We start from the raw sequence: 254,222 nt of genomic DNA on the forward strand, positions 1-254,222 counted from the left end.
GCTGGTGCCAGGCACTGTTGCGGCCCACTGCTCACAAATGCCTTTGCCAGGTGGAGACCACGTCTGCTTGTAGTTGGAGTTAAGAACCAAATGGGGCTTTGGTCTCTGTGTCACTTCTAAATGATACTTAGGCTTGTATTTCAGGGAAGGGGTTTGGAAAAATGGATCCTATGACACTTTCAATGGGTGAATTCACTGATCTTTCTCTTTTCCCTCCTGTGCTCTGAAATACTTGACTAACCCACGTGTATGTGAGAGCTGCCCTGTACCACAGCTGTGTCAGCCAAGGATCTTTTGTTTCCTTCACATTTCACACCACAGTAAGTGACTCGGATCAGACAATCTCTTAGAGAGAAGCCACTATAGGAATGCTGTTTTCAGCATCCAACACTGTCCTAGAACAGAAGGCAGAGACCTCCCGTTTGAGTCTGCATAGTAATTGGTTACTGTGCCCTGTTTTGGGGGTGATTAGTGCCACAGTGTCTACAAGCGGAGACTCTGCAGTCTAATTTTGTAATGAAGAATTATAGTAAAACAGTAGGCAGTGCTTCCTGCAAAGAGTATCTGCTGTGTATGGCTTCATACAGGATAAACTGTCTGGCTTAAATATAGAAGCAGCGTTCTTCTGTCGGGAAGTCTAAAAGAAAACACATTGGAGTTGGTGTTTGCTGGCAGTGTGTTGGGTATGTCATTCACTTACCGATCTAAATTCCAAATGCAATAGGTAAAACAACATTAATTCATTCTCCTGTGATGTACTGGTGTGATGGAAACATTTGTGAGAGATGTATTCCCCATCACAGTGCAGCAGTTGTCTGTCAGGGTTTGGCTTGCAGGTAGCCAGGGTCCCTGTTGCAAGCCGGGCAGCATGCTGTACCTCCTACCATGCCGACTGTGAAACCTCCTTAGCTCCTGATTACTTCCTTTCTCTTTCACTCACAAGGACCTTGATCCAGCTATGTCTGTGGCTGGCTCTTGGTAACAAAACTTCTGTCTGAAATGTGCTGTGTCTGGCAAAACAAGCAGCAGCTCTCGTGAGGTCCTTCCAAGCAGGTTTCTCTCACTGCCATCGTTCCTCTTGCACACACACCCCATTGCCCATCCCAGGATTTGCTTCCTTCCTTGTGCTGATTGACTCTGTTATTTTGGAGCACAGGCTCACAGAGCCAAGCTAGAGGATCTCCAAGGGAAGTTTTAAGTGTTCAATAAAAGAAGGAATGCAGGGAGAAAAGAAAGCCTGACTCAAATGGCATCATTCTCTTTCCTTCATCCCTTTGAGGTTCTCCTGCCTTCCCTGCCTGCGTGCGACCTCCCTCCTCTCCCAACCAGGCTCTTTCTTTTTCAGTCTTCCTCCTGCCCCTCACCCTCCTTGTTCATTGATCTCCCTTTAGGCTTTATTAGTGACTCCCCCTCCCATCCTTTCTCTCCCTCAGTTTTTCTGATTCTCTAACATAAGACAATTGAATGAGGCCAGACTCCTAAGCCGAAGCTGGGGGTGAGAGGGAGGAGGCGTTAAGATTTAATGATATTGCCTCTTTAAGGAATCCCTAATTCCTAACACCCATCTCCTCCCCCACCTGAGAACCAATTAAAACTCAATGAATTCAAGTGGAGGCTTTTGTGCATCACATGTGCTTGACTAACAAAGCCTTCTCCATGCTGGAATAAAAGCTTCTATTCAGCAGCCAGTTTGTTCTAATTCAAATCACTTCCACTCCAGCATCCTCTCCTTCCTTGCTGCTCCTGAGTTCCCAGGCTGGGCTGCCACCCGCACAGCCCTGCCCAGGGCTCACACTTCACCTTGCAGAGCTCTACCTTGTTCTAGTGGAGCAGAGAGCAGGAGATGACTTCCATATGGTTAACTAGGCAGCCCATGGTCTTTATGGCCCTGTCCCCAGGAGCCTGCTGGCCTGGGGGGAGAGCCCACGTCATGCCCTGCAGCACAGGAGCTCCAGCCCTGGGAGCTGTCTCTGAAGGGGCTCTGCTGTGCTCATGAGGAAGAGCTTGTCTGTGCAGTCTGCTCTGCATGTAGACAGAAAATTACCTTGTGTATGGGCAGAGCTCAGCCTTCCTTGAAACCAGCGAAAGCCCTCTCCTTTCCTCTTCACTGTAGGCATTACACAGATGTGGTGACATCTGAAGTAGCAGGAGAGTCCAAAAGCACACACAGTCTAGGTGAGTCAAAGTAGTTTGTACTTTAATCTGCCTCAGGGTATAAATTGTGCTACCTGGGAACCTGAGGGTAGCTTCTGTCCTCTGCCTTGAGAATAAAAAAAGAGGCTTGAATAAGGTCGTCTGGGGGAAAGAATATATTTCATGCTATTCAACTTCCACATTGAAAAACCTCACTTGAAAGCTTTGCAGCTGCAGGTCTGGGGTTTGGGTGACTTCATGTAGGGAGGCAATTCTCTGTCCAGATGTTAGTCAAGTAATCTTCCAGGTGTAAAACAGGCTCTGCTCAGAGCTTCTGCCTGATCGGTGTCACCCGAGCTGTTAGCAAAGCTGTATGCATGACATTAACTGGGTTATCTTTTCCCTCTTCCTGCAGCCTCCTATTTGTAGAGACACTTTTGGATTTTGGGTTGGGGTTTTTTTTTTCTCTTGTGAGAAATCTGTGGTAGAAGCAGGTTGAGTGCTCTCCTCTGATGCAGTGAGGTTTTTACTCCCTCTAATCTCTCCTGGGAGCTCCAGCACTGCGGGCCAGCTGCCAAGGAAGCTATCTGCTCTGCTCCAGGGCCTTGTGCTGGTACATGGCAGTTGCATTGCTCCTGGAACTCGGGGCTTTCTCAGGGAGTCACAAAGGAGGTACCAGCTCTTGGATAGCTGGGACCTGGAGACGAGAAGCTGCATGGTGACCTCAGAGCAGCCTTCCAGTATCTGGAGGAGGCCTACAAGGATGCTGGAGAGGGACTCTTCGCTAGGGAGTGTAGTGACAGGATGAGGGGTGATGGGTTTAAACTGAAACAGGGGAAGTTCAGGTCAGAGATAAGGAAGAAGTTCTTCACTGTGATGGTTGTGAGGCCCTGGCTCAGGTTGCCCAGAGAAAAGTGGTAAATTCCTGGTAGTGTTCAAGGCCAGGTTGGACAGAGCCTTGGTGACATGGTCTAGTGTGAGGTGTCCCTGCCCATGGCAGGGGGTTGGAACTGGATGATCTTAAGGTCCTTTCCAATCCAAACCATTCTATGATTCTATGATCTGTCCCACAAAGAGCTCTGGCAATTAAGATGAGCTCTTGGAAGCTGGTTTGATATTTGCAGAGGCGCCAGTGGTGAGAGGAGTGATTTGGATTTACACGTAGTTAGGGACCTGTGGTGTCTGACAACAGGGGTATTGCATTTTGAACTCATCTGACAGTCTGTAGAGCTGGTAATTCTTTCTGCCACGCTGCCTCACAGCTGTCGGGCACGGCAGCGAGTGAGTGTTAATGCACATCAGGGTGTGCTGCATCTTCTAGTCAACTTCCATGGAAGAAAGATTTGAACATCCCTCAGTGGTCCTATTTCCAGCTATAGCTGTGGTCTCTCTCACATCTGATCACCAACCCCAACTGTGACCAGCTGAATCCAGTGCTGAATCTGTTTTACTGCTTCCAAAGAGTATGTTTGGGTCTATACTTGTCCATCTCATTTGTGTGCTCATAGATTTGCACACAGAACCCTCCTTTGCTGTCAAAAGACTTTTTTACTATTTAGGAAACTGGCACAAATTTTACATCCAGCTTTTTCCCTGTAAGTGCAAGTTGGCCTCTTGTTGCAGTGATGTGTGGAGTTGGAAGGAAATTGTGCTCTGGATAGGTTTTCCCTTAGCAAACCCAGTCCTGTGTCTACATAAATGCCAAAGAGCAGGGACTCTGCAAATGTGCAAAATGCACTGGGCAAAGATGAACCCACAAGTGGTAAAGAAGGGTTCTTTAAGTGACAAGTTCATGTCAGGTAATGCAATTTGATATCGTGACAGTATAATCTCTGTCCATGAATATGGTGAGGGGGACGAAGATCAGATCAAAATCTGTTGGTTTGAAAAAATACTTCATTCCCTGAGTTAGAGTGCTGATTATTCGGAGGAAGTTAAAAGTATTTCCTTTTACAGCTCTGGGGTTATTTTCTGCAGCATGTTCTCTCTCAAGATCTCAAAGCTTCTTTTTTTTTTTTTTTTCCTTTTTGAGGTAAGGAAGAAACCCCCCAGTTTTCAAGTAGAAAACCAGAGTTTTCTTGCCCTAAATCACCCAGCCAGTCTGTGATAAGAGGTAGAAGCAGCACCAGTAACTCAGGAGCTTTACTGAAGAGCTTGGACCTCTTTCTTGAGCCTCCTGTGAGATGCAGCAACTATGTTATGAACTCTTTGAGGTGAGGGGCTGGCAGCACTCTTGTGCCTGCTTGGAGCCTGGCAGGGCTTAGTTGGTCCCTAGGTTTCTCTGTAATAAACATGCTGAACTGAAGGCAGCAGCAGATCTGGGCTCAGGGTGTGTGGCTTGGTGGGCAGAACAGCCCCTTCCTTCGTGACGCAGCTGAGCTCTTCTTGTATCCACTGACCTTCGTCTCTGGGGCTCTGCACTTTGTTCCTGTTTCTCGTTAGTGAAATGAGTTGGATGGTCTCAGGCTTGCTAGTAAATGGTTTCTGCTTCAAAACAAAGTGCAGTTAGTTTGGCAGGAGAGTCCCAGGTCTGACCTAAAACTGAATTACAGCTGACCCTGAGACAGTGAGGCCCCTCCAGGTCAGGGACAAGGGCATTGTCAGGACACTGGGAGCTTGCACTGTAATTAGCAGCAAAGGTATCAAATACCTCCGTTTCCAGCATTCCTTCCTTAAAGCAACACAAGCATAAAATGCCAAAATTTCTCCTACTGCAGCCTCACTAACAAAACACAAAGCCAAAAGGGAAGTAAGGCTGAACAAACTTCCATTGATTTGCTTTTTCTCTGCTCTGCAGTAAATCCCTCCCCATCCTACACTGTCTCCCAGAATCCCTTGTTCCCCCAGCATCTGGGAATGAATTTACCAGATGCAGCATTGCTTTCAAGGCTCCAGAATGACCAACAAACTTGAGCACGTTTTGTCTGACTAGCAGGAGTAAGAGTAGCTTTCCTATTTCAAACACTTGCTTGGCTCCAGAGCTGCTCTCCCAGCAAACATTTCTTCTATCCCTAGTTTTCTTCAGACACCAGAGAGGCTCTTTTAGATTCACCCTCCAAAATGGATTTGTTTGAAGTATACTTTGTCACAGGAACATGATAACTTTTGATACAGGAAAATGCTTGTACTAGCTTTCTTGGTGTCTTGCAGAGTGCCAGTAAACAGAGAACAGGGTGTTATTGTGGTTAAAAACATAGAAAAGGTATAAATTGAGTGTTATGCTTTCAATTAGTTGACTATGCATAAACACAGATCTCATGTGCCCACCCTGAGACACCACTTGCTTGTTTTGTAGAGAGTGCTGTGAGTTGAGCTTCCTTGGGCCTTGAGTGGAAAGAGGAACATTTCCTGCATCTCCGGCTTTGGACTCAAGCGCTCAGAATCGATGGGAAGTTTTGGAAGATGCCTCACTGTTTCCATCCGTCACAAGTAGGCAGTTTCCAAGCCCCAAGGGTGTCTGTGAAGCAGCAAACTTGGTGATCCCCAGAGGGGAAATGCTGGAGCAGGGCAGGACATACTACACAGGGCTTCCAAAAACACCCATATAATCAGATTACAAATCCAGTGAGTCAGGATGTTACAAGCCCCGAGTATGATCCCACTATTTCCAGTGTAACTCATGAGATTCCTCTCTTCTGGTGTCTCCAGAGCTGCACCAGTCTTTCCTGCAAACTGGAGAGCAGAATCTCCTCACTGATTGATCAGAAATATAGAATCATAGAATAGTTTGGGTTGGAAGGGACTTTCAAAGGTCATCTAGTCCAACCCCCAAAATCCACCTTCTCTTGGTTTAAAATGACAAGTAAATGGAACTAAAATCTTAAAAACGTTTAATTCGATTAATTTTTTTTGTAGAAACCTTAAGTGTGGCTTTTTTTTTTTAATGTTACTATTTCCCATTTTGATGCACGTATCTGGCAGAAACTTTGAATTGCAGAGGTTACTGTTTCAGTCCTACTTTTATAAAGGGATGTTTCCAATATATATTGTGTGCCTCCACTGTGAGAGAGGTTTCCTGCTGCTCCTCTGCAACCCCCTGCTTTTGACAGAGTATCTCTATGTTGCTTGTGTCCCAGCTTTGCACTGAATAACGCCTTGGACAGCTACTTTGGAGCGAGCTGGTCCTTAGCTGTTGAGGTGGTTTGGCCACCAGCCAGCGGGAAGCTCTGAGGAGTATGGTTTGTGAATCACTGCTTGCTCCTGGTGGGAAAAGGGTCAGTTCCTCAGTTTACTTCAGCTCATGGAACCGCATGGGCATGAGGTAGGTGGGGAAAATTCTGCCTGGGACCAAAAAATACCCAAACAAAAGAAAATGGCATAAGGACCCTAATATAGCAAAATCAGCCTTGAGGGAAATCCAGAGCAGGCAAAGGCGTGAAAAGATGAATGCTTAAAGGCTGTGAAAAGTGAGAAAAAGATAGGCAAGAATAGACAAGTAGCAGCAGGAGCAAGGTATTTCCCACTAGACTATGAGCAGTGCAGAATCAGAGCTTGTCTTCATCTAGAGGTCAGCTCGCTGGGTCTGTGGGCAGGAGAAATCAGTGTGTCGTGGGACCAAAGAACAGATTTTGAACCTTTTCCAGTTCCAAACTCAATGCATTTAAAAGCTGGTGCAGGTTGCTGCAGCTGGAGTACTTAGTAAGAGCCATCTCATTTCACATTCCCTAGTGTGGAAAGATGGGGAGCCTGTAAGCCTGAGTGAAGATGCTATGCCCTGGGGTGGGGAAACCCTCCCTCTCTGGAGGATACCACTCCTGGCCCCAGAGCATCTGTTCTGGGCGCGCTGCTGGAGAAAAACAGGAGTTCTAAGTACAACACCCACTGGGCAAGTTTGTGCCTTGCAATAGATGATTCTTTTATGGCAAAGAGAAGAACAACCAGAGATGACAAGTGCACCTGGAGCCTCTCGTGCCTCCCTTCCCCGTGCAGCAGGGAGGAGGCTCAGGCAGGAGTTACGTGTACAAAGCAGCTAAGCTGCTCCTGCAATCTGGGGATGGGAGCTTTGCCTGGGAAGACCCTGGTGTCCGTCTTGATTAGGATGTGATGCCTGATGTAAGTCATGTGACAAGTACAAACAAAATACCTTGGCAAAACCTTGAGGAACCAGGACAGGCTGAGCTCCTTAAGGAGATTTACAGAGTGTATTTCTGTCCTGTACACTTGCCTTGATTTGAACCTTTCCTGTCTCAGAAGCTCCAGCACCCTGGATTTTAAAGATGCTCTTTTCTGTCTATTCCTTTAAATAATCTGTAAACCTGCTCAATTTTGTGCTGTTAACAGTATAGTCCCAGTCACTTTATACCAGCATAGTATCAGAATGCTATAAAGTTGTCTTTGAGAAGCGCTGTTGGGATTTGAGGAGCAAAGGTCCCATCAGCTTAGATTAGAAAATAAGTCTTGAAGAAATGGGAGAGTTAAAAGCCAGTGTGAGTGTTACAGCAGATGTAGGAAATTGATTATGTCCTGAAAGAGAAGGGATGAAGAAACAGCTTCTGCTTGCTCAGCTCGTGTTCGTGTGGTGAGGGTAAAGTTCTCTGCTCCTGTAAGTGCCTGTTCCTCCTGGTGCTGCTCTAGGATAGGGCCAGCACCCCGGTATTCTGCCTCCTGCAAACATCTCTGTGGAGGATCCAGTCCTCCTTCCCCTGAGCCCTGTTCTCCCCTTGCTCCCTTGTTCCCTTGGACTCAGCTATCATTAAGGCAGATTTTAGAGGTCCTTGACATGGTGCTGACTTCAGTCCCAGATTAATAATTCACACATGCGTCAGACCTGCAGAGGATGTGCAGATCAACTGATAGTGCAGCATCACTGGTCCCTGCCTCAGAACCTGGTCAGTGGAGGCCTAGGGGAGTGGGCTGTGAGGGAACCAAGCAGTGTCACTGCAGGGAGGCACTGTGAAAGCTGTGTCCAGTGTGGTGTTGTGTTTGGGGGTTTTGCCTTCCCCCTGCCCGGGACACAGGATTTTACTTTTAATACAGAACTTTAATATCTTTAAAAAACGTTAATACAGAAACTCATTTTGTCTAAGTTACCTGGGAGCTGTTGCACTGGCTGGTGCAGACCTTGTCACTTCTATTTATCTGCCTGAGTCCCAGACCTTTCCTCCAGTCCTGGTGTTTGGTGCAGCCCGGCCCTGTAGTGCACTGTTCCTTGCCCTGACACGTGCCTGTGGACCACAGCCTTTACATCTCTCTGTGTTATTCCTCTCTTCTCTAGCTCCATCCGTGCATTGGAACGTGCTCAGATCTCCCCTTTCTATTAGATAAGCACTCACTTTTGCCTCCTTTACTCCAAACTCTTTCTGTCCTTTCACCTCACCTGATGAAGAAACTTAGAAACTGAGGATTGAAAGTGGTGCCCAGAGGTCACCTCTGTAACAGGCAAGGACAAAACAGAACCTGATCAAACTAGCGTTGGCTTAATTTGTTCTTAAAAATCTTCATGTATGGGGGTTCCTTGGCCTTTCTGGCTGACTTCTCCCATCTTTAGCCATCCTCATAGTTACTACATTTCTCCTAATATCTGACCTTTATCTCCTGTGCCAACTGAGCAAATTGCCTTGTCCTCAATGAGCACAAGGAACAGTTTAATCAATATTGTGTTCAAAACAGTCCAGCACATCTGGTGGATTTCTGTAGCATCTGTCCTCACCTCTTTTCTAGGGGTGGGGAAATGGGTCCCTCTGTATCACCGCATGGGAAGCTCTGAACTTGTAGGCAAGGAAGGGAAGAGCAGGAGACAATGGTCAGCTTCCGGGCTGGAAAAGAGCCTTTTAAAATCAGATGCTGTGGGAAAGGTCCCCTTTACATGGGTTGCTGGAGTGAGGTCTGGGGAGAGGTTAGGTAGGAGCAAGGATGGAGGAGAAAGCAGTCTGTGACAAATGGTAACTAATTGGTTAGAGGGGAGGTGGAGCTCAGGACACCTTCCAGGAGAGAGGGTTCATTTTTAAACCCATTGTTGCTCTCTGTCACCTTATATGCAATCTTTGGAGTGTTGGGTTAAGAAAAAAAGTTAATGGGAAGTAAAAATGTTTTTAGCTCCTCTTTGGAGAAGGCACCTTTGCAGGCTGCTGCAGGGAGGTGGCACCAGGCTGGTGCGGTGCTGGTACTCCCGGTGTACAGAGCAGCTCCGGTGTTAGAGCTGAGCAGTCAGTGTTTCCTCCCTTGTTTGCTGGACCAGCTTAGATAGGAGCATGGAGACTGGACACCACATAGTAGTTTTTAGAGCTTGTAGAGAGGGAGAATAGCAGGAAGGGCTGATTTTCCCAGGACAGCGAGTGGAAGCCTGTAATCTCCTCCTGTCCTTCAGAGACCTCTCCTTTTTGCTGTTTTATGCTGAGTCCCTGTTCACCACACCAGAAGTTCTCTTGCTGGTTTCCTTTTTTTTCCCATCCCGTGCAGATCTCTTTATTTTAATTTTCTTTCTTCTCCAATCCCTTTTGCTGTCGTGTGGGGTGCTCTCCTCCTCTCTCCTCCCTCCCTCCTTTATTCTAGTTATCCCAGTTGTCTTTATTTTTCTCTTCGTACTCCCCTTTCTCCTGCTTTTTATTCACCCACACCTATGTTTCTCTTTTCCTGTCTTGCATGCAGCCCTGTTCCTCTCTATTCTCTCCCACTCTGCTTTTCCATATTCTGCACCACGTAGCTTGTTTTCCCACTGCGAATCTTGCTCCATAAGGTTTCTTACATGAAGCAAAGAAATCCTTGGCACCTTTGCAGCCATTCCTCTCTTCCTGTTGCCAACTCTGTTGCTCCCTGCACCTGAGAGGAGCCTAAATGTCTAGATTTCTCTACATAGCTCTTCTCTCCTCATGTGCCTAACACTTGCCCCAAGCAAGGAGCTGGCTGAGCAGTGGGTTCCCTTGGAGGCACAGACACTCCTGGCTGCCTTGTGCAAGAGCTAGCAGGGAGGTTTTGCCACCAGCCTTTCCAGAGGGTCAGCATCCCTCCCAAAGCAGGCATGAGCACCACTGGAAGCTGCTGCCAGAGGCTGGCATTGCCCCCAGGCTGCGGTTAACATCTTCCAGGTTTGCATGTTGAGCATTGTAACACAAATACTACAAAAATTATTTGAATTCCAGTTCAAGTTTGTTTATCAACTGTCCAAGCTAAATGAAAAGCGAAACTTCCCATAGTACCTGACTGCCAAAACCTCCTGGCTAGAGACAGATCTCCAAGACACAATCTCTCCTTAAGCCTTATATGATGAGGGAGGAAAAGAGGCGGCTGCTGCCCCTCCCCTAACCTCCACTTTTTGGAACCTCCCCCTCACCATGAATAGCTCCAGTGTCTGCCACTGGTGCTGGGCAGAGCTTTGCCAATCATCCTCCTCAGCAGGAAGTGGACATGATTTTAATAGTGTCACTCTACCACACACGAGACTCTGAATAGCAGCAAGAAAACTGAGCAGTTTCGTTAATGTGGCTGGTGTTTGGCAACCTCTCAGCAGCAGCCACAGAGGCACTACAGCTGTCTGTCTGCAGCCCCAGGAACACAATGCTGCGTTATTTGATATTCGGCAGATCATCTTTCTAATCATAAGGTCTGGAATGTTTTATATATTTACTTCTCTGTGAGGAAAGCTTCCTACTGTCACTAATCAACAGATTTTTTCAAGACCCACTGTCTTGTGTGTTACAGAGAGAAATGAATTGGTATTTACAAAGCACTTTGGGGTCCTAAGGTGGAAACACAAAATATTGCGTGTATGTTTTGGAAAGGGCCTTGGAATAAGTTACATGGTATAGTGTCATTCCCAGTGATGTAAGTCCGACCACATCCTCCATCCAGATCCTCCTGAAGGCTCACTCTTGTTTTCTTCTGGTGTTCGGAGATGTTAACTCACATTGATCCTGTTCTCCCTTCTCCAATATTATTTTGATGGAGAACAAGAATAAAACAGCATACTGCAAAAAAAGATGCAGTGAAACATTTTAACACTGTCCCCCTCAGATTGCTCTACTTTATCTGTCTCAGAAATAACACACATTTAAAATAGAGCAATGCACTGGTGGTAAACCAAGAGATGTTATTCCTTTAGTGTGTCCAACACTGAGCTCTCGTGTCTTATATCTATCTTCTGTTCAATTAGCATTAGTACTGTGCCTATGTTGGGCACTTATGGAGCATGAAACCTGTACCAGGTGACTTGAAAACATTAGTTCACCCCCTTTGGAGTATTTGCCATCCAGGTTGGAGGGAGCAGTGCCAGGAGGCAGTGCAGCAGCAGTGAGTGTGGGCAGCATGGCCAGAAGCAGTGGTGGCTTCCTGGCAGCACAGCTATCGTCCAGGTTTCTTGGGATCTACAAGGGGAGGCGGCCAGGATGCTGCCTCAGTTCCGCTGCTTCCACTGGCCACACAGCCCTTCCCCATCGCTGCTCGCTGCAGTGCCTCCTCTGCATGCTGTTATTTGTATTTCTCTTCTGCACCAGCCCAGCACCTCCACATAAAGTGGTGATTTCAGCCCTGTAGAATGATGAGTGGCTTATTCTGGAGAAGCAGATCAGCCTGGATGGGTGGCAGTGGGAGCTGGGGCTGCTCCATGGCCACAACTGGGATACTGTGTAGCTTGGGGATGGCTACCAAGTGTCTGCTGTTGAGTGTGTTGCTGTGCCCGGGTACAGGGCCAGGAGCTGGGATAGTGTCAGTGACCCAGCTCAGGAAATGGAATGGGTGAGTGGTGGTTTGGCAGAGGATGAATTTAACTCAGAGTTGCAGCCTTGGGATGAGCCCATGTAATGAAAGATACTATCACAAATTATTGTTAGAGCAAATGTGTTGCAGTTCCTCTCCAGGCAGGAGATGAGGTGCATTGGCATATGGAAAAGCAGTCATGAGAGAGGTCAAATGAGGATGGCACTGACCTGAGTGCTGTCACTGCCTCGCTCTAGGCAGTAGGAGGGTACAGGGGAGACTTGTGCTGGAAGGAGCAGAGCTAGAGATGTGCGTGGGGAATATCTGGCAGCACAGAGGCACATACCTGGCACCTTGTGATACCCTCTTGCAATGAGAGGTGCTCACAGTGACCATCACCAGAGCTTTTGTGCCCTGCTGTGTTCTGGTGTGCCACAGATGCAAACAAGCGCTTTCCCTCAGAGTGATGCATGGCACAGTCAGGACAGGCTGCAACTCTCATCTGACTCTGGCTTTAAAAGTGTTGTGTTTGCCGCTCACCAAGCTCCTCCAGGCTCCCGGGCCGGGTTGCCCAAGAGCAGAGGCAGAGTGCACGGACCTGCTTCCGAAGCCATCAGCATGTGGATGAACTTGTGTGGCAGTGGAGAGAGGCTGGAGCTTGGCACGGCTCTGTGTCAATCTGAATGAGCGAGAAGCTGCGCGGTGGCCTCGGGGCCAGCCGTGCCGCCCTCTCCGGAGCGCCGTGAGCAGAGGCCGGAGCGGGGCTGGGCCGGCGTCCCCGGGGTTGCGGGGGCTCCGCTGCCGTGCCCAGCGCCAGCCTCGCTCGGGGCCCGCCGCCCGGTGCGGGGCGGGCAGCCTCCGGTCCCCGCGGGCTGCGAGGGGGCTCCGGGGCTCCCCGCCACCCGGCCCAGGTACCGGGGCGAGGAGGGCAGCCCCCGCTCCCGCCCTGGAAGCGCCCTCGACGAGGAGGATGGCGGCGGGGGCCGGTCCCGGGCCCTCCCCGCGCCGGCTTTAACCCGCCCGGTGCCGGCGCCCGCTCGGCGGCGGTAAGAACCGAAGGGCCGGGCCGAGGTGTCCGTGGGTCCGCCGTGGCGAGCCCGAGCACACGGGGTCGGGCCTGGCTCCGGCTTCGCCGCGCCGGGAGCTGAGCCCGCCGCCCTTTGTCCGCCGCCCCGGGGCAGGTGCGGGCGGCGCGGCCGGGGACAAAGCGTCCGCGGGCTCCCGGGCTGCTGCTCCCGCCGCCGTGCCCGGGCGCGCTCCCCCGGCGCGGTGCGGGCGCGGCTCCCGGCGCTCGGCCCCGGCGCCGCCGGCGGGTTTTATGCGCAGGGCGGCCGGCGGGCCGGCGGGGGTGGGAGGAGCCGGGCAGGTTGTGCCCGCCGGGCCCTCCTCCCTCGCTCCCTCCCCGCCCGGCGGAGAGGGGTCGGGGGAGGGGGCAGCATGGCCTGTCCGTCCGGCCCCTTTTCCAGCGCTCATCTGCCCCGGGAGTGCGGCGCCGCTCCTCGCAGGGAGAAGAGGTCCGAATGGAGACAGACGGCAGCCAGCCCGGCCTCGCCTCCCCGGACTCCCCGCACGACCCCTGGTACCGCCGCGGCGGCCGCCCCCACCGCCTCCCCCCCAACCTTCTCCCTCCCCCCCCCCCCCAGGCCCTGGCCTTGGCCGCCCCCTCCCCCCGGACCCGGCCGCCCGGCCCGGGCAGCCGCGGCGGCGGCGGTGCCGCTGCCAACATGGCCGATCCGCGCCCTCCCCTCCCCGCCCGGCCCCGCCGCCGCCGCCACCCCCGCGGGGCGCCGCGGCCCCCCGGCGCGGCCCCGCTCACGGCTCTCCCCTTCCTCCCGCAGCAAGATGTTCATCGGGGGACTGAGCTGGCAGACCACGCAAGGTGAGCGCCGCGGCGGACCCGCACCTGCCGCCGGGGCCGGGGGTGGCGGGGCCGGGGCCGGGCCGAGCCCGGTGGGGGCGGCGGGGCCGGGCCGGGACACCCACGGTGGGCGCTGTGCTTGCAGAGGGCTTGCGGGAGTACTTCAGCCAGTTCGGTGAGGTGAAGGAGTGCCTGGTGATGCGGGACCCGCTGACAAAGAGATCCAGGTGAGAGGCCGGGCCCGCGCCTCCCTTCGCCCCCGCCGCGGCCCGGCCGCCACTTTAACCAACTTTCTCTCTTCTCTCCGCATCCCCTCTCCTGCCCGGGCTGCGGGGCTCAGGGGCTTCGGGTTCGTCACGTTCATGGACCAGGCTGGCGTCGACAAGGTCCTGGCCCAATCCAGACATGAACTGGACTCCAAGACGGTGAGATGACTTCTCTCATCTCAGGGGTGCATTTGCTGGCGGAGCGGCTGTGCTCGAGGCAGCCGTTGATTGTAGTGTTTGATTTCCAGTTAGAGGTTGCAAACTATCGATTTGTGATACGGATCAATTGGTCCCTTGTCTATCCCGCTCACCGGCAGGTACTGGCTGCTGCCCGAACCGGGCTTGCTGTCGGCTGAGGGCCGATGTGCTGATGCGGGTCTGCATATCCTGGTGATAGTTTTCCTTCTGCCCATCGGTTGTAAGGCCCTTCCAGGGAGTGACTATGGCCCTCTCGGAGCTGGGACACCTGAGTGCTTTTGGGGCTCACAGTGGGAAATGGATGCGGCTGTGTTTGGGCAAACGGGAGCCGCCCCTTCCCCCATGTGCTGCTGAGCACAGCTCCCTCCCCAGGGGTGCTGTTCCCCAGCGCCCAGGCTCTGCTTCCCCTGGCCATGATGGCCTGTGCCCTCTCCTCGGCAGAGACCCTTCGTGCTGCTGCCCCAGAGACTCTCCCGTGGTTTCCTCGGTGAAGTTTTTGTAACGGTCATGAAGGTTCAGGACTTTATTGTTTCCGAGTGTGGCCAGCACCCGCCCATGCGGGCCACCACTGGCCTCTTGGAGTGGCTGCAACAACCAGCCCTTGCTCTGCAAGTGGGGGCTGATTGGGAGCCCCGGCTGGACCAGCAGGAAGATTTTGGTGGCTCCCTGGGTTGGTGGTGTATCATGCCGGGTCCTGCCTTGCAAATCTGTGGCGCTTGGGAGATGTGCAGGCTGTTTTGGGGGTGGGGGTGAGGTGTCTGAGTGGGAGGTCCCTTCTCTTTAGTTTTAGTGACTTGCCTTCCCCTGAATTCCTTTTTCTTATTGCTGCCCCGGGGTGAAGGTGAGGGTAGGGATGGGGGAGCGGTGGGGACTGCGGGGGGGTGGCATGGTGAGGGGAGATGATCCAGCTCCGGGCACAGGCTGCCGAGGAGTCCAAATGAGGAACTTTATTTCTTGCAGCGCGTGGCTCGGGCGTCCAGCCTTTATCTTGGCAGAAGGGAGAGGGCGGGAGAGCGAGACCCCCTTCCTTAGGGTTTACGGCGTGAGTTGCAGTGAGATTTATGTCTGTTCCTGTTTAACTGCCTGGATCACTCCCTTTGATGTGCACAGGTCCTTCCTCCCCACGGGAGCTCCCGGTTAAACCTACCCCAGCCTTCCTGGCCGAGGCTGGGTCCCCAGGACTCACAGCCCTCCTCCTTTCAGGAGTGATGTGAAGTGAGTTTTGCTCTGGGGGAGGGTTGCGGTGAAGTCTTTTGAGGAGGGCCCAGGGCATTCTTTTTTTCTTTCTTTCTTTTTTTTTTTCACTAGCCTGTGTAAACACGGTGTCTGCTGAGCTAGTCCCGTCATGAGTCTGTGGGCTGGCATAGACCCCTCTTGGAAAGGCAAGTGATGGATGTCCGTTGTAGCATTAATCCCGAAAGCGTTTTTGGGGCCAGGAGCGAGCCGGAGCCCACGGTCTCCATTCTTCTCCCTGAACTGCAGCCCACCGTGCGGCCCACGAGGCGAGGAGGGCCAGGCAGGGTGGACAGGTGGGCGCTGCTGGGGAACAGAAGGGCCTCGTGGCGCAGGGCGCGTGGGGACCAGCCATTGAACTTCCCATCTGCGTCTGCTCCGCTTGCCCTGCCGCTGCCCCAGAGAGAATGGGGCAGTTTCGTCAGGGCCCTTCCTTTGTTAGGAAGTTTGATCGTCTCCCCCTCTTCCTTTTTATTTTGTATTTAGTATGGTTTTCAGCTGGGTCAGGTGTTCTGGGGTGTTTTGCCTGGTGAGAGGTTGGTCCGCATGGAGCCTCCGAAGACTGAGCTGAAAGGCTTTGCTGCAAGTCATGGGTTAAATGACACAAACTCATCTGAATCCTAATTTAGGGTTTCATGAAACTTTGCAGGAAAAGGCTGGTGTCCTGAAAGGACAGCCTTCTCTCCAGGCTTGGTGCCTTCTGGCAAGCAGCACTTGATAGACACTGTTTGCCCAACTTGTTGCTTCATTGTTTTCTGATTCTTCCTACCCTAACGAGGGCTGTTGGCCTGGTTCTCTGGGGAAACCTTGTGCTTTTCAGACTTCTCTTTGTTTGTAAGCTAGATAGCAGGAGCCTACGGGGTTATTGGTGAAAATGCTTGGTACGAGAATTGGCTTTGCAGGCTCAAGGTAAAAGATTTGCGTGACTTTGTAAAGCCGCAGCTGGCCGTTGCCTTGAGCTGCTCCTTTATGTGCTGGGGAAGAGCGGGCTTGGCAGTGCTGGGCTGTCCTGGTGTTTCTTTGTTGCCGAGTTTTTGCTGGGTTTGTTGGTTTGTCTTTTGTGGCGCAAGGAGCAGTGCAGACAACTGAATGAAGGTACTGGAGGTGTGATGGACAAACAAACGAGTCCTGAGGTCTTGTGGGTCCTTCCCTCTGCTCCCCCTGCTCTGGGGCACTGACACCAGCCGGGTTAACACAGGAATTACGTGACCTGAGCTATTAAATGGTGCTGTAGGTGGCCTGAAGAGCGTTATGGAGGAGCCTGGCTGGCCCGCTGGTACACCTGCGACATCAGTGGGATGCCTCGTCCCCAGAGCCTTGTGGGGTGGAGTGGAAGCAGTTTGAGCTCAAGTGACTTCCACTCACTGCAGCCTGATCTCAGGGTTTTGTTTTTTTGGATACAATCTGAGCAGTTCTGAATGCTCTTACTCTTAGGAGATTTCTATCTAGGTTTGTAAAAAGGATCCATTACGTCAGTGGGTGACACTGAAACACAACTCCTCCAGGGCTATTTGTTTTAACACTAGAAAGGAGGGAATAAGGTACCAGCACTTTTGCTTTAATTAGAAAGACTCCAGGCACCGAGGAGCAGTCCAGTTGGAGTAACTTGAGTCTGGCACTGAACTCGCTCCCCTCCGCATGTTCCCAGGGCTGCCCCTGCAGTGGGTCGCTCTGGCCTCCCTCTACCTGCAACAATAGCTGGTTGTGCAGAAGAATTTGTGAAATGACTGCCTGCTCCCTCCAGCCAGGAGGACACGTTATCTCTGCCCAGTTGATCACACTCAGGGTAATGAGAAAATGAGGCTGAGCTTAGCATTGCTGAGTATGAAAGCATCTTATTGGCAGGAGCTGAATGACACTGGCTGAGAAGTAAAAGACAGTAGATTATTGTTTTTGCTTATTATCTGCCATCAACCTCCTGGTCTCCTGCCGTCCCCTGTCCTCAGAATTCGCTGTGGGTGTCTGCACTAGCCAGGAAGCGGTGCGGGGGGGTGTGTGTGCCGGGGAGGGGAGGGATGGAGGTTCAGATGCCCCAGGGAGGCACCGGAGGGGAGGATATGCTAATCTGTTGGAGCTAGGAGAGGGAGGTTTATTTTTGAGTTTATTTGTGCTCTTCACTTTTGCCTCTGTTTACTTACATGCTGAGTTTATTTATGTTGTAGGCTGTGAGTCAGGATGGAGGTGGGGAAGGCAGGGAGAGAAGCTGGTGGAAGGGCGCGGGGAGGCCGAGCTCCGGGGCTGTGTGACAAGTGAAAGGATGCGGGACAGGAGGGTGGCCAGGCTGGAAAGCTGAACAAAGCAGCGAGAGGAGCTGGAGAAACACAGCTTCTTTTTGGGCTGTTTGAGCTGCTAGGCAGATGGGACAATGCTCCAGGCTGCCCTCCCAGCTTCAGCTTGTCCAAGTGCAGGGATGAGCCAGACCTGCCTTCAACACAGGTCTTTGTAAGCTGATTTGTAGGTCTGGATCATCCCTGATGTGATGTAACTTTACAGGAGTTGCTGTAAAAATAGGCTATAAAGAAAGGTGGTGGCTGAGGAGAGGAGGCTTTGTGGGTATTCGGCTTGCAGCTGCATGAGTGTTGTCCCTGCTTTTGTGGTGCTGGTGGTGTGAGGCCAGTGCGGCCACGCGCTCGTCGGTGCTGAGCCCAGCAAAAGGCACCTGCATGGCGGTGTGGGGCCGGCGGCTGCGGCCGCAGCGGGTGCATGGAGGAGCTGCACAGGCACAATGGAGGGGAGGCAGCACGGCATTGTGTGTGGCGCAGCCCGGGGACGGGGACAGCATGCTGCCCTGCGCCCGCAGCCGGGGGGCTCTGGACTCCCCGGGTTAATCGGTGCTGTCCTGTCTGCTCTTTTATGTCTTCACCCTGTGTTTTGTGGGATGAAATGTTGGGATTTTTGTGCGCTGCCTCTTTTCTGTTCTGTTAGTACCCAGGTGAGCTGTGTACTTGCAGGTGGAGTGAAGGGGGAGAGCAAAAAGGCAAAAGAAAGCACTTTTAATGTGAGGCCGGTGATGCAGGGCATCCAGGGCAGGCCGAGCAGGAGGGTGCAGCCCAGGCTGTTAATCCCAGCATGTGATGGGCTCTCGGGTGCGTCTGGCCAGCGCTCAGCCGGAGACAGACCACTGCATGCTGGGACTTGTAGTCTCCCTGGATTATACCTTACCGCGAAGGAAAGATGTCTGCAGCCAGCTTCATTTTATGCACATCAGGTAGATTCTCTGGGTTTTTAGCAAGGTGCCACGTGGGTAGAGACAGCCATGTGCTTGGAGGAAACCCTGCGTCTGTAAATAGGCAGGAAAAGCGCATTCACGTGTTCTTCCTATCATCTCTTTCAGATTGACCCGAAGGTAGCGTTCCCCCGCCGAGCACAGCCCAAGGTAAGCACTGCAGGCAGCCCTTGCCACCCCAAAGGGTGAAATTCTGGTGGTAAATCTTGTCCCTCCGTGCAAGGTTACCAGTGCATGCAATGGAGTTGCTCCCAGGGATTTGGTCGGGACTCACCTGGAGCAGGAGCTGCTGTGCTACACCACCAGTTTGGTGTCCTGTGCTGTGGTGTGCTCCTGTCAGCCTTGCAGCGCAACACTGGGGGTCTGCATGGCAGTGGAGGAACCAGGATGCCCCTCTGTTGTACTTCAGGATGCATTAATTAGAGCTGATGAAATAAATGCTGCCCAGGTTGGACTTAGTCCTTCTGAGGTTGCAGCCAGTGTCTGGAAGTTTCAGGCCTTAAGAGATCTAGAACAGCTCTATGCTGCGGTACTGTACAGGAGGAAGAGGGTCATGTGTATGCACATGTGCCTGAATAGGTGTATGGCAGGGACAGGGGGGAGGATTTTGTGTTGTGAAATGCCCTTGTGTGCTTCAGCACTGGAAAAGGCAGGAGTTTGGTGTTGGACCTTATCTGCAAGAGGCTCTGGCATTGAAATGAGCAGTTGCAGAAACTTTTTCCAGGTGCGCAGCTAGAAACTTCTGACTGAGGAGCCAGCAGCAGGCTGGACACTGCCTTTAGATTTTGGGTCTCCCTTTAACTTTGCTCTTGGATGGGAGTTTTAAAGTTTAGAGTCGCTATTCCAAGTGCTGTCACGAGAGAAAGAAGAACGGGGGACAAACAGTGTTGAGAAGCGGAGAGGGAAGGGGAGACTGATGCTGGGAGGGAAGTAAGGGGGATCAGGCACTGAGAACAATTGGTGAGCAGGTATCCCGAGTAACTGGAGCCAGGAAGCACATGGTAGGAATTGGGTTAATTCCATTAAGCAGTTTGGTGACAGAAGGTGCTTTAGTGTTAGAACGGGCTGGTCTCCAAGCCAGGGAATTGCTGCGGATTAGCCCTATGCTCCTTGGGGTAATTAGGACCATGTGTTCCTCTGAGAGCAGGGGTGTAGCCAAGCAGCTAAGGGGAGGATGCAGCTGGAGAGCTGGTTCAAAGGATGTCGGTGTGCCTCAGCCGGGCAGCAGTGGCCCCTCTCTGGGTGGTTAGTGTTCTTCCTTGTCCCAGCTGCATGAGTGACAAATAGCAGGAGGGATCTTCTCTTTACCTTCTTGCAAAGGCAAAAGAGGTTTAACAGGGAGTTGACTGGCCTCCCATTTAAGTCACTGCGGAATGGGTGTGAAATGAAGCTTATTTTATGCAAGACTGGATGCTATGTGGTTTGTGAGCTAGGAAGGGCAAAGCCTGGGGAGCCTACCTGTGCTGCAGGCCTTCTGCCTGTCCCTCCTCTATGGGAAGCAGAGCAGGAATCTCTCAGGAAGCCTGGAGGAGGCTGGTAAAGTGGCAGGGCTGGGGAGTGGACAGTCCTGCCCATTGCCTTCTTGGTGGTCAAGATGCCAAGGGAGCAGCAGCAGGTTAGCGAGGAGAAAGGCTGGAAATGTGCTGTCTGATGAGGAGGTGGTGGCTGAGCGCTGGCAAGAACAATGGGGTGGTGTGAGGGTGAGAGCATGAGTTGGGCTCCGACTTGGGGCAGCTCTGCCAGCCGTGTTTGGCCAGAGGGCTTCAAGAAGGTGGATGCTCAGTTGCAGCAACAGGGCAGGCACTTCCTGGCAGTGCAGGGGGGTTAGTGGCCTTTTGAATCTCGTTCTCTGCTCGCTCTGGGTTTAGTCAGTGAATTCCTGTCCTTCCCTTTTCCAGATGGTGACCCGAACGAAGAAGATATTTGTGGGTGGTCTGTCCGTGAACACTACTGTGGAGGATGTGAAACAGTATTTTGAGCAGTTTGGGAAGGTAAGTCTCTTGAGTGCTGTTGGATCAAAGCTGATTCGTTCTGGGGCAGAAAGGAGTTTCCTGAACCTCTGTGGAGGCGGGATTAGGAGCTTGCGAGTCTTTTGCACAGGGTTAAGTAGATTGAAGGTCAGTTACAGACACTGGGTGCCTGTCATGTCTTTGTACGGGCTACAGCCAGTGACTCCTGCCCTGTAGTGATTTGAAGCAAAGAGTTTGTCCTTGTTCCTGGAGTCGGTAGAACCTGGGATAAGGGAAATGGTTTTCCAGTTTTTCCCTACCCGGAGGCCTCATGTGGCCCCCAGATTTGCACTTTGTTCAAACACTGGGGGCAGGCTTGTAGACACTCCTAACAGAGCAGCTGCAGCATCAAACCTGTGATTTTGGCCTGTTTCTAACTCAAAACCTTGTGATTGATGTTTCAGTTATCCTTTATTAAAAATAAGCCTTTTGGACCTGAAACTTCTGCTGAGTCTTGGGCAAGTGGTGATGTTAGTTTTGGATGTTTGGAGAAAATTTGGCACTATGGCTGTCCCTTGTGTTGGTCTTGTTCTTCTGTGCCAGCTGGTGGCTTAGGGGAGGGTGGGCATCTGTGGATGGAAGTCACTTGTGCCATGGTCCATGACAGCCAGGTGTGCAAACTGTGAGTTGGGACTGAATTGGAGAATAGAAGGGGGCTCAGTCTTGGCCTTTCAGCTGCGTTAGGAGGTTGTCAGCATCTCCAAGGTCATTCTCAGTATTAGACTGAAGGACCCCAAGATTTCTAATGGGATTAGGAACTGAAGGGGATCATTGCACCCAAATGTTGTATGTGGTCACCTCTGGGACAGGAAATTGTGACTGTTTCACTGTTGTTCAGTGGTGTTGCCCATGGGTTTGCTGTTTGGGGCAGAAAGTGTTGGATTCTGTAGCTGTTGGGATCTCCCTGCCTGGCTAGTGGGGGCAGAACACAGTTTGCTGGGTGGTAATCTGGCCAGGATGTTGCTGATAGCATCATGGATGTGGAGGGAACTGCAGAGCGTAAGGGATATGAAGGCTTTGGTATTAATTTTCTCCTGAAAGAAGATTGCAAAAAGGTGTTGTTATGTTAGGGCACATTAATTAGTTGGTGAAATGGAGTTTCGTAACTGGTTTTGCCATGTTGTTGAAACTTTTGGGCAGGAAGTTTGGAACAAGTGTTTGCTCAGTACCTTTGTTCAGCTTCTGAAGTCAAATCTGCATGTCGTGGTACGTGATCATGACTGCAAAGTGGGACTCCTTTGTTTTTCTGTTCAGTCCTAAAAGTAAGTGGCAATAGCAGATGCGGTCAGATAGCCCCATGTTTGCTGGTCATTGGCTTTGTGTGGTTTTGTTTTCTGTAAGAAACAAGCAAACTCTGTTGTGTCCCCAGGAGCTTTTACATGGTGTCACTGAAGGTGTCACTACCAAAGGTGGTGTTGTCCATGTGTCTGTGTAACCTACAGATTGTTTGTTTGACTTGCATGTGCTCCTATGCTGCTGGTGGATGTATTTGATTGGAAAATAAAATGTTTTGGGCATAATCTCCTTTTAACCTTGCCTGTTTTAACCTTGCTCTGCTAATTTGAAGCAGAAGCATGTCATGTAGCACTCTGTTTACAGTTGCTCTAGTTTGAGAAGTACTTTCCAGTTCTTTTGGGGTGTCATGCTGCTGTGTTCCTCTAGTTTAATGGTCATGTGCTGAAAGCTGTCCTGACGTCAGGAAACTGGCAAGAACTGGTTGTGTCAGATTGTTTTCTTGGGGCCTGGGCAGAAGGGAGAGTTCTGCATAGCTCACTGCAATTCATTGCTGAAGAACCAGCATCCTGGACAGCATCCGGTGCTCACAGTCTGCATGAGGCTGATGCAGGCGGCCTCTTGGCTCTGGGGAGTTTCCAGGGCTCGGCAGATTGAATCTCTGTGTTTGGGGCAGTTTCGTGACTCATCTGGACACTTCAGCTGAGGAGAGACTCCGCACAGCTCTTGTATAAACCACCGTTCCTGGCCCTTAACCATCTTCCAGGCTAAGACTCAACTAATTCACCAAAGACCAGGAGAACTGTTTCCTGAGACATACCTTCCAGTTGGTAGCTCTGTATGGGTGATGAGCAGGATCAGGGGGAAAGTGTGTTTCAGAGGGAAGCCTCCGTGGCCATCAGCACTGGGGTTCTGAGCTCTGAATGTGCCACTCTGGTTTGGAGGGCTGAGAATGACGGGCTTAGATGTGACTCCTGGAGAACGTGATTTTGGTACACAGGCTCTTCTGGTGTATGTTGATGATACTCCAGGGCCTCCTAGCTTTCAGAGGTCTCCCAGGATCCCTTCTTTAGAGTTACTCTTGGCACCTGACTCTGTGGTCTTCATCTTGATTTGTCACATCTTTACGTGAGAGGTGGTGAAGCTTCAGTCATGTTATCCTGCCTGAGAAAATATTTTCCAAGTTATTTGGGACAGTACTACTTCTGGAATTGTGACACTGTGTGAAAAGGAATTGTTAAGGACAGCCTTTTAAAGCATTTCCTTGGAGGACTTATACTCTGAGGAAGCGGCTTTGTCTATGTTCCCTCTTCTTCTGAGGGGCCCTACAGCTTTCTAGGATCTGGCAGGAGGAGACATTCCTCTTTCCTCCTGCCTGTCCAGGGAGGCTTGGGAACACTTAGGATCTAGAGAGGAGAGAGTGGAGACCACTGAGTCATCCTATCTCGATTCCTCAACATCAAGGTACTGGGTTTCTGGGGATGATTTTCAGTCAGTCTTTGAGAATCCAGTGGGAAGCTCAGTTTGGATCTCTGCTTCAGGGAGTGATCATCCTCTGCTTCTGAGGCCAAGGGAGTACAGACTGCTAAATGGGTTTTGCACGAAGGTTATCTTGTAGGTAACCCTGGGGCCACAAGCCTAAGTGTGTGCTAGATTTGCCACCACTTAAGGCCTTTAAATTAGGATAGATGCTTTTTGAAAAATACATTTTAGTCCAGACAGAAAGCATGCACATGCTGTAGGAATTAGGAGAGGAAGTGCTATGCCTGCAGTACAGATGAGGTCAAATTAGATTATCATAATGTTCTCTCCCGTCCAAATCCGTGAACTGCAGTTCCCAAGTCTACCAAGGTAGCTGGTGTCAGTGCATCTTGGCTCAGAAGCAACACGCCTCATGTGTCCGTTAGCAGGAAAAAAAATGGGAGTTTGGTTGGGCTGGAGCTGAAATGGTTTCCCGTTTCATAAAATGAAATTCCCAAGTCTTGTTTTTCCATTTTGGCATTTCCACTTACTCTCCTATTTTTGTTTTGTTTTTGTTTTGTTTCCTTGCTGTGTCCAAAACCTCCTCTCAGCTTAGTAACACGGAATTTGCAAAAGAAGAATGAAAATGTGTGAGGAGGAAACGCAGGAGTATGACTTTAGGGATAAAGGAGGAAAGGGAGAGGCTGGCACCCCAGTTCTGCATATTAAAATACTCAGTTTTAGCAGGCACAAAAGGTGAAGCAATGTGAGTTTCTCTGCTTCAAAGAAGGATCACTTCTCTTTTTTCTTTTTTTTTTTTTCCCCCTTATAACTGTGATTGACAAACATGGGCTGTTTTCCTGACGAAGAAAACATTGAGTGTTTTGGGGGTTTTTTGGTTTGTTTTTTTAGTGCAGTTATTTGGAGAAGTGCTCTCAAGCTGGCTGTGATTTGTCAGGTGCAGCTGCTAGGGCTTTGAACATAGTGGGATCTCTAGGAAACACTTCTGGCTCCCAATCCCAGACCTCTCTGAGATGCAAGCTAAGGCCATGGATGTACTTTCTAAAGGAGATTATTTTTTCAACTGTAGGACAGAAGTCCTGGAAAGACTTGCATTTGCAGTATGCATAGCCAAGTGTCTTGGCTTAAGTTGGATGGTGCTGGAGACCTTTAGAGTGCACAAGGAAGTATTTCAACAGCCTGTCTAGATTCAGGCTACCACCCTCGCTGAAACCTGAAACAGAAAGAGAGGAGGAAGATGTCTTGCACCTACCACCTCAGGCATAGCTAGTCCTCTGTCTAGTTCAACACGTATGAGGATGTCTCAGAGGAGCCCGGGTCCCAGCTTCTCCCTTTTCTACTTCAACCTGTGGGAACATGTTCTCTGTTAGGGGGAAAGGGTTTGTCTGTAAAATTGCTTTGGACCATTGGATCTCCGATCTTGTAAGCAAGGTTATTTGTTTTAGATCATAACTGAAAAAACTTAGATGATCTTTCTTTTTCATCTGGGGCTGATGAGGTTTTGTGGTAGAGAAAGTAAAATGTGAGATAGGAGGCTCAGAACAAATAAGGTCTTTTTGTTATCTTTATCTAAGATGTGAAATCTTTGCCCTAGGATGTTGTTGCTAAAATTTGCATAGGCTCCAAAAGGATTGGACAAATCCATGGAAGGTGTATTAAATATATAGACACCCCGTTGAGTTCAGGAAGTCCCCAAGTCACAAATGGCTTGGGAGATGATGGACTATGCTGGGGTCTGTTGTAATATCCTTGCCTTGTTTTTATGTTCTTCCAGAGGTGTCTGTTGTTGGTGCCTTGGAGGGTGTTGGGCAGGGGGGACCTCTGCTCTCACTTGGTGCAGCCAGTCTTTAGTTTGTCATTAGGAGAGAAATTGATCCTGTCAGAAACTAGAAATGCAGAAGTACTGGAAGAAATGGGGGCCTGGACCCAGTTTGGGTGTTTGAACTCATGGTTTTCTTGTGTGCTTTTGATTTCATGAAGCAGCAGTGCAAGAAATATATTCACAGTGACGTCTTTGCATGACTCACTCATCAGTTGTGGCTCCAAGGGTGCTTGAGAAGTGCTCTAAAACAGCCTGCATCCCTCCCTGGGCCTGCAGGTGATGTGGATGCGTCGGTCACGAAAGCTCAGCCTCTTCTGAGGCAGATCATGCCTGTGGAGAGATCTGCTCCCTAAAAATATCCTAGAAGCAAACAAGGAAAAAGATCTGCCGAGGTCTGAGGACGATTCTGACCTTTAGGCTGCCATCTAATACTCAGTCCAGATTCTGGCCCGCTTGCCCGAGGCAGGTTTTGAGATCTCACTTGAGCAACAACTCTAGTACTGTCCCAAACAAGGGAAAACCACCGTATCTGAGGCCCTGGGTTTGATGAGGGTTTGTGTGTCTGTCACAAATGCATATTCATGTGCACCTGCCAGGAAAATGGTGTGGTTGACTTGGGTGTACGAAATAAGTTTTCCTTGCTGACTAATTGGAGAACCTTCAGATGCTGATGGGGGATTTCTTTAACGGAAGACTTGTTCCTGTGCTTACACCAGGCACGATTTCCCCCACTTTGGATCAGGAGAATGTTAATTAATTAATCCTTAATCTGCTGCTCTCTGGAATTTTCTAACTACTTGTCAACCTGCTGTGGGTTTCCAAACTGGATTTTGGATTTTCTTCCGCAGATCAGAGGGCAATTTATGCAAATTCTCACGCGTAACACGGTTGCAATGAACAGATGGGGAAGGGAGGAGAAGGGGAATCTGATCACCTCTCTTGCGGCAGTAGGCAGTTTGGCTTGTGGTAACAATGCCTCTGGAACAAAGGGTTCTCTGTGCTCCGCATCTGGTAGGCAGATAGCCAAAAATGCTGTAGCAGTAATGGTCATTCAGGTCTTCAGTGGTTCATTTGATATTTGTCAGGTGCCCGGAGCATGGTGCAAGAGCAGGCAGGGACACCTGGACAGGCTGCCCTGCTCACCTGTGGCATGGAGCAGGCTCTGTCCCTTGGATGAGTCCCGTTCCCAGAGTTTTGGGATCGGGTCTGCAGAGCAGGGTAAGGAGGGTCCTCCTGGGGCTGTGCAGCATGCCTGCTCCCTGGAGCTGCGCTCTGGGTCAGCGCGTACGCCCCAGAATCAGCCTGTCCTGTTTGAGCAGTTGGGAGAACCTCGCAGGGTTGCTAATGCCCTCTCTTGACAGGATGGTTTCTACATCCTTTGGTCTGTGTTTCCCATTTTGAAGCTGTTTCAGCAGTTGTTATTCTTCTGCCTGATTTTTCTACAAATATGGTTCTTTGTAGGACTATCCCAGCCATCTTTAGCTGCTGTTCAGGTGGAAGATGCCTATCTCTGCACAGCCTTTGCCTGAATATTTGATATTGCTTGAATATCAAGATCTGCCCATGTGGAAGTGCATCCAACATACCTCATCAAACTTTTGTTGGAAATTTTATTATTATTTATTTTAAATCTGCATGAGGCTTTCATTGGCTTCCTGTGTTGCAGACACCTCAGGAATCCAGGAATATTGAAAGACATTAGTGCAAGACTAAAGCCATTTTAAAAAATCAGGCCTTTTGGCCAAGGCCAGGTGGCTCAAACTGTGTTCTTTTTGGAATGAAATGCCTCATATTGGTGTACCTGGATATTTCAGCTAGGCTGAGGGCTGCTTTGGTGGAGTGTCTCTCAGAAAGGTGACTGTCACTTTTTGTTCCTGTCACCACCACACTGCTCTCATCAAAACCAGGTGCTGGTTTGAGAAGGGCCCATCTCCTCCTCTCAGGAAGGTGCCGCTTGCTGCCCGCCTGCAGGAGGTCTCAGCAGTGGCAAATCCGTGTGGGATTAGAAGAGCTTCATCCCCAGGGACAAACCTTTCTTCAGTTTCTGAATGCGTTACCACCGCTGAGCCAAAGCCTTTATCTTTGTTCCACTCCCGTTTGGTTTTCCAAAGCTAGAGAGAGCCACTGGAGACAGAATTGAGAGGAGGTGGTGCTGGACAGCTTGGCTGAAAGGCTCAGAGGTGTGGTGTCTATCCCCGAACAGCCAAATACCTGCTAAAGATGTCTCCTGTGGTAGGGCTCCTTGAGAAGGTTACACCTAGAGAGTAAGTCACTGCTTTTGGGACCCTGTCTGTCTGTATTGATGTTTTTGACCCTCATGGCTAAACATGGGGAGAGACTTCATCCCTTAAAATGAACAAACCTTGAACTTCTAACTTCAAATGTTGGATAATTAAGGCTTGGACAGCAAGTTAAATCTCTCCCTGAGAGCGAGCCTTGACCACTAAGCTAAACAGTTTTCTAGTAAAGTGATCTGCTGCTTTAACTATGTTTGAAGAATTGAAACAAATATTTATTTAAGGGGGAGGGAGGAGAATGGGAAGAAAGACAATTCACCCAGCCAAAAATCCTTTGTTAAGGGACAGTCATGGTCACAGATTATTTCCAAATCCCATTACAAATGAATTTAAGTGGTGTTTCTGAAACTCTTCAGTGCTGTTTTCCTCACTTCTACATCCAGTTCTTTGGTAGTTGACCTGTCTCTTCTGTGCCTCGGATATCCCTGCTCCCAAATATCCCTGTTCCCATCCTTCACACCACCACACCGCAGCCCTTTGCCTGCTCAGTCCCTCACGACCTGCCTCAGCCCAGGCCTCCTGCCTCCCTCAGAGGCGTGAGCCAAGATGGCGGCACCGCTGTCCCGCATGAAGCAGGGCCGGGAAGGGGGGGACAGAGTCGGTGCGGGAGGGGTCTTGCTGCAAGACCTTACTCCTTGCGGGTGAGTCCCTTGTGCGCGGTGGGGGTCGGTGTGCGGTGGTGGTGGGTCGGTTTGGTTGCTGTGTGCCGGTGGTTCGCCTGTGCCGGGCTGCGGGAGGGCACCCCGAGGCGCGCAGGGGCTCGGTCCCCGCCGCTGCCCTCCCGCAGCCCGCGGTGCGTGTGAGGGCGCCGCCGCTGGCGGGGCGGGCGCAGCGGGGCGGCTTTGTGCGCGGCGCTAATCCGGGCCGCAGCTGCTATTGGCGGGCGCGTTGCCGTGGTGACGGCCCCGCCGGCGGCCGCCTTTGTTGGGGCCCGGCGCGGCCCAGCCGGGAAGGGCGCGGCGCGGCGGGGCGGAGGGGGGGGTGTCGGTTCGCTGCCACAATAGCGGCCCGCCGGGGGCTGCCACTCAGGGCTGGTGCGGCTGTGGGGCCGGTGCAGGCCCGGCCTGCCCCCAGCCTGGGACCGCTTTGGAGTTTGTGCTTTGGTGGGAGCTGGCCATGGCGCCTCCATCCCCTCGGCCATGGTACCTCCATCCCCTTGGCGTTCAGCGCTTCGTGTGAGGGTCTGGTAGTGCTGCGCCTCAGGAAGCCCTGTGGCAGCTGGTCCCCATCCCCTCGCCTAGCAAGAGCTAAGGGCGACCTGGGGCACCCCCTTGGACAGGGTGCTGGGAATGGCTTGCTTCCTATGGACACAGGTGAGGCCTTTCTCCTGGCTCTGCAGTGTCCCGCTGGCCTTTGTAGGCTCCAGCACTAGCTCTCCTGGTTGCAGGGTCCCGATTTGCCTCACAGCACTGGCTCTGTGTTATCTGAGACCACTCAACTCATCTCACCTGTTGCCTTGGAAGGAGACGAGAAGATGCTCATGTGTAGGTTTTGTTGGCAATAAAAACCACCAGTTGTAGGTATATGCAGAGTTGAGACTCTAGAGTTGAGTGGAGCGAGACTATTTCATATATTATGTGAGTATACACTTACATATCTGTCTAACATACATTCAGTAGATGCCAGGAAACAGCTTTCAAATAGAGTATGTGTGTTCCTGTAAATATGTTTTTGCAAGATGAGTACAGTTTAGGGTGCTGGGTGGACATCTGATCTCGATGCACCAGCAGAAACTTAGAAAAAGGTTCAGATGGAGGAAGGCTGCAGCTCTTGGTGTACAGAGTGCAGCTGGGATGAAGGAGTGCCCAGGCATTGTCTCTGGGACGTCGTTGGGAGGTGATTTTGCATGGGGATGTGTGCAGGGCTCTGCTACTTGCAGTTGCTCCCACTTTGCAGGCTCTGCGAAGAAGAGGTTGTTGCTGGTGCTGGTTGGACAGAGTAACTCAGCAGCTGGGCTGAGCCCATCCCCACTGGGTTTTTCTTTCTTGTGCTCATCTCCCATCATGATGGGTTTGTGGGCTCAGTTACCCGAGTTGAAATCTTTGGGAGTGCCACCGCTGCAGAGTGATGTTGACACAGCTTTCCATCAGTGTTTACTGGGGAGGAGGATAGCTACGTGCCCAGCCTTTTTGTGAACTGGATGGAGGAATGGATCTAGCTTATAAACGAACAAAATTAGACAGTAAAACTATCTGAAATATTTTTAAGCCACATCAGATTTGCTTTGAGCCTGTGTGAAGTCTTACGTCCCCCATGGCTCCAGCTGGATGCCTGGCATGTTTCTCAGGTGCCTGTTGACTTGGCTGAAGGAGGCTGAGCTGGGACTGGAAGAGCACAAGATGAGCAGGAGCCAGGTTGTCTGTTGTCACCTGGAGTGGATGTGTTGGACAAGCCCAGGGGCATCAAAGATGATCTCTGTCTGCTCATGATGGCATTGGAAATGTTAGCAAGGGCTCCTTCCATCCTCGTGGCACTGAGGTGGTGCCGACTGTCCCACCTTGTCCTGGGGGGCTGAGGCCAGGAGCCCTCTCCTGTCCCTGATGGGGCTGTGGGCTCTCCACCAGCAAAGCTGGTGGCTGCTCATGTGCAGGGTATGGGCAGCGCTCTGCCCTCACCGGTGAGCTGTTCTGGAGAAGGCAGCAATGCAGATGCTTCCTGGGGACGAAGCATGGGAGTAATCCATCCTTCTGCGGAGCTGGCTGCTCAGGGGGCGGCTGTCTTGCATGGAGGAGGAGGATGAGGAGGGCCGGGGCAGCTGCTGGCTGGAGACTGCTGCCTCCTCCCCTGAGCACTTGCACGTCCAGTTTCATAATCGGATTAAGGCAGTGGTATTAGAGAGGAGGGATGGGTCAGTGGGACAGGTTTACACTGGGGCTTACACGGAGGGGATTGAAGTGTCTATTTTAACCCTGCTCGGCCTGACCCGCGGAGCGGTGCAGATGCGGCACCCGGCGGGAGGATGGGGGGGAAGGTGGCACCAGGCGGTGCTGCGCTCGGTGATGGGCTCGCCGGGGAGGAGAGCAGCCCCAGGCCGGCGGGGGGATGGGAGCCGGCCGCCCCTCCCCCCGGGAAGGCAGCCCTGCTCAGGCCTTGCAGTAAATTTGCTCTAATTACAGCCTCCAGCAGTGGGAAACCTCACTTAGAGGAAAGGCTCCTCTGCGGTGGGGGCAGGGGCGCTTCCCAGCTTTCCCAGGCAGGCTCTGTTGTCTGAGGCCTCCGCTTCCCCCTGTCGCTGGGAGGCCCCTTATTCCTCTCCTCTCTCCAGCTTTGCTTCTCTCCCCCCTCTTTAATTCTCCTCTCCTTTGAGGCCGGGATTTGGGAACAATGCCTTCCCTGCTCCTTGCCCCCCGGCTGGAGCCGCAGGCAGGCGGGTCCTTGCTGCCAGGGGCTGGGCTGAGGGGGCTCAGCTCAGCAGCACCTGCCCCGGCCTGGTGGGGGACCGTGTTGGTGGCGGCCTGGGAAGTGCCTGGTGTGGTAGCTGATGTGTGTGTGTGCACATCCTTTTGCCTTCATGGAGATAGGAGGTCTTATCTTAATCCCCTCAGGTCTGGGGAGGCCCGGGAAGGTCTGTGCAAACGTGTCAGAGGATGCTCGTGGCAATACAATAATCTGATCAGAGCCCTTCTCTTTGCAGGTGGACGATGCGATGCTGATGTTTGACAAGACAACTAACAGACACCGAGGTGAGAGCGGTCTTCTGGCTGTAGGAGACGGAACTGGGAGGGTTTGCCTCCTGCCTTGCCTAGGGAGGGGTTTGTATCCCAGCAGCAGGGGATGCGGGTCGCAGCTGCTCTTTATCTTGCCTCCAGTCGCCCCATTCTTTCGCATCTGCATCCTTCACCCGCGTCCCTGCAGCACAGAGAGCTTTTGTCCAGTGCGTTTCCTGTGCTGTAAACTCGCCGAGTTGCAGATATGTGAGAGGAGACGGCCCCCTCCCCTGCCTGCTTACCTCCATGGCTCCAGCCCGCAGTGTGTGTCTTACCTTGTGCCGAGTAATCTGAGCTCGGGGAAAGCTGACACGAGAGCCTGAAGAGTGCCTGCTCCTCGCCCCTTCCTCGGCCTGCAGCCCGCTTGTGCTCCCAGGTCACCTTTTCTTACCCGAGTCTTGCTGGAGGAGTCTGGTTACAGGATGGGAGCAAAGCTGTGATATTTGCCCTGGTCAAACCCAGCCCACCCATGGGCGTCCCGACCTTCCGCTTTCCTGCTGAGTCTTCACACGGACTACTGTGTGGCATGGCAGAGCTCGATGCAAGCATTGTACCACCTCTGAGATTTACTGGCAAGAACGTATCCTGCAAACTTAGCTTGAGCGTCCTCCAAATCAGGGCCAGTAACAGCCCTGTGCTGAGCCACTCTCATTCATGTCTCTGTGGTGTTTGAAGCACTTCCAAGCACCTTTGCCCCTGGATCAGCGAGGGAATGCTCCCTTCTGCTCTTGCTACATTGTGTGCCCTTCAGGTTTTTGCTTTTTTTCTAAAGACATTAAATCTAATCTGATTGCCTGTTCTCTGACATGTTTGCAGCTTCATCTGGAAAGGGAAGAAGTGTTAACCCCTGTTCCTCCATGGGTGCCTCCCAGTCACTAGTCCAATTAAAGAGCTGTTGGGCATTTTGGAAGGAGCAGGGAAACCTGCCAGCCACTGTGTTGGCAGTGAGGGGTTCTGCCTAGGATGCAACAGCCTGGTTGGGGGTCTGATGTGGTTCAGGACTGGTTTTGGATTCAGGATTTTGCTCTTGAATTCCTGATCTCCTTTGCTCATGAATGGTGTGAAACTACCTGGGCGCAGGCAGACAGAGGAGTTTATGGAGAGTATGGAGAAAAAGTGGGGTTCTGGGCAGCGGATCCCTGTCTTTTCAAAAGTTATTTTAAAGCACCATGGAATTGGCCACCTCTTGAAAGCGGAAAGCTCTGCTTAATCCCAGCTTGCTTGTAAGGCAAGTTTAAAGACATCCTCCCACCTGCCTCAGTTTTCCGGAAGCCCTCCAGTCAGCTGAGAGCAGTTTAGTCTGCACACCCGAGCTGGGCTTTGCCAGAAATGTCAGTAGAGGGGCTGGTGAGAGAACGGAGGTGTGAGCGTGGGCCAGCAGCCAGGAACACGCTGTCCTGTCTTACCCCAGATACTACCCTCGCTTTGGTGAAACTGCAGATCACTTTGCTTGTATCTATCTGACTTGCTCTGTACAACTGCATTGCTGATATTTGCCTGCTTATACAAGGCTTTATGGCCAGTGACTACCGAGGAAACGTGCAGGGTGTTGCTGCTGGTGGGGTGTGTTTAGCAGGGATGGTGATGTCCTGGCAAGCAGCTGTTCATTTCCCCACCGACTCTTTGTGTGAGTGCCTGCTGGGATCCTCCCCGGCATTATCAGCCATGTGGTTTGCCTTCAAACAGCAAAGTTAACAAAACCAACCAAACCCAAAAGCTTGGTTTTGAGAGCAGTTGGGTTCAGAGAAGGTGGGAAGTACAAGATGAGGAGGAAAGGGGAATCTGCAAGGGATCGGTCCTATTCTTCTTGTGCATAAAAGCAGGATGAGGAGAGGGAAGATGAGTGGCAGCTGTTTTAGAAAGGGTTGATTGTACCATCCTTCTCTTCTCTTGCCAGTAAAAGGATGTGTGTAGTGGGTGCAAACTGTGCAGAGCTCTGACCTGATGAAGGACTTTTGCCTTTTCTTCAGGGTTTGGGTTTGTCACATTTGAAAGCGAAGACATTGTGGAAAAAGTGTGTGAAATCCACTTCCATGAGATCAACAACAAAATGGTGAGTGTCTGGCGCAGAACCCAGGGGAGAAGGGACAGAGGTACGGGATGGAGCGGGGCAGTAGCACAGGCACAGTGTGAGGCAGATGGGTCCCAATACACTTTCTCTGCAGTGAGGAATTGGATTGAGTCTTTTTCCCAATGTCATAGCAGGCAGTCTGGGAAACAAACTGTGGAGGTGAACCAGCACAACAGTGAGTTCTTAAGGAGAAGAGCTCACTGTAATGAGCAATTGTGGAGGTTTCAAAGTTACATGGAACTCTTGGTGGCCTGTGAGGGGGCAGCTTTTCTTCAGGAATGAGGAAAATTTGTCTTTGAGGTCTTGGTGCAGGGCCAGGGAGAGCATCGAGGGCAGCACCAGGAGGTGAAAATCAGCGTTTGAGGTCCCCATTGCCTGTGGTGGCTGCAGAGGGAGTGGGAGAGCCCCGGAGCTGCCTGTGCTCTAAACTCTGTGCTCATGGCCCAGCCTGATCTTTGCTTTCTTGTGGCAGGTGGAGTGTAAAAAAGCTCAGCCGAAGGAGGTGATGTCCCCAACGGGCTCGGCGCGAGGGCGATCCCGAGTCATGCCTTACGGGATGGATGCCTTCATGCTCGGGATCGGCATGCTGGGTAAGCCCAAGGACACATCTCCTCCCAGCTCCCGGTCGTGCGAGGCAGCAGCTTAGAGGTTTTATTCCGAGGGCGGCCAAGGGCAGCTCTCCCTGGAGCGAGGCCGGGGACGCTGAGGGGATGCCGGGACCTGTTTGCGATCGTAACTTGCCCTCTGGTGGCACCTGAGTAAACTGCAAACTTGTCACTGCTGCCCTGCGACAGCCGGAGCTGGCCCGGGGCTGAGCGCGGCTCCGTTAACGGCCCCGCAGTGCTACAGCACAGGGGCTGTAATTCTTCAGTGCCTCCCGTGGAACAGAATGTGCAGCTGAACCGAGTGTGGGATGATCTGTGCCCAGGCATCTTCCTCCCCCACTTCTACAAGCTTTCTGATAAGTCAGTTGATTAAAGAGCTCCTGAGTTTCCACTTGAAACAGTGGTACACATAAATGTCCTCGCTGCCGTTTCAAGACTGTAAAAATACTCTTAGAGTTCTAGTTAAGCTTTGCCTCACTTTGTTCCCTCCCTCTCAGGGACAGCAAGTATCAGGTATTGCAGGGAAAACCATACGCTTACCATGGGACTGGTGTAAGAAATTGGTGACGAGCAGGCTGGGTTTTGTGACTGTCAATGATTCTAAGGCAAATGTGTTCAGGTAAAAGATTTAAAAAAAAAAAAAAGTCCTTTTTAGCCTCCATTTCCAGGTCCGCAAACCCTCATGCCTGATCCTTCCATGATCCTTCCAGCGTGGTGCTGTTCCTGGCTGCTCTCCCCATGTTCTGGCCAGGCATGAGCTGACCCAAGAGCACAATGTTTGCTGAGGATCATGGCTGGTGTTGCTGGGCAGGGTGTACTCAGCCTGGCTCTTCTTGCTAAGCCTGCCGAGTAGCACTTAGTCACTGAACAAAACCCCAAAAAGGGCATTTTTTTCCCCAATGTTTTCTCTTGACTTATTGAAGGAAAATAAATCTCCAGCCTGTGGTTTTGGGGTTTGCCTTTTCTAAGCCATCTGAATTTTAAAGCAGCAAGGCTCAAGCTGAGTCACTGGGAAATCCATGTACTCATGTCTGGGGAGATCTCAGATCAAATATTCATCTCTGAGTCAATGCCCTGGTTCTCCCAGGCTTGCTCTGTATAGGTGGTCAGCTTCCTGAGGAACAGCAGGGATTGTCCTCCTGCCCAGCGCCATGCAGCCAGGCGAGAGCACTCTGCCTGCATTCGCCAGCACTTCTACTGCAAAGTGACTCAGAGCTATTCAGCTCTTCAAATGCCCCACCTCCCTGATCTCCTCCTAAATCCAGCTGATGCATCAGAAAGCCTTAGTCTGCAGAGCTGCTAGTTTCTGCGAAGGAAAATCTCCATGTCCTTACATGTTTGGAGTGAGGAAAAAATGGAATGGGCCTGCTAAAACTCTTCTGCAGGCTCACATGCATTGTGCATCTGCCCATCAGGTTCCTGGGCTTTCTGCTATTAGCTCTGTTTGTGCTTTCTAACACTAATGGTCACGCTGCTTGTGAGCAGCCAGACACTGAGGACATGGTCCCTTCAAGCTTGCAGTAACAGAACCCTTTTCTCTTCTCCCAGGTTATCCAGGCTTCCAAGCTGCCACCTATGCGAGTCGGAGTTACACTGGCATTGCACCTGGCTACACTTACCAGTTCCCTGGTGAGTGGTGCTCCTGCTCTGGTTTTTGGTCTGCCTTCAGGTGATGGGAGTCCCTGGAATGATCCATGACCCGGGCTCTGCCCCCTTCACCCTTTCCCCTGTTTGGTCTTTCTTTAAATTGGAGACGGATGTGGAAGGGGGAGGGGAGAAGCCCTGGAATAGGTGGGAACAGCCTGTCCTTCATTAGGATTATCCTCACAGTCCAGTGGCAGGAAAAGCCCAAGGCTGCTCTGGCGCCCCTTATGTTAGCCCCCTCCATAGAGCTGCTGCTGTGACACGGACGGGCCCCTGCAGCTCTGCCTGTCTCGCTGCCTTTGTGTGTCTCTGTCTCTCTTTACCAGAGTTGCCACCACTCCCAAAGTAGCACAGAATTTTAAACCATGGCTTTCCATGGGCCAGGGAACTCCCAGGCACCCAAAACACAGCCTGCAACGCTGCAGTTGGGTGATGAACAGTGTCTGGACAACTCCCAGCTTCCAGAAAGCATCTGCTGGGGCAGGGGGCTGCAGATCCCCCACAAACTGGGTGGTTCCAAGCTCCAAACACTGCCATGTGCTCAGAACATGAATTCTGCAATCAATGGCTGGAACCTGCTGTGCTGCAGCTGCTCAGAGTTTTCTGGGGCCTCTTCTCCCTCCCATTCTCTGTGAGACAAGGGAATGAGGCAGAGCACACTCGGAGAAGAGACTGTCTTGCTATTTTCTAGAGAAGTGGCAACTCTGAGCATCCCTTCCTTACTCCATCCCTCAGTGTGATGGTTTATATATGAAGTCTTGATGTTAGGGGCTGGGAATGGGAAGTATACTTTTTGCCTGAGGCAAGCCCAGGCTGACTATGGCTGAAAGTTGCTGTTGCCTCCTAGCTGTCTGGAAGCTCTCCATGAATCCAGTTTATGGGCCTCAGCTGTAGTGGCTTCAAGTGCCTCATTGTAAACCCATGCCCAGATGAGTGTGGCACGTACCGAGCACCCACTGGCATTGCAGCCGGGAGGTCAGATTGGGTGGGTCACAGAGCAGTGTTCCGGGGCAGACCTGAGGCTGCACAGTGGAGCTTGCACTCACCCTGCCTTAGCGAGATTTATTCTAAGGATAAATAGATCCTTTCAGTCTCCAGGGCAGGAGTCCAGCACCTTTCAGCACAGTTGTAAATCAGTTTAAAGGAGACCCTGGCCTGGTTACAGGCTGCTCCCCCCGCAGACCCTGGCTGTTGTGTCTCTGGGGGGTCTCCCTTGGGGCATTGCTGAGTTCCTAAGCTGTGTTGCATTTCGTTTTTAGAGTTCCGTGTAGAGCGGACCCCTCTCCCGAGTGCCCCCGTCCTCCCTGAGCTCACAGGTCAGTCCCGCTCATTTCCTACACTCACAACCTGGAAGGGGAGAAGGGGTCTTTGGGCTGTTCCAGTGGTGTTGCTGCTCCACATCCTGGTGCAGTTAGACTGGAAACGTTCCTTATTTCCTCGCCATCTGTACGAGCTCCATTCAAAGCTGGGGCTGGGAAGATGGAGAGGCAATCAGAGCCATGTGTATTGCTTCTGAGGAGGGCAATGCAGGTCATACCAAATGAAGGCCTGTAATCCTTAGATTGCATTTCCTGCTGCTTGCCTTGTTTTTAGCTCCTTGCCCCAGGCTGGGTGTAAACCAGATACAGAAAACTGCAGAGAGCAGGGTGACTTCTCAAAGGTCTACAAATGACCTTAACCTGAGCTGCTGCAAGGACGAGATTCGGAGTGCTGGGAGGAGGGGGAGGGCGTGGGGGCACTCCTGGTTGCTCTAATCCCATTTCCCTGTGCAGGAGGGACTGCAGGCAATGCTTTCCATTCTCTGGATGGTGCAGCTCCCCAGCTGGTCCCACGTGAGCTTCCCAAGCAGAAGCAAGCATGGTACACAAGTCCTGCAGTACTTATAGGGAACCGTGGAATGAAATGGGGGCAGACAACCATTCCTCAGAGACTAGTCCTGGCTCAGTGTCCTCACAGTGCAGATACCCTCTGGATCCTGGGTTGTGTGCAGTGTGTTCTCCCTAGGTGACGCTCCTTCTGTCTGCTCTCCCTTCCATAGCCACGTTTTCCCCAGCTCTGTCCTCTCCATGGTTTTTGTTGTAGAAAAGCAGCTTCATGTAGCACTCTGCTCCCCGTGTGCCATCTCATCCCTGTGGTGTTGCCCCTCCCAGCGCTTTCTTGCCCCCACCTGTTTCAGGGTTTGAATCTCTCTGCAGTGGGGGTGTGGAAAAGCTTCCTGGGAAGCTCTCCTGGAATCAGTGGTACAAACAGGCTTGAAAGGGAGTTTCTGTGGCACAGAATCATCTTGATCCTCAGGGAGTCTGTTCCTGAGGATGCTGGGGTTGGCAGCCGCCAATGAAGAAATGTCCCTGAGGGAGGTAGGGGGAGACTAAATCCTAGTTCACTCTTCATAAAACCCTTCCCTGGCTGCATAAGCGCCTGACCCCAACCTCTGAGGCTTTTGGTTGCCAAGCAAAGGAGATGTGGGTCCAGTTGTTTATTTACACGTGTTTTTCAAGCAAAACCCGTAAAATCTGTAGAGGAACTTTGGTCACTTGGCAAAAGTTCTTTTCCCTCCAGGGCCCACCCCTGGCTGTACTGTGGCTTTTCCTAGCAGAGGTGAATCGCCCAGGGCCTGGCTGTCAGCAGTGGCTGGGGTGCACCAGGGCTCTCTACAACAAGAAGTTATTAATGCTGCTGTCCTGGCTGGTTGCCACGTTAGCTTACAGTCCTGAGTGTCTGCTGAAGTACCAGCTGGGGATCGTGGCATTCTTCCCTTCCCACTACGCTTACCTACTGTTAAACAGCCCCTGTGCAGCCTCTGAGCCAGGCACAGAGCTGCGATTCCCATGTATAGGCTGGAGTTGGTCCCACGAAGGGCAGGGCCCCCTTTGCTCCTACAAAGGCCCAGCGAGCTGTGCAGTGCTCGAGGGCCCTTGTGCCTTCAAGTGGGTGCGTGCGCATCAATGGGCTGCGCTTCATGGGCTTGGCAAGTGGAACTGGGATGAGGGCTGGCACAAGCAGGGATGATTGCTCCAACACACAGGGAGCTCGCATGCAGGTGCTTTGTCATTGCAACACAAACCTGGTGTCTCAGTAGATAGACTGCAATGGCAAGAAGGGTTTTTACTTGGTAAGAGGAACTGGAGTCTTTTTTGGAAGATCTGGCCACGTTAATTTAGTTGTGTGTCAGGGACTTGAAGCAATGATGGGGCTGGAGGGTGGCTGTCAGCAGCCTTTCCTCCATGGAACAGCATCTTTGGGGGTGATATGAAGCAGCAACATGCTCACGTTGGCCCAGGGCCTGTAATGAGCAGCTAACCCAGATATAAGCCTCCTATGACGTTGGCTTGAAACAGGCTGGTGCCTGCTACTAAATATTCCCTCCTAAGCTAGTCTGAGTTTCAGCCTTAACGCAATTGATTTGTTCTGACCTCTTTTTATGGTGCTCTAAACAGCATCACAGTGAATTTCACATTCAAGCATGAAATGCTGACCCAGTCATTTTAAGGGCAAAGAGAAACATACTGGCTAGATGCCTCCTGCCCTGAGGGCTGGATGCCTGCGGCAGTAGAGTTGGGAATTAGAACTGCTACATATAAATTAAGACTTACTCTTTCAATTAAGCCATTTTTAGTTCCTGCTCCCTAGGTATATGTTTCCTTTTCTTCTACAATGAACAGCAAGGGTTTGAACAGTTCAGGAGCAAAACTCAGAGGATGGTGTGTCTTGAGCAGAGAAATCAGGAGGAAGAGGCTATTAAACTATTATTCAAGAGTACTACCAGGGGATGGAGAGGAAGGGCTGATCCTCGGGACACTGGGCTGTCAGCTGCAGTCCCTCAGCAGGTGCCTTTCTCCACCTTTACAGCCAAAATCTGGATCTGTAGCTTCAGATGAACTGCATCTCGCAAGCTAAGTAGTGACGGGATTCATCTGAATTTGTCCACTTTTGGTTCAGCTCTCCCACATCGTGCCCTCATCTGCACTTGGGTGTGGGCTTAGCAGAGCATAGCCAGTGAGTTCCCCAGGACATTCACTGTGCAAAAGGATACCAATAAATGCAAGCTGTGCGCTTCTCTATTGTCATCCTTTGATGTCTGTGTGATGCACTAAGCTGATACGTCTGTGTGGGCCTGGTATTCTGCATCAGGAGATGAAGGCTTCTGTTGAGGAGTTCTCCCCATAGCCACAGTGCCCCTGAGGTGCCTGTTCCTTCTTTTCCAGCAATCCCCCTCACTGCGTATGGACCAATGGCAGCAGCAGCGGCTGCGGCGGCCGTGGTGCGAGGGACAGGTAACTGCCACCTTCCCCCCCAGCACAGTGCCCGGTCACAGTGTCTGGTCATGGAGGTTTGCAATGGGCTGCGGGAGGGGGGTGGGAACGGGGTTGCACTTTTGGGATCTTCACTCTGTAGTTCTCCTGCCTCCTGTAGGCTCCACCCCCAGTCGCACCGGTGGATTTCTGGGCACCACCAGTCCCGGGCCGATGGCAGAGCTTTATGGAGCCGCCAACCAGGACTCAGGGGTCAGCAGTTACATCAGTGCTGCCAGTCCAGCCCCGAGCACCGGCTTTGGCCACAGCCTAGGGGTGAGTGTTCCCTGCCAGGGTCTGGGGAGGAAGATGGAGAGTGGCATGGCCAGGGAAGGGGCTGCATCTGCATGTGGTGGTGGAGGTGGGCAGCTCTCAGCCCACAGCCTGCTGTCTGGTTAAGAAACACCGCCCGCCACAGCATTTGCCATACCACTGCTGAGCCCAGAGCACAGGTGGACAGTGCAGAATGCAGCAGTTCACTTGGAGCTCATGTCCCTGGTCTCCGCTGGCTTTCCCTGACCGTTCAAGGTCCTCATTTCCAGACCTTTCCCTGATCTGGCCCAGACTTCCCAAGAGCTCATCTTGGCCCTGATGTAGTGTCCTGCAGGGTGATGCACTCTTTAGACGTGGCACTTCCAAATGAAACCAGCTTTCTCAGCATCACTGAATTTGTTGTGGTAGTAATTCTTCACTTTTTAAAAGTGGGGTTTTAACTCTATTTTCACAGGGTCCCTTGATTGCAACAGCTTTTACCAATGGGTATCACTGAAGCTGGGGACCAAGGAGGCAGGAGGTAAGAGAGCTTCGAACAGGAACGGGTAATGAGAGAAGTTCTGAGCTGGCTGCTGTGCTTGGGCACTCTGAATGCTGCTGTGATGTTTGCTGGCCTGACCCAGCCTGCAGGAGGACTCTTGTGGCCAGCCTGGGGCTCCCTTCTGCACTGGCATGGAGAGTGGCATGGCCAGGGTTGAGTTCCTGCTTTATGCTCCTCAGGCTGGGAGCGCTGCAGAGAGGTCACTTAGTGTCTGGGCGCAAAGAGGATGGAAACAGGAGCACTGAAAGAGGAAAGGTCGGGAGGGTTGGCCAGAATTGCAACCCAGTAGTGATCCTGAGGGATGAGCTTGGCTCACCTGCATGGCTGGGGAAGCCTCCTCTATGCAGCTGGTTGTTCTCACTGCTGCTGAGATCACTGCCTCTGGGGATTCAGGTGGGATTGTGGTTTTTCCTCTCTTGCCTAGGAGAAGGGCAGAAGGAAAATCTGAGTCTGATCAGTTCTATTTCTGGTCCTCGAATGGGCTTCAGAGGGAACTGGTGGGATGGTCTGTTTGCGTTGCAAACATGGTCGAAGTTAGCTGGCTTAAAATGAAAATGAATTAACCCCCCTTGCCAGCTTTTCAGTAAGGAGGGCAAAACCTTGCAGGGAGCAGTGTCCCAACAGGATGCTCCAGGAGTGCTGGAGAAGATGCTAGACTCTGGCATGTCACAGGCCTCCCAGGGGCCAGCAGTGCCACAGGCCCAGGCAGGCTGTGCGGTGTGTGGGGCCTTGTTCCACCATTAAAGGTGGAAGCATCTCTGCTGTGCCCCATCACTGTGCCCGCGCAATGCAGGACAAGCCTGTGCTGGGGCAGGTTTGGGTACTGAGTGTTTCTGGTAGATCACACCAGGAGAAAACCCGAAGAGAAAAGCTGTTGGTTGTTCTAGATCCCGTCCCTTCCCTCCCCTGCTGTGTCCCGCAGATTCCCCAGTGACCTAACCGAGGACAGCGAGCGGCTGGAGGATGTGGTGAGCCTCGGGGGATGAGCCAAGGTTACCTTTTTCTTGAATCAAACTGCACACTGCCGGCTGGCTGCCAGGCTCCTGCCGCCCTGCCCTGATCTCTGCCCTTGACCAGACCACACTGGACTGAACCCGAGGAGATCATCTCGCTTTCTTACTAACCACCGACGGTTTACGCTTCCCCCTCCCTGCCCCCAGCCCACTGATTCTTCTTTTATTTATTTTATTAGTGGTTAGTTTTATTTTTTTATTTTATTTTTTTATCTTTGGGGGAGGGGGGGGCCTTACCCCTTCTTTTTGTTGTTTGCTCTTTCCCGAGCTAGTAGACATATTTTATGAATTGGCTTTGTGATTGTGTTAGGTAGTTTTTATTGAGGAGTATTTTTATTTGGCTTTGAAACTGTTTTGAATATTTTCAACTCTGTTGTTGTTGTCGTCAGTGTTTTTAAAGCACGGTATGTAACAAGAATGCAGTTCTGGAGGGAAGAAAGAGACACAGAGAGAGCAAAGGCTGAGAGGAACTGCTGTATTTCTATTTTTTTTTAAAGAAACTGTTTTTAATTGTTTCTGTTTTGTAAATGTGAGGCTTTGAAAAGTGTGAAACTCCAAGGATCCGAAAACGTTGGACATCACTATGGAACAAAACAAATGTATATTTTGCTAAGTGAAAAACACTATCCTTACAGCTGAGAGAGGTTGGTTTTTTGGTTTTGTTTTTTTTTTTCCTTAGGTTTAGTTTTATGTGGGGTTTTCTTTTTCCTCCTGTATAATATGTAAATATCGTGAGCTGAACCTGGCTGCTGCCTGCAGCCTGGCTCCCAGGAGCAGCTCCAGGTCCTGGACTTGGTGCCGCAGTGTGAGCAATACTCTCCAGCAGAATCCTGACAGGACTCCGTTCTTTTTTTGTACACCTTTTACTGTAAGATTTTAAGACCTCTGTTGAGATGAAAGGGGGGGTGGGGGGTGAAACGTACCAGCCATCGGCTGTTTTGCTGAGCGGGTTAAAGCTGCTTCCAATTGCTCGATGTACAGACTCCATCACTGGGCTCCGTAGTGCCAGCCTCTGGCTTGGCTTTAGGTAAAGGGCTTTACCGCCATTGCTTGTCTTGGTTACTTTGAAAGGAATTCACTCTCCAAACACTATCGCTTGTGTCAAGATTTCCTGGGAAGGGGGCTCCTCCTCCGGAGGTGAGGGTATCGGAAGGGGTGTCAGCCAGGGCCAGGGGGAGGTTTGGGTGGTCGTTCTCTGAACAGGGCGCTGGGCTGGGGGGTCATTAATGGGGGAGAAAAGCATTAGGGTGGTGATTTGGGGGCGGGTTAAGGGCTTCTCAGGGATTATATGAATTACAGAATTGCAGCTTCCCGTTTGCTTTACTCTGTGTTCTGAAGACTGGGGGAATTTGTCCGTTCCAGTGCCGGGGGTGAGCTGGTCCCTTCTCCAGAACCTGCCGGGGCTTCCCCTGGTGTGATCCCGGCCCCTGCTAACAAACACTGTGCCAGGGGAGGCTTCCAGCAGGAGTACATGGGGCAGGTTTGGGTCTGGATTTCAGTGAACCAAAGACCTTGTTAAGGGGGGTGATTAAGCCTTTTATTAAGATGCAGCCAAACTCTTTTCCCAGGGAAATAACAGCTTCATCTTAAGTTTTAAAAATCATTCCCTCTCTTCCCCCAAACTGAGCCCCTGTAAGGGAGAGGGGCATTTAGGAAAGGACTGGGAGGGCCACTGTGCCCACAGGGTCCTTCTGCTCTTCCATCCCTCCCCTGTCTGCCAGAGCTTGTCCTGACCCAGGCGATGTGTTTGGAGAGTTCTGTTTAGGTAAGAGGGTACGTAACAGATCAGTACTGAAAACACAAAGCAATAATTTTTGTTACTGAGACAAGAGTCTGTATGTCTGTTTTTTTAAATATTTCCTAATTAAAGAAGAGCTGCATTTTATTGGGTTTATTTTTATTCTATATACTTCAAATTTGGGTCTGCAGACAGCGCTTTCCTCCCTCTTGGTAGATGCGCTGAGCTGCTTCCATGCCCCCTCCAGACATCCAAGGCCAGTTGTGCTGCTGCTGGGCTGTGATCACTCTCTGGCCAGTGCTGCCACTGCCTGGAGACTGGGGCTCCGGTTTCAGGGTGGGCATTTTTTTTAAAATAAATAAAAGCTGTGTTTTTAAGCCAGTAAGTTATTACACTCCAATGTTTGTTCTCTCCACACCTGTAACCCTTTTTCCAGATTTCAGTTTTAAATTCCTAATAAATTATTTGAAAACTGCTCTTCTCTGTCATTATTTTGGGGTGGGAGATTTTCAAATGGAGATTTCAGGTGAACTTGGACCTGGTCAGAGTCACATCCTGCTGTTAGGGTAAAAGCCCCAGGCAGGGCTCTGACTCTCTTCTGCTCTCAGTCTTTGGCAGTGGCCCAGTTTATAATGTGAGGCAGGTCTAGTTTTAACAGAGATCATGTCTCTTCTTTATGTTACAGAGGTTTTGTATAGATGTTTGTAGATTGAAGAAAGGAGAATCTAGTGTGGTGCTTGGAAGTTTGGTGGACCAAGGAGGCTAGACCCAAGACAGTAAAATGTGGAGATGGGAAGGGAAGAAAAGTCCTTAACAGACAACACTGCAAGAGGAAGGTGAATTGTGACAGTGTGAAATAGCAAGGAACCCTGCACGGCTGGTCTTAAATACAGAAAAAATCTTAAAAATAATTGAAGGCTCAACCCTGTAAGTTTAGGAACCAGTTGTAAGTTGGGATGTCCTCAAGCATACCAGGGACCAGAGGCTTGGTATGCAGCACAGGCTGGGGAAGCTAAAAATGGCATTGGTGAAAAACTTTTCTGTGGGAGGTGGAGGCGACAGGGTCTGCATGATGAGCTTGAGCAACACTCTGAATACAAGCTCTGAGGCTTTGATACCGAACAAGCCTTGGGCCGATAAGCCAGGATGTTGAAAGATAGAAAATGTAACAAAGAATGTTAGTTGAAGGTCAGGGAATGTAGCAAAACGTGAAGAAAGAAGACTGAACTGTCGTCGCGTGAACGGCGCGTGATCAGCATTGTGATTGGACTATGGTGCGCGTGTTTAACCGATGGGATTTTCACAGAATCCAATGAGATTGAGCGTGGCGTGCTCGTGCATGTTGGGAAAGTACCGAATGAGAGAATAAAAGGGACTTGATTGTAATAAAGTTTGTCTCAGTATCCTCCGTACCTTCAATATGCCACACTTTTTCCTGCTGGGATTTTTCTCATGAGGTAGTGTAGTAATGCTCACATGGCCACTTTCCCACACCTGGTGATCTGCTTGAATTCAAATGAATGAAAGCAAAGATACAGCAGTATTTTTGCTTTGTGACTTAAAAAAACCCAGTTTATTGGAAGTCTTTTGGCAATATCAATAATAAATCGGACATTGAGAAGTGAGGAAAAGGGAACCAGAGTCTTAAGGTTCATAGGTAAGAGAACAGAGAAATAATAATTCTAAAAAGAGTAAAGGTGGCCAAAGTAGCAAAGGAGAAAGAAAACACTTAAATGGATATTGAGGGGAAAGTCAGCAGGTTGATCTGTGGGCAAAAGATTAAATTCTTTTCTCTGAACTGTGGTACAGACTGTCCTTTACCACAGCCTTTAATGTTTGCTCAGTGTCCTATTAGGATGTAAGAATCGTGACTGTAACTCAGCATCTGTTTGGCTTTATGTAACCTCTACAACAGGAACCCCAGAGAAAAAGAGCTTATGAGAGAGCAAAAATGTTGGAATGTTGCATTTCTAGGTTTAACTAGATGTCCTATGGATATGTCAATATCCTATGGATGCTATGGGCACCCTGGCATAGTTTCAGACCCTATAAGGGGGAAGATGTCCTCATCAACCCTTATAGAAACATGCATTTGAACCTACTGAAGGGTGGTGAACCCTAGGTCTCCTGAATAAGCACTCTGGTTTATTAGGCTGTTGTGGAAATGGGGGCTTTGCCTCTTCCTCTGCTATTAAAAATGGAAGGCGTTTCTGGTGCTATCAAGTGAGCTGTCAAGGATCTGTATCTTGAGTGTGTGAAAATGCCTATAGCCCTGACAGTGTTAGATCCTCTGAGGTCTAAACACAAGTGCAGTATTTGGACTTGCCCCTAGCTGACTCCAGAAAGCTTTTTCTTGTCCATTTTTTGATCTTTCAAAGTTCCCAACTTGCCTCATCCCTTGGCATAGAGAACCAAAGGGCCTGGCTGCATTCTGCACTGGTGATGGAGAAACTGCTGTCTCTAAGCTACTGAGTCCACTGTGTGTGTTGAAACTTCTAAGCCCAGTTCATTTCCAGTGTAATTCTCTTACGGCCATGCAAACCCAGGCACTACTCCTTGTTTAAGCAAGACACAGAGGCTTTCCAGGTTGCCTGGCTCCTGTTTCGTGCCTAGTAGTACCTCCTTCTCCTCTATGGTTTCAAAGTTAAAAAAAGAGGGTTTTTTTCAGTTCAGCTTATGCCAAATGGTCATTTGGGGTGAGCGGATGACCTGTACTTTATTCTCTGAATTAGGCAAGGAGAATCCGTGGAGAAATACAGCATTAATTGATTAAGTGGGATACCGTAAAAGAAGATGCCAGTATTAGCAGGATTGTTAATGGTGTGCCAGCAATTTCCAACATAACTATCACACTGCTAATACTTTTTAGTAGAGAGTCCTTAAAAATGTCCAGATCTTTCAGGCTGGCTTCTAATAGTAGCATTAAAAGAATTTGATAGCAAGAATCCAAAGAGCAAATATTTACCTTCTTGGCTTTCACAGATTTAACTACCCTGGCCTTCAACTGGTCATGTCACAACATGCTGTCCACAGCCTTCCGATGGAAGAAGTCTGCATTTAGTAACATAAATAGTGGCTTGTTTATCTCATATCCATGTCAAGGTGAGCTGCTTGTATAAAAAGCCAAGTTTCTTCAGCACTAGCCTCTCCATCAAGTCCTCCGAGAATGAAGTCCCTGGTCCTGCTCCTCGTGCTGTCTGGTGTGTAGGTGGCACTCGCTGGGACTGGTAACACCATTCCTCACTCTAACCTTTGTGTCTCTTCCCAGTGGGTGCATCCAGCGGTGCCGGCTTATCCCGGGCCGTGTGGCAGTTCCGCAGCATGATCAAGTGCACCATGCCAGACAGCTATCCTCTGCTGCAACTTGCTGACTATGGCTGCTACTGCGGCTTGGGAGGCGGTGGGACTCCAGTGGATGACCTTGACAGGTTTGTAAGACTCTGCTTTTACAAACCTCTTTCCTTGCTTGTGCTTTCATGGTTCTGGCCCTGCCTATAAATGTACACACATCTCTGGCTGCTGTGAATGAAGCTCTCTCCCAAAGACCGATTCAAGGTAAAAAGGATGTGTAGTCTCACACCTTGATGCCATATTATTAAGATAAAATATAACGCAAGTAACTCTGTTTTCTGTGGCAGCTATGCTGCTCTTATTCCAGCTCTTTTTTCTGCAGCAGTGCTGTGCCAGGAGCCTGGATGCAGCTCTGCTCCCACTGCTCCATGCACAACAACCAACACATGCAGGGCTGAGCTGTAAAACGCTAAGCAGCAGTGTAGGCAGTTTAGAGATCACACAAGTCTGATGGCCAGGATGTGGTGAATTCTGTTGGCTGTCAGCTCTTCAGTGACCTGGCACCGACAGGGCACATAGGGTAAATGCTAGCTTTTGCTTTCCTAGTGCCCAACAAACAACTCTGAACATGCTCCACTAAGTAGATGTGTACCAGACACCTTCTGGAGCATTAGCTGGCAGAACCGTGTCCCTTTGAGGTCCTTTGTATCTGCCCTCCTACCAATGAGTATCGGGTTTTTTGTGTGTGTTCAATGCCTTGTCAAACCAATATTAGTGTATTTATGTGTCTTACAGTTCAGCTAAGTTTGCATTTCTGTTATTTTCTGTCCTTTCCCTCCTTGTTTTCTAGGTGTTGTCAAGCACATGATGCCTGCTACACGGAGGCAAAGAAACTAGAATCATGCAGATTCCTCTTGGACAACCCCTACACAAACTCATACAGCTTCAGCTGCTCCAGTGGGGAGATTACGTGTAAAAGTATGTCCACGTCCATGTCATTCCACTTCAAACGTTACTCCAGCCTCTCTTCTGAAGGAACGAGGCTGTTTTACACTCCACACTTCTGTGGCATGGTGGCACTGGGCAAGTCCCTGCCAGTGGGTTGGTTGTTAGACACAGGGCACCTCACGCAGGCACTGGGGTGAATGTGGTCCATCTACCACACAGTTTCAAGTTTATGAAGATATATGGTATCAGTACATAGGGAAACTTGTCCCCTCTTCAGGAGATTGAGTGGCACTTTTCTGGGAGTCCCTTTAATGGCAATATTTAAGAGATCAGCATGCTAACTGGGAAGTTACACCCCTAATGCAACGGTGGAGCTTTCATAGGGCACTGGAAGGGGATAAACCCCGGATAGGCTGGCGAAGCACTCGCAGGAAAGGAGAGGAAGGAGATGGCTGGGCCGGGGTACACAGCACTGTGGCCAGAGGGCCAGTTTTGAGCTCACACCCCCAAAACGACGGCAGCGGTGGGAGGGCTGTGCCGTGGCAGCACAAACACCCGCCTGAGGCACCGCCGTGGCTGCTGAAGGAGCGGCAGCTCTGACCGCTCCTGCCCTCTCCTGCAGGCAGCAACGATGAGTGCGAGATGTTCATCTGCAACTGCGACCGCACCGCCGCCATATGCTTCGCCGGACAGACCTACTACCCCGAGCACCACGGGCTGGACACCAACACATACTGCAGCTAGTACCGGTCCCCCCATCCACCCTCCTGCCGCTGCCCCTCGGGGCGGGAGCCGGCCGGTCACTAATAAACGCCTTGCAACGCCCGCGGGCCCCGCTGCGCCGCGCTGAGGGGAGTGGGGGGGGGGCGGGGGTGTCTCTGCCAACGGTCCATTGTGGCGCGTGTGGCGGGCCTGCCCCGCGCTCTCTGATTGGCCATTGGGAGCGGGCGGCGGGAGCGGGCGGCACGAGCAGGTGCGCCCCGCGGGGCAGCCCCCACCTCCCTGCGCGGCCCCGCGCCCTCCTGCGGGGCCGCGCTCCCCCCCTGAGGTACCCGCAGCCCCGTGGCTGCTCGCTCCCGCCAGGGTCTCCTCAGGGCTGCCCTCGTCCTCCCGGGAAGCCTGGAGCGCAGGCACTGCCCCTCGGGCTGCCCCTGTTCCGGCTACCGCGCTGCTGCCCCTCTTAGGGATGTGTATCCCCCGGAGCATGGCTGCGTGAGGGGCTTGAGCTTCTGGCTGTTCGCCGCTGCGGGAGACCCGTATACGGGAGGGCTGCCCCTGCTTAGCGCTATGCGTCGTCAGGAGCTGGAGGGAAAGGGGTGATGTTGGCCTGGAAGCCAGGGGAGGGCAGGGAGCCCCTCTAAAGGGGGCCCCAGTTTTCCTGCCCTGATAAGGTCCTGTGCCGAAGCTTCCACCCAGACTTGGTGCTATCACGCTACAGAGGTGGTTTTGCTGGCAGAGGCTTTCAGGAAGGTGTTGGTGAGCTGTGGACAGGGCAGGAAGGCAGCCATGGTTCATCTCCAGGAAACAGCTCTCTTGCCTCCACCAGCTGGAGAAGAGCATACAGCCCACCCTGTCATCTTTGATCAGGTACAGAATGGAGACCTTGGATGAGTTTGACAACGAGTATCCCCTCAGTGTATCGTTTTGCAAGCTGATTTCATTAGAGGAATTTGAGGAGCAGTCTTTGTCCTACACTCAGCAATGCCTGCGTGAACTGTACTCAGACATGGAGCAGAACCCAAGGATCTGCGAAAGGGCCCTGAGAAATCAGAAACAGATGGAGAAGGAAGCAGCTGGCTTGATATCTTATTTGAAGGTACTTGCAATGCTTCCCTCATGAAGGTCATGGATTTTTTGAGGGCATTAGGATGATAATGAAATAAGATGGTGAATTGTATTTTTTTTTCTCTTAAAAAAAGTGTCTATCTCAGCTGGATGCTCTATCTTAAGGCAGATTGAGTCCTAGTTTTGTACCAATATTCATTACTTATTTTTCCTTGGATGTTTGTGTACGAAATTGTACAAAATGTTTTAATTTCCTGGAAACACTGAGCTCTTGGGGTCCTCCACAGAAATCCTGGGAATCCTGGCTGCACTCCCATCATCGGCTGAGATGAATCATTCCTAGAGCTGGAAGTGCAAGATGAGGTCTCCTGTCCTCAACTGTTTGTAGAGCAGTAAAGGTCCTAAGCAAATGTTACTGAAATACCTTTGTAATGATAAATAATAAATCCCATTGTAGAGAAAAAGCTAAAATACCATCACTATCTAGAAGAAACATGGTACTTTTGAGCTATATCATCGCAAGAAGGGAAGAGCTGGGGTGCAGCATGTCAGAAACTACTGGTATAAATTGTGCCTTGTAGGAATTCTCTAGATTTGAGGTGAGTAGTATATGTCCTGGCATCCAGCATTTGGGCCATGCTCGCCTTCCCTAGATAAGCTCAATGGGTAGATAAAGGCACCAATTCATTCTCTATGTCTGACTCCATACAGGTTTTTCTATGTGTGCACTTATGTTTGGTCCCTTGATGACGCTTCTCATTTACATGTCGCTTTGGCAGTGCAAAGGACCTAACAGTAAATTTAAACAGCCCCCTGAGCCAGCCCAGAGACAGGGAATCTTCCCACATCATGTAAAGTGAGAGGCCCTAATAAATGGTGCAGCTGGGGAGGCTGAAGGGGTTGTGCAAACTGGCTCTTCAGGAATGTTGTGGCCAGAGCCTCAGAGCAGGCCAGTGATTGCTCTACCTGACTTACTGCCAGCTTGTGGGGAGTACAAAGGTATGTGAAGATCTTCTGCCATGCTGGTCTGTGTTTCTGTTTCAAGACCGGAAGCAGAGCACCTGAAATACCAGGAGCTCTGCAAGCATGGGAGCTCTGAAACCCTACACACACCCTGACAGCTGGTGTGTAAGATGCTGGGAGGATGATGGGCTTATGTTGCAGAAGTGAAGTCCCAGCCTCCTACTTTCATTTTCTCTATTGTCGTTTCCTAGGCCAAGATTTTTCGGGCTCTGCAGGGAGACCTGAATTACTCTAACTCTATGGGCAATGCAGAGATGAAAGAGAAAGTGCTCCAGCTGAGACGAGACATGCAGATTGCAAACAACTATGCTCGTGGTAATGACCGTGTTTCAGCTTCTATTTGGGCCTGGAGACCAATACTAGACATTTGTACTGTTGTTCTTCCTCTCAGGCTCAGCTCTTCTTCTCTGCCACTGTCTATTTAGTGATGCAGAAGGGAAAAAATGCAGAATGTGGTAATTTGGTATCTTCCCTTAGTGGGAAGAGGGAGGATGGGGGGGCTGCCCTCTGAACTGCAGATATCATCTGTATCTGGAAGAGTAGTTTTAAACCCCAACTGGCTTGACTCTGCCTTTCACTTTCCTAAAGCAGTTTTATTCCTGATCATTCAGGAAAGATCTGGGGTAGAATAGTGATAGTGTTTATCTACCATCTCTTTCATGCTTTTTCTCAGTAGACCTCAGAAAAGGCATGAGCCACAGTATTATGTCTATTGCAACATGGAGAACAGACGCAGAGAGGCAAAGTGGCTTTCTGAATGTCACAGTGTGACTTCTGGATTGATCAAAGGACTGAGAGTTCACGCTGGTCTCATCCTTCCAAGCCTAGTGCCCTGTCCCCTGGCCAGCACTACCAAAGTTTTCCTCTTCACTTTGATTCCTCTGTGTGCCTCTTGGCTATCCTGTTGCCTCTGGGGCTGCCTGCCCCAGAAAATAAGAGACATGAAGAATATGCATCTGTTGGAGCAGAAATGTCTGTTAGAATAGATGGGAGAATATTTGAGTAATTAATATTCAGCATTTCAGAAACACTTTTATTGCCAGTGTTCCACAAACAAGGTACAGAATAAAACACATCCAGTAAAGGGAATTGCAAAACCTTGAGTTGAAAATACTACTTTGACTTTCTTCTTAGAGGGAGAACTTACTGCTATTGAAGTCTGTATCAAAACTTCCTTAAGTTAGAAGAGGAACTAAGGTCCCTATTTGATACTTGCTTCTCTGGCCCCAAGTTGAAGCCCAATTTTTAGTTTCCAGGCCATATAGTGGGTATACGTAAGCCTTTAAGAAGTTGGACAATTACCCCTCTTCAGCACTGACTGTTGCAGTTTGGTGTCAGTGGGGCAAGGCTCTCACGGTGAAATAAATCAGATCCTGTGTGGTTCATATGCCAGCTGTTGCTGAGCTGCTTTTCCCTGTGTCTCTGTCCTCTGTGGGGCCTGCTCCACTCCCTTCCCACTCCCCTGACTGGCCCAGCTCCTGTGGAGTATGTCACTGGCTTGCAGCTCCTTGGACACCACCTGCATGCCTGATGTGAGAAACCACATTGCTTACACTGTGTACACAACACCAAAAATCTCCTGTAGCCCACCAAGCTGGAGTTTAGGAATGGCCAGCCCTGCTAGAATCAGAGAAGTCTGTGATGAGCAAAAATCCTCAAAGCTAGCCAGCGCTCTGCTGGTATCAAGTGAAATAACCAGCTACCAAAGCAAGTGCTCCACAGACTTTGCCATGCGTTGGGTCTGGTGGCTGGGCCTGTTGGTGGGATGCCAAGACTGTGGGATTCCAGTGCTGCTGGCATAGGAATGGGGACCATATATGTCTCTTAGGTCACCCTCTCTTACCCTATTTTGTTGATGAGAGTGGTCCTTGGAAAGACAGGGAGTATGTAGATCTGAACAAGGCTCAGAATACTTTTTTTCATGGTAATTTTGAGAGACCAGTGACTGTTTATTGAAGACTGGAACTCAAAAACTTTACCCAGCTTGTCTCTGACATTTTTACTGACTTTCCGGATCGTGTCAGACTGCTTATGTCTACTAAAACATGCTTGATTTCAGAGCCAGATGCTCTTTTGCCACCAGGAGAGAAAAGAGCAGGTTCAATACAAATACAGTGCATCTGCTGTGGCTGTTTGTACATGCATGCTATTTATTCTAGTTTAACAGGCAGGAGAAGTCTTTTTAAGATAGTGTGAATAGAACTGAATATCAGTGGAGAGCGTTACAAGTGAGGGAGCAGAAATTATGGGTTGCAACAGTGTGTACAAGCCATGAACCTGGCTTCCTAAATGTGAGCGAGTGCTTCCATGCTCAGCTGCCTGTGCCCCATCGAGCTGAACTGCATACTTCTGCTTGGAAAGAACCTAGATATTCAGTTGATTTAATTGCTTTGTCATGCAGCCTCGTCTCCTTGAACTGCTGGTGTCTCTTGGCAGTGAGGATGAGGTGAACTCGTAGGCTATTTGTTCCCTGTGCTTTAGCCTATGACTAGCATATGCTTTCCTCACACTGTATCTGTGTGGGGGAGGTGGCTAAAAGCCTGCTGAGAGGAATTACTACTTTAGCAGAGGGTTAAGTGTAACAGGACAAGCTGGAGAAGGAAAGGCCTGCAGTGTTATGGGTTCTGGTCACTGGCAGGTGCTGGCAGAGGAGTGGTCCAGCCACACCTTGCTGAAATGACCCTGCTGCCTTGCTTGCTGCTCCCAAAGGCTTCTCTCCATGGGAATGGCCAGCATGAATTGCAGAAGGAGCTCAGGGAAAGCACCAGAAAGGTGGCTGATATTCTGTGGGCTTTTTTACAAGATATTACCCCAGATCATCTGTTTTGCTGCTGGGTACAGTATTGCATATGCCTCTTTTTTTATCATCGCCTGAGCAGAAAACATTTATTACAATTGCAAGTTTCTGTAGCAAAAACATATTTACTTGCTTTTCAAGACATCTAATTTATCTTCCATTTTGCAGGGCACCACTAAATCTTATTTCCTGGAATTTTTTTGGTGGTTTTCATGAGCCGCGAGCTTCATGTTTCATCAACCCCCTTTAAAACCTTTCCTCTTTGATCGGCTCTTCACAGCTCCAGATTTCCTTCTGACTGAAAGGGCCAATCACCATAAATCTGTCAGAGCTTTTGGAATTGTCTTCAACCCATTTGGCTGTGTGCAACTCAATAAATGGAGGTTATTATTCCCCTTTATGCTAAGCTGCGAAAGCACATCAGAAAGCATTTGCTTCTTGTCTCAAGTCCAATGCTGTTTTTCTCCAAGCAATAAAGGGAGTCATCTTAGTGAGAAGGCAGCCTTAATCCCATTTGTGTGATAGCCTCAATTTCCTGAGGATCCTCTAGCTTTCCTTACCTGCAGGCACAGCTTCTTTACTGTAGTAGTAGGAGCCTTGCTGCAGCCATGGTCAGTTCTGTGCACAGACACAGGAGTTGATTGTTAAACCCAGTTAAATTCTGTCTTGCCAACTGCTAAATAGGAGAGGGTATCATCTGATTTTTGTTATGTGCCACCTGCTTGAGTGAGAAGCCAAGCACTGCTGCCCTCCCACCAGCAGCAGTTTGTGTCAGACTATGAATTGTGGGGCACAGATTGACTTGTTGCACATATTTAGTCTTTAGAGTTACTGAGTCCAATTGGATTTTCTTCTCCTTGGCCCTTGCCAATGTGAAGATAGGACATCACACTGGAAATCTGGATGCAGCATGTGTCTAAATTTTTCTATGCTTTTAAAAACTATTATTTGCAAGAGTCTTCTGATAAAGGAATAGCAGAATGTCCCAGAAATCCTCTTTCATTAGCAAAAAGGCACCATTTCTGATTTGCATATGCTGAAGCTGCATATGTTTCTGGGTCTCAGCAAGGGCAAGCAGCACTTAGGTCCTTCACTCAAAATTGCTTCCCTGGAGTGTGTAAGTCACAGCTCTACATTGTGAGGCCCTATAACACAAAATGCTCTCCCCCTTATTTTTAGCCTATTTTTATTTATAATTTCTTATTTATAATTATAATTAATATTTATATTTAGCCTATTTTTAGCCTAAGTGGGTATGAAGTTCTTATTGTCCATCTGTATCTCCTGCATGATTTCCTATACCTATCAGGACTTGGGTGACAGAGCAGTTAGAACAGCTCACAAAACTGGTAAGATAGGAGGAAATCCTTTGTGTTGTTATTCCAAATGCATCATCCATTTCTTTTTCTAAGGCTCCAACCAACCAAATCAAAGCTGTTTAACAGCCTATGCACCAGAATTTCCTGTCTCTACAGAAAGAAAAAATCAGCCAGGAGGAATCTGGCATCTGAAAGGTATTTTCACAGTATCTATCAGGGATGAAAATGGCCAGACGAGCAGGACTGGAGAGGTAAAGTCCTCTGTTGGAAATTTACTCTCTCACCACTATTGTCTTTTCTGTAATCTAAAACCACAATTGCAAAGGCCAAGTTAATTCAGATCTCAAAGACCCTGCACTGAGACACCATAGAGAATGGTTGAGTGTGGTGATGAGAAACTTTGACTGAGACCCTCCTCATTCCTTCCCCATTGACTCTGGACACCCTCACAGGACTCTTGCTTTCAGTTGCTGTTTACCTGGGGCTGCCCTGGGGCAGGTCGAGAGGAAGACTCCATCTGTCCTGCCTAAGCCGTGAGTTTTGAATGAATAGCCTCAGGAAACCAGGAAGCTGGCACTGCTTTGAAATACTATTTTTCCTCCTCACAGCTGCAAAGACTGGGAAAGGGCGACATCGGAAGCAGCACACTCTACAAGATAGATTTAATCAACTTCACCCCAAGGTTCCTGAACCTCCCAAGTTCACCATGCCCAGGGTCTTTGGTCCTTTCCCAGAAGCCATGAATAAGCAGGTTTGTCAGTAGGAGCAATTTGACCGTTCGATGTGGGAGGCTGCACTTACACCATACTCACCATGTGTAAGTCCTCTGCAAGCTACGCTGCCCTCACTGGAGCACAGCATGTGAAATATCTTTCCCAGGCTGCAGGAGTCGATTACAAAGTTTGCTCTGAGAATTTGCCCAGAAAGACAAGATTTGCCAAACAGGAAGTAGCTTTTATTTGCTTTGGGTAAATCCAACTCCGCTTTCAGTGGAGTGGCAGAAAAGTCCACTATAAGGCATTCTAAGCTCCTTTATCCAAACCTCAGGAGCTTGTCCTAGTAGGAACAGCTGTAAGGAAAAGGGAGGAGCATAAGCTGTTCATTTAACTAATTTAATGGTAAAAACCTGTCCTTGTGCTGTTGTGTGATGTGTACTTTTCCCCATAGGTGGAGAGAACTACGACTTCAAGCCCTGATCTAAAATACTGGTGGACTGGTCTAACAACAGTGAGCCAGAAAAGGTAGGAGAGGGTTGAATCACATGGAGGATAAGGCTGGCTTAAAGCAGACAAGGCAGGTAGAAAGGATCTGCATTTCCTTCCTGGTGATAGGGGAAGACAACACTGCCCAGGCACTGTAACGCTATTTTTCCGTAGTTTCAGCCAGTAACGCACAGATTACTGTCTCTTGTCTTTTAGGAACAATGTTTCTCCCCCCTTAAAACCCCTTCTCTCTTGCAAATTCAGCACAGGCTGAAAGAATAAAGCTGAACACTAGTTTGAACGCTGAACTACTGAGTTTGTTGTTTTCCCACAGCATGGCTAATTCACATCCTACAGTGCTCAGCCTTGGAGCTACCTGCAATGAAGGTAGCTTATTCTGATAGCTGTCATCTCTCTGCATTGCATCTTCCCACACAAATAGTCCCCAAGGAGTGACAGGGGAAGATGTCAGTCAGCATTAAGAGTGATGCAGATCTGGCTTTTGGAACTTTAGGCTTTCTGTGGCATTTCTCAGCTGAGTGAACTTCTCAGTGGTGTCTTGGAGAATGTGCTAAAGGGACAAGTGCTCTGATCCTGCTCTAAAAGAAGTAAATTTTAGTAGTGCTGGATCAGCTTAGCAGAAAACCCCTCACTCCTTCATCTCAGCCTTATATACTTGTTGTATATATGCTCATTAACATATAGTCATAAACCATGCACAGGAAATTTACTGTAATGTTCATTTACTGTAAGTCATTGCCCTAGTGACTTAAAAGTATATATTGCAATCAGTGGAGGGTCAGGGTAACGTTATTCTTTTATTAATGATGCTGAAGAGACACCCTGACTCCTTCCTACCCGCTCAGCTGCTGAACTGGAGGCAGGGATAGCCGAGGGAGGTTTAGTTACCTGTCACACTGGCAATGCCAAGTCCTCACTGGAAATGTTTCCTTGTTTTAGACCTCCTGGATACGCTCCCACACCTCAATCTTCTGGCTCCACTGGCACTCAACCTGCAGCCTCTGTTTCTAATACATCTACATCATGCAAGTTTCAAGATGATACGGAAGATGACACAGACAGTGAGAAACCTGGCCCCAGTTCCTCTGCTAAGGAGGCATAAATGTCTCTTCTTACACGGAAAAGACCTACATGAATAAACACTGTGCAAGTGCTCTGGTTGTGTGTGGAGACTCTGCTATGCCTTGGCAATGGTTCTGCAAAAGCTTTGGTTAGCAGACTGCTGTACTATGCTAAAGATGTAGTGACTTCTGTGAGCTTTCTTCACCACCAAATAGTGGATACCCAACCCACTGGAAAGTGAGATCTCCATTGAACGAGAGCAGGATGCAGGTAGGGCTTCTGAACTTACCTTGCTTGGCTTCTAAACGAAACCATTTCTCCTCTGACCCATAATAACCAAATCTTGAAATGCATTATGTATCTTAATTCCCTCCATCTTCTGCAGAAACCGGGTGTATCTGTACCCCTCAGATTCTGTACTTTATTTGCTCCTGCCTGGCATGGATTTGAACCAACAGCAAAGCAAAAAAGAACTTTGCATGATGTGGTCGGTTGTCCTTGCTTTGCTACTTGACCTTTCAGCAGCTGACTGTGGCATCCTTACTTTCAACTGCTTGTTATGGTTCTTGTCAAAATATTAATACAGGACATGTATGTGGAGAGTAGGACTGGGGCATGTGGAAGACCCCAACAATTATTCTCCTTCATAGCCAGGAGGGAATTGGTAGATTCATGCAGAAGGTCAGGTCACAAAGTGTTGTAGTCTCAGCAAGATTCTGTCTTTTACCCCATAAATGGTTTAATATGGTTTAAATTACCACCCTAAGGAGTAACAAAAAGTGGTTACCCAGTAGTGAGGGATCTCCTGTTAGGAGTGTGGAAAATTACATCTATTAATAGCTTGAGATTACCTCCTGAGGGAGACCTATTGTACAGATTTAACTGTATTTCACTTTTAATTCATCAGCTGTTAGTAATTACATCCTACATTTTGCAATGGAAAAAGTGAATCTGAACTGGCTGTTGAGACTGCACTTAAACAAATCACAGGAGGGAGAGGAAATTACAACGCAAATAGTATCAATCTTGTAAACAATTTTAATTCACTACTTAGCTTTTCATTAATTAAATAACATCTTAAAGAAATGCATTCTGGAAGACACAGCGGCCACACTGAAAGCAGTGCTGGTCAAATTAGCTTAAAGTAACTCCTCTGGCATCTCCCCAGTATGTGAGTTTTTAAGGGTTCAGGAGGCAAGCAGTTTAGCTTGTCAACTGCCAGTGGAGAGAAATGCTGACTCCCCTCCTTCCCCAAAGATGTCAGCTATAGTCTGTGCTTTTAAATAGTATCTTACAAGAGCAATATTCTTGTTCAGCTTCTATTTTGAACCTTTCTTTTATTTTAATGACAACTGCAGTTCCTTTGCCTCCTTTTCTTTGCATGCTCTACAGTTGCCCACTAGTGGTACTGGATCCTCCAGCAGACCCTGTGGTTTTCCACATCGCCCGCCTGTGCTATAGCCTCAAGTTACCCAGCCAAAATCCCTGTCCCTTGTTCTTCCCTGGGGACAGTTATAAGAAAGGAAGTTTGTTCTCTGATACGATATTGTGATTATCCTGTCCCAGTGATTGAAAAGGCGCTGTTTTACAATAACAAAAGTACTTTTTTCATTACCATCCTGTTTCCTGGTAAGTGCGGATGGTTTCAATGGAGAAAACTGGTCAGGTCGACATGTGCGGGGCTTGCTGCCCTCTCCTGGTGTTATCAAGAGCCGTCCGTTGGATCTCAGCTGCCTCTTATATTGAGGTTTTCCCCTTTTAAGATGATGAGTCCTAAAGGAGTGGAGGGAAAAAGCTGCTTTATAGGTGGAACTGATTCTTTTAAACAGCAGTGTTTTGATGAGGATTAGCTGGATCAATTCAACCAGGCAGAGCTTTTGAATTGTCAGTTGCAAAGGCAAGAGTATTGATCAGGTTCTCTGAATCTGCAGATGATCCCCTGCAGGTTTCTGATAGGGATAAATGGATTGGAACTCAACGCTGCTGGGTCTTCTGGCTACTCTCGCCCTATTTTCTGATAACGTTAGCACTTAGTATGCTTTTTGTTTAAGATCATGGGAAACAGTATCATGGCCCATCAGCACATCTCAGTCTCAGCATTCGATGGGAAGCCACCTTCTTAGCCTGTAAGGTGACTGACCAGGGAAGGTACTCACCCCGTAGGAATAATTTTACTCCTGACAGCTCCTGAAGCTCAGCTTGTTGGGTCAAGCGCAACAATCAAAGGCAGCAGCTCTCCACAGCGGGCATTCAGTTTTAAGGATGCAAAGTGATCTAACCTTGTGGGGCCAATGTTAAGGACTGCAATTGGCAGCTGCTTCTCCTGGGCAGCAAGAGCAAACCTGTAACCAGAGTAAACCTGCAGGAATACCAGAAGACAAAATTTCCAGCAGCTCAGGCAACAGAATTGCTACAGAAAGGAGTAAGGAAAGCAAAACAGTTGCTGTTGGCAGTGGGAAAAGGGGCTGTATGTACATGCTGTGTTAGGCAACTGCACTGAGTTCAGGCAGGAAATCATTCAGGAGTGCACAGAAAAGAAAAGCTCTTAACCTCTGTCAGTGAAGGATTTGCAGTTTCATAGAAACTGAAACTTCACAGTACATTGATGGGAAATGGCCTTGTCTTTCAGTAAATCTCTGCAGCAGTTTTTATTAGTTATCATTGGTACTTAAACGCTTCTACTTTGATGGTTCTCACATGGCTCAGCTTAGGTAGTACAAGAATGAACCTAAGGCATTTCAATCATTCCTGTACAAAGGATTATAAGCTTAAGAAGTGCAAGTTCAAGGAATTTGCCTCCAGTATCCTGAAGCCAAGAGAATCACAATCAGGCAGCCTTGGTTTTACCTTGTTCTGGGAGGTGTTAAGAGTATTTTTTTTTAATGTAGTAGAACTTGTTCCTGGAAAGAAAACGCTCTTCTACAAACTCTATTCCAAAAACTTCCACAGGTTAAACAACAGGGGTTTCTAAACTATCTTACCTTATAGATAAGAGGCTAATGGAAAAACCACATTGTGATAAAAAGGACAATCCTGACAATCCTAAGAAGCAAGCAGAGATATTTCTGCTCTCTTATTGAGAACTTAATTAGGAATTAGAGGACCTAAAACCTGGTATTTCACACAGTGTGCCATAAGGCCCAGAATGCTGCCAAAGGCTAAAAAAACTAAGCACAAAGATGTGAGGTGATGATCTCTGCAGGACTGAATTGTATCAGGCATCTTGGCTTTATGGACAATTGTGAACCTACAATGTCCTGATGGAGGAGGCACCAGAGAGAGGTCTGAATGGAGTTATTTCTAGCAGCATGAAGTAGACTGGCAACAGAGTGACAGGGAAGCCCAAACAGGCCAACTGTGAAGCCAGATCTCAACTAGAGTAAACATAAAATACAAAGAAGCTCTGGAGAGGCTGTTCTGATCCACAAGCACTTAGTAGTCCTAAATTGTGGGAGCAAGGATTGTTGCAGGCAGAGTAGCACAGAAATAGGAATGCATTGTGGGAGGAAAACCTACTTACCTGCATAGAGGATCCTGCCACCAGCATGGAGTCTGATTCTGCCAGGCGCTGGTGCACAAAATTCACTTTCTCCGGGCAAACTGTGTCTCCAAAGAATGTCACGTCGGGCTTCAGTATTCCACCACATTTACAGCAGGCTGGGACTTGGAAATTACACACTTGCTCATCCGTCAGGAAGACATCTCCATCTGGAGCCACACCGAATGCTTCAGCTTTCCAGGTAGGATTCAGAGCTTCAAATTGCTCCTGAAGTTCAGAGCGCAAGATTTGGTCTCCACAGGCCAGACAGAAAACCCTGAAATTCAGAGGAAAGTCTTACTGGAGAGTTGCACGTGAGCTGAAGAGCTGGAGTCTGTAACATTTTCCTTAGAAGGCCTGGAAGGTGTATTGTCATTATCCACATTTATTTTCCAAATAGTACAATTCAAGCAGCTGTCTTTCTACCTCCCACTGCTGCTCTGTAGGAATGCTCTAACAGAAGCACTCTGAACCCTACCAGCATCCTCTCTCCCAGTTCAGGCTGTGCTTTTGCATCGGGAAACTGTGTGATCACTGCCAGGCTGTGGTGGCCCTTCTCCAGTCCACTCATCCTCTGCACTTCTAGCACTACCATGCTGCTTAGCCCTGGAAAACCCTTGTGACCTCAGGATCCCCTTGTCCTCTTCACTAAGAGGACATTTGTTGTAGCAAGGAAAGGGGAGTTTCTGACTGATTCAGGCTTCAGGGGAAGCGATCCAAATAATGCTCTAACAAAAGAGAGTAGTGGTCATGTTTCTTAAATACTATGCTGAGAACAGCACCGTTTTGTGATCTTTTTCTCCACCTCAGCCCAACACCACCTTTAAGCATGTCATGTGCAGGAACATAGCATTGGCATTGTGCCTCCTTTCTCAGCAGCTAACACAGTCACCACCAGAGATTACCTGTGCGTGCAGCCATGCAGCTCTGTCAGGCGCTGGCTCCCAGCTTTGGTGTGAAGAGCATCCACGTTCTGGGTCACCAGCCAGTGCAGCTTCCCCAGCTTCTCCCAGTCTCTTAGGACCAAGTGTGCTGTGTTTGGCTGGTAGGAGGAGAACTGGGGCCAGCCCACAAAGTTCCTTGCCCAGTACCGCTGCCGGGCACTGGCACTCCGGATGAACTCAGCATGTTGCATGGGCCGTCTGTCTGTCCTGGCGTAGAGCCCAATGCCTTCAGAGCGGTAATCTGGGATCCCTGATTCAGTCGAGATCCCAGCTCCAGTTATTACAAACAGCCTTTTGGAGTTAGAAACAAAATGCTGCAGCTTCTCTACTTCTATAGGATCTGGGGGAAGACAGGTTGGCACGAAAGCCAAGTTTGAAGATGTTCTAGATGCAGAACGGGATCTGAAATTATGGAATCTGATGGTTCTGCGTACTCCAGACAACTTCCTGGCAGAGAGCATGTTCACCTAAAAGTCAAGAAGAGAACACATGGCAGGTAAAAGAAAGCATGTCCTTAATTCCATTTTCATGGGATTTTCTGGAAAACTATGCTAAGTGTTCTTTGATTTTTCTCTTTTTGGTAAAAAACTATAAATTATTTTGGAAATGTTAAATAACTAAAAGCCCACCCTCTGAGGACAGTGTTCACATGCCCCTTCGACTGAGGGCAACACTGAGGACTACTCAAGGTACAAGGACAAAGTCAGTGCCCCTGAATTGCAGGATTCCCACTCTTGCATCCTGGTGTGAAGAACAGCTGCTTAAGAGAACTTGTGAAGAGCCCAGAAAGCCCTGAGCATGCAAAGTCTTTCCCAGGTACGTGCAACAGGGCAGAGAAGAAATGGCAGGAAGGCCAAGCACCCAACCCCAGAGGCACTGTCTGGTTGGTTCCTCCCCAGAAGAGACCCTTGCTCTGCTTTCTTTAACAGTCCGCCTGCTCCAATTCAGTCCTTTGCACGTGTTGTGGGAAGGAAGAGAAAAACAACCTTGAAATGTTGCTTTTTCAGGACAAGGACCTTGGCTGGAGTTACTCCTGGTGCAGAACAGTCCTTGAAGTGGAGCTGCAGATGATTAGGACACTGCCTAAATGCATCTGGTATCTCCTGCTTTGGGGGAACCACCTCCTCAGAAGGTGAGGGAACTGCTTGGCTTCTCCAGCAGAAAGCGGGGGCTTTGCTGAGAGAGGAGGATCACCCAAATGTGCCTGGGAGGCAGGAGAGGGAGGGACATCCCGCTTTAAGGGAGGAACGATGTGCCCTGTTGGGGACAGGCAGGATGGCTTTGCTGACAAGTAGCCTGGTATTGTGTGCAAGACCTGTTGTGACAGGAGTGGATTGGTTTGGAGCTTGATTTTGTTTGGTCTTTCTGGTAGTCTGCAGTTCTCCTTTCTCCCTTTCACTCTTTTAAAACTATTTTTCTGGGCCTCTCTATGGTTTACATACGAAGTACAAAATGTTTTGAAAGAAACAGTACTGAGAATTGACTGCCTGGTATTTCTCCCTCCCACCATCTCCCTTAGCAGGGGGGCTTGTATGAGATCTGGAAGATGGAAGAAGGAGTTTAATTACTGATAAAATGGGGTGATCTCTAAAGAGCTATTGCAGTAGGTGCCTGATAGTCTGGTGCTTAAAGCTACCATGGTCATGTGGGACAGCTGGGTGCAGATTCATGCCCACTCCTGCTCTCCTCATCACAGATTACTGGGAGGACACCTAAGGGACTGGATCTCACTGGGAGACCTCAGCCAGCCTCAGATCCCCTTCAGGTGTCACAGGCAGTGGTTTGAAGGAGGGCTCTGTGCAGTTTGTCACCTGTCAAACCACGTGGGCAGTTCCATAGGTGCTGCCTACAGGAAACCTGCAGTGCCTGTGAGGTCTGGGGCAGCTCTGGGGAGTTGGAGGGACTCAAGTGGTGAGCTTACTTGTCTAAAAGGCTGCACCAAAGTACTTTTGATGACGCGTGCTTCAGTGCCTGGACGGTTTTTAGACTCCTGCTAAAATGTCTAAATGGCTTTGCCTCAAGTCCCCAGCTCCCCTCAAGTACCACTTCTGTCAATAAATGGGGCAATATTTAAATACATTTAAAGTTTGCGTGTTCAGCTGTGTCATGATACTAAATTAATGCTAGTGGCAAAGAGCAGGTTTGTCTCAGTTAATCTCCTGTTCTCAAGGCTTTGTGTCATCATGAGTTGAATTACAGGGAAGATTCAACTTCTTCCATCTTTTTCAATCACAATTATTTTTGCCCTGTTTTGTTGTTTAGTAAGAGTTGTGATAGGCTCTGAAGAGGTTTCATTTTCCATCTGAGTTAATTAGAAGGGACAAAGTCTCCCCCAGACTCTTTAATTTGCTTTGAGAATACCTGCTGTCATGATGCTCTCCAAAGGCTATTGAGGCAGTTTGACAGTATTTAAATTGCTTTAACTGTTGAAAACTCTCCATTCCTGTCTCTTATCATCAAACGATCTCTCAGAAGGAAATGTTCTGAAGGGGAACGAAATGGAGACAAAACACGGGTCTGCCCACAAGAGGGAAATAACAGATTAATTTGAGAGCTGCTGTGAAGAGAGAAAGCAGGACAGTGCAGGAGAGAAACCACGGAGTGTTTCCTGTGAAATGCAAAGCTGCTTTTAAAATGCAACTGCTCAGATTGGAAAATAACAACTGCTCTCTATAACAAGTGAAACTCTTCCAACGCACCTATTGAGATCTGAGGCTGGCGTCCAAGGTGCTCCACAGGCAGAGATCAGACAAGTGCTGGGTAGAAGACATGTTCCTATCAATGGTTCCAGGCCAGAAGTCCAGAAGGAACCAGACGTCATCCCGGTCTCTTGTGCTGTAATAATGACGGGGGGTGGCCCCGACCCGAGCACGTGTAATGGAGTGAATGGAGTGACAGGTGAATAATACCCCAAATCTTACCTTCCCTGACGCCGCCGCGGAGGGAAAGGGCCGCTCCGCCGGAAGAAGAGAGTTCTGGGAAATGTAGTTCACAAATAAGTTAAGCTCCAAGCCCAAAGACTACAATTCCCATGCTTCAAATAAGGAAAAAACCCGAGTTCCTGACACCTGACAGTCAAGCTGAAAAAAAGCCGAGAGCTTGTTAGCTGTCCCCAAGGAGACACAAGGATGAGATTGGATTTGATTTGATACAAATGCGAGTAATAGCTTTGATAAAATGCACTGTGGATTTTTGACCTTGTAAAAAGTGCAATTCCTTTTTACTGATACTTTCAGGTTTAAAATGTGACTAAACAAATAATGGAAGAAAAATCCACTAAGGGCTGTTAAGGGCATCTCTCCCTGTGTAGGAATTCCCTGAGATTTCACTTGTTGGAGGCTCTGTGAGTTACACTGGTCTGGTACATTTGGCCTGTTCTGGTGCTCTCCTTTGGCACCTACACTTGGCCTCACGAGAGATGGACCTGTCTGGCAGTTCAATGGTCACAGTCAAGCACATTTGGGAGACAGATGTGGACAGGGCCCATGGCAACAAGGATGGACAAGTATTAAAATCTGGTCCTGTAGTTAGTGTGGCCAGACAAAACCTGAGAGGTCGGCATGGGACAAGCGACCTCTGCTCAGCTTTCGGAGGAGGCACAGGTGAAAAATGGTAGGGCAGTGGTTCCTGCACAGTCCCGGCACCCTGCGCACAGTCACGCACCCTGAGGATGCAATTCTTTGCCCCCAAAGGGCTTGTGCTGGCTGTGCAGTTCAGGATCTCCTTCCCAGGCTCAGTCTATCCTCTCCTCACCCATCACTGCTCTGCTCGAGGTGGGCAGCTACTGCCTGGGTGAGACAACCCCATGAAACCTGACAGTGGGTGGGAAAGAGAACTGGGAGCGTGGGGTGGAGGGACCACCTCTGCCCAGGAATGAGCTGTTGGATCAGTGCAACCCATGCTTGCAGAACCACACCAATTGCTCCTGCCCCTCTTTAGCGGGTGGTGGTGGTGGGATATCTTCCAATGTTTTCCAGCTGATTCAGCTCCTTCCTAAGTGCACAGGGGTGGCTGCTTGGGGTGGCTTCACTGTATCCTTGTGTGTGTGTACCCCATGGTGCTGTGTACGCGCTGTTGGTCCAAGCCAGCGCTGACACCACGCAGCTGGTTTTTATCTGCAGGGTTTCAATAATTGCACTATAAACTGCACAAACTGCTCAGCAAGAAGGGATTTGGGGTCTTTTTCTTTCCAAAGGAATCATATTCTTCTGAAGATCTAAGCAGGAGAAAGTCCAGACTGTGGCGTGGTGGGAGCTGGGTCCTGGATCCTCACCTGCCTCACACACAATGTGCTCTTGCTGATAACCCAACTACTTTTCCAACGCTCTCTCCAAATACTCCGTGCCAGTTAGTTCTAAACATTGCAGGAATATTTAATCAATTTTTCTTGCTTCTTACAGTTAAAGCACAGGGCACCTGCAGCCTGTGACCAGCAGTGTGTAATCCCGCATCTTGCTTGCCGGGTGCCAGCCCCGCCGGTCCCCATGTCCCGGTCCTCCCCCGGCAGTCCCGTGAGTATCGGTAACCGTTGCGCTGCCGGTGCGTGTTTGAAGGGTTTAAACGTGTTTCCAAACCGTTGGGAGGCGACATCGGGACGGCGCCGGGACCCCGTAACCCACCTCCCCGGGGCCGGGGGAAGTGGGGAGCGACGGTATCTGGCCACTCCCTGCCGGCCGGGCCCCTTCCCTAGCGCTCATTACCATGGTGCCCTCCCGGCACCCCCTGCGTGCTCCATGCTGCGGCCATCGGGACTCCCCCTGTGGAACCCCCCCCGCCGCCGGCACCGGGAGCGCCGTTGGGGGCGGGGGACGCGCGTTGGCGCGGGGAGCGCGGAGCCGCGGCGGCGCGCTCTGACCACGGCGGCGGGGCGGCGGCGGCGGGGCCCGGGGGGGCGGAGTTCTCTGTCAGCTTTGCGCAGTGGCAGTATCGTAGCCTGTGAGGTTAATCCGAGGCGCGATTATTGCTAATTGAAAACTTTTCCCAATACCCCGCCATGACGACTTGAAATATAGTCGGCATTGGCAATTTTTGAGGGCCTCCACGGAGGCTGATTATACGTGGTTAAAGACAGATATGGGTATAACTAGGGTTTTCGTGGGGATTCCCGGGCAACGGTTCGGGCCGGGCGGTGAATGCTGGGAGAACGGCTGCGGCTGGACCGGGCATGCCCGAGGCTGGTCGGGCCGGACAGGGGATGCCCGGGGAAACGGCTTGGGCAGGGGATACCCGGGGAACCGCTCGGGCGGGGCCGGAGATGCCGGAGGAAGGATTCGGGCCGGGTCGGGAATGCCGGAGGAACGGCTCGGCTGGGCAGGGGATACCCGGGAGAACGGCTCGGGCAGGGCAGGGATGCCCACGGGAACGGCTCGGGCAGGGCAGGGATGCCCAGGGGAACGGCTCGGCTGGGCAGGGGATACCCGGGAGAACGGCTCGGGCAGGGCAGGGATGCCCACGGGAACGGCTCGGGCAGGGCAGGGGATACCTGGGGGAACGACTCTGGCAGGGCCGGTGATATCGGGGGGAACAGCTTGGGCAGGGGATCCCCCCTTACCGCTGGAAGGTGCCCCTCTGACGTCACGCCTACTTTGCATACCCTCCCATCAGGCTTCGCGGCCTCCGCGGTGCGCAGCGCGGGGTGGGAGGGAAAAGGGGCGCTTCGCTACCGGCGGCGCGGAACCTCAGCGGCGGGCGGGAACGGTGCTGGGAGCTGCGCGGGGGACGCGCGGAGGGGGTGCGGGCGGACGGCGGCGCTCGCCCGGAGCTGAGCGACGGCCTCAGGGCGAGGCGCGGCGGTGGCGGTAGATGAAGGTCAGCTTTGCGCAGTGGCAGTATCGTAGCCAATGAGGTTAATCCGAGGCGCGATTATTGCTAATTGAAAACTTTTCCCAATACCCCGCCATGACGACTTGAAATATAGTCGGCATTGGCAATTTTTGACAGTCTCTACGGAGACTGAGTATTATGGTTAAAAGTAGATGAAAAAAGGATAAGATGAAACAATAGAAGGGTAGGGGGGGGACAGCCACAAAGTTTTGTTTTCGGTTGTCCTTCCTGGCTGTGCTCCTGCTAAATCACGGTGTAATAAATTAAGGCCGCGTTTGCATAAAAAGCGTGGTTCTGCCCTTTTTTCTTCCAAAGATACTGACCATGGGGCTGTGAACATGGGACTGGGGCGCTTGGAGAAGTGTTGCTCGTGTAGCTTGTGCTGAGGAGGAGCCTTTGAGGATCTCTTGGAAGGTAGTTTGAGCAGCGATGGGAGGCATTTCTGGAGCAAGTCAGTGGGAGTGAAAGTCTGAATCATGCTTGACTGGCTCCAGAAGTGCACCAAAACCTGTTGGGGATCAGCTTTCTGTGCATGGTACCATAACCTCCATTTTGTGGAGATTTGTTAATGTATATCCATTGGTATCACTTGCTGGGGAGAAAAACAACCCCAAACTGGAACAAGCAGCTGCGGGTTTGGTGTAAAATCCTATTACATAAGTAAACCTCCCCCATTTCTAATTTGCAGCTGCTGTCTTTTTAATACCTAAGCAGACCCTGTGGAGGGAGACTAATGACCATTGCACACCAGCTCCTTGGGCTGAAGCTCCACTGGAGCTGGAAGCAGCTGCCCTCAGTCACTTTGTAGGAGTTGGATGGAGCTGGTGCTGCTGGCAGGTTACCTCTGAAGCAATCTGGATGTGTGTGCTATCCAAATGCTCCTGCCCTGCTGCTGGTAAGACCCATAGCCAGGCAGCTGTTTTACATGGGAACTGGGTAGAGTAGAAAATGTAGTAATGAACATTAATGTTCCTTCTTTATCAGGTTTATTTGTCGTGTTCAGCTGTGCTGGGGTAGTACACACAACAGTGGCCCAGGAGTGACAGTGAAACCTCATAGATTGCATTTCATAAAGTCACAGACTTCCAACCACAGTCCCTTCCAACCCAAACCTGGGTTGGAAGGGACCTTAAAGCTCATCCAGCTCCAACCCCCTGCCACAGGCAGGGACACCTTCCACTAGAGCAGGTTGCTCCAAGCCCCTGTGTCCAACCTGGCCTTGAACACTGCCAGGGATGGGGCAGCCACAGCTTCTCTGGGCACCCTGTGCCAGCGCCTCAGCACCCTCACAGGAAAGAACTTCCTGTGATGTTAAGATCTTCCTATGATGAGATTAATGTCTAATCTAAATCTCCCCTCTTCCAGTTAAAAGCCATTCCCCCTTGTCCTATCCCTACTTGCTCCCATAGAATTTGTCCCCCATTTGTACTTACTAGCAGTATCAGTTTGACATCAAAACCTGAAGTGCAGCCTCTGGACACACCTTGACTACGCTGCTCCGGTGGGAAAGAGTTTGCTGGAGGTGACAATCGCTGGGAACCTTGGCTGCTTCTGTCGGCAGCTGCATAAGAAAAGCACTTGGGCAGCAAGCAGGTGTTTGTGAGTCAGAATTCCAGCAGCAGAAAGTAGGGAGGTGATGAGAAAACAGGAGTTCCAGGGCATTAGGAAGTACAAAAGAGGGTGAATGTTGTTTGGGTGAGTTTAGCCTAAGCCCACACCATGGAGCAGTCGTCTAGACAGCTTATGTTTTAACCTGCCTGCTCCTGAGGCTGCTCTGGGAGGGTTAAGGGCTGGCAGCTTTAAGAAAGAAATGCCAGTGTGTGAAGAGCGAACAGCACCAGTGATGTGGAGTCCAGTGAGATAGGATTGGTTTTAAGAGCCAGATTACTAGAGGATAGTATCACTTGTGGCAGCCCTGTCCTTCCACCTCACTGACCCTTTCACAGCCATGCTCAAGCCACAGGCAAAGCTTTAGAGGCAGTGACTTGTTTTTTCTTTTCTTATACACTGAGCAGCTTGGCCACAACCAGTTTCTTGCAGGTCCAACCTTAACTGGTGCTTTGACATGTTAATGTCAGCCCTGAGACAGAAAAGAAACTGCTTTCTTGATTTACACTCACTTCCAGGCTCCCAAAGGACACTGGAGGAAGCTGAAGATAAAAATTACACACAGGCTACAATATGGAGGGAGCACGGTGGGCACTTACACAGAGGTAAAACCATTATGCATTCAAGACTGGGCCTGGCATGTGTTGCTGGGAGAAGCATATGGATCCCAGGAAGGGTGTGTTGCTGACAACCTTGGCTCCTCTATGCTACTCCCAGTAACCACGGGTGGTTTGTGTTGCTCCACCTGGGGGGCACATCCTGCAGCAGCCTTGTACAGCCCGTGAGAGAGCTGGAGAGAACAGAACAGTCCCTTCAACCAATACTTAAAGTTTGCTCAGAGACCAGCACAGGGGGTATTGGGCCTTGATGGTGGAAGCCTTTGCTTATAGTGGTATTATACTTAGAGCTAGGTAAGGATGTAATTTTCTGAGAAGTCCTGGTTTTAGAGTAAAGCTTGGAATGAATTTCCTGGAGGCTGTTGATTATCCACAACTTGGCTGGGACTAGGGAGGGGATATTTCCATGCCCCCCTAGTGATAGTTCTCATTATAGCACATGTTAACACAGGAAATAACGATGTCTGTTGGATTGTGCTAGCTGGGAAACTGGGTGTGTTTGTGCCTAGAGAGTGAAAACTGAAGCATCAGAGGTTGCAAGCAGTTGACCTCATGTTCTCTGCCTTTATGGGAACGCGATCCCGTAATCTCAGCCCGACAACAGGACATGTGCTGTTCAGCTCTGAGAGCATTCTCTGACTCACTAGTCATTTTGTAAGGAAAAGTGCTCCAAGAGTCATGTTTCCTGCATCCTAGGCTGTTCCCACACTGATAGTTTGCAGCTATCTCTCATCAGATTAGGAACTGAACATTTGGGCTGAGCAACTGTGTTTGCTGCTGTGTCAACTTGGCTGGAGCAAGATGGTAAACACTGGCTCTGGTGCGGGTGGAGCTGCTCTGTGGTTTGGGCAAAGCTGAGGCCTTTGCTGCCTTGGAGTGGGGTTTGGTAGTGGTTGGAAAGGGAAAGCCAGTGGGAAGTGGTGGTTCAAGATGCACTATCACATGATAAAGCCAAGAGGGCTGGTATGGTGTTTAAACACAGCAAAGGAGAAGTAGTTGGTGGCTTTCCCTTATGGTGGTGACAACTCATGGAAAATTCTTCAGGAAGGGTTTCACCTGCCCAAGCTTCCCTGTGGATTGGGTAAAGCATGTGGGGCTTGGAAACAGCAATCCACTGGGGCGCAGGGCTCCTCCGGGACAGCAGCACCCCGGCTGACCCGGGCACGAACGCATCACTGCCCTCGGTGGGACGTTCCCTGGGGGGAGTCCTGCTTCTCCAGCCATGAGGATAGGGTTCCCGGCCGGGCACCGGCAGCCTCGGGGGCAGGACGGCTGCTGGCGGCAGTGCAGGCTTTGCCGCGGGGCCGGAGCCGCGGACAGGCCCCGGGGCGGCCCCGGCCTTTCCCCGGGCACTCTCCCGCCCCCGGGGCAGCGCGGCCTGCCCCGCCCGAGACCGCAGAACCGCGTCCCCCCGCCCGGGGCCGGGCCGGCGGGTCCCGCTGCCGCCGGCAGGGGGCAGCGCCGGGCGGGCGCGGCGCGGCGGGAGCGCGCTCGGGCCGCGGGCGCGCGCGCGCGCGGGGGCGGTCCGGGAAAGTTGCGAGGCACTGAGGCGGCGGCAGCGGCACCGGGACCGGCGGCACCATGGACGACCTGGGTGAGCTCCGAGCCGCGCGTACTCCCCGCGGCGGGGTAGGGGGGCAGCGCCCCGGGCAGAGCTCCGCGGCCCGCCTGGCCACGCTGCGCCCCTCAGCGCCGCCGCCCGCTCCGCGCCCTGGGGGCTCGGGCCGGGCCTGCCGGCGCCCGGGGACGTGTCGCTCCCCGCCGACCGCGCAGGGCCTCCCGGGTCGCCGCGCCGCCGCCCTCCCCCAGGTCCCTCGGCCGGGCTGCCCCGGCGCCACCGCCCCAGCCCGCGGTCCGGGCCGTCGGTGTTTCTCCCGGCCGTGCCCCGCGCCCTTCGGTCCCGTACCGCGGGGGCAGCGTGGAGCGTGGCCGGGTTTCAGCGGACACCTCCTCCCCTGCCGCTCCCGCAGCCTCTCCAGCCTGTTCCTGGGCGAGACAGGTAGCGTCGGGTGGGTACGGAGCGGTCCCGGGGAGCCCTCGGGGCTAGCAGCGCCCAGCCCCTGCCCAGCGAGCCGCCGGGCTCGGAGCTCATCCTTCTCCTCCTCTCTTTGCTTCGCCCAGGTGTGCTGGAACCTGCCAAAACCCTGTAGCGGGGAAGGGTCAGGCAACTGGTCTCACTGGAAAGATCTAGAGAGTTTGAGTTCCTTTGGTACCAAGCCGGAAAGGGGGTGGATTTGCCAAAATCCCTTGTGCTCTGGGAGACATTAGGGTGACTGAGTTCCACTTATGAAACTGATTAAATCAGACACTGGGGAGGGGCCGTGATCCGTTACTTCCATCCTACCTTTAATAGAAACCAGGCATTCTGTTAAGATACGCTCCAGGAAAATTGCAGTTTTCTTACTGGACCTGGAAACTCATATTGGGGTGCTTGCATAAAGTTGGTAATCACACCTTCAGAAAACAGACTTTGAATTGGGCTAATGATAAAACTTATGGGGCAAGGAGTCCATCAGATACATGGCTTCCTGCTGAAAGGTGCAATGTTCTTAGGGAGCCAAACCTCACCCTTTGCCCGCCTGGGTGAAGTAGCTGGTGGTGCAAACAGAATGAACTACTGCAGCTTCTTCTCACAGTTGTTGTTTCTTTAAGTGGAGGCAGTTCTGTTTAGTGTTTCTCATATCCCTGGTTATCTCTGGGAGATTTGGTGCAAGTTTCTAGCCTGTTCAGGAATGTGTTCTTGTCAGAACAGGATTCCCCCAGCCTGTGTATCGACTTGCTGAGTGGCCCTTCAACGTGAGCATACAGATAGCATTGTGTAGGGCCAGCTTAGTGTCTCATCTTTAACAACCATGGGAGCTGTACTGTGCCCGCTGAGATTGTTGCATTCCAACTTCCCAGTTGGTCAATCAGGCTACCACAGTTTCAACACATTTTTCCTTTTTTCTGTAGGAGGGTTAGAGGTGAACTGCAAAGAAATTATGAAAAAGACCTAAATTTGTGTCTGTTTTGTTCTTCTGGAGTGTTGAATGTATTGGCACAACTAAAAGTTGAAGTTGTGATCTGACTTACTGTCTCAGCAACTTGATTTCATCAAGTCTCAATTACACCATATCTTTCTCAATCTTTGTGCAGTCTTCAGACTTTCAGTCAAGACCTGATTATCTAACAGTAAGCAAAAATAAAGAAGTGGGACCCTGCCTCTCTCTAAGCTTTTCTTTGGTTTACAAAATTCATGGAGGCACACTGGCTATTTTCCCTCTACAAATCATTGTTAGCCCCCAAATTGCTCACTTATTTTCTAAAGCCGTTCACCGTGGGATGCATACACAGGGGAACAATGCTGTGCTGATCCAGCTCCCCTGAAATAAGTCAAACCGAAGTGAGAGTTTGTTTTTCTTTCCTCATTATCTATGGGTGGATTATCCGAGTTGTGGATTAACTGTGCCATGGATACAGACGTCTGCGCTGGCTCTGTCCGGAGTCAGGCTGGTCGGGCAGGACTTGTTGGTTCAGGCACAATGCCATGTGGACATAGCTGCACTGCTTCCAGCACCAGTTTTGCCCCAAAAGTGGTTTAGTGTTGGGCCTGAGCTAATAGGCCTTGCAGGTTCAGAGTCGATGTCAAGTAATATCATCTTGGATGTTTCCATACGGTGCTTCTGAATCTGTGTGGTGCAGAAATGAGTAGTGACTGATGGACCTTGCTGGGCGTGAGGGCACACCTCACAGAGCCTGTTGGTGTCTATTCTCCCTCCGTTTATCAACAATCTCCTCCTTGTTGATGCAGTTGATCAGTGTGTATTTGTGTACTCTGAAATGGAGGTCCAGAATTATCTCAATTTCATGCTGCTTGCGCTGGAGAGGTTAGGAAACATATGTGAGAATGGATTTGTGTTGCTTTGGGGATTCCTTTGGAGTTGAAAAATACCCCTTTGTTCCTTTTCTTCCCCGTCAGTGTTGAAGAAGTGGTGTTACACCACACAGGAAACTGAGAGCTCTGCAGGCGGAGCCTGTGCACCCCATTGAGCTGGGGGAGCCTCCATGGCACAGGACAGGGGGTGCTGTGGCCGAGTATAAACCAGAATAACACATTGTGGAAAGGGGGGAGGAGATGGCGAGTTGAGCAGCTTGTCCAGATTGTCTTCCTCCAGCCTCTAAGGAAGCATGTTGTGCGAATGTGCCTGGAATTTGACAGGAAGCTTTGCTGAGTGAGTTTGCTGGTCTGCACTGTTGTAAATTGGCAGAGAGAGTAAAACTTTGCTCTAAGGACTGAAAATCCTAACTCAGGGTGTCCCCCCTGTCAGTGTGTTGTTACATGCTGTGATTCCAGGACACGAGTGACCAACAACACATATTTGCTTCAGACAATTTGAGATACTGAATTAAATGCTGAATTATTCTTGGTTCTGTGATGCTACCTTGTCTAAGTAGTATGTGTGACCAGACCCATTAGGATCTGCTGGTTGAGGAGGAAGAAACCCAATTCATGTTGTGTGTCATGTATTTTATGGTAAGAGGAGCAAGAGAAAGGAAACTTTATATTTGCTTTAGTTGGATACTGTTTGATTTTGACTTTGGATGTGTTTTTACAGCATTTTTCTGAAAGGGGTTGTTTGCAAACCCACCAAACAGAAATGCTGTTGCTTTTAGAAGCTTTCTTTTGATGGCTTTGAAATTCTCACTTCTCTACTGCTTGTTTTTTTTTTTTAATATATAATTTATTTTTTTAAAAGGCTTCAGATTTTTTTGCAACAGGATTTTGCAATCGAACACAAACCAGCATTCACTAGAGCTCAGAAAAGAGGCTTTACAAAGAAGTTATTTCTGCTTAATGAGAATGTATTTATGGCAGTGTTTTGGCTGTGCATGTAAACTAGACTGTAAGCTGCTGATTTTAGATGTGCTTGCTCACTCCTAGAAGGACTTTTCCTGCTGCAGAAGGTTTGTTTAGCAATGTGGCTTCAGCATTCTGGGTGCAAAGGCTCAGTAGCACAAGAGATTTTACTTTAAAAGTTGTTTTCCTCTGGTTTAGGAACTCTAACCCACCCTTTCTTCAGGGCTTAATCCTCTCAAGGTTTAAAGAGAGCAATCTTGCATTGATTTTTCATGGCAGTGTGGAGGGGGTGCACATGTTTCCATCTGTCATCTGTCCTAACATTTGGAAGGCTGCTGTGCTCTGCAGGGCTATGCTGTCTGTCCTTCTTGTGAGGAAGATGCTTGCCTGTTTCTGACTTGGTTTCTTCACTTTGGGAGTCCTGTGCAATGGGTTTTGGTCTTGTTTGACTGAAAGTTTAGTGTGAAATTGCTCATGGTCACCTACGCCCAGGAAATGGTACTGGGGGGAAACACTGGTAAAGTAATTTGGTCCCTTGGCTTTCCACTGGCTCAGGTTTCTGAGTCATTCCTGCTGCTGGGCGAGAAGGCTGTAAACAGAACTAATACTCTGCACAATGGGGTTCTGACTTGTTTCAGCTTCTTCACTGTTGTGACCCCTCGTAAAACAGGGACTTCATTGTCCAGAGGAACTCAGACAGGGAGTCCTCTGCCTGGAGCAGTGTGTGATGCAGAGAGAGGCTGCTTTTCTTGTTGCTCTATTTCCATGGAAAGGCTGGACTCTGTGCTGTCTTTAGCTCCTTTGTCCCTTGCTGGGAGAGGTCAACTTATCCCAAGTGTTCAGTTGCCCTCCTGGTTAAAATTGATCCTCTTACACCATCTCTACCACTAGAGAAAGAAATAGGTAACCTCTCATACATCATCTTTAACTCTGTCTGTCTACCTGTTCTTTCCCGTGGAATCATGATACTTCAGTTTCTCCAGACCCTATTTTCCCTCACCTCTTTCCCCTCGAAGTGGATTTATTATATGAAACGAGTTGTGAAACTGCAGGAATGACAGATAAAATTCTGAACTCGGCATCAGAACAAGCAATAATAGTGCACTTCTAGTTAGATCGAGTTGTTTTTCTGATCTATTGCTAAGATAGATGTATATAAATTCCTTAGACCTGTGCAACTAGATTGGGGAGAAAGCCTGTCCATGGCCGCAAACCGAATCTGTTTGAATCAGACTAATGTGTTAGTTGTGGTATCCAGGATCTGCTGCAGGTTTAGAGATAGCTAGAACAGATTCTGAATTCAGCTGTGCTGTGTTAGTGGAAAATCAGTGTGAGTGAATAGCATCTCTGGTCCCAGTTTCCTGCTCTGCTCAGACTGCGCCTCCCGCCCTTTGTGTACTGGTCTTGTGTGTCCCTTTTTGTCTGAGGCGGAAGCTGTTAATGAAGATGCTCTTCTATTCCAGCTGCTGAAAGTGAGATATTGTCTGTGGGAAGCTTCCCTGGGCTATGATAACAAGATAGGGTTTGAGGAATGAGTTTCTCGCTCACTTCAGCCTGTCCTAACTAACTTAGGTTTAATAACAAGCCCTGGAAGTATAGGTTGTTATGACTGCTAGGCTGTTATATTTTAAAATACTGCAGAGGGAACTGAGGAGACCTTTGGGTCCTATTCTTGTTTCAGTGTTTGTAAAATCTCACCTCACATCTCGTCCAGTTTCAGATAGCAGCCAAAAATGGTGGTTCCAGCTTCCCCCATTTCTTGTGTGCTTGCTGCTTACTTGGTGACTATCAGGCTCCAGAATGAATTGGTTCAAATTTCAGACCTTTTGGAAAACCAGTCCTTTCCCCCAAACTGAGCCAATGGTTTGCCATTGGATCAGTAAGCTGAACTGTCTCACCTTGTGGCAAGAAAACTAGATCCAGTGCAAGGAGTGGCACAATTCCTTTCCATTTTGGGCTGAAGTTAAATGGATTGGAGAGAAAGTGGAAGTTGTGTTTTCAAATTCGTTTAACCTGATTTAACTGCTGGCTGCTGTAAGGTGTGTTGTGTTCCCTGTTCCCACCTCCCTTCCTTGTGTTCACAGTAACTATTGAGCAGTTAGCTGAGTCAGCAGGCTGATTCTTCTGAAAGTCATGTTTTCATGTGGACGGTGCACTGGGATATAGGTGAGGCCACCTCCTTTAGCTGTGGCTTATATTTAATCTAGCATAAGGTAACCATTTATCCACAGCCTCATAAACTTGCCCCAACTGTTGGCATATTGTTTCTCCATCTGCAAAGTAGGGATAATAGCTCCTTACCTGCAAAGTATGGTTAATGTTTGTTGAGATCTTTGTTCTTCTGAGATAGCTTCCAGCTGAATATATCAGAATAGCAACTCTTCCAAGCTTTTCTGGTCCCCATAGCTGGAAAGGCTGACAATGGCAAGTTTGAATTAGATCAATAAGTTTTCATTCTGTTCTCAGCCCTGTTTAATGTTCCCTCTCTGCCTTTCTGATTGCTCATCCTTTCTTCATCCTCTGTTATGACAGGCTGTGAGTAGGGAGAAAAGATTTCCTTTCCCTTCCAAGTTCCCCACAGGAGTTCTACTCTAGTCTTTACCACAGAGCGTCATGAAGTCATTCAAAGAATGTAGTGTGCTAAAGATATACCATAAAAATAGGAGGTGAGTGATGACTTTCTCATATCACTCAGCTATTTTCCCCATTTGTGCTTATTCTCTTTGCAAATGGCCTCAGAGCAGCAGAAACCAGCTGCCTGGGACAGTCTCTCTTGATTGACTGGTGTTAAAATCCACACTTTCTCTTCTGTGTATGTTTTTAAATCCTGATGAAGGAAACAAAGTGGAAACAGCAACTGGGATGCTGTGGAACAAGTGTTGGTGTTTCAGTTACAGGAGCTTGAGTCCCTGAGGTTATGTGTTTGTGCTGTTTAGGAGTCTGGTAAACACTTTTTCTGCTCAAACAAATGCAGCTTTTTCTTTTAGCAGACAGTAATTATTCTAAATTCACATGGGAAATTTATCGAAGCAGTTTGAGCCAACTATAAGCTGAGGATCCAAGAGAACTTATGGCAAGCCACAGGAGGAGGCAGCCTGCATTGCTGGACTGTTTGTACAATGTGAACAAGTTTAGTTCAAGTTATTTAAATGATGATGAGGTAGTCATGCCACTTCTCACAGAGTTCTTATTGTGTGCAAGTTTGGTATGGATGGCTTTGCTGGGTGAGCTAGAGTACGTCTGGCTGGCAGCACACAGTGGAGTGTAGCTTGAGTTCTTGAGTTTTTTACTGTTTTATTGCACTTGTCTAAACCTCTAACATTTTGCAAACGATGTGAAGAACATCAAAAACTAAATGGCACTCCAGGGAGTAAACTTTCTGAATGACACTTTGCGTGGGGAATTGTGCTTTAAACGGATCAGCTATAAATCAAACTCTATGGGGTCTCCAGGAATAAACCAGTCCCACGTTTTTGTCACAAAATGGAACTGGCAGACAGAATTAATCCTGTGTCTGTCTAGATGCTTGATAACATCTTGCTTTATTTCTATCACTGAACAGCAAGGTGAGCATAGAATTTCACTTTATGCTGTTGGGAAGGTTGTGGTGGTTCAATGACTGGGATTTTCCAAGAGCAGAAGGGGGCCAAAAAGAGCCAGAAGTAGAAAAGGTCATTGGCAAGAGGGCTGTAAATGATTTGCCTTGGATTAGGTGCTTAGTACTCCCATGTTCTGTCCTCCTTCACGGTTCTAAACAAGCTCAAGGTTTCTCTCTGAAGAGGTTTCTTTTGGGTTGGAGCCACTAATTTCAGCTGGGTCATACAGAAGAGCCTAAGTTTAACTGTAGGTCACTTGAGCTTGCTGGTGCCCCATGAGTAAGGTGGTGGCCTGGCTGCTCTTTGCTGCTCATCTTGTTTGACCATCAGTTGTGTCTGCTGCTCCCAATTCCTCACCAACAGCTGCATTGGGACTGAGGGTTTTTGTTGCTGCTAGCAAATTACCCCTTTTGGGCAGAGGTGGCCCGCAAGAGTAAGATGCCTACGAGTAGTACTTCTGGTTTGCAGCTCTCCCTCTTGTTCATTGTGGTTTTATGTGGAAGACTTCCCTTGGGCTGTGTAGGTCTGGTGAGGCAGCATGATACACAGCTGGAACTATTCTGCCTGGCTGCAAGCAGCTCCAGCAGTTAGACAGGATCCCTGCAGAGAGCGGGAGCGCTGGGGGAGGGAACGAAATGCCATTTCACCAACATCATGAAATCTCTTATCAGTGGCCAACTCAGTGTTGTGGGTGGGTGAGCAGCATTGGCCAGAAGAAGCTGCCTTTTATTTCTGCTGTGAAATGCGAGGAGCTCAGCGCTGTCAGTCAGGCTGGGAGCTGTGGAGTTTGGGATGAATGTGTCAGTCAGGTTCTTAGAACCCTAAGCTTGTAGTTTTCGATTTCTCCTGCTGGTGCTTAATCTGAGATTTGCTACTTGACTGTCCTGAGCAGTTCCCTTGGGCAGCGCCTCACAAGCACAGCTGCTCTGGCATGCTGCTCCATACTTTTTAATCGCTTAAATCCTGTGCCTCCAGCACCTTCCGCCTTGGAATCATGCTTAAAAGCCTTGGCCATGTGAGCTAGGAATAAAATCTGTTTGGTTGTCGTTCATTTTTCTGTAGGAGTCGAGTAAGATTTGTTGTTGACTCATTTGTTGGATGCTACTTTACCATCAAATGCGAGGGAGAAAACTACCTGAAGCAGGTCACCACGGTGCACCGCTAATGGTGGTGTGAAACTCAGAGACCTTCTAAGCTGTCTGGATCTGCTGGAGTCCCCTGATGACATTGCTTAGGTCTGAAAAACGCTATACATGGAATGGAATGGCCAGTGCTGTGTGAGGTGATCTGTGCCACTTCTCTGGAGCAATATCCTTCTGGTGTGATCCTGCCGTTGCAGTCAGGAAGCTGTTGGGGAGGAGGGTTGACGAGAAGGGGCTGGGGGTGGTGCAGGGAGGAAGCTTTATGTAATTCTTGGCTGGCTTCTGAGTAATTGTTTTAATGCAATGGAATGCAGTGTATTCAGTGCTTGCTTGGCAGAAACTGCTATTTTTTTATTTTCTATTTGTGGGGGAGTTGGAGTTAGTCTATTTTCCAGCTGCTTTAAGCAGTCAGGCTTGGAGTTGTGGCAGAGACAGGGATGGAATATTGTTCTCAGCAAGGGGACAGTTGCACCGCTCTGTGTGTGTGTGTGGGAAGTTGTCTTTGTACATTCAGTGTGTGAGTGGAAGAGCCTGGTCCCTCTGTGTCTCTGTGGGTTGGGAATGCCGGCGTGGTTCTGGAGGAGATCAGATGCATTTTAAAGTACCCAACAGTACAAGGACAATAGTGATGTGAGTAGGTACATGTCCATCTAGGTACCTGACAAGAAAATAAATCAATTTTCCACTCTGCCCTACTTCAGTGTGCAGCAGGGAAGAACATGATGAGTTGAGACAAAGAAGTCAACTTAATTTTCAGCAAAGCAAAAATGTAGGACCTGGGAATCTTGACTAGTACAAAATATTTTCTCCAGTTATCTCAGATGGTTGTTGGCTTTTCTCACAGGATTTGGTGGAGGAACACTCATGCTAAAAAACTTTTTGAGAAAGTAATTTGAAGAAGGATTTATTTCATGTACCTATGAAGGGGAAGTTTATTCTCATGCTGCTTCTATTTCAGTATTGCTGGCATTTCCATTTTTGGTCAGTGCTGGAGGTTGGTTTCTCTTACTCATCTTTACCTCTCAGAAATCTACTTTCCCTTTGGTCTTTGGTTTTTAATTGCAGTTTTCCCTTGTCATGAGTTCTCTCGTGAGTAAAACAGCCTTTGGTTGATAGAATAGAATTTTCCTTTGTCTAGTAAGAAAACAACAACTTCTGTGCATAGGATTGGGATGAAGAAGCTGTCATGCGTTTAATTGTTTTAGTAATACTGCTCTTGGTAAAAAGAAATTCTCACTGTTTCTCTTGCTGGTGAAGAAATAAGCAGGAGACTTGTGACTAATACTTCTGTCACTATGCCAGATGATAGGTGGAATGATAGGTCGTGTACCTTCTCACAGTAGGAAGAGATAAAACTTACATGTTCTCCAGCTCTTCACCAGCCACTGGCTACAATATATCCCAGTTTTAAAAATGTTGGTTTTCTGGCTGGCTTTAACAATTTCCTTTCTTTCTGTGGACCTCTATCATGACATTGTGAAACTCTTGAACCACATTCTTCTGCCAGTGCTTAAAAGAAAAAAAACCAAAGCAGAGCTCTAGAGCTGAAGAGCCACCAGCGATCTCCATCAAATTACCACCCACATCTTCTCCCTAAGTAGACTGGGGACCAATTCCCACATTCATTTCTGAAACATTGTCCTCTTGTTGTTCCCAAAAGCTGCTTTTAAAGTAAAAAAAAGCTGCTTTAATTAGATTTTTTTAATTAGATTTTTGACCATGTGCTTCTTGCCCCCTTGTACTCTGTTGTCTTTCAGAGACATTGCCCACTATCTGTAATTACTTGGGTTATCTTTTAGTAGAATGCTCATCAGATTGAAAGCTTTCTTTGAAAGCTTTCTGCCTATTATAGTTAGAAGTAGCACTAAGATCCGCAGGACTGAAAAATGTTAAATATTTCATTGTCATTTCCCCTGCCCTGCTCTGTGAGTTTACATTGTGCTTTTGGCAGTGCCTTGTGTAAAGTCAGTTGCTGATGAGGACTTACACTTTTTGGCTTATAAAGAGTTTGGTGTTGCTTCCAAGTCTGCTCCCACTCTCTGGTGCAGAGGACCCTTGCAGAAATGAAGACTTCTTGAAAATCCACCATTTTGAGAGTACTTTCTTAGTAATTAGCTTTTTAGCAGCCAGTTAAACCATATACCATGTTGGACAAAAGTTCCTCTTTAAAAAGAGGGAAACAACCCTCCTCAGAGTGGTTGGCGGGTCAAACCAGCAGGTCTTTTTTTAACTAGTCTTTATTTATATCTCAACCTATGCTAATATATATACTAACCTTTCATTTGGCATCCCTGGTATCTGGATGAGATTTGCTGGGACTTCATTTCTTCTTACAGGCACAGGCTTTTAAAACTTGAGATACCTTGGGTTTTACAGCTGGATTTGCATTTGTTGAATGTTCTTTGCATTTATGCTCTTGGGAGATGTGCTTCTTACTTTCTGAATGGGAAGTTGCTGGAATTAATGAAAAAATATTATCTTGAAGGACTAAAATGTCTCAATTCTGATTTCCTATTTAAGAGCCTTCAGTATAGGAATGGCTCAATTAGACTGTACAAGATATGGATTTGATTGCACTGTCCGTACAATTGTAGTGTCTCTTTAGTGTCCCCATTCTTTATTGCTGGAATCCTCCTTTTGCTGGTAGCTGGAGCATTCTACATCTCATGGGCAGAATTTGTGCTTCTAATGCTTTTAATGAATTCAGAATTTATACTAATATTTCTGTCCTTCATTTCATCATCTTTATGCGTGTCTCGAATTCTGTAACTGGCACTTTGCCTGGACGGTTCTATATTCAGATCTGTTTATGCTGCTTGGATAGGATTTCCACTGTTTAAAAGATGCTATTTTTTTTTTTTCTCTCCCTGAAGTTTCATGTCTGTTCTTGCATAACCGTGCTAATCCTCCCTTCCCTTTATTGGTTGTAGGGTCCGCATGCTTTCCTGTTTCTGTTACTTTTTAAAAGGCAGATAATTAACTTAGAATGTGCAAGCTCTGACAGTATTTTGTCTCTGCCTGTGTCCAAAACCATTTTTCCATCTGTAGGTGGGTAGGATCATAGTGATCTTCAGCAATCTTACTACTGACTATGGTTATCTGTGTGGCAAAGGTGAGATGCTGGGCTGTCAGAGGTGTGGTTCTGCTGCCAGTTACGTCAATACAGTGGCTTGCTGCTGCTGAAAGAGGGGGTGGCTTTACTTCCACTCATCCTTTCCCCTTTCCTGCTCTCTCGACTGGCTGTTTGGACATACCCACTCCTTCTTCCTGACTGCTGTGCTCTTTTCTAAACCCAAAAGAAAGCAGGCAACTTTTTTGTCTGGGTGTGTATTCTCTTGAACTGGTTCACAGAGGGGTCTTGTGAGAGCCAGAGCCAACACAAGTAAGTGGCAGCAGCACATGTCTGGAAGAGGGAGTAAAACCTCTCCATTTTTGGCAGTGGTGAACTGTTAACTCGCCTTTCTGCATCTTGGGAAACTGTATCCTTCACTCCACGGTGCACACTGTCCAGTGGAGCTCATGTGCTCTTTTCCTGTGTGAATCCTGATGTAACATGTTTTCTTGCCCTAGATGACTTAGAATCAGCAGTTACCAAATTATCTCCCAGAGGTGAGTGCTCTAAAGCTGTTGTAAGGTGTGCTCTTAAGTGGTCAAACTTACACACTTGTCATTTCCACCTGAGGGCTCTGGAGCACAAGCAAATGTTGCTGTTGCCCAAAGATTTGGAAACCACTGCTGTGTGTTCACGCTCTTCTGATTTGCCACTGCTTATGGCACTAAGCTACTGCTTAGAAGCTGCTCAAAAGAATTATCCAGTACTGGATTAGTGTGTGTTGTAACCTCAATGCTGCTTGTGACAATTTTCAGTTCAAGTCAGACCCAACTGCCTACAGTTAGGCAAATCTCAACTAAATACAGTCCACCCAGGGCTTAAAAAATGCCCTTTCTACCCTCGTTTCTGTGGGCATGTAAAGAGTTGCTTATTAGTTGCTGGGTGCCACACACCTCTGCACTTGGCAGTTTTTCTGAGTCCTGTAGCCCAGGGGCTGGCACACAAATGATGGCAGTGGTGTTCCTCTGCTCTCCTTGGAATCATTACCATTCTTTGCCTCTCTGTTTTCCAGAAAAGCATGAGGACAGATTGCCCAGTTCAGGTTTCTAAAAAGCATACCTGAAGGAACAGAGCTGCTTTGCGGGAGGAGACCCATGACTTTCTTTCCCAGCAGCTCTTTGTGCTGCTAGGGAAGAAGAATAATGGGTAAAGGGAGTCTTCCTTTTCATTGCACAAGCAGGCAAACCGACTTTTGGCGAGGTATTAATTATATGGTATCAACCTGATGTACTTGGAGGGAACAGCACAGGTTTGGAGTGGCATCTGCTATAGCAAAATTGTAGGGTATGATAAACTTCCCAGCACCGTGATGCTCTTACTGCCCACTGCTGCTATTTCCATGAGTGTTTGCCTAACTGATCAGCCAATAGGTTAGAAATGTCTCAAGCCCTGAGCTTCTGTTTATTCTCTTTACCAGAGCTGTGGTTTAAAATCTACAGTATCTTGCTTCCTGCTGTTTCTATACCCATCCTTGGACTCTTTGCTCTGTTTAATGGAGGTCTCCTTTGTGCTAGATTTGTTAGATGTTTGTAAAATGGCAGCGTGCACTGTGTTTTGACCTAGTGAGTAACTACGTGCTGATGTAGCAGGAAGGGTCTGGTTCCTCAGATAGCTGGCTTGGCTGAGCCCCTCTTCCTGTAGAATAAAGGGAGTTGGTATTTTGATCAGAGGCCTTGGCCCTGGGAAATTGTCCCTGAGGAGTCAGTTCAGTGGCTGCTTGTTTGGTTTTCATGACTATTTTTTGTTGTTGTTTTGGCAGTTTCCAGAAACTTTGAGGGAAGCAGCAGCAAATAAAAATCCTTACAACATGCATGAGGAGGGTTAACTTACTATCTCATGCATGTAAGGATAAATAGAGGATAAAATAATAAGGATAAATAGAGGACTAAAAAGGTTAGTGTGCTGGTGACTGATTTTTATATATCTTTTATTTTTTTCCATCTAGAATGTTGGCTGAAATCAGCCCTGGTCAGTACTGAGATGTAATTAACTGCTTAGTTGCTTGTGTAAAACATTTACACTCACTCCAGTCTGTTCCTTGCACCAAACTTGACCAGGATGCCATTTCTCTCTGGTTCTTGTTCCTGCATTGCTGGGTTTGAACAGAGCTAATGTCCTTTACTTTTGGCTGAGCCAACTCACCTCTCCCTCCTAGAGACACTTGGGTCAATATTGGCCATTTGCTAATAGCTTTGTCTGGGTCTTCCTGGAAATGCCTGAAGATCTATTTGCTGTCAGGCAGAGATCAGAAATAGATCTTGCACAAAAGGAGTTGTCACTTGACGGAGAGGACTGTCAGAGGCTGTACTTACATCCTTGGAGACCAGAGCTGTTTCCAATTTGGCTGTTGACACACAGGGAGAGAAATGGAGACTCTCTAATCTGTGCAAATTGTTATTCCTCATAATGTTTCACAGGGCTAACTATAACTGCCTGTAGGAACACCAGACTGCTTCCAAAAGGAGCGGGTTCTGACAAAAGACTCGGTAGCAGGTGGAGTTCATTCATAGCAGGCTGCAGATCCAGACTGGGAAATTCCAACTTCAGTATTTTTAGTACAGGCCTGAGAGTCAGACTTGCTTTCTGTTCTGATAGAACGTGACTTGCCATGTTATGCTGGGCTGCATATCGGTTCTCCATTTCTGAAAGGTAGATGATTTATTTTTGTGCTGTCAAGGGGTGCGAATGTGAATTTAGGGTAAGGATTCTGATTTGTGATCCTCATTGGAATTCAGGTGCAGTGGCTGTAGACTTTACTACCTATAGCTGCTGCAGGCCACAGTCTGTTATATCAATATAAAATGGAATACGTGGAGGTTTTGGTTTAGGGTGTGGAGCTGTCAACTGCTGTGACTGAAAAACGTGGCTGCAGATGGCTTCCCCTCTGTGGTTAGTGCTGTAACTTGTGGGTGGGACACTCATCTGAGGACAGCAGTACTTCAGTCACGGTGGTCTGAGTCACTGGAGGTCAAGAGCTGGAGTTTTGGCTGGTTGAGTCTGTATGAAGCATTTTACATATCACAAACTTTTCTTGTGCAATATCCGACTTGTCTGTCCCATAAACCAGTAAAACCAAAACCAGATCTTGGCTTTGTGGTCTTCAACATTGTACAAGCATTGAGATTAGCTCAGCCCACTGCTTTTGCATGTGCTGTGTCACAGGATGTGCTGGAGCTGTGACTTGCAAACCCTTTACAAACTTCCTGACCCTCCTGGAGACTGTTCATAGAGCAGTGGAACAATGTTTTTGACTAAGCCGATCCATCTTTGGTAATTGTTTCCTGTTGTTCAGGACTCGGTTTGAGAGTACAGTGAATCCTGATAGAAAGGAACCACAGAAGGGATTTTCTCTTTTGGCTTCACACAGCTCTGGGTTGTCTGACTGTGAATCGCAATAGGGGGCATTCAAGGCTTATGTAGCTGGGGATCTTGCATTCTCAGGAGCCTTTGGTAGCTGAGAAGCTGAAAACATTTGTTTAGTAAGCTGGAACATGACCTCAGTTGAAGGCAGCAGGTCTTAGCATATGGTGTTTTTTCCTGGCGTGAGCTGTTTGCTCCTCAGGACTATAAACAGAGGGAAGTAAATATAAGACGTCACTTTTCACTTCAAGTGTTCAGAAAGCCATGCTATAAAAAAGAGGATGCTGTATATGACAGGAAATAACTCTTCCCTCCCCCCTCCCCAGCACTTTCTGGAAATGAGAACTGAACAGGAGGACACACCTTTGGGAGGGAGAAGGCTTTGAAACCAGAGATGCCACAGCGCTGCTACGAAGTTCAAGTACTCCTCTTGGAGGCAATATGTGAAGAGCACAACAGCCAGCTTAAGCTGGGTTGTATGGCCTTGCTTTGCTCTGTGCTGTCCTTAAATCTTAGATGCCAGTCAGAATTTGTTCTTCCTGGTGTTTCTGTTGACAGCTTCTGAAAGCGATAGCCATGACAGTGGACCGGACAGTTTAGGTTAATTTGAAGAACCTGAAGAGGCTGTGCTTGGTTTAGCAGAAAACAAAATAAAACATATTCAAGCTATATTTTCTTTGGACATTGGTCTGGCACCCTTACTGGTTGGGGTTTATTTAAATTTTTTTTTATTTCTTTTTTTTTTCTGGTGCAACAAGTACGTTCTTCTGAAAGGAGATGGTACTTACATCACAAATCACTTCCAGTGTAAGGATGCTCAGCAAACCTATAACATATTGAGGAATATTTCTTTCTGACCATGTAAGCAGTTACGTGCCTTGTGAGACTCGACTTCCATTATCTCAGTCATCTAATGAACTGTTCTGAGGTAGCAGAAAGAGGTTGAAAGTTCTTCTGAAGAAGGTGGAAGAAGGCAGAATGACTGTGTGTGTCTGTTGTAGGTGGTAATTCATGTCTCTCAGCCAGTTTGAGCTGGGGTCTAGTTTAGTGTTCAAGAGCTAAGTGGAAAAATTCTGGTCCTCCAGGAAAATCTTCAGTGGTTCCTTCACAGAGCTTGGACTGTAGGCCAGAGAGAGCTGGAGATTTGTGTTGTTTCATCCAGGAAACTGTGCTGACTCAGATCTTTGGGGCAGTTGCAGTGTGTCTCAGCCTGTGTGCTTTGTTGGTGATCCCATGTCCTATGGATCTGGTTAAGATTAGGTTACCTTCCTGCCAACTCGGTGATGTGACCAGTTGAAGGATTTCCCAGCCTGTTGCATCAAAGATGACAAGAGGTGGATCTGAGATGCCCACTCAAGGAATGGCGCTGTGATTCCCAGGACTGCTGATGTCAAGCTGCAAACTGCTCAGCTGGTTTCCTACAGTGTCTCTGTGCCCTTGAAAGCCTTGCTGCTGGGTTACACAGGGACTCGCTGACCCCTTGTGATGCTGGCACTCTGGCACCATCACCATGCTGGCAAACACACCACTGCTGAGGTTACAGGGCAGGTCTGGGATTCAGTGTAATGCTTGTGTTAGTTTGAAAGGAAGTGGTGTGGCCAGTTCCAGGAAGGATCTTGCAGTGACCTTCATGGTTTTCCGACACATGGACAAATAACCCTCTTGCCCCTGCGAGGGATCCAGTGGAAGGTCTGAGCTCACATGATGGCTTCTGGTGGGTTTTGTAGCATTCACAGTTGGCTCATCTTCAAAGTTTTATAGATAGGAGTAGTCTCTATCAAAAGCTAACTCTTAATCTCGGTACAAATGAGAGAGCACCATCATGTATGGTACATCATGTATGCAGCCCTACTGGTGGAGCCATATCACAATTCCAGTGTTGCAAAGCCAAACACAGTGTCAGTGTAGGCGTAGGTGGAAGTGGCTGGTAGAGGTGAGGGATGTCTCCAGAATTTAGGAGCATTTCGGTTTGTGTTTCTTCTGATTGCTTCTTTTCAGGCTGCAGGTTTTCTGGGCTGCATCTGAGATGAAGATTAATTGTGGGAATTGGGCAGGAGGATGGGTGGTTTCTTTCAGGTGGCCTGGGCTGGATGCGGCTTTTACAGTTTGTGTCCTGGGCTGAGTTTTGGAGGTAGAAGTACAGTATTTCCTAAAGCAGAAATTTCATTCACTTATTTAGACAAAAGCTAAATTCTGGCACTGGTCTCTTTAAAACATTTTCTAAAAGCTGCTTAAGTCATACAGTGGCTGGAGCCGTGCTTCCAAGAAATGTAATGAGTTTATCTAAAAAACCCAAGCAAACAGCCCAGCAAACTTCTACTGGATTAGTGAGTTGAATTAGTTCAGAAAGCATCTGATGATCAGCAAGGTGAGTTCCAGGGTTTGCATGCTGGGGAAGGGGACCATCCCTGAGCCCTTCCCCTTCCCTTACACTGGCAGCATGTGGTGGTGTCAGCTCGGCTGAAACTGCAGCCAGAGCACTCAGAGGGTTTGCATTTCATCCCCCAGTGTGCAGTGAGTAGTTATTGCTAAGCAGTTACTGAAATTGCTTTAAACAGGCTGTATTTGCACACTTTTACAGCCCTGTGCCTGGGGTAGTAGTAGTGCATATTAGTTGTGACTGGTTAGTTGGCAACAAGCTCTGGAATCAAATCTCCAGTTTGGATCTCAGTGCCTGGGACAGGAAACCACAGTGATTGCTGCAGCTGATTGTGTAGACCACATCTCACAGTGCAGTGTCTTGTCTTTGTTTAGATATTTGCTGGTAGTGGTCAGAGCTGGGTGCAGGGGCTGCCGTACTGGGGGAAGCTAACTGGTTTGGCTGTCTCTATTGGGGTTATGGCATAGATAGGATTCATGGTGGCTGCCATCACATGATTTTGAAAGCAGTTCTGTCTGTCACGGGATGAATTCTTGTTTAGTTTGTCTCTGCAGCCTAGCGTAGCTGAGCATAACAACTATTAGATGGTTGCTTTTGCTGTTAAGATTTTCTGAAGCACCCACACAACTTTGTAAATCATTGCCACAAATACATAGTCTTGCTTATTCTAAGGGGCAGTATTGGTTTCAAAGAACAGAGAAGCTTCAAGGGTTTCGTGGATATTGTCTTCTGTTGAAGTTCCCCACAGCATGCGTTGATACTAGTTTGGATATTCTTTTTATTGAGCAGTGACACGAGGCATGACTTGCACCAATACCTTGATAATGAGAAAGCGGAAGGCTTCGAATAACATCAGTCACTGGAATACATTAAACAAGTAACTACATGATTTTTTGACTATGTCATCTGAACTTCCTCTAGGCAGGTCTGTGAAGTAAAAATACCAGTGGCTGCTCTGTACTGGGACTCCAGCAGTTGTTAGGTCTGGCAGATGACTTATCTTTTGTGCTTAGAGTTGTTCTGTATCTTAAATAACAATCTGTCCGTGCTTCACAAGAGAGCTGAGAGCTGTTGTGTGTCCTGCATTCTAACTACCAGATTGGTTACATTTTGGAAAACTTTTAAATGTGTCCTTCTCAAATGTTTTGGAAAGTAAGTCAAGCTGTTTTACATGCTTTCTATATATGCAAACCAGAGAACTTAAGGATTTTAAGAACATCTAATTGCACTTCAGATTTTTAAGGTCTTGCTTTGAGTACAGTCTTTGTATTTTATTGCTTTTGTAGTCTCTGATCTTTTTGCATTGAAAAACATTGATGACAATATAATGCCTTAAGAGCCTGTTACTACATTTTTTTTTTTACCTGGAAGTCAGTGCCTGCATTCACCTGTTTGTTCGTGTTTTCCTGTTCCTGATAATGCTCCTCCATGTTGCTGAGGAAAGTTAAAGCAGCTGCTAAACAGGGAATTCCTGTCATCAGTGTTGCTCTTTGGGGCTTCCCACCGCTTCCAGACTCCTGCTCAAGGGCAGTGAGAAGCCCTGTGGTAAGGCTCCAACAAGTCTTTTGGATGCAGCTCTGCTAGAGCATTGCAAATGTTTCTTTTGAAAGGCTATTTAACAGGATAAATATACCCAAGCTCCCCATTCCTCTGCAGTTACTCACAGCGTAAAACTGTCTTGCCAGGGATTGGGTTACTGCTCCGAGCTGTCTCCCTATATGTGAGCTGGAGTTGTATTTACTCCTGGAGGTGGGGAGAAGACTTATTTGAACCTAAGGAAGCTTTTAAAGTTTGGATTCAGGGATTTTGCAAAGAGGCTGCTCAGATGAGTTTGCAAGCTCAGGGTTCACTTCTGGAGATGCAGAACTTTTAGGGGACAGACAAAATCAAGGATCTGAATTCAGCATCTTGCAGGTATTAGGGAAAAAGGACTGGAGAATGGTGTGTCATTCTGCAAATGAGGGTCTGCAGTTTGTCTTACACTGAGTGAGCCATGATTATTCTGTAAAATCCGTGTCCTCATTTGGACCTGCCCTTATGGCTGTCTTGCTTTTTATTTCCAGTTGCCAATCCTCTGGGAATCTTCTGCTTAAACCAGGAAAACCTGTAGCAGTTCTAGTTATTCGTGTAAACAGAGGTGTGGGGAACAACAGGGGAGGTGCAGACACTTGTTCTGTGCAGCTGCATTAGAGAAAATACTGTACTTTGTTCTCAGCTGTCTCACCCTGATCACCCGTGGTGGGCACCCCGTGATCACACCCACGGTGCTGTGCTTGGGCTGTGACATGTGGCAGTAGAGATGCTGGGGGAGTTGGGACTCTGTGGCTGAAGGCGTTTGCTCTGTGTGGTGGCTGGATGAAGAATCCTGTCGCCAGTGTCACTCACTTTCCAGATGTCCCATGCAGAAGCAGAGCTCCAGGCAACGTGCAGTTTGATGGGTGTGCAGATGTGGCTTTGGGCTGTTCAAAATGAAAGGCTGATATCTGGGGCATTTGAAGTGCTGTGCCTCAGTTATGCTTCCATTTCCTCCCCAGCAGTACATGAGATGTAGAAGAGAATGTGACCACCATCCTTTTGATCTACTTACTCTGTTGATAATGCTCTGACTTGCTGTGTCAGCATGGCTTAATAGCTCATCCTCTGTTCTTGAGAGAAATGAACTGCATATGGAAATCTGAGGTAGTTTTCTCTCTTCTGGCCCTAATGCTGTCATCTTTGAGCTGACTGAATGTACTGTGTCTCTCTAGCCCTCACACAGGCTAGAGTTGTGCTGGACACTCGGTAGTAGAAGGCTTCTCCTTAACAGAGGAAAGCAAATTTAGATTTCTCTAAATTGCCTTAGTTAAAACCAAAAAAATCCTAGACTGCTTATGAATAGAATAGTGGAAAACTATTTACTGCTTGAGGAAAAATTAGCATTAAAAAGCTGCTTGGTGCCAGTTGGCAGATACGAATTTGTCGATGCCTTGTCATGTAGGTTTCTCCACAATTAGTTCATGATGTGTTCTGTGCCACCTAATCCAGGAGCATTTTGGAGATGCACAGAAGGCTCAGGAAGAGGGGACTGAACAATGTTTTGAAATGCCTGGGAAGATACATGCAAATACCTTTCCTTTTTTAATAACTTCACTCTGTTTAAGGGGGCTGAGTGTGGTTCAGATTTATAGACAACGGCTTGATGTGTGCATCAGTACAAAGGGGCCCTGTGTTATCCTTTGCTGTGCTGTACCTCAGAACTGTGTTATGATCCCTACTGCTCTTTATCAACCAAACCTGGGATGTGAGAAGCTGAAGAATGTGCCCCTGGGGCAGCACAGGGCTGTTTCTGCTGGAGGACACTGCATTTGCAGGACAGCGAGTGCTGACATGCAGCGGTGGCAGAGGAGCCTGCGTTGGAGCCCCTGGAATGCGTGAGCTGCTGCTCAGCCTGACAGAGGTGTGGGCTGGGGAGATAGCGCAGGAATGTGCAGTATATAACTTGACAGATGATTACTCTCTTCAGTGCAGCTTGAGCTGGTAAATCGGATTTACCCAGAGGTATTGTCCTGCTCTTTCATCTTGCTGATTTTCTTGGTAAAAGGCATTTTATTTTCTGAGAGGTTCAGTGCATTGGACATCAGCTGCAGAGGTCTTATCCCACGCTGTCTAAGTGACTAGCAGAGCTTTGGCAGACGCTGGGAACTACCTTGAAGCTATGCAGTTGCTATTAAGACCCACTCATACATATCTAATGTATATGCAAAGCTGTATGTGGGATTTGAAGACCAGAATCCCAAGAACCTTATAGTTAACAATGATTTTTGGCAAAAGGAAGGCAAGGGAGAGAGGGGCAAACTAATGTATCTGGGCCTCCAGATGTCTTGGAGTGCTTTATAGGAGTAAAGGTACCAAATGTGATACATTCTTTAACTGTCCCTCCTCCACAGGAAAATTTGTGTAGAAAAACCACCTGAATGCAAACACAAGTGTCACCCCATACTGGGGAGGATGTGGTTTTAGTGGCATGAGTATGATTTCAATTGAGTGTGTGGGTTGCCTAGTGTAGGGACGAGGGCTCTGTCCTTCTGTGCCTCAGTCTCATCTTTGCATGCAGTTATACCATGTGCTTGGCCAAATTGCCTGAGCCCATGGAGTACCCAGGTGGTGGTATCACACATTGAGATGCACTGTGTTGCAGCAGACAGTGAGTTAGGGTTTTATCAGCTGTGTGACTGCCCCAGCATCATGATGACAAGCAGGAGCATCTGGGTTGATGGTGTTTTAGCAAGTATCCCTCACTCTTCCACACCCCACTGAGCAGCATGCTGTTAATAGAGGGGAAAATACACATTTCTATACACACAGCCCATGCCTGTGGGTGGATTGAGCCCTACTGAGTCTTTGGAAACTGAATTCTACTCCATTCACGTGTCTGTGAGTTGTCTGTGGGTTGTTAGTAGCTTCTTCTCATGGTGAGAGTGGAAGGAAGAGTGATCCTGTGGAGGAGCAATGGCTTGAAGATCTAGTATAACCCTGTCTCTTTTACTTTATTGCCACAATAGGGTTAAATCTATTCTCTAGAGATAAATGAATCTCTGATCTTTTAACCTTGGGAGATTCTGCCTCCTAGAGCCGAGTCTGTAGTATTTTAGGGGCAGCAGTAAAACTGTGATGAGGTCAGTTTGTGCTTGTTTCCAGAGTACTGGGTGATAGCCCCTGAGATGCTGCAGCACATGTGGCACCGGCAGAAAATTCCTGTGTGCCTGAAACAGGGACAGGTTCTTGACTCCATGGGGATGAACAAGTGGACTGAAGTTACTGCCAAGTTGGCCGTTGCTGCTGGGTTTCATCTGTCTGTCCATGGAAGGATGTGGTGGTGCCCTCTGATGGCTGGTGGTTGTGGGAACTGGTCTGTGCATTAGGATGATCCAGTCAACTGCTTCCTACGGGTTGTGGGGGACTAACTGGTTGATTTACACCTCCTGCAGCACTGACCCTCAGGAGTCGCCTTTGGGAAGGAACGCTTCATTACCCAATAAATTGATCGAACCTTTAGTATTCTGATGTATTTAATATTCTATTTAAGGAGCAGTCATTGTAATGAACTCAATACTGCAATGTGAGGTGCAGCGCTGCACAAGGCACAGCATCTTTCATAGAATCATAGAATCCCAGCCTTGTTTGGGTTGGAAGGGATCTTAAAACTCATCCAGTTCCAACCCCCTGCCATGAGCAGCGACACCTTCCACTAGACCAGGTTGCTCCAAGCCCTGTCCAACCTGGCCAGGGATGGGGCAGCTTTGTTACAGTTCATCAGGTTACGGCTCTCTGGTCCCTTTTGGAAAGAAGGATAGAGAGCAATGCATCCTTTTTCCATTAATAAATCCTCTTTCCTTTCCCCTGTCTCTTATTTCACTTTTTCTTCTGGTAACATTCAAAAGTTGCACAAATCCTAGATTAATGCACAGTGCTTTGGGACCTCTTGGGATGAGGTGCTGCATGGAAAGTAAAATGTTAATGGCTTGGGTTGGGTTTTGGTTTCCGGATGCAGAACTCCTTAGGGTTGACCTCCGAGGAAGTGATTTTGCAGCCTGTGCCTGTGGGTTGCAGTTGCTTCCCTCTCCAGGGTGAAGCCCATGAGGTGGGATGGGCTGAGCGGGCGCTGTGCCACCACAGCTCTCACCCTGCCCTCCCCAGGGAAGTTCTGCTGCCCCTGTTGGACCATTTGAACGGGCACAACTTCCCAGACCAGCAAAACTTCAGGGAACTGTGCCCGCTGATGGGATTGGATAGGAGAACAGTGGCTGGAAGCAGCAACGGGCACGGTCATGAATGGGAAAGACCTTCCCGCTGTCATGGCTGTGAGCAATGGGGGAGTAGAAGGGTAGACCCTGGTTTTGCAGAACATGGAGGCCAGCAAGCTCCAGGAGAGGTCCTTTGTCCCCCATCAAGCAGTGTGTGAGAGTCTGTCCTGCTTCTGGCTGGCCTTGCTCCTCCTGTCCCACCGGGTGTGTTGGTGCCTTTGTGCAGCTGCTTCAGTATCAGTTGTACAGCTGAAGTGCAGTTTGAGCAACCCAGTGATTCCTTTTCTCCTCCCTCTGCTTCCCATTCCTCAGCTCTGCCTTGTTTGCTCAAGTCAGGAAGGGGGAGGGTATGGGGGAAGTTAATCATTAAACTGCAATGTCTTCTCCTTAACTCCTTCACGACCTGCGGGCAGACTGCTGGTCCTGGTATTTCCAGACTGCTGCTCTTCTGCGGACGAGTAAAAGTAAACCAGTAAATGTAGCTGAGCTCCTCTCTTCTGTGCCGTTAGTAAACGTGCTGGTTTTCTGCCTGATGGTTCATTCAGCGCAGCACTGAGCCGAGGGGGGGAATTTTGTGGCAAGATGGTTACATCTGCCTGTCCTGCAGCAAGGGCTGGGGGTGGAGGGTGGAAAAGTGCTTTGGGTCCCCTCTGCAGGGCTGGAGGAGTCAGCACCCTCATGGGATTTTCACTTCCTGGTGGAGTTTGCTTTGCCTTTGTCATTGGTGGGGAGAAGCGAAAACCACACCTTCTGGGATAGCACTTCTCTTGGAGGTTGTGTGCACGAAACCTCCAGTCATAGGACCTGCCTGGTCGAAGGAATTGCAGCTCTTCAGCAGTTTCCTTGAGGTACGTGCCTTTCATTCTGGAATCCACCAGCTGTTCATTTGCGTAAAAAGATGAAGTTCATTTTTCCCCAGCTGCAGAAAACTTGTATCCCTCCAGAGAATCTGCTTCTGGGGTATTTTGGCCCCTCTTGGAAGATGCCTGTGGCTTAAATGCTTTGGAGCATCTTTTTGACTAACTGAAAGGTGTATAGAGTTAATTTAACACAGTATTTGATTTGCTAATGGATGTATTCTGTTCTCTGAGGGCAGGAATTCTTTTTGGCGTGCGTGATGCTTTGATTTGTGGAAGAGGGTGAATATAGAAGCAGTACCTTCCTCATATTGCAGTGCAGTGATACTGTCCTCTATCTGACCCTTTAATGTATTTTCTTGAAGGGTTGCTGAGTGCATTGGCTGGTGTGGTCTGCTCTGCTCAGGAAGTGGCTTGAGCTGGCAGGTGCCTGCCCTCTTGGAGATGATGGGCAGCCATTAGGGCGAGAATTAGGTGCTGTTCTGGTGCCACCTGATAACTTGAGCTCCTTGAGACCCTGGAGGAGGATGCTCTGTGATGGCTACGCTCAGGCTGAGTCCTCACACCCTAAACCTGACTGCAGGTACTGTGTGCAGGAGGGGAAAGACAAATCCTGCTAACTGAGCCTGCCTGAAGACAGTTGGGAGAGGAGGGAGATCCAGGGGGTTTCTGAGAGCCTCCTCTCCTAATTCTGAGGAAGTTGAGTTACTGTTGTCTGGCTGAATTCCACATCTCCAAAGGGACCTGCCAGGTATGTCCTGATGCTCTTATAATGAAGAGCACTGACGTCCCTAGTGAACCAGCTCCTCTCTAACAGCCTTAAAGAGGTGTGCAGCAGAGCTTGCTGCCCCAGCAGAAAGCCGGGCACCTGGCCAGCCAGGCTCTCTTTAGAAAGTGAGTGCAGGCTGGAGATTCCCCACCAGGGACTGCAGCGGGCTCTGCAGTGTGGGTTCGCAGGACAGGAGGTCCAACAATTCAGGATTTGCCTGTGAGTCACTATACAGCAGTGCAGGGTTGGGAATGGGCAGAGGCCAGTCTGAAGGGAGAGATCTGGAAAGGTGGGAATGCCTTTTCGTGCCATCCCTCTGAGGGGGAGCGTCTTTTCTGCTTTAAAATCTCTGAGGTGCTGTGACGTGGGTTCCTCTGCCTGGCATGAGTGACAGTGTTTGTAGCTGGTGGAAGTTTTTCTTCTCTTCAGGAATTTGTGAGCAGTCTCCACCCAGCAAGTTGAGAATTGTTGCCAGGAGAAGAAATGGCGTTTACCTGGCAGCCTCTGGAAGCTAGTTAACTGTTTGTGTGATGTATCCAGAGGGATTTTTGTTAGGAAAACTGAAACACAAACTCCTGCCGCACTGATGGACTAATTTGAAAGTTTCATGCTGCTTCTACTACCTTAGACTCTGGAGAAAACCCCTCCCGAGATCTTGTTTCCTGCAGAAAGCAGTGCCTGCGGCCACGGTAAATGACTCTCTGATGATATGGGGCCTGTAATTAGTCTATGTCAATATCCTGTTGCAAGTAGATCTCTGTACAGGTTTCTCCTAGGCTGCTCTGCTGCAGGGTGCAGTGAATACAGGTCCCTGTTGTTGGGCAGTTTTCCAGTTAAGACAAAACTCTGAGACTGACACAGGGTTTCTGGCTGCTTTGTTACCTCTTGGTGTTTTTGTTGTACTGGAAGTTGGATTAACTCATTCAGTCCTGGGCTGAAGGGGTGTTTTCCAGGACATTTAGCAGATCACCCTAGATAAAAAGTCTTCCCAAAGACTTTCTGATACAGATATCCTGAATGAGAAGAAAGAAAAACCTGTAGTCCAGGAATTTACCTTATTTTTTTCCCCCTGCAGATGCCTTACTGGCAGACCTGGAATCCACCACCTCCCATATCTCCAAACGGCCAGTGTTTCTAACGGAGGAAACACCTTACTCCTATCCAACTGGAAACCACACGTACCAGGAGATTGCTGTGCCACCCCCAGTGCCTCCGCCACCTTCCAATGAGGCCCTGAACGGCACTGTGATTGACCCCTTAGACCAGTGGCAACCCAACGTGTCCAGATACGTCCACCAGCAAGTAAGTGAATGTGTGTGAATGGGGAGGGAGCACGCTTGTTTCGTTGGTGCAGTATCTCTCAAGGAAGTAGATGAGGGGGGAGAGTAGCAAGAAGTGAGGATGACTTTGGCTATGAACAGAGTGGGGAAATGGAGGGAGGTGTGAGGTTTTAATAGAGCTAACTATTGAAACCCCTCATCGTTGTTCCAACAAGATGGTGGTGTGATGAGATTAGTGTTAGTCATCTGTCTTGTAGCCTGTGGGAAACAGACAGGGGCTTTCCAGCAGAGATCTGCGACTCATAGGCAAATCTGAAGCAAGTGGAGAGCAGTTGTTGCTGGTGTAGCTCATCCGATAGAGGCTGGCTTGGCTGTAGTGCAGATGTTTCTGTCTGCTGCTGGGCTTTGTTCTGCCATGTCCATGCGCGGGGTTGCAGTGTAGTAGTGTATGTATTTGCTTTGTATTCTCTGTTTCCAATGCACATCTCATTTCCACAGCCTCAGTCCCAGTCTCCTATATACAGCTCTAGTGCCAAAAGCTCCAGTGCCTCTGTTCCTAGAGACGGGCTCAGCTCTCCTTCTCCCCGTGCCAGTGAAGAGGAACACGTCTACAGGTATCTGGTCCTTTTAAGAGATAAGCCTGACTTACAACTTGGGCCTGCTGTGGCTTGAGCTGCCTTCTATAAGTGGAAACAAACACTGCTCCCTGTGTGTGTTATGTTGCCTTGTGTGGGTTTTGATTATCTCTTTTGTAAGAGGCCACTGTAACTTTCATGCTCACTCCAAATGTTGACCTGGCCCTTTGGTTTGCTCAGCCGCAGAAGAGGTTAAGGATCTGTCAGACAGAACAGGATCTGGATTGTGTTGTGAAGGATAGACTCCAGAGACAAGCGGCAAATCCATCCCCCTGTTAAGCAGCACAAAAGTTCTTTAGGAGGAGAGTGGCCTTGGAGTCAGTTATCCCAGGGAACTCGATTACCTGTGGCCTAGCAGGATGTGCAGTGACTTGAATTCAAACTTCTTAAACTTTCATTTCAGCAAATGATTGATAGATAGATAACTAGTTTATACTTTCAAAGGTGGCTGCTCTTACAGCGAGAAGTTGGAGGAGTGCCGTATGGTAGGACAGACCTTTTTGCTGACATGGGGATGAGTGAGGAAGAGGCTGTCAGAATTTCATCTCTGATGGCTCTCTACAGTGCACTCTGTCCCGGGTACCTTTTTACAGTGTGCAGACTGGTGTTTCTCTGGTGTCGTGTTCTACCCATGCCTAGCTCTTTCTGCTGGGCAAGAAGTTGCTTTCAACCAGAACTAATTCTGGGTAGAGGCAAGAGCTGGCCCAATGGAGACAGTAATTGCCATTTTTTTCAGATGGCTGCATGCAATTAGTACATAATGGAGGTAATTACAGCCTGTAAGTCCTGTACAAGGGTCAGGCATGGCTTGGTTCTGGTGCGCATTATAGCTTGGGTGCTCGGGATTGGATGAAGTATTCCCTCCTCAGACTGCGAGAGAAAGATAGTAACTGCCCTTATGGAATTCCATAATTGTCACTGGTGTTACAGGTGTCAGAGCCCTAATGCCTGTTACATATTAACAGCCTAATCTGGTAGTGTGCACAAGATAGAAGTTCCCATTCTGGATTTGGAAAGTATCTTTTCGATAAAATACAAACCTCTAGAGCATTAAAAGTTATTTCTTTATTCTAAAACTACGAGAATATAATTTCCCTGTCCTTGATGATGGGAAGGCTGCTATTACAGTGTGATTACTATAAAAACCACTGCATCGGTGCTAAGTTTTGCTTTGAAACAGTTTGCAGTTATGTGTGCAGTAAATGGAATCACCCATATAGGATAAGCCATAATTACAGCCAGTGTTTTATACACACTTGTGCACAGGTAAACTTCTTTCAAGACTTGTATGTTTAATAGAGTAGAAAATAGCTTCAAATTACTGTCTTAAAAATTGATTAGAGTTCCCCAAATTAAAGGTTTGAGGACTTGCAGAGAGACCTTGAGTGCTGCAGGAGGCTACCACATAACCTGCTGCTTTTGACTCTTTGTTGATAGCTTGAGGTTTGTACTTTGCCTCTTTCTGCAGTCTCTGCTAGACCTGCATTCTCTTGCTTCAGGGAGGAGGGTGTTGCTGCCTGGTGTGATGTCAGCAGAAACAAGTCATTTTCCTGTATGCAAGCTAATGGTTCTGCTGCTGTTGTGTGTGTCTTGGATCTGCAGATGGTTAACTCTTTGCTACAGGACTGTGCAGCACACAGTCCTAAAATCTGAGGCCCTGTCCATCAGTGCTGTTTCTTTGTAACTGACAACTGAAGATGTGGCTGCCTTACAGTAATTTCACTAAGCACACATCTTGTTTCCTCCAGAGCTAAAAGCATCAGCTTGAAAAGAAAACAGTAACTGTGTAAACTTTGTGAACCTAATGTAAGTTTCCCTCCATCTTTCTGCTGTATCTTGACATGGAAGTTTCACATTTCCCTTTTGTCTTTAGTTTCCCAAACAAGCAGAAGTCTGCAGAACCATCTCCCACAATGACCAGCTCCTCTCTAGGCAGCAACCTCTCAGAACTGGACAGACTTCTTCTGGAACTGAATGCTGTTCAACATAATCCCACCAGTGGCTTCCCAGCAGGTAAGAAATAGCAAGAGATTTGGTATGAGTGGATAGTTTGATTCTCAAAATAGTAGCCTGCTTTTTCTTTCCAACATTTCATTCCACCTCCTGGTCAAAGATTCATTTAGTGTGGGTGGGACCTCTTGAGGTCTGTGGTGCAGCACCCTGCTCAAAGCAAGGCCAGCTTCAAAACTGGCTCTTAACTGAAGTTTCAAAGTTAGATTAGGTTGCTCAGGCCCTTGTGCTGTTAAGTTCTGACTGTCCTCAAAGGTGGATATTCACAAGATGTCTGGGCAGTTTGCTGCTCCTGCCTGTGATCAACATGTATGTATGGACCTGGGGGTCTGATGGCTCTTTCCTGCTCACCTTTCTCAGATGAAGCCAACAGAAGCCCATCGCTGCCCGGCATGACTGGACCTCACTATGTTGTCCCAGAGAGCAGCAGCTCTGTGGTAGAGAAGGCTGCACCCCCAACAAAAGAAAAGCCAAAGCGAAATGGTGCGCGCGGGATCGAAGATGTGCGTCCCAGTGTGGAGAGCCTGCTGGATGAGCTGGAGAGCTCTGTGCCAAGCCCAGTGTGAGTAGTGCTTTGGTGATTGCTCACTTGGGTGGGGTGGAACAGGCTCTTGGGGGAGTAGCGACTGTGGACTAGGGGCAGATGCTGCAGGAGAGTGACAGACCGAAAATGGGCTTTGTCTGAAGGGTCAGAAATCAAGCAGGTATATGAGGGTGCTGGTGCTTTTTTATCTACTCCTGGATGAAAGAATACATAAGTCATGTTACAAGAGGTGGCTTGTTCAAACTCAGATTTATAGCTGATCACAAATATCCACTGTGTGACAAAATGAATGTTTGGTCATCATCCATTTCTTAATGGATGGGGGGTGTGTGTACACACTCACGTTAGACTTGGCAGAGAGACAGGGTCTGTGTGTGTTGTTGGAAGCTTGGTCTGGGGCAGGGCTGGCCAGGGTGGGCAGTACTGATGACACTCCTCATGCTATGGCATTTTCAGTCTAGGGGTGCTCTCCCAGGCTTAAACACGCTCATTTTTTGTTTCCCTCCCCTTGTCAGCCCTGCAATCACTGTGAGCCAGGGCGAGGTGAGCAGCCCCCAGCGGGTCACCAGTCAGCAGCAGACTCGTATATCTGCTTCTTCAGCTACACGAGAACTGGATGAGCTGATGGCATCTCTCTCTGACTTTAAGGTACCCTATCATGAGAACTTCAGACTTCATCTTGTTCCTCCCCACCCCCAGATTGCCTTGTTTGTTAGCCACATTTGCTGACCTTGTTTGGTCTCCAAAATGCCTCCTTTCCCTCTCAAACTTGCTCTGAGAAACTTCCTGTCATGGTATTTCTGCTTTCTGAGTGCTCCTGTAGGTGCTCTCAACTCCTATAAATTTTCATCACTGGCAGGGTAAGGCAGTTCTGGAGTCTGTTTCTCTTTGGCTCTGCAGTTTGTCTGTTTGCCAAAGATAATGAGCTTCGTTATTGCTCAGTACAGGGTGAATTATTTTGCTGTGCTACAACTTAACAAGAGGTAGGGGAGCATGGAACATCAGTCTGCTTACTGACAGAGACCAGGCTCTTCTGTTCTGTGGGCTGACCCTCCTCTTCAGAGGGTATTTTTACCCTGATGTGTTTTTCCTGAGGAGGATCCTCCTGGCATGTGGAGCAAGTGCTGAAGCCTTTGCAACAGACAGCTGGAGACTTCACAGCTTTCCATCTTAATAGCTCTTATTCACCTCAAAATGGGATTAAAGTCTGGGCTGCTTCTTGGGGCAGAGAATGACAAGTGTTGTTCAGAATCTTTTTTGGAAGCCAAACTATTGTGTTGGAAAAGAACTGCTACTTCAGTCACAAGTAGCACATAAAAATCCCATAATAGGATAAGCTCAGGAGTAACCTGCCCATGGTCATCTTGATACATGAAGGTACTTGGATATCTACTTAGCATATGTACTTGGACAACTTGTACTTTATTCAATAGGTATGTTATCATTCTTGTACTCAATGATTAACTGTGGAGCTTATTTTCATGATAGCTCATTTACCCGTAATAATAGCAAAATGAAAAATATTTTCTTACTTTCCATTTTCAGCTGCTTTGCTTATAGCCTTACTGAATTATCCACTTGAATTTGTTCAGAGACGTGGAGAAATCAAGCATCTAATATATTATCTTCGTTGTCATTGTTGGCTTTGCCTTTTGTACGTACATGTGCAAGTGCTTTCTCATCCTGAGAAAGTCCCTTACTCTAACTCATATGGAAGATCCTGCTCATGCTTCATGTTTCTTGTCTGTGCTGAGCTCCATCTCCTCCTACCATCACTTTAGGTGGGGCAGCCAGATCTGATGTTTTGTGAGGAGATGTAGACAGGAAATTCAGAGGTGGCTTTGCTGTTTGTTTTCTCTGTGCCACTGTTCATGTGAGCTTTTTTGATGTGTGCTGTGGGTTTCATGGATGTCGTTACAATACCCTGAGTTTTGACCAAGTGCTTGAGTTCAGAACCCAGCAGCAATTGTGCATGCTCTGCAAGCCTTTGCTTGCCTTGCATTTGCTGGGATTGAGTCCAGTGTGCCATTTCTGGCACATGTACTTCATTTTGTGAGAATCTAGGAGTTACTCACTGTTTTCTCTAGACTTACTGTAGTGTGTATTTAGTCAACTGCAAATATTGACACCTTCATGTTGCCTTTTTTCCTCCATATCAAGTCCTAGGGTAGAGTGCAGGATATCCACAAGATTCTGGTCAGTCTGGTTGAAAAGCTGCACAGTTGTGAAGCTGGAGTGAATTCCCACCCGTGCTGCTGGCATACCCTGCCTTGCTCCTGCTGCATGCTGTGTGAGCTTGAGCACCGTGGCCTTGTGCCCCAGCTGCTTTTATCAGGGCGCAGCAAACAATCTGGGGGTGAGGCTGCTGCCACCAACCTTTGCTCCTAGGTGAGCTCTTGGCAACTGAGAACGACCTTGCCCAGCACAGGTTTTCCTTGCTAGATACAAGGAGGGGACATTTTTAGCTGTGGGTGTTCAAATGCTTTTCAGTCTTGAGAAAAGGCTTTAGAATATTTGTGCAACTCCTGTAACACCTAAATGACAGAGACTAGCTGCTTTCTGTAATATTGCCCACCTTCCTGGCTTAGTGTCTGGCTGAGCTCTGAGAGCAAATTGCAATGCAACAAGATTTTAAGATTTGGGCTTTATAAACACAGCCTTAGTATTTCTGTGAGGTATTGAGCTTGTCTGTGCCTACACATTCTTCCTGAAGCACAAAGTATGTGGTTTCTGTGATCATTTTCCTTGTGTTAATATTGTCATTGACTGTTTTTAACAGTTACTTCCCTTTTTCCTGTCCTCCATGTTGCTTCATTTTCCCTTCAGTCCTTTTTGTTTGTTTTTACCTCCTCTGTTTGTGCCAAGCAGTGGTTTTAGCATGTCTGTAAACATGTGCTTCTAGTCTGTACTAGGATGTAAGGGAGAGAAGTGTTTTTTGCAGAGGTGACAGATGAAAGGCTCCTGTTTGAGTACCAGACCTGTGTGTGGTTGCAAGAAATAGGCCAGAAAAACTGAGTGTGATGTGTAATCAGTTGGAGTTAGTACAACTAGAAGTTACACTAGATTGGGATTGGAGGAGTGGAGGCACTGCTGTTTAATTTCCCTCATAGCCAGAGTAAAAGGTACTATTATGGACCAATACATTACCCTTTTATCGTCTTTTGCTTGCTTTAATGAGTTGCTCATTCTTTTTGCTTCCAGAATCCATTTGATTTTGGTTATCTAGCTCATCAGTCAGTGGGCATTGAGATTACTTAATGCTCTTGTTTCTTTGACCCCTTCCATTTCTGTGTAATACAATGCCTGCTTACTGCATAGCTAGATGCTTGTATTTAACTGTTCTATTACTGTTGAGCTCTTACTTGGGAGCTAATATATTTTTAATATGATGGAAATACTTGCTTTTGAGTGAAACGTTAAGTCTTGCCTTGAAAATGACTGACTTCATTTTGGGAAGTCTGGAAACTTAAGCGTGAACCACAGCAGAAACCCAGGTTACTTTTACAGGTGCATCCAGCTTGGGCAAAATACAGAGGGAAGGCAATACTGGGAAATTCCCTCATATTAGCTACTGAATGTACTTATTAGTCCTTTTCCTCTCTGCTGTGAGTGTGGGTCTTGCTGTGCCACTCAAAGCGAGGAGCAATCTGTAATGAACTGTGGTCTCCTATTCATAGAATCATAGAATGGTTTGGGTTGGAAAGGACCTTAAGATCATCTAGTTCCAACCCCCCTGCCATGGGCAGGGACACCTCATACTAGACCTGTTGCCCAAGGCTCTGTCCAGCCTGGCCTTGAACACTGCCAGGGATGGAGCATTTACCACTTCTTTGGGCACCCTGTGCCAGTGCCTCAGCACCCTCACAGTGAAGAACAACTTCCTTATATTTAACCTATTGCTCATTCCTTTCTGGCCACGGTCTCCCTGTGGCACTGCTGTTGTGTGTGTATTGCCAGCTCCTGACCCTGTAGGATGGTAGCAGCTGAAAGTATGTCTCTTACATCTACTGGCAGATTTTGTTCATGTTCTCGTTAATTTCATCCTTTTATTCATGATAAGTATCTCGGAAAGGTAAGTAGAGGCTGAGATACCTTACATGGGCTTAGGAAGTTCTTGCCCTGCTACGTTAGAGTATAAACATCCAACTTCTTGAGGCTTCTTTGGAAAATGTGACTAAGAATTAGAGCAGGTCTTGATAGCTCTTGGATTTGGAAATCCTTTGTAGATACGTTTTTAAAACTGAGAGGGCTCAGCACTGGCCTTAGGTTGACCTGCTGTGTGAACTTGTCCAAGCCACTGTTTTGATTTTCCCTTTTAAAGAAAAAGGAGTAATGCCAGTTTGTCTCCTAGAGTTTAGCCAGGAACCACTGAAAATGGGGAAAAGAGGACCCATGATCCTAAGTCTTTTCAAAACCCATGTTTTCAAAAGACCCTGTAAGTCAAGGAAAACCAAAAACTGTATTGGCTGCTTTAATTAGAGTGTATTTTGGATCAAAGTTAATACTGATTTTATTACAGTGTAAATGTGGAGTCTTTGGCCTAAGGGGAAGAGGCTAATCTAGCCACCTAAGCAGTGCTTACAAGGGCACGGAGTGACTGACAGGCTTATGTACATTCAGTATGTGTCTCTAGAAGGTGAGATTAGTGATGTGAATAGAACAAAGCCCATGTTAGCTGTTCCTGCTGTGAATGCCCTGAAGCTTTGTTTTCACTGCCATGAACTCAGCGAACTGGAGCATTTTATTAGTGTATCAAGAAGAAAATGTCGCGCTTTGTTCTGTTCATTGATTGCTTTTTCTCAGCTTTGAAATGTAAAATTTACATGCCAACTATGAGTAAAGTTAACATGACCTTTATTCACAGTCTAGACATTCCTAGGCTTGTAGCTGGCTTCCCTGTGGCTGCTGCATGACTCCGTCACAGCTGAAGGTGAACACATGAGCTGTCACTTAGAAGGGCAAAGGAAAAGGATCTCCATGGCTGTAGAATTTCATCTCCTGTAATCTCATGTTAAGATCAGCACAATGTCATACTAGTTCTGCTCTTTGATAACTCATTTTCCTTCCTTACTCTTGGAAGTAAGGCTTTGGATCAATATGGCTCTTTGATTTGGAGGTCATGATTGTTATAATGCTCAATTCTTTGCTTTTTTTCATCTCCTTACCTCTGTCTTTTATTTTTTCTCTCCTTATTCCTTCTGTCTCCTTTTTGCAGACCAGTTCTACTATGTCTCTGATTCCTGAACCCTCTCTAGAACCAGTTCCCAGTTCAGCCAGTGCAGACTCCAGCAACACTCCTCACAGTTTAATGGTGCTATCCCATTCCAAACACCCTTCTGCAAGTCACAGTGGGGACTCAGAAGTGCCAACATCTGCCCCCTTGGCAGTCCCCTGCACTGAGGAAGGCAGTAACACTGTAGTTCTACCTCCTTCAGGGCATCCTGCCACTCCTCCTCCACGAATGACCTGTTTGCCACAAACAGCCCCTGTGCCCCCACCACGGATCTCCTCTGGTTATGCTACTCGTGGGGAGCAGATGACCTCTGCAAGGCTGAGCAGGAAGCCTGACTCTTCTAGAAATGCTTCCCACGTTGTGCCAGCTTCCAGTTTGGAGCTTCTGTGTAGATCTGCTAATGTGGAGGCACAAGGCCTGGAGCACACTTTGGCGAAAGAGACTGGGAGGAAGGAGCAGAGAACTGACCCCAGAATCTCAAGTGTTCTGATTTCAAATGCTTTAAATGGTCAGGGAAGGGGGCAGATACCTAAAGAGCTGGATCAGCAGGGAGCATTCAGGGACAATTCAGCCCTTCCTTCCCAGGGCAAAAGTGCAGAAACAGCTTTAGATGAGTTGTGGGCCCTGGAGCTGTCTGCCCATGTGCCAGAGGTACAGGCAAAGAATGACAGCACTTTGAATCCTGTGTATGAACCTTCTGTTGTTGCCCTGGATCGGTGGGATGTGTTCCCAGACACTAAAAAACAGTTGGGCTTTGCAGTGGAGAAAGGACAGGAGCTAAAGGCTGAAGTACTGCATGAAACCAAGGTAGATGGCTGTGCAGATCAGGTCAAGAAGAGGCAGAGCAGAGACAGAACTCCTAAGAAGGCACGTACTGCTAATACAAACAAAGCCAGAGGAGACCAGGAAAATGAGCAGTTCAGAAGCTCTGCAGTCACTCCGGAATCTCCTGAAAACATTTGGAAAGCTGAATTGGATCTGCCATGCGCCTCCAAACCGCCCATTGAGAGGATTTCTGCATCAGGACAGGCAGGCACTGAATGAATGTAGGAGTAGGATGAGTCCTAGCGAGGACTGTTGTGACAGCACACTAACATTCTGTGCGTGATGTGAGTGTGCCCAGGCTCACCCACACTAACAGCATGCAGCTCTGAGAGTGTAACTGACAGCTGCATGTCACAGAGGTTTGAAATCCTCTGCTTTATCTTGTGGTCTCTTCTGCATGTTGGTCAGCAGCACAGAACATGGCAATTTGCAGGGACTTCCCTGTGAAATAGACTTTAATTCCCTAGCTGGGGTAAGGCTCAGGCCACTGAGGCCTCTGATAAGTTAGAAGGGCTGTTTCATGCCGCTGGAGGATGTTCCTGACTTGGAGTGGCAGTTCTTTCACTCACCTTTTTAGGTCTCATTCGTGGAGCTCTGTTCTTTCCAGTACGGGAAAGTACACTTTGTGCACCACACAGCTCGGACCAAGAGTCTTATGCCTGTAAAGGGCAAACCAGCGAGGCTGCTCGGTGTCCTTGTGACACTGAGGTTTCTTTAATGCTCAGTGGAGTGGTCATGCTGCACCTCCTATCTTGGCTTCCTGATGGTTAATCTTTCCCTTCCTCTTCTAGATGGTTATTTTTGGCTGCCGTGATTAACCTTACGGGGTTTTTCCTTGCACTGACTCACTGTTCTGGGCTGTGCCAAGAGGAATTTTGGCACTGTGGAATAAATGTCATCACTCTCCTGCTCACAGTTGTCACTAATGGCTTGAGTTTATGTTGTTGCATCTTGGGACTTGCTCTGACATTGCTCTTCTCTGCTGATACTATTACCTTTGTCATTTAGATTAAATCTTTAATCAAGAGGACAAAAGAGACTGCGAATGTGCATCCAATGTATCGTGACCCTTCTCCAAGGCGTAAACTAGGCCCTGCCATATTGCACAAGACTGAGTCCCAGGACCGCTTGATTGAAGAGCTGCAGGACAGACTGGGTGTCACTAAGCAGGAGCAGGAAGAACGGGAAGGCCAGGATGACTGGCTGACAGAGGGGGTCACTGCCAGACCCCAGGGGGAAGAGCAGGATGGTGGACAGCAAGTAGAGCAGGTAGAAAGCAGGGACATGCTCTGGGAAACTCCAGCATGTCCCTCTGTCCAGATAGCCTTGTGTGGAGGTGCAGGTGAAGTTTCTGTGTGCCCTAAACAGCATGACATGAAGATCTCTTTCTACTCACCCTTGTCTGGTCTGAAAAGGGAAGCAGCATGCAGGTCCTAGTTCTTGGTGTTTAAGAATTGGAGTAGGATCTGAGGGTGCTGATATCTGCTTGGGCAGCCTGCTACTATCACATGTCAAATGTCATGTGGGGATTAGTTTTAAAACCACACTGGGAAACGTGTCACAGAGGTGTGGTTTGCTGTCCCCAGTACTGTACCTGTGCAGGAAGTTCTGGGTGTAAGATGGTGGTGTTCATGGAGCTAAAAAGAAACACGTTTTCTAGGTCCCTTCTCTTTCTTGCTGCTTTTTTCCCTTAGATAAACATGCTGGTAACAACCAGCCTTCCTGTTGCAGGAAGTGCTTGTGGGTTCCTCTCTTTGGATTTATTCACCTTTCTTCTTCCTCTGTGTCTTTCTAGGTGGTTTTTCCTCCAGAATCCCCGCTCCCTCCAAGGAGGACAGTCTCTGTTCCTGCCTCTCCCCCGCTCCAGCCTTCCAAAGAAGCTGCAAAGACAGTCCCTGCTAATGCTGCTCCGTCTAATGTCTCTGGCCCTGCACCTCTCCTCCCATTCCCACCTCAGCCTTCCCATGTGCCGTCCACTCCAGCTCCTAGTCCAGTCTCTTCCTCTTCCTTTAGCTTGGCTCCCCAGCCTCTCTTCCAGTGGGAAACTTCTGATGATGATTATCATGAGCTTTCTGTTGTGGGCACCCCTCCTTCTGAAGATCCTAGGCATTCCTGCTCTCCCCAGACCTGGACCCTTAGCACCAAGACACTTGTTTCTGTTGGCTGTCAGACTGAAGATGATGCTTTCTTCCCACAGATGCAGGCAGGCTTCTCTTTTCTGGTTTGTTTTGTTAGCAGTGTTTCCCAGTTCAGTTAGTGCTCCCAAGTTGATAGCTCAGTGGATAAAACATTCGGGTAAAAGCTGGTACTGATCTGCTAGATAGGAGAGAGGGCTCATTGGCAATATCTAGTCCCATGTGTGCAGGTCTAGCACTGCAAAGTACATGTCTGTGTTATAACCTGCTGGGCATGTGTGGTTCCTGTCTGTCCTGAAGATCACTTTGCGCAGCAGGGACTCTGTTTTCCTCTGAGATGAAGGGAGTTCCGAAACACAGGCTGCAGTTCTCCCTGCCATGATCTCTCTTGGAGTGGCAGGAGTAAAAGATGGCAAAATCTCCATACTGGAAGGAGCGAATCAGCAGCTCTTCCTGTGTTTGCCTGTTTAGATGGGCGTCCACAGTGTGAGTGGATTTTGGGGAGGAGATGATGTGATCAAGAGCTGTGTTCTGCATCTCCTTTCAGGGAAGGGCTGTATCTCCAGGGTGGTGGGAAGCCTTAATGTAGATGAGCAGTGCAGTGATGTGCAATGTTATGTGTATAGGCAGCTCTCAAGCAGAGAGCAAGGGAACACCTCTGCATCTTGAACTGTTGTACTTTCTAGGTGACCTGTGCTCCTCCCCTCGTCCACAGTGCCAATCTGCTGGCTGCTCATGCACCCCTGGGCCCACCCACCCCTGAGAAGGCAGGACCTCCTTTCTGTTTCCTTAGCATGGTGTGCTCTTCTGGTCTATGAGCGTGCTGCCGATGCTGCTGGGATCTGCTCCTGGAGCTCCCAGTGCCATTAATGTTGATGGTATCCTGTAGTGCATGGTTTGCTGCTCATAGAGCCCCTGGCTGAACTTGAGTGATGGCAGATCTCATGGGCAAAGGGTGGGAATTTGAAGGGCCTTTGCATGATGGATTTATGTGGATGCTGTGCTGAGTGTTCCCTGTAAACAGCAGGCACTGTGTGCAGGAGGTGGAAACAAACCTCTTTTAGGTAGGGACTAATCTATGAGCTGTCGAGAAGGTTGGATCACCAGGTCAGGTGGCAGTGTGCACGGGTGGTTGTGCCTGCACTGAGGTTAGCTGTGGCTTGCAGTAGGAGTGTGTGGTTCCTACAGGCAAGGGTGAAGTCCTTTGGTGCTGCATGTTGAATTCATCTCGTCTCCTTTCTCTCCATTTGTCTGTGGCATGTGTGCCTGCCCTGCCTCATGGCCACAAGCCCCTGGTTAGAGTGAGAAGGGGATATGATTCAACGCTCTTCCTCCTACTGTGCTGTGCAGGAAGCCCTTGCTTTGTCCTGGCTGGCTCTGTATACAAAGGCTTGTTGTCTCTGAGAAGTCTCCTTGCAGTGATGTGCTCTGGAGACATTCACTGTAACTATTTGGTAGCAAATGACCACAGTGTGATTGAGGGTTTGTTTTAGGCTCAGGATGTTGGAGTGTGGTGGAGGCTGCAAGTTATGGAATGGCTGGGAGGGAAGAGGAGGGGAAAAGCTGTGTGTTAGGCTCCGTTGGGAGTTGTGCTGCATGCAAGGCAAGGCCGACATGGAGTGTGTGTATGTGTGTGTCAAAAAGCTAAAATTATGTATGGCATGAGAATTTTTATACGAACAAGTAGAAACCAGAGTCTGTCATTGGGTAAACTAACTGACTACAAGTACAACCAGCAGCAGGATGGAGAATAGAGCTCCTCCTGTGGCTGGAAGGGCAGGTTCTGCCAAGGCTGTTCAGCATGTCCCTGCTCCCCTGGCTGTGCTGGCAGGAGGCTAGTGGGTTGTTCACAAATGTAGATTTTTACGTCTGGTTTAATCTGTCCTCTTAGTAAGAGAAAACACGTGCTCCAGACCACCATCTCAGGGAGGGGCTTCTTTGGGTCTCTCTAAACCTGACAGTAGCTATTGCAGTGCAAAGTCAGCTAAAATAATCTGTATTTCATTATTGCAGTTTGTCTGCAAAGGGCCTGCTCTCCAAAGAGAGCACAGACTTTGTTTATAAGTTATGAACCTAAGTAAAACATTTCTCCCCCTCCTCTGGGAAGCCTTTCCAAGCCATGTGTGCTGTGGTGTGGTCTCAGTTTCAGAAACAGCCTCTGAGACATGTACCTTAATCCCCTTCCCCCCATTCCCATGCATTTCTAGCAGTCCCACAACAGACGTGGCAGTCCTTCCACTGCAGTCCTGTCTGCTGGGGCTCTGCTGCGGATGCACTGCCCTCTCTGTAGGTAAACAGCAGGCAACTTGAAGGGAGTTATTCCCTTCCTGCTTCCCCTTGCTTAGCTCAGGCGTGGGATGAGAGCCACCTGATGGGGGCCAAGGAGACTTGGCAAAAAGGCCTGCAGAAGGTGGTGCAAAGGGAGGGAGGGGAAGAGAGAAGATTATTCTAGCTGAAAGGGGAAGTGAGGAAGAGAAGAGGGATCTCCATCAGAGAGGAGAGAGTGACAACTGAGAGTGGGCAACAGCATAGGAATAGAGAGAGGTTGAGGGGAAGGGGCCCTCTGGATGGTGTCTCTGCTTTGTCAGCTGGCCAGGAACTGATGAGGTAAAGGGAGGTTTTTGGCAGAGGCTTACAGAGCACTGTACTGACTGCCTGGATGTGCTGGTGACTTCTGCTGTGTGTGCAGTGAAGGAAAATCAAATCCGCAATTTATAGCTCTGCTGTTACACATCCCAGGGTCTCTGCATATGTCTCTGCATGGGCAGAATACAGATGAGTACTTGATCCTGGCTCTCACTGGCTTCTGCAGAGAGTGTAGCTGTCTCCTAGCAATCTCCTGGCTGCAGAGGAGCCAGCCATGGGCAGCAACAGCAGGCATTTATCTTGTAAGCACAGCAGCACTCACCTTATGGCCTTTGTTTTCTCTTCCCTGCAGTTCATGGCGCAAGGGAAAGCCGGGAGCAGCTCCCCTCCATCCACAGCCTCCAAGCCTGGCAGTCAGCTGGACACCATGCTGGGAAGCCTCCAGTCTGACCTGAACAAACTGGGTGTAGCTACAGTTGCCAAAGGTGTCTGTGGAGCCTGCAAGAAGCCTATTGCTGGGCAGGTGAGTTGAAGGTGCTGTCTCATTGCTGAATCTTGGGCTGCAGCTGGGAGTAATGGGGAGGGCTGTTTCGTGAGGCTGAAGAGGCTGGAGATGCTGGAGAAACTGAAGTACTCTATTTATCCACTGGCTAGGTACGCTGTAAGCTCCTCCAGTGACCTCTACCCTGCCCTTGAGGGACTGCCCTCTCCTGAGATGATAGGTAATTCAGTTTTCATGCTACCCCAGTCCAGGGCTCACTTGAGTAGTAGAACTTGTCATTCTTGCTAACCTCCAGCTGGTATCTTGTCGTGTGGTCTAAGGGAGAGTGAGATGGAGTTGTCCTTCATAATTTGTCTTCCCAACAGGTAGTTACAGCCATGGGGAAAACCTGGCACCCTGAGCACTTCGTCTGCACCCACTGCCAGGAGGAGATCGGGTCACGAAACTTCTTTGAGCGGGACGGTCAGCCCTACTGTGAGAAGGACTATCACAACCTCTTCTCTCCTCGCTGCTACTACTGCAATGGGCCGATCCTTGATGTGAGTTCTTTGAGGGGATTAAGGATGCTGGCAAGGTGCTGCAGGCCTGGGTGGTAAAAACTCTGCTCCACCAATGTGTCCTGAGTGGAAGATTTTGTTTGGGGACTTACTTTTTCCCTTTACCCTGGCTCTGAAAGGGAAACAACTTGTCTCAGTCCAGTTCTTACACTAGTGAGAGGAGTTGATCCCTCTTACCTTCACTGAAGTTCCTTCAGAACCCCACATCATTCTGGTAATGATTCCTCAGCTTTTGTCTGTTGGTAGCCTGTAGTAGCGGGCACCAGTGTTAGTCCTGAGAGCTGGACGGGGCCCTGTATAAGGGAGGAAGCGGAGCCTAAGATCCTTTTAGGGTAAAAAAAAGTGTGCAGTGGGGAAAGCCTGAACGAGCCAGAGGCAGGGGAGAATTGACTCAGCTCTCTTAAGGACAGTCTGTTTTAATGCATGCTCTTGTCAGCACCACCATTCTTCCCCCCACCAAGCCCCTCCTTACTCACCTCCAAGCTGAAAGCCATCATTTACATGACTTGCATTTTGTGTCTTCTTGTGAACAGAAAGTGGTGACGGCTTTGGACAGGACATGGCACCCTGAACACTTTTTCTGTGCCCAGTGTGGAGCTTTCTTTGGACCTGAAGGTATTGCTGGTTTATGTAAGGGAAAAACAATGTTATCCCTGAACTCAGACAAGTGTGTAAAGCAGAGCTGCTATTAGGGGACAGCCTGAGATATGACAAGGGAACTACTGAAGATGGAAGTCCCAAGGGCTATAGCTGTTTATGGGGGAAAGATGCTACCAATAGTCTTTTCTCCCTGGGGAGGAAGAGTATGCATGTGCCTGTGTGCACATGGGACAGGAAGGGCAGCACAACGAGGAACCTGCTGTGTGTGTTAGCAGGGGGAGGATGATCCTACCCACACTGGCAACCCCTCAGAGCTTGGCTGGCCATAGGTAAAGGTGAGGAGCTGATGCGCTTTGCCTCTCCTTCTTTGGCAGGATTTCATGAGAAGGATGGCAAAGCCTATTGCCGCAAGGACTACTTTGATATGTTTGCTCCCAAGTGTGGAGGCTGTGCCCGGGCTATCCTGGAAAACTACATCTCTGCTTTGAACACCCTGTGGCACCCTGAATGCTTTGTCTGTCGGGTAAGAAACCCAAGGTCCTTTGCTGCTGCTGTACGACCCCTCTCATTTCCACCCTGTAGGCATCTGGTCCCTTATCAGGAAGAGGCGGCTGTGGGGGAGTGAAGGGCAGCCAGTCCCACAAGATAAAAACATGTCAGCAACCAAGCACCTTCTTGTTCCTCTGCCTGTTTATGTTAAACTTTCTTGCCGTTTTGCTCTTTCTGTTCCCAGATGGAATTATGGGCTTCTGCAGCAGCTCACAGATAAACAGAGACGTTTTCTGTGACCTTTAAATAATTATAAGCTAAGCTTCTCTCTAAGCACTTGCTTCAGCAATCAGATTTTGAGGATCTTCCTCCCATGCTCCATCTGACAATGTAAACTAATGAGACTGACCTTGTTCAGACAAACATGCAAGTCAGTGAAATAGTAGCAGGCTCCATACAACAGGCATAATAAACAGGAATACTGCAGATTAAATGCTTGGCATGCTTTCAGAGAGCATTGCAAATATTAACTCTTACAGGCCCCAAGAGATGAGCAAAATCAACCAGTGTTTCCTAGAGTAGGAAAGAAGGGCAGAGACCAGAAAAAGCAGCCAGAACCACAAGCTGCCGATTCCTGGTGTGATGCTCAGAGCAGACTGTCACCACGCTGTTGGGACTGTCTGTGACTCCTGCAGTGGTGTGCAGAGAGTGGAGGCAGAAGACTGCAGTCCTGACTGTGGGGCTGGGGAGGGCTGTGCTTTTTTGTGCAGAGATTGAGACTTCTGTCAAGCAGTTTTGCTTTCCTTTCCTGATGCTGCCACACTGCCTCTATTAGTGGGGCCAGCACCGATGTCTTCCAGGACATGAGATGTGATTCTCTTCCTGGTTTTGCTAAAGCTGAGTAGACTTTTCAACTGTCCTGCTGACTGAGGGAGGAAGCTGTTCATTGAACTGATTGTCAGCATTAGAAAAGTCTGGGACTTGCTGCAGGCAAACTGCATTCATCCCAGTATTGTGAACGTTCAGCTCTCCGTGGCTCTGCAGGCTGTTTGCTGGACTCCTGTGTACACACCGGGGCCTGGCTCTGCATGATACTCTATCCCCTCCCTGGGGAAGAGGATGTTGTTGGGGCTCAGCAAAACCAGCATTTTGGAAATCTGGCTTCTCTGGGCCTTGCTGCTGGTATGTTTGGTAAATCTGGCAGCATCCTCAACTCTCACGCATCCCCTGCTGCCTCAGTTTCCCACTTGTACAGGGAGGGGGGTCTCCCCAGCCTTGTGGGGATGGTGGGTGCTTCTGTTGCAGGTTCCGAAGTGTAGCATCCTCAGCTGCCTGGCACTGGGAGGGTTGAGGAGCTCTGGGCACTAATAAGCACATAGCTGGTGTATCCTCTTCTCATCTGCTCAAAATCATTAGCACTGTACAACAGTCAGTTTCTCCCAGTAGCAATGTGTATATACCTGGTGGAGATGTTTCAGGTTTGATGATCCTGCACAGTGTTCCTGTGTAATGGCAGCCATTCTGGAGACATCATTTGTAAAGATTAATTCTGCCTCATTTTCTCAGCTGGAACCAGTCCCACATTCATCAAAGTTCTGCTACATTAAAGTCTGTGTTGGTCCCTGCTTCTACTGCCATGGTGGGGAAGCTGGAGTGGGATTAAAAAAATACAACAAAAACCACCCAATGTAACAAAACCCAGCAGGGAAAGGTGCTGCAGTGTTTCCCATCTCAGAGGAGGGAGTGTTCTCCTTTCTCCTGGCTGGACACGTCTGGTAACTCATCTGTAGTATTTTGCTTGTAGAAGTGAAACCAGCTAGGGGAAGGCGCATGGTTAATTCCCTTGCTTGTGGCTGTGTCTGCCTATCTATCAGCCTTTCCTTGGAAAATCTTCTTGATGGACAGAGTTTAGCTCTTTGGACAACAGGACGGTGCTGAAAGGCAACGGTTCACCCTGGCCACAGTACAGCTAGGCTGTGCCACAGAGCAGAGGAGGCTTGTGGAGCTGCCTGCATCCCCAGTTACACGATCTGTCCCCTTGTGCTTTATCCTCCTGCAGGAATGTTTCACACCATTCGTCAATGGCAGCTTCTTCGAGCATGACGGGCAGCCCTACTGTGAGGTGCATTACCACGAGCGCCGCGGCTCGCTCTGCTCCGGTTGCCAGAAGCCTATCACAGGACGCTGCATCACTGCTATGGGCAAGAAATTTCACCCCGAACACTTTGTGTGTGCCTTCTGCCTCAAGCAGCTCAACAAAGGAACCTTCAAAGAACAGAACGACAAGCCCTACTGCCAGAACTGCTTTCTCAAGCTCTTCTGTTAGAGGCATCATAGATGGGCGCTAAGCATCTTTCTACCACCCCCTTGGCAGTTCTGTCTCTCTGAACATTACTGTGATTTAGAAACCTGACCAGGCAGGGGAGGAGGGTGGGGTGGGGGTGGGTGGGAGTGCTTTCTGCTGCTATGAGAGGCAGTAGATCCAGAGATGAGACGGACCATTAAACTGGAAATGCCCTTGCTGTGTCTCAGTAGAGAGAGGCCGAAATCCCTCATTGCGGTGCGAGTCTGTGTGTGTGACTGACAGCTGAGCTTAGCTCAAGGGCTCCAACAGGGAGATTTTACCCAGCCCCCTCCTGGCAGAAGGAGTCTTTGCCAGTACATTTCAGCCTGTGTCAGCTTCCTGAGCAAATGGTGACACTTGCAGACAGCACAGCCCTCTGCTTTGACACCTTTCTCAGGCTTTAGTCTGCGTGCATGCAGTCGGAGCGATAGCACAGCGAGGGCACCCTGTGATCTCGGTGCCACCCTGTGATCTCTGCTCACTAAGGCCAAGGGGTGTGTGTGACTGAAAGAGATCAGAGCATCAGCACAGGCAGCCAAGACCCTGCAAGGGTCTCTCCAGTTCCATTACACTGTAAGGAGATGATACCACTTATTTTTTTTTTAAGAGGAATCAAGGTGTTACTGTGTGGGGTGTTTGTTTTGTTTTCTTTTTTTCCCCCTAGTTTGTTATTCCCTGCCTTTTCTCAACGCACTGGAGCAGGAGGTGGAGTAAGCCCCAACCATCCCTTAGCACTGATGTGCGCTCCTGTGGATGACATCCTATGCCAGGCACCTCTGTCAGCACCCAGGCTTGCTCAGGGCATCTGCTCCCCTTGCCTGCTGCTCCCGGGAGGGAGGAAAAGGCATCATCCCTGCTTTAAAAGCAGGAGCAGACAGGTTAGAGCACAGCCTTTTTCATCCATCCCTGTCATGAGTGTGTGACGTGTGTGTGTTTATCTGGCCTGAAACTCTCCCATCTATCAGGGCCTGAAACTGTCACAAGAGCAGGGAGAAGTGGAGGGTTTAAGAAGCCAGGAAAAAAAAGATCCAAACTTGGTATCCTTTCTTCTTCCTCTCTTTGCTAATGAGACTTGTCAGCCCCATGGTATTTCCCTTTTCTGTGCTCTTGTTAAACATGTTCTACTGAGAGATGCTAGAGCAATAACCTTTTATATTGACTGTTACTGGTATAACAAGTCCCTTGGGTCAGGTGTGTGTGACACACTTGGGGTTTTACTATCAAAGCAAATACTGTATCCTGTCTTTGATAAGAACTGTAGATTTCTACACTGATTTTGAATTCATATCTAATTTACTTTTAATCCTCTTATACAGAAATTGGTTTTGAAGTGATTTTAAGAAAGCAACTTTTATATCAAGCTGTGCTGTTCTAGGCAGTATGCCAGTTGTGCTGGTTACTGCATCTGTAACCTCAACGCTTTGTTAAGCCTAACTAACACTCAATAAGTTTCTTTTTTTGCGGGTTGGGAGGGGCTGGAATCTTACGGGGGAGGGAATGTGACTTGTATGTTGTTTTTTTTTCTCCTAGCACAGGCAGGTGAACTGTGAATAGCTCCCACCCCCCAGTCACCTGAAAGTATGTGTTTTGGGGTTTATTGTAACCTGTAAACTGCTGTATTTGAATCGCCTGCCATTCTCCCAAAGCCCACCTTCCAGGGTGTTAGAGTGAGTCTTAATATGATGCTGCAGGGGGGAAGAGCTCAGACTTTTGCCCTTGGTTTCTCCTCTTCAGCCCCTGGAAACCAGAGCAGGGCTGCTTGGGGAAGGGCTTCCTTTTCTCCTGTGGGAGAAAGGTCTTGTGCCTAAGGAGAAGAAACTGGGAGAGACAGACTCTGTTCCTGACTAGCTGTGTAACTTTGGGCCAGTCACTAAACCTTACCGTGCCTCAGTTTCCCCATCTGTAAAATGGGGGCAGTTTAGCCTGGATTTGTGAGGTGGTTGTGAGGCTTAGTTCACGTTTGCTAAAGCACTTTTAGGTCTCTGGCTGGAGGGTGCTATGGAAGGTGAAGTATGAGGTTGAAATGCCCAATGGTGTTCTGTGGTACCAGGGAGCAGTGTTTGGAGTTACTGCTCCAGAGTGCTGCAGCAAGGTCACCATTGTCATCTGGTTGTGCTTTTCAGCTTGGTGGGTGCATTTAAGGATCTGGGGGGAACTGTGTCAGAAACCAGCCCAACCTTAGACTAGAAGCTGCAGGTCGCTGCCCTTTGTAACCTTCCACAGTGCTTCGCTGCCCAGCTCGGGTCAGTGAAACTGGTTTTGAACAGTTTCCCCACACAAATGAACCTCAGTCTGTGGTTTGAGACTGAGGGGAGCTGTGGAAGCCTTAGTGCTAAAGCTGTGTCAGTTTGGGAGAGTTCGCAGGGCAAAGAAACCTTACACATTTGTCTTTCCATTTTTGAAGTGGATTTGACTTAAAACGTTTCTAAGTTGCATGCGTTTATCTCGCCAAAAAGGTCAGCTGCCTTCAGCCCTGCTAAGAGGACAAAAAGCTGTTGTCAGGCGGGCCAGAGAGGGGTGAGAAGATGTTTCTGGCGCTACCACTTGAGTGAGACCTGCAAACTGTGTAGCCGTGTGCCTCAGTTTCCCTGTCCGGGGAGTCTTTAACCTACCTCACTGCTAGTTGAGGCTTGTGTAAGTGATGCATCTGGCACGTGTGGAAAGCCCTGGGTGCCACGGGGTGTGCTGGTGGTGCACAGCGCCAAAGAGCTGTTGTGAGTGCTTAACAGAGTGTTACACACTCACCTCCTGAGCAAGGTGTTGAGCCTGGCCTGGTTTTATCTGGTTTCTGACGCGCTGGGATGCTACACGGGTGCTACTTTGCCAAATACAATGACTTTGGGTGGCTGTTGCCACCGCTGTGGATGTCCAGAATGGCCTGGCATTTGATTTTGGGATGCAGTTTTAGGGCAGCACAGCCGTGGCACTGCACGAGCAGCCAGGGAGGGTGGCGTGTGGGGAGAGCCGGGGGGGCGAGGGCTGCAGAGGGGTGCACGTTGCAGCCCCCGGGCCAAGTGCAGCCCCTGGGGACGGTCCTTCCCACCACATCGGGGCCGGGCTGGGGGTGCTGCGCTGGGTCCATGGTTATTTGATGTCTTTTCTCCCCTGTAAACATCTAACTCTGCTTTTTTTGGGTTTTTTTTTTTGTTTTGTTTTGTTTTGTTTTCCATTTAAAATTTTTGCAGTTACACTAATAAAATTTTTACCATTATTCTCACGTGTGTGCTGTGGTGGTTTTTAACCCTTAAACTTGTAGGAAACCAGGAACAAAGCGGGTCCCCCTCAGGGATGCTGCAGTGGGGGCGCTCGCACCGCTGACCCCCCCGAGCCCTCCCTGCGCTGCGGAGCGCTCCTCCACCCGCCAGGGGGCGCACTGCTCCGAGCCGCGCGGCCTGCTCAATGGGAGCGGCGGCCCGCCCTGATTGACACGAGGCGGGCAGCCAATGGGCTGAGCTGAGGTGGCTCCGCGCCTCGCTGCGATTGGTCGCAAGCCGCGGTATAAAAGGAGCTGGCCCGCCCTGCGGCCTTTCTTTCCCGGAGCCCTCGTGGAGGTGGGTGCGCGGCGTGGCGGCTCCCGTGGGCCGGGGACGCACCCGGGGCCTACCCGGGCCCTGCCGGGAGCGTATCCAGAGCGCACCCGGGGTCCTGGGCGGGGCCGGGTGTCGGGGGGGAGCGCGGAGCCGCGGGGCGGAGGCGGCGGGAAGGAAGGGTGCGGACACGCCTGAGCCGCGCTTCTCCTTGGCAGGTCTCAGCTCGTCTTTAAACCCACCGGGCGATCCTTGGAGCACCGCCGCGATGCCCAGGGAAGACAGGGCTACCTGGAAGTCCAACTACTTTATGAAAATCATCGTGAGTGTCGGCGCGGCCCCCAAGGGCCCGGAGGCCCGGCCCGCAGCGAGCGGCCCCGGCGGTGCTCGGGCAGAGGGGCGCGGGCTGCACTGCCCTGGGGGGGGGTGTCCTAACTAAGAGGGGGGTGCCTTAGGTTCGTTGGTTGGGGAACTTTTACGTGGTAATAGGAGGTGCTTAAGACAGCCCGGATCAGACTGCTTTAAGGGTCCTGTGAGAATTTGCCCTGACAGTTGCAGAGATAATTTGTTTAGGGATCTGGCTTGATAGCTGGAATGTGCAGCCTTGTGCAGCCAGTGCGAGCTCAGCACTCCCAAACTTGACAGATTTTATTTTTACATATTAACGTATCGAGGTTTTAATGCTGCTTTGTGCACTGGTCCAGAATGCTTTGTATAGTTATAGTGTTTCTTTTGCTATAGCAACTCCTGGATGATTACCCAAAATGTTTCATTGTGGGAGCAGACAATGTGGGATCCAAGCAGATGCAGCAAATCCGCATGTCCCTGCGTGGGAAGGCTGTTGTGCTGATGGGGAAGAACACGATGATGCGCAAAGCTATTCGTGGTCATCTGGAGAATAACCCTGCCTTGGAAAAGTGGGTAACGCTGTGTGAATGTGCTCCTGGATCGTCTGTCTGGAAGGAGAGGATGTTGTCTGAGAAGCAGAACTGAAGGCTGTCATCTTTCCTTCAGGCTGCTGCCTCACATCCGTGGGAACGTGGGCTTTGTCTTCACCAAGGAGGATCTGACTGAGATCCGGGACATGCTGCTGGCTAACAAGGTAGGGGAGATCAGCCCTCGCTGCGTCTCTGGGCTGGCAAGTAGGGAGTTAAAAGTAAAACTGAGTCTTTGTGGGGGATGCCTGATTAATGGCAGTCCTCAGGGCTTGGGAACTAGGCCCCTGCAGCCTTTGCCAGACTGTTTAAGCTCAGCTGCCTCCTGCGTGTGTGCCTGGGTGCTGCCCAGCCTGGAGGAACGCTTCACGGGGGAGTAGATGCCATCCTACCACATCTGAGAGGTGAGCATTCTTCCAGCTTCTCTTTTCCCCTTTCTCCAGGTGCCAGCTGCTGCCCGTGCTGGTGCTATTGCTCCTTGTGATGTGACTGTGCCAGCCCAGAACACTGGTCTCGGACCTGAGAAGACCTCCTTTTTCCAGGCCTTGGGCATCACCACGAAGATTTCCAGAGGAAGCATTGAAATTCTGGTTAGTGAGCAGTGCGCTGCTGTTGAAGCTCTGCCTTGACTGGAGGGCGCCAGTTGTGGCAGCTGAGGGAGCTCGAAGATCAAAGCTCCCATTAGGACTGAAATACTGTGTCAGTATTTGCTGTGCTTTGGGAGCATGAAGGAGGATGCAGTGCGGGGGGATTTAAGTTCTCCATCTGGACTAGATGACCTTTGAAGGTCCCTTCCAACCCGAACTATTCTGTGATTCTGTTCTATGATCTTGGCTGTGTGGGTAGGCTCTGCCGGGGGAGCACAACGCAGGAAGGGCGCTGCCTTTCTCCCAGCTGAGATGTACCTCTTTGTGTGTCTCCGCTTGTGGAGCTGAACTCTGAGCCTGTTTTTATTATGATCATTTGTTCCTTCAGTTCCGTCTCTTGCTGTTGGACACGTGCATCCTGTTGCATTGATGTGCCTGAATTTCTTTGCACATATTCACTTGTTTTCCCTTTATTTCCTCAGAGCGATGTGCAGCTCATCAAGACTGGAGACAAAGTGGGTGCCAGCGAAGCCACCCTGCTGAACATGCTGAACATCTCCCCCTTCTCTTTTGGGTTGGTGATCCAGCAGGTCTTTGACAATGGCAGCATTTACAATCCTGAAGTGCTGGACATCACTGAGGAGACCTTGCACAAGCGCTTCCTGGAGGTGAGTGCTAAACCTGGATCTGCTGTATTCTGCTGCTCTGCTTCAGTGCAGCCACGGTGAAGTGTCATGTCCGGTGTGCTGTGCACTGCAGAAACAGTCCATCAGGGACTACCTTCTGTAGGCTTTTTAAGCTGAAACTTCTTCAGAAAAGCCATTTGAATGTTGATGCCTTGTCTGATTTCACTGGAGCTTTGTTACTTGTGTGCCTTGCACGCTATCCGTCATTATGATGGCAATGCAGAAATGCAGTTTTTAGTCCAGGTTGCTTCTCAGAGCACAGAAACATGAGTCTCTCTCCTCACAGGGTGTTCGTAATGTTGCCAGTGTCTGCCTGCAAATTGGGTACCCGACCATCGCTTCTGTGCCCCACTCCATTGTCAACGGGTACAAGCGGGTCCTGGCTGTGGCGGTGGAGACGGACTACACCTTCCCTCTGGCTGAAAAGGTAATGGCTGCAGAGAGGTGGGAAATGCAGCCAGGCACTTGGAAACACTTCATGTGTTACCTAGTTTGAACGGACTTGGGCCTGCCTGTGCGCAAGGGACCTGTCCTAAAAAGGGGTATGTGCTTCCATATGGATGGTGGGAAGCTGGATTCCCTGGCGTTCCCTCCTCCCTCGGACTGATACACTGGGGTGCAGCTGAGATGTCTCTGATTCCTCATACATGGCACTGATAAGTGCATCTATTCCACTTCTGTCAAGCTTGCACTCACTGCCTTTATGATTACAAAGGTTCAATCGTTCAGAATATTTGTTTCCTTTGAGTTTACCATTTTCCCCCCACCTCTTTTGCAGGTGAAGGCCTTCCTGGCAGACCCCTCTGCCTTTGCGGCAGCCATCCCTGTGGTAGCTGAGGCGGCTGCACCTGCTGCTGCTGCTGCTGCCGCTCCAGCCAAAGAGGCAGCAAAGGAGGAGTCGGAGGAGTCGGACGAGGACATGGGATTTGGTCTGTTTGACTGACAGCCGCGCCGTCTGTCTGTGTCTCAGTTGTTCCAATGGGAGAAATAAAAACCTGTTTTACACCTTCACGTGTGCCGCCGCGGTGCTGTAGTCTCCACATCACCGGGGCCTTGGGGGAAGCGGCAGCCGCGGCGCGGCTCCTCGGGGCCGGCTGCTGCAGCCGGGGCGGGCCGGTTGGAGGCGCCGCTCCCCGGGGCTCGGTCCCGCCGTGCCGAGGGGCCGGGCCGGGCCGCGCCATCGCCATGGAGACGGGCCCGCCCCGGCCGGCTCTGCGCGGCCTGCACCGGAAGCCGCGACCGCTTCCGGGGTCGTAGGCGGCGCCATGGCGGCCGACACGCAGGTGAGTGCGGGCCGGGCCCGCGGCGGCGGGGTGGGGGTGTCTCCGCCCGGGGCCGCAGCCGCTCCCGCTCCGCAGCGCTCCCTCGGCCCGTCTGCGGGGCCCGGCGCGGCGCGGCGGGGGATGTGGCAGCCGGCCCGGGCGCGCCCCGGGGCGGGAAGGCCGCGCTGGCGCTGCCCGCTGGAGCCGCCCTCAAGGAGCCCGCACCGGGGAACGGGCTCCTCCAGGGCCGGGGGAGCACGGGCCGAGCCGGGGCGGCCGCGGCACGGAGGGAAGCGGGGGATGGCGGCTGAAGGGCCTCGCCCGCTCCTCAAGTGAGTTCCTGGTAAAGCACCGGCACCAGCTGCCTCGTGTGCGGGTGCCCGCCCCGCTCTCCGCCCCCCGCCAGCTCCCGGTGCCCCCGCCGAGCCCGCGGGTGCCGGGAGCGCCGTCCCGAACGGGAGAGGCCGAGCGCTGTCCCCGTTCGGAGCTGCTGAGCGGGGCCCGCGGCGCAGTGGCTGCTCCCGAGTGTCCTGGGCTGCCCGGCAGCACCCTGGTGCGCTTTCACCCGCAGCTCCGTGCGTTAGGTTGGGATGTTCCCGAGGTAAATGCCGGCCTTCCCGGGGTCAGGTCAGTACTGGTACAAACATGGTGTTTGCTGTCTGTGTTGGTTTGCAGCAGCGTTGCTTGCATCCTCCCTCTGTAACACATGTACCTCCACATCCTAATAAACACTTAAAAGCAAGTGGGTGAAACCTGTCCCAGCGCCCCTTCCACAGAGACTGGGGAGTTGTAGTTTGTGCCGTTCGTGTAAGTCTCTGAGCTGCTTGGGAAGTCCCACAGTGTTCTACATGATGTATATATTTAATATCTAGACTGGTCGGGATAATTTTAATGTGTGTTTCGTGTCTGTACATCTCCCTGCTTGTGATTAAGCAGCGTGAGTAATGCAGCTGGGTTTGAGTTTGCATATGCTGAACTCACATAACTGAAAGGTTTGGAAGAAGATGAGCTCTTTGATGGTGGCTTGTTCTGTCAGTTCTGGTGGTGACGACGCTGGTCATTCTCCACCATCCCCTGCAGAGGTGCACTCCTGCTTTCAGCCAGTTCTTAAGGAGAGCTGGGGGTGTGAAGTGGTCACAGAGGCAGGGAGGTGTGGGCAGCAGCTCTAAATCCCAGTTAGCTGCTGCACAGGGTTACCCCTTCTGCATGTCAGCAGAAAGGCTTCACTGGAAGCAGGAAGCTTCCTGAAGATGCTGATTATTCAGACAGAAAGTTGCTCAGTTTAAGAGCTGAATTTGAAAAGCTTTTCCTGGAGAGCTGTGTTTTAGATTATGGAAATGCAGAAAGCTGGAGAGTGCAGACCGTGGCTGAGCACTGTTCAGCCCACACACTGTTTTTATCTTGCATACCCTGCAAAACGTGGAAGTTCAAGGAAATGGTTTCAGCAGTTCATGGAGCTGTTTTGCTCAGGTAACCTTGGCCATTACTGATAGAGCATGGAAGGAGGTCAAGAGTGAGGCACAACTTGTTGTAGTGTGGCGAGTTCAATTTCCAGAATCCCTGCGATGAGCGTGTTAAATGAGAGCAGTTTGTTCTTTTGCTGGGCCTGAGCACAGAACGTCACAGCTATTGACAGCCTGAAACCACAGATCAGTTTTGGTCAGAAACCATCAGATCAGGATGGGCCTTACTACGCTGAAAAACACCTTTGCGTTCTTGAAGTGCTTTAAAGGTCCTGTACTTTAGGCTATTGGTCTTACCTCTTGCTCCGTCTTACTTTTAGAGGGGTAAGTGTATCCTACAGAGTATAAGTGCTGTGGCAGGGACACGGGTTAACAAACAGAAAGCAGTCACCCTTCACGCAAAGGGGAAGGTTTCTGGGTTTCACCATGCACGATGTACAGTGACCCTTTCCTCAGCAGATCAGAGTGTGGACGCTCACGTTTGGTCACTGAGAGGTCACAAGTCCTGCTTGCCGTGGTGGTGTGATCTGTGTGTCGGTATTGAAGGCAGTCTGATGCTCTTTCCTCTGTGTGTGGTTTTAGATTTCTGATACACTGAAGCGGTTTGCAGTGAAAGTAACTACAGCCAGTGTGAAGGAGCGGAGGGAGATCCTCAGCGAGCTGGGAAAATGCATTTCTGGGAAAGGTAAAAGCTTTGGGGCCATGCTCTGGTTACCAGGGTGGATAAGAACATTCAGATGCTTTGTTTCAAAGGCTGTGTGGATCATGAGGTGTAGCTTTTTGTGGGAGGGGGCTGGCAGCAATTGGGGGCTGTGCTTTCTCACAGTGTTAGTTCTGAGCATGGGGGTTGTGAGTAGCACAGAACTCTGGTTACTGGCACGTGTGCTTTTCCACTTAGTGTGTTAGTTTTTCATTACTGTATCAGTTGCCTGTTTCTCTCCTGATTCTTTTTTAATGATTCATGGAATATTTCTACACACACATATATATTGTCTGGAGAGAGAGAGAGAGAGTAAGGAAGATTTTAGATGTTCTTGAACAGTTGAAGCAAATTTATAAAAATCTTTTTTCTTTTATTTTCTGAAACAACTCTGGAATAACGTGTTCCGATTTTGCCTTTTTTTCTTTAAATATGCATTGTGTATATTAAAAAGAGAGAACTTTTACTGTGATCCTTGCAAGCAGCTTCATAGATAAGAGCAGGTCACTGATTTCCATCGTGAAGTGAATCACATTTGTGTTAAAGATTAAGAGCTTTATGAAGAGTTAGATTAATGAGGAAACAATTTGAGATACATTCTGTTACAGATCTTCCAGAGGGTACGGTGAAAGGCCTTTGCAAACTCTTCTGCCTTACTCTGCATCGATACCGGTGAGTATGTTGGTGTGGAAAAGCTGTATTATTTGATCTATCAGTATTTATGGATTACTTAAACTGGTATGGAGCATCTGAAGATGTTAGCATAGAGTGTCACATAGACGTGTATGACACTGAAAGATGCCATCTAGTCATTAGGCTCTCAAGCTAGGTGTCCTGAGTTCAGCTGTAGCAGTTTTCTCTTAGCTGTAGCAATTTTTTCTCTTTCCTGGTAGCTGGTGCAGTGCTGTGTTTTAGACTTTAGCCTGAGAGCAACGCTGATAACGCACCGATGGTTTTAGTCATTGCTCAGTAATGCTTGCTCTGATCAAGGACTTTTAGTCTCATGCTCTGCCAGTGAGGAGGAGCACAGGGAGCCGGAAGGAAACAGAGACAGGACACCTGACCCAAACTGGCCAAAGGGGTATTCCATCCCACAGCACATCATGCCCAGTATAGAAATTGGGGAGAGTTACCTGGAAGGCCCAGATCGCCGCTCGGGTCGGGCTGGGTATCAGTCGGCGGGTGGTGAGCAATTGTATTGTGCATCACTGGTGTTTATTGTTTTTTTTCCCTTTTCCCCTTTTAGTTTTATATTCTCTCCCCTTGTTATTTCCCTTATCATTATTATTATTGGTGGTAGCAGTAGTAGTTTTGTATTGTACCTTAGTTACTGGACTGTTCTTATCTCAACCCGTGGGATTTACATGCTTTCGATTCTCCTCCCCATCCCTTAGGAGTGGAGGGGAAGAAGGGAGGGACTGAGCAAGTGGCTGCGTGGTTCTGAGTTACCGGCTGGGCTTAAACCACAACACTAAGTTTGACATTAAGAAGTTTTATGACACTGACCTTGTGCTTCACCTTTGATTTTGAAATTAAAACTTCCATCCTGTGGTTCAGTTTGAAAGAATGAATGCCCATGTCCTTGTGATGCAAGACTAAGGAGTCTTTTCGATGCCTTTTAGACACTTTTAGATTGGATTAAATCATGGACTGTTACAGAGGAGCTGTTCAGAACTTGTGTTTTGTACTGCAACCTGCCAGAGGGCCTTGACATAACTTCTGTCAGTTGAGAAAGGGAATGGAGCTTTCTGCCAGAAACTTCTCCACTTGGAACAGCAAGGATAAAATAGCTGTTAGCTGGACTGCTGAAATGAGAAGGCAGAACCTTATGTGTGATGCAAGCGTAGTAATATGTGTAACGTTGGCAGGATTTTCATGGTCACCGAGGTCTGTTTTCCATTCTAGCGATGCAGCATCCCGCAGAGCCCTGCAGCTGGCGCTCCAGCAGCTCGCAGAGTCCCAGCCAGAGGCAACAGCAAAAAACCTTCTGCAGTCACTTCAGTCTTCAGGGATCGGTGGCAAGGCTGGAGTGCCCAGGTGCTGGATGAGTTGCTTTGTGTGGAGGCAGTTCTGAGTTGCTGGTAGTTGTTCTTGTGTTCAGAATGATTCTTCTGCTGCTGCTTGCCAGAGGTGTTAAAAGCATTTGGAGACAAAGCTGTTAATGACCATTCAGATGTTCCCCTCTTACCTCTTCCATGTCTTCCGGGAAAGCAGAAGGACTGTCGTGGTTATTAGTGCTGGTGGATTTGGTCTGAGTTATGGTTAACCTTCCAGTCTGGAGAGATAAGGAACAAACTCTTATACTAAGAAATTCTCCAAAATGATTGGGAAAGGGGATTTGCTCACCCAGCTGGTGGAATTCAAGACCTTATTGTAGACAGGGAGATAATGAAATTTGAAGCTGAGCTTAGAAATACTCAGCTCTTCTATTGCGGTAGCTTCTGGAAACACTCATGGTCCCAAAAGGTGAGTTGGGGTTGTTCAGCTGATACAGGCCACAGGGCACTGTCCTGCAGTGCCACCATGGCTGAAAACAAGTGCAGCTTTTAGAAAAAGACCCGGTCTTGGTTTAAAGGTGCGCACTGATATTTACCCTCCAGTCACAGTGGCTGGCTTTGTGTGCAAGGGCACTTTCTGCATTCTTTCACTTTGGGGTACAGATCAAAATGGGATGAGGATCCTCAGCGAGCCGTGAGGTGGGATCTGTTACCTGAAGTGGAGGGAGGAGGTGAGAGTTAACAGAAACCAGAACTGACGAGTGTGCCAGGAGGGAATGTAAGCTGAGAGACGATTTGGCAACGTAGGGCTGGGAGGCTCTGACAGTAAGGATGAGCAGTGGATGAGAAATCTTGAGTCATTTTTTGGGCACTCTCAGTTGGCAAAGTATTTAACTCTCATTTCTGTAGTGCTGCTGAGAAGATCCGGAAATAGTCTTTCTTCTGCTAAGGATTTTCATTCCCAGCAGGCAAAATTTAGTCTCTTTTGTGCCATTTGGAAGTTCCGAAACACATAAGCTTAGACTTTAACTGGGTTTTTTTGTGTGATACAATTGCCTCGCTTGTAAGGTGGTGTTCTGACTTGGGCAAAGATGCGTCTGTTATGGTCTAGTAGGTGTAAGATACATACTGAGAGCTGTAGATTTACCTCCTTCTCCTGTTTGTACAACAGTAAGAGCAGTGGATCTGCAGCTCTGCTGGCACTCTCCTGGACATGCCTGCTTGTACGCACAGTCTTTCCAACACCTGACAAGAGACAGGGAGAAACATGGAAAAAACTGGTAGGTTCTTCTTGGTTTGCAGCAATATCCCTTTGGAGATAGGGACTTAAATATTTTTAATGCCTTTAAGTTGCTGTGACATTGCAAATAATTTTGAACAAAACTGATAATGTCATGTTACAATCCAGGTTTATGTGGCAGTCTTTTTTGCTTTCTGGTGTATTTTGATCTCTCCTATTCTGCTGAAGAAAGCAGGAGGTGTATAAAGCATGAGAGTGGGGCAGTCTTGCACCTGTATAGAGTTGCTCTGGTGTATACCAGTGTTTCTAGACTAGGCGTGCTACTGGTGCCTCCGAGGTGCAGTCTGCAGTGTGGCATGAATTCCTTGCGCCTCCCTTGAAGTATTTGTCTGTGATACTCTGTCGTATAGTGTCAAGTAGCTTTTTGCTTTCTTTTCACCTACTTTAACAACATGAACCTGTGACCATGCTCAAGCACCTTGGAATATAGTTGGAACACATGTTAAGAAGAGTTGTAATCTGATATAAATTGCTGTTTTCAGAGGCAGAGTTTCTCAGACTATTATGCCTGGTTCTGCAAAGTGGCACATGTGGGATGAAAGCAGTGGCAGCTTGTTGGAAGAACTTGCACAAACTAAGGACTTTCACCTAAGCAGATTCAGCTAATCACTGGCATTTGGCTCATCTTGTTTGATGTGAGCTCACTGAGAAGCACATGCGTGAAGGTTTTCTTGGCTGTTTCTTTTGGCAGGTGGAGGTCCAGTGTTTGCTCCTTTTGGAAGTCCTGGGAGGTTCTCATAAGCAGGCAGTGGCTGGGGCTGTAAAGAAGTTGAACAGGCTGTGGAAAGAGGTGATGAATACCTTATGTGACCATGTTTACCAGGTGTTGTACATTCTGCTGTGTTAACATGCCTTGCTGTTTTTTCTCTTCAGAACCAGGATCTGGTGGATCAGTACCTATCTGTCATTTTTGGTCTTGAACCAAACCAGAGTTATGCTGCAATGCTGGGACTTGCGGTGCAGTTTTGCACAGCCCATAAAGAGACTGATATCATTAAAAAATATAAGGTAAATCTGTTGTACTGCTTTTTGGGGGGTAATAAGTAGCATCACTTCCTACCAGGGAGAAGGGGACTGAACAGATGTCCCAGTGAGGTCGGTGCTTTGCATCTGCCCTTGGTTTCGTTACCTGTCAATTCAATAGCCATGTACTTCTGACTAAAACAGCTGGAATAAATTTACAGAGGAGGTGGCAGATATGCAGCTTCGTGCTGTCGCCTGTGCATTTGTATAGATGGCCAATGCTGCAGCTTTCTGCCCTCTCCACTGTTGTAGGAATGGAAGGCAGCATTTAGCTCTAGTGCACTTTGAGTGTTGAGCTGAAGCGTAGAGCAGAGCACACTGATCTCTGCTTGACTGTCTTGTGTGAGGATGGAAGCAAAGCTTCTGCTTAGTGAGCATGACTGCCTTCCAGAGGAGGATGAGGTGGGGTGTCAGGCCTGGCTTCCTGGCGGCGTGCAGGGAGCTGGGTATAGGCTGCAATGTGGCTATAATTTGGTGTTTATGCTTGTTCAGAGTGCTCTTCTGGATTTCTACTTGAAGACCATCCTTATGAGCAAGACAAAGCCTCAGAAGCACGTGCTGGTGAGACACACTGTTACAGAGCTGCTTGTGCTTTTGTCCTATGTGCAGTGTCTGCTGCTGTGCTGAGTGCTTTGCTCCCTTTGCAGGAGAGCTGTTCCCCGCTTCTTCGGTACATGTCTCATGCTGAGTTCAAGGACTTAGTTTTGCCAACTCTGCAGAAATCGCTGCTACGGAGTCCTGAGAATGTAATTGAAAGTGAGTCTGTCATCTCTCTCCATTGCTCTGTCAAAGAGCATGAATAGTTGTTCCTTACAGGTCTGGAGTTGCTGGGGGAGCGTGTTTTTCTGGACTATGCTTTTCGTCCTCTGAGCATAGGCAGCAGGATTGTCTGGTGTCTCAGGGTTAGATGTGGAGAAGCAACACCCGTGGTGTGATCCCCAGTGTCTGGGTATGTGGTAGCTGCTGTTAGCACAGAGGATGGAATTTCACAGCTGATTGCTAAGAATAATCCTGAATTAATCTGCTCATTGGGCATCAATTTCAGTGTTGTTTCGTTTCCTACTCCATACTGACCTTGTCTGCTCTTGATGTGAACTGTGGGGAAGGGTGTATCAAAATGCTAAAAGCAGTTAACAAAATGTAATATGCTGTTATTTCTTTTATCTTCAGCAATCTCTTGCTTGCTCGTATCTGTGAACCTGGATCTCAGCCAGTATGCTCTAGACATTGTGAAAGGACTGGCCAGTAAGTACTCTGGAGGGAATTCTGGAGGGAATGATGAACTCGGAATAAAGCTTTCTTCAGCTTTCTGGCTGTATGTATAACAGCTTGATTACTGGTGAAGAGATTATTTTATGTGGGAGGGAGGGTGATGCTGATGATGCTGTAACTTGGAACTGGAATAGTTCACGTGCCAGTTCCTGAAGCTGCGTCAAGCCACATGTAAAGAGATGTCCTTGTCTTGCAAGTTTGCTGTAAGGAGCTCTTAGCTTGTGCATTATTTCCTAGGTCACCTGAAATCCAACAGTGTGCAGCTGATGGATGAAGCAGTTGTGGCATTAAAGAACTTGGCTCGACAGTGCAGTGATCCCTCAGCTGTGGAGTCACTGGGCAGACACCTTTTTGCCATCTTAGGGGGTGAGTAAATTGTAGGATAAGCAGTGGAGATGAATAAAAATTTGCTGCCTTCGGGGAGTTTTGAGTATTGCATTTTCTCTTGTCTTTGCCTGTATAGTGGGGTGGCTCAACCTGGATCAGGGATTACTGGGCAGGATTTTGTATTTTTGGGAAGATTCTTGATGCAGCACATAGCTGTTGTCTGTCTGTAAGTCAACCGTCACCGTTTGTTTTTGTTGGCAGGCTCAGAAGGGAAGCTGACAGTTGTTGCTCAGAAGATGAGTGTCCTTTCAGGTGAGGATCCTAAAAGAAAGCTGTTTCTCTGGTGGAAGAAACTCAGCAGAATGCTGAATGAAAAGGAACTGAATTTAAGCCTTTAGGATTCCCTGCCTGTCTTTCCAAATTGGCTGCAATTGATACCATAGAGGGTGCTGGATACCACATGCCAGTTCTTGACTTACTGTTCAAAGGAAATAATTGGCTGGTAGGTTAAAGTGTTTTATGCGAGGAAGAAGATGACTGTCCTGAGTAAAAATGAAGGCAGAGGCCCTGCAGTGTTGGTACATGGTGGATGTGACATGTAGGTGTAGTGACAAAAAAGAGCTGTCTGCAAGGATTGAAATGTGAAGGGACATTCTTGATTTGTTTCAGATTTTGCAGCAGGTGCTGGTAGTTTGGGAGCTAATGAGAGAATTTTGTCCTCTCAGGGATCGGCAGCCTCAGTCACCATGTGGTTTCTGGATCCTCTAGCCAAGCTTTGAGTGGAACCATCACTGAGCTTTTCATCCCTTTCCTGCAACAAGAAGGTGAGACCTTTTGCCTTTGTTCTGAGTTTGCTAAGCTGCTTTCATCTTGAGTAGGATTTTCAACAGGCCTGTTTTTCAGGATAAATCTGATTCTCACCTATTGTGTTATAAAATCCATGTCCTGCTCTGATGAGCAATGCCATGGAGACAGAGCTGTGTCTGTTAGAAGCACATGCATTCTTTCCTTGCCTCTTCCTGATGATGTTACCTGCTTTCTGTTGTATGTCCATGTGATCTATCCAGTTGCTGTACTGACATGAGCTCTGTGTTACTTCCTAGTCCATGAAGGCACGTTGGTTCATGCAGTCTCTGTCCTGGCTCTTTGGTGTGTTCGGTTCACCACAGAAGTTCCTAAGAAGTTGGTAGAATGGCTAAAGAAAGCCTTCAGCCTTAAAACCTCCACTTCAGCTGTGAGACATGCCTACCTGCAGTGCATGCTAGCCTCTTTCAAAGGTAAAACTGTGCAGCTATTAATAACTCTCTTGACTGTGTGATTAAGAGAAGAGTAATCAACTTTTGTACTTCCTGATGTAAGTAGATAGCTGTGTGGATTAAGAAAGATTTTGTAAGGCAATATCTGTTCACTGACCTTCATATTTCCCCTTAAAGTCTGTTTTGCCTTCAAGTTTATAAAGATGTTTTCTCTCCTTGTATAACCAGCATCGCTGCCCATTGTGCTGTCGTTTATATACCCCCAAAGCAATTTTTGATTCCATTATTTTTGTCTTACACTTAAATTGTAAGGTTTCTAGCTCAGGGACTTTTGTTTTATATAGCACCAAGCACACCAGGATCCTGCTCTGTGGCATTGACTCTTGGAAGCTAAAAAAAAGAAATAAACTTTTTTAAATTGTGTTTGAAATTAAGAACTTAAATTCTAAACTTTTGGTGATTCTTTTGAGGTTTGTGTCTGTTGGTCTTATCCCCTTTGACTTCAGCATTTCATCCACGGGTCGACAGGCGATCAGTCTGATGCCCGTCTGTGAGCTCTCCCTTTCCTATTGATGCAGTATGAATCAAAAAGATGGTATACATTTGCTTAAAAGATCAATAACTCAATGTATTGTGTAGGTACAATGAATTACCCATCACTTTTTCAATATGGATACGAGTGAAAGTGTACTTCTGCACTTTACTATTGTAGCTACCAGGATTTTCTGTGCTATCATAGGGCTGAAAAAACCACTCTGAAAACTCCTTGGGTATCACAGAATGGCAGAACTTTCAGAGGCATCAGTATCACAGAATCACAGAATGGTCTGGGTTGGAAAGGACCTTAAAGCTCATCTAGTTCTTAAAGCTCATCGGAAGTTCATCTAGTCCCCTGCCACAGGGAAATATGGCAAACTGGATGTTGCTCATGCTTGCTATGGGCAAAGGGGATTACTTGTGTGTGATGTGTGCAGCTGTTCAGGGGATTAAGGCTCAAGATACATTCTAAAATAATTTGCTCACCACTGGAACAGTGACTGCCATCGCTTTGATGCACCCAATGAAGCGTCCAACTGGAGCATAAAAAACGCCCAGAGATTCCAACTCTTACAGGTTTATAGTTAAAACACAACTTCTAAATACTCAATGTAGAAAATCACGATGTCTTTTAGTTTCTTTTTCAGTATTGTGTGTGAGATGTTGCTTCTGGAGATACCAGGAACACCTGTCTCAGTTTCCGTGGAAGTGGGGGTCACAGACCGGGGGATTCCTTGACTTGTGAATGTTTGAAGTGGAAAAGATGGTCATGGCTTGCCAGGAATTTACTTTCCCTCTCTTAGGGAAATATAATCCTTGAAGTCAGACTTCCTGTGATTTGAACCAGTTCTTTTAATGTAACTGAATTAGCATTTTCTTTTGCATCCCATGAATGGGAACTCATATTGAGATAGGACTGTTCTATCTGTGAGGAAAGGACTAAAGTGGTTATCATCTAGATTTCCATAGTTCATGTTTAACAATAGTTGTGACTGGCAGATACTCTGGGAGACTTACAGTCTTTCCAGTATGTATCTGATTCCTTTCCTTGTCTCACGACAACAGAACTGTTGATACCCTTGTGGTATGAAGTGTGAAAGACCATGTTGTTTTGTAACTTGTCTCTGCTGTCTCCTCAGGTGACACGTTATTACAGGGAATGGACTTGCTGCCAATGCTGATCCAGACAGTAGAAAAAGCTGCATCTCAAAGTACTCAGGTTCCCATGGTAACTGAAGGAGTTGCTGCAGCTTTGTTGATCTGCAGGATATCTGTAATTGAGGGACAAACTGGTAAGGTCACAAAACATCTAGTAGAGTCCAATACAGACAGGTTTTAAGGGATACCATTTTTTTCTTGACAACATGCATGAGACAGTATTCCTTAATCTGTGTATTGTTTCTGCATAGAGAATCATTGCCTTTTTGTAAACCAGGGAAGAATTTATTCCCATCTCTGTTATGTCAGTGAAGAATTTTTGCTCTTCTGTGGCTTTGTGAATTGCAGCTTCCATTCACCTAAGGCAATATTCCTCCGTATCCTGACAGAAGGCATTCACTCAGACCTTACATGCTAGGACTCGATTGATGCATTTAAAGTATTACTTGCTTGTTATTTGACTAGTATTTTAACAAACCGTCTTTGGAAAGCATGAGGACTGGAATTATTGTCCTCCATTAGAGGATATTACAAGAACTGTCTGAGGTCATACAACTGCCAGGATATATAATCCAGGCATGTTCTGTCCATCAGAAGCAACACACCACTTTCCTTATTTTATGAAGGCTTGCCCTATGAAAGGTTAAGATGAAACAGACTTTACATGTCACAGGTGCTAAGTCAGAGAAATACATTTTTGTCAGCAGGTGTTTTTTGAGCATGCTTATGGCTTTGGATTAGAGAGATGAGCAACAACTGACCATGTTGAGCAGACTTCAGAGCTGTCTTTATAACTGAAGAAAAGTAAAGCTAGATGTAACCTGATTGATTTCAGGAGACGGAATTCTGCTGTATTTTATGTATGCTGGTGAGTTCTGACTTATTTTGAAACATCCTTGATAGACATCTGTTCTTTTCCTGTCAGAGTCTAAGCTGAGTGGTTTCTGGCAGCTGATTCTGGATGAGAAAAAACAAATCTTTACATCTGAGAAGTTCTTGCAGTCTGCATCAGAGGAAGGTAAATTGTCGGTTATTTTATATCCAATTGCTGTTTAACTAGTATTTAGTACTTACAAGAGCTAATACTGCTATTATCCCTGTTCTGTGATCCTTGGAAGGTACAGTTTCAGATTAAAATGAAGAGTGTACTCTTTCAGAAGAGTGTACTCTTTCAGAAGTACATCTAGACTAGTTTAAGCTTGACAATGAATTAATTTACTTCTTAATGAGCCTGAGTTATACAAACCAAAGGGCCTAGTAACAGTTGAAGCTCAGAAGATGCTATGAGGTAAAATACCAAGGCTACTATTCAAATGGCATTATGCCATGTATATGAATTCAGTACACATTTTATTGTCACTGAAGGCATTTCATCAGGGCTTGGGAATTAACAGTATTGGTGCAGTGAACATGGTGTTTATCATCTGGTTTGCTCTGTTGACTTAGATAAAAATAGGTCACGCATAGTGGTCAGGAAACTTCTGCTGGTATCCAGCTAACAACATTTCTATGAAACCATGGTTCTGTTTCCAGTCTTGGCAGATCTGAGTTGGATTTGTCTCTAGCTCCACTGCGATTATGTAGAGACTTGGTTTGGGTAGCTATTTTAATGTGTCCCGCTTGCTATTTGTTTGTTTTCAGGTAAAAAAATGTGTTTCCTTATGAAGCCTCATGCTATTTTAAACATTTGTCTTTTCCCACAGCAATGTGTACAGTGCTGCAGCTGACAGAGCGCCTTCTCTTGGATCATGCACAGCGGCTGCCTGAAAGTAAAGTTCAGTACGTAGAGTGCACTTGCTGCCACTGATCTGTGTCTGATCCCTGAATGTTAATGTGGGCAGTGGAGAGGGTAGGCTTGGGACTTTGCACAGAATGTTGAACTCTTTGTGCTTTTCTGCCCAGTTGGTTTGCAGAGGTGCCTCCCTTGCTAAAGCTGTTTATTTCTCTGTTTTCAGGCAGTATCACCGTGCCCTTGTTGCAGTTCTGCTGAGTCGCACCTGGAATGTTCGAAGACAGGCCCATCAAACAGTTAAGAAGCTCTTGTCCTCTCTGGGAGGGTACAAACTGGCCTATGGGCTCTTGGAGGAGCTGACAGTGGTTCTCAGTTCTCATAAGGTGAGTAGTTAAGAAGCCTAGTCTCTGCTTAGATCTTTGTATGCTGCCAGTCATCTCCCTACCCTAGATTTGCTGTTAGTATTGACATACAGTGTGATATGAAGATGATTCGGTTTCACATGACCTCCTAGAATGCCACTTGGTATTAGATCACTGCATATTACTGTATCATTGTCTATGGTGTGCCTAATATACACAGAAGACATATTATTTCAAATTATTTGGGGAGGATGCTCTAGTTTTCCATGTCCTTCTATTATTTTGATCAAAATTTAATCCCTGCTGAAGGACCAAGTGCTTCGTTCCTTTCTTGGTATCTTAGGTCTTTGGCCCTGGCTTTTATAGCTCAAGCTGCCTATTTAAAACAAAAGTAATATAAATGCTTTAGTAGCAACTATTATAAAAATGAAAAGAAAAAAGGAAAGAGAGTGCTATGTTACTGGGCATGCTGCTAAGCCAGCACCATGTCAAGTTGTGTAATAGATAAAGTTACATGAATTAGGTACCAAGGCTGGGACTTGAAAGTGGTCTTCCTGTATCATAGATACAGCCTGAATAATGTGTTTTTGAAAAGATATTGGGTAAGATGAGACTGCGGAAGTTGGGTGTCCTGTTCCCAGCCAGCTGGTTCAACCTTGTCAAAGTCTTCCTTGCCAAAAATGATAATTTTAGTTTTATTTTACCCTGGCTTGCCAAATCTAGTATAGTCCTCCATTCTTAGTCTTTCTGTCACTGTGCTTCAGTTCCACTGTTATCCTTTATCCCTTCTATCCTTGGAGAACTTCAGGTGTTGGTGCTGACAGAGGCAGACAATTGTTAGTATTCAGTATGGTATTACTGTGGGGAAGTGTGTTTAGGGCTCAGGAAGGCTTGATGTGATGTGTTGATGACAAGTTGTCCACTCAGGTTCTGCCTCATGAGGTCCTGGTGACGGAGTTGGGAGAGCTGTCAGAGCTAGGAAAGACATACGTTCCTCCCCGTGTCTTTCATGAGGCACTCTGTGTCATCTCAAGTGTGGCAGGGCTTGATGTGGATTCCGTTGAGCCAGAAAAGCTGGCGCTGGAGATGCTGCTGGTGAGCCATCATCCATCTGTAGGTGAGTGGAGGGATAAGACCATTCTCATGGCCAGTGTATGGAGTCTTTATCTTGCCTTTTTAGTTTCATTGCATTGGCATTCTGCTTCATGTTTACTTGGTCATGTATTATTCTTGCTAGTGGCAGTGCAGCCAGGCCTTTGGCCAACCCTCCTCATCAAGATGAAGATAGATCCAAAGGACTTCATTACCAAACACCTGAATGACATACTGCCCAGGATCACTGCGTACAGTCTGGAGAACCAGGTGATAAACTTGTTCTTTCCCTGTGTTAGTTTTGGGAGATGCTTTGGCAGAGGAGAGTTTTCTGGAGGAGTAAAGTACCAACTGATCTATAAGGAAGAAGATCTGTCTAAAATGTGGGGAAAAGGCAAATTCAAAAAGAACAACTGGTGCAAAGGAGCTGGGATTGAAGGGGGAAAGAATGTGTACCAGCAACTGAGTAGAACTTTAGATAAGATACAATCACCCACTGAATAAGGAATTAGGAATTTCAGCATAATTTCCTCAACAGGGCATACTTTCTTGAGACAATTTCAAGGAATACCGATAATATTGTTTTCTCCTTTGTTTTCTTGATAGTCATCTATGAATGCAGTGGGATCTCTCTCTCTGCTTTCACCTGGTAGAGTGCTACCACAGCTCATCAGCACTATCTCAGCATCAATGGAGAATCCAGCTCTGTGCCAGGTTACTCGAGAGGAATTTGCCATCATGAAGACACCAGAGGGAGAACTGTACGACAAATCTATAATACAGAGGTGAGACTTTGTAACTTCTTTTCTCTGTGCACCAGGGGATTGATTGCTGCTGGCATCTAGGCAATGCATGAGTGCGTTTGTTAGAGGCTTTTTCTGTACAGGAGTTACCAGATTTGTGTGTCTGGATCTTAGTTCAGAGCAGTGCTGATTCTCTTCTCTACTTTTCCTTCTTAGTGCTCAACAGGATAGTATGAAAAAGGCTAACATGAAGAGGGAGAACAAAGCTTATTCCTTCAAGGAACAAATCATTGAGCTGGAGCTGAAGGAGGTGAGTTAATGGGAAGAGGAAAGCCAGGCCGGTCACTACTATCTCATCTGTTTTGTTGCATGGCTTCTGCCATATGTGTATCTCCTGTAACTTGTTTTGTAAGGGTTGTTAAGTAGATGCTTTCATCTTGTTGACAGCCATCAGTTCAGTTCAGTCTGGCCAGAGTGATGGGTGTAGGTGGAGGGAAGAATTTGGTGAAAGGAAGGAAATGTACCAGGTTGACTGGAGCATTCTTTGAATAAAGCTTGGCTTTGGTTTGCTCTGGGGAGGATGATGTGCCCATCCACTGTATAAAGAGCTGGTCAGCTCTTTTTAATGATAGCGGATAATTTGTGACCAATTAAACATGAGAAACTGATGTTTTGCTGCTAGTGGGACACTGAAGTGGTGTAACCTGCAGATTTCCATTTTGTGTCTTCACTTCAGAGTGATATGCTTGGAGGAATATTTTGATACTGTTTTAAAAGTAAATTGCAAAAAATCCCCAATGTGTCTAACTTTCTACTTAGTTGAGGGGATGGTGTTAATAGCTCCTGGTTAATAATGTCCATTGCTCTCTACTGCAGGAAATAAAGAAAAAGAAAGGAATAAAGGATGAGGTGCAACTGACCAGCAAGCAGAAGGAGCTGATGCATGCACAGCTGGAAAGGGAGTCTCAAATAAGAAAACGGCTGAAGGAGGTAAGTTTTGATGGTCTTTTTTGCCAGCTACCAGGGTCCAGGTCATTTTGATAAAAGGAATAGAGAATATTCAGCAATGCCCTGTTTGTTTCTTTCATTAGAAATTAGATTTGACAACTTGATGATTTTGGTTTTTGTTTTTTTTTAATGGTAACTTTTGAATTATTTCTTTTACAGCTTGATAATGAGCTGGAAACAGCTCTCGGACTCCTGGACGCTGTTATAAAGAGAAAGCCTCCTGGTCTAACTCAGTACATCCCTGCTCTCGTCAGTTCCTTCTTGCCACTTTTTCGATCACCTTTGGCTGCTCCAAGAATTAAGGAACCTTTTCTTTCCTTAGCTTCCTGTGTCATGCCTGCTCAACTGAAAACCTTTGGTTAGTATTTGCAGTTGTCATTTAAGGGCAGGGTGCATTATTTTTATGGCAGGACAGTGGAAATTCTTGCTTTTACAAGCTGTGGTTCATGACCATTTGCCACAGAAAGCCAAGGGGAAGAACCACCCTGGAACAGTGCTTAGGGAGATGACTGCAAAGTCCCAGAGATCCTGTTGCTGGATAAGACTGAGTCCAAAGACAAGGAGTTGTCTAGTCATTGTGATCACCTCTAAGTAGCAGTTGGTTGCAATGGTACTGTCTCCCCTGTGCATAGTTTGGAGGATGTGAACGTAACTCACACATATAACTTGTGAAGAAAGCTGTCCCCTGTAGGCCTCGGGGCTGTGCTTCCTTCCTTGCCTCTTGCAGCCTGGGCTGTTGCCCAAATCTTTGCTGTAATTCTTTGGTCTGCGTTCTTGGGGATTTTTCTCTCAAGAAATCTTTGGCTTTAGTCCTCTCATGGATTCTTTATTCTTTCATACCAGGTACTTTAGTGAGCCATGTGACCTTGCGCCTGATGAAACCAGAATGTGAATTAGACGAATCCTGGTGTCAAGAAGAGCTGCCTACTGCTCTGAACAGAGTTGTTAACTTGCTGCATGCCCACACCATTCCTGGCCGAACAGGCAAAGGAGAGCCAGGTAAAAAGTATTGTAGATCCCTCTGACACCCCCCCATAACTCTGTGAGCTGTTTCAGTTTTTATGGTTCATGTAATGTTTTATAGGTGAGACTTTACTTTTTTCTTCTTCAAATTGAGTAAGTCTTCATAGATATGAAAAACCTTAAGGGTTTTTTTGTGGGGGGGTAGTAGTGGAAATGATGTTACAAGTATAGTAAGCATAGAAATAAAATAAGAGTATTTTTTTTTTAAAGTGGTTCATTCAGAAATAATAGTGAAATTAAGGTTCATCTTTGCCAAGGACAGTTCCTACCTTTCAACACCACTTAGCATAAGTGATTCAGTGAGACTTAAGTGGAAAGACAAAATAATTGCTTGTTATCTGTGATCTCAGCACTGAAGTGCCTGTGGCCTCTGCTTGTTTGCTGTGTAGTGCTGCAGTTCATGAATATTTTATTGTGGCATCTTTGTAGAAGCAGCAGTTCTTTCTCACTCTGACATGAAGGCAGGCACTGATATTTTTGCAGTGCAAAAGTACAATTTGGGTGAAAATGAACCTTTTTTGTTTGGTTATTTTTTTTACTGGGTTAGTTTTAATCTAGATCCTTTCCAGAATTTACTTCGTGATGGGGTGTGCAAGTACTTGTCCCGCTACACTGAAGATAATTGTACAGAAGTGGGAGGGTAGGTGTGCTGCCTTTGGAGGCTAGGATGACTTAGGCTGTCTTAAAGCATCTGTGTACTGTAGTGATAGAGGTGGTTCATCCAGGCTGTGGAGTTGTTCATCATGTAGTTCCATCAAAAGCTGCTGCGATGGATGATTTATATTTTTTCAGGGAAAGGTAGGATTCTGTTTGGACCCTTACCCCAGCAGTTCAGTTTTCCTCTTACTGTTCCGTTGCTAATCAGCTCTGCAGTTGTGTGACTGGCACATGTAATCTTCACAGCTGAGTAATGGCAATTGACCATGTTGAGCACCACTTCAGTGCTGAACATCTCAGTGATAATTCTCCACTATGCAATTTATTTCCATAATAAGTGCAAGTTCATTAACATTGGAATCCATTTTCAGGCTTATTTCCAGAAAGCAGTGGCAGGCTTTTCAATCCTTCAATATTTCCCACAGTGCTTAAATGAATATCTGATTTTTTTTTTCCCACTTCTGCAAGAGAAAGGAAATGGGTTCCATAGCACTTTGTTGGACAAGTTATGTTATACTCCCAAATGATTTTTCCTCATTTTCAAAGTTCTTCGGAGTGTAGTCTTGCAATATGATTTAGTAGAGTTTAGTTTCTTAAGTTACCATGAGACCTAAGAGAGACCATAGCTCTTTATAATGTGGATGATAAATCATTCATTGCTGAAACGCCAAGACACGTTTTATAATCTCTTTTGTATTGGTCAATACTGGCTACTGTGCTAATAGAACATTTATCTTCTAAGATCAAGCTTTCCTCCTCCTGCATATAGAGGAGCAGTTGCTTGAGCCTAAAAATAGCTGGCCAATAATTAAAAAAACAGGCAAAAAAAAAAAAAGCATAAGAGCAAACAGATACTGAGCAAATGGAAAAATCCCACATCAGAAATGGAGGGGTTTGACCTAAGCTGTTCATGTTGAACAGTTAGGAGCTTGCAGTGCTTTTGGTATTTAATATTTCTCCTTTGAACTACTTTTGCAGTGTCCGTGCCCTACATAAGCTGACTAATACTGCAGTATTGTATCTGCAGTGCTCTTCATTTGCATCTTAGAAACGTTATAGCTGGCATTTTCTGACAGCACAGAAAGTAGGTGCTTTCCCTAGATGTCTAATACTTGAATTTTAGCTGGACTAACTGGAGAGGATTGGAAGGAGCATTCCTCTCCCATAGCCAAGCCCCTGTGAGAAGGAAGGAGCAAAATCTTTACCAATAGGAATCCAAAAGCTTTAATTTTTCTCAAGGGAGGAGGAGAGGGAGTTGAGACTTGCACCAGAATTAGAGGAACCTCATTCTCAAGAATGCCATTGAAGACTGGAATGACAGGTTAGCTAGGTTGGTAGGAAGTGTTCAAAGGGAACGTAGCTGGCAAACAGGCACCTACTCAGGGACAAATGAACTTTGAAAGTGAATTAGTTAAATTGTATCAGATCCCCGTGTGGATCCTCAAGTGTTTCCAGGACAGACAAACTCTCACTTTTGCCTGTCTGTCTACAGTCCACTGAATTGCTTCAATTTCATTTACAGTGTGTATTTTCACACTGTTGAAGCATTGGAATTAATTTGGAATCCTAATGTGACTTAGTTAAAGCCAGTTCATTGGTGTTGCAAGCAACAATAATGGGGAGAATCATAGAATCATTTAGGTTGGAAAAGACCCTCAACATCATCAGGTTCAGTTGTTAATCTGATGCTGAAATGCCAAGTAGTACTGTTGGAGCTATACTGTTACTGCTAAGTGAAATGCCAAAGTGGTAGAGGCTGAACAGGTTGTGTGCACAGCTTTGAACAGGTTAAGTCCACATACACGTGTATGGAAAGCGTCCTTTAGACTGGGTTTCTCTAGGGGCATAGAAGTGAACCTCACATATTTGTACATAAGGCTGAAGCTGGACATATCCATTATGAGCTACCAAAGTGTACATGTTATGCCAGTCAGTATTAGAAACCAAGATGTGAGATCAGCTATGCTCACAGGATTGTATTTCCTTTTCCCAGGTGCTGCCCCATTGTCAGCTCCAGCATTTTCCTTAGTCTTTCCTCTCCTAAAGACGGTTATAACTGAGACACCCCATGACAGCGAAGACCAGGAGGAGTTCCTGGTCAGTATTCTGCAGATCCTTACGGTCCATGCTCAGCTGCGATCAACAGCAAATGGCCAGGCTTTGCTGGTGGATGAGGTGAGCAAGAGCTGTGGGGATCAGATGGCCTCCTTCAGCAGTTGTTCAGATGAGGCATGGGGTAAAGCAGAGGATGTGTAAACTGAACAAAGTAATTCTACAGGTTAGAGTTAACAATGTAAGATTGTTTTCTGTCAGAGGTTTTAGTTACCTGTCCTGCCTTAGGTTTTAATTGTGATGTTTATAAGGAGTGTCATACACAGGCATGGTACTTTGGAGTCACAAGACATAAGGCTTTTTCTCCTTCCTCTGCCTCTTCTCCCCTCAACCTTTCAGAATGGCCCAGAGCTGCTGCCCCGGAGGGACATGCTGGTTCTGCTGACCCGGGTGATAGGAACAGGTTCTCCACGGTTACAGGTGAGTCCTCTGCTTCATAACCATGACTAGGATTCTGCCTAAGTTTCATCAGCATCTAAATGAGGGAAATACACCCACCTGGCTTAAGTCTCTGAGGCTGGTGGTTGATACACTACCAGTGTTCTCCTGTGTTTATGCTATTCCTGGAATAAAATGTCTGCATCTTTTTTTCCTGGGGGTTTTATTGCACCAAACATCCTCATCAGTCTTCCACAGGTGACATTTTATTCCTTCTCTATGGCCTTGCTCTGTCAAGAAAAGTTCAGGAGTCGCTTCTCTGAGTGTTCTAAGGGATGAGATGGCAGAAAGGTCAATAATAGCAAAAAGGCAAACAGCTGGGTCTGAACTCATCAGTTCTTGCTTTTTGTCACTGATCTTTGAGAATTTCTTCTCTTGTGATAGCACTCAACCTCCCCCACGCTTGCTTTGACAGAAGAAGTCAGTGGTGGAATCTCTAATACTTCCTCATGGCATTTTAGGTTTTGGCTTCCAATGCACTGACCACCCTGTGCGCAAGCAGCAGCGGGGAGGATGGCTGTGCCTATGCAGAACAGGAGGAGATCGATGTGCTCCTTCGGGCCCTGCAGTCTCCATGTATGAATGTTCGAGATGCAGCTCTCAGGGTAGGTGGGAATCATTCAGGGTCATAGGTGAATGTTCTCTGACACTGATGAAGAGAGGCTTCAGTTCTGGTAGTGTGTCTGCAGGAGGAGGCAGTAGCTACTCAATGCTTTAAGTAATGCTCTTTGTGCTAGATTTATCTTGGGTCTACCCACACCTTTCTTTTGTTAAAACAGGTGTAATTATAACAACTTTACATCTTCTATTTAGAGTTGCATAGAGCTTAGTCTTAGAGAAGCTGTCAAAAAAATCTTGTGTCTGTATTGGGCCCAGTGTTTTTGGAAAGCTTCAGGCTTAGTCACTTCTTAAGAACATAAAGAAAAAACCCAAGGGTGCCTGGTTTTCTTTGTCATTAAACAAATTTCAACTTAGCTTACCTGAGCTGGCTTCTCTGTGCTTAGAAGTAGAAAAGACTGTAGTCAGCAGAGCACAGCCTAGTGCCTACTTGCCTCTCTGCAACTGCCTATGGAGTGCTATTCTTGAGTTTCACCGTTTCACCATTTCACCTGGAAGTCCTTGATCAGCACAGGCAGTGTACTGCACAAGAAAATGTGAATTTTGACACCTTCAACCACTGAGAGCTTGACTTAGCAAAAGTTGTAAGTGTTTTAAAGCATCTGTTTCTAAAATCAGATCCTTACACTGATTTTCCTGTGAACTAATTCAGGGACTGATGGAGCTACAAATGGTTCTACCAACCCCAGACAGTGATGAAAAGAATGGACTGAATCTGTTGCGTCGCCTTTGGGTAGTGAAGTTTGACGTGGAAGAGGAGATTCAGAAGTTGGCAGAGAGGTAAGAGTTCTTCCTGGCTGGTTGGATTGTGACGGGACCTCTCTTCTGCTCCCCTTATGGAGCAGTGGCAGGGGTTTTGCCTCCCGTAGGTGGAGAGCAGCTTTAGGTCACCTCAATACCTACATGCAGCTGTGGCTTTTCTTGCTGAAGGGTGATCTATCCCCTCTTTGTGTGTGCTGCAGGTTGTGGGAGTCAATGGGTCTGGAGCTGCAGCCTGACCTCTGTTCTCTGCTGATCAAAGATGTCATCTACCATGAAGAAGCTGTGCGACAAGCAGGTGCTGAAGCTCTTTCCAGAGCTGTAGCTCAGTATCGAAACCAAGCAGCAGAGGTCATGAATAAACTTACAGAGATTTACCAGGAGAAGCTCTATGTAAGTACTCTTGTCCTAAGGGATTGACAGGCAGAAGCTTGTGCTTTTTATTAATCACTTTTCCTTTTGTATGACTTGAGGATGTGCATGAAGCCTACTGTTGCTGTGTTAGAGCTTATCACAGACTTTATTGTCTTGAGCCTTAAGCTGTCAGCCAGTAGTGGCAGCATTGTACAGATGAAGATGTGCCTTAGGTGACACAAGAAGACTGTGGCAGAGCAGGGTCAGTCCAAGTCGTTTTGGGCCTAAACTGCTAGGTTTTTTACTATGCTCTTCTGCTAGTGGTATCATACCTCTGTGCAGTGTTACAAAAGGGCATTTCAGGTATGGTGACAGTGTTCTCTGCATGCGTGTCCTTGGAAAAGGCATTCCGATGACATTTTTTCTCTTTCCAGAGGCCACCTCCAGTTTTGGATGCTTTGGGACGAGTGATATCTGAATCACCGCCTGACCAGTGGGAAGCAAGGTACAGTCATCTTCAGATTGGTCTCATCACTTCCTGGGCATCCAGACGAGGTGTTCTAGGTTTTTATTTAGAAGTTCAGGCAGTGGAGACATAAGGGAATGTTAAAAGAGCAAAGTACATGCAGTTGTATTGACTTGCTGGTTTCATGTGTCCTTCGGGTAGAGAATATTTGTGCCCCTGAAGCAGGCTGGGCAGGCCAAAGTGAAATGCTCTCAGTTCCAACAAAGTATTGGGCACCATCTTCCCTATGTACTGATAAGAACAGAGTCTTTCTCCCTTAGACTGCCTGATTTTTGGCTTATTTTCCTGTATTCCCACCTCTGTGTGGGCAATTGATTGTTTCAAGAGCAGCAGTGCAGGCCTTAATGAACTGGACAAATTCCAATTGGGGTAATTACTTTTCTGTCTACTTGTATGCCCTATACAGGCTTAATTGGAGATGATCTTGTTCACTACCTGTCTTAAGCTAATCTGCTCTTTAGTGCTGATGTACCTTATTGTAAAGCTGTTGTATTTCAGCAGTAGGTGATCTTGATCACTTGAAGTGATCCTTGGGTCTTTGTTGGCTCAGGTGTCTGTAATGCTTAATCAGGATAGAAGTCGTTACATGGCTGAAGGATTGTTTGTCCTTTTAGGAACCTGCAGCATGGGCTTATGTAATGAAATGAATGTAAGTTGGACGCTGAAGCTCTTCAGTTTCACAGAATCATAGAATGGTTTGGAAGGGACCTTAAAGTTCATCTAGTTCCAACCCCCTGCCACAGGCAGGGACACCTTCCATTAGACCAGGTTGCTCCATGCCCCATCCAGCCCCCTCTTGGAAAGGTTTTGTCATGGTTCTCTCTCCATTTCTGTAATGTACTAGTGATAACAAATGTGACTGTGACCTCAGGCGAATTCTGTGGGAAGTCAGTAAACTTACAAGCTCACCATCTTTACAGGTGTGGCATAGCTTTGGCCCTCAACAAGCTCTCACAGCATCTAGACAGTTCTCAGGTGAAGCCCCTCTTCCAGTTTTTTGTACCGGATGCTCTGAATGATCGCAGTCCTGAAGTCAGGAAGTGCATGTTGGATGCAGCTCTTTCAACGCTCAACACTCATGGCAAAGTAAGTCTGAATGTTTCTCTCTCTAGCGGTGGAAAAAGATGGAATGAAAAAGTAGATAATGTGTTGGAGTCCAGAGATTTATTTTTTAAATTATGTATTTTGTCTTTTTCATTCCTTAGAGGTTGCTGTTACTTGTGACACCTGAAAACTTTCATGTAGTAGGAATTGAGTGTTCAGGGTTGTTCTGTTAGTGACTAGTGTTAACTAAGTGTAGTTCTTCCCTGTTATTGCTATATAAAAGAAATAGCCCTGAATCATTTGGAGTTAAAATGGTATAAAACTAGAGTAATAAAAGTAAAATCAGACCACAGATCTTTTAATCCTGGGAAGGTGAGAATTCCTTTTAAGGTCTCATGCAATGCAAAATGTGAAAGTTTGCCAGTGGTTGGCTTAACTAAACTGAAACACAACTGGAGTCATTCAGAGAATTGAGGACCATCCTTATTCTCATTGCTAGCCCTTCTCCAGCAGTGCTAGGTGGGGAAGGCGTGCAGGGTGTAAATTGCTCAGCTTCAGTTTTCCTCATATATGCCAGTCACCAATTCTGGACAGCCCTCTGCATTCCTGATAAGCCCAAGACATTTGCAGTATTTTCATATTATTCCTTCCTTCTGTTTCTCAGAAAAGCAGTGTGAAGTTTGGTTTATGTTTCTGTTGTCCCTTTGCAACTGGAGCAAGCAAAGGAGAGGTGCTGGTGTTTAGCCTAGCAGTCTGGCCCAGGTGTTTGCCTTATTTCTGGTAGACGTCAGACCGGCAGTGCTGGGGGATCTAATTTTTAAGAGCTAACTTCTCTCTAGCGGGAAATACTTGTTGCCTGTCGGGATGGCACGAGGTTTTATGTGATGTGACACATTAAATGAACTGTAAATACAGTGTGATTGTTTGGTTTTTTGGCTCAGAGAAGAACAAACAAGTCCACTGAGCATGGCAAATCTCATCCCGAGTGGACTCTAGTGGCAAGTTCTGTGGTTTTGTTTTTCAGGACAATGTTAACTCTCTCTTGCCAGTGTTTGAAGAATTCCTGAAAAATGCTCCTAACGATGCCAGTTATGATGCTGTCAGGCAAAGCGTGGTCATTCTGATGGGCTCACTGGCAAAACATCTGGACAAGAGTGACCCTAAAGTGAAACCAATTGTTGGCAAACTGATAGCAGCCTTGTCCACACCATCTCAGCAGGTAGGCGCTGCCTTGGAGGAGCTCCCAGGTTCCATGCAGAGGCAGGTTAACTCCATGATGCTTCCAGGGATGTCAGAGAGATGAAAGTTGGCTTTGGTGACAGAAAGCTGTCACTGTGGATGCAGGCTAGGAGGAAGTTTTGTTGGTGATGCGTATTTTGTGATCTGATAGCTGGTGGATTGCCTTACAGGTTCAAGAGTCAGTGGCAAGCTGTTTACCACCTCTGGTGCCTGCAATTAAGGAGGATGCAGGAGGAATGATACAGAAGCTGATGCAGCTGCTTTTAGAGTCTGATAAGTATGCTGAGCGCAAAGGTGCAGCTTATGGGCTGGCAGGCCTGGTGAAAGGCCTTGGCATCCTCTCTCTCAAGCAGCAGGAGATGATGACTACACTGACTGATGCTATCCAGGACAAGAAGAACTTCCGTCGGCGTGAGGGTAAGGGGAAAAAGCTTTTCCCTCCAAATATTTAATATTTCTTTTGTACCTGCTACCGATGTGGTCAGATCAAATGATACCTGAACCTCTGTCATTTACATTTATTTTACTAATGTTTGCACAGAAAGGAATGGGAAGTGTCTGTCATGAGGCCACTGATTGTGTATAGTGTCCTAAAACTGCTCTATTTGCATTGTGGTGGAAGAAGGGTTTCTGGTCCTAGACCAATATGCATGTGGCTCTCCCTCCTGTTTTCAAAGGCAGGTGTTTCTGGGCAGGCTCCTGCTTTCTGTGGGATAGTACATGTTAAATGAAGTTGTATTTTCCTCTGACTGTTCTTTTTGGGTTTTTTAGGGGCTCTGTTTGCTTTTGAGATGCTCTGCAGCATGCTTGGAAAGCTCTTTGAACCCTATGTGGTTCATGTGCTACCTCACTTGCTGCTTTGTTTTGGAGATGGGAACCAGTACGTGCGAGAGGTAAGATGCCTTAAACTTCTGAGGACATACAGTGTTAAGAGAAAACTGAAAAGGAATAGATATGAATGCTGTTTGTAACAAGGCAAATTGAGATCCCGTGAGATACCGCTAATATCAACTGGGTCTTAATAACTGAAAGCATCCTATTTCATTGGGTGTTAATTGGGAACAACTTGGCTAGCCACATCATTTTATGGAGGCGCTATTGTACATGAAGGCTTTGTTCTCATTGAGTCTCTGAGGAAGGAAAAAACGTGTTGTGACACAGCTTGTGAATATTCTCTTCTCCTTGCAGGCTGCAGATGACTGTGCCAAAGCCGTGATGAGCAACTTGAGTACTCATGGGGTGAAGCTGGTTTTGCCATCACTTCTTGCAGCACTGGAAGAGGAATCCTGGAGAACTAAAGCTGGTATGGACCCAATATCTGACAGACATGATGGAGAGTAACCCACAATTCCCTTCACTGTCATGCCCCTTGTTTATTCCTTCATTCCTGCAGGAGGCTGTGATAGTTTATTGTCTCATAAGGGACTGTGGAATTTTCAGCTTTTGAGATACAAATGAGTTCCCTGACACATTTGAGTAACATTTTCCCCCCTGGCAGATTCAAGGGACACTTTTTACCCCCTATCCCTTTACTCCAGAAGTACTCCAGAAGCTGGAAGTTGTGTCCATGTCCTGTTTTCTTCCACACCCTCCCTTCTTTTCCCTGGTATATCTCTCTACAAGTACTCCAGAAGATGGAAGTTCCCCCCGCCTCTTTCTTTTCCCTAGTTTAAAAAAAAACCCAACCAAACCTCTTAGTGTCTTTAAGTGGCACAGAATGGCTTAATGCATTTCAGCCACTAGTCATTCTCTGACTAGTACATTTGAGTTTGAGGTAAATGTGATCATCTCATATCTTTTCTTAATGCTGTGTACTGTTTTGTCTTTTCTTTTGTTATTTCTTTTTCTTTCCTTTTGCATACTTCCTGCACAGGGTCAGTGGAACTGCTGGGGGCTATGGCATACTGTGCTCCCAAACAGCTCTCTTCCTGCTTACCCAACATTGTGCCAAAACTGACTGAAGTGCTCACAGATTCCCATGTGAAGGTGCAGAATGCAGGTCAGCAGGCTCTCAGGCAGATTGGGTCTGTCATCAGGAATCCAGAGATCCTGGGTAAGAACCGTCTGCATCTCTAATATCCTGACATGACCGTGGTTTATAGTAGCAAGGTTTATGTTCCCAATGTTTAGGATTAAATGCAAACTTCTATAGAAATTAAACTACTCCTAGAAAAGTATAACATGGAAACTTAACAGCAGCTGTCAGCTCCAAGGCTTTAAAAATCCATTCTCTCAGCTAATGTGAATAGGGTTTCTCCTGTCCTTAGGCTGCCAGTTGCTTTAGGAGGATCTAAAACACCCAATGAGAGAACACCAGCTCACCCTGACATGCGTTTTTGTTCTATGTACAAATAAAGTCTTTTCTCTCCTGTTTAAAAATGTCTAGCAATCACTCCAGTTCTGTTGGATGCTCTCACTGACCCCTCCAGGAAGACACAGAAGTGTCTGCAGACTTTACTGGATACCAAATTTGTCCATTTCATTGATGCTCCATCCTTGGCATTGATCATGCCAATTGTCCAGAGAGCTTTCCAAGATCGTTCCACAGACACCAGGAAGATGGCTGCCCAGATCATCGGGAACATGTACTCCCTGACTGATCAGAAGGTGCCGTGCTAAGAGCGCTCTCCGACTCGTGCTGTATTTTCTGTGTAGGAGATAACAGAGCAAGCACTAGAGAGAATTTATTTGTTCTGGGGATTTTGCTGTTAAAATAGACAATATTAGAATCCATGCAGCTTCTTTAATTAAATATATGTAGATGAACAGATAGTAGCTATAAAACCGGTGATAATTCTCAGGTGCTTAAAGCTGTTGGCTTTGTACTTTGGTCACCTAGTTATTACCAGATTTATCCCTGCAAAAAGGTCTTGTAATTTTTACCCTATAAGAAATGCCTTAACAAACAAACAAGCAAAACCAGTACCAGTGAAACACAGATCAGCTGCTTACAAATGGATCCAAGGTTTGTTTGAAAAGTATTTGTAAAACCTCACTGGAGGCTAAGGAGCTGTGTTTAATTTTGGTACTGATAATCTCTACCTTTAAACCTTGTGTAAATGTTAAGAGTGTTGGATTTTCCTTAGATACGAAGTGCTGGGTTTTGAGTGAGCTTGAGTGAGCATCAGAAAGGTTGTGAGTGATCTGCACAGAGCTAGTGTTGTTTTTTGGACTTGCAGAACAATTCAGTGTGCTGATTGTGAAAGCAACTGATGAAACTCTCAGGATGTTAAGGATGATTGCTAATAAAAAGGGGCTGAATGCCCTTTACATCAAGGTGACTTATGTTTCTTTCTTGTTTAGTATCTGGATCTTACTCTTTGGGGTCTTTGTTTCAGGATCTGGCTCCTTACCTCCCCAGTGTGACTCCTGGACTGAAGGCATCTCTGTTGGATCCTGTACCTGAAGTAAGTCTTTTGTACAAATACCATTTTCCTTCAGTGTGTTAGGTAGACTTTATCCTGATCTTCTGCAGGTCTGTAATCTGTCTGACACATTTGTCTCAGTAACTTTGACTGGACATTTTGCACATCTCTGTTTCTCTCTACTGTTAGGTGCGTACAGTGTCTGCAAAGGCCCTGGGGGCCATGGTGAAGGGTATGGGAGAATCATGCTTTGAGGATTTGTTGCCATGGCTGATGGAGACATTGACATATGAGCAGAGCTCAGTGGATCGATCTGGTGCTGCTCAAGGTGAGAACAGCTGTGTCTGAATACTGAGCTCAGACTTTCTCTCATTAGCTGCTTGTTTCTTGTGTATATCAGCTCTATTCCCTGCTGGTTTTCCTCAGGTCTGGCTGAAGTTATGGCTGGTTTGGGGGTAGAAAAGCTGGAGAAACTTATGCCAGAGATTGTAGCTACTGCCAGTAAAGTGGATATTGCTCCACATGTACGAGATGGTTATATCATGATGTTCAACTACCTGCCAATTACCTTTGGAGACAAGTTCACTCCCTATGTTGGTCCCATCATTCCTTGTATCCTTAAGGTATGTAGCAGAGGCCTGTAGAGTTTTATTTATTAGAGGATAAAAAGAACCCTTCAGAGTATTTTAAGTATGATTTGCAGTAATTGCAGAGCTGGGATATAAGAAAATGATATAAAAGAATTTAAATTATAAATTATTATTATTTCTTCTTCCATGTTATTTGCTTACTGTCTTTTGCAGTCACTATTAATTTCTTGAAATTACCTTTGTGCACTCACAGCTCTGTAGTTCATTTAGTTTTCATGGCTGAGAGAGGAAACATCATTTGTTTTCCTCCTCTTGGTTTTGTGTATTGTGCTGAAACCCCCAGCTGTCACAGACACTTCTCTCTCTGCTCAGGCACTGGCGGATGAGAATGAGTTTGTGCGGGACACTGCCCTGCGCGCTGGCCAGAGAATCATAAGCATGTATGCTGAGACTGCCATTGCGCTTCTCCTGCCTCAGCTTGAGGATGGCCTGTTCGATGACTTGTGGAGGATAAGGTAAGGGATAACCATCTTAACCACAGGCATTTCTCTTCTTGAAAGCTGGTGTGATTTAGACTCTATGTTGCTCCTCAAGGCAATGCAGAGACCTCCTGGGAAGCAAAAGCATGTATGTCTTTTTGCTTGTTGATTTGAATATGATGCCTTAGAGCACTGAGTCTGCAAGGCCCTGCCAGCGTGGATTAGGTTTTCTGCTACCTACTAGATGATTAATTCTGGTAGTGATTCTGAAAGACACTTCCAAGGCAGTTGATGTGGCAGTATTTAGCCCTCATACATTGTTTTTCATTTCTCAGAATGCTGAGTAAGTTATTGTTCTCCTGTGTATGGGAATGTGCAGTAGAGTGCTCACAACTAATGTCAGTTGCTCAAAAATCAGTTGTAGCTAAAAGGCTTTTGTCAGATGAGTGCTGCTGAGTGTGCTTATCCCAGGTGAATATCTTTTGGATGGAGACAGATAGTGGCAATGTTTTCTCTGGACATTGAATAGCCTGGACTCTAAAAAGGAACATTTTTCATTGCTTTGATACAGGAATTATCTCAGCCCCTTCCTTCCCTTTCTCTTTAGTGTGCTGCTTCTCAGTTGTGTAGGCAGACTGATCTTGTGTATCAGCCTGTGCAGCATTTCAGTGCTGACCCAGCTCCTTGCCTTGCATTTTGCTCATGTCTGTATTTGATTTTCTCTCATATTTAGACAGGTACTGTCTAAATACCCTGTTTGTAACACTTGACTTGCTCCCTCTTTGTAACACTTTGCAACACTTGACTTGCTCCTCTTGCAGGTTTAGCTCAGTTCAGCTCCTTGGAGATCTTCTATTCCACATCTCGGGAGTCACTGGAAAAATGACCACAGAAACTGCCTCAGAGGATGACAACTTTGGAACAGCCCAATCAAACAAGGTAAAGCTCTTCTTGTCTGCTGTGCCGTTTATTAAAATTATTTTTCTTTTCTCTTTTAATCAGCACGGAAAGCCTGCTGGCAAAATGTATTGATTAATCATGTATTTTGTTCTTAGAAGTTTCAGGGGTGGATAATAGAATGTTGTGCTATTTCTTTTCAGGCTATTATTAATGCTCTTGGTGTGGAGAGGAGGAACAGGGTGCTGGCAGGGCTGTACATGGGCCGCTCTGACACGCAGCTGGTGGTGCGTCAGGCCTCCTTACACGTCTGGAAGATTGTAGTCTCCAACACTCCTCGCACACTGCGGGAGATTTTGCCAACCCTCTTTGGGCTCCTGCTGAAATTTTTGGCCAGCACTTGTGCAGATAAGCGAACGGTGAGGAATGGGGTTAATAAAATTGAGTTTAGTAACCCTGCTACTGCAGGAGACCATGAACTGACTCCTGAAGAACACAGGATAATTCTTTTAAATCACTTCAAAGCTGTCATGAATTAAACTGTTCTGAGCATGAGAATGTCTGATTTCTGTCTTTGCTGAAGGCAACTGGGATGACAGTAAAACTGGTTATTTTATAATAGTAATGTTTTCATTCCTACTACTCTGTCTATACTTTGGACAGTAGCTTATGGTAAAAAGTTAACAGTTGCTCACAGTTCACCTTTTTCAGTTTTATAAAACAGGAAAATAGTTAATTAATACGCTTTCGGGTACAGGTTGCAGCACGGACATTAGGAGACCTTGTCCGAAAGTTAGGAGAGAAGATCCTTCCTGAAATCATTCCTATTCTGGAAGATGGACTGAGGTCAGACAAGAGTGATGAGAGGCAAGGAGTCTGCATTGGTTTGAGTGAGATAATGAAATCTACCAGCAGGGATGCGGTAAGTTGTATGTTGAAGGTGAAATCTCCACTTTCCTAGGTATTTATGTTCTGATGCAGGTATTGCAGTTGAGACAGATTTACACAGCTAGCACTGGATTTGTTTTATGGACTATATTCAGCTAACACATAGCTAACATGAGTTGCTGTTCAGGCAAATGTATGCATTTGTTTCTGTCAAGAAACTTAGAACATTACACTTCTATGAGATATAATAATAGGAATCATCATGAGATAGCCTTGGAGCACTGCAACTATTTGTGTTGATTAATCCTGCTTTTATTCCAATATATTTCATATATTTCAAGCAAACTGCAATTTAGTTTCAGTTGTGCAAATTCTGCCTTCTTCGCTACTTTACTGAGATGCATGTCTGTGCTTTAGAGATTCCGTAACTTTATCTCTGCATCTTTAGGTACTGCTTTTCTCTGAGTCCCTCGTTCCTACCGTGAGAAAAGCACTGTGTGACCCTCTGGAAGAAGTCCGAGAGGCAGCAGCTAAAACATTTGAACAGTTGCACTCAACAATTGGACATCAAGCTCTTGAAGACATCCTGCCATTTTTGCTGAAGCAGCTGGTAAGCATTGCTCAGCATCAGTCAACAACTTGATTAATGATGTTGTGGGACAAGTTTTGAATAATTATCTTAAAGGAGAAGCAGGATTATAGGGGCAGACCTTCCAGGAATGGCAACTCTATTTTGCCTCTTCCTTGTAGTTACCCTAGCCATTGGTAGGGGAAGGTCTTGTAGCTAAAGCATAGGCCTAAGAATTGCTGTATCTGGCTCTGCTATGGAATTGTCATCATTGCCTGTTTCAGTTGCTTGGCTGCTATGCCTGAAATCTTTCTGTTGTGACAGAAGAGCTTGGTTTGTGTTTTTCCTAGATAATAGGAGCATTTTTGGACGGAAGGGCTTGTGTGTTGGTTATATGATTACATGGTAAACTGTCACTTGAAGTAGTGTTTAGCTTGGTGTGTCACAAATCATCTCTCAGGTTTCTTTCTCTTTTCCCCTAGGATAATGAAGAGACATCTGACTTTGCTGTGGATGGTCTTAAACAAGTTATGGCTGTCAAGAGCCGAGTGGTGCTGCCTTATTTGGTGCCAAAGGTACAATTGGAAGCAAATCTTAAACTTCAGAACTGTGCTTTTTCCTCTGCTTGCTGCCAGTTTTCTTTAGACTTGATCTGCCAAAAGGAAGAGCGCAGTTTGAAGTTTTCTTGTGATTTGGTGCTGAAAACATTGTCATTGGGGTTGGGCTGCCTAAGTTTTTTACGTGGTAAATGAAGTGAGGTTCCTTCTGAAAAACCCTTCTGCTTGTCTCATCTGTTTTTGTTTATTTAGCTGACGACTCCCCCTGTGAACACCCGTGTGCTAGCTTTCCTCTCATCAGTGGCAGGGGATGCTCTGACACGGCACCTGAGTGTCATCCTGCCTGCTATGATGTCTGCGCTCAAAGAGAAGCTGGGGACCAGTGAAGAGCAGTTGGCAAGTAGCATGGCTCAGCTCTTTGATATGACAGGTTGTCTGATGACAGTGCTTTGGGTTTACTTCCCAACACAGAATCTGTGTTCTCTAGATTCACAGATTGCATGTTTTAATTCAGTCCATTAGCTTCTTCAGGATGAGTCTTTTTGCCTGGTGGCATATTGTGAGTTGAAAAACGTATGCTTTCCAAATCTATTTGTATCTATAGAAAAGTCTCTTTGGCCTGCAACAGGATACAATTCTTAGCCTACTTATTCTTGAAGAACTGCCAGAGTGTCTAGTTAACTTTGTATTTATTCTTGGTATAGAAGACTGAGAGACTAAAGGGCTGAAGGGAGGAAACCTCTTTTGCTGCTGTACTGCTTTCTGAAACATCTCATATTTGGACTCCAGAGAACATCCTGGAGTTGTGATTTCAGATAGACATGTACATAAGTTGGTGTCTGCTGTAGATGCCCATTAGATCAGCTTCTAGCCCTGAGTCTGCCTGGAGATCTCTAATGTAGCCACAGATGTGTTTGTTACTAGTATTCTGACACAGAGCATTAAACTACCTAAATGAAAGAGATGTTATCTGACAAGGACCACAATCTGACAGGTGAGTAAGATGGGGCAGACTGAGCATTTCTGTAAATGAGCCCTCCTACAGCTGGAGAGTGTCCTGTGCAGCAATCAGTTCAGCAGAGTTGGTTACATTTTGAGAGTTGGTTATATACCTGTCTCTGCTACAGGACTGATTCAAGCCTTTTATGGTGATGTGACCAGCTCTTTAATGAGAAACAATTAGCAAGTGGGATATGTTGTAATATTTCTCTGAAAAGATAATGCTGTGGATAATGTGGGGAAACCTGGGACTAAATCTGGCTTTGTTCTATTTGAGAGTTAATGTAAAATTAATTTGGACTCTTTAGGAGATGGCAAACTGCCAGTCTGTAATCTTGTCTGTGGAAGATGATGCTGGACAAAGAATTATAACTGAAGATTTGCTGGAAGCTACCCGCAGCCCTGAGCTGGGAATGAGACAGGCAGCAGCTGTCATGCTGAATATCTACTGCTCCAAGACGAAAGCAGACTATACTGGTCATCTCAAGAGCTTGGTTTCAGGCTTGATACGGCTGTTTAATGATACCAACCCTGTAGTTCTGAATGAAAGCTGGGATGCGCTTAATTCCATCACCAAGGTGAGAGGCAGCTTAAAATGATTACAGTGGTAATGCCTGGCAAGGAGAAAACGGGGATAGCTGGTAAAACACTGTCTAAATTGGACCTTCTGTTTGGATTATAAACTACATTTACATTTGCAAATGTTGTCAGATGAGCTTAACTTCAGCTTTGTGAGCAAGGAGGCAGGAAACGGGTGTCTTCTCTTGTCACACTATGCACAGGGAAAAGCTGGTTGCCGTGTTGCCTCATCTATGTCTTACCTCTCTCTCCTGCAGAAATTAGATGCTGGGAACCAGCTTGCTCTCATTGAAGACCTGCACAAGGATATCCGAATTGTAGGGAATGAGGCCAAAGGCGAGCATGTGCCGGGATTCTGTATTCCTAAGAAGGTAAAAGATGAGAATGAGCATGGATTTGTGCCAGCCACAATCCCCTACCTTTTGAGGGAGCTGATTGATATGACTTTACAGCTAGTAGAAGCAGTGACTATTTGGGCATTCCAAAGCTGTATGTTGGAGAGACTTTTTGTAGGTTACTGCTGCTCTTGAGTTACCCTGCAGAAGACTCCTCTTGTAACAAGATCTTTGACAATTCTGTTATGCATGTAAGTTATGCATGTAAGTCGTGGTCGCTGGCTGCTTTTTGTGGGGGAGGAATGCTGGGCTTCTGTGCCAAGCTTCTCTGGTTTAAAAATTCCCTGAGCTGCCACCACTTTCCTCATAGCAACTGGCTTAGTAAGGCGTAGATGCATGAAATCAAACCAAATAAAAGTAGCTCTATAAATGTGGAAGCAGGCAGCTGAAGGTCAACAGGAAATTGAGAGAAACTCTCCGAGTTTGTGCATCTGGTGTATAACAGGAGCAAAAGTAAGATGGATATTTTTTTGCAACTTATCTTCTAAGCTTTCTTATCCGATTTTCATGACAGGGAGTGACTTCCATACTCCTGGTGCTGCGGGAAGGTGTTTTAACTGGTAATCCCGAGCAGAAGGAGGAGGCAGCAAAGGCCTTAGGGCTGGTTATTAAGCTGACTTCTGCTGAAGCTCTTAAGCCATCTGTGGTGAGCATTACTGGGCCACTTATTCGGATCTTGGGAGATCGATTCAGCTGGAATGTCAAGGTGGCTCTACTTGAAACATTAAGCCTTCTTTTAGCTAAGGTAAGATTCAAAGTAATTGACTGTGGTTTGTGAACATTTTCCATGGTAGCCTTCAGCAATACCTGTTGCTGTTCACATAAACACAGCTAGGCTGTGCTGGTGTGGATTTGGTGTTTAGGAATGGCACTTCAGCTGGATTATATTCTTCCAGCAGCTTCTGGCCTACCAGAAAAAGCTCCCAATGCTGAATCACTGGGCTGCTTAGAAATATTGCTAAATGCTGATCCCACTTTCAAGTGATTAAAAACTGTAATAAATCTCTCCTGTGTCCACCATTCTTATCAATTAAGTGCAAAGACAATCACCTTACGTATCTTTGAACTGAAGTGAGCTTTTATTTAGTGCTCTGATTGCAAAAGGCTGTTCATGATAGTGTAAAATTTTTCAGCAACCTTACCCTTGTATTTCAGTATGTCGAAAATAAGATTAGATTGGAAAAGATTAGAAGTTCTGTGGTATTGTTTCGTGATTCTCCCATTTTACTAGTGTGTTAGATCTGTATAAGGACTATTTGTGATAACTTCTAGAAGAGGTGGTGCTGTTTTCAGGGCTTCATTTCTAGCCGCTGTTCCAAACTTGACCGTGCCACTTTCCCTTCTTTCCTCTTTGTATAGGTTGAGATTGCCCTGAAACCATTTTTGCCCCAATTGCAAACAACTTTCACCAAAGCTCTACAAGACTCGAACCGTGCTGTTCGCCTTAAAGCTGCCGATGCTCTTGGAAAACTCATTGTCATCCATGTAAAAGTGGATCCCCTCTTTACGGAGCTACTGAATGGAATTCGTTCCAGTGATGACTCTGCCATCAGGTAAGCAGTAGGTGGTCTCTCAGCCCTTCCTGCTTATTAAGGATGAAAGAAAGGGCTGGGATGAATGAACCAACCCCCCAATGCCAAGAGTAAGATTTACTTACTAGTGAAAGCAGGTGACTTTTAAGCGAGGGTTGTAGAACAGAGAACGTGGGTGATAGGGACTTCTGGGTCAGAAGCTCAGCTGTGACAGTGTATCAAGGGAAGCATTGCTTGGTTTCTGCCCACTTCTCTCCTGCACACCCCCAGCAACCTGTTCAGATACAAGACTGTATCAGTTGTCAGTCTGACCTGAAGTAACACCACTGTTGTGGTATCCTGAGTGCACAGGTCCCTAAGAAAATAACTTCTTGATTTGAGAATTTTAATGTTTGAATAATCAGAAAATATTTATATTGTAACAGACACAATTACACAAACATGGGAATATTCTCTAGCATGGAGCTGTCAGCAGTGCGGGGGGGGGTATCTGCCTCCTGAGCTGTAAGGTGTATTGGTGTCATTCATAGAATCTTGGCCTGGTTTGGGTTGGAAGGGACCTTAAAGCTCCTCCAGCTCCAACCCCCTGCCACAGGCAGGGACACCTTCCACTAGAGCAAGTTGCTCCAAGCCCCTGTGTCCAACCTGGCCTTGAACACTGCCAGGGATGGGGCAGCCACAGCTTCTCTGGGCATCCTGTGCCAGCACCTCAGCACCCTCACAGGGAAGAACTTCTGCCTAAGAGCTCATCTCAATCTCCCCTCTGGCAGTTGAAAGCCATTTCCCCCTTGTCCTGCCACTACTTGATCCTATAAAAAGCCCCACTCTAGCTTTCTTTTGGGCCCTTTTAGGCCCTGGAAGCTGCTGTAAGGTCTCCCCAGAGCCTTCTCCAGGCTGACCCAGCCCAGCTCTCTCAGCCTGTCTCCACAGCAGAGCTGCTTCAGCCCTCGCAGCATCTCCATGGCCTCCTCTGGACTTTGCTCCAAGAAGTCCATGTCCTCATGTTGGGGACACTCACATTATTGATGTGTAAGAAACTGCTACAGGTATCCAGAGCTCAGTTTCTTCCTTGTGGAAGGGGAGAGGCAGTGTCTGACTGTATGTTGTGATCACTTCTAGGGACACAATGCTGCAAGCGCTGCGGTTTGTAACACGAGGAGCTGGTGCAAAAGTAGATGCTGCCATTAGGAAGAATATCAGCATGGTGCTTCTAGGGATGCTGGGACATGATGAGGTACTGCTTCAGCCAGCTGCAAAGGATCCCTGCTCTAGACAGTCTTATTCCTAATATAAGATCAGAACTTTCTAACAGAATTGTGTTCTAAAATAACTTCTGGAGGAAATTACTAATGATAGAGCAGAAAGAAGCTTGTCTGAAGAAGCATGTGGTTGGGTTCACTAAACTGAATGTGGTCTGTAAAACTGATCTTGTTGGAGCCTTATAATGTGCTGAGTGTCAGGGGCAAGAATTAGAGTTCCCTAGGCAGTCACTGGCAACTTGGAAAATCCATGAGTTTAACGTTTCCTTAGCAACTGTGGATGTGAGCTTGACCTGCAGCTCCTCACTGACGTGTCTGAGGCAGCTCTGAAGTCAGGATTTGCTTTTTATCTTGGAGAAAGCTTGCAATACCTCCACTGTGTACACGTACCTCTGTGTGTGTGTGTAGGCTCTCAGATGTGGTTCATCATTTAGCATGAGAAATTTTTCAGATAATGGCAGATGTTTCTCCAACAAGCAAGAAGCTTTCCAAGTTTAATACAGGGTCTTCTGTATATAGCAGATAGCAACAGTATCATCTGTGAGATTAAAATTACCTAGTAATTTCTTCCTTGTGTCTTAATCTGTGCAACACAGACATACAACTGTTGACATTCCAGAAAGACAAGAATTGAAAAATTCCCACTGGGTTGTAAGTTTTGGGCTGGAGAGGAGTAACTAGTGATGGGATGGTCACATAAGCCAAAACAACAAAAGCCTGGAGGTTTTAAATCAGAAGTAGTATGAGTCTGTCACAGAGGGAAGCTCATTTAGAGATGCTTCCTGAGTAATGTTTCCTTTCTAGACACTGAATCTTAATGTAACTCTTGTGAAACGCGTCTTTTAAAACATTCACTTTCATCTTTCTGACTCTCCCATTTAATAAACAAGAATTTATTGAGAGGTCTGTAAATCTTCAGTCTCTGCTGGTCTTTTGACTGTGGACTTGGCTTTAAGTTCCATTATGTACAAAACCCCTTGTGAACTGGCAGAAATCCACAGGTCGTAGGAGTGAAATGCTTAATTCCTCTATCTGTTTTTATTTTGTGTCATCTTCTGTCACTTGCTCCTCTTGCCACTGTCTCTGATGTGTATTGAGCTCAGCTGGTGTTCCTCTCTTCCTCCTTCCCTCGTCAGGACGCCACCCGCATGGCCTCAGCTGGCTGCTTAGCAGAACTGTGCGCGTTCCTGTCGGAAGAGGAGCTCAGTACTGTCCTCCACCAGCACTTACTGGGTAGGTGAAGCTGTTTAGAGTGACTGGAACAGGTCTGCAAGCAAGGGAAGATACCTTCTCAGCCACTGGTTCAGGGAGACTTTGTGATGAATTCTTTAGGTTCTTCCTCTTTATCTTAAACCTGAATCTCCAGATTTTCTTGTGCTTTTTTGTGCTCATGGCTGTTGTTTTGTGTACCCTGGAACATCGTTGAGCACGGGGGAGTGGCTGTAACTTGGGATTACCCATACTTCTGGATTTGTTTTCAGATGAGTTGATGAAAGCTGATCATGGCTCAGTCATTGCTAGTGCTGACGCAGAGCGGATGGGGGGTGGTGGGATGTTCAGGCAGGGTGAATGGGAGGGCCATTCCATCTCTTTTGATGACACTGTGATCTTAGATTGGCTTATGCTAATTGCAGACCACATCTGATGGCTTCACGTGCTTTTGGAGAATTAACTGATTTGCCTCTAAGTTAGAAAAACACGTAAATTTTAAAGAAACTCACAGTGTTTGGGAGTGCTCTGGGATTAAAAAGGGTCTGTGAGCTGGTTTCAAATTACTGATGACTTCTATAGTTTTATTAGTCAAAGCTTGTCTAATTCCAATGCCGAACTCCTTCATGCACCAGGAGATTTGGGGCTGCTACAGGTGACCAAGAGCATCAGAAGTAACAGGGTTGAACAATACAGTCACTTGCTTGTCTCCCTGTCTGCCCATGAGGTGTTCCTCTCTGGTTGTGTTTCAGCACTGTGTGGCTTTTTGGGGCAAGTGGAAGCAAGGCATTTCATTAGAGGCTGCTTATGATTTCATTTTATGGAAGTGAATTGACAAGCTGGCAAAAGCTTTCTTAGACAAAGAGGAAGGGATGTCAGGAGCCTTGCTATAATTCTGTTCTTTGCAGCAGATGTCTCTGGCATTGACTGGATGGTGAGGCACGGCCGAAGCCTGGCTCTCTCTGTGGCTGTCAATGTTGCTCCTGGCAGGCTGTGTTCCCCTAAGTACTACAACAGTGTTCAGGAGATGATCCTCAGCAATGCCACTGCTGACAGGGTAAGTGCTACATCAGAGTGGGCGAGTTCTGTTGCAAGCACTTGTTGGGAGCAGTTTTATTTTTTAAAGGTGTGCAGGTTCTGTGTGTTACCACATGGAGTGAAAATCCCCAGTCTGAAGATTCTCCCTTGGCTAGATGCAGGTTTTATAGTGAAATTACATGACTCTCTTGATGTCTGTGGAGTTGAAAATTAAATGATCTTCAACTGTGGAGCAGCTTTCACTGGGAGTAAATTATGCTTCTGTTTCCCTATTGAAGTTCTCATTCACAGGCCAGGTTTACAAGGAGTGTGAATATTTCATTTTAGGAGGAAGATTTTAAATCTAGGGTTGAATGAGTAATTTGGTGTGGGGAGCTTGGGGGCTCGGTGGGACGTATCACATTATTCCATTGGCTCATAGTCACATTATGATGTTTTCACATTACCCAATAACATTAACCCAACTGCTTTGCATGCTGCAGTTTTTATGAAAGATGGGTTTACCAGACCCTGAGCCTAGCTAAAGGCTGCTGAACCCTGCTGTAGTAATACCAGTTCTTGCCTTTATGTTGCAGATTCCCATTGCAGTCAGTGGCATCAGAGGGATGGGCTTTCTTATGAAATACCACATGGAAGGAGAAGGGAACCTGCCTCCAAAACTTTCCAATCTCTTTATTAAGGTAAGAATTTTTATGGTAACTCCCTGGCATTGTTCTCATGTGGTCTGAATCTTTGAGCTAACTTATGGGTGGCTTTCTCTATTGAATTTCTGGATGGAAACCCAGCACGAAAACTGAAAGCTTGGTTGCCTTATCTTGGGAAGCTCCAAATCCCCTGATCCCTGAAAGTCCAGGTGTTTCTTTTTGTGGCAGAGTACAGACAGAATCACTTTATTAGCCTGCTTTGCTGTTGTGAATACAATACTGCTGTCCTTGCTGTACTGTGGAAATGTGGTAAACTTCAGGTTTGATTCTTATGAATTCATTTTTTCCTTTGCAGTAACAAATAGCAGAGAGGAGTGGGGGGAGTTGTTGGGTTTTTAAGGTTACTAAAAGTCAAAGGGCCTTGGTTAGAAATACTAAGTCTCACCTGGTTTTGCTTCAGTACTTTTTGACTTCCATTACTGTGCAAGGGAGTAGCTCAGAAAGACTGAGATAAGAGAGGGTACTGAAGTTAACGCCTTTTTCAATTAATATCTATTTAAATATTCTACCTCAGAATTCCTTTCTTGGTTGTTCTGGGTTTTTTGTGTGCCCCCTCCCCCATCTCTTATGGTAGACAGGATCTGAATTTTGAACATTAGAACCTCAGGATGTTTTTAGTGTCTTAGAAAAGATAGAGGAAGATAGAATGACAGGTAGTGCTGGAGCAGGAGAACTGCCTTTTATTTTGTCTATCTAAATGTGTTGCATTCCTTCTCAATTCACTTGAAACACTATCAAACATACAAGCTGACATGATGCAGGCCATCATGCCTCAAAGCAGACTTTTTGTTTGAAATTCTACATTTATATATTAATTTGTATCATAGTACTGTATTAAAATATAAAACACAAGCATCACAACTGTCAAAATACCTTTATCATAGTGTTAATAATGCAGTTGACATTCAGATGTTGGCTTTCATGCTTTAAATATGTTGAGAATAAATAGAAAATACAAAGCTCTAATATATTTTTTTTTTAATTTTAAAATGAAAACCACTGTTGAAATGCGCTTTATACTCCAACCTGAGACTAACTTGTCTGTTGCTGCCCTTAGTGGTCATTGTCATTTCCTGAGACAGTTAAGTGTGTAACCCTGTTGTCAACCACATTTTGAGAAGTTTTCTTTTGAAAAGGTGTCTTGTTTTCAAGGTTTGGTCTTCTCTTACTGCTACACAGTTTAGTCAGACTTGTTGGTAACAAGTTTGGGTACCTGTGAGTTGAAAACTGTTTGCTTTTCTTGGTACAGTTTAAAATACTTAGAAAAAAAAGATAATCTACTGCTTTAAATACCTGTCCTTGATATATCTGAATTTAAGTCCATCTCTGTCTCCCTCAGTGTCTTCAGAACTCATCCAGTGACATAAAGTTAGTTGCAGAAAAGATGATTTGGTGGGCAAATAAGGACCATCTTCCCTCACTGGATCCGCAGACAATTAAACCAATTCTCAAAGCGCTCCTGGACAACACAAAGGACAAAAACACCAGCGTAAGAGCCTACAGCGACCAAGCTATTGTCAACCTTCTAAAGATGAGAGCGGGTGAAGAAGTGCTTGAGGTATGAGACAAAAGGAAATGTAATCACTGATTGAAGGCTGCATGTGGTTAAGTGTTGTGTTCAGAATGTGCTGGCAAGCCTCTGATGAAGTACATGGAGTGGGACATTCCCGTTTGCACTTAAGCCTTCATCAGTGTTCTAGTGCTCAGCCTTGAGAAATAATCAATACTGATACTGTACAACCTTACAGTGTAGTATTAATAAAATCAAGGTATTTAACATACCTCCCATGTTTAAGATAATAGCCTTGCTTTCAAACGGCCTTCAGCCTTTACTGTGCTGTAGTTGCCCTAGCTAGGACTGCTAGCTTAGTGCTTTTGTCACTTGTATAATCCTACCGCAGTACTAGGGGTGCTACAGAGAGTGTTTTAGGGTGGACTGCTTCGTACATCCACTGTCAGACCTCTTTTCTAAGTCTTAGCTGCTTTTGGATAGTTCTCATGTCCAGAATTGCAAAACCAGATGAAGGACTTGGGTACCTGTGAAAGATTTCAGATAAATAGATGTGTAAGGCACCTACATTTACTCTTATTTTGCACAATATGTCCTAAGGAATTGGTAATTGGTGTTGTCTTCCTTTCACAGTCAGTTTCCAAGATTCTAGATGCTGCCAGCTTGGAGCTTCTGAATGAAAGCTGCAGGAGATCCCTGAAGAAGCTGGCTGGCCAGGCTGACTCTGATGAACAGATAGATGACACTATACTGACGTGATAAAACTCTGTAAGACAAGAAAACACTGAACCAACCGCTGCATCAGCATTTCAACTCAAACACCTATTTAAAATGTTTTCATTTTTGAAAATGTTAATTCTGATGGGGTTTCATGAAAAGGACTCCCAGAGAGTATTTTAGTATCAAATATACCAGAATAGCCTTAATTAGACCCACATTAGTTGAAAATTGAAAATTTGGTCCCCTTTTTGAAACAGATAATGCGCAAGAAATACTAACCAGTACTCGTAAATCGTGGCCAATTGTGAGATGTGGCTAGAGCACATCAGGCTTCAACTTTGGTGACACCTATTTCCTTTCCAGGGTCTGTGCAAAAACTCCAGTACTGGAAGTATTGTTGGTCTTTTCCATGGACCCTGTGAAGCAGGAATAGAACTCAGTGACAATGAAAGCGTTGTGTTTTTGTGTACTGCTACCTTGCTGCTTGTGACGGTTCTGAAGACTCAAAATCCCTGTAAAACAAAGTATTTAAAATAGCCTTAGAAACTACAAATGCGAAAGGGGGATTAAATGCAGTCTGTTTGAAGAAGGAACATTTAATAAAGGCTCTGACTTTGATCCTTTTGGTGTAAACTGTTCTTTTTACAAATTCAGTTGTCAACAACCTTATACTGTGATTTACTTTTTGGCCCTGCTTTTTCTAGAGCATAGTTTGTAGAGTGGATAGTGCTGTAATCTATAAAAACCTTTTGCAGAACTGAGGCAAGCTAGGGTTTAAAACCAAGGCACAACTGACATTTAGTGAAATTTTTAAGTAATTACTCCTATTAATTTCCAAAGTATTTTTGACTACAGACAGCTTTTTGGTTACTCAACTTGTGAAAGTCCTTGATTTTTATGCCTTCAAGGGCTTCACAAGATACTTGGCACTTCCAACATTGAAAGATTTTTTTCTGGTCAATGGGTTGTACTGCTGCAAGAAAGCAGTATTTTATTTTACCTGGCCACACACGTCTCTTAAAATAATTGTTTTAATTTACTAATACCTTTTCTGTCATTTGATGGAAATAGTAAAAATCTTGCTGCAGAATACAAGGTTTTGGGAAAGAAAAAATGAGCTTTACATCTATGTAGGGTAATAGTGAAGTAAGCCTTACCTATTTTATGAAACTACACAGCAACTGGTTGCACCTGAGAAGCCAGAGCACTAAGATTTGTTGTTTCAAGTGGGTAGGTGGTGTGTGTGTTGGGGGGAATCTTCCTGGCATGTTATTCTGGATGGCTTAAAGCATGATGAAGGGAAAAAACAATACTACACATCATAACATTTCAAAGCCTAGAATGTAACCACATGGGAACACACATTCTGTCAGAAGCAATTTGCCCATTGTAGCAGCAAACAGAACATTTTATCTTTACTGTACTCATGCTCAGTATGATACAATCTCGAGTTGGTATTTGGGAGCGCTGTGCTTTGAACAGGTCAAAAGTACAAGAACCTGTCAGATCATTCTTCATGTTACGACAGCTCTCAAGCCTGTGGTGTAGGCTCCTGGCAACAGAGATTTGCTGTAGGAGTCAGTCGAATACTGCTGGAAGAGACTTGGGAAAATCAGCTATTTTACCCCTTATCTAAGACAGACTCAGCTTTAACTGAACTGATTTCCATATAAGTGGTTTTTATACCATTGTGTGATGGAGATTCCGTAACCTTTCCAGGCCATTTCATTACACCAACTTTTCAGACTGTCAGAGCTTACCTTGTGTCTAAAAATCTTCCTTGCTGCTATTTGAATCCATCACTGCTTGTGATGGACATGTCGTTGTCCCACAGTCGTTGAAACCAGCTCATTTTTGCAACAACTGCATGCAACTTCAGTGTTCTTAACCTTGGATGAAACAAGTTTAGATTTTTTAAGTCTTTTCTCATTGATTTTTCACATTTTCTCCATGTTCATTCCATTCTGATTCATATTTGCCTCGTGGTGTCCATTGCTGGACCAGCTCTTCTAGGGGAGAATATTACTTTGCAAGCCCTATCTAACACACAGTTGTCTATCTCAACACAGCACAGTGTTGTTGTGTTTAGGTTGTGATCAGCTATGAAGCCAAGCTACAAAGTTGCTCTTCAGCTATTTACTTCCAATCTTGTACTTATGCAGGTGACTATTTATACAAAACTGTAATACTCCCAAAATTGTATTCTGCTAATTTCATAACATTTATCTGCATTCTGAAGTGGGTTTTAATTCTGATTTTTGCCTTCCAAAATACTTGCAGAGCTTAAACCACCTTAAAACTATGTATTTTGCACTGAATTGGTAATAATCAAAAAGTGAAGACTGAAACACTCTTAAGGATTTGGCAGTCTCAGAGCACTGGAATTAGTTTCACCTATAACGAATAAGGTATGTTTTGGGATAACAGGAACCGCACTTAAACCATGCAATGCAAAAACTTGTGTGCACTGAAACATGTACACAAAGTACACGTTTGTACAACGTTTTACGCCATTAAAAAACTACTACATAGGTGGCAAAAAGCTCCATGGTTGTATTGGAATCACTCACTTCATCATTTCACACAGGAAGGAAATAAAAATTGCAAGTTCATGTTAAGAATGGCTGTTTGGGCTCCCCTTCATGGGCCCCTTGGCTTACCTGTTTTATCTCAGATTCTAACTGATGCTCCACATAAATATGTGAAAGAAAATTACAGTTAAATAGAAACCATTTTATTAACTTGTTAATTTTAGCCAATGAGATCTTTTGCTATTATGGGTATTTTGATACTTGTATTTTCACCTTATATAGTAGCAAGGGGGAAAAACTCGTTTATCTTTCCCAAGAGCAGCTGCGTTTCTGCACTGAGTTTAGTTTGTTTCTGAGAGGGAGGAGTAAAAGGTAGGAGCTCGCTTGCACTTATTGAGAATATGCTAATCTTTCAATTACAGTGAAACACCGAATTTGGATTTTGATAGCTACTTTTTGCTAAACTATTTATACATTATAATACAATACCTCAGAGAGAAAATACCCATAATTTTCACCAGAACATGAGATCTGATAAATTGATTGTGCCAACTTGGAGACTAAAGAATTAATTTTTTTCTCATTTTGAATGTCTTAAAAATACCAGTTGTCACTAAAAGATAATTTTTCCCCACAACTGACTGTAATAACATGTTTGAACTGTCAAGCAACTGCCTCTGAGTGACAGCTGAACCGTGTGTATTTCAAGATCAAAAAATAATTTATAAGAGATGTTTAAACCTACAACATGCTAAAAATTTCAATGGAGACAGATGTGAAAGCATAAAATATTAATATTTTTTTAGGTAAATCACAGTAATAAAATAATAATTATAGTAATAATAAAATAATAATTATAGTAATAATAAAAAGATACTGTCCATTTTATTAGGTAACATCATGGTGTCTCATGCTTCTCACATGATGAGGTTTCATGAGCTTAAAAATAAAGATAATAGGAGTCATTGTCATTTGAGATTTAAGCTGGTGGCTTGTATGCTGGGTTTAAGGGATCTCCCCACAGCTACACAGCATCCTCAGTCACCTTGATGCTCGGGGCACACTGGGTGACGTGATGGGCAGCCCCAGTGCTCTACTGGGTTGGTGTAGCACTGGGCTGGGTTCAGGCTAGCTGCAAACCCTTTTCTAGCAGGCTTTCTGTGAGCCCAAGTCTGTTAAATAACACACATTTTCATCTGTTACACTCCAGCCCTTCTCCTGCTCCTCAGCTACATCATGCATTTGAGGATAACACAGAACGAGCTACAGGATGTGGTGTCCAGAACGTGTGAGTTGCAGAGTGTGTGTGAGATGGAGGTCATCTAAGTGGATTTCAGGATGTGTGGGACTTGACAGGGGTGAGCTCTGGAGGCTAGAATACTTCTTTGAAGGTTGAGATTAAGGGAGGGTTTATAATTAAAACCACTGACATTAGCCATATTGCTGATCAGAACTATTTAGAAGATGCAATAGTATGTGCTAAAAAATTTAATCTTCAACCCAGACGTGCTATTTTAGCCATACTGGGTTGGTTTGTTTCCATATGAATTCCATACAAATTGGACAAATATAACTGTGGAATCATACCGCAATATCCTATGCAAAAGAAATAGGAAATTAGAATTGGCTAGAGACAAGTGCCTTAAAATATATTCTTATTCCTCTTACCCAAACCCTATTGTATAAATCCAGTCTACAGCTTTTAAATAAACATTAAGGGAAAAAGAATACTGCTAAAAACTGTTCACAGCTGTGGCTGGAAGGCACTTCTGCCTTCCAGCTAGTCCAACCCCTGTGCTCAAAGCCCAGTCAAGTAAAGCAGGTTGCCTGGGGCACTGTCCCGGCTGGTGGGACTCCTTCACTTCCCTTGGACAATCTGTTCTGGTGTGTGAACATCCACACTGTCACTGACAGGGTTTGCAGTGGTGATGTTCCACCGTTTTCAATCTTTTACTTGGGCTTGCATCCTATGAAAAAGATCCTCAAAGTAGATGAATATTAATGAAATACGTCAATAAATTGTAAACTTATGTTAAAAGTTTAAATCAACTTAGCTCAACTAATCATGTAAATATTTTGGCTTGAATCTGTGCTAAACTAAGATTACTTTTAAGATAGATGCAATAGCTAGCACGCTGCCTTTTGTTATTGTGTTTTTACATATTTACCAACAAGCCTTAATAACCGGGAAAGGAAAAAGTCATTTACATATTCTACATGGAAACACTGCATTGTTTGATCTCAGGTGTTCAAATACCAGTAAGAACAAATATTTTTGTAGAAAAGTAATCGAAAACCAGCACTTTTATTGTACCCTGTGTGCACCTAGAAGTGGAGATGACCTTATAAGTGATCATAATCTTGCAGTTTGTGTAGTATCTGTGTAACTCGGGCTGTTTGTGTTAGACAACTGACAAGAATGATGTCTGAAACTGTGAACTTGGACTGTGTTTGGTGCAGGCACAGCTGCCGTGTGCGATGTTAAGGCCTTTCTGAGCCATACACAGCCTCACTTCTGGATTAAAACCTCTAGGAATCCAGACTGCCCCGCACCGCCAGTCCTCCATGACACCGCTGGGCACTTCATATGCGCTTCCTCACCTGCAGGGTGGGCTCTGATGGTGACTGCCCTTGTAGCTGTGCGACTTCATGCTTTGGTACACAGGTATTTTGTTCAAGAAGCTAAACACGTCTCCAGCCAACGCAGTGTATCCCTGCGCCTGCCGAGGAGCGGGGCTGGCGGTGCCTGAACGCGCCGGGACTCCCTCACGCCTCTGATGCTCCCGTCCTTCCACGTCTGCCCGCCTCACGCAAGTACCTCACGGCTCCATCATGGCCGCCGCGCCTGTGAGCAGGGTGGAGCCGCCACCGCCCTTCCCGCGCAGGCGCGTTCCGCGGGGGCTCGGCGCAGGCGCGGCCGCGTGCCGGCGCAGCTGGCGGCCCCGGTCGGCGCGGCGCAGGCGCGGGGCAGCGCTGTCAGTTCCGGCTGTTTGTGCGGGAAGTGGATCCGGCCCGCGCCAGCCGGCCCCCCCCCCGGCCCCCCACCCCCTGCCCCGCTCGCTCCCGCCGCCCGCGGCCGCTCCCGCCGCCCCGGCCATGGCCCGGGACTACGATCACCTCTTCAAGCTGCTCATCATCGGCGACAGCGGTGAGCGCGGCGCGGCCCGGGGGCGGGGGTAGGCCGCTGGCGGGGTTGGCCGCCCCTCGCCTCTGTGAGGGGCCTGAGGGCGGCGGCGGGGCCGGGCGGTGCGGGGAGGGCGGCGTCATCCCGGGGCACCCGCGAAGCCATTGCGGCCGGTTCTCCGGTGGCGGGGCTGTGTTGTGCTGTCGGTGGCGCTGGGCTTTGCCCGGGCGGGTCGCCGGAGCTTCCCCCCCCCCCCGGGCTTTGAATGAGAGGGCGCGTTTGCTTGGGCTTCGTAAGGCGTTATCTGATGAACCTGCGGAACTGGCTGCCACAGGATATTATGGTAAATAGCTCGGTTAGGGTTAGGAAAAGGAAGATTAGGCACGTACGAGGAAGGGCAGCACCGGCGCGGGTGCTTGCAGCAGCCTTCGCCAGCCGCACGTTTTGAGGGTGCCCGCTAATCTCTTGCTGGGCTGAGGAGGGAATTCCCTTCCCTTGTGACAGGCGGTTCAAGGCATCGATGGGAAGGGCTGGCTGCTCCTCAGCCCTAGGGACCATTGTTTCCAGTGTGGCAACTACTACGTTTTAATACTCTTTATTATCTTAATTATTCCTCATGGCTCTTTCGGTGTTTCAATGTGAAGTCTCAGTTCTAGAGTTTGTCAGGGTTTTTATTTATAATAAATCCTTCTAGAGCCAGTAGCTTTGTGTATTTCTAGTTCTAGTGTAGCATGCAAATGCCTAAACCAGTTATGGGTAAAGGATAGTTATAGATTTTTGGCAATTCACCCATGCAGCAGTTTCAGAAACTTCTGCAGGGGTAGTGTGTGAGCTCAGCCTGTGTCTGGTGCTTTAGTCTAGGTACATAAGAATTGGGACTGGGAAGATTCCTGCCTTCAGTCTGGTTCAGTGTTGGTAACGCTCCAACAGTTTAGAGTTTAATTTCCATAAACTGGAGAAGATGGCATCCACCCTCTTCTTATAATAGAGGTGTGGTCCATAAGGTGGCAGGTCCCGGCATGCAGCGAGGCATGGCTCTGGGGTGAAAGTGTAATGTTGCATGATCTTGGCACTTGTCACCTCCAGAAGCTTTAGCTGTATGTAAAAATATTTTATTCTATACTAAACTCTGTCTGCATGAAGGGGTCTAAAGAGGGAGAAGGGCCGCAGCTTAAAACTCTATGCGCTTTTGGGAGCTTATGGGTTGTTAAAGCCAAGCGCTGCATTCTGAGTAGAGCAGTAACTCTGCTGCTTGCTGATGAGTTTCAAAACTGTTCAGGCAAGATAAACAGGATGGTGAAAACTCTGAGGAGGACTTCTCATTTTAAACAATTAAAATGACATTTCTTAGCTGAGTTTTCTTGAGCAAAGAGCCTACAGTGTTTCCAGTGAGAGGAAAGAAGTGAGAACTGTCAGATTGCCTGTGGTTCTCTGTTGTTGTAATTAAATCTCACTATGCAGTTTGAGTATTGATTTTTCTTTTTTGTTTTTGTATTTGCTAACCCCAACAGGAAGGCTTTGTCCCTGCTTCCACAAAGCAGTTTACTTGCTTTGTTTATTGATGTTTATTCCCTGCAATAGGAAGTGGACTGATGCTCGATAAGAAGATTCTGTCTCATCTGCTTTCCCTTGTATGTAAATATGTCAGGAGGGTAGTAGGTTTGTGTGCTTTTAGAACAGGTCGTCTTGAAAAGCTGCTGGTGATCTAGGTTGTGCCAAATCATAGATTTAAAAATAATACAGATGATCTGTGCTTTCAGTGCACTGCTTTAATTCACTCTACCATTCAGTAAGATAGAGGTTTTAGAAACCGGTGTGGCACAGAAATTTGCTTTTAATTTTGATTGTGCAAAGTCAATAGGCCTTTTGTGTTGTTTTGTTTCATTCTGCTGTCTTCAACAAGCAAAAAGGCCCGGCTAGCCTTCTCTTTTCAGATCTTCAAATAACTCTGTGTAGGAGGTGGAGGGTCACGAAGAGTGTGGCTTCTCTATGCGTGAACAGTGTGGATCAGAGGCAGTGTTTGTTTAGTGAGATCCTTGTCATCGGGAGCATGTAGAACTTCCTGAGTTGAGGAGGTTTCTCTTCTCTAGGTGCCTGGGTCCTGAGAGCAGTGTAGACCAGAGGTTGTCTGCAGCAATGGACAGTCTGACAAAGCAGTGGTCATGTGCAGCCCATGCAGCTCTGCAGCGTAGCCGGAGGCTGGCTGACGTTTTAAGAAGGTGGTGTGGTCTGACAAGTCTGTGGGTTCCAGCATCTACTTTCTTTTTGCTAAGCTGGAGGCCAGTCCTGTTATCCTGCTTGACCAAGAAGCATAGTACTTGCTGAAACCTTTTTTTTGTTTAAATTCTTTTTCCTTAGCTGGCTGGTGTTTTGCAGAGGTTTAGCTCTTGTTAAATAGCCAGTGCTCTGTGAAAGTTCAGGAACTGCTCTGCTGCTGGTTTTGAGCTCAGAGTGTGTGCAGGCTGTAACTTGGTATTTTTTAGTAGCATTCTTTCTTTTTTTAAAGATATTTAAAAAGATACTGAAATACTCAATGAGAAATGGGCATGGCCTCTCCAGATGCCTGATGGTTTGAACTCATTGCAAATGAGACCTGTCTTACTGGAATCATGCAGATGTTTTGGGTTTGATGTTTGTTTTTTCTTTCCTGGTAGCTATCTTCAGATGCCAGCAGCTGAGAACTAGTCTTTGCATAGGTCTTCTGTTAAGAAAAGTCTGCAGGCTATACGTCATCAAAATAATTAGCTTAAACAACTATTACCTGAAAAGATTTAATAGATAATTACTCTGGTGAAGTTGAATTTTGTTTTCATGCCATAGCAGACTTCTTTTTTGGGGGGAAGGGAGAGGAAGAGACATTAACAGTAGAGATGTTGTATGCAGAGATAACAACTTTGAGGCATTCTGATACCCAGATTCCTCTTGGTTGGGTGTGCAGGAATGAGTTCCTTATGGTTCTTTTCTGAAGCACTGTGAAAAATGCTTCCCTGCAACAGGGTGTGATCAGGGTGCAAACAATCTTTTCAGGAAAACCTGGATGAAGTGCTACTCAAAGCACTTAGAGAAATGTTTCGTGGAACACTTTGTCAAAAGGTACAACTTCAGAAAGGTATGTGTCCTTCCTATTAGATGTGGAACAAGCCTGTGTTGGATGGCAATGCAGAACAATGGTTCCCAACTCCTCTGTTTGGTTTAGGCTCCTGTTAAACTGTGGCCATGATAACATAAGCTTTGTAGTATGAAACCCTAGTCTGGTTGTCAAAGTAGTCCAAATTCCACTGCTGTTCAGCACGGCATGATGAATGGGAGGTAGGCAGTGGTGTTAAGCATGATGTGCAAGTGGAATTCAATAGAGTAGTTTAGAGCAATGTTCTGAGTGCTTGTTAATTAGCAGGACATACTTGGGTTTGGATCTTCCTTAGCAAATGTAAGCCTACTGATTGTAAACTTGCTTTTAGTTATCATTCTTTTATGGCCTCTTAGAAGCGACCATAGTTCAAAAGCTACCGTTTGAGAGTTTGCTGAGGGCTGGAGGAAGGTGGGGACACAACTCCTCCCATACTGCTACAAGACACATACCGAGCCTTGGAGTGACTGCAGTGTGCTTGATCAAACCTTCAGGGAGAGTACTGAGATGAGTAGTCAAGGTGGATGGTACTGAATTATCTGCTGAGAAGATAGCCTAGTTAGAGTTAAAATGCAGTAAATGGGTAAAATTCTGTTTTGTCCTACCTGACACCCAAGATGACTGTATTCAAAGATCTTGCTGTGTTTGTTTGTTGTAGGTGTGGGCAAGAGCAGTTTGCTGTTGCGTTTTGCAGATAATACGTTCTCAGGTGAGTGTTTTGTTTACTTCGGTTAAGTGAGATGGTCAAGGTCTGCTCCAGTGCTGCTGGCTGGCAAGGAGTGTTCCGCATTTACCCACTGATAGCTGGACTAGGAATACATGGTGTTTCTAACTTTGTTTCCCTGGTATAAGCCTATACAAGCCATCCTGTCTGATCTTCACTTGCAACTGCAAGTCCTACAGGATTTAAATACTGACATGTTTCCAGAAATAGCTTCGTTTTTTTTAGCTTATGCTGTATTCTGTGCAGAATTCCTATTGGCCATTGGGGATTTAGATTGATTGAATATTGTGGCTAAACAACTTACATTTGTGACATAACTAACTTACTGGGAGGAAACTCTTAGAACAGACTCTATTCAAAATCAATGATTGTAGAAGCAGTTAAAGAAATCTTTTGTCTCAACTTTCACAAGTGGAATACTTGCATAGTTACTGTCCATTTCTGGAGATATTTGGGTGCTTACTCGTGACCACCAATGCAATAGAAGAATCATTTTATTTTTTAACACTGAGTTTTAAACTGTAAGAGTGACGTGGGAGAAGTTGCAGCTATTGGCTGCAGATAAAAATATACAGAGCATGACCTGATAGAGCATTTTCAATGATAAGCAGATAAGGGGGAACCTTGTTCTGCTGTCCAGTGTGAGAGCTACTGCCAAATAGCATTCTGAAGTGTGCTTTGGGACATCCAAAATAAACAAGAGTTAAGTTCTCACTTAGCCATGCTTTCCCTTCAGGCAGCTACATTACCACAATTGGAGTGGATTTTAAAATCCGGACAGTTGAGATCAATGGTGAGAAGGTGAAGCTACAGATCTGGGACACAGCTGGACAAGAGCGCTTCCGGACTATCACATCAACGTGAGTATAACTGGGCTTTGTGGTATGTAGCTTTATGCATGGATCTTGCAGTTTAGAGTTACAGTTCAGATATTTAATGTTGCAGTTGATTAGTTAATGACAGCTTTGTGGTCTGCACAGTGGGACTTTTCTCAGCTGTTTTAGAACCAATAGTGGTGGTGATGATGTGGCTAGGTTTGAAACTGGGGTTTCAGATTTCCTCATTCTTCTATGCACTACCATGATGGCTTTGTCTTATTCCTCTGCTGTTAGTTTCCAAATAGTAGAACTAGAGTTATTTCACTGTTCTGTATATAGTAGAAAATTTGTCTCTGAAGCCTGTCCAAGAAGGTCATCCTCTGATTGAACATATTGCACAAGTACGGAGTGCAAACCCTCTGTCAGTGTTGTATAACTAATGAATAGCTTTGAGATTGAAGAATAGATGATCTTAAGGTCCTTTCTAACCCTAACTATTCTATGATTCTAATGGGATTTCCAATATTTAGTTTTCTGTCAGGACAGATGCATTTTAGTGGTTGTCTTTGTGTGGAGTTCTGTTGAAATAGATGCCCACATGAAGTTAACCTTTTCCTTGGTTCGAGTTCAGTTTCATTCTCATTGTCCTTTTGAACAGCATGTGCACAGCTTTTCCTGTTCCTGGAGAAACCACACCCAGAGCTGCAGCCGTGGGAACTGAGAATAAAGTGTGTTTGTAAACTGATTGCATTAAAGGTGGGACTGCTCACCGTGGCACTAGGGGAAGAGGAAGAAATACACTTGGAAATGGAACTTTTGTTTCCTTTATTAACAATAATAATTCTTCTTGAAAGATCTGAGTGTTTCACTGGGTCTTTCATGACTGACTTCTCTTTTGGTTCTTATTTGAGAGGAGGATTGTTTTCAGCTGATACATTGGTTAATTTAGGCATAAAAATCATGAGATTGGTTGTTACATCTGACCAGCTAGAACTGGCAAAATTGAACCTGGTGTGTGCACCGCCCCTTTCCTCTGCGCTTCTATACGGATATTACTGGATTGCTTCCATTGTTTCTTAAGTGTTTGGCTTGAAAAACCTTGGTTGCCTCTTGTAGGGTTCCTGTGTGTGACATCACTTCTTGTTTCGGCGCTGCAGGCAGCTTGGGGCAGGAAGTGGTGAGGGGGAGGCAGCAGTGCAGCGCTGTGGCCCCCATCAGCTGTGTGCACGGGCTAGTCACAGAGTGCCCCAATTACTGCTGAGTCAGCACATGGCCTTCCTGTTTTCAGATTCCCTGACGTGACTCCGAGCTGCATTAATGAGCGTTGGTTCATGGGGCTGATGCCAGCTGGTTTAGAAAGCCACGGTATCCAGCATGGAACAGGGAATACTGGGAATGGAGGTGAACGGGAATAGCCACAGATTAGAATTTGAGTAGTGTTTTGTTTAATTCTTTGATTAACATTTAAAATAGGTGAGCTGAACTGGTTTGAGGGTGTTTGTGCCATGACCCGTTTGAACTCTGCTACTGCTTTCTTTTGCATAGCTTTTTAACAAAGTGAGGCATATTTTACTCATGGGGAAGTGAAGGCCTCAGTTTTCCTGCCTTAATTCTGGTAAAGTGGTTACAGAATCTTCTGTGGTCAGGATTTGAACTTTGTGCAACTTTAAGCAAAGAAGTTCCTATGTCAGAGTGCATTTAAAATGTTGAGGAAAACGCTTTGGGAATGCTGGTTACAGTGTTGTGAGGGCTCCTCTTGCTGCTAGCTCAGCTAGCTATCTGTGACTGTCTAGCATTCACTGATACTTTTCAGGAGGTGCTCTGGACCTAAACATATCACCTATAAAACCAGGAGATAACAGTGTCTGGATATTAGAAATGGTTCTACCTTTTCTTCATTGGCAAAGTAGCACTGTAACTGATTTGCTTATCCCAAACTGAGTGACAAATCAAGTTACCATGCTAGTACTTACAAAAGGGCTTGGCTACCAAATCATGGGTGGAGTATGAGTGTGCTGTCAACAGTGTGATAGTCTTTGTCTAGTCCTTGACTAGATTGAGGTTTAGATTGAGGTAAAGAATATAAAAAGGTGTTCCTACAGTATTACTGTAGGCCAGGAAGTGCCTTTACAGTTAAAGGTAGATTTCAGATTGATGTTGAGCCAAGCCTGGCAAGCAAACCTGGAATTAGAGCCCATCTGGTAATAATAGTAATAGGTTGGAAGTACTGCTGTATAGACCTAGAATTGCAAAATGGGAGAGGTGGTAGGAGTTAATAGTGGAAAATTGGGAAACGTTAAGGTTGTTCTATTTTGATTTTACTTGACTGCTGCTACAGAAGCTGAAAACCAGAATAAAACTGTACAGGAACAGAAATCAAGTTGATCTGAAGTATTCTGTACAAATTCAAGAAAACTAAACTAGATCAGAATTTCAGATTGGGAAATCTAAAAGACAGCAGCTGTTTTTTACTGTCTATTAAATGTGGAAATACTGGGATAGCTGGTGCCTAGTGGGAAGAGAGGCCAAGTTGTGTGAATTTGGTTGTCATGAAATGTCATCCAGACTCTGAATTTCATTTAAAATCACCAGAGATGTGGCATGGCAGGACTCAGATGTGTTAGCAGGAATACTTCAGATGCATGAACAACCAGTTCCTGTACTTGTTTTGCTCTTGTAGGACTGCTTTGTCCTGATTCAGGTCTGTGGTTTTGTGATACAGGCTTTACATAATAGTTGTCAGATGCTGGCACAGGGTGAATAGTGATAGCAGAGGGGCCTTCTGCCATGTGTTTGTGTGCAATGGTATGTCCAAGAGAGGGATAAGCTGTTTGCAATTATTGAATTGCTGTGTCTTTTACAGCAGGTATGAGGGTTGAAAGACCAGTCAACTGGCCTGTGACAACAGATGTGCTTCCAGAAACCTGGAAAAAAGGATCAGTATGAAAACATATTAGAAGTCTGTAGGATTGGTTGGAATTCTAGATGAATGAAAACCAAGGAACCATGTATACCACAAAGTAGCTAAATTCTGGCAAAGCTACTGCCTTAAAGGAGTGACCTATCTTTCACGTTGACCGGTTATGTTCATTTTTCCATAAAAGAAATGTATGGACCCTACTGAACTGATGCAGTCAGTAATGCTCTGGCTCAATAATGCTCTGACTTACCTACCGTCATGCTTCATGAAACTAGTTATTATAACTCCAGATGCTAATCTGGGGAAGCATTTACTAGAGGAAATCTGAGAACTTTCTTATTGATATCTGGTAGTAGGAAGTACCACGTTGAGTGGCAGAATGTTCTCTTCTGCTTGGAAAGGTACTCCTCAGAGATGTGAGGGAGAACAAATGGCTGAAGGACATGATGATGAGCTTGGTTATCTGGTTCTGGAGATTTTCTGTATCAAGTCTGCTGTATTAGTGGGTAATGTTTCAAAGGCAGTAAGCTTATGTCTTTAAGTTTCTTTAAATATAACTATAGGTAGAACAAACAACTCAGGTGTTTATTTCCATTTAAATGTTAGCATTCTTAAGCATTTTCCACACCAAAGCTAAATGTAAACCCTTTAGATCTAGGTAACTTTTCCAACCATATGGAAGATAGTTGGCTACTACCAAGCATCCAAGGGCATATAAAGGTCAGGTTTGGTTGTCTTCCATCTCAGTGGGATGCTTTCATATTCACTCTAAACAAGAATAACTGTTCTGTAGCTTCTGAGGGGTTTTTGGGGGGGAGGGAAAGGGTTGGGAGGTTGGGACTGAGAACTTAGTTTCTCTTTTGCTCTCATTTTTGTGGTCTCCATCTTCCCTAAAATGAAGATAAGGCATGCTTTCCCTAGTGTCAAAGCCTCAACTACCTCTTGGTTGCCAAAAGCACAAAATTTACACCTACTCCTCCCTGAATGCCAAAAGCCCCATCTGTTCTCTACTTGCCAAAGCCTACAACTTGTTATAAAAGCAATTCTGCACTGCATCATTCTGAAATTGGAAGTATGGGGTAGGATAGACAAGACTTTGTTTTCTAATACTGTCCTGCACTTGGGGTTGGAGAATCTTTGGTGTACTTGTTAAGCCTAAAATGTTATCTAGGACACAAGGCTGTATCTAACAAGTGATAGAAAATAGCATGAGTAGCTTCTTAAGAAAAATGTGTATTTTGGGGCTTGAGAGTCAAAGAATAAAAAGTAGTCATGGTCTTATCTCTTGGGCTGCCGAAAGATAATGCCAGCCAATTGAGAAAATGACATTTTAGTATAGATGAGGGGTTGGCAACCTTTCTAGACCGATGTGCCAGACAATTTTCCCTTCCAAAAATAGAAGCGGTGTGTGCTGATAGGAACTCAGCAGGAGTCAGGGGTTGCTGTCTTGCACAAAGGAGGTTATTTCTGATGAGATGGTTGGCAGTATTAGTGCTTTGTGGCAGGAGCTCCCAGCTCCTGCAGAGTTCTGAATGCCATAGTGGTCTGTGCTGCATGGTCCAGCCCACAGTCCTCATCCCGAGAAGCAAGCGACGACTGTGCTGACGACATGTCAGGAGTGGGATCTGTATGTACACGGTGAATGTTGTTCTACTCCCCGACATCATATGCTTTGCTTAGAAGAAAATCTAGGTGCGTGGGCAAGGTAGGAGCAGCAGGATGCTCCGTTGGGTCCTCTGGTTTGGATGACTGGGATACCAGGCATGGTTTTATGGTGCGCACAGCAGAATGAAGCAGCTCTGCGTAGGTGTAGCTGTACCACTGCGTTTCTCTAAAGGCTGAGTGTTGTCTTTGCAAATGTAATGCTCAGTGTTAGGGAGGAAGTGGTAGGTCAGCCTGAGGGTTGCTGAATTAAAAGACTACTAGGTGATATGGGAGAGTTTGAAGATAATTGGTTTATTGTTCAGATGTAGAGAAATCTAGTGTGTTGATAGGGTTGGAGAGCTTTCCCTTTCTGATGTTATTGCACAAAACAGTTTTTCATCCAAAATGGTGTGCAGTGCTTGTTAGTGGCAGGAGAAAATGGGTTATCTTGGCACCATGTGGATTCAGGCTATGGAATATTTTTTCCTCTAAATGATCTAAGTTATGGAATAGAGTTGAGCTTTTAACAAAGCACAAATGCAATGCTGTAACAAGTTTTAAAGCTCTTAAAAGGAACTGATTGTGAACGAACTAGTGGAAGGTGTCCCTGCCCATGGCAGGGGGTTGGAATTAGATGATCTTTGGGTCCTTTCCAACCCAAACCAGTCTGTGATTCTATGACAAGAATATTTGAAAGTACAGGATCTCTGATGGGCTGAGAATAAGTAATTCTTATCTGAGTTAGTTCTTGCCAAGGGAAGTGAATGTACAGCATAAATTAATGGTAAAACATGCATGGAAAAATTATTTGACTGTCTTCTGAAAGTGCCCAGATGAGCAGTAGGAGCAGGCTCTCCTACTTCCATAGAGTACGTATCATATGATAGAGGAGTATTTGATACCCAGTGATTGTCACTGCGAAGTGATGATGAGAGGAAAGGGGTGGGGGAGATGAGTGCACTCTGTGTGTGGTGTATGTCTGTCTGTGGAAGTCTGTCTTGATGGTTGATACAGACAAGTGGCTTCTGCTAGCGAAGGGATGGTGAGGGGAGGGTGGGGAAGAGAGAGGGGCTGGCTCAAGTGCATTGGTAGCAGAAGCAAGCTGAAGATTTGAGATCTGAAAGGCAGTACATTTGGATTAGATTAGAAGGCTTTGAAGCTTAAAGGTGTCCTTGCTGAGTTGGAATAATTTATCAAAGAGGACCAGAGTAGTCACAATGGACATCTCTAAAGTGCGGGGGAAGGAAGAGTGCTGCAAGAGGTGCTTGTGGTAAGAGATCAAGATCTAGAAAGGCTGTCACAATTTAAGGGAATACCCTCGATTTTGGTATGCCAAGTTCTGGAATTTGTTTTCTTAAAAATCTTCATGATTTTCAGGCCATGAAAGGGAAAGAATAAAGCTACACCACGTATAAAACACTGGATGCTGGTGAAGACCTCATTATCAGTGGTTTTAATTACTTTTTTTTTGGTCAAAGCTGCCTAATTTGCAATAGGGAAAATACCTGAGCGTGTGTCTGAAACTGAGAAGGTGGAGCTTGCTCTTTTTATGTAGCATTCTTGTGGTGCAGATACTGTCTGCCTTTAGTAGGTTCATGCAGGTGATAATGCTGGAGCTTGAATTCGGATTATTTTTCTTACATGTCATAATTGTTCATCATCATTTAAAGGTGCTGGTTGCCCAAGACTAATGGGAATAAACCAAAATGAAGCTTATTTTTAATGGCTAAAGGTAGCAGAGCGCATTGGATGCCCATATGGAGTTGATCTGTTGAGTAGGAAGGTGCGATCAGAACACAGTCGCTCAATAAGAGGGAATTTTTTGAGAGCTCAAGAGAACTGTGACTGAGGGTTGGGTATATTTGGAGATCTGCTGAAACCTTAGTCTGTAAATGATCTTTCACAGATAACAGAATGACTGCAAAAACTTGATGTGGCATGTACGATGTGAAGGTTCACATCACAGCCAGTTCTGAGGACGTACTGGGGGCACCGCTGCTACCTTTTGGTCATGGAGCTGGAAGACAGTATTTATCTTTGAAGGTCTTGACAACATGAACAAGGAAGTAAACAGCAGTCTTTGGACTTCAAAACCTACTTGTATAGACTAAACGAGGAGGGAACTCTGTAGGTTTAGAGGAATAGTGTGTTGTAAAAGAATTAAATGACTCCCAGTGGAAAGAAAATGGGGGCACTTGATTGCAGTAACTCGGGGATTTGTTATGAACCTTGTAGAAGCTAAATGGAAGAGAAAGAGCTGAGGTGATACACAGCTTGAGTTAACATTTGTTGTCTTCTCCTGCTCCACAGGTATTACAGAGGAACACATGGGGTCATTGTTGTCTACGATGTAACAAGTGCAGAATCTTTCGTGAATGTAAAACGGTGGTTGCATGAAATTAATCAGAACTGTGATGATGTCTGCCGGATACTAGGTGAGTTTCTAATCAGAGTTGCAACATGTTCTACAGTGGGCTGAGCTGCTGAAGTACCAAACTGACTTCGTTCCTTTTCCTTTCCTTTTTTAGTGGGGAATAAGAATGATGACCCAGAGCGAAAAGTGGTAGAAACAGAAGATGCCTATAAATTTGCTGGGCAGATGGAGATCCAATTGTTTGAGACCAGCGCCAAAGAAAATATTAATGTGGAAGAGGTAATATGATGTGCAGAAGAATATAGATAAGACTGTGTGGGGATATTGGTTTGGAGAAAAATAAAAATTACATTCTTCTCGTTGAGGAAGGAACATGCTTTGTACATGTTGCAAGTGAGTAGGTAATGTGTGAAAGAGACTTCCAGCTGTGTTTGGAAGAGTTGGGGAAGTGAAATGAAGGAGCCCACATTGCATTTTCACTGGCTTTACAATGCTAACATATTAGATGTGGCCTCAGGAAAGACTTGTCACTAGGGAGAATGCTGCTAGGAGGTGGGACTGCCCAGTCTTCACTCCTAGCCTCAGTTGCCAAACTGACCTGGTTTTATTTACTCATTTAGGAAAGGAGATAGAGGTGTTACTGATTTAGCTTGGGAGCAGGTAATGGATTTCCACTTGGCCCATAGTGGATTGGAGAAGATCTCTGAACCATTATGAAATACCTAGAAAAGTTGCTTCAAAACAACAGCGTCGCACAAAACTTGCCTGAGTTCCTGGCTGATCTGAACTTGCTTGTTTTCTCTTGCAGATGTTTAATTGCATTACGGAGCTAGTCCTGCGGGCAAAGAAAGAAAACTTAGCAAAGCAGCAACAGCAGCAACAGAATGATGTGGTGAAGCTAACGAAGAACAGTAAAAGGAAGAAGCGGTGCTGCTAATGCCCTTTCCCTGCTGCAGAGACTCTGCTCTCAGACAGATCAGCCCCTCCAGCTAGACTCGGGCAATTCCACTGGGGCAGGCTTTGGGAGGACTTTCTCAGTTTTGTGCTGTTATTTAAAGATTATTTTTTCTCCATGTTTTCTATCAAGAGGCGCTGGCACCTTACCACTGCAGTGCCAAGAAGGTATCGGATGGAATCTTGCCCCCCTCTCCTCCCCTGCTCATTCCAGTGCGCCTTGTAGACAAGAAGGACGTTGCCTACCAAGTGGACTAATTAACCCAAGAGTTTGTATATAATGTATATTGCTTTAACCAGCCTCGCCTCCCTGTTGTCGCTTTGGCTTCTGCCTTCTTAATGTCAACCAATCATGGACTGCAGAGTTCATCTTTTTAAAGAAATAGTACAAAGTTCTTAATTCGAGTTGGCTCCAGGCTGGCAGCAGCTGCTTCCTGGGGCCTCTGGCTTCCTTTCTGCTGGGCTCCAGGCTGGCGACTGGTGCCCCTGGGGCCTGTGGCTTCACCCGGAGTTCCAGGCTTTTACTGGGGCTCAGGCTTTGTTTTTCTAGGTACCAGGATTGCAGGTGTTGCTGCTGGAGCCTGGGGTTTCACTTCACCAGCCCCTGGGCTGGCAGCTGGTGCTGCTGCTGGGGCCTTGAATTTCAGTTTGCCATGATCCAGATTTGGGGCTGGGTCCTTGGGTTTCACCTTCTTGTGCTGCAGCCCAGCTGTACCTGTGCTCTCCTTTAGTTTATATCAAGATACTGAAAAACAAACTGACCTATTTTCCCACCTGCAGAAGTGGGAGTTATTTGGATAAAACTTTTTTTTTTTTTTTTTTAATTTTTAAAAGCAAAGTTTAACTCTTTGACCTCTGCTTCTGGTTTGCTAGGGTCTAAGTGAGGGTCCATTTCTTTTGAGAACAACAAAACCCATGTGATTCTGCCGAAAAACCCCAAACATCTCCTCATTGCCCTGTCCACAAATAGGCGATCTGGACTGGAACGTGAATTTTGGTGGCAAAGCTTTTGTTTTTGAGAGAGAAGAGGCATGAAAATAAATCCAGCTGTTCTGGATTTATGTCTGAATATGAAAGCTGCTGCAGGATCATTCCCAGGATTCTTCTGTCAGAAAGGAGGACTGCTGTTTAAATGTAAGGAAATGGAAAGCTTGCTTGGGTTATGTGGTGGTGGAGGATCACCCTTGGAAACGAACTGGTCTCCCTATGCTCAGCAACGTTTTCCTGGCCCTTGTTGGCCTTTCTGGGAAAACAAGGGCTCAGTTCATCAGCCTGAGTAGATGTAGTTCAAGGTGGAGAGTGTGTGTGCGTGTAACTAAAATATCAAACGTCTGGGCTCAAAGTACATGCTCAGCACCTGAATAATAGCCTAAATAATAATAAAAGAAGGTTTTTTTTCCGAAAATCACTAAAAGACATGGAGGGTATGACTTCCTTTAAGGCCTTTGAAGGTGGACGTGCTCAGTTTGTCAGTAAGTGGCCCTATGGAATCGCTGGCCTTGGTTTGGTAGGGTATGATTCACCAGTGTCCATGAGCTTTGAATCAGCCCACTTCCCTCCTTTCTTCCCCCTTCCCCAGGAGAGGCTAAATTTTAAGTCACTTACTTTGCCTGCATTGTTTTAGATTTTACGGGTTGTGGTAAGAGCCCTGATCATACAATCACATCACAATCAATCACTTTAAAGACTTTTTAAAAATGCAAACAATGAATGTGTAACACATGGGGGTTTTAATCAGTTCAGGTGCTGGGAGTATGTATCCAGCTGCCTTCACCCATCTCTTTTCTTCACATATCTTTTGTTGGTAACCCAAGAAAAAGAACGAGCTAGGATGTATTGCTTGTGTGAGCTCTGATAATGGTAAGACTTGGGCGGCTGTGGAAGGTGGTGGCTGCAGTTACACCGGTCCATCCTGTCTGCTCTCTGGCATCGGATGTGGTGTGTACCCAAGGGAGGAGCTGGGTCAGTCCTCAAGGCCTTCCTCTTGAGGTGAAGCTGTCCTGTTATGGTTACCCCTTTCAGATTAAAGGGCCCAGCTGCATTACTCTGGGACTCGTGGTAGCGTGTGTGCAGATCTAGGAGGGAGTAACTTCATATAGGCAGAAATAAAGAATATGTCTGAATTTACTGGAAATGATGCAATAAAATGAGGAAATGGTGCACCCAAGCCTGGAGTGTTCTCTTATATGGAAAGATTGGTCCTCTTTGAGTCCAGGTCTGTGTGGCCACGCTTTGAACTTTGCCAATCCAGGTGTCCAACTTCCTGGCTTAAAGTGGGATTTATTTGGTTTTCATCTTCCCTCGAGCTGGCTGTAGAGGAGCAGTTACCTCTGCTCTCGCCACTGAGGATTCACTTGGAAGGGGTGGGGACTGTGTCTCTAGTGGTGCTGATGTGAAGTTTCCTAAATGTTGAGCAATGGAATGTCTAACTGGTTTGCTAGGATTATTTCTGTAAGGAAAGTTTCTAATTATGCTTTTTAAATAATTTTAAAAAACTAAAAATAAAGGTTACAAGCTGCCAAATCTTTTTCGAGGCTCTGTTTCCTCTGCTGTCCAGCATGTGGAGGTGCAGGGTGGCAAGCGAGGGGTGAGCTCTTTGGCTTGTGTGTAGAGGGTTTTTTACCTGGGAGGGGTGTATCGGCACATCCACAATTAATGCTTTCAGATGTTTAGTTGCTGTTCTAGTTTGAGATGTGAATGAAACAGTAAGCTGGAACTGGTAAACTTATTTCAGTGTGAGATGCTCATGATTTTGCTATAATCTTTTGTCTTTCTGTTCAACAAGATGTGTTGAGTGAGCTTTGAAAGCTTCTGCTTTCAAAGGCAGCAGGGGTCTGACCCCAGGTTGATTTGATGGAGTCTGTCCTTGTTTCCCAGGGAATTAACGTGTTTCTGTGTAGGAACCATGCAGCCATTGCTGTGCTCACTGCCCTTTTAGCATTTGCTTACCCCTGCCCACCCTTGGTGTGCAAGCAGGCTCTTGAAGGCAAGTCCTTCCTTCCTGGAGAAGCGTGATGGAGATGTGCTGTGGAAGGTGCCTTTTCTTCTGCCCGTGCTGTTCTGGTATGAGTGTGTAGAGGGGGATCCTGAGGAGGAGGTATAGATGGTCTGAACTGCAGCTGGTGCAAGCTGGAGGTGTTTCATCGTCCATCTGTGTTTCATGGCTAAACCCATTAAAAGTCTGAATATCCCTTTGTATAAAGGCTAGTAAATGGTACAAATGGCTGGAATGTGGAGAAGATTTACAAGCTCACCTTTCTATTTTCCTGTGTGGCAGGAGATGTAAATGTTTGAAATGTTTTTTCTACAGGACTGTTCTCTTCTAAACACAAGCAAATGCTTCTCGTGACTGAATTTCCTGAGCTGCTGCTGAACTGAAGATGCTGTAGGGTGTTAAGATGACAGTTCAGAAAGCGAGCTTGTTCTGCAGCTAGGGAGGATAAGCAGTGACTCGAGAGCTGAGACGGTATCGTATAAATGATCAGTTTTATTCGGAAGAGAACTATTTACAAAAGAAGTAGAGCATTGTTTTTACTAAAAATATGCCTTTATAGATTTTTATAATATGTATCTTATAAAAACCATACATGTATTTACATTACTGCTACATACAAAAATTACAGCACTGTGGTTTATGTACATATCTATAGATACATTCTTTCTGCTTGTCCCTGCTGTGTGCTTCTTCCCTCTCAATCGAAGGGAATCGTTGCTGCAGCACCCAGACACTTCCTTTCTTGGCTTTTTGGTTAAAACAATCTTGCTTTTTATAGTCGAGTGGGGAGTAGAGAGTTTGCCTGGTGTAAAAGGCATAGCTGGAATTCACCATTCTAAGTAGGACGAGTGCTTACAGCTATCAAGTCCTTGTGTATGCAGCACTGCCTGTAACCTCCCTTCTTGCTTCTCTGTGCAAAATTACTCTGTTGTCATTAATTGATCTGTTTTCATCTCAAGGGCAAGTTGCTGATCTAAGTTTGTATTAAGATAAAGTGCTAGTGACTTGCCTTTCATCTACACTTACTTGTTTCTTGTGTACAGTTGCTTCCCTTGCAGAGTTTACTAAAGGAAGATGGATCCCTTTTCCCTTGGGCCACTGTCATAAACATTTGCCCAAACAGTCAACCTGTTACTTCACAGTGGGAAAGCTCTTTGTAACCTTAATCTCAGCAGCATCTCTGTGCAGTATTTGAACAGTGACTGTGCAGCACTACTGTTTTATTAACAATTATCTCAAAAGCAAGGCTGAGGGTTGTATTTAGAGCTGCTGATCCCACTCCTTAATCTACTTTGGGATCCTGAGTACCTGCTGGATTGATGTGCTTCCTCCATCTCATTCAGTGGGGCTGATGTTTCCTTTATGCCACATGTGTCCTGGAAGTATCAAGTATCACAAGTGGCATGTCTTCTAACCCAACACTTGCAAGGATGATTCCGTGCTCCTGGCTGTGACAGGATGTAGATGAATGTTTCAGTGACAGCTCAAAGTGAAAGTCAGGACCTTGTTAAAACACAACATGACAAATGAGAATGTGAAGGACTGCACTGATGAAGTTTTTGAAGACAGAACAACAAAACCTAGCTGCTATGTTAAGGCAGTTTCTGTTCCTGTTGAGTAGCAGCTCAGCACAAGGAGGTCTCCTTTGGTGTGTTGTCCAGTTCATTAAACCCAATTCTCTTGTATTTCTGGGTTTAGTAGTGCAACTAAGTCTTCAGGGTTAAGTGGCTAGTTTTAAGAAACCATACTCAACTGGCACCTTAGAACATGCTGACTTTCCTCTTACAATCTCTTCCATCACTGTTACTAAATAAATAAAACCGCAGTGGGATTAAGGTAGGTTCCTCCTTAAATGAAGAGATACGCTGTGCATTTCAATTGCCTACCTCTGCAACTGAATGAGTCACTTTCAGCAAACATGTAGCAGAAGGCACCTTTCTTCATCTCATTACTGCATCTTCATGGGATAACATAAGGCCTTTGCCTTAGGATTGCATACATACATAGGACATCCTCATGGGGTAGAGTCCCATACGGCTGCTGGGCGTGTGGCCTGAAGAGAGCTGCTGGGCCTGGGAAATGACAACTGACAGCAGAAAGAAAATGGTCTCCCACAATAAGCAGAGCATCAAGCAGTGTATAAGACAACTGTTCACAGGCATCGCTGGCATCCAGGAACCCACGCCTGACTTTGCAGGTATCAAAGCTTATGTTAATGCACATGGGCATAGAGAGTCCTGACAGCAGCAGATGCTGAGCGTGTGCCTCCTGTCTCTGCCTTACCAAGCCTTACAACATAGGTAAGACAGGAGGATGAGGACTTGCCACCTTGAAAGCACGCTTGGCACTGTGCTAGTCCCTTTCCCTCACTTGCACAAGGAGATACAAGCAGATACTCAACAGTTGAGCATTGCTCAAGGAGAAGCCAAGATTCATTTTCCTTCCCTGCTTGTGAGACTCCAGATTCCTTTTCCTGTAAGCATCAAGCTGTATTGGTGGTGCTTTATTAAGTCTTTCCTGGAGCAGGATCTGCAATCCAAGTTTCATTGCTTTCAAGTAAAGGGGTTTTACCACTCGGCTTTTTACCATCATTTTCAGTCCCAAAGAGTACTTGGCTCCTTGCAACATGGAGCTACCTTAGTGCAAGATGATTTCATACCAATGTGGTAGTTTCATGCTAACGAGGAAATACAGGAATGCTCAAATCTTTGTAGGCAGAAAGGATATTTGTACTGAGGTATAATGAATGTTCTATCCCATAGAAAAGTTGAATAATAATAATAATAAAAAAACCCCCCAAGCCACCAACCTCTTACCTGCTTCTTAGAAGAAGGTGTTTGATACCTCATTCTAGCAGAAAGCTTGTTACTGTAAGTAGTGAGCAGAGATAGCAGCTCTCTGTAGGATGGTGTTTTAGCACCTAAGTTGCTGAGCAGGGCAGAACTGAATGTGTACTGAGCTCTATCTCCTATGGGACAGTGTAGGCGGCAGCCTCTTTAAAGCAACAGGGAAACAAACTGAGGCCTGTGAGTATTGTGAGCTGGGAGAGTGTGTGAGAACTGGGTGGCTGCAGCAGGTTGTCTCTGAACTTAGGCTGGCGGTCCTTGCTGGTTTCTGATGGTAGATTATGTTACAGAGCAGAGCTGTAAGGTGCCCATCCAGTGCATAGGGAAGGTCCCTATTAAAGTATTGCAGGATTTCCAGCACCATTATATGCATACACCAAATAAACTACGTTCCTTCTTGTTGAACAAGTCATGCTGACAGCAAAGCAGGCTCTGATCACCTTCGACAGGAGATTTGGCTACCTGCTCACCGAAGGACTGAGTAGTAAATGACCCACAGGCAGGGACAGATACTCATCGTTTTTGTCAGGCCATAGCTAATGTTACTGCATGGCGTAGAGGAAGCTGCAGGCTTTCCAGAGCTTTGTAGGTGCCCTCATGGCCCTTGGCCATGAGGGAGTGAAGGGAGATGCCTGCATGCATTCTGAGGATCAAGACTGCCAGCCCAGCATCAAAGACCTACTGATATCATTATGGGTAGGCTTTCAGTGAATTAGGCTTTTTTGGGGCCTATCCAGTTAAAATAACAGGTTTCTTACTCTGGGAGGTATACATGGCTTTTGGGGAAAGGTGTGTGACTTGCTGAAGCTCCACAGCTACCTTTGGCCATTGGAGGGACAGTAGGTGCCCCAGAACTGAACATCCACAACTTTTATCCAGTCTGTAATCCATTGTAAGTAATCAGTCTGGGAAGAAATCCTTAACATTCTGTGTAGCTACAGACTCTGCAACTCTCATCTCTGTACCAGGAGGGAGCTAGAGAAGACAGTGACATCAGCAATCTTAGAACTGCCCTGGTCTGTGAGGAGCCTGGATTCCCAGCGAGGTGGGGAACAGCTACACAGAGCTGCAGGGGAGATGACAGGATATGCAGTGAGGGCTCAACTTCCACCATGGAGAAAGCTACACTTGTCAAAACATGGGAATGCTGAGGCCAGAGCAACTCCAGTCTTGGTGGAATGGATGAAGGGTTTCACAGCTGCCAGGACTGGAGGGTGGTATAAGTGACTCCCCTCTCCTCTTGCATTCAGCCCTCTTCTTCCCCCTGTGCCCGCTACCACAGCAGTTCTTGATTCCCTGTGCTGCTTTGTCTTGGGGCTGCTTATTTCCTTCTCCAGCATGAGAATGCTTTTAAGACAATCAGATTATTCTTCACAGCAGAAACTGGACTGTGTCAAAGCGCCTACAATATACCCTGAAGTTTATCACTTCACTTAAAGTTTCTCTCTATTAGTATCACATTGTCAATTTGCAAATCTCCAATTCATGTAAACATTTGGTTCAGACCAGGTGTGGTGTAAATAGTGCAGAGTCTCAAGGGTTAACTCCTTTGCCCCCTTCTTTTTTACTTGGTGGATCAGAGTTGGGTCCAGCAGCAAGCTGGGCAGCTGCCCCACTCCCCATCTGGAAGCAGGAATCGTTGGAGAGGTTTCTCTTTTTCAACTTAATTTTTCTTGAAAAAGGAAAAGAGACGGTTCCCTTCTGCCGCAGTGGGCTCGTCCCCCTGCTGCTCCGGCCTGAACACGGGGGAGGGCCTGGCACTCCGCTTTGCGCCGGAGCCACTGGAGAAGGAATAAGCAAGCTGGCTCCATTCCTTCGGGTGTTTGTCCATCAGCTGCTGGTCAATGACCCTGTGCATGTCATCCTGCAGCAGAGTGAGAGGAGAGGGTTGTTAGTGGCAGCTGATGCTCAAGGGGAGCTCACGCAGGGACACGACTGAAATGGGTGTGAAACGTGCTATGAGATGGAGGAGGGATGACAAGAGTGGGGACAGGTCTAGCTCCCCACCTGGATGCACGCTCAGCCTTGCTTGCTGCTGTGAGGCTTTTTAGTGAGCAAGGAAGGTAAATCACACAATTCTGAGGGATAAATTGGCTTGGGTGGTCCCGCAGAGGAGCATCGTGCCTGCTTGGCACTCTGTGACGCCCCTGAACTATGTTTCTCTGCTGTCTGCAGCTTGCAAATGTCCCCTTTGAGGGAAGAAATAAATAAAATAGAACGAATGCAGCTGGAAGTAAATGCTAGCATAGTAAGGATGTCTGTCCTGAGCAGGTCTATGTGCTTGCCATGTGGCGCAGGCAGGCTGGTAGGTGTGACAGAGCTGCCTGCACAGCCACTGTCAGCAGGGGAAAGGTGCTCCTGAGAGCTGAGGGGCCCAGGCCAGGCGTGGGCCCACCAAAGCCCACGCGGGTTTTGCACTAAGCTTACAAAAGAGAACTGTGCTGGTCCCTTCCCCTGGAGCCAACAGAGCAGTGGGAGCTCTCTGACTGGCAGCTTGGCATGAACAACTGCACTGGTTCTTCGGATGTACCAGAAGCACTATGGTTTCATCCGTGTTTGTGCTTCACACAAAATAATTAGTTGGTTCTGTTGCTGTTAATGACATGCTAATGTGTTCCTTGAAAACATGGCTATCAATTCTACAAATTTTAAACCTTCAGATCCATTGTTTCTGCTGTAATTGCGTATTTAAACTGTAGCTTAGTGAAAACGTGTACACAAACTAGCCCCACAGGAGAAATCAACTGTTCTCCAGCAGTTTGGTTCCTGATTAGGATGGAGGGCACTATCTGGTGAGAACAAGGATGCTCTGGATGGGCTGTAGTGATGGAAGTGCTGTTCATTTGGCACCTCGTGCAGGGCAGCCCATCAGGGCAGCACTGAGATGGAAGGGAAGGTGCTGCCATTACCCAGTGGGTGCCCCAGTTGCTCTGTAGCTCAATATGGAATACAAAAAGCCAACTTGGAGTGGAAACTTGAATGATGGCTAATCTCTTTGTTGCAGCATTTTCTGCAGGGAAAAGGATTGATAGCCATGGCCTGGACCTGAATATAGTTTAGGGACTTTTTCTGGGGGAGCAGGAGGGTGCAGAGCTACATGGACTGGGGAAGCTTTGGGTCTTTTTAGAGCAGAGGAAGGGCAGAGGGAGAGCTGAAGAGGTTAAGGTAAACATCAAAGTTAAGGTGAAACAGGTTTCCAGAGGTGAAGCTGCCCTATGAAAATGTATAGCACTTAGATTTTGAAGGCACCTCTTTTAGCAACTAAGGTAGGTACCCAGGCTCCAGCATGGCAGATCTGTGTCCTTGGTTAACAACATAACAAGGGATTAGTATGATTTATATATAGAGAGAGATATATATATATTGTTGCACACACATATATATATATAAAGACACTATCCACTATTGAGAGTGTTTGAGTCCCTGTCTGTCTGATGTGTGAATAGGAGCACACAACACTTGGCTGTGGAGATTCGGGGTAGATGTACACAGCAAGGCTAGGGCAGAGCTGCGGGCCCTGCCTTGGCACTGGGCAGGGGCACAGGAGTGTCTGGGGACACAGAAGGAGGACAGACACCAATGGTATGAGATCTGTCTGATAAAGCAGGCCCATAAAGCTGGCTACATGGTACTGGTATGCTCTGGGTGTTCTGGGCAGAAGTTTGTGCTCTTTGCAAGAAGGGGTGAGGATGAAGGAGGTGCAAGTGGCACAGATGCTCTTTGTGAGCTGGGCTCCCTTGCATGAGATACAGGTTGGAGCTGCCCAAGGCAGCCTCAGAGGCTGGTGGCTGTGCCCATGCAGGCCGCAGCTCTCTGCTGGCACTGCAGCATTTTCAACCTAACACCACCCCAGTCACTATCGCATTGAAGCCACTAAGCTCCCGCTTGAGAGAAACAGCCCTCTTCACTTCCAAATTTGTTCCATATTCCTTCCCTATTTCTAGTAATGCCCCTCCTGCCCCCAGATAATGATGAATACCAGTGGGGGTCAGATTAGGCATGGGGTGACGTGCTACCACTCCTGTGCAAGGCTCAGATGTGCAGGATTTTGCTTGTAGTGTATTTTATAGCCTGTACGAGTATGTGCTTACAGAAAACTGTAATCTTGTTGATGGTCCTTGGTAAAGTGCACACTAGAAGCATACAAGAGAAAATTTTATCAGATTAAAGCCTCCCTTTATGCCCAGCTAAAGCAGAGAATCTCATCCCATTTTATCAGAAGCATTCAGGTCTGCAAAATAGTCCCCAAAGTACATAAATTACCTGATTTGTTTTGTGCCTCTCTGGTTGAGCTTCTGATGTCTGGGGACATCAGGTGCTTCCAGACTATTTTGCTACTGCCTAATAACACTTTAGGTCAGTATACTGGGAGACAACTTTCTGCAGTGCTAGTGGGCCTGATCCTCATCTCAGCTGATGGGAGCAGGGTTGGGGTTGCTGTATTGCTACAATCAGATGACATAGTGTGAAGGGAGAAAGCAAATGCCTGCTGTTGAAACCCAAAACTGGGAATATTCCAGCACTAAATACTGACTGTACAAGTAAGTTGGTCTCAGTTTATACCACCCATGAAAACTGAAACAGAACTCGGAAACAGACAGTTCCTATGCAGAGCACTGAATGTCACCTACTAGATAACAAAGCTGAAAAGTAAAATCCCAGCTTGTATTTCAAGAAGTTTTCCAGCTACTAGATATGCTGAATACAAAGGATTAATGATATGTGTGCCTCAGCCTGGTTATCCCCATGGTGACCTGGGAGGTAAAGCCTCACCACTGGGTACAGGATGCTGCCCCTTGTGCCCTGGCTGGTGCTGGGGTGTGTGTGCAGAATATCAGTGGGTGATGGAGACGCCCCACTGGTCCCTCTTGCCAGATGATGGTGAGGACAGAGATGGATGTGGGTGATGGTGGCAGCAAGTGGAGCAGGCGAGGAGATGGCAGATTCTTGGGTGAGGGTGCAGGGAGCTCACCTCAAAGGCAGGAGGGGTGTACGACTAAAGCTGTTGGTACAGGAACTGAGAAAGGCCACTAGATCAGAAACCAAAGGAGCCAGATAGTAAAAAGCCCTGAGGAAGCAAACTGTAAGCAGGAGAAAGAAAAGAAAAGAAAGAAAAAAGAAAAAAAAACAAAACAAAAAAGAGAAACGAAAACACAGTGGAGTTGAAACAGAGGCAAGGTTGTATGGGAGAGGTTTCTACCGGTCAGGCTGTTAGTAGAATTGGGGTCTTGCATGGTCTGCAACAAGTTATTATCAGTGGCCCAGACCTTTTCTCTTGTATCTGCATGTTTTCTATTAAAGCAGCCCCTCCTTGGTGCTAGTTTCCAGGAGGAGCCAGCTTTGTCTGATCTCGAGCGCACTCTGCCTTTACACAGGTTTTCCCCACTGACCCCAAGTAGAGCATCTCCAGGGCAGCCACTGAACTGCTTTGGGTTTGGATGTTTTACCTTGGTGGAGAGCTGGGATTTTTGCTTCTCCATCTTGCAGGATCTTCTGAGCTGATGTAAACAGTGCAGCTGTACCACAAAACAATCACCACACCTCTCTGCCTCCCACCTTTCTGCTCTGTTATGGAAATGCAAGGATGTGCTGTGCCCACACATCCCCAAGGTTGTGCCTGCCCAGAGACATCTCCTGCATGGACACCTTCCCTCCCAGGACCACAGCATGTTACTGTGCAAGGTGTATGTTACCCATGCTGCGTGCAGCCATGAGATATGGTTTGTTTATCCATTTTAAATGGGTGTCTCCGTATAATTAATTAACTGCTTACAGCTGAAAGGCTTTGAGCAAGGCAGGGCTGTGTTTCACACCCTGAGCACCACTGCATCACTGGCTCCTGCAGAGCCCAAAGCAAAAGTTCCTGTGAATGGATTCCCAGGCTGAGAATGCAACAAACCCACAGGGAGGGGGGAAGTCATCCAAAGGTGCCTCATAGGCCATGTGCCACCCATACCCTGCCCCACTTACCTGCCAGGCCTCCAGCTGCTGCGAGAGGTTCACCTTCTGTTGGATGGCGTCCAGCAGCTGGCTGTTGAGGGACATCATGTCGATCTTGCACTTGGCCAGCTCCACCTCCACCGCGTTCTTCCTGGGGAGAGAGTGAGAAACTGGGGCATGTGACTTTCTCTTTTTATTTAAAAGAAAGTGTTAAATGTATGCTTGAGGCGCAGTCAACAGTTTATTTCAGTGGCAAGTCCCCAGGTGCCAAGCTGTTGATCTCCATTGTATTCTGGACAACCTATTAATCTGAAGAGTGGGACAGAACCGTAGACATTGTTACTACAAAACCAGCAAGTTTCTGGTAAGCACGCTACAAAGAATACCAAAAGATATTCAGATATACTGCTGCATAAGGTAATATAATGTGCCTGGATCTGCCAGGTAATATAACGTGCAGGATCTGCCATTAAAAATGGAGATCTAAAATGTGGTAGAATCTACATATAAATACTTTTTTCCTTTTCTTCTATTTACTCGTGCATAGAAAAAGAAATGGCATATGCTAAAAACCAAATGAGCTGTTGGCTGATCACTTGATCTATAAGTTGCAGTATGAAACAAACCAACCCCCTCAAGGAGAACAACTCTGCTTTCAGTTGGGACTGAGAAGTTGGGAAGGAAGGAAGAAATGAAGGAAGCAAGTTTATCATACACAGGCTTTTTAAGAACAACAAACTGTTAAAACTGTTTGAATTAAATGTTATACTTTAAGGAAAGTTCCCAGTTTTAATGAGGTTGTGCCGGCCCTTGAGAACACTGCTGCTGTGTTTCTTTCCAGGCATTTGGTGGCCACCGGGCATGTGACGCCATGACCCAGGTTGCCCAAAAGGTCCTGAGTGTCCAGTGGCTGAGATGTTTCAGCTGCTAATGGCTAGTGGAAAGGAATTGTCTTCTAGGAAGGAGCAATTTCCAAAGCTGGGAAATGCTGCTGACCATGCTGGGAGCACACAGGTGAGCACAAGCCTTAAGTTTTCAATTAACTGCTGTGTGATGGGAAACCGTAACATGACATTCTGGGAGCCATCTTTCCTTGCAAACATTTTCAGGAGAAATAATTGCATCTTATTAACTGCAGCTAATTCATCACCTCCTAATAGCTCCCCTGTGCCCCCCTGCAGAAGAGCAATTTGAAAATTTGTGTTTATTTTCCAGGTAGTGGTTGCTTAACACTTCCTATTATGGGATCCTATTTTCCTATTGCTTCCTGTGTTGCCAAATTTCAGTTTCAAGCTAAAAATTTTCCATGCCAGATGTCTGCCTCAGACAGTGACTTTATTTCTGTTCAGAGTTAGGGCTTCTTTTTTGGCGGGGAGGAGGGCTTCAAGGAAAGTGACTTAACCCTTGAGGTGTGAGGTGGGAAGCATATCACGAGCCTGCTCAGTCTCGTGGATAGGATGGAGGGATGTTTTCATTTCTAGCAACAAGATGCTCTTGTCTGCTTCCACTTGCAGCCACTTTCTGCTCATTAATCACCCGCCACTCACCCATGCACACTTGTCACGTCCCCGTTTCTCTGGGCTCCTGCCACTGCAGGACAGTCAGCCGTAAATATTAGTGCTTTGTCCCAGCAGGGTCATTAACCTCATAGAGAAGCTGGACCCTTCCACTCCGGCTGTGGGTTTGAGCACCTTAAACAGCCTTTTGTTGTGAAGCTCCCCATTCCTGCTCGGATATTACAGAGGGTTTTATTGCGGCGGCAGCGTGTTGCCATAGCCACAGCAGAACCAGCAACCCACACGCACTGGAAATGTCAGAACCACCTCTCTGCACCCGGCAGTGCAGCTGGGATGCTCCTGATTTTTGCCAACAGATGGAGGTGTTACAGAGGATAGCAATGGGAGTTTCATAGCCAGCTACACAGTTGAGAGCAGCACGGATGATTGGGTCACTTATAAGACGAAGGGACTGTGCATGCTGATTTAGCTCCCCACATCCTCAGAGGTGCAATGCTTTTTGTGCTTCTATTCTTGATAAGGGTGTATTTGGCATTTCCATAAGGAGATGGGACTGGTGGTGTCCTGGCCCGCCTGCTTATTGAAGAGATTATCAGATGTATCCTTTCTATGCAGAGCACAAGGGGATGAATGTTTCTGCCCCTCTCCTCAGGGCAAAGAGTGCTTAGGGCGGTGTGGCAAGCCCCAGCAGAGAGCTGGGATATGGGGTAGCAAAACTGCACAGATCTTACAAGGAGGATGGGGAAAATAAACAGTGGGAAAACTCTGAAATGGGATAAAGGGAATTACAGGACTGGAGATGCAAAACAGACCCTGGAACGGGGAAGGAGAGCGAGTGGCTGGAGAAATGGTTTAGGGAAGAAGCCCAGGCAGGGCTGTAAGGGGGATGAGCAGGAAAGCAGGGTGGTACATCTGGAAGAGCAGAAGAAATAAAATATGACAAATGGGGCAGACCTAGTGTTTCCATTTGGTTCTCTGGAGTCCTCTCCTCCTTGCTGTGACTCAGACCAGTACTAGGGATGGCTAAAATGTGGTTCACAGCTGCCTCCTAAAGGGGCAGCTTTGGAAATTGGCATCTCCTGCCCTGCTCCCAAGCTTCTGGCAGCATTTCCCAATGCCAGCAAAGCCAACAGTCACTCCATCCCTTTGAACAGTTACTGAAATTCATGGAGGATGAGAGAAACCCACCTGGAGGGATCTGCTAAGGCGCTCCATAACTGCTAACACAGCCTGGCTTTGGCTGTTTGTACCACTTACTTGGCAATGGCCTCATCCCGGTCCCTGATGGCCTGCAGGAGCCGTTCACTTGTCTCCTTGTCTTCAGCAGCACCTCGCAGCCGGTCCCGTTCCTCCTTCAGTGTCGTCATTTCCACACTCAGTAGTGTGACCTGTGGGTAGAGGGAGGGCATCAAATGCAGGGTTGCTCAAATTCACCACGAGTGGGAGGGGAAAAGGCCACATGGACTAATCTGGAGGCTGAGCTCCCCTCCTTGTAGAAGCTGTGTCTGCTGGGAGAGGGCTGTTAGTGCTGGTGCAACCTCCCCATGCAACATGCCAGCTCACTAGGGGATAGTGGCAGTGCTGGTCTGGGCAAGATAGGTCACCAGGATGGCCTCAGTAACACGCAGCAATAGCACTGAAAGTTGTGCAGCTATGCAGGGCAGAACCCACCTGCAACTTGGCTGTCACTATGGCATCAGAGCTGAAATATTACCCCTAGCCAAGCAGTTTGTCTTGTCCATGCATCCTCTGAGTCTGCCTGTTGTATTCTGATCTTTCCAGAGTTAAATTATTGCAAACATCATTTAGCAGCAGATAAGGTATTTTTGAAGGGGGCCCTTGTGTCTCTTGAAGTAGTATGAAGCTGAAGACAAAGGATGTGAAAATTCCCTTTCACGCCATGGAAGGTGTTACTGGCACATCTTACAATTTTAATTAGACTTTAAAATATGTGCAGAGTCTTAAATAGTCTGTGAAATGATCTATCATTTTGGTCCTGTGCAGAGTGAGTTAATAGGGTGTGAAATCATGCAAGGATTGCATTAGCACAGCTTTGCAATATTTCATGCACATTTAATTTCTTTGTCTAGGGCACACACATGCTCTGTTACACTACTCCACCACCTGGAAACTCTTCTAGCATTTGACCCTCCTCCTTTCTCTAAATGCAGCTCAGTAGTGCTTAAATCCTCAAAGAAATCTTTAAATAGAGGGCAGACAGTCAAAAAGGGCTCATCACATCAGCGGCGTGGGAGGATCTGCTGTTGGCACTGCATGGCTGGGGTGGGGGGTGTAAAAGCACCCTGTCTGTTTGCAGAGGCTGCCCGCTGTGAGCTGGGGCTGCCAGGGATTCGAGGTGCACTGCCCAAGCTGTGCCCTCCTGCAGCCCAGCACAGGGTGCACCTCAGAGCAATGGTGTGATGGAGAGTAGTGGTGGGAGCTATGTGAGAGGTGCTGAGCATTTCTGCTGAAATCCCAGGGGACAGTGGACCAAGAGGCCCAAACCACTGTGTTCAGCACTAGGTTTGGGGTTTTAACTGGTTTTGTCTGTTTTGGGTAAGAATGGGATGACACAGACAGAGGTGATTCCTGTCTCCACCAGCTCACCTTGCTCTCAGGCAGAAGCAATGAATGTGTGTGGTGCTACAAGGTTCCAAAAGCCATTTAGGAGGAGTTCCCCTTTTGTTGTATCAATACCAGTGACAGCGCAGAGGGATGTGGAGGCAGCAAAGAACTGCTGCCTCAGGTGGACCAGATTTCCATGTGCACTGATGTTCTTTAGTACTGAACTGAAGATAACGTTGCGTCTTCTATGGCAGGTGAGAATAATTACTAACCTTCAGCAAAAGTGAGGCTTGGCCTATCGGCAAAAGCTGCAAGAGATGTACTTGTTGTATGAAGCTGGAATGCTTCTCTGAGAGCAATGTCTGCTGCATTTGTAGTTATGCCTCATCTTTCTCCATATAACACAGAGGTGTGAAAAGAAAGTAGAGCTGCGGCCTTCCCTTTGCTCCCCGAATATTCAAAGCTTTGATAGTCAGTGACCCCTAAAACCAGAAACGGGGGTCCAGACTTGTGATCCAGGGCAGGTCCTTTGGTCCTTCCCAGATGGGGAGTTTGGGAAGATCAGACACAGCAAAGAACAACCAAGTGCTGCTCCCTCCTGGTGACCTGTAGAGGCCCTGCGTGTAAGGAGGTGCTGTATCCAGACAAGCAGGCTGGTGTATAGGTGATCACTCAAGATCTGTGAATAAGCCCCTAACAGTCTCTGTTAGCATAGCTATGTTTTAGCGATGTCTCCTCCATCTCAAATGTGTTTAAGGGTAAGGGGGCCTATGGATGATGCACAGGACTATGGCAGCACCCCTAGTGGAATGCCTGGGCTCATGGCTCACTGCGGGCAGAAGTTTGGACTCTCAAAGGCGTCTCTTGTGGTGGATGGAAGGACAGGTGGCAGGGCTGCTCCCTTGCTGCAGTCTGCCTCTAATCAGCTGCTTTGTCACCAAGACTATTTCCATCCTCATACACATGCAGCCATCACTGCAGGGGTAGTTAATGATGCTCTTTTTTTTCCTTTGGTTCCACGGTGGGAGCTCCCATAGCCCTGCACAAGGCTGTCAGACCCCAGGTTGTGCTGACTTCCTCAAAAGGGATGTGTTTCGTTTTTTCTTCTCCAAAGGAGCATGGCAAAAGGGCAGTACAGCTCCCCTGGCAAGACCAGGCAACGGTCTTAATCCCATTCCCTGCTCCAATGCAGTTAGTGCTGCAGAAGCAGCTGTGCTTAAGGCTGCTTCTGCTGTGGCCTCCGGATCCCCTCCAGTGTTTGGAGACTTGTCCCTGAGAGACAGGCATTGCAGAGCATCTCCTTGGGTGCCTGTCTCCATTTGCTGCTTTTGGCATAGGACCTCAGGCACAGACGATGCTGCATTCAGTGCAGATGCAGTGTGATTCTGTGCTTTGAGTGTGGTGTTGGTTTTGGGGTGGATCATTCATTGCTGTTGTTAGCCTCAGCTGGTTCCTGTTGGCCCTGGGGGGTGCTGCCTGGTGCCAGGCTAGCCATGATCAGGATTCTCTGGTGTATATTTATGAGGGTTTGTGATGCTGCTGTGGAGGGGGTGAACCTGCTCTATACACAGCAGAGCAGCACATAAAGCCTCTGCACTGGGTTTAACACTCTCCCTCTTTGTCCTAAATCCTCCTGGGTTACTTATCATGTTGATCTCTTTTATGGAAGGTATGTCTTGGAGGCTGAACACCAGTGTCACAAGACTACATGTAAAGTGTGGGAATTGCTAACCTGGCTGTGCAGTCGCTGCAGTTCCTCCAAACTCTGCCTCAGTTTCCCCCGTTCTCCCTCCATTAATTCCCTCAGGGCTCGTGAATCCTCGCTTGTTCTCCTGATCTGTTCCTCTAAGGTATCGTCGTCGCTTCGTCGAGAGCTCTGAGAGCGGGAGAGAAATCTCTTGCTCAGGTTTCACTTTAAAAAAGGCAATTGCATTATTACAATACTGGTTTGGGATGAGGGGGACTAAACAAGGAGGAAAACATGAATGTGACTTTGGTAGAGTTTCAGTTTTGCTGCCATATGCCTTCATAGGGGAAACCTGCAGCAAGCTCTGTCACCTGGGCAAGGGGACATGCACAAACCAAGGCCTCTCTGTGCCACCAACTTACCGTGGAGTCTGCCCCATCCAGCACATTTTGTATCAGTCTTTTCAGCTCGCTGAGAGCTGCCCGTAGGCTGCCGGCTGGGACGTCTTTGGCTGATGATGTTTCTGAAGACTCATCCATGGAGGAGTCTGTAGAGACTGCTGAGTCTGCACTATCGTTTCCTCTGAGATGGGAGCAAAGATACCGCACTTGGCAATATGCTTCCCAGAGCTGCAGCCTCAGCTGGAACAAGAGAGCCTGACATTAGCCTGGAATATCAAGACCATGGAGATCCTCCTTCCATAGTGAAGTGAGGATTGCCAAACCTCACAAATACTTGTCTAGCTTGCTATGTTGATCTTCAAATGGATGCAGAGGTTTACTTTCAAATGGTGAAAAGGGTGTTGATACCAGAGCTGAGACCGTAACCCAAGTTTTCTGGTTCTTGGTTCAGCTCCAAATCCAGATCAAGTGCATTAAACTCCCTTTCCCTGTGGGGCTGGTCACAGAGGACCTCGGGCTTTCCCAGGGGTAGGAGGGCAAATACCTGTTCTCGTTCTTGTTCCAGCTCCTCTGCCTCCATGCTCTGCTCTATCTCAGATAGCAGGGATGTGCTGGTTGTATTGAAATTTTGGAGACTTCTCTCCTCACTGAGCTCTTCTACCTTTCCCTGCAGCTGCCGGTAGGACAGGCGCACCTCTTGGAGCTCTAGCTGGCTTTGGTGCAGCTTGCAAAGAAAATCAAGGAATTTGTCAAGGAAGTAAGGAAAAAAGAAAATATTAGTGGAGGCGATATAGACTGGATGAATCTCTTGGTTTGTGAAAGAGCTGAGGGAGGAATGAGTGTCACAAAAGAGGATTTCCAGCCAGGAGGAATGCACTCTTGGCTGGTATTGCTCTTTACTGGAGCTTAATAATCTCCAAATGTCATTAGACACTGTTTAGGCTCCAGAATATCCTGAAAGATAAAAATAGCAGGTTAATCAGCACTAAATTAGGAGCATTGTGAAGAAGTTGGGACTCAGGTAAAAAAATTGCTGAAAATAACACAGCAGGAAGTGAATCCAAAAAGAAAAGTAATATAGATGTGTTTCTAAAAAAACTATATGCATATATAAATACAAATATATATATAAGAAAGGAAAAAAATGATTCAGGGCTGTTTGAAGAGCTGGGGATCCAGTGGTTGTCAACCCACAGAAAAGAAATGGAAAAATCTTGCTCTCTACTAAGATGTCTGAAGCCACAGAGGTGCCAGCTTGTTCTCCAGGGAGTGATGTTTAGTGACACAGCTGTGAACACCATGGGGCTTGTTGGGAAACCATATGAGCAGTGAGAGCTACGAGGGCAGTTAGTGCCCTCATTTCCCCAGCATGCTGACCCACTCACTTGCTCAGATCTCCCTCCTAAGCTGCTCTGCTGTCAAGATGCTCCATTGTGGCTCCTGTTACCTGTCCCTATGGGCAACACCCAGGGCCTTGTTCGCTGCCATGCTTACATGAGCTATTTTATTCTTCCAGCTGTTTTGTCTCCCGGTTCCTGATTATCTTCCTGGTCAGTTTTACCCCAAACCATATCTTTTACTCCACTTCCCCTCTCTTCCCTGTCCCTTGGCTGCCTCCTCACCTGCAGGTCCTTGTCATGGCTTTGTCTCTCCAGGATGAGGACTCGGTCCTGCAACTCCTCCACGGTTCCCTGGAGCAGGTCATTCTCCTCCATCATGGCACTAAGGCGATGCTCCAGCTCCCGCTTTCTGTCCGTCAGCATCTTGATCTGTGAAGGAAAGAGGTGGTGTCAGACCCTGCACTTTGCAGGGAGCAGAGAGGTGCGAAATCAACTTCTCAAGACAGAAATGAAACAGCAAAAAGCAGTATGCACGTATGTATTCTATACCTGTATGAAAGAAACTGTATCTGTGTGTGTGAAATGACAGGCAGAAATGAGCAAACAGATTAAGCGGAGACCAGCCCTGCCCACCCCTTGTACCTTAAAACTTGCAAGACTGGGCAAAACTAGTTACTTTTCCTGGCTGGTCCCTGACTGAGCATGGTGGCATTTTCTCCTGTATGGGTGCTGGAGACCACAGCGTGAGCCTGTGGGACCCTGCTCCCCACAGGGCTGTGCCACAGCACTACCCATACTCCTTACTGAATTGCTGCATGTTCACCAAGTCCTCACCAGAGACTTTTCTGTCTTTTTGCTTGTGAAGACTCCTTTCTATGCCATGCTTATTTTTAGCCTCATAGTGATCAGTTGCCTTTAAAATTGGTTCATTTCTTTTAATTGTCAAGGGCAGTGATTTCAGGTGGTGAGGGACAGTGTGCCAAGCAAAACCTCTGTGATTCAGTTAGCTGGGAACAGTGCACAGGATGAATCAGCACTAGCCAAGGTCACTTCTTGTTTAACCGAGAAAAAGGAGCCTTTACCAGTATGCACAGAACCTCTGGGGGCTGGGTATGCCATTTACCAGCCCAGTATAACTCTAAATATTCCCTATGGCCTCCTTTTAATTCATGGACCATAGACAAATTCAGCAACTTCTGAGTGGAAGGCCTCTTTGGGATCTTCTATCTCTGCTGCTTTCCAGTTTGCTGGAAAGATTCAGCTGCATGAGGGAATATTAGCAAAGTGTGTGGACTTGCTATTTCTGCAGGCTAAAGGCTGCTGTAGGTATTAGAAAGCTGCTCTCAAGTGACTAATGGTTTCTGACATCTCTTCCCACCACCATCATGATTTGTGTGGGTTGGAGAAAAGGGGTGCAAGAAAAATAAGAGGTATAATACAGAGATTGTACTGAGAGTTCGTATTTGGTATCCAAACCAGTAATGAACACCCTGTGAATGTCCATATAACAGAAACAACATTGCTCTGCCATAGGCCTGGGCCATGGGAAGGGCACGGGGGAAAGGGATTTGGAAAGCAAGAGATGGAAAGGAGGCAAGGTGAGGCATGCACAGTGACAGGCATGCGTGGTGACAGCGATGCACACGCGGGCAGACCCTTTCTGAGCCTCCATACTTACTTCAAGGACCTGCTGCTCCACACCAAGGGGAGGGGAAGAAAAGGCGAGGGACCAGCAGGGAGCAGGAGGGAGGGGGAGAAAAGAAGAAATTGAGAAATTTTAGGAAAAGCTTTTCCAGACAGCTTATAAATAAAAGAAGTGGTCAGGTAGTAGATTTGGACATCTTCTAACCATCTAGTTCCTGCCTACATGGGTCTTCCTGTCAGGGAAGAGAAGAGGAAGGAAGGAAATATCATTCCTGCCAATGTACCAGAGCTAACCCAGCTAGGAGCTCCTTGCTTTCCCACGTGCACGGGTTGGAGGCAGGAGAGGACCACTGCTTTCTTTACAAGCATAAGAAACAGAAAAAAGAAAAACCTTTGCAGACCTTCCCCCCATACCCTACAGTTTAATCTGTACTGAGGAGCAGCTCTGCAGGAGCACTGCCGTCGTCTATCTCCTGGAAGATCCTTCTCATCTGTTCATTTTGCAGGCATGCTTGTGGCCAAAGCAGCAGTGGAAGCTGGCCTGTGCCACCCCAGCCAGCCCTGGGTTGCAGCAAAAATTCTCACTGGGGGAGTCCTTTCCCCCACAGCTACCATCCTTCTCTTTGCTCCAAGCAGCAGGTTTTGTTTACTCAGTTCAAAGGGGTTCTTTCCACAAGTTAAAACACCTTTTGAAGGGGTGAGACCGAGTGCAGGTGACTCACCTCAGCTTGGAGGCTTTCGAGCCGCACGATATGTTGACTGCTGGAGGAGTTCTTCTCCCGAAAGTCCTCCCGGAGCGTATGGACCTGCAGGGAGAGCTGCCGCTCCACCTCTGACGCCTGCAAGGAGACACCAGATGGTGTTACCCACGGGGTTGTCCCATAGAAAGCAGTTATCTCCTCCAGCCCATTGGAAGATCTGCCCTGATATGACTTCTGCACAAGCCCCAGTTTTGGCAGAAACTCTGAAGCCTGCACAGTTTGGGTGAGGGAAAAGCTCATCCTTGACAGATGTTGAAGAGAGCAGCTATGTTGATTTTTCCCTTGGGGCAGCCAAGGGGACACAGCCCATAACTTTTTTCCATTGCAATAGAGCATGACTCCTTTGTCCTATGGGAAATTCAGTTTTCATCAAATATAGCCTAGCTGGGGTTGAGGAGGAGACCAGGCCACTGGCAAAGGTGAGGGGAACCCATCCTCATGCCCCCAGGAAACACAACTATTAGATTTATATTTTCTAAACCTCTGAACATCTTTGGCACAGCTCTAAAATAACAAGTGCTCTTTGCCTCTGATTTCTGGCTCCCGTCATGGCCAGAAGGAGAAGCATCCGCTCCACACGACTGTCAGGGCAGGATCGCTTGCAGAGGGCTTGGCCCTCTTTCCCATTTCGAGGAAGGAATGCCCCATTTATGCAGGGTGGTTTGAGGACAGTGGAAAGGCCATTCCTACCTGCAGGATGCAAGCTGCAGACAGCCCACATAAATGACAACTTAGACATATTGACTACTCTCCAGACAGCTTTATAGCTGATTTTTGCATGGTGAACACACTTGTTTAGGCTTGTAAGAGAACATAAGGTTTTTATGACAATTCCCTAAGGAGACAGCACAAATGGATGGTTTTCTATTTAATTAGCCTCCATCAGGTTCCATTACACTCTAGGCACAGACCTCCCCTTTTGGCAGATTAGCTGGAAGTGAATTGATCCCCCTCAAGAGGTGGCATGCTCGGGGCACAGAGCGAGCTGTATGTCCAATGGCAAGGGCCATCAGCGGCCACAGTGCCTTAGACAGGGAGATGAGACAGGAGGGAGGGATGGAGACAAGAGAAAACCTGCATTGGGGTCAGCAGCTGTGAGCAGGTTTGGGAGTGCATCCTTATGTCTGGCAAATGTGGGTTAGGATTTGACGTGGGGTGCTCTGGCTGACAGGGAGCCCAAGTTAGCAGCTCCACCAAAGGGAAATGACTTTGCTCCAGCAGCTTGTGACCTGAGGAATGAGGACACAGACCCAGCCTAAGCTGCCCTCAGAGGCAGCACTACCCCCTTTTAAAAATAGTCTCTTATTTTGCATGCTCTGCAGAATACTCCAAATCAGAAGCAAGAGGTAAAAGGCTGTTCCAGCTCCATCAAGTGGAGGAAACTGTGGTTGCCCCAACACCACTGCTGCAGGGGCAGCAGAAGACAGAAACACAGCCACAGAAATCAGTCAGGCTCTCACCACTGGCTTCTGGCATGAGAAATAGCTTCCAAAAGTAAGAAATAATCTTGTCTACCAATTGGTTTTTAGTTCCCTTCTTATGATGGATTAGCATAACTGGCCTTTTCCCTTTCTTTAAAGCCTCACATCAGAGACTGTTGCATATCACCTTCACCTCATTTATTTAATAAAGCTTCCAAGCACAGGCAGAGTACACAAAATATAATGATGGCACAGCACTATAGGAAGGGGTTGGTTATTTTTCTTCCCTTAAGCAGCTATAGATTTCAAAGCATCCTGAGCAGCTATTAATTGGTGACACTAAGGAAGATAGATGGATTGTGCTTATTTTGAATGATTCACTTGCTTTTGTAAAGACTGCTGAAACATCTTCATGCTGAAATACTCCACAGGAGCTATCAAGGATGAAGAAGCACCAGATGAAAAGCACCAAGGGATTTTGTCTGCAAGATGCCGACCACACTCCCAAGGAGCACAAGTGGTACCAGATGAGGTGACACACCAATGTTTGATAGTTAACTGTATAATTTATATGCAAGAACAATTCTATGTACAGACAGTGAAAATGTACAATATAGCAGTAAGAAACAAGAGAGTATTAATGGCATTGTAAAAATCCCTGCTAAGACAATATATAGCTGCTGTTGCTAGTTCTGGTCCCCATGCTCAGACTGGAGCAGGTGAAGGGATGGGCTGCAAGGGTGATCCAGATCGTGGAAAGTCTGTTATATGAGAGGAGACTAAAAAAGGATGGCTTGTTTTATCTCATGCAATGAATGCTGAGAGAGGTCTCCCTATAAATACATCATGGATAAGCACACAGAAGGGAAAAGAGCTCTATTTAAGCAGAAGCACAATTTTGGCAGAGAAAATGATGTGAATAAACTGCGTAAGAGTATATTAAGGCTGGGAATAGGAAGATTTCTACATTTCCAAGGAACTGCAGTACGATTCTTTCTCCTGCAACATTACAGTAGGAGAAATGGTGGCAAAAATTAATTCTGTGATGGGAGCTGGATCACTTTATCATGCAGTTTCTTTCAGAGGGCTGCCTATGACAGAAGGGAAATTAATTGACCTCAAAGGTCCTTTCCGGTACTAGACTGCTTGCAGGACTGTAAGGCTTGTATTCACCAGCTTTAAATCATCATCTGAAATTTAGCTACTTGCTGCTCAGCTTACATGCTCACACATCTTATTCCCACAGTTATAGCCCACATGGAGGGAAGAAAAGACTCACTTGTGAGCATTCAGGGCCTAAAGCAGACAGGATGTTACAGTGTCGTCTGAGCATGCACCATTCACATACTATCACGTTGTAGAGAAAAGTAAAACTAATATGTTCTTTAGTCTCATACAGTGCAGAAAACACTCTCTGACCACCCATTCAGCAGAAGTAAACAGAAATTACTGTATCAAGTGTTTCCCTCCATAGGAGAACAAGGAAAAGTCTTCATCCAGTTCTTCTAGATAGGGAAATGGTTGATACCTTTAGTCTAACCATTGTAAAGATCTGACATGAGACAAAGTCTTCTTAGCTGAGGTATGGTCATGGAAACCTCCTCTTCATGCTACATTTTTTTTCAGAGGTTATTAATACTGCTGTCAAACTACCCTTTCTAATTGATTATAAAGTCTAGATTTTAACATCAATTTGCATTATTTTATGGAAAGCCACCTTGACAGTGTCCAGTATTTCTCAGTTTTTATGACATATTTTCATATGGTTTCTACTAGGGTTCTCCACACTGCTGTACATGTGTGCATGTGTACATGTCTGTTTTTCTGTTTTATGCCATGAACTCACTGCTGATTACTTCCAATGTGCTCTTTTACTTAGTGTCATCAGAAGATGTAACCTTCTATCTACATTTTCCCTTTATTGCTCAAATAAGATATGGCTTTTGCTGAATTGAAGTGAGTTTCTTCTACCTCAGCCAGTGTGGCTCCACTCTCATTATGCAAACAGGGCTTTCTCTTCCCCATCAGTGTTTTCCTAAACATTAAAAGCTAAAATCTTTTGTGATTATGTCAATCATTTAGTGATGCATTGATTTCACTAGAAAAAAGTAATATTCTTTCCAGAAAGGCAGACATATATCACCCAGCATCACAGCTTTGCTCTGTAGTTAAGAAAGAATTAATTTCCTGGTTATAGGCAAATTAGCCAGCACAGCTACCAGGCAAATTTTGAAACGTATCTGCAAAAACATAGACATCAATTCACAATTACATATATTCAATCAAATGTGAGTTTTCTTTTCTGGACTTCAGGCAAGGTTTAGATGAGATTTGGGCAGTGCAAGAAGAAAGGAAGAGCAGGAGGACATTTTGGCCTCTGCTCTAACTAAGGGTTCATGTTCATTGCAAACCTGATTAAATTTCTCTCATGATTAATTCCGAAGTTTTAAAAGACACAAAACTGTGTAGATATTTGGCAGAAAAATATGGCTTACCAGTTATAATAACTCCATTTTAACGTCTGGAACATATGGGCAATAAATAAATAAATGCAAATAAATTGGAGCATTGACACTCCTGTGAAGAGGGAATCTTTGAAATGTTTGGGATGGACTGTGAGAAATGAACAGCCTGTAGGTTAGCCTCATTCAAAAGAAAGCCCTCTTTTGGGGGAAGGTTTGCTAAAAAAGACTAACTGCATATGAAACATCCAGCTAAGTCATGTCAGAAAGGAGAATGGAAAAAGTTTAATAGACTGTAGCTGGGTGAAGAAACCAGTGTTTCCATATGATTTACTTCTACAAACAAGATGATTCAAATTTAACAAAGGCTACTGAAGATTTTTTTGCCTAAAATAGCTAAGAAAAAGAAGTCCTAATTAGTGATAAATTTGTTACGTTCAGGAGAGTGTGCTACCCCTTTTATTAATTTGCTAATAGCTGAGTTCAAGGGACTCCCTGTTCCCACTGTGGTACCATTAACACTTCCCACCACTAATTGCTGCCTCCCTTGGCTTCAGGTTCCTGATTCCCAGCTCTTCTTTGAGAGGAAAATATATTTGGCTACTGAAACGCAAGCAAAGGAGGAAATAACAAACATCTTGCTTTAGAATGACACATTTTGAACATATATCAATCTGGCTGCTGAGTGAAGCCCCAGAGGATGGGGACTGCTGCCCTGCCACGGCACCCCAGCACTCACTGGCAGTGGTGGGAAGCCTGGTTTCCTGGGGTAGCTGACCCATGCCAGGAAAGCGGTGAGGCCATGGCTGTTTTCCAGACCTTGGCATGCCATCACCATAAGCAACCATTTATATTTTGCATACCTGGAGGTTGCCCAGTTTGAGAATCTTTAAGAGATTTTTTTTACCAAAGCTTTTAATTCAGGTCAACTTTAAATTGTTATTCAAAGCATCAGTCTATCAAGGAAAGTGCTTATGTAGTGGGGGTTGGACTAGATGATCTCCAGAGGTCTGTTCCAACCCAAACAATCCTGTGATTCTGTGAATAGTGGTGCTTGCCACTACTCATTTTTGAAGGGCTTCATTTACCGTTAGAGGAATTTGAAGTAAAAACAGTGATTGGAAAACGTTTGGCCTGGCCATTGCCAAGGATAGGATTAATAACAAGGATTTTTATTCTGTTGTAAACCGGAGAGGGGACGAGGGTTGGAGCTGTACTGAGCATGTACATCACCTGCCTTTGCTGTGTTGTGATGATGCCACGTAGATTTTGGTGTGAGGAGATGCTTTTGTGGTTGATGCCATCAGTGAAGTTTGTAAAGGGTGTGCAACGAATGCATATTTTAATGACAATTCTTAAACACACGTTTCACCAAGGCGAGGGGTGGAAATTATTGTGTGTTGGTGTGCAGGCAGTGAGGTCGCAGGGACTCCTCTGAGCAGCTTCCCCACAGGGCACAGCTGAGCCTGCCAGCAATGCCAGTGATGCCTCTGGGAAAAGCTACTTAAGAAAGGACAAAACACTGTCTGCTGGAGAAGAATGAGGTCAAAAGTGTGAGAAACAGCCCCATGAGCATCAGGGTTATGGGAGGAGGAGGAGAGGACCTGGCTAAGCCTTCTCCAGAGCACCTCTTACAGCTCCCCAGTGCAGTGCAGGACATTGGAGCTGGGGACTGTTGTGCATCATGGCCAGAGCCAGCGCTGTCACCATCTCTGCCAAATTGCCGTAGTGGCGCTGAATCCTCCTCTCCTTGTCTCATCCCTCGCTCTGCTACTGCCCAGGTGTGGGGAAATTTAACTACACAAAGTATGTAGCAGCCTGGTCCTGGTGTGAGAGGGGGTCACTGCCCAGAACAGTTGTGTGGAAAATGAGAATTCAGGTAACTTGCAACATTTCCAAGCTATTTTGGTTGTAAATATCCAACAGAGACTATGAACATTTATCCCATGGGATAGTTTTAGAAAGAAAAGAAATGGATTTTTAAGACTGTAGAAGTGCTAGGATAGTGCTGTGTGATATATACCTATTATGTATCCAGTAGCTATAAGCAGACTGGCAGGTGGATTAAATACCAGTAGCCAGAGTGAGTATATCTGCTCAGCTTTTGCAGCTAAGATTTACTTCTTAACACAGGTTTCTTTCTGCTCAGGAACCACCTCTGCAACCTGCCACAGCTCCCATCAGCCCACTCCCTGGCGCTCTTCTTGTGCTTCTCAGCCAACTGCTGTTTGGTTTAGGTAAGATCCGAGAGGTGGCCACGGTAGGCACATGCAGCATCCAGCCTAAGGTGTCCTCACTAGGGCCTGGCACCGAGTCACACGCCTGTGTGACACTGTGAGCACACTGTCTCCCTGTCTCTTTTACCTTTTTCAGTGCAATTCAGGCAAATCATATCTGGTGTTTGGTGCCTTTGTACCACACACCTTCACAGTCAGCCACCTGCAATAGTCTTTATACCCCTGCAGGTCTCCTTCTGGTTATTCCTTCCCTCTTCTTATTCAGAGGATCTAATAAATCCATATCTGCTTAGACAGAAGGGTTGGATTTTGTGGCATGTTGCCTGACCTCCTTTGTTAGAGCCATACAGGCTGATGAGCCTTCCCTCCAGTGGGAAACAGGCTGACATTGTAGGGCACAAGCTGGCTGGATTGGTTAGCAGGGTCCTGCACTGACAATATGGCAGGTGGACATAAGAGGAAACAAACGAACATTTTCTTTGGCACAAAGTAGGCTTGTCAAGAAAAAAGAGAATCAAAGATCTAAAGGATGAGGATCCTTAATTGCCAAAGCAAGGAGTCTGAGTAACGGAGAAAGGCACTGGAATTACTCTTTTATAAGCATCAAGCTTGGACACATTACTGATGGGAGAAGTCTCATGGCTGTAGCATTAAACCTATTCTGAGAGGTCTCTGTGAGACAAAGGACAGCAGTGGCATCTTATGCAAAGATCTGCACTACTTCCACAGTCATTTTGGCAATACAATATTTCAGTGCTTGTGTGAAAGTGAGAATGCTTTCTTGCAGATATGTTCCCCTTGCCCGTCTGTAGCACAAGTAGGAAATGCTTATCATGTCCTTTGACCTCACTCCTATTTACCTGAGTTTTAAAATAAAACAAACCAAGAACGTGAGTAGTTTCCTCTCAACACACCTGTCATGCAGTGGGCTCTTGTGGATGGCGATGAGTTGATGCCACACCAGCTCAGATGTCTCACATAAGAGAGGCAGAGGCTAATGATGGAGCTGGCTATAATAAGAGAGAGCAGGGGGCACCTGATTTTCATTCTCTGTACGGCTGGGCTTGCACCTGCCCATTGAGGTAAAGAGTTGGAGTGGAGATGTTTAGCTCCTTGGTGGAAAACTCCACAAAACCTGAACCTGCTCAGCCTGAAGCTGCATTTCCTATTTTTGGGGATAAAGTTCTTGCACCGGCTGACTTTGGTTGCTTCCCATGTTTCCATGGCTGGATGGCTGGAAGTGCTGCTAGAGATAACTGCTGTTAATACTTAGCCATGTTACTTTTTTATTTCCAAGTGTCCTTGAAAAATTGTTTTAATGGAGATGGTGAACTTTTGCAGTGTCATGAAGCAAAGCATGAACGAGTCGGAGCAGATAGTGCAGAAAGCAGTCAAGAGTTTTCCTGGCAATGTAATAGTTCTTTTTTCCCCTTCCTATAAGGCTAGCTGATATATGAGAACCAGTTTGCAAGGCAAATACCTGAATGCTTTGGCAAAGAGCTTAGGGGAATGAATGCAGAATGGTGGTCTTCATCTTGTTTTTCAGCAGGTGCTCAGATAACTGGTTGAGGCCAAAAGCCATTAGTTTAGGCTAAATCATTTTACAGGATTAGGAGCTGCTGTTTAGAGCAGAAGAAAAGGCAATTGTGTGCCATATGGGGGCAACTGTTGCTGGATGTAATGTCTCCAGGTTCATTGTTTGAATGAAAGAAACAGCTTCACAAGTGGATGTGGGTTATGCACTGTTTTAGGAGGTGCTTAAGCATGAGCCTCCCTTTTTTTTGTGATTTATTCTTGACCTAAGCATTTGGCTCTTGTGGAGAGGAAAATACAGTGTGTGGAAAAATGAGTCAGCCTGCTTCCTGTGGGAGGGACTGCCGGAGGCTTGCTGCTTTGAATGCTGCAATAAATTAGCAGTGGAGATAACTCAGAGGACAAAGTGTGCCTGGAGGACATGCGATGCTAAGTAGCGCACCCAGTGGCTCTTGCTCTCTGTATGCAAATTCTGCTTGCAGAGGAAGAGTGGGAGATGAGACAGCTTTGCACAGTGGCTCCCAGGGCCGGTGTCTTAAGGGCTCTGAATGGAGCTGAGTACAGGGCTTGTTAGTAGCAACTTGGCTCCTGGTTGTTGAGAAAGAATAGGGTAATAAAATGTAACGCTAGCAGACTCTTCTAGTTCTGTGTAGATGCTGCACATGACCTTGAATGAAGCAGCAGTTCCTTTGCACTTTAGTTATCTATCTGTAAATGGAACTGGAAAGGCTTGGGGCTTAAACAATCAAGTGCGGTGATGCTAAGTGGAGCTGAGAGGAACCACTGCATTAATTTCAGTGGAGTGCAGCGTAGGTCCAGTGTGTTGCAAGGGGTCTGGGACCTTCACGTTAAAAAGTCTGTTGCCCGTTGCAGCTTTCCCCCAACCTCTCGTGTGAGGCTGCAGTTTCTGAAGTTTTGCCTTGGCCTAGCAGACTGAACCCATACAGTTTGAAAGCTGGATCGTCTGTGTTTTGCATCAGTAAGTTCAGTGGACTGCTCTCTTAGATAACTTCTAATGCATTTCTAATGCACAATTTCCATGAATAAGTTATTTTTCCCTGACAAAAGACACATTTTATCTTGATAGCGCATTTTGTCCAAGTTACCTTTGATGTGGGTTTTTAATCCAGATTTTTTGAGCTCAGTTTGACTTTTCTACTTGAGCTAAAAGATGAAGAATATTTCTTCCAGTAAATTTCTAGTGAGCTCTAAATGTGGGTCAGGTGATAGCCTAATGAAATACAAAATGCCTGAGTAGGTTAGAAATAGCTGAACTGGAAACATGACGACTTTACCTGGTCACTAAAACCTTCTGAAAAGAGAAGCAAAAGCTTATGGTGGTGGTGGCAAAGAGAAATGTAACATACCCTCCTGCTCTGGGAGTCTTTGCTGTCTTCCCCTGGAAGACAGAAGTCAGGGCAGTCAATCTCTATTCTTGAATTTATTTTTTTATTAAATTGTTTTAGTCTAAGACTTCAAACCTGGAGGTGTTCAGACTCAAATGTCTGTGCCTGGAAGCAAGAGACGATAATTAAGCTTCTTGCAGTCTCTTACTCTGGCTTTAAGCACTCAATCTCCTTTATTTCAAAGAAAATTAACTGATTTCTACTGGGGATAGCTAATATGTGTTGGCAGGCTAGGAGCCCTGCCTGCTTTTGAAATCTCCATCTAGACACCCTGTTAGCTCAGAATATACTCTTTTAGGATTTAATAGTAGCAATACACAAACCAAAAGCTTTCCAATGTATGCAGGCATAATGCTCAAACTTGCACTTACGTGTCTGAGTGTGTAAAAATACTGGTGTCTGTTCCCATACGTGTGAAACAAGTGGATGCCAAAAAAGATGGTGCAAAATTTGTGGAACTGGCTTAAAATATATTAATCTCTCTCAGTAAGCCTTCAGATAGGAAGAGAGACATTCTAAAATGTAGGTGTATATATAAACTTTATGGTAGACTGCCCTGGGAGATGTTTTATTAGCTTTTAAATCCCTGCCAAGTCTGACTCCCAGTAACTTCCATCAGGTTGTTTCTTAAAAACAGTACTGATGTTTGTTCACTTCTCTCACAACTCAGTGAATTTGTCTCAAAACCAGAGGAGGAAGAACTAAGAAGTCTTTTTTTTTTTGATGTTTGGCTTGATAGAAGCAAGATAGAAGATGTTCTGTGCAGAAAGCTTATTTCTCATAGCTGATGCAGTAGAACTTGTGGCTCTGTTCTGTAGAAAATATGGAAACCTAAACCCTATAGTGAATGTTGGCCAGGGCGGGAGCTGCAGCTTCAAATTCTCTTCACTAAATGTTTTTATCACTGATAGGTGCACTAGGGTCATAAATTAGAAGTGAGTGCCATCAAAATGAGCAAGTTCAACACAAAGTTCTGGAAAAAAACCCCAAACCACTCGCAAACCCCACATGGCGGTATGTCACAATCACAATGCTTAAATAAAAAGATTCAAATCTACTTTCTTGAAGGATTTTTCTGGAGCTGTTAGGTACATTTTACTTAAATATTTCTTTGTGAGCAATATTTGATCTGTCATTCTGAACACCACAGAACTGTGGTGGATACCTTCAGACAAAAAGCTTCTAGAGATCCTATTTAACTTAGCAATACTTCTTCCTGTACTTCAGCAGCCTCCAGCTATTCCTGAATTGTTCTCCCTTGTTGGCAGCATAAAAAGATCCGTTTATAGCATATGGTCTTTGGAGCAGACTTGGAGCACAAGGCAGACCTTGCTCTTGCTGATTGCTGACAAAAGATAATTACAATGTGTTAGTAATAACACCTGAGCACTCTGATCTGCTAAATTCAAATACAGATCTACACTTTGTATATTATCATATGTAGTAAGTACACGAACGCTTGTCTCCCCTCAGCCCAGCTTTGTTCTCTTACCACTAAGGTTTAGCTTATGACTCAGTGCAGCAGATGCTTGAGCACAGAAGGACTTGTTTACCTTTTGTGCAGTGCCACAGATATAAGCACTAAGGGGATTAGGTCCTTAAGTCGTAGATCCTCAGGGCAGGAGCTTGGCCTTCAGAGCAGTCTGCACATCAACAGCAGTATATGGTGGCAAATATGCAATAGTAACTTCTAGCATGAGCCAGAGCTGCTAAAATAAGCCTCATCAGGTGTATTCAAAGTTGAGGATAAGTTTCCAAACACCTCCTGTAACCCAGCTTTTGGGAAGCTCTTGAGTATTTCTCTAAGTGGCCAGATCGTCTTATGCACATATCAACATGGGTGTTGTCATGGCCAGAGTCTCTGGATGATGGGAGGGTCTGGAAATGAGAATGTGGATCTCTCCTTGGAGCCTTGTCCTCCTACAATCTAGCTTTCAGAAAGTTCTTGCATGAATTTATTTAACAGCTTTTGGCAAACTCGCTGGCATTTTGGTACTTTAAGTCCTACAAAAAGCTGTCTTGGAAATAGAAAAAAAATAAAGCAAGTAGATGCGGAGAGCAAACTTAGCTGAAAAACAAGGTGGGTGCAGCACATATTGTAGGATGGTGTATAAAATATACTGTGCTCTACCAAATCGTACACATACAGGGGAATCATTACAAGGGACTGGAAAGAGCCCCCCTCTATAAGTTTCAGGCTTTGGTGTATCTGTGAATATCACTTAAGGTGAAGCATGGATGCTCATGTATGGGAGAAGTCACCTCAGGCACAAACCCTTCATGTATTCAGTTATTTTTCTGGTGGAGCAGCAGTGCAATGCTATCAGAAGAAAAACCTGCTGTAACAACATTCCAGCAGCTGTGTTAGAGTAATTGCATGTGAACTAGAGTTCACTGAAAGCAGACACAGACTGTGCTTGGCAGTGGGCAGCAAATTTGGCACACGCAAGCTATACTTAGACTTGCACCTATAGCCAAGGTTTTGAAAATGTGGGTCAGGTGTCACTGAATTGAAAGCCCTTTCGCTCACAGTCCGAGGTGCTGCTTAGAGGGATAAAAATCATTCAAGCTGTAGGTTTTTTGGCACTGAGGCTGTTGCTTTCTGACCACTAACTCCATGCAGACACAGCAAACTTGCAGTGAGCCTGGGCTGGGGCATGCAGAAGGGAGCAGGTCCCATTAGAGGTGGGGAGTGGTGGTATATCTGCAGCCCAGGTTTCTGTGCAACCAAGCTATGAGGCTCCCTGCGAAGCAACACTGGGGTGTGGAGACCTGTAAGCACTGCACAAGATCTCAGACTGGGAAATACTGTACTGACAGATGCTGTGAGAGTTAGCAGCCTGTCCTATGTGTCTGATGCTGAGAAAAGATGCATTTTCCCTGGTGGCTGAGGATTTGATGGCTGAGGCTTTGCCTGGAAAGAAGTAGCAACCTTGTATAAAGCAGTCATGACCAGAGAAAAGGGAGCATCCTTCCTTTCTTCACCAAAATTCCATGTTTCACCCTCAGCTATTTGTCTTGGAGGGGCAGAGCGTGTAAAGGCCTACAGGTGCCCTTTGGGAGAAAGGGGAGGGGATGGGAAAAATGCGGGTTTTGGCTCTGGTGCTTTTAAGCAAGTGTCAGTAGTCACGAGTGTCATGTACCTTGTGTATGTGCTTTCTGGGCCTAACTAGTTAACAGGAAACCAGCTAACATACACCAAGTAGAACTCCACAAAGTGATGTGGCAGCGGCTGTTCTTCAGCCCCAAAGTCTCCCTGACTGGGTTGTTGGGGTGTGCTTCATTGTGAAAGCCCTGTTTGAGTGTGCTCATACTTTAACTGTGGCGACTTTCGTTGCTTTCCAGTTATGTTCTTTTATCGCTTTATCTTTAGCAGAGAGGACTGCCTCACATGAGCGTGTGGATTATCCTTCACTTGAGCATGGGCTCATCTACGGCTCCAGTTCTTATGCTGCAACAGTAGGATTTTAAACTGGGATCTTCCCTGGCATTGCTGGATATAAATGATTAACTTTCTCTTCCTCTTGCTTCCCAATTGCAAGAATAATATGATTAGTGGCAGAGATCATGGTATTCAGTTCCCAGCAGCTTTTATTCCTCCTGCTACTGTAGATGAATTCTCTATGTGCACAAGCCTGCGGTAGCAATACTAAATCTACTGAGCGTTTGTGATGTGCAGGAGTGTCTAAAATGGTGTCACTTAAAGCTTCTGCTTGTACATCAGCATGTGACTTTTATCCTATCTGTGCTAAAAATCACCTGCCTTTAACCACTGACCCCTTTTCCTGCTCCTGTCTTGCATGGAATGAGGTGTGCTCCAGAGTTGGCAGATGGCTGGGGAGCAGACAAGTCCACGAAGCGTGCAAAGAAGTCATGTTGCATCATTGCTAACCAGCTTGTGCCAAGACCTTGATTTTCTTCTGCCTGTTGCTACCCTGCCTATGCTGGCTTCTCCATTACCGCTTGGCTTGGCGGCTCTGTGACCTACCTCATGGAACAATCATGGAGACCTTTTTCCGCCCCTCTTTTCTCTGATCTCTCTCCTTAATTAGTCCAATAGATATTAGCCATGGCACATTATTGAATTCATATATAGACGCAATGCTGTGCCAGAGATTTATTTGCTTAATTACAGAAACACTTTTATTTCTGCTGTAGTGTGTCTGATTTTGGTTTTGCTGCAAAGGCTGGTGCTGCTTTTAGCCTCTCTTCATTTGTTCAAAGATTATGGTTTTTTTTTTCCCTGTTGAATTAGAGCAGATCTCACCAAGCTGGGACATTATAAAGACTTGAATGGACTGAAGAAGGAAATAAGTAGTTTAAGAGTGTCACTTGTGCACCACAAGCTGTTTATTATCATTTAGATACTCCACCCATTAGCACTCATGTATAGTACAGTGCTGCTCAGCTCCCTGCACTGGCACACTCTGCATTTTCTATGTGGGGACAGATCACATCTGTGTGATGCTAGTGCCGTGCGTGGCAAATGCCTGCTCTGGGTGCCCAGACAGGTCAAATGGGGAGCCAAGAGACAAACAACTTCTTTCTCACTAGGCCCAAACATGGTATGAAGCAGAGAAACACCTCACTTGCAGAATGCTTGTGGTGTCGGGGCTGTACCTCCTGGAATTGATGCTTTGGTCATGTCTGCTTGAGCAGTGGGGAGGAGTGGGGCATGAGCGTGCAGCCCATAGCTGCTTGCTCAGAGGCAGTAAGTCTCAGTACAACTGGTGTCAGAGTTTGCATGTGGATTTCAAGTGTTGACCTGAATCCAGGCTGATTTTCAGAAATTAATAGGTTAAAGTGTAGCATAAGTTTGTTAAGCTCTTGCAGGGATTTGGAATTTCCCAGTGTGATCCCCACTGCCACCAAGGGACAAAGGAGATAAAGATATTAAGAGCCTGAGTTTTCAGCACAAGCCTTCTCTTAAGTACCGATTCAAAATACAGCTTTACTTGTCAAGCTGTGAAATGCCAAGTATATCCACATGTCTCAAACTTACTGGTTTGGAGGACAAGACAAATATTGCCACATAAAAAGCTCCATATTAGTTTTCATCCTTACTCAGGTCTACTGAAAGGTTCTTGGATTTAACATTGTTTATGGCAACATTTTAACATTAACAGGAAAGTGTTTGGCCAGGTCTCTTCATAGAGCAGGAATTTACACAAGGGTTATAAGGCTCATTGGGGCTAATCCCTGCTAGCACTATACATCATCTGACAGTTGCCAAGGAGACAAGGATAATCTCAGTGAGACAAGATATGCAAGAAGGGTATTTATGGACATTTGCCTAACGATGCTGGTGGAATGCACCAAAATGATTATTTGAGTGCCTTTGAAGTACTGCCTCTTCTGTGGTGAATATGGGAGACTGGTACACAAGCAAAAAAATCCCTTGTGATATTAAAGCAGCAGCAGCTTGGCCTTGATATTTCCAATTCATCCTGCAGTGGCCTCATCCACTGTCGTACAAAGGGGCAGATCAGGCTTTAGTGCCTGATCAGGCTTTAGCTGTGAGATGGCTGCCCATCTGCCTGTGCTCTGTGGCATCAGCAGACTGTGTAAGTATAAACAAGACATTTCAGTCTGTGGTGCTGACACAGGCTTAATGAGAACTGTCTACTTCATGTGCAGCAGCAATACCAGCAGGCACCTCATGCAAATGTCTTGTACACCAAGTGACGTGAGGGGAAGGAAGAGTGGAGGGGATGCATATGTACATATAGGCACAGATGTGTATGCACTTTGGCAATGGCTTTCTAGCATAACCAGCTGTTTCCCCCATCCCTGTCCCCAGGGTGAACCCAGTTGCACCATGGCCACCTGGCTCTGGGTGCTTATGTTGCATTCACTGAGTTCTGGGAAGGGTTCACATCATGGGCTACTTGGTATGTGCATTTGAAGGGGCATTTTGGTCAATTAAACCATTTTCCCTGACCTGAGGTGGCTTATAGCTCTGCTTAGGGAGATTAAAAGAAGCAGGAGAGCTAATACCTTCATTTGAAAAAGTTCATGCTTGGAAAAACTTCTGCATCATGTGTTTCGCATAGCAAAAAATATTTTCTTGGCAGTGTGCTCTCTGGCCATGAGGAGGCCGGATTGACGGAGGAGGCCTGTGTCTGGGACCAGAAGCACTAAAGCTGTCTGGCCTGGAACTGGCCGAAACTGGGCAAATCTTCCCTTCCTTTGTTGAGGTAGTGACCTGTAATGAAGGGAGAAAGGCTGCCTGTCTCCTTCCCCCTCCCACAGCTTGACCTTCTTAGTCTGTGGTACTGTCTTTTGATGGAGGATTATGAAGGATGGGAAGACGGAAGGAATTTCCCAAATTTTGAAAGCCTGATGCAAATGACTTCCTTGAAAGGAAGAAGCTGCTGAGAGCCAGTCTGTAGCTGATGAGCTGTGTCTCGTGGTGCTAGAGTTAATCTCAGTAAGCAGCTCTGAGCTGCTGGGTTGGATAATGCCTGGAATGGAGGAGGCCTCTTTAAATGAAGTAAATCAACCTATTAATCCCCTGTAGGTGGGGTTTGAGTAGTTGGTTTAGATTGCACAAATTAATGGCTACAATCTCAGCAGAGGTTTCTACAGTGGCATCTGCCTCCCCTTCAAGGGGTTCTAAGTAAGATGGTGCTTGGCCTGTCTATTCCAGCCAGTCAAGAAAACAGCTTGTGAGCAATGCTTCTGCCTGCCTCCAGTCCTGCTCTTAAATGGCACCATTCTCTATTTGCTTGTTTTAGGGCCATGTCCAGCATGGGCTTCATGTGAAGGCAGGGTGCTGCCCAGGAGATCTTGAGGTGCCTGTGTTCACTCTTGCTTTTAAAGATAAGAAATACGCAATTGCATCTGGCAGAAAAAAATTTAAAATGCTGCTTTCAGGTGTGTATTATCCTTTTCCACCTCTTCATTTGGGTGGAGCTCATTCCTCCATACCATGGAAACAAGCCAGATTAGCTTGAGCAGGTTGAATAGTGGCTTTTTAGGCCTTGCCTTGACTGAGATGAATATGGGGTAGCTCAGCAGATCTGAGGGTAGTGGTTTCTTGCAGCAGAGGTTGATAAAGCAGCCCAAGACTGGGATACCCCTCCTTCTCTGCTGGGTAAGGGCCTGTGCACATTGCATCAGTGCTTCAGGTACAGAAAGGCCCCAGGAAGAGGTAGTAATAGTGAAATCCTCAATTTCATAAGCATTTGCCTTGGGCTCTTAAAGCTTTACATATTTATTAGTCTTCACTAAGATGTCTGGTCCCTTGTGCTGAGGTAGAGAGGGAAATAAAGAGTAAGCAGCATATTTAGGAAGAATTTGTGCACAAAGTGAAATACAACATCCAGTAAAGCCTAGGGAAATAAATCTCTCTGGAATAGAGGCAAAACCTATAAAAATAATTCGAGGTAGCAAATCCCCACACAACTTCATAGCCAATCAATAGGTGTTACCGGGACAAATATCACACTGCTAAATTCTACGAACAATCCCTTTTGAACAAATACATTTGTTTCAGGCTTTCTCATTTGGCTTCATCTAAACATAAATCTGCTGGAAACTGTGATTCCCCCATTATCTGACTGTTCAAGAGCTCATGTTCAAGCAAAGGTTGGAACCTACCTCTGAATAGTTCCCTGTTTACATTTGTTTTCACCCTTCAGTTCCTTTATGCTCACATAGAGTGAAAATGCAAGCCTGTTCCAAAGCCTTAGAGATCACTTCTTTCTTATGAGTATTCCTTCAAGCTTCTCTGCCTCTTTCCTTGAATATTCATAAATAGCAAGAATACTTGACCTGATGTTGCTGAAAGTCTTGCCTGCATAAAAGACAGAGAAACCTCAGAAGGCCTCTTTCAGACTTAACTTTGCCTAGTTCTTCTCATGCCAAAGCAAAAACTGGCTAGCCCTGCCTGGCTGGTGACTACTTGGCTGCTTCCCAAAAGCCTTCTTTGATGGAGACCTTGTAGAATCTCTGGGCCATCTGTTCTCCTGTTCATCTAAGCTTACAGCTAGGATGTTTTTCTTCATGTCCAGTCTACTTATACGAGGGCAACTTATATTGCCCTTTATGTAAGGGTTATGGAGAATAAAGCTTGAACTCTATAATGGAGTAAAAAAACTATTATCTTTTTCCTAGGGTACACTTTCAGTATGGGACACAGCTCACTAAATTCCTAATCCACGCTTCAAAAAAAACCAAACACAAAACCAACCCAATTCATCTCCTTTCTGTCAGATCAGGAGAAAAGCTCAAACTTTTGTGCTCAAACCTAAGTGGAAAGGTGATTTTTCCTTTACTAGGGTCTTGTTTGTCAGCTTACACTGACAATTATTGCCTAGTCCCTCAGAGCCTCAGTTTTCTGGTGTTGCAATAAAATGTACACGAAACTTGCTAACCAAGTAAAGAATCGAAGGAGAAATCTTTAAGTATGTCTCCAAAAGGTCCCCTTCTGTTAAAACTTGTGGGTGGTTGCTTGGTCCTGAAACACTTCACCTGCAAAAAGGTAATGGGACTGTGGACTCTCTTCTGTAAGTACAGACTCTTCCCTCTAGCAAGTCTTAAGGTTTGTACCTGTCTCGTGGCCCTGGCGTCAGCAACAAATCTGCTTTTCTACACTTGAGTTGCAGAAGATTTTGGTTTTCCTTGATCTGAGCTCGTAGGCAACCAAATACAATGGTGCTTTGTTCAACAAATAACATGAACAGCTCATGCTAAATAATGGTCAAATGGAATAGCTTTCTATGAGCACCCCTGTTATACAGAATCGTGCCAAGTCTGGAAGTGGATTCAAGAACAGAACTCCAAGGATGTAGAGAAAAAGGAAATCACGAGGCTAAACTTCCCCCTCTTGGCATACTGAAAGTAGAGCCAAGCTAACTCCAAAGCAACTGAGAGAAAACATGGTCTCAGTCAGCTTAAGGAACAAAACTGCAGAGACAACTACAAGCCTGAGGCTGGTGATAACTTAAGCTTCAACTGATTTTTGGGATGTATCCAGAAGTTGAGAGAGACTGAGGGACAAAAGGGAAGAAGGAAGCAATGAAGACAAAACACAATAGAATTTTTGTCAGATTAACTGCACAGAGGACCTAGTAAATAGTATTTTTTTAGTAGTCCTATTTACTAAAGGGCAAATTTAAATGATGATGCTTTAGGTACTCATCCCCAGATCTTGTAACTGTTCTGTGATAGCTCTACATTTATTACACATCTGCATTACTGTGCTACTCTTGGTAGAATCATAACCCAGCTGAAACTATTAAAGTATTTCTTCCTTTGAAAAGTGTTCTTTACATGCTTCAACATTAGAACCTTCCAGGGAAGAACAGTTAGGGAGATGGTGAGAACAATAATGGAAATGTTCCCAACACTTCTAATCTTGGCAGTCCCCTCCTCAGACACTGCTAGGGATTCTGTTCATGAAGAAAGGAGTCTTGCTAATTCTATATCTGTGCTCAGAAGAAACTGTGTTTTGCTAAATGACATTCTAAACAAAATGTTGACTAAGTTCTAGGCAGTTTTGCAAGGGGCCTCTCTGATTTCATGGGCAATGAGAGCACCTAATACAGCTGGCAAAAAAAACCCTCAGTGTAGAAGAAACCTCCCTCTTGAGCTATTGTCTACTAAATTGCATTTAGAAAAAGCAAATCCTACTTGGAAACAAAAATAAAGACTTTCATTATAAGATGTGCAAATTTTATAACCCAGAATGGCTCTTTAAAGATCTAATGCTTTTAATTGAGATTTTCTTATGTAGATATTTGCAAAGCCTTCAATCATGTTTAGCTCTGGTTCTTGCTTGTAATGCACTGGCTGGATGCAAACACCTTCTGTGTCCTACTTTCTCAAATATCCTGGAGGAAGTGTTTACAGCAAGTGTGAATAAGCAGAAATACTTTGAAAAAATATCTTCTGCCCATGTGCTCCTACCTCTGAGCCACTGCATAATAAACCAGTTCCTATAAACATAAAGACCTGGACCTACACAGAATAGCCACTTGAAATTTTTAGTGCAGTGCAAAAGGTAAGGGGCTCATTTTGATTTTTATCTCCTCACCCCAGAACAAGTTCAACTTCAGTTTCTTGTTGGATTCCTGCTTTCAGATATTCATGGGTTGGTGGTGCTGCTAATGTCTCGAGGCAGAAACCTTGCAGAAACTTTTGAAGTATCTTCCAGAACCACATGCTTTGGATGAAAGCTGGGCTGTGAGCTGGGCTCAGCTGAAGTGCTGGGAAGAGCAGTGTATGGCTACCTACCAGGTGTTTATGCTTACATGTATTTGTCCTAGGTAGTGCTCTGGTCACTCATACACCGCTGATATGCTGCCCACGGTGTTGAGGGCAGGAGGTCTGGGCTCTGGGGGTGTCTCACGGGGCCAGTCTCTGCTGCTGCATCCAGGCATCACAAGCCTCTGAGGATGTGAGATGAGCCATACATTGCGTGGAGGATGAGTGGCTCCTGCAGATAATCACGTCCGTCGTGCTGTGCTGCCTGAGCTGGACTCAAGGGGAGATGCATCGTGCCAAGCCCTGGCAGAGTCACCCTTGTGTGGGCTGACTGACCTGCTTACAAGGGGCTCTCTTTACCGAGGAAACAAAATGTTTACCTTTCCCCCCCAGCAGGCTCAAAAGCTCGTTGTGGGTGGTACGGACAACAGGCTGCCTTGGCCTGGGAGATCTCCATGGTCATTTTGGGGGAAAAACTTGCCGTGAGCAGTGGAGGAAACAGGGATGCAGGGCTGACACATGCTGGCAGTGAGCCGAGCTCACGGAGGCGGCAGCCGGGCCTCTGCAACCCGCCTGCCTCGGACGTCACCAGTGCGTCTCCCTGCGTGTCCGCTGACTGTCATGGCATTACAAGCAGAGAAATCACACACGGTTGCCACAGCAACATCACCAGCTGGGACTGTGGCTGCCATCATCTAGCAATTGGTGTGGGGTCCCCAGGGAAGGTGGGGATGAGGGCCCTCATCCTGCCCCCTGGGACCCATGGGTGCTAACCTTTTGCCTACGAGCAGGGGTTTCTGTAGTTCCACTGCCTTAATAGTAACAGAATTATTATTATTATTTTTTTACCTTAATAGTAATTTTTAACCCTTTCCCAGGGAGGGCTTTGCTAATGTTCAGTAGCAGTGCGTGCTCCTGTTTCATCCCGTGTACAGCTATCTGCTCTTTCCCTCAGTGTCCACCAGTACTTAAACCAAAGGATAAAAAGGTAAAAATCTGGCACAAAACGGGTGGGTGCAAAATCTTTGGGCAAGCTCTATAGGGTGCCTCCACACGCCTTTGCTGAAATTGTTCTTTGGTGTTTGCTGCATTTATGCCTTGATGTCTGGATGGCCCTGTTCAAGTTGGCTCCTGAAGCTTTTAGGGTATCCTAAAATGGGCTTAATAGGTGCTGCAGGCTTGGCAAGACTCTCAGCAGAGGGTTGAGCCTTTTTTTCCTGCCTGTCTCCCTCCCCCCACATGGATGGAGAGTGAGTGCTACTCAGCAGTGACCTCAAGATGTTTCTTCATTACCTTCTAGGGCACTGAATCATTTCATTGAAGGACTTTGCAGGCGAGAACATGCAGCTGCAGTCACGTCCTATATTTACAGCTTTAGTATAGAAAATCTCAGCACTCCAGTCCTGAGGTGGCATGAAGCTGAATTATTAACAAATGCTCACTGCTAGGGGAGAAGTAGCTGGTGAGAAGGAGCTTTTTCTGCATGTGCAGTCATCAGTATTCACTGAGTGATCGGGGATCTGGTTATGTGGTGCTGGCATCTGCTGATGCTCCAGAGGGGTAGGGAGCTGGAGGGTGCTTCATGTGGTTAATGGGAGGTTTGCTGGCTTCAGTGTTTGGCTCTGTCTTGTGCTGGTATCTGCTTTCCTCTCATCTCACCATGTGTAACGTAAGTATGCTTCATGCCAGGCACAAAGCAATGCTGGAAAGGCTTACCTACCCCCAAGGAGTGAGCAGCCCTACCTAAAGCTGCCATGAGAAACAGATGCTTCATCCCCTTCAACAGGAAGGGAATGCTGCCTTTTCTTGTGCCATCTCTCCCCTCCATTGAGTTTAGACTGCTCAGAGGTGATGCAGATCAAGATTTGCTATGCAGGACTCCATGCACTACTGAGTAACTCAGTATGGACTTCCTTACATTAAGCTACTCCTTACTGAATAGGTCCAGTAAACACTTTGAGCCACAGCAAAAACTAGAGGTTCTTTGTGCAAAAGAATTCAGTGTAGTGACTGATCTGCACCTTGAAATTTGGGGCAAGTCAAAGCAACTCTTCCTGAGCTTAGATCCACTTGGGATCCTCTTCTGTTTAAAAATAATCCCCCTGAAGCAGTACTTAAATTCAGCCTGACTGACTTGCCTCTGTGCTAAGCATGGAGTTTCCCAATGGAGTTTTCCTGCTGGGGTATTGGAGACAACTTAATAAACAAGAAACATAAGGAGGCTTGTACTAAGCATCTCTACAGATAAAATAAGGAATTAAAGACAAACTAATAAAAAAAAAAAAAAAAATTAAAGACATAGTCTAGTGGCCACAGATCTCTGGCATGGCAAAATCACTGAATCTTGCCCAGCACACTTGTTCCAGTAACTTTTTCCAATGATTAGTCTGGATTTCTTAAAGCCAACATTGTTCCTATGCTGACAGACCCAACAAACAACCATTCACAAAAATCTCCTCAAATCAATAACTGACAACAGAGCTGCCTCTCTTGTGTGTGGCTGACCACAAAATGTTGTATTTAAAACAAAAGTGATTTGGAAACGAGTATATAGTAGAGTCAACTCATTCTCAAAACCATGGTTTTCTCCAGTCAAAGGCAGTGTCTGCTAGTCCTCTGAAGTTACGCTGCATGTTACAGCGTGTGACGTTAGAAACAAAACTCCTTCAATTGAAATAATACTGAAAGGAAGGTTTTGTGGCAAGTAAAACGTCCTTTGGGGACTTGAGGGCTGGCTGATCATTTTCTTGCTGTACCAGAGGGATTGACTGAAACACCTCATTCTTTGTAGCACGATGTTGGCACTAGATGCTGAGTGAATATAAGAACTTGGTGATTGAGGGCCCCTTTGAGGGATGCCGTGGCAGCCAAGCACTCCTCTAAACACAAAGAGCCGTTTCAGCAGTGCAAGGTGTCGTGCTTCTTCCTGCCACTGAAAATGGGTTTTCATTACAAAAACTACCTGAGCTTGACATTGTGAAATCACTTCCTTATGCTCTCAATACCATAAAAGAAGCCCAACCGAACTGGGAAGGATACACCCTCGCCCAAGCTACACGCAGCAAACAGCTACAGGAGCCCAGAGCTTGATAGCAGGAAATGTGTGGGAAAGCCATCTGGTGAAGCCACTTGGAGACAGTGTGAAAGTCTTTTTTCATTCACTTCCTGACAAAGTAGTAATATGTTGCCTTGTTATAGGAAAAGGCCTGTTTGTTGTTGTTAGTTGCATCAATAGCTCTTAGAAGTCCAAAGGTGGGGACAAGACCCTTGGTGTGTTAGGTGCTGTGGGCACGTGTAAGAGGACCTTTCCCTATACCCACTCCCCCCAAATTTTATAACTTAAAAGGACAGAAAGCATAGGATTATTTTTTTTTTCTTCCAAAAGTGTAACTCAAACAGGTGGGAGAGACTAAAGGAGCTGGAAACGACACAATTCCCAAGCCTTGGCTTCCTTGGCAAAGCTGTACTTTGACTCTATACTTTAAGTATTTACAGTGAGTGGTATCTACCTGCAGTTCTCCTAAGTAAAATCAGCATTTAGCATGGTGTGGACACACTGCTTCGAGTTACTACGTGCTTTGCTGTGCTGAGGCAGGGGAGGGAAATCAAATCAACATGCAGAAGGGATTTTAATCATTGCTTAGCAAATTAAAAAATAAGGTTACTGTGGAGATCTTCAACTTGATCTTTGGTACCTGAATCATGTCTTTCACTATGAGCTCCCAGTCCAGCCAACCTAATTTCCACATAGTTTTATACTATTATAATCCTGGGCAATTATCTCCGTTCTAAAAGCAGTGAACCACACCAAAGGCTGTATTTCAAGAGAAGGCAAAGTTCCTTATCATAGAATAACAGAGTGGTTTGGTTTAGAAGGGACCTTAAAGCTTAGAATGGATCAGTTCCAACCCCCTGCCACAGGAGCAGGGACACCTTCCACTAGACCATGTTGCTCCAAGCCCCATCCAACCTGGCCTTGAACACAGCCAGGAACGGGGCAGCCACAGCTTCTCTGGGCACTCTGTGCCAGGGCTTCATTACCCTTACAGGGAAGAACATCTTTCTAATATCTAATCTAAATCGACCTTCTGTCAGTTTAAAGCCATTCCCCCTTGTCCTATCACTGCATGCCCTTGTAAAAAGTCTACTTCCTATTATTAGGTATGTAAAGTTCTGGATCATAATCTCATCTGAAGACCTCAAGTCATTTAACAGACCTTATTTTAGCCTCTTGGCAACTCTGAGGCAAGACAGTGATCCCTGTTTTTAGAGACTGGAACACACTTAAAATCCCTATCCTTTTTTCCTTATCAGTCTTTGCTGGAATTGAGGATGGATTTTTTCAGACCTGTGCTTTAATTGCAAGACAGAGCTTTATAGATATAGATAGGCCTCTGCCATCCTCTTTGCACTTGGTTGGCTAGTGTTTGTGCCAGGTTTAGATGAAGAAAGTATGTGCTTGGGTTGGCCTTTCATCTCTGGGGAAGGCAGGGTTAAAATTTGTCCTAAAGCTTAATTAGTTGATGAAAGAATGTCACAGCACCAGAAAGGAGGAGGGGGAGGATGGATGAGATGGTGGATGTTGCCCTGCTTTGAGGTAAAAGGGGCTGAAGCCTCAGAAGCAGCAAGCAGCACTGTGTAGGCTGGTAGCTCATGAGGCTGAGACTGTCATTTGACATAGAGAGCCTAGTGCCACGGGAATACCTTCTCCAGGAGAGAGATGCTCAAGTGTTGTGAAACTGGGCCACGAGGTGTTAATTGCTAAAAACTGTAGAAATTCCAATTTAAAGAGCTAGTACCTACTAGTATAGAGTGACTCTTACCAGAGAGAAACCTGTTTTTCTGTCCTGGGTGAAGCCTCTAGCAAGGTATGTCAGATGGACATACACAACAGTGTCAGATGGAGCAGAGTTGAGGCTCTGAATAAGACTTTCATTGCCTTATTCCAGACTTCTCATAACCCTTTCATCCCAAACAACCCATTATGACACAAAATGCAGGTGCAAAATGCAGAGCCAGGAACCCAAGGAGAATACCAGCAACACAAACTTCACAGAAGCTGTAACAGCGCTTCTTTTGCAGGGTTTTTCCTCTCCCAGTGCTCAGTTCACAATCCTTAGCAAGACTCCAGCTTATGGCAATATGACTGTAGGCAAGTACATCGACGCAGCTGTATTTGTCCTTTTTATTTACCAAAAGCCTAAGTAGTAACAGGAGCCAGAACTATGTGGGTGCAGGGTTTAAGCTGCCTCAAGTTTTACATGCGTAACTTTTTCAGAATGAGAGACCAGACAAATAAGACTATGATGGCACTCTGGAGCAGCAAATATGGAATACTGAGCAGCCAGTAATCAAGGGGTGATATGATGCTGAGATTTTAAAAAGCCTCAACTACAGCCCTGGGTGAATGATAACAGACTGTTCCCAACTCTGTTTAAGTTTGCTCCAATTTCTCCTGACTCTAGGAAGACTGTTTACACCCTTGCTGTATCCATTGCTATATTTGAGTTACTAACAAGTTTTTGAGAGGTGACATGCTCAGTGAGCACTGAATTGTGCTTCTGCAAGTGCATACACCTTGTTGGAGACCAACAGGCCTCTTCTCCAAGCTGGGAGCAGGGCTGGGCTGGAGCAGGGAGGGCAGCACAAAGATTCAACTCTTTCACAGGTATGGCAGTTCTGAAGTGGGTGATGAAGACTCTTTTTGGTAGTAATAGGGAGTTGAGGGAAGAAATCCCATGCTTGGACATTGCATGCTGGTGGTTCTTTTGCACAAGGCTTAGCTGAGCAGCTGTCTGAGCATCGGGGCTGTGAGAGGCTCCTGTAGCACAGGTGTCATGTAAGGATAATCCATGCAGTTTAAAGCCTAAAGCAATCTGTCTGGTTTTCCTTTCCTATCTTCTAGACTGATCTTTCTGTTTGTGCTCATGCTGGGACCATAATAAATCTTGTATTTCCCACCCAGGGATGGAAATCATGCATATACAGCAAATCATCGAGGGTCACCAAATCTGGTGGGAGCCATGTTCTTAGTCCTGGATAGGACACCTGACACAACACAGGAGCTCTGCAAGGGCTTGGTGGACTCTCTCATCCATGTTGTATGTGAAACATGCTCTGTCTAGAGAAGAGGTGAAAGATCTTCACTAGCTCATCTGCTACACTTGGGAGATACTGCTTTAAAAACATGAATAAACTTAGCAGTGTTCCTGTTTACTCAGGTAAAAAAAAAATCTGCAGACTAAGTGGCTTTTTTAGCACTTGACAAGAAAATCTATAGCAGAATGAGGAATGATTTCCTCGAGTGTCAGTATAGAGTGTTACACCCGAGACGTGCTCTTCCCACCTCCAGAGGCAGAGGCAAACTGCATACCCAGATTGAGTGAAGAGATGTGTACATTTGGCCCCTTTCAAAGTCTTCTGGTCTTAGTGTTGTGACCGAGGTTTTGACCTGCCCTTAGGCAATCCCTGTGTCAGGCTCAGAGCCTCACCTCTGACTGACTCTAGCCTGAAATATGTTCTTACATTAGACGGGCCTCTTCAGCATGAGCCTGTGGTGCGTGCTTTTGTTCTGTGCTCTTTTGGGGATGAGCAACTAGTGAGAAGAAAATGCTTTCACCTGCTGGAATAACTGTGTTTGCAAACATTGAAATTATGGTTTATACTAACTGTCCAGTGGGGAGAAAAAACCAAGGGTTTAATTCCAGAAGACAGGTAAACTTCTGGGGGAGGAGGCAGAAACTGTTAACTCTTTTGCTGTCACAACCCGTGCTGGAAGTGTTCAGTCAGTTTGACTGATTTCTAACAGTCTCATTATAAATCCTCTTTCATTCAGAGGCAAGTTAAGCTCTTTGCTGAAATGTGCCATTCTGAGGAATTCCAGCAGGTTCGCACACATCTAACCATGGCAAAGTTATCTGCAGGGACACACCATCAGAGAATGACATGGTATGTTCAATTCTACAACATTATAGCCAATGTATGCCGGAAAAGGGAGGCTAGCAAACCCCTTTCACCTTGCTGTCACAGATCAGCCTTTTTCTTGCGTGCTACATTTGTTCAGCCTGTTTGTAAATTAGAAACAGATTTTGTAAATTGGTTTGAGATGCAAAACCAGTTGAGACATTTATGCAGTAAATGACCACTCAACCCAGAAACATAACTCTTGCCAATGAAACACAGCACTCCTTAAAGGTGTAAAATTCACTTTAAAGGCAGCATGTTTTATAGGGACATCTGACCAGATGCAGAACCCTTTTTTTCCCTTAAAGAGGAAGTTTTCCTTCTCATTTGCCTGCAAGGTGGTTTGTAGCAGGACAGGGAGCCTTCCCTGTGCCCAAGGTGGCTGAGTGCCTGCCCGTGCCATGCCGCAGCGACTCACCCTGCTGAGCTGGTCCAGGAGTCTTTGGTTCTGTTCGGAGAGTTCCTGGACAGCCCGTGTCTTCTCGCGGTCAGCTTCCCGCAGGTGAACCTGCTGCCTCTCCAGCTCATCCTGCAGCTGCTTCACATCGCTTTCCAGTTCAGACACCCTTCCTTCCCATTCTCCTTCTCTGTTCTCAAATCGCCTCCTCAGTTCATGTTTCTCTTGTTCCAGGTGCTAGATAATGGGGGAGAATAGGTTAGGAAGGGAAGAAAAAAGTGAACACTGCCTCTTTTTCCTCCTCTATGCTTAGTGCTGAAACCTTTTGTGCAGGAAAGAGAATGGTACTAGAGTGTGACAATGCCATGGAGGTGGCAGTCCCATCTTGGCACAGAACTTGTTTTCCATTCCCAGCAATTGGCCTGTCCTTGTCCTCTGGAGATCAGCACATTGAATTTTTACTGAAACAACTGCCAGAAGAGTAAAGCAGGCTGCATGTCAATAGGTGGAATATACAGGTCAGGCAGGCCAATTGATTTAGCACAGCCTAGCTTAATTCCAAAGCAGTATTTCAGTGGGAAGTGGCATAATTCTCTTTAAAAATGCCTTTATAGTCAAAAGGATACACAAGCTGTATCCTCTCTGCTGATGAGGAATGTAGATGAGGCATCTCTCTTGTCATATGGGTCTTATGAACAACAGTTGAATCATCTATCCATTTGCTCCTTCTATTCCTGACCTAATTAGTTGTCTGAGAGTTTGATGGTGCACAGTAACTCTATTGTTTGATGGAGTCCGCTCTGGAATGGCAAGGGAAGCAGTGTAGTAGTTGCTATAGACATTATGTACATGCATGTTCTGGGCTGCAGGTTTCTTAGAAACCACTCTCAGTTCTGGAGACTCTGCTTAGGACTGGCTGGGAAATGAGGGACACTGAATTTGGTGGAAGTTTTGCATGTTTTACAGGCTGAGTTAAATGAGGGTTTGACTGAAACAGAGCTGCAAAATCAGGTCAAAACAGATTTATGTTGGGCCTGTTTGAAAGAATCCCTGCTCTGAAACTCTGAGCTTGAATTTCCCCTGGTGACTGAAGCCATGTGCATATTTGCAGAACAGTCACTGACTGGGGACATGGGCATGTCCCAAGATTAGCAGGGAAACCTGAAAGCAGTAGCCTTCTCTTGCTGGTTGTCTTCTGTCCCCCAGAATAACTTGCTACTCTCTATTGGATTCACCAGCCTTTTAGGAATGTGTCTTAGCAAAGAACAGAAACCACTGGCCCAGCACTGGCAGCACTTGCCCATTTTTCCCAGGGTATCATTTCCCAGTGAGCAATCCACATGGCACTTATGATGGGAGGGGGAAATAAACCTGCTTAGGAGGGAAAGAAGATTGCAGTGCTTTTATGTGAAATGGCTTTTTATTGCTTGCTAGAAACACAGGCTGTGAGGGGGATGTTTCCCCTGGGTGCCTGCTGCTGATGACACACAGCCTCCCTTGCAGGGTCTGCCACCTTCCTCAGCAGGTCTGAATGTCAAAGCCTTCCAATTCTCCAGCAGCCCTCTGGCCTGCATTACCACTCATCTTCCACCTCTTTTGCTCTGCAAAAGATGCTGTGTATTCTCTTTCTTGACCTTATCTCCAAATCCTTTGCTATGCTCCTTCCAGCCCAGTGTAGCAGCACCCTGCTTGTGTCATTCCAAATCCTTCTGCAAATTCAGGACTTTCTAGAAAACCCTCAATTGCAAGGGAAGGTTGATAAAAACAGTGGCCCAAAGCAAAACTATTTCCTCACGTTCCAGACACTAAAAGAGCATCCCTTGCAAACGAGAGCACTGAGTATTATTATAAATATTTTTAATGTAGTAGGTAGGCATCAGTTCCCATCACCAGGCCCATGACAACCATTGTTTGTAGCCTTAGTGTGGTTGGAGCAGCCACAGTTTCACTTTCAGCGGCACGCTGGAAGTGCTGTCTCTTACAGCTCTGCCTCCTTCACTGCTAGGCAACGTTTAGAAAGATCCAGGGCCTTCTCTAAATGGAAGATGAAACTTCAGCCTGCTGAGGAGCAGCACTGCAGCGAACTTCCCCAGACATACTCAAATGTGATTTAGAAGCCACTGATAAGGTTTGTCAATCATCTAAAAATCATCTAAAAAAAAGACTTTAGTCCTTTACCGCAAAAGAAAATCTGCACTATATATAGCTCTGCTAAAGGGCCATCGCAAAGGCTGGAGTTAGAGGGAGGGGAAGAATATCAAGTTTATTCTCTTGTGATGGAGAAACCAGAACAGGGCGGTGGGGCACAGAGGGAGGCTAAACCAGCCGAGATGTGGTGAATGATTCCTCCTGCCTCATCCTCTCCCAGCAGCTGTCTCCCTTCACCTGCCCCCACCTCAGCTGCAGAGCTGGAGAGGGTTTCTTTGCATGTAGTGATGATAGGGCAAACTGATGTCCTCAATAGGGGAGTTTCTTGTTTTCTGAGTGTCTCTCCATCCACCAGCTGTTCACTGATGTTTACACAGAACTGCTTTCTAGAAGACATTTTCAAGAGCATCTCTGAGAAAAAGACTGGGGGTAATAGTGGCTCTCTTACATAGTTATGCAGGACAGTTGTTCCAAAGGAGGCTGCCTGCACAAGTCTTTTTCTTTGTAATAGGTCTATTTTATCCTCAAAAATCAATAAATAGCTCAATCCACTGAGTTCCTGGCAAACAGCTCTCTCCAATACCTGTAGGTATTTTTCAGAGCAGCCAGCTAACAGAGACATATCATTAGGGCTTATCTCCTGCCATGCCTAATGCCTTAGCTGCAAGAGCTTAAGCACAAGGGTTATATATGCTCTGTAACCCGGTACTTGCTGTATAAATTTAACTTCCGAGGCATTTCCGTGACGAGATGAGCCGAGCACAGCGCACATCTCCTCGCCCAGGTAGTACCTGGGGCAAAATAGCACCCGCAGGAACCTCTCAAAGCAGGGTGCTGCTGCACCCAGGCCGATATGCCAGCTCGCAGCCGGGGAGGGGGGAGAATGGCAGATTTGTATCCCCAGGGCCTAAGAGCGTTTTTCCTAGACCCTTTCTTCCCCATCGCGGCCACAGGGAGTTCCGCGGGCCGCTCGGCAGGGCCCTTGCCTGCCTGCCGCCCCAAGGGTTTGTCGGAGAAGGGGATCGCTCTCCACGGGTGGAGATCCCGGGGGCCGCGGCCCTGACGCGGGGGCCCCTGCGGAGCGCTGCGGGCCGGGGGAGGAAGGGAGGGCGGCGGGGCCTCACCTCCAGCTTGTCGGTGAGCTCCTTGTGCATCCTCTCGTACTGGCGGCTCATGTCCTGGTTGCGCTCCAGCAGCGCTTTGCCCAGCCGCGCCGCCAGCACCAGGTCCTTCTCCTTCTGCCGGATCAGCGAGAGCAGCTCGGGGTCGCGGGCAGCGGCGGCGGGCGGCGGCTCCGGCGGCTCCCCGGCGGCGGCCAGCAGCGCCAGCTCCTCCTCCAGGGCCAGCTCCAGGGTGGCGGCCCCGGCGGCGGCGGCGGGCGGCTCCATGCCGCCGGCGCTGTCCGCCTCCGCCGGTGCTGACCCGGCGGCGGGCAGGCGCAGGCACGGCGCCGACATGGCCCTGCGCGCCGCCGCCGCCGCTCCGCTGCGCCCCCCGCGCCCGGCCCGCGGCTGCGGCTGCTGGGCGGGGAGCGCCGCCGCCCCCGGCCCCCGCCCCCCGGCGCCGGGCTCCGCCGGCGGCAGCGCCCGCGCAGCGCGCTCATGGGCTCGGGGCGCACGGCTCGCCCGTGTGAGGTTGTGCTTCGCGGCTGGGCGCAGAGCCCGCCGCGCCTGCTGGAGCCGCCGCGTTTCTGGTGCGGGCCCAGGCCAAAAGTCCCCCCAAAACATTGGGGTGTCCTGAACAGCACCAGGAGGGAGCTCGGCACCGCCGAAGGAGCACAGCGCTTTTTCCCTAGTTGCTACCTGCTCCTCCACATCTCTAGCCGGGCTCTTTTGGTTACAAGGGTAGCTCTCAGGATCTTTCTGCTCAGTAGTTCTCCCCTGGAGAGCTGACTACAGCTTCCAACAACCACCGGGGTTTACTTTCAATTTCAAATTGCTTAGGATGTTCCCGGGTGAAATTTGCCTTAAAAGCAGCCTTAGTGAACGTTGGGAGCTGTAGTTCTGCCCATAGCACTTTTCTCTCTGGGAGGAGACTCTACTGGGGACAGGACCTGGTGGCTTTTCAGTTTCGGTTTTATTGACTTTCTCCCCATTTAGATCCAGGCATCACTTTAGTTTTTGTCACAGGAGAGAGGCTGAGGCAGAGTAAGGCAGGGTAAAGCTATATATTGTCACATATTCTAAGACTGCGTTTCCTCAATTTCAAGCAAGGCTTTAACAATGATTGGACAAAAGCATTTTTAAGGAAACATGTTCTTTTGACTTGTGGATTCTGCAGAAATAAATGATGACTTTTACAGCTTGTCTCTTTAGACTGTTTTTCTGTGAGGCTTACTTTCCTTCCTCCTACAGAAGATCCACTTAGACCACATTAATCTGTATGCAGTTGCCTCAACATATCAATCCAAGGATGTTTTTGGCTGGGACAGTTGATGGCTGATGCATTTTTCTAGGAGGGCTGGCTTCTGCCTCGCTTCAGACCCAGGGCCCTGGAGAGCTGCTGATTATTCATAACGGTTAAAGCATGAATTGTGGGAATGCAAAGTTCCCTCTGGCCATCTGCCACTGGGACTCGGCCTGTTGTGGGGATACCCCCCGACAGCCCCGCTAACAGGGCTTGTGGATACTTGGCCCTGTTCCTGGCAGCGTCAGTTAGTGCTAGGGCTGCTTTTTGTCATGTGAGCACTTGCTCTCCAAAGACCAGGCAGAGACCTGGTACCTTGTGCCATGCTGCCTGCCATCACGCGCCCCAGCAAAGGAACTGTTGGGTATTATAACTGTGATTTCTTTTGCACTGGTGACCCAGAGGTGACACCTTCTTTATCTCACAGCAATTCCCTCAGGCACCCATTTTGCTAGACCTTTTGTCCTTGAAATCAACTGACGCTTCCATTGCTGGCAGCGGGACTTGCCATAAGGCGAGATGATTTGAACAGTATTGGCCCTTTTAAAAGAATCCCCTGTTCTCTCTGCGCTTTCACAGGTTTGATCATTGCTATTTAAACACAGGAGGATGTTTAATATTTAAACTGATTGTGAGCACCTTCTGCTGGAAGTGTCTCCTACAGCAAACCAAGCCTTCTGGTGTGATTAATGAAATCCATTGTGGCATTAATTTTCATTTCTAATGCTTCTTTCAGGGTATAAAACAAAAAGAGATTGTCCTGAGATGGTTTTAATCCTCCAAACAAGCCAGAAACAAAACCCATAGCTGTAGCTATTAGGATAGGGATGGGAAAAAAGCTATTGCTTGGATGGAGAGATTTATATGGAGATAGCACATAAATCAGTGCTATGGATTGTAGATATGCCACCATCTCAGTCAGGCATCTCTAAAAGCTTAATGTTCATTTGGGGCCTATTGACTGCAAAACGTAAGAGTGTTATCCAGAGTACCCTGGGTTAAAGCTTTGTTCACAGCACTACCTTCCACTAAGACCTACTGTCCTTCCACTAAGATCTACTGTCCTTCGAATTTAATTATTGATTTGACTCTTTAGAAATATATTAGATTACTGATTTTTAAAACTGCTTTTATGTTACTTTACTAGTATTTTACCTTGTATGTTTTAGCCCAGTCAAATATCCATGACAAACTATTAAGAACACAACAGCACGGTTTCTTTGCAGTTATAAGGTGACATTATCTCTTAGGATCCTAAAATGTATTTCAGCTGAGAGTTGGGACAATTGCTGTCCTGTTTCTGCTCTTCTTCCCCTAGTTAGGCCTGGTTATGTCCTTTGGAGAACCTCAGCCTAGAAAAAAGAAGAATGAGTGAAGTGAGTCAGACAGGAGCTGGGTATTTTTAATTGCACTGCTGAAGCCTGAATGGAGACTTCACTACTCAGGTGTTAAGAACTGCAAATAGGGAGTATTTCTTGAGATATGGATCAAGCATTTCAGGAGCTGATGCTTTTGCAGCACAGAAGGTTCCTGTGTGTACAGCACAAATTATCTTCCAGCAGGGAAACCACCACAGGGAGTGGCCCTTTCTGAAAATGCAAAAAGGCCAAACTGGCTCAAGCACAGAGAACTGAGAGCAAGTACTAATGCAAGTGATATCATCACATAACACAAACTGCCCCCTTGTCCAGGACCCATGAGGGCCTTCTCTGTGGCATTAGGAAACAAGATGAAAATGAAGCATTGGTATAAGAGAGTAGTGTCAGATTGCCTGTAAGAGGAGCAGTCATTCTTTTCTTGCTCACCTGGAAAACTTACAGGGCTGTAAAAGAAAAGCAAGTAAAAATGTTCTATCCTGTATGGGAAAAAAGGACAGCACTGACTTTGTCACTAAGTGATTTCCCCTTCTTCCTTTCCCCCCTCTTGCTTTTCCCCGTCCCACGATTACCAAATTCAGTAAATAAACCATGGGGATGGTTGGAGAATTTAACTCCAGGAGGCATTCAGGGCCACTGAAACAAGCAATCCAGCTTAAGCTATGGTTATGGCACCGTGTATTGTCCTTCCCAGAGGGTCAAGGAGAGGTGAGCTCTAAGCTGCAGCAGGCTCTTCAAGCCCAGTGTCAAGTGTATTGTTATAACTGGTGCTTTGAAATGTGTATTCTGCCTTCCAGGGACTTCAGCTGTTGGTCTCTTCACAAAGGGAGTGTGGCAGAGGGGGGTTTTTGCTGGTTACGCCAACAAATATTGGCATATGTAGGACTGTACGAGTTAAGCAGGATAAAACATTTTTCACACATCAGAAAAGCTGCAAATCCAATAAATTTCCAGGTGCTTTAATCAATGCTGTGAGAGCAGCACTCAAAAAACAAGCACTGCATGGGATCATCCTGTTTAATTTGGAGTAAGGGGAGAAAAAAATGTGTTGCGGGAAAGCCACAGCCAGACCTGTAAAAGCAGATTATTGTCTTGTGCTTTTAAAGATGACTGTGGTGAGAGAGGAATTCCCATCAGCATCCTTAATCTTCCTGTCAGTGGGCTGACCGCTTCTAAGGGAGGTGGCACAAGCTCTCACGTTTCTTTTGCTGTGCTCTCTCTCTCTCTCCCCCCCCCCTTTTGAATGATTAATTGCTTTATTTTCCTCTTTGCTTTACTGCACTTTATTTCTGACAAATGCTTTAGTTATTCTGGTTGTTTGTGTACCTCCATGCTGAGGTGTTTCAGTGTACCAGAGCCGACTCCTGCTGCAAGGTGGGCAGCAAGAGGTGCAGGCAGCCTGAGAGGGTTTGCTCGGAGTTTGCAGTTACCTAACTGAATAATTAAAGGCCATACGTGTCTTGCTTTTGAAGCAGACTAGAACCGCAAAGCCAGAGACAAGGCTCATGTGTGGCCTTTTTTCTCTTTGCTTCTGTAATGTCCAAAGCTATCTGGTATGTGTGTGTCCAGGTTTTCCTGGGTCTGGGTAGAGGAAATTCAAGATGGGAAAGTATATTTGCAGAGGTTGGTAAGGGAGAAGAGAACAGAAATTTCTGGTTGAGTAGAAGGGAAAAGAAAGGGGTTATGAGTGTTAGCCAAGCAACATGTAGTAAAATAAAGACCATCCTGAATCTTCCCAAGACTCAACGTCCCCACTGAGTTTCTGGCAAGTTTGTTGTTTCCCAGGGTTATCAATATTATGTCAGTTAGAGCAGAAAAAGCACTTTTCCACCAAGGTGACTCATAACATCGCAGTCAGGGGAAAAATCCCTTGACTGCTAAGGGGATAGAGCATGGCCTGAGTGACTCAGGATCGCCTAAGGACAGAGCCAACACCACACTGTGCTCACCTTACTGCCTGCCTGCAAGGAACAACGTGTGAAAGGGAAAAGAATAGAGTAATAGTTTTGACTAGTTATATGGCACATATGAGCATCATGCTGAGACATCAAATACTTCGTATTACAGCTTTTAATCACTTTGAGGTGTGAAGTTTAGATGCACGCTGTAACGGTCTCTTCAGAACAAAGTTGGCAGTGCTGGGAACAAGCGGAACTCCTCTGGAGCTAATGGAGTTGCATGGACAGTATTTCAGTGCAGCTGACTTGTTTGGAGTACCACACCAGCAGTTTGACTTTGTTTCACTCCTGGCTCTGACCACCTGTACCTGCTGCTTTGTACCTAAGACTCCTTCTTGACATACCATGCTCCAGGTAGACTCTTGACGTGGGACCCTCTTACTGGGACATCTTCCAACACTTACCCCAGGAGGACTCACATCCTCCCATATTCTTGTTCCAGCTGCAGGGATTGCTACCATGTGCCTTCAGCATCCTGTTACAGACACATGCTGCTGTCCACAGAAGGAGTAAAGATGTAATGGCTCCATGGGTAGTTGCAGATCTACATCTAGACTAGGGCTGGGGTTGTTTTTTAATGAAATAGGTGTTTTCAGCAGTGGGTGTGAGTTACTCACTTTTGAATCTTACAACATGACAATGTTTGACAAAGTCTTTGTGGAACAACCACTCCTATTTAAAAAGGAAAAAGTAGCCTGTGCCTTTGCTCATATGAAGACACAAACTTAGTGAGATGTTCTTGCTTGCATTTCTCTATAGGAAACCATTAGGTCCTAAAATTACTTGTCATGCTGTCGGCCATGGAGTTCTCCAACCATTAAATGATTGGACATAACTTTGTGGTTTGTTGTAGGGAAAAGTATTTGTTCAATATCACTATCTGCTTATTATGGATATGCTGCACTTTGTAATTAGGAATGATGGTCTTTGATGTAGCACTGTTGGATTGTAAGTGACCATGTTGACATGAAGCAATCTTGGTTTTAATGCTGTCTCCTTCACTCACTGTGGTGGTCAATGATTTCATGATCATGGCAACTCTGCCAGGTATTTTTGCTCCATTAAGCAGTTATGTTGTTATGGAAACTGGTATTCTATAAATGAGCTGAAGAGAGGCCTGATTCACTTTTTGGGAAGAAAGTTTGAAAGTTGGAAGTACAGGATAACCAGGTTTTAATTAGCTCTATATTTATTTGTGTAATAACTAATCCTTAGGGCCCATTAATGCCTTTGCAAATCCCAGCACATTTGCATCCATGTAGGATCTGGTCAGTTCCTGTCCCTCAGCAGAGAATGTGTGACCAGTGGATATGCAAGACTGAAGCTGAGCTTGTTCCTGCCTGTGTTTAGGTGACACCTCCCCGTCAACCTTGCCAGACTGGGAGAACATCTGTGTGTTCCATCTGTGGGGCTCATGAGCTCCAAAACCCTTGCCCTGGCTGTGCTGTGGTCAATGCTGCATGTGGCTGTGGCCTGAAGGGTGGGTCCTTTTGCCTTCAAGACCAAGATTTATGGGGGATTGGACAATGCAAGACATTATCAATCTGATAAAAGAACCTCTTGCTTCTGTTCAATCATTTAAACATTTCAGAGAGGCTGTGTATGTAACAGAGTTTCCTTCCCATCTACTGCTATGGTTTTTTTTTTGCCTTAAAATACAAGAATGGACAGCCTTGAGTGGTTTTTGGTTTGGGGTGTTTTGTCCAGACAAAATCTACTCTTTCAACGGGTGAATCCTCTTATTTACTAATTCCAAGCACTTGGATAAAGTCACAGAGCCTGAACTGTCACATCATAGAATCACAGAATGGTTTGGGTTGGAAAGGACCTTAAGATCATTCAGTTCCAACCCCCTGCCATGGGCAGGGATGCCTCACCCTAGACCATGTCACCCAATGAGGAGCTTGACAGTCCTGCCCTGATGGAGGCACCCTGATATGTGCAGCACAAAAGCTTTCAGAAAGAGCTTTTTCAGCACCCGTTACCTAAGAGAGGAGCAGCCTTTCAGCCCCAGAGCTGTTTCTTCAGCATGTTTCAAGAGCATGAACTACAATAAACATGTAGGTGGAAATCCATTGAATAGAAGTAATTCAGTTGCTCTTGGTTAGCTGAAGCTCATTCTGCACGGCTGAGGGACCCTGTATTAGCAAGAGTTAGTCAGTGCTATTCCCCAGCATCCTTCTCCTTTTCATGCTTTCAAACTGTGTTTTCTTTACCTCTGTTTCTTTTAAACAGTTCAGATCCTAAAAAAAGCATTGTTACCTTATACACATTCATCCTAAGCCTGAAGTTAAAGGCCTAATCTTTTTGGCATCCAGATGCAGAGCCAGGCAGGGGCAGACAGGGAGAGATGTCTATCAGTGTGTGTTCTGGTAACAGGATCATACTTGGAAACATTCCTGGTTTTCACCTTGCCCATGTCAGTTCAAGCTGGCAAAGCCAGGTATTGCTTCTTAATAGTGAACACATACGAAATTGCTTTGTAGTATTTACTTTGTAGTATTTCACTAGCTCATGAAAACCAGATGAAATGGCTATTCAGAAAGAAACCAACACTAAAAAAGGAATGAAAGAAGTAACAAAACTTCTTAATATTTAAGTTGGAAAAGTCCAAGTGGCTTCTATTAAAAATGCCCATTCCTCCTGAAATAGCTTTTGGAATGTGAAGTAACATCTGTGAATACCACAGGACAGGGGCCACACAGGAACATCAGCCTGGGCCGCAGGAAAAGTGGCTCTGCATGGTGGTTCGGAGCAGGAACCTCTCCTCCTTTTGGCTCTGGAGGGCACCTGGAAATCTGTCTTTCCTCTGCTGCCCTGGGCCATGGGGAACACTGCAAGCATTAGGAAGAGAGCTTCCAGATGAGAAATTGTTTCCCTGAGTAGTGAGGTTTAATTTGGGGGTTGTGATCAACCTTGCTATAAAAATACCCAGAGTTTAATCTTTCCAGAAAGATGAAAATCCTGCGTCTTCTCGTTCTAGTTGCTGGTTTCTAAATCCCCTTCAGTTTGTCAGCACCTTTCTGCTTCACAGAATGGAGAGATGCCAGACTGATGTCTCATCTCTCTGGGGTCTGCTGCCCACGTAGCAGGGAGTACATTCACATTCAAACCAGCACACTTGGTGATGTGAGAGTGCCCATCGACTTCAGCTGGCAGTAAAAGAGATTTGTTTGGTGGGGTTTTTTTTACAAATGAGGTTGCATATTGCTGTATGAGGACAATTCACAATGAAATGAAACTTGTAAAGAGTCATTTCCATTTTAAGCTCATATTTATGTATTAGAATTTTCAAGAGAAAAAGAATCGCCAAATAATAGCTAAGACATACTGCTGAATTATGGGTATTGGTTTCTGTTGTTTAATTACCTGCAGGCTGCACTAACCTGCTGGAAAGACAATCGCAGAACTTCCTACACTGTACTTCAGCTGTCCTTCTGGCAAATATCTTTCTTTAGGATTAAAAAGTAAATTATTTTCCATCATTTATACTGCTCAAAAAAATTAATGCATCTTTTCTCCCCATTTGGGGACCTGTATCACTAACAGAAGCATGACTTTGAAAGCTTTTTTGTCTGCTTTACTGCCAGCAGCAGAACTCCTCTGTACAGCACTATGCAAAGATCCCTTAATATTATACATGTGATGTCATCTGCTTCTGGAGAGGCAGCAAAACCAGGCTTCCCAAAACCTGCATACCATTTCTCCCTGTAGCGTCTGCTTTCCAAGGAGCCCAGCGCTCCTTGTAGGAACTATAATGAGGTGAGTCTCGGAGTAACACTGTCCTGTGATCACTGTTCCCCTGTCACAGAGGGATGAAGATAAGATTGTTGGCAGTAACTGGCCAACAGTTCCCAATGCCAGGTCACACACAAGCCTGATGCTGAAGTTGCAACCTACAGACTTAGCCGTTACATCTCAATTTCTCTTGAAGAGCCAAGCCATGAGAGGAAAACAAGAGGTCCTGTTAGTGTCTTCCTCTAATGACCACACTTTGGGTTTTGAGACAGACTCCTGAGGACCAAGGAAGGAGATGCTATAACACAGCTGAAATCACAGATGAGTAATGGCAATGGTAGTGAAAGAGCTGAATAAAGCATGAGCAAGAGAGAAGGTTGCAGCTCCAAAGAGCTTGAGATCAAAGCATGACACGTGGAAAGCATGAAAGTGATTAGTCTTCGATACCAGAAAGGAGAGGGGGAGAGAATGAATCCATATTACAGTAATTTTACTGGTCAGTTTTTAAATTGTGAGAGAAATTGTGCTTGTAATTTAAAAAAGACAAAGAATTCCTTTACTCCTACTGGAGGACCTAATTCACATGAGCTGTAAATGTGCTGGGACAGAAAAATCAAAGTGTCTCAGTGCTGCGAGGTGCTCTCATCATATCATAGTGCCTTTTGAAGCAGTAATTCAGTGATTGATCAGAGGAGATCTAATTAACTAACTATATTATAGGAAAAAAACAACCATGGAGAAAGTTGTGGTACTCTGGGTATCACATTCATCACAATCTTTGCTCTGCTGCACGGGTGTGGGTGTTCTATGGAAAAGCCAAACCTTAATTCAATATATGACCTGAAAATAAACCTTAAGATTAACAATTTCCTTTCTCTTTGTGTCTTGCCTTTCCCATACAATTTCTTTGCATACTTCTAGACATTTTAGGAAGTGCATAACCATATTTATCACCCACACATGATTTATATGGGGGTGAAATATGGATATGAACATTACCTTAATAAAGTATCTTCTATTCTTGTTTCTCATTTTAAATTTTGCTTTATAGATTCTGTGCTGCAGAGGCTAGGCAAGCTCAGTCCCATCGGGAATGACGTTTATGAACTCTTAGTGCAGCCTTGGTCTGAGTCCACAGTCAATGTCTCCCATGGAGTGTGTGAAAGCAGTGTCACCTGAAACATTACAAAGGAGAGAGGTGACAAACAATAAAGCCAAATGTTATTCATTGGGATTGATGAATACTTTGATGTGCTGTTGTAAAAGGATATAGACATCATGAGCATATATTGCTCTCTTCGATGCAGAGACTGTGATAAAACTCTACAGCAGTTCAGGCTCTCCAGCAGAGCTTGCTTTGGCTGATTGCCCTTTCATACCTGTCGTGCTTTGGACTGTGATTCTCTTCTCTCTTGGAGGTCAGGTTGTTTTACAAAGCTTCTAGACCTTTGCCTGACAAGATCTTTTGAACTACATGGAATCAACCATGTTGGGTGGGAAGCCTTCTTGCATGCATTATTCCAGTGCTGTGAGCTAGCTTGCATCATCTCCCCACGTACTTGGGTGTCTGGTTTCTTTCAGAAACACTTTACTATGAAAAGAACATCTTAGTTTAAATGAATATAAATTTTGCCTATTTTAATCATCCTTTTTTAGGTTAGTGTCAGATATAGTCTTATGGCAAGAATTTAATTCATGTTTGTATTTTCCCTCACTGTTTTGATTCAAAGACATTGCCTCCAGAGATGAATATTGCTTCACCAAATATACGTTTAAATGAAGAAATTTCAGCAAAGGCCAAAAGGGAGGGAAGTAACTACCTTTTAAAGCATTATTGAGTGTCCTCCTGAAAGAGGCTATATGGCTTGCGTGTGCCACATTGTCTGGCCCAGAGCTAGTAATTCTTGCTACTCCCTGGGTCAGTTTTGTGCGGCCCAGTGCCAGTGATAGGTAAGATATCCACTGGGTCAGTTTTTTAATGCCAAAAGAGTAACCTATATACAAAAAAAAAAGAGAAATATTCATGGGTTTGCCTTTCAAGTATTTCTGTTGGAAAAAGACAATGCTTCCACATAAAATGATACATCTGCAAAGCTCATGAAATACTGTCTTACTCTTCAAAGGACACCAACATCCTTCTCCTGTGCAGAAGCCTCCCTAGGAACTTGCTGTAGGCATGAATGGCAAGAGCAGGCTACTGTGATTTTTATTGTATCTGCACGTGTCACCCTTGGTTCCTTCCCTTTTTCTCCTGGTGACTGATTGAGCTTAATAGCTCAATAAGGTGTAGCATAAGTAACCTGAAGAGCTGTAGCCATCAGAAATTGGAAAATGATTCAGCAGCACAGTTGGTAGTTAGGCTGAGAGCCTGCCTCAGCTGATGGGGAAAAAGGCTGGTGGGTGAAGGAGGCTATTTTATTTACAGGAGCCATTTCCTCAACTGCTACAGAATTAGTTCTTACCATTGGAAAGAGAATCTGTGTCATGGTTTAAGCCCAGCCGGTAACTCAGAACCACGCAGCCGCTCGCTCACTCCTCCCCTTTTCTCCCCCCGCTCCCAAGGGATGGGGAGGAGAATCGAAAGCATGTAAATCCCACAGGTTGAGATAAGAACAGTCCAGTGACTAAGGTACAATACAAACCCACTACTGCTACCACCAATAATAATAATGATAAGGGAAATAACAAGCGGAGAGAATATAAAACTAAAAGGGGAAAAGGAAAAGAAAACAATAAACACAAGTGATGCACAATACAATTGCTCACCACCCGCCGACCGGTACCCAGCCCGACCCGAGCAGCGATCTGGGCCTTCCAGGTAACTCCCCCCAGTTTCTATACTGGGCATGATGTGCTGTGGGATGGATACCCCTTTGGCCAGTTTGGGTCAGGTGTCCTGTCTCTGCTTCCTCCCGGCTCCCCCTGCCCCTCCTCACTGGCAGAGCATGAGACTGAAAAGTCCTTGATCGGAGCAAGCATTACTTAGCAACAACTGAAAACATTGGTGTGTTATCAGCGTTGTTCCCAGGCTAAAGTCTAAAAGACAGCACTGCACCAGCTACTAGGAAAGAGAAAAATAACTGCTACAGCTGAACCCAGGACAATCTGTAATAAAGGAATCTATATATTTGGAAAAGTGCCTTGCTCTGATCTTCAAATAATGCTTTGTTTAAAAAGCTGGAGTTTTATTTGTATTTATAGAAAATGAAACCAGGGGTTCTCCTGTGCTAGCATGTGCTCTGGAAGTGATCTTTCAGCCTTTTGTGTCTAGTATTTTAGAATGCTTCTATTTAACTTTGTCTGGCTTTCTGCTACTATGAATTTTATATATTAGTCTGTTAAACTCTTCCTGTATCTCAGTTCTTTGGAGAAGAGTCATTTGAAATAGTTGGAGAATGCTGGCTATGCAAGTGATTGTCTTTATAAAACAGAACCATTATGTTCCTCTTTACTTACAATAATTGTAAATGGAAATGAATCTATTGTTTGTGTTTCTCTGAAATTACATATCAGTCTTTCAGACACCTGAAGACCCATTATCATCTCCATCAGTGCTGTGTTGCTGTGTCCATGACAGAAAATGTCCTTCATTGGCCTTTCAAAGAAATAGTGTCTCATCAATTGGGAACCCATTTAGAATTCTTTTCATTCAGCAGATCATTAGAATATATGTGGCACTTGCAGGGAAAATCAAACCACGTGGAAACAGTAAAGACTGGCAGGTTTGCCTCATCAACAGTAATAGTCCAGCATCTAGGGAAAAAATTATGGTATTTTTTAATTCTGAAGCCTATCAACATTTACCAAAACTGGTTTTTGTATTTTTAGCCCATTACAAAAATACCAATAGTTAGGATTCTTTTTTTGGAGGGGGAGAAAGGGGTGAAAAGACAAACAGCTGCAGGGACTTGTGGCAGCTTTGGATTCTTTATTTTGTTTGACCTGATTTAACAAGCTTCCTCTGTTGAAATATCATAGTCTATGTTGGGAATTCTGTCAGGAAGCACAATATGTGCAGTGTGGGTGAGGAAGCTTGCATCAACTGTCAATGAAGATCAATTATAGGAATTATTGAATTACACATTAGATAAGAAGCAGATGACTCCTTTTTGCATGCAAGTGCGGTATTAACTATTTTTGTCTGAATTAAAATACAGCCATATAAGCACTGAAAATCTGTCCCTGAGCCTCACAACCTGCCCAGGCTCATTGATTATTTTATGCTTTACGATTCAAGTCCTGCAGTCTTGTGGCTTTGGTGTGAAGCACTGTACAGAGAAAGCATCAATCTCCTAACAACCTACAATTTATATGCAGCTTGGGCAGAAACAGCCCCTTCCAAAAGACTTGTCAGGGATGAAAAGGAAGATGTTATTTAGCAGTTGCCATTTTCTGATGTGTTGGTACTCCCGATTCATGCTGTGGGAGTTGTGTGTCCTTCTGCTCATACCACAGCTGGGTGGTTGATGACAGGGTGGTGAGGCAGGCTGTTCCTGCACCTTCATCATTTATAAATACCTTGTATGAGCCTGTTTATTGGATCTTTTTGAATGTCCAGATGGCATTTTTGCCCCAAGAGGCTACATATAAGCGGCTACATATAAGACTGGTTCTAGAATAGCCATCCTTTAGCAGACTACACAGCTGCTGAACAGCACTGCCAGCAATGCCTGTCTGTGCCTATGGTGCAGTTTAGTGCTGAAGAATCCCAGCTTGGCAAAACAGAAAGCGAGTAGGATTTAAAGAACTCTTTTCAAGAGAAAAATAGCTGTTCTTAGTCACAGGAACTAGATGATATGTCATCTTCTGCTGTTGGGGTACTGAAAAGCATCAGAATGAAACCCAGGAGAATAGAGAGAGAAGTGCAACAAACTATGCAGCCTCTGTGCAAATACTCTTTTATTCCAGCATCCTGTATTCCAAAATGTAAAAATCTTTATTTCCTAATATCTGTTGATGATGGATTGAGTTGATGCAGAACCCAGCCTCCTCTGCTGTTTTTACTGCTGTCTTCTGGAGGATTTTAAGTGGTAGCTGGTGTTCTGCTTTAGAAAGGGTTTTAACAAATAACTACTGAGCATAGAGTGTTTTGGTTTGGGTTTTTGCCATTTTGAGGTTGGCTATTAGGCTTTTCCTAATAATTGCTTGATATGAAAAGCTGGCTACTTTCTGGTTCATGTTTAAAAGGTTTAAGAATTGCAATATCCCAACAAGTCTGCACCTCTCCCTTTGTCTCCAAGAAAGTAATTGCTATGAGCTGTTTTCATCCACTGGCACAATTAAATGAATGTTGCATTTGATCTATTTCAGAATTTCAGAGAATCAATGCACAAGACTCATTGCTCTGAAGAAAACTGAGTAACGGAGTGCTGGGAAAAGCAGAAAGGAGAAAATATTCTACTTTAGTACTTATGTAATTCATTCAATTATAGAGGAATTTGAAACAGCACAAACCCATCTTTTATTAAAAAGCAATTTAAAACTTTAAGCCCATCTGCAGTGCTTTAAAAACACAGGAAAAAAAAAGAAAAAAAAAGAAAAAGAAAGGTAGCCTTAACCCCTTTTTTGCAGGAAATGTTTATTCTCTTTTGCATGGTGTTTCCATTCCTCTTTCAAGACTTGTATTTTACTATCCAGCCCTTGGCTAAAAATAGCTAAATGCAATTCACTGGCAGACCATGAACATTGCATCATTGCAACAACCTCCCACCATGCTTTTTTGTGTGTGTGTGTTTGTTTGAGGAAGTACATACTGTTTTTGTAGCCTTCTCTTTCCAGGTGGCAAAGGAAATTTAAAAGCGTAACGAAACAACATGAGCCAGGCCAGTCACCATCAAGAATGGTGAACAGTGCTCCAAAAAGAATGATTTAACCATGCAGGGACCTCCAGAGCACCCAGAAATTGTCATTCAGTTCCTATAGGAACATGAAGTTACTTCACTGTTTGTCAGTGTTACCTCTTAATCACTTATTCATCACAATTCTTACCATGGCAAAGCTGTTTAAAAATCAGAATCCCACAATAGTCACTGTAAAATATTTCTTGGCCTCCAAGCAAAGCGTATAGAACTAATTCTAGAAGAATTAAATAAAGTAACATGTAGGCTGTCATTGCTGAGTTCTTCAAGACAGGAATGAATACGCCCACTCAGAGCAAGAACATCTTAGATCTGTAAAGCACCAAAATCGTGATTCCAAATTAAAAAATAGACAGGCAATCACATCTAAATTTCTTTCAGTCTTACCTGTAAGAGCCCTTCTACATCAAAGCTGTCATTGCCTCATCTGATGCCTTTATTTATACTCTGAACAAAGTGCTACTATTGTTCTTTTCTACCCTATTCATTCTTGCCACCATCACTCTAAGGCTGCAGTGCACAGATTATTGTTTACTGGAATTATTGGAATAAATCTTCAAAAGACAACAGAATTTCTTTCAAGTTCAGTTACATGAAGAAGCCAAGTCTACCTCTGTATTGTAATCTATTTTAATACTTACTTTTGATGCTTCAGCCTGACAGTATTTGTTTTACTAAACTGGATGCAAGAGCGTGTGGTTTTATTTTGCTTGTAGATAACAAAGCTTGGAATTCTGCAGTATGTTGTAGCTACATCTGTCAGCCAACACTGGGCTGCAGGAAAGCACCTTCTATTTCCCAATGACTTCTACAGCAACAACAGGGGCAATTGCCTCAGTGTGTGGATTTGGTATGAGCAGGCTCTTCCCAACTAAATTGGAGTTTGCAACTCATGTTGAACTGACCTATTCAAACAACCCAAACACACTAAACCCCAAACCAAACTAATAAACATTCCTGTTTCAAAAAGGGGGTGTTTTCCACTCCAGTGGAAAAGTGATTTAGTGATGCTTCCCTCCCCACATGGCTACCTGCCATTTCTCATCAAACCTTATTTATTCCAGAGAAGTCCCTAACAATAACTAGACCTGTTCTCCCCAAAATCACAACAGTATTAGTGACATATAAATATCTTTCAACACCATCTAGCTAAGTCTTAAATCAGATTCTTACACCTTTCTGGAAGTCAGCCAAAGAGATTTATGGGTAGAAATGGCTCTGCCACTCATCTGCACAGGAGATGTGTCTGGCGCATCCCAGTTTCTGGCTGATCTCGGAGACAGCAATTGACTAAGAGCCTACTACTTATATTAAAACAGAATGAATCTTTTTGGGCGCTTTCCCTTGATGATGGCCAGACTTCCAGTTTCCAAATATAGCACATGGGCTGGATTGAGTCAGAGATTCTTTCACCACAAACCAGGATACACAATGCTCTTCAGCCCACAGGAGGGTGGGGAATGCCAGGTTTCTAAATGGAATTCCAACACATGGCAATGAAGCACTTATGACCATCCCACAAGCAAGCAAATTGCTGTTGTAGTAAACTAAAGGGTGTCTTTCCTGTGGATTTGTTGATTTAAGGCAAGGAAGAGAGTTCTCCTGTGAGCATCCAGAATTCATTTACCCTAGAACCAAAATAAGATTAAATTCTAATAATATATGTTTGAATTGTTCTCTCAAAAGAATTTGGTATCTTCACTGTAAAGGTGTCTCAGTCCATATTTCTTTTGGAATCTAGGTGAACTATAATTTGATATGGCCATCATTTACAGGATTACCATATCTAACTTCCAGAATAATTGAGTATTTTGTTACATGCAATTTCCAGATGCTAACTGCCCCTGTCCCATTCTAGGCTTTACCTTCTAAAACGGAGTTCATCATTGCCTTTCCATGGCAATGAAAACATCTGAATAGTTCTTTAGCTACATTTAAAACAAAACATTTATTATTGTTGTGCAGATGCTCTGTCAGTTTTGCTTTAATTAAGCCCCTGTCACTTGTTGCTCTGCAACACATAATTCCCATTAACAATTCCATGACAAATTCAGTTTTCAGCTGCTGCAGGAGACGTTAATGTGAACACATCAATATTGATGTGTCTTGACAGATCGTGAGGTTTAATAAATTGCTTTCTCTAAAACAATTTTTGTGGAATCAGGGGTGTTCCTGTGATAGCACAAAGGAAGCCTGAAGCTGAGATATATAAAAGAAAAATTGCTTTTCACTGCATCTGAAAGTTAATCAGTTATCTCTCCAGAAAGTCATGAGGTATTTGTTTTAGGATAAATATGTTATGACCCAATTCAGTTACCATTTCATTTTGGTCGCTTTAGAAATTTAGTGCAATTGTGTTTTGGCTTATGAAGAAATTCAACATCTGGATGTATGTTAGGAGAGTTTGGTAAGAAAACCTGGGTAGGCACTGACCAGCATGTGCTGGAATGAGGAATCCTCAGAACTGGGATTAGGTCTGAAGAGCATCACACGTCTGTTTGCATTTTTTAAATGAGAGATGATGGCCATGTTTCTACAATGGAGGCTACCATGTGGATTTAAACCACTATTTTAATGGATTTTACCTCTGTAAATATAAAGCAGTGTATAAAAACCTCCAGTGAACATTAGCACTTACATAATACTGTTATTAAGTTGCTAATACAAATGAAAAAGACCTTTAATATTTCAATCCAAATTATCTTAAAGAATATTATCAGATGTAGCTCCGTACCTAACTTCTAGTGGAAGTCAATGGAAGAAACACCTAACAGCCATTTAGGTCTTTTAAAGTTTCATTTCCTTTGTGCTTATTCTAGGAGAATGATTGCAGAGTGGTCTTCTTCCAGAAATTCTGAGGAGGAAATTAAAAATACTGCACAAGGAAAGACAACATAATTCTTGTCCTGGCAATTATTTCTCTTTGCTTTCACACCTTTCTCCCTCATCCAGAACTGTTATTCCTGAAGATGTATTGTGCAAATGTTTCTACCTCCTGTAGTGTGCATGACTATTATGTCTAAGTTGGATATTTTGGGATAATTTAGGAAAAGAAAGTAGGAAAAGTGTGCCTAGGATCTAAGGATTATTTAGGTCCTGTTAAGTGATGGTGAGAGCTACTACTGGCAAGAGTTTATGACAGCATTCAAGTCAGCCAAGTTTAACCCTGTATTTTGATACAGCAAGTGCTAACCAGCTATGACTAGGATTCGGGCTAGGGAGAAAAACCATAGAATCACAGAATGGTTTGGGTTGGAGGGACCTTAAAGATCATCTGGTGCAAGAGCTTGGTTTATTACAAGAGTTCTTAAATACTGGTGAGTTAGAGACAGGGATATAGCTCATAATGCGTCATTAATTTTTTGTTTTCATGGGCATATAATCAGCTATGGTAAAGGCCATCTGTAACATTCAACAAAAGAATCACTGAAAATAAGGATTTATTTCTGAGGTCTACATCCTATGGAAGCCTAGGTTGGTAACTGCTACCAGTCTGCATGAATAATTGGCCATATGTAAATCTTGGGAAGTAAGCATCCTGGGAGCAGTCACATCCTGGGAGTGTCTTGCTGCTTCAAAGATGAAGATATTTAAGAGTGATGCTGCTGTAAATACAGGAGTTCACAGCCAGAAGGTGTTAAGGGAGATCTGGCATCTTTCTGCCCATTAAAATATGGCAGTGTTGTTTTGGATGAGAACCCAAGTGCTGGGTTTTTGGCAAAAAGTTGGCATACCTGCATGCCTGATCTTTTCCTTTTCCCTTAACTTGGTGTCTTTAGACCCTGAGCAAGGACGTTACAGTGAGAAGCAATCTTTGGAAGACAGTCACCTTGGTGCACTATCCAACAGCACGAGGGAGGGAAATTTTGACCAAGGAAATAAAGGGAAACCCCTACTCTTACAATAAAAACGCCACACAGGTGGTAACCAATTCAGTGCATGGGAAGATGTCAAAACATGTTGAGCACTATATTGGGACCTGTTTAGGGAAAATCTTAGAGCTATTTATTCTGTTATGCTTTTGAATGACCTATTAATTTAATAGCAGGGAATAAGCCCTTGTTTTGTACAATTGCAGGTCTGCTGCTGATCCCTCAGCGTGAGTGAGTTTACCCACAGGAGTAGCTGTCATGATAAAGAAGTGATATGTAATCTGACCATTACAAAGACAAAGAACTAGTGTGCTACGAATGCTCTTGCGAAAGAATATCACAAGTACAAAGGAATCATCGCTTTCACTCTGAAGACTTCAGAGCAGCAATTTAAAGGAAAACAAAATACATGCTCTTGTGAAAAGTTGTTTTTGTTTTTTTTTTTACCTGAGACATCAGAAATGGGTACTGAGGTTTTAGCATGGAAACTGCACAGCTTTTCCCTTTCTCCTCTGCTCCCTCCATCTGCCACTTCAGCTTCTTAATGTTCGACGACAATTCTGGTGCAGCTGTATTTTTAATTTTGCTGGTAGACATTCTTGTTTATGTGAGTGTCTTACACAGCAACAAAGAAGAAAAAACAATAAGTGATCTTCTAGCACATGGCTGCTTCTAGCAAAGTATGTATTTAAGGGCCTTCTTAAATAGAACTAATCTAACGTGAGCCCTCACCTAAACTATGAGGAAAACTGCATCTGTCCCAAACCATGCTTTTAACAGCCAGCTTCCTTGCTTGCAAGCACTCCACAGTATGCAAGAAATCTTTATTTGGAAAAAAATAAGTGATAAACCATGAAAATTGTAGCACCTAAACTCATACTATCATTGGACCCACTGCGCAGTTAAGAGGCCAGTTACCCACCTCAGGGAGGGAAATTTTGACCAAGGAAATAAAGGGAATTTACCTCAGGTGGGTAACAGCCAAGCAGCTCCCCTGGCTGGTCACATCTGGGATAGTGGGGGAGGCCCAGCATTAGTGTTGATGTTGTAGAAGGGAAAGTGTTACCTTGTGATTTGAACAAGGTAATGGGAATTATAAGGGAATGAGCTGTCAGAAAGAGAACCCAGCTCTTCCGCTTCCCTCATTTTTTAAATCTAATGTTCAGATGTGGTAATCTCCCCAGTGGCACCAGAAACAGTGTGGATATAGAATAGGGATTTTGGTGGTTAAAAAAAAAAGAGAGGGGCCTAATGGCATTTGCACCGGAGAAGGGGAAAGGCAGAGAAGCCTAAAGCGGGACTTGGAGCAACCTGGACTAGTGGAAGGTGTCCCTGCCCTGTGGCAGAGGTGGTGGAATGAGATGATCTTTGAGCTTCCTCCAAACCCAAACCGTTCTATTATTATGATGGTGAAGTTCTCATGGTTTGGATGGCACACAATGAGACCTCTCCAAAATCTAGGACAGAGTACCCTTAGATATGACAGGGTTCTCAATACCCAGGCAGGATGTGGTATTGTACTAAAATGTACTAGCCTGAAAATTGACCAGTTTATGAAAAGGAAGCTCTTTCTTGCCCTTTTTTAGAGCTGATCTCTCCTGTGTAATGCAGTTGGGGATGAGATATGGGCAATGACAGTGACCCGAGTGAAATCCAAAAAGCAAATTGGCAGTGCAGACAGTGGACAATAAATTAGATTTAAAAAAGTCTTTCAGGTTTAATAACTTGAAATGAACACAGATACGTAAGTTTGAGACAAGAAATACACCAAAAAAATGTCCATGTTCCAGGGGTGGACTGGAAGAGGTGGGAGGAAGCACAGATCTGTAAAATGATCTGTCTAAAGCTGTAATATAACAAATCCATCAGTGCATTACTTTACCGGCTAGATGCCAAGCCAGTATAAGTGTAATTAAACTGATTGCTGGATAGCAAAACATCTTGGTTTATGTCACTACACAGCAACCTGATTATTTTCAAGGAAACCCACCACCTAGACTCCTGTTACCAGCTTTAAATCCTGCTGGGATGCTGTGTAACGGTGACCTGTACTTGGGAATAGCACCTCGTGTTTTGCAGAACTGCGCTGTTTGCAGATAGCACCGATGCTTCGTGCCGCTGCTCTCCACTGACATCACTGCACGGATCCGCTGCTCAACAAGGTCATGCTGCATTCCTCGGCACATTCTGATGGATGGCACGTAGGCACTTTGGAGGGGATGCCAAGCTGGAGCATTTCACCGTTGCTCCCCTTGAAAGCCAATTACCCTACGTATGAATAAAGTGGCCACATGTATCACACACACACAAAAGGACATAAAGGTCAAATACTATATTGCAGAAAAAAGCTTAAGGCTTCTGAAAACATCTTTATTTCCCCGCTGTCCTACCCGGGGCTTAGCTGCTGCCAGCTATGACGTGCCGTCTATGGTTGAACCAGCTCCAGCCGGAGCCATTAACAATGACTCATTTCTG

At 46.5% G+C, this 254,222-nt stretch overlaps 9 protein-coding genes and 2 non-coding genes across 22 annotated transcripts; 9 read left to right on the top strand and 2 right to left on the bottom strand.

Annotated features, from left to right (window-relative positions):
• The first annotated feature begins 13,053 nt into the window (after window positions 1-13,053).
• MSI1 (musashi RNA binding protein 1) lies at window positions 13,054-43,746 on the top strand. Of its 2 annotated transcripts, XM_030501341.2 has the most exons (15): window positions 13,054-13,342; window positions 13,602-13,642; window positions 13,767-13,848; window positions 13,962-14,046; window positions 18,653-18,694; window positions 20,443-20,535; window positions 31,022-31,070; window positions 33,065-33,147; window positions 33,638-33,755; window positions 35,319-35,399; window positions 36,674-36,730; window positions 39,620-39,688; window positions 39,828-39,982; window positions 40,434-40,499; window positions 41,443-43,746. In XM_030501341.2, exons 1-14 carry the CDS (start codon window positions 13,284-13,286, stop codon window positions 40,473-40,475), a joined length of 1,056 nt encoding a protein of 351 aa, XP_030357201.1. In that variant the 5' UTR covers window positions 13,054-13,283; the 3' UTR covers window positions 40,476-40,499; window positions 41,443-43,746. The 2 variants fall into 2 exon arrangements, with proteins under 2 accessions (XP_030357201.1, XP_030357199.1); XM_030501339.1 differs by lacking the exons at window positions 13,054-13,342; window positions 13,602-13,642; window positions 13,767-13,848; window positions 13,962-14,046 and adding exons at window positions 15,008-15,300; window positions 15,394-18,526.
• A 2,691-nt stretch (window positions 43,747-46,437) lies between these two features.
• On the top strand, window positions 46,438-48,275 carry PLA2G1B (phospholipase A2 group IB). Its single transcript, XM_030501638.1, has 4 exons — window positions 46,438-46,471; window positions 46,540-46,699; window positions 47,413-47,540; window positions 48,133-48,275. Exons 1-4 carry the CDS (start codon window positions 46,438-46,440, stop codon window positions 48,252-48,254), a joined length of 444 nt encoding a protein of 147 aa, XP_030357498.1. The 3' UTR covers window positions 48,255-48,275.
• Window positions 48,276-48,981: 706 nt separating this feature from the next.
• On the top strand, window positions 48,982-57,218 carry LOC115614662. Its single transcript, XM_030501850.1, has 5 exons — window positions 48,982-49,326; window positions 50,510-50,633; window positions 55,043-55,185; window positions 55,602-55,675; window positions 56,597-57,218. The coding sequence occupies exons 1-5, from the start codon at window positions 49,105-49,107 to the stop codon at window positions 56,757-56,759; spliced, it is 726 nt and encodes a 241-aa protein (XP_030357710.1). The 5' UTR covers window positions 48,982-49,104; the 3' UTR covers window positions 56,760-57,218.
• A 521-nt stretch (window positions 57,219-57,739) lies between these two features.
• On the bottom strand, window positions 57,740-64,263 carry SIRT4 (sirtuin 4). Of its 4 annotated transcripts, none has more exons than XR_003993794.1 (5): window positions 63,901-64,263; window positions 61,163-61,668; window positions 60,240-60,534; window positions 58,876-59,061; window positions 57,740-58,492 (listed from the first exon to the last, which is right to left on the bottom strand). XR_003993794.1 is itself a non-coding variant. In XM_030501847.1 (5 exons), exons 2-4 carry the CDS (start codon window positions 61,660-61,662, stop codon window positions 58,914-58,916), a joined length of 960 nt encoding a protein of 319 aa, XP_030357707.1. In that variant the 5' UTR covers window positions 61,663-61,668; window positions 63,901-64,261; the 3' UTR covers window positions 57,740-58,492; window positions 58,876-58,913. The 4 variants fall into 4 exon arrangements, 3 of the variants coding, with proteins under 3 accessions (XP_030357707.1, XP_030357708.1, XP_030357709.1); XM_030501847.1 differs by having other exon boundaries at window positions 58,876-59,078; window positions 63,901-64,261; XM_030501848.1 differs by having other exon boundaries at window positions 58,876-59,078; window positions 64,123-64,164.
• A 1,844-nt stretch (window positions 64,264-66,107) lies between these two features.
• On the top strand, window positions 66,108-66,248 carry LOC115614958. Its single transcript, XR_003993909.1, has one exon. It is a non-coding gene; the product is annotated as a U4 spliceosomal RNA (small nuclear RNA).
• A 764-nt stretch (window positions 66,249-67,012) lies between these two features.
• Window positions 67,013-67,153, top strand: LOC115614952. The gene has a single exon (XR_003993903.1). It is a non-coding gene; the product is annotated as a U4 spliceosomal RNA (small nuclear RNA).
• Window positions 67,154-70,772: 3,619 nt separating this feature from the next.
• On the top strand, window positions 70,773-116,856 carry PXN (paxillin). 2 transcript variants are annotated; one of them, XM_030502064.1, is made up of 11 exons: window positions 70,773-70,843; window positions 96,161-96,387; window positions 96,864-96,979; window positions 98,874-99,013; window positions 99,371-99,572; window positions 100,070-100,202; window positions 110,686-110,856; window positions 111,201-111,374; window positions 111,926-112,007; window positions 112,367-112,515; window positions 114,541-116,856. In XM_030502064.1, the coding sequence occupies exons 1-11, from the start codon at window positions 70,831-70,833 to the stop codon at window positions 114,805-114,807; spliced, it is 1,674 nt and encodes a 557-aa protein (XP_030357924.1). In that variant the 5' UTR covers window positions 70,773-70,830; the 3' UTR covers window positions 114,808-116,856. The 2 variants fall into 2 exon arrangements, with proteins under 2 accessions (XP_030357924.1, XP_030357925.1); XM_030502065.1 differs by lacking the exon at window positions 70,773-70,843 and adding an exon at window positions 93,802-94,307.
• Window positions 108,551-121,571, top strand: RPLP0 (ribosomal protein lateral stalk subunit P0). Of its 2 annotated transcripts, XM_030502066.1 has the most exons (9): window positions 108,551-108,557; window positions 118,366-118,376; window positions 118,571-118,674; window positions 119,094-119,269; window positions 119,367-119,454; window positions 119,731-119,877; window positions 120,357-120,542; window positions 120,847-120,987; window positions 121,339-121,569. In XM_030502066.1, the coding sequence occupies exons 3-9, from the start codon at window positions 118,621-118,623 to the stop codon at window positions 121,501-121,503; spliced, it is 957 nt and encodes a 318-aa protein (XP_030357926.1). In that variant the 5' UTR covers window positions 108,551-108,557; window positions 118,366-118,376; window positions 118,571-118,620; the 3' UTR covers window positions 121,504-121,569. The 2 variants fall into 2 exon arrangements, with proteins under 2 accessions (XP_030357926.1, XP_030357927.1); XM_030502067.1 differs by lacking the exon at window positions 108,551-108,557 and having other exon boundaries at window positions 118,372-118,376; window positions 121,339-121,571.
• A 209-nt stretch (window positions 121,572-121,780) lies between these two features.
• On the top strand, window positions 121,781-164,484 carry GCN1 (GCN1 activator of EIF2AK4). Of its 5 annotated transcripts, XM_030502069.1 has the most exons (59): window positions 121,781-121,843; window positions 123,868-123,970; window positions 124,594-124,657; window positions 125,891-126,022; window positions 127,154-127,262; window positions 127,974-128,072; window positions 128,156-128,290; window positions 128,798-128,866; window positions 128,953-129,061; window positions 129,476-129,550; window positions 129,815-129,943; window positions 130,166-130,216; window positions 130,630-130,728; window positions 131,008-131,181; window positions 132,837-132,989; window positions 133,781-133,873; window positions 134,559-134,634; window positions 134,811-134,970; window positions 135,877-136,066; window positions 136,187-136,311; window positions 136,648-136,826; window positions 137,001-137,094; window positions 137,661-137,774; window positions 137,952-138,150; window positions 138,636-138,791; window positions 141,466-141,647; window positions 141,924-142,004; window positions 142,484-142,627; window positions 143,293-143,420; window positions 143,603-143,792; window positions 144,188-144,258; window positions 145,200-145,365; window positions 146,348-146,542; window positions 146,733-146,979; window positions 147,334-147,455; window positions 147,751-147,865; window positions 148,436-148,615; window positions 148,949-149,169; window positions 149,901-149,969; window positions 150,117-150,255; window positions 150,354-150,550; window positions 150,890-151,032; window positions 151,818-151,935; window positions 152,097-152,312; window positions 152,651-152,815; window positions 153,230-153,391; window positions 153,832-153,924; window positions 154,159-154,302; window positions 155,214-155,483; window positions 155,742-155,855; window positions 156,394-156,624; window positions 157,239-157,432; window positions 158,531-158,645; window positions 159,807-159,903; window positions 160,788-160,936; window positions 161,493-161,597; window positions 162,961-163,179; window positions 163,765-163,899; window positions 164,215-164,484. In XM_030502069.1, the coding sequence occupies exons 1-58, from the start codon at window positions 121,826-121,828 to the stop codon at window positions 163,888-163,890; spliced, it is 8,013 nt and encodes a 2,670-aa protein (XP_030357929.1). In that variant the 5' UTR covers window positions 121,781-121,825; the 3' UTR covers window positions 163,891-163,899; window positions 164,215-164,484. The 5 variants fall into 5 exon arrangements, with proteins under 5 accessions (XP_030357929.1, XP_030357928.1, XP_030357930.1 ...); XM_030502068.1 differs by having other exon boundaries at window positions 163,765-164,484; XM_030502070.1 differs by having other exon boundaries at window positions 160,791-160,936; window positions 163,765-164,437.
• A 4,808-nt stretch (window positions 164,485-169,292) lies between these two features.
• RAB35 (RAB35, member RAS oncogene family) lies at window positions 169,293-184,590 on the top strand. Its single transcript, XM_030502076.1, has 6 exons — window positions 169,293-169,530; window positions 173,292-173,342; window positions 174,094-174,217; window positions 181,050-181,174; window positions 181,268-181,392; window positions 181,922-184,590. Exons 1-6 carry the CDS (start codon window positions 169,479-169,481, stop codon window positions 182,048-182,050), a joined length of 606 nt encoding a protein of 201 aa, XP_030357936.1. The 5' UTR covers window positions 169,293-169,478; the 3' UTR covers window positions 182,051-184,590.
• A 945-nt stretch (window positions 184,591-185,535) lies between these two features.
• Window positions 185,536-234,020, bottom strand: BICDL1 (BICD family like cargo adaptor 1). 2 transcript variants are annotated; one of them, XM_030502073.1, is made up of 11 exons: window positions 233,664-234,020; window positions 230,413-230,628; window positions 203,725-203,841; window positions 203,037-203,048; window positions 201,641-201,787; window positions 200,563-200,742; window positions 200,040-200,258; window positions 199,663-199,806; window positions 196,623-196,753; window positions 193,879-193,999; window positions 185,536-189,772 (listed from the first exon to the last, which is right to left on the bottom strand). In XM_030502073.1, the coding sequence occupies exons 1-11, from the start codon at window positions 233,994-233,996 to the stop codon at window positions 189,572-189,574; spliced, it is 1,821 nt and encodes a 606-aa protein (XP_030357933.1). In that variant the 5' UTR covers window positions 233,997-234,020; the 3' UTR covers window positions 185,536-189,571. The 2 variants fall into 2 exon arrangements, with proteins under 2 accessions (XP_030357933.1, XP_030357934.1); XM_030502074.1 differs by lacking the exon at window positions 203,037-203,048.
• Between the last annotated feature and the right edge of the window lie 20,202 nt (window positions 234,021-254,222).

Source organism: Strigops habroptila, chromosome 11, assembly GCF_004027225.2.
Source record: "Strigops habroptila isolate Jane chromosome 11, bStrHab1.2.pri, whole genome shotgun sequence".
In the NCBI taxonomy this organism is placed as follows: domain Eukaryota; kingdom Metazoa; phylum Chordata; class Aves; order Psittaciformes; family Psittacidae; genus Strigops; species Strigops habroptila.

Bases quoted from the DNA above. Each gene is read 5' to 3' on its own strand.
- MSI1 (XM_030501339.1), top strand. From the start codon at position 18,044: ATGGAGGGGAGGCAGCACGGCATTGTGTGTGGCGCAGCCCGGGGACGG. The intron at 18,695-20,442 runs GTAAGCACTGCA...TCCCTTTTCCAG, and splicing joins CCCGCCGAGCACAGCCCAAG to ATGGTGACCCGAACGAAGAA. The intron at 39,983-40,433 runs GTGAGTGTTCCC...CTATTTTCACAG, and splicing joins GCTTTGGCCACAGCCTAGGG to GGTCCCTTGATTGCAACAGC.
- PLA2G1B (XM_030501638.1), top strand. From the start codon at position 46,438: ATGAAGTCCCTGGTCCTGCTCCTCGTGCTGTCTG. The intron at 46,700-47,412 runs GTTTGTAAGACT...CTTGTTTTCTAG, and splicing joins CCAGTGGATGACCTTGACAG to GTGTTGTCAAGCACATGATG. The intron at 47,541-48,132 runs GTATGTCCACGT...CCTCTCCTGCAG, and splicing joins TGGGGAGATTACGTGTAAAA to GCAGCAACGATGAGTGCGAG.
- LOC115614662 (XM_030501850.1), top strand. From the start codon at position 49,105: ATGGAGACCTTGGATGAGTTTGACAACGAGTATCCCCTCAGTGTATCG. The intron at 49,327-50,509 runs GTACTTGCAATG...GTCGTTTCCTAG, and splicing joins GCTTGATATCTTATTTGAAG to GCCAAGATTTTTCGGGCTCT. The intron at 55,676-56,596 runs GTAGGAGAGGGT...TCCTTGTTTTAG, and splicing joins ACAACAGTGAGCCAGAAAAG to ACCTCCTGGATACGCTCCCA.
- SIRT4 (XM_030501847.1), bottom strand. From the start codon at position 61,662: ATGCTCTCTGCCAGGAAGTTGTCTGGAGTACGCAGAACCATCAGATTC. The intron at 60,535-61,162 runs GTAATCTCTGGT...TCTGAATTTCAG, and splicing joins CTGCATGGCTGCACGCACAG to GGTTTTCTGTCTGGCCTGTG. The intron at 59,079-60,239 runs GTAAGTAGGTTT...GTATTCCTGCAG, and splicing joins TGGCAGGATCCTCTATGCAG to GTTTACTCTGGTTACAGGTT.
- PXN (XM_030502064.1), top strand. The intron at 100,203-110,685 runs GTACCCTATCAT...TCTTCCCTGCAG, and splicing joins CATCTCTCTCTGACTTTAAG to TTCATGGCGCAAGGGAAAGC. The intron at 111,375-111,925 runs GTGAGTTCTTTG...TCTTGTGAACAG, and splicing joins GCAATGGGCCGATCCTTGAT to AAAGTGGTGACGGCTTTGGA.
- RPLP0 (XM_030502066.1), top strand. From the start codon at position 118,621: ATGCCCAGGGAAGACAGGGCTACCTGGAAGTCCAACTACTTTATGAAA. The intron at 119,878-120,356 runs GTTAGTGAGCAG...TTATTTCCTCAG, and splicing joins GAGGAAGCATTGAAATTCTG to AGCGATGTGCAGCTCATCAA. The intron at 120,988-121,338 runs GTAATGGCTGCA...CCTCTTTTGCAG, and splicing joins CCTTCCCTCTGGCTGAAAAG to GTGAAGGCCTTCCTGGCAGA.
- GCN1 (XM_030502068.1), top strand. The intron at 130,217-130,629 runs GTGAGGATCCTA...TTGTCCTCTCAG, and splicing joins GAAGATGAGTGTCCTTTCAG to GGATCGGCAGCCTCAGTCAC. The intron at 131,182-132,836 runs GTAAAACTGTGC...CTGTCTCCTCAG, and splicing joins CATGCTAGCCTCTTTCAAAG to GTGACACGTTATTACAGGGA.
- RAB35 (XM_030502076.1), top strand. From the start codon at position 169,479: ATGGCCCGGGACTACGATCACCTCTTCAAGCTGCTCATCATCGGCGAC. The intron at 174,218-181,049 runs GTGAGTATAACT...CCTGCTCCACAG, and splicing joins TTCCGGACTATCACATCAAC to GTATTACAGAGGAACACATG. The intron at 181,175-181,267 runs GTGAGTTTCTAA...TTCCTTTTTTAG, and splicing joins TGATGTCTGCCGGATACTAG to TGGGGAATAAGAATGATGAC.
- BICDL1 (XM_030502073.1), bottom strand. From the start codon at position 233,996: ATGTCGGCGCCGTGCCTGCGCCTGCCCGCCGCCGGGTCAGCACCGGCG. The intron at 200,259-200,562 runs GTATTTGCCCTC...CTCTTGTTCCAG, and splicing joins TGGAACAAGAACGAGAACAG to CTGAGGCTGCAGCTCTGGGA. The intron at 194,000-196,622 runs GTAAGTGGTACA...CTCTCTCCCCAG, and splicing joins CGGGATGAGGCCATTGCCAA to GAAGAACGCGGTGGAGGTGG.